At 47.2% G+C, this 288358-nt stretch overlaps 1 protein-coding gene and 2 non-coding genes across 9 annotated transcripts; 2 read left to right on the top strand and 1 right to left on the bottom strand.

Annotated features, from left to right (window-relative positions):
- Positions 1 to 103439: 103439 nt before the first annotated feature.
- On the top strand, positions 103440 to 281443 carry ston2 (stonin 2). 7 transcript variants are annotated; one of them, XM_072493703.1, is made up of 7 exons: positions 103440 to 103630; positions 153404 to 153682; positions 154360 to 154587; positions 186374 to 186523; positions 266222 to 268510; positions 279841 to 280043; positions 280652 to 281443. In XM_072493703.1, the coding sequence occupies exons 2-7, from the start codon at positions 153565 to 153567 to the stop codon at positions 280733 to 280735; spliced, it is 3072 nt and encodes a 1023-aa protein (XP_072349804.1). In that variant the 5' UTR covers positions 103440 to 103630; positions 153404 to 153564; the 3' UTR covers positions 280736 to 281443. The 7 variants fall into 7 exon arrangements, with proteins under 7 accessions (XP_072349804.1, XP_072349779.1, XP_072349795.1 ...); XM_072493678.1 differs by having other exon boundaries at positions 154357 to 154587; XM_072493694.1 differs by lacking the exon at positions 103440 to 103630 and adding an exon at positions 103657 to 104051 and having other exon boundaries at positions 154357 to 154587.
- On the top strand, positions 172544 to 172726 carry LOC140408098 (U2 spliceosomal RNA). The gene has a single exon (XR_011940024.1). It is a non-coding gene; the product is annotated as a U2 spliceosomal RNA (small nuclear RNA).
- A 5075-nt stretch (positions 281444 to 286518) lies between the features above and the next one.
- LOC140408121 (U6 spliceosomal RNA) lies at positions 286519 to 286625 on the bottom strand. Its single transcript, XR_011940039.1, has one exon. It is a non-coding gene; the product is annotated as a U6 spliceosomal RNA (small nuclear RNA).
- Positions 286626 to 288358: the final 1733 nt, after the last annotated feature.

Genomic DNA, 288358 nt, shown 5'->3' with positions numbered 1-288358 from the left:
AACAACAATCCACCCCTCCCCCCTTTGGAATACTGCTTCAGTTGACATTTTAACTTTCCCCGAGAAAGTCGACGAACGACTGCCACCTCCGGGAGAACCCTAACATTGACCCTCTTAAGGCAAACTTTATTTATTCGAGACTGAGAAACCCAGCCATGTCACTAACCCAGGTCTCCACACTCGGGGGCTTCGAGTCTCTCCACATTAACAAGATCCGTCTCCGGGCTACCAGGGAGGCAAAGGCCAAGACGGCGACCTCTTTTGCCCCCTGAACTCCCGGATCTACCTCCGGACTCGGCACCACCCGTGTTTTTAGCACCGTGGACATTGCCTTAGCAAAATCCTGCCAAAACCCTCTAAGCTTCGGGCATGCCCAAAACATGTGGGCATGATTTGCTGGGCTTCCCGTACACCTATCCTCAACCCCGAAGAACTTACTCATCCTAGCCGCTGTCATGTGTGCCCGGTGGACTACCTTAAATTGTATCAGGATAAGCCTGGCGCATGATGAGGAGGTCTAACCTTGCTTAGGGCATCCGCCCATAGGCCCACCTCTATCTCTCCTCCTAGCTCGTCCTCCCACTTGCCCTTAAGCTCCTCCACCGGAGTTTCCTCCGCCTCTGAAAGTTCCTGGTAAATATTTGAAACCTTCCCCCTCCCACCCAGGTACTGGAAACTACTCTATCCTGTATCCCCCGTGGCGGCAGCAGCGGAAAGGCTGGCACCAAGTCTCACAGCTGCAAATACCTGAAACCATTCCCTGCTGGCAATTTAAATTTATCCTCCAAAGCTTTCAAGCTGGGAGAGCTCCCGTCTATAAATCCCCCATCCTTCCAATTCCTGCCCCCTGCCAACTCCGGAACCCGCCATCTAGCCTACCCGGTACAAACCTGTGGTTATTATAAATCGGGGTCCAAATCGATGCTCCCTCCACTCTCTTATATCTCCTCCATTGCCCCCAGATCCTCAGAGCCACCACTACCACTGGACTTGTGGAATATCGGGCCGGCGTGAACGGCAGAGGTGCCGTTACCAATGCTCCCAGACTGGTGTCTTTACATGACGCTGCCTCCATCCGCTCCCATGCCGACCCCTCCCCCACTACCCACTTCCTAATCATGGCTATATTAGCCGCCCAGTAGTAATTGCAGAAGTTCGGCAACGCCAACCCACCCTCCCCCCGACTGCATTTTCTTCACTAGCGAGGTTTTACTCGCCCACACAAAGCCCAAAATAGTCTTATTCACCCGCTTGAAAAAGGCCTTCGGGATGAAGATGGGGAGGCACTGAAAGACGAGCAGAAATCTGCGGAGGACCGTCATTTTCACGGTCTGTACCCTCCCCGCCAGTGATAGCGGGAGCATGTCCCATATCTTAAAGTCCCCTTCCATTTGTTCTACCAACCGTGATAGGTTAAACTTTTTTAAAAAAAATAATTTTTATTAAAGGGTTTTCATAAAATATCAATAACAAAATGAAAAAGGAACCCAACAGGGTTAAGTACAAAACACAGTCCAGAAAAACAACCCTCCATACCCCCCTCCCCCCCCTGTACATAAATAATAAATTAACATTAACACCCCGACTTAATACGACAAGTATATACAACCCCTCAGACCCTCTAGTATAAATAACAAAAATAAAAAAGTAAAGTGCCCCCCCCCCCCCCGAGTTGCTGCTGCCATTGACCAATGTCTACCACTCTGCCAGGAAGTCTAAGAACGGTTGCCGCCGCCTAAAGAACCCTTGTACCGACCCTCTCAAGGCGAATTTCACCCTCTCCAACTTAATAAACCCCGCCATATCGTTGATCCAGGATTACACGCTCGGGGGGCCTCGCATCCTTCCACTGAAGAAGAATCCTTCGCCGGGCTACCAGGGACGCAAAGGCCAGAATTCTGTCCTCTTGCGCCTCCTGCACTCCCGGCTCCTCTGCCACCCCAAATATTGCGAGCCCCCAGCCCAGCTTGACCCTGGATTCTACACCACCCTCGACACCGTCCTCGCTACGCCCTTCCAAAATTCCTCCAGCGCTGGGCATGCCCAGAACATATGGGTGTGGTTTGCTGGGCTCCCTGAGCACCTAACACACCTGTCCTCACCCCCCCAAAAACCAACTCATCCTTGTCCCGGTCATGTGTGTCCTGTGCAGCACCTTAAACTGTATGAGGCTGAGCCTCGCGCACAATGAGGAAGAGTTCACCCTCCCCAGGGCATCTGCCCACGTCCCTTCCTCAATTTCCTCTCCTAACTCCTCCTCCCACTTACCTTTTACCTCCACCACCGAGGCCTCCTCCTCCTCCTGCATCACCTGGTCATTTTCCGAGATCTCCCCCCCCCCCCCCCAAGCCCCGAGAGCACCCTGTCCTGTACTGTGTGTGGCCGTAGCCGCGGGAATTCCGCCACCTGCCATCTGGCAAACGCCCTTACCTGTAAGTACCTGAAGGTGTTCCCCGGGGGGAACCCGTACTTCTCCTCCAGTGGATTAGGTTTAACTTGTGTAGCACCTCCCATTTCCGGGCCTCCTGGATTCCCAGATATCGAAAGCTATTCCCTACCATTCGAAGCGGCAGCTCTCCCAGTCTCTTCTGTCCTCTTGCCTGGATCGCAAACATCTCGCTTTTCCCCATGTTCAATTTATACCCCGAAAAATTGCCAAATTCCCCCAAGATTCGCATTACTTCCCCCATCTCCTCCAACGGGTCCGCAATGTACAAGAGCAGGTCATCTGCGTAGAGCGAGACCCAGTGTTCCAACCCCCACCGAACCAGCCCTTTCCAGTTCCTAGGGGCTCTTAACGCCATGGCCAATGGCTCTATGGCCAGAGCAAACAGTAATGGGGAGAGGGGGCACCCTTGCCTCGTCCCTTGGTGTAATTTAAAATACCCCGACCTCAGCCGGTTCGTACGCACACTCGCTACTGGTGCCTGATAGAGCAACCGCACCCAGTCAGTAAAGACCCCACCAAACCCAAACCTTCCCAGCGCCTCCCACAGGTAATTCCACTCCACCCAATCAAAAGCCTTCTCCGCATCCATAGTTACCACCACCTCTGCCTCCTCTCCTTCTGAGGGCATCATAATAACGTTTAGAAGCCTTTGAACATTGGTCTTGAGTTGCCTGCACTTAACAAATCCCGTCTGGTCTTCCCCTATCACTCCCGGGACACAGTCCTCTACCCTTGTGGCCAGTATCTTAGCCAGCAGTTTGGCATCCACATTCAGTAGAGAATTCGGCCTGTATGACCCGCATTGCTCCGGATCCTTCTCCCGTTTCAAGATCAATGAAATCGAGGCCTGCGACATTGTTGGGGGGAGGACTCCCGTCCCTCTTGCTTCGTTAAATGTCCTCATCAGCATTGGGCTCAATATCTCTGAAAACGTCTTATAGAATTCCACCGAATTCCATCAGGCCCAGGGGCCTTGCCCGACTGCATGCCCTCCAGCCCCTTGATTATTTCTTCAATCTCAATTGGGGCACCCAATCCCTCCACCAGGTCCTTCTCCACCCTCGGGAACCGCAACTGATCCAGAAATTGCCTCATCCCCTCCACCCCAGCCAGGGGTTCTGACTCGTATAACCGTCTGTAAAAGTCCTTAAACACCTTGTTCCCCCCGCTGGGTCCAGGACAGTATTCCCGTCTCTACTCTTTACTTTACCTATCTCCCTGGCTGCCTCTCTTTTCCTGAGCTGGTGCGCCAACATTCTGCTTGCTTTTTCCCCGTACTCATAGATCGCCCCCCCACCCTTGCCTTCGTCAACTGTTCCACTGCTTTCCCTGTGGTCAACAGCCCAAACTCCACCTGTAACCTCTGCCGCTCCCTCAGAAGCCCGTGTCTGGGGCCTTCGAGTATCTTCTGTCCACCTGGAGTATCTCCTCCACTAATCTATCCCTCTCAGCCCGTTCTACCTTTTCTCTGTGGGCCCGTATCGAGATTAATTCCCCTCTGACTACTGCCTTCAAAGCTTCCCAGACCGTCGCTGCAGAGACCTCCCCCATATCATTTCATTCCAGGTAGTTCTGGATGGACTTGTTAACCCGCCCACAGATTGCTTCGTCCGCTAGCAACCCCACAATCAGTCTCCACAGTGGGCGCTGCCCTCTCTCCACACTAACTCGTAGATCCACTTAGTGCGGGGCATGATCTGACACTGCAATTGCCGAATACTCAGTATCCACCACCTTCGATATTAGCGCTCTGCTCAGAACAAAAAGGTTGATGCGAGAGTATACCTTGGGACATGTGAAAAAAAGGAAAACGCCTTCGTCCTCGGCCATGCAAACCTCCATGGGTCTACTCCCCCATCTGTTCCATAAAACCCTTCAATTCCTTTGCCGCAGCCGGCCTCCTCCCTGTGCTGGATTTTGACCGGTCCAATTCCGGATCAATGACTGTGCTGAAGTCCCCTCCCATGATCAGGTTGTGTGTCTCTAAATCTGGGATCTTACCTAACACCCGCCTCATAAATTCCACGTTGTTCCAATTCGGAGCATATATGTTCACAAGTACCACTCGCACCCCCTCCAGCTTCCCACTCACCATTATGTACCTACCCCCCTTGTCTGACACGATTCTCCCTGCCTCGAATGCCACTCATTTGCTGATCAAGATCGCTACCCCCCTGGTCTTTGAGTCCAGTCCTGATTGGAACACTTGGCTAACCCATCCCTTCCTCAATCTCGTCTGGTCTGTAACTTTTAGGTGTGTCAGTTGTAGCATTGCCACGTCCGGCTTCAGTTCCCTCAAATGTGCGAACACGCGAGCCCATTCAGTCCTCTCGCGTTCCATGTGATCAGCCTGGATGGGGGGGCTTCCAACCCCCCCAAACCCACCTGCCGACTAGCCATCACCCTCTTTAGGCCAGCCTCGAGCTCGCGCCCTCCGCTTCCTCGAGTCCCCACTCGGCTGTCGCCGTTCCCGATCTCCCATTTGTCCCCTAGTAACAGTTCCTCCCCTGTCAGCAAAGCAGTTCCCTTCCTCCCTCCTCCCCTAGCAACAGCACTAGAAACCCAAGTTCATCTCCAGCTTAACATCTGCTCACCCCCCACCGCGCTTCCAAGAGTCAGCTGACCCATGCTGACTCGATAGCTCCCGCCCCTGGCACCAAGCAGACTGTCTCCCTATTGTACTCTCCTCTCTTTCCCCCCCCCCCCCACATGAATAAACATTTTAAAAGCCTCACATTCCCCAGTAAACAAACAACAACAAAAACAGTGAAGAAACAGTCACTTTAGAAAAATAGTCACCCAAAAAGCAGAACTAAATTCAAAGCCCATCCCCCCCCCTAACAAGGTCCTTGCAAGACACGTCAACTTTTAACCATCCACACAGACCATTATTTCACATAGAGCTACTTTATATAATCCGGCACCACAAATAGCTGCCACGGTACTTCTCCAAGGCTCAAGTGTCTTTTAATTCGCCTCCAGCTCCATTTATTTAATAAAGGTCCATACTTCGTCTGGCGTTTCAAAGTAGAAGTCCCGTTCCTCATGTGTGACCCACAGACGGGCTGGGTACAGCATCCCGAACTTCACCCCCTTCTTAAAAAGGGTAATTTTTGCCCGATTGAACCCAGCTCGCCTCTTGGCCAAAACCGCTCCCAGGTCCTGATAGATGCCCAACTCACAGTTCTCCCACTTGCTTGGCCCACCGCAAAACGTACCGTTCTTTCTTGGCCCACCGCAAAACGTGTTCCTTGTCCATGAAACGGTGAAAACGTACCACCATGGCCCTCGGCGGCTTGTTCGCTCTGGTCTTCCTCGTGAGGGTTCTGTGCGCTCTGTCCAGTTCCAGGGGCCGAGGGAACGCCCCAGCCCCCATCAACTTCTCCAACTTGACCGTCACATAGGCCCTCGCATCCGATCCCTCACTGCCTTCAGGGAGGCCAACAATGCTGAGATTCTGCCTCCTGGACCTATTCTCTAGGTCCACCAGCTTCTCCTGCATTCTTTTCTGGCAGTCGTTCATCACCCAGCTTGCTTTCCAGTACGGTTATATACTCCTCGTGCTCGGACAACTTTTGTTTGACTTCCTGGATCGCTCTCCCATGGGTTTCCTGATTCTGAACCACTTGACCAATCAAAGCCTTAATTGGGTCCAGCCTGTCCTTCTTCAGCTTGGCGAAGCAATCTTTGAAAAATTTCACCAGCTGCTCCATCGACCATTGTGCCGTCTCCCCGCGGCCCTTGCTCTCTGCCATGCTGTCCCGTGTTACCAGCTCTGCTTGTGTCTCCCTTATAGGACTTTGTCGTCTCACACTGCCACTTCTGATCTAATTCTCCAGACACCGGAGGGGGATTTCTCCTTACTGTCTCACTCTTCACCGATTTATTCCATAAAATCCAAAGAAACCCGGGGGGAAAAGGTCCAAAAGTCCATTACAGGCAGGAGCTATCAAATGTGCGACCTACTCCTCCATGGCCGCCACCGGAAGTTCCATTTAAGAAATATTTAGATGTGCATGTGTGTTGCCAAGGCACACAGGGCTATGGGCCAAGTGTTGGAAAATGGGATCAGAATAGTTTGATAGTTTTTGACCAGTGACGACGCAATGGGCCGAAGGGCCTTTTCTGTGCTGTAGATCAGTGTTCCTCAAACTCAGGGGTGCAACCCGCGGGTGGGTCGCGGGCGGGTGTCGGGAGGGTCTCAGAGCCATCCTTCGCGGCGCTCCCGATCGCGCAAATCCCTGTGCAGAAGTCAACTTTTCATAACGTCGGCTGCAAGCGGCCTTTAAAATAGCCCCGAACATGTAAAAAAAATTTGCCCGCATTGGGCATGCGCGCCGATGATCGGGCGCGCATGCGCAGTGCTGCCGCTATCGGTCGCAGCTTTTTGTTTTACAAATTCGGGGGGGTTATTCATTTTATTCATTTATTTTATTCATTTATATTATTCATTTTTTTTACAAGTTCGGGGGGGGGATTTTATTTGATAACATTTTATAGGAAAAAAATGCAGAACTTTGGACAGATGGAGACTCCATACTTTCCAACACCGGAAGGCTTCACCTTCATCCAACAGGTTCCATTGGAGGAACGTGTACGAGGGCCAAAGGGACCCAAAACCATTTACTCCATTTCTATCAGCAGCAAACAAGGTAAGAGAAAATGGTGGGTCGCTCAGGTCAGCCGCTGTGGGTCGTGAAGGTCGGCCGGCGTGGGTTGAGAAGGTCGGCCGGGTAGGGTCCCGAAGGTCAGCCGGGTTGGGTCCCGAAGGTTGGCCGGTTGGTAAAACTGGGTCCCCGGAAAAAAAGTTTGAAGAACACTGCTGTAGATCTTTGTCTCTTTTGAGATAAGTAACTCATGTGGTTTTGTCGTGCTAATTGAGCAATGAAAGTTGACTTGGACATAAAGGAGAACTTCCATTTGCTTCAAATAATGCAGAGGCATCATTTATGTATATTCCAGGCATGTGACAAGGCTTTGATTTTAACATTTCATCTAAAAAGGTAGGGCTAGCGGGGAAATGGAGGCATTAGATAGTGAGGGTGAGGGATTTCAAAGCAGAGAAGATGATGCAGGGGGAAGATCTTGGGGGTCAGACACATGAGAATGATATTATCTGAGGTAGGGTGTGGAGGGGTTGGAGTTTGAAATTGGAAGCAGCCAAAGTGTGGATGAGGGTTTCAGTGGGTAATGGGAGTGATGGCGAATGCTCTCCATGTTGCTGAGCTCAGCACCATAGAGGACCTTGTTGTTTATGATTTTGTCATGCCACTGAATTCTCATGGTGGTCATCTGATGACTTTGACAGTGTTCCGGAGCTTTGATGTGGCACTGATAACAGACCAAGGATTCACCAGACCATCATAGAATCCCTATAGTGCAGAAGGAGACCATTCGGCCCATCCATCATGTCTACACCAACCCTTTAAAGAGCATCTTAACTAGGGTCAGGCCCCACCCTATCCCTGTAACCCAGTAACCCCACCTAACCTTTTGGATACTAAGGAGCAATTTATCATTACCAATCCACCTAACCCGCACATCCTTGGACTATGGAAGGAAACCGGAGCATCCAGAGGAATTCCACGCAGACACGGGAAGAAAGTGCAAACTCCACACAGTTACCCAAGGCCGGAATTGAACCCGTGTCTCTGCTGCTGTGAGGCAGCAGTACTAACCACTATGCCACTTTGTCCCTGACCTGGTAGATTTTGATGTTAGGCTTCACCATATGCCATGCTCCTTCCATTTGTGTTCATGGAGTCTGGCATAGGCAGAATTTGCTTTCTGGATGCATATACAGATATATCCCTAGCGATCACAATGAACTCCTTCATTGTGCTGGGCTCAGCACCATCCTTCTGAACATTCAACTTGGATGGGAAAGGCCATGTCTCCCGCAAGGGTGATTCCAGAATCCCCAAGCAGATCTTCAATGGCGAACTCTTAGGGAAAACAACAAGGTGATCAATACAAATGATATAAGGACATTCTAAAAAATAACTTTGCAAACCTTTTCATTGCAGGCCACCTCTCTTGGGGGAAACCCTGCACTGACCGGCACGCCAGGAGGCAAGCACTGAAATTTGGATCAGCAGGTTTCAAGGACCTAGGCCAAACTCAGCACCCAACGTGCCTGTGGGAAGGCCAGAGGTGATGCAGCTGTAGAAACCCTCCCATTACCAACAAGGATAATATGAATTGCCAGTTCAATGGATTCCATACCAATCCCACATTGAACTCTCCAGTCCTGGAAAGATCTATGGAAGCTACTGAAATAATTTACAGCTTGGACACACACACGAGCAATAAGGAGTCTTCCACAATAATGGATGTGATGGTGGAAATGTTTTTGGATGTGAAATTACAGGCTCGTCATGCGAAGTGGGCTTTGACACTTTTTAACATGAATTTAGATACCCAATTATTTTTTTTCTAATCAAGGGACAATTTAGCGTGACTAATCCACATAACCTGCACATCTTTGTGGGGTGAAACCCACGCAGACAGGCAGTGTGGACTGTGACACTTGACTCAGGATCGAGCTGAGGCTGCAGACCCTCAGTTTAGCTTGAGCGGGTAACCAGGCGAAAGGAAGAGGGGTTTTGGGGAGGCTAGAGAGTGCCCTTTCAGATGGGGATCCAACAATTTGAATTCCTCATCTAAAACATTGAATAAGAAGACTGGCTCATTCCTAAACTGAAGTTCTTTGGACAGCATTGGATACCAAAAATGATTGTGGATTAAGCCTGTAACTGGAGAGGTAAAAGTAACCATTTAGATGGAATGTGCTATCAGATAATATCATGGGGTGGCACATGTGTTGGTGCAGCAGGACTGAAATGTAGGAGAGGAAAGCCATGGGGAAGGGTGGTGAGTGACAAGGGCTGCAGTTAAAGTAAGATCTTGCATTTATATTGTGTCTTTACAGGCGATTAAAGTAGTTTTGCTATAAAAATGGTTAAAGTAGAGTTTATGATTTAAGACCCTTGCTCAGTGACGGAAACCACTTGATTCCATGGATTTTAAACAACAAAAATAAACTTTATTGTACAAGGTCAGAAAGATAGAACAGTTTATGCAGATAATGCAGATAACAAGGTCCATGAACGGTTTGTTCACAGCAAGCTCTGCAAACAATGAGAGAATGACTAGCTAATTTGATTAGTATTGTTGGTTAAGGTATAAATGTTGACCAGGAACCTGGGTAAATACTCTGCTATTCAAAATTGTGTCATGAATGTTTTACATCTACCCGATTTGAGCAGATGGGGGGGGGGCAATTCTCCGAGCCCTGCGCCGGGCCGGAGAATCGTAGCAACCGCGCCCCGACGCCGGCACGCGATTCTCCAAGGAGCGGAGAATCGGCGCCATTTGTACTGGCGCGTTTGGCGCGGCAGCGGCCGCTGGAGTCGGCGGGGCTGCCGATTCTCCGGCCCGGAGGGGCCGAGCAGCTGCGCGGATCCGGCAGAGTCCCGCCGGCACCATTCACCCCTGGTCGTTGCCGGCAGGAACTCTGCGCGAACGGTCGGGAGGCGGCCTGGGGGGAGGGGGGCTCCTTCACCGGGGGGTGCCCTCCGATGGGGTTTGGCCCGCGATCGGGGCCCATGCACGGGCGCGGGTTGGCATGGCACCCATTTGCCGCCGGGAAAGGAGGCTGGAGCGGCATGAACCGCTCCAGCACTGTGCTGGCCCTCTGTGGGGGCCAGAATCGGTCGTACCCGGGCCCGGATCACGCCGTCGTGAACGCCGTCGCGAACACTTGAGCTCCATATTGGAGAATCGCCCCCTGGGACTCTGTTAATTTGTCATTGAAAAGATGTGACTTCTATGAGCTGCATTTAGTCAGATGAGAAATACCCCTGGCTGATTCTCTCTGGACAGGTGAGGCTAACTAATCAAACATTATTTATTTAATGGTTTGAGGAGTTCAGGATGGTGCCGAGGAATCCGTACTTTGTCCCACACACTTACCAAACTGGGAACAGCTCAGAGTTGATACCATGTGACAAGAATCATAAAAGTTCCAAATTACTATATGAAAAATTCTTGAAGAAATGCACAGCCTGTACTTTTATTTTTTTTAAATTACCCTTCTTTATGTTTGTCCTGTGATAGGCTTAAGTGTTAAATGAGGTTTTGCTGCCACCTACTGGGCGAATACATTTTTTACTGCCGGCTGCTCAGTACGATGTACAACATAAATATTTACCAAATGTTCTTTGATTATAGATTTCCTCAAAAGGAATCATCATTTTTTAAAAATGCCACAAACATGTTGCATCATTGGAAAAGAGACATGATGTCAAAGTTTTTATCCTGCACTCAGTGGGACAGATGGAAGAATACCAAATTTCAAAGGGAACAACAGTTTATACTGCAGGGGAAAAGAGGTGCTGATTGGTTGACAAGTCGGCTCTGGTTGAGATGTTGCCATGGCGAATGCCACAGGGAGCTATTGTCCTCCAGAATTTTGTCTAAAAAGGTGCTGTGTCTGAACATATTCCTTTTGCCTAGAGGACAGGTCCCTGCACACGAATAGATGTAACTTCCAGCTACTTATGTAATGCTGCTCCTGAAGGGGGGGCTCTTTTGGGCTTTCTGTTAACTTACTTTTTCTAAATGAATTTAGAGTACCCAATTAATTTTTTACAATTAAGGGGCAATTTAGCATGGCCATATGCAAACTCCACAAGGACAGTGACCCAGAGCCGGGATCTAACTTGGGACCTCGGCGCCATGAGGCAGCATTGCTAGCCACTGCGCCACCGTGATGCCCTTTCTGTTAACTTTCTTTAGCTCAAATCCATGTTCTGTATTCACGTGTTCACTTGTTTTTTACTACCACCTCGGTCCAGGTATTTGCATGCAGTTCATGGAATCATAGAATTTACAGTACAGAAGGAGGAAATTCGGCCCATCAGGTCTGCACCTGCCCTTGGAAAGAGCACCCAACTTAAGCCCGCACTTCCATCCTATCCCCGTAACTCCACCTCACCCTTTTGGACATTAAGGGACAATGTAGCATGGCCAATCCACTTAACCTGCACATTTTTGGACTGAGGGAGAAATCCGGAGCACCCAGAGGAAACCCACGCAGACACGGGGAGAACATGTAGACTCCGCACAGACCGTGACCCAAGTCGGGTCCCTGGTGCTGTGAAGCAACAGTGCTAACCATTGTGCTACCGTGCTGCCCCCAATTGACAGATTGTCTGAACTAAAAATGGGAAAGATGTAGAATGTGCATCCATTCACATATTGCCAAGTGACCTGTGCATCAGGACTGATGTACAATGTGGGGAGGACACTGCAAGTTACGCCGTGTGGCTACAGGCTTGGTATGCATGGGCAGCAGTGGTTAGCTTCACTGGTTGCTTCACAGCTCCAGAGTCCCAGGTTTGATTGCTGGCTTGGGTCACTGTCTGTGTGGAGTCTGCACGTTCTCCCCGTGTCTGTGTGGGTTTCCTCCGGGTGCTCCGGTTTCCTCCCACTAGTCCCGAAAGACCTGCTGTGAGGTGAATTGAACATTCTGAATTCTGCCTCAGTGTACTTGAACAGGCGCAAATACATTAAAGGGAGAGGTTGGTTGAACTCCATGATAACATTTTGGGGGTTCTGAAAACGCCTCACCCATAACAATATATTATAAATTTTAATGAGGGAACTAAATGTAATATTTCCAAGTTTGCAGATGAAACAAAGTTTGGCAGGAGGGTGAACTATGAGGAGGATGGAGAGATTCTTCAGTGGGCGGCACGGTAGCACAATGGTTAGCACTGTTGCTGCACATCGCCAGGGTCCCAGGTTCGATTCCCGGCTTGGGTCACTGTCTGTGTGGACTTTGCACGTTCTCCCCGTGTCTGCGTGGGTTTCCTCCGGGTGCTCTGGTTTACTCCCACAGTCCAAAGATGTGCAAGTTAGGTGGAATGGCCGTTCTAAATTGCCCTTGGTGTCAAAAAAAAAGATTAGGTGGGGTTACTGGGATACGGGGATAGGGTGGAAGTATGGGATTAAGTGGGGTGCAAGTTCAAGTAATGATCAATAACTCAATACAAGGATTAGTAAGATTCAAATCAAAGCGCATTAATTATACACCGTAATCGCTACTCATGCACAAATTCTACGTCTAAGCTACTTCTACAACTAACAGGCCTGTACTTAGCTTCGGACTGGCCCACCAGGTCAGGGGAACAAATGGCCTTTCGTTCGGGTTCTGAGTCTGCGGGATTCGAAGTTGGTACGGATTGGTAGCTAGGAGCGCCTATCTCGTAGCGAGCATTGACTTAAGACTTACTGGATCTCGGCGGCAGTTGAACCGGTCACGGTCAAGGTTGGTTCGCGTTGCTGAATGACCCGGTCAAGAAGAACAATTTGAACCTGGGGGCTGAACTTTATAGTCCCCAGGGGCTTCCTGCCTTTCGGGGCGGACCCTGTACCTGGTTCCAAGTGATTGGACTTTGTTCCAATCGCTTGGTTCGATTTCTCCAATAATGGAGCGGTTCCCTGATCGATGGGCGGTCTTGAGGTGTCCGTTAACCTCTTTCGTGTTGGCTCCTGCTGGTGCCGGGGAGTCTGGCTTAGCTTGTTTGTCCCAAATGTTGCGATTGTTCCCGGGGATCGCTCATCAGTATGTAGATGGCTGCTACATTATTATGCAGATGGCTGCTTGTAGCGATGCTGTCTGGGCTTTTGCAGAGTTTAATACACAGGAAACTTGCACCTGCTGATTTCTGCTTGTGTTGGCTGAATTTCCCTGCAGCCTTTGCTGTTCTCCATTTTACATCGGAAGTTGGCCAACCCAGGTGGCTACAAGCCCTCCTTGTGATCCTAACGCGAAGCGTGAAGGATCACATAACTGTGTTGGATTTCATTTCCTGACCCGGCGAGCACTTCTTCTATGGCCTCTACACTGACCATAACTATGCAAAAAATTTTTCACTGACAATTCTGAGGGGCGCTATGTCAAACAGGGACATGCATTACAAAACAAGAAAATGGGAACCTCTAACTATCCTTAATATACTACACTCACTCAAATATTTCATCACACTAACTTCCTAAACCATACAAACAAAATCATAGCAGTTTTATACACATTTTCTGGCTTGGCAGTCAAGCTCAGGATTGTACAATTGCTCATGAACATTTCTTTATTTATAACAAATCGCAACAAATGCTCTTTATTATAGATCGCGAGGGTTGGGGGTCTGGTCGTATCCGAAAATAGGGGATCTGATCCTATATACCAGGGTGCAAGCGCGGTAGGCTCTCCTTCTCCATTTTCTCAGACGAATAGTCTGCACGATGCAGCAGAGTATCGCCAATACTAATAGGGATTCTATCATGTAGGACAGGGAGTACCAGGTTATAAACCTGTCACACCAGGATGGTGTGGTGTTGCTTGTGACTGGGCTCTGGGTACTGTGGGGAAGTGAATCATTAACGGCTGGGCGGGTTGAGGTCAGAGGGTTCGCGTTCGCGCGCAACCAAATGTCCATTAGGGTTATGAGCCATGCGGAGGATGTCCTCATGGTTCTTCTTCTTTCACTTCTCTTCTCTTCTCTGGTCCTGGAGCTTCTGGAGTTCTGTGTGATCAAGCATAGTGTCTGTTACTATCTTGGTTTAATATCTCGTGTGATAGCCTGTCTGTCTTTTAGTGCCAATTTGGCTAAATCATTTGCCAGCTGTCGGTGGAAAATGGAGGGGGAGTTGTGGAATCCTTGTGGAAGGCATGTCCACGTGTACTGTTGATTTTTAAAGGTGAAGGCAAATTTGTACTGGCACGCCTTTGCCAATGGAATGGACCAGAATCCATTACTGATGTCCAGAACCGTAATGTATCGGGAATTGAGTTCCTGCTTGAGCATGGTCTCGGGACTTGTTACTACTGTGGGGGCTGCTGTGGGGGTGATTTTGTTGAGTTCCCGGTAATCGATGGTCAGTCACCATGATCCATCGGGCTTTCTCACTGGCCAAATCGGGGCATTATTAGTGGAGGCTACTAATCTAATTACGCCCTGCTCTAATAAGCTGTCGATTACCTTTGAGATTTCTCCCTCTGCCTCTTGGGGAAATCCATATTGTCTTTGGGGTCTAGGGTCAGGTCCTGTGATTTGTACTGAACCAGTCATCCGGCCACAGTCGTGCTTGTGGGTCACGAATGTTCTTTTGTAACACTGCCCTAACCTGCTTGTCCGTGCTAAGTGTAGTTGGGTTCAACCAAAATTTGCCGACTGCGCTAATTTTGTTGGCGTATTCTCCTATGTTGAGCGTTGCGGGGGCTCTTGCAGATTTTGCCATTTTCCAGACACACTGGTTGACTGGATCAAATGATAGGTTGTGGGAATTCATAAAATTGATTCCAGGAATGTGTTCTGTTGTGTGGGGCAGGTCAACTAAAACTACGGGGTGCTTGGTGGTGATGTTGCCGATTTGAATGGGTACAGGGGCTGTGATGTGTCCCTGCTGTGAGTGGCCTGTAAAGCCGCTGAGGGTGATAGTGGCTGTAGTGGGCCACGTGTCCTTTTGGAACATGGTGGAGGAATTTATTGTGGTGTGGGACCCTCCTGTGTCCCAGAGAAACTCAATGGGCTGTCGCTGCAACTACCGGTCGTCCGGACCTATCCCAAAGGGTGTCGCAGACCCAACTGGGGGAGCCCGAACACCGTCAGTCCGTTCCGTTCAGGTCCGTCTGATCTGAACGGGTGCTCACATTATGTATGGGCTCTGTCTTATTCTTACTTAGAGTGCCCGGCTGCTGGGCTCTCTGTGGCTTTCGTGGGGCATTGCATTCCCTTGCAAAGTGTCCCAACTGTCCACAGTTGTAACACTCCTGTGACTTTTGTGGGGGGCTGTTCTTGCCTTCATTTACCCATGCGGGGTTCTGGTGTGTTTTAACTGCTTGTATGTCTGCTTCTGCCTGCTTTTCTTCGGGATTTTTAACTGTGGGTTTGGTTTGTACAGACTGCTCCCAGGTGCGGGACAATCTTTTTACGACCCATTTCTCGTTATGAGCCTCCTCTGAGGGATTATAATTGGTGCACGCTTTCTGTCCTGTTTCTGTGGCATGGGAGATAAGGGTGCGGGTCCATTTGGCCATGTTGTCTGGGGACAAATGGGCGCGGTCTAAGTCTCCAAAAACTACTGCAAAGTGGATCCACAGGCATCCAGCAAACGCTGCGGGGTGCTCGGTTTTCTTTTGCCTGCATTTATTGAGGCCATCTACAGGGTCACCCCGGTTATACCCGATCGCATCTAGGACCGCGGTATGCATTTCTGCAAGGGTGCCTCCTCCTACATCTGTGGATCGGGAAGGGCTGCTACGACTGAAGGGTCTAAACTTAAAACTGTGAGCTTCACTTGCTCACACTCATCCAGGCCGTACATGGTCGCCTGCTGCTTTACTCTGGCAAAGAAGTGGTGGGGGTCTGAGGTGGGAGAGGAATGGTGTGATTTTCTCGCACGCGTCCCGTAATTGGGTCACTGTTAAGGGGGTGGTGTACAGAAATTCCGTTTCGTCCGATGTGGCTGTGCGGTGGGTGGTGACTGGGTTCATTGGAGCCTGAACTATCTGCTCTGTGGGGGGTTGGGGCGCTTTTCTCTTTTGGGGCTTTCCCTGCGCACATGTTCCCTGAACATATCTCTGCACTGTCTCAATCAACTCTTCCCAATCAGGGCCGTCTTCCTCATTTAATTTTGCTCCAAAGGTTTCCTGGAATCCTTTTTGGACTGAAAGCAGCGATTGAAGCTCTGCAATCTGCTTCCGGCACTTTGCGTAGTCTAATGAGCTTTGTCTTTGCTGCGTGGTGGCAGCATGGAGTGCTCTTAACGCTGCCTTCAGGTCACTACACTGCCTCTGCAATGCTTCTACCTGCTTCTCGGTTTCTTCTCGTACCAGGACAGCATGTTGCGTGTCCTGATAGGCCTTTTCATACTGGGACTGGAAGCTGCTTAAGTGCGCCAGACAAGACTGGTGTGCCCACTTGGCATCATCCACCTCTCTGTCTTTTGCTGCCAACTTCCTCCATAACTCTACATTCTCTCTTTCTACCTCACTAACATTGACCTTACTCATTCGATGTATGCCTTCTATCTCTTTCCGGAGCGTCCTAACGACCTCCTTTGTGCCTAGCAATTGTGCCAAGCAGGACACGATTGCCATCGGCTTGCGAGCTTTCCCTAAGCTCTTCTTGTGGATCTCGCTCAGGTCCTCCCACCAAGTATGTCCTATACTCCCGGGACCTGTGTCCTTGTTGTTACAGAATTCGCTCCAAAGGGGCCATCCTTTCCCTTTGAGGTACTTCCTGATTTCTTCCTCCCATATGGGACACTGTCCTACTCTACTGCTGCTGGTCGCTGCGACCGCGAATTCTTCTGGGTTCATGAGGCCCTGCATTGCCATCTTTCTTATCCGAATGCTTCTTTTAAATTTGGAACGGGGGACTAAGGCGGTGGTGTAAATACGGGTACGGCTTTCGCTAATTTCTGAAATACAAACTCCTGACAGTTATGTTGCAACAAAAAATCTAGCAGTTTACCTTATAGCCCTGTTAGTTATGCATGCATTTAACACACTTCCGAATTATGAGGATTGATCAGAACTGCTTGAACACTTGTGGTTTTCTGTTCCCAATTGGATCTCTAATTCAAATTTTGGGGTTTTCCTGGAGTGGTTAAGCCACTTCTAGTTCGGGTCCCGTCAGGATGTCACCAGTAATATGTTGCTAACTTTTGGTTGGTTCAATTGGCTCTGTTTTATAACCTTTGCTCTCGAGTCGCCAGGTATCTTTATGATACCGCCACCAGGTTCAAGTTCAAGTAATGATCAATAACTCAATACACCGATTAGTAAGATTCAAATCAAAGCGCATTTATTATACACAGTAATCGCTACTCATGCACAAATTCTACGTCTAAGCTACTTCTACAACTAACAGGCCTATACTTAGCTTCGGACTGGCCCACCAGGTCAGGGGAACAAATGGCCTTTCGTTCAGATTCTGAGTCTGCGGGATTTGAAGTTGGTATGGATTGGTAGCTAGGAGCGCCTATCTCGTAGCGAGCATTGACTTAAGACTTACTGGATCTCGGCGGCAGTTGAACCGGTCACGGTCAAGGTTGGTTTGCGTTGCTGAGTGACCCGGTCAAGAAGAACGATTTGAACTTGGGGGCTTAACTTTATAGTCCCCAACCGGTGGAGGTCGGAGTACTTTCGGCTGTACCGAGGGACGAGACAGTGGTGCCCCCTGTCCCCCCTGTTGTTTGCATTGGCGATCGAACCCTTGGCCATATCACTTAGGGAGTCTCAGAAATGGAGGGGGATAGTCCGCTGGGGAGAGGATCATCGGGTATCACTCTATGCAGATGACCTGCTGCTATACGTGGCGGACCCAATGGAGGGGATGGTGGAGGTCATGCAGACTCTGAAGGAGTTTGGAGAGTTCTCGGGCTACAAGCCTAATGTAGAGAAGAGTGAGCTTTTTGTATTACAGGCAGGGGACCAAGAAAGAGGGATAGGGGACCTACCGCTGAGGAGGGCGGAGAGGAGTTTTCGGTATCTGGGGATCCATATAGCCAGAAGTTGGGGGGCCCTACATAAACTGAATTTGACAAGGGTGGTGGAGCAAATGGAGGAGGATTTTAAAAGATGGGACATGCTCCCGCTCTCGTTGGCGGGTAGGGTGCAGTCGGTCAAAATGGTGGTCCTTCCAAGGTTTTTGCTCGTGTTTCAGTGCCTCCCCATCGCAATCACCAAGGGCTTTTTCAAGAGAGTAGGTAGGAGTATTATGGGGTATGTGTGGGCAAATAAGACCCCGAGGATTAGGAGAGGGTTCTTGGAACGCAACAGGGACCGAGGAGGGTTGGCTTTGCCAAACCTGGGCAGCAAACGTGGCGATGATCCGCAAGTGGGTCATGGAGGGAGAGGGGGCGGCATGGAAGAGGATGGAGATGGCGTCCTGTAAAGGAACGAGCCTGGGGGCATTGGTAACGGCACCGCTGCTGCTCTCGCCGACAAAATACACCACAAGCACGGTGGTGGCGGCAACACTAAGGATCTGGGGCCAGTGGAGAAGACACAGGGGTGCAACGGGAGCATTGGTGTGGTCCCCGATCAGGGGTAACCACCGGTTTGTCCCGGGGAAGATGGACGGGGGGTTCCAAGGCTGGCATCGGGCAGGGATAAGAAGAATGGGGGACCTGTTCATTGACGGGAGATTTGCGAGCCGAGGGGCACTGGAGGAGAAATTTGAGTTACCCCCGGGAAATGCATTTAGATATATGCAGGTGAGGGCTTTTGTGGGGCGACAGGTGAGGGAATTTCCGTTGCTCCCGGCACAAGAAGTTCACGATAGGGTGATCTCGGGGGCATGGGTCGGGGAGGGCAAGGTGTCGGAAATATACCAAGATTTGAAAGAAGAGGGGGAAGCGCTGGTAGAAGAATTGAAAGGTCAATGGGAGGAGGAGCTGGGAGAGGAGATTGAGGAAGGGCTATGGGCGGATGCCCTGGGTAGGGTTAATACCTCCTCCTCGTGTGCCAGGCTCAGTCTGATACAATTTAAGGTGGTTCACAGAGCGCCGAGGGCGAGGCTGAGTAGGTTCTTTGGGGTAGAGGATAGATGTGAAAGATGTTCAGGGAGCCCGGCGAACCATGTCCATATGTTTTGGTCATGCCTGGCATTGGAGGGGTTCTGGAGAGGTGTGGCGGGAGTAATATCCCAGGTGGTGAAAGTCCGGGTCAAGCCAAGCTGGGGACTAGCAATATTTGGAGTAGTGGATGAGCCGGGAATGCAGGAGGCGAAAGAGGCCGGAATTCTGGCCTTTGCATCCCTAGTAGCCCGGCGAAGGGTCTTGCTATTGTGGAAGGAGGCGAAGCCCCCTAGCCTGGAGGCCTGGATTAACGACATGGCGGGGTTCATAAAATTGGAGAGAATTAAGTTTGCTTTGACAGGGGTTTTACAGGTGGTGGCAACCGTTCCTAGAATATCTCGCGGAGCGTTAGAAGAAGGTCGATCAGTAGCAGCAGCAACCCTGGGGGGGGAGGAGGGGGGAACGAGAGATTGTTTGAGGGGATGGACGAGCGGGAGATAGCATGGAGGGTGGGGGGAAACGGTACGTGCGGCCAAGAGCCAGTGTATAAAGCTATGTAAATATACCATCTTGCCATGTATATATCTTGCTGAGGGAGATTTTGCGTTATTTTGTTACGAGGGGGGGGGGTTACTGTTTGTAAGGGGAAAAATTGTGTTGTTAAAAAACCTTAGTAAAAAAATATTTTAAAAAAACGAAACAACTTTATAGTCCCCAGGGGCTTCCTGCCTTTCGGGGCGGACCCTGTACCTGGTTCCAAGTGATTGGACTTCGTTCCAATCGCTTGGTTCGATTTCTCCAATACTGGAGCGGTTCCCTGATCGATGGGCGGTCTTGAGGTGTCCGTTAACCTCTTTTGTGTTGGCTCCTGCTGGCGCCGGGGAGTCTGGCTTAGCTTTGTTTGTCCCAAATATTGCGATTGTTCCCAGGGATTGTTCATCAGTATGTAGATGGCTGCTACATTATTATGCAGATGGTCGCTGGTATCGATGCTGTCTGGGCTTTTGCAGAATTTAATACACAGTAAACATGTACCTGCTGGTTTCTGCCTGGGTTGGCTGAATTTCCCTGCAGCCTTTGCTGTTCTCCATTTTACATCGGGAGTTGGCCAACCCAGGTGGCTACATACAGGTCTGGTGGGAAACAAATTTTTGAGCTGATGTACCTCATCCGTAACCAGTTTTTTTTCTTTTCAGCAGAGATGCCTGTGTGACCCTGAATCTCCTCAAAATGGCAGAACAATTGCTGTCGTAAATTATACAGAACTGCAAGTTCCCAAGAGCTCAATCAAAAACAACATATGCTGACTGTACTGAACCATGTGCCCTACTTTGCAGAGCAGGTTTGTTCATTTTCGTTACAGGTGCTTGAAAGGCTTCATTGGTCAGACCAACCAACCACTCAGATCGTTACCGCAACGCCTCCAGTGGGAGAGCAGCCAACAACCAGAAGAGCCTTAACCCCTGCCATTGGTTGATGAGGTCAACACAAGGGCCTGTGAGCAAACGCTACAACTCCCAGCCAGCGGGACCGCGCCACAGACAATGCAGGAACCAAGTAGCAGTCGCCCATTGCCAACGGTACACCACACAGCCAAACGCAAAGGTGAGCTAACTTGAAAAAAACACACATGTCCTCATAACAGGAAATGCCATCTTCCGCCACAAAGGACATCTCAGCGAGACGCACAATGAAGGAAGAGGAAAACGTTATGGGGAAGACTACTCCATGGGGAAAAAACAATAAATCAACAACTACCTTTCACGACAACTGCTGAATTGACGAAGTCATTCAGTATCAAGAAAAAGAGGATGAAAAGATACCAAGATGCCAGAATAACCCCAAATCAACAGAGTTTCTCTGCAATAATGGAGCTTACCACTCCTCTGACAGTAGTGTGAATGAGATATGGAAGGATTATACGGCCTCGGACAACTATGAGTGACTTTCAGGGTGGGAGGGGTTGAGGTAATAATAATGATGTAAATACATGGGATAAACTAGAATAGTTTGAAGTACATTGGATAAAAACTTGAGGAGTGGTGCAGTATAAGGATCTGGCTATAGGATTTTAAACAAAATAAATAAATTTAGAGTACCCAATTTTTTTTTAAAATTAAGGGGCAATTTAGCTTGGCCAATCCACCTAGCCTGCACATCTTTTGGGTTGTGGGGGCGAAACCCATGCAGACACAGGGAGAATGTGCAAACTCCACACGCACAGTGATCCAGAGCGGGGATCGAACCTGGGACCTCGGCGCTGTGATGTAGCAGTGCTAATCCACTGTGCCACTGTGCTGCCATGGATCTGGCTATAGGATTAATGTGGGACTGGTACACTGACACACTGATGTAAGAGAGCACATGACCCACACCTAGGGGTCAATCTAGTGTTGGATTGAGCCGGGTGCGCAAGCAAGCATGGAGACAGCTCCTGGCTTCATATATGTACATAACTTTTATAGTTAACAAATATTTACAGTTATTTTTTATAAATTTAGTGTGTTTTTCCAATTAAGGGGCAATTTATTGTGGCCAATCGACCAAACCTGCACATCTTTGGATAGTGGGGGTGAAACTCACGCAGACACGGGGAGAAAGTACAAATACATACAGTTAACCTACTAAAGATTATGAAGAATTCATTGGAACCTACCAAACGTTACCAACACCCTACGTCAGTGGATGGACGGAGGTGTTGAGCTTCATTGCTGAGTCTCAAGATGCTGAAACACCTGTGAAGACTGACTGACTCATCATCGACCAGGAATGGAAACTTAATCCTGTCTGGTTTCTGCAACTCAGTCACTGCCTGAAGCAGTGGAGCCATTGCAAGGACTTTGAAATTGAGATGGAGTTTTATTTGATTTTAGCAATGAGTCATCACGCTGGAGAAGGGGACCATTCAGTCCATCAAGTCCATGCTAGTTTTCTGTGAAACAATCCAGTCAGTACTGTTCCCTGTCTCTATCCCCATCGCTCTTCAAGATTGTTCCCAAGATTGATTTTGCTTTTTACTCCAATCACAATTAATAATTGGCACATGCTTAAATAACCCTTTTGTTTTTAAAACCAACCAGCTGAGAACAATAACTATATTAATTACATTGAATTGTTGTCTCCTCCACATTGTATTCACCTTTATCACTGCTCCCTGTTTGTTTCACTGATCCTGTATTCCGGATATTTTACTCTATAATCTGCTCTGCTGCAGAGATTATTCATTCATTCTGTTGAAGAATGGAAGTACTCTGAGCAGAGGGGTGCTCAAGGTCAGGTTGCACGTGCCTGAAGATCAGGAGCAATGAAAAAAAGGCATGAAGTTATATGAGAGGAGCACAATGGAGAGGACTGGGTAAGATAGCAGGTGTGCGCAGCGTAGAGAATGATCAAATCAATACTGAATGCTGCAAAAGATTGTCGATATATAGAGAATAGCCTCTGACTAAATGAACAGGCAGAAAGCTCAAGTGAAAAAAACACCTGAAGGCGAGGAGGAAAAAGAGCTTCATGAAAACAGGGAGGCTGTTGGAAGTGGAATTCAAGATAAGTTTCATGATTTTAACAGAAACTATTACCCATTTAATTTTCATTGCAGACAACCTTCTTCCCTTGATCTTAAACCAGATTTTCCTATTTAGGAAATCCAGCATCAAATGGAATACACCTGAGAGGTTGGAGGCTTTGATAGTTGTCAATCAGCTAAAAACAAAACTTTAGCTTGAAGAAACAATGGGCGCGCCAGCAGAACTGAAAAGGCCCGAATCAACATGTGTAAATCGGTCATCTCTCCTCCCACCTGAATCACGCTGACTTCCCAACTCGCCAGGCGTGTGATTCGCTGGAGTTGGGAATCAGCTGTTAGCCCTTGAGAAGCGGGAGCAGCACTGAGCGTTGTTACAGCCACTATGGCTGGATAAAGATTGGCACTGCGCTTCCTGGATGCTGGTGTTGGGGAGGAGGGCCACCCTATTCCCTCGGGCTGGCAGAAAATATCCACCCAATGTAATGTCTGAAGTCTGGGATATGTGGCAAAGGCTGTAAGTGGCACAGCATTGCTAGGAAGACCTGCATTCGATGCCGCAAGAAGATGAATTACCTTGTTCGAGCTAAAAGGGGAGTACCCACCTATCTGGTCCTGACATCACTACCGTCTCTAACCTCTGGCATCTTATCCTAAACCCTTACAACCTTCCAACACCCGAACCACCAGCATCTCCCTCAGAATCTGCCCCCCCCACAAAGAATTCCCATCATAACCCGTTTGGCAATGCGCCGTGCACATACAGGTGCTACAAACCTCCCTCAATATTCGGCAGGCTGCCATTTCACAATGTCCTCTTTGCGTCCCCTTAGGACAAGATAGTCAACCACAGGAGGGAGCGGGAGAAGATAGACAGTTACGGGCCCTGACCCCCTTTGAGGAGAGGACAATGGCGACTGTCGGGAAAGCCCCAGAGCACAGCAAGGCCTGTGCCTAAGGATTGGGTCCAATGCAACTTTATCCAGATGACCTATCTCAAGTGAGTCTCATCTCCAGAGCCAAAAGCTGAACCCATGTCCTTTGTCTTCCAGGATCTCCATCAGGTGACAGGTTTGCTCTACACTGCCAAGACAGCAATAAAGGCACTTGGACCCATCTGGAACCAAGGTATAGAGAGAGATAATCAGTTGGATGTGTATAAACTGATGAACGAGAGTAATCCTGAAATAATGAACAAATTATTGTGTTTAAACAAATATTTTAGTATTATATAAAGGATATTTCAAAACATTGATCGGTCTTCAAAGCAATCGTTCAGCCCAAATCTAAGAAACAAAATCAATGAGTCCCCAGGTCCAGTCCCTCAGAGCAGCGTGGAGCAGGGCCCTGGAGAGAACACACCGTTCATGGCACTGCTTTCACCAGCACCACCCACCAGTGCAGAGATAATCACCTCAGTTGGCAGACAAGCTTCTGGGGCACCTTCTGATGAGCACCACACAGCTGCTATAGCACATCAAGCGGAGGCAGGAACTTGCAAGGGAGCGGGCAGTCTGCTGAATCCCAGGAACCAGCTGCCCACAAACTAGATGTCGGGCCTCTGGACAAAGTGATTCCATCACTGGTCGAGATGCAATAATAATAATCTTTATTAGTGTCACAAGTAGGCATACATTAACATTGCAATGAAGTTACTATGAAAAGCCCCTTGTCGCCACAGTCCGGCGCTTGTTCGGGTACACGGAGGGAGAACTCAGAATGTCCAAATTACCTAACAGCACGTCTTTCGGGATGTGTGGGAGGAAACCGGAGCACCCGGAGAAAACCCACGCAGACACTGGGAGAACGTGCAGACTCCGCACAGACAGTGACCCAAGCCGGGAATCGAATCAAGGTCCCTGGCGCTGTGAAGTAACAGTGCTAACCACTGTGCTACAGTGCCCAGGCTTTACAGGAGGCACTTTCAGCGACATTCCAGCAAATGCAAGGCCAATTGGGGGAGTCCAGAAGCCGCCTTTCACAGGAGATAGTGCCGGCATTACGTGGTCACTGTCGTGTGGGGTTTGCACATTCTCCTCATGTCTGCGTGGGTCTCAACCCCACAACCCAAAGATGTGCAGGGGTGGTGGATTGGCCACGCTAAATTGGCTCTTAATTGGAAAAAAAAGAATTGGGTACTCTAAATTTATTTACAAAAAGAATCTTAACTGTCCTCTGGAATAGTCAAGCCAGTCATTCAGTTCAAGACAGTGGTTCACCATCTTCTCGGGCAATTTGAGATGGGCAATAAATACTGGCCTTCCCAGTGACACATACCCTGTAAATGTATGAAAATAACTCACTGAATTTGTTTCTTAGATATGGGCTGAACGATTGCTTTGAAGACGGATCAATGTTTTTAAATATCCTTTATATAATACTAAAATATTTGTTTAAACACAATAATTTGTTCATTATTTCAGGATTACTCTTGTTCATCTGTTTATACAACTGATTATCTCTCTCTATACCTTGGTTCAAGATGAGTCCAAGTGCCTTTATTGCTGTCTTGGCAGTGTAGAGCAAACCTGTCATTTATTTTCATCTCATATACTGTTGTATTATCACATCTGTCAGATGCATAATTCCCAAGGTGTTGGAAAATGATATTTAACTCTGTCTAATAATAGGTTTAGTTAGACAGCAAAGTCACCGGTCTTGTGACAGTTGAGTTTGGTTTGAATGCATTACTGCTATTTCTCCAAACCGTTTTTGAAATGGTTCTGTTGTAAAAACTTGAGTTCCTGCTTGCAACAGGACCCGGGTCTGTTCCCAGTCTGATGTGCACTGACTGCTCTGCTTTGCATTTCCAGCACATTCTTCTGTGTTGGTCTGAGGCGCCACAAGGTGTCAGTCAAAGGCTGTTTGTGGCTACAAGTCTCACTCCAGAGCCATACGCAAGTCATCAAGGCTGACACTGCCAGTGTGTTACTGAGGAAGGCTAGAAACACTGTTATCCTAATTGATCGACTCTCTTTCTTTCAATGCAGAGCTGTGCAGATGATACCTTTTACAACATCGAAAAGATTGTTTGGACCAACGGAGTACAGTGAGTGATCGGCCTGTGTCTTTTTCCATCTGAACTCTCTTTCCTTCCCAGAGGTATTGATGTTACAAGCAACAGACGCCTCCTTATCCGTGATCACTCTGTTAAACCCCTTCCTAATTTTTTTCAATTTTTAATAATTGTTTTTTCATTTATTGTAACATTGCAAGGAACATAATAAAGTGAAATCTACAGAATGGGTATACGAGAAGAAAAAATAATAACATAAACAGGTATGCATACAAGGGTAATATATGTACAGATACGGGGCCACTAACTTTGGTCCACCAGTGATCGGTTACCACAACTGTGCTAAATTCATTTTACACATGTTGTCTCTTGGTATTTTTTTTTCCTTTATAAATTTAGAGTACCCAATTATGTTTCTTCCAATCAAGGAGCAATTTAGTGTGGCCAATCCACCTAATCTGCACATCTTTGAGCTGTGGGGGTGAAACCCACGCAGACACGGGGAGGATGTGCAAACTGCACACTGGACAGTGACCCAGGGCCGGGATTCGAACCCGGGTCCTCAGCGCTGCAGTCCCAGTGCTGAGCACTGAGCCACGTGCCGCCCTTCTCCTCGTATTATAACATACTAGGTGAGTGTTAGGCACCCACCTGGGCAGTATTTTGGTGCTGTTGATGTGGTCGCACCCAGCTGCTTCTTTGACATTTGTCCCCTCTGACTACTCTTGCCTTGCTTACCCTGTGTCCTGGTTGGTGTCTCGCGTCCCTCCCCATTTTATTTTTCCGTTATCCGTTTTGGTTGCGGTTCTCCATTCCCCCCCCACCCTCCCTTATTGGTTTCTGGTCACAATACGTCTTGGAACAGGCTGGTGAATTGCTTCCATGTGTTGTGGACGCTTTCCTCTGATCCTCAAATGGAGAATTTTATATTTTCCAATTTAAGGAATTCCGCTACGTCAGTGTCACTGCTGATCTCCAGCCAAGCAGCAGTGTCCGGTGGGCAATCAGGGAGACAAAGGCTAGGGCGCTCGCCACTCTCCCCGTAAAGCGTTCTAGCTGTTCCAAAACACCGAAGACCGGCACTAGTGGACAAGGTTCCACACTCACCCCACAATCTTTGACAAAAGGTGACCCAGTACCTGATAAGTCTGGGACAGGACTGGAGCAGCACGGCGGTGCAGTGGTTAGCACTGCTGCCTCAAGGTGCTGAGGACCCGGATTCGATTCGCAGGCGGGTGTGTTGCCGAGGGCGATGATGATGCGGTTGCACTGCTTCTTGAACAAGGCGATGATTCCGTGGTGGGTGAGGTAGATGTGGAAGTGTACCTGGGAGGGGAACGAGCTGCACGTGTACCACGACCTGGATGGAGACCTGGCGAAGAGGAGGACTGGGTTTAACCGGGTCAAGGCTGCCCTCTTCAAGAAGGGGGTGACGTTTGGAGTGCTGTGCCCTGCCTGCCTCTGGGCATCTTTCCAGAATCGAGAATACTATTTTGGTACGCCAGAAGAGGGGACGGAATTTTTGAGAGACAATGGACTGGCAGGAGAAGGAGGTCATTGAACTTTGGAGGTGTGAGGCGTATCCTTTTGGTGGTTGTTGGACAGTGGAGTGGGAATATCTGTGGGAGGTCTTGGGATGGCTTGGGTTTGGGCAGGGGTTTGTTGATTGGGTTGAGGTGCTGTATAAGGCACCGGTTGCAAGTGTGCAATGAAGTGGGTGAGTTTGGGATATTTCGCGTTGCACCGTGGGACAAAGCAGATGTGCCCGCTCCCCCATTGCTTTTTGCCTTAGCTATAATAATAATCACTTATTGTCACAAGTAGACTTCAATAAAGTTACTGTGAGAAGCCCCTAGTCGCCACATTTTGGCGCCTATTCGGGGAGGCCGGTATGGGAATTGAACCCGCACTGCTGGCCTTGTTCTGCATTACAAGCCAGCTGTTTATCCCACTGTGCTAAACCAGCCCTTAGAGCCATTGGCTATGTCGTTTAGAGCATTGAGGAATTGGAAAGGGTTCGTGTGGGGGGTGGTGTGATCGAGCATCTGGAGTCACACTTTAAAAAGGTCAATGCATTGACCTTGGGGTTAGTGTGGGTGGGGAAGACCCCACGGGTCAAAAGGGTTTTCTTGGAGCAGGGGCGAGGGGGGGGGAAGGTTGGTGTTGACGAATAAAATGAATTACTACTGGGCGGCAAACCGTCACTATGGTCAGGAAATGGGTAGTGGGGAGGGGTCAGTATGGAGTTGAATGGAGGTGGCTTCTTGCAGCGGAACGAGTTTAGGGACATTGTTGACAGCACCTCTGCCACTCTCGCTGGTCAGGCACTCCGTGAGCTCAGTGGTAGTGCTGGCCTTGAGGGTATGGGGGCATTGGATGCAGCTTTTGAGACTGGAGGATGCCTCGGTGTGTGCACTGATATGTGATTACCATAGATTTGCACCTGGTGGGGCTGGATGCGAGGTTTCAGGGTGGCGGGAGGCAGGGATTGAGCGATTTACGGATCTGTACATAGGGGGCAGCTTTGCAAAGGTAGAGGGTCTGGAGGAGGAATATCATAGATTATCATAGAAATTACAGTGCAGAAGGAGGCCATTCGGCCCATCGAGTATGAACTACCCATGGGGGATGGTTTTAGGTACTTACAGGTCCGGGATTTCGTGGGGAGGGAGGTGCCTTCCTTTCCCGTGTCACCATCCCTGGGGCTGCAAGATAAGATGTTGTCGAGGGAGGGAGGAGGGGAGGGGAAGGTGTCCGAGGTTTACAAGGAGATGATGAACTGCTAGGAAGCCCCGTTGAGAGACGTTAAATGGAAGTGGGAGGAGGAGCTGGGGGGAGGAAAACGTGGAGACTGGGACGTGGGAGGAGGCCCTGTGGAGGGTGAATGCATCCTTGTTGTGTGTGAAGCTCAGTCTTATCCAGTTTAAAGTGGACCACAGGGTGTACATGATGGTGGCGAGGATGAGTAGGTTCTTTGAGAGAGTAGAGGACAGGTGTGGGCGGTGTGTGGGGAGGCCCGCAAACCATGGTAGGCTATTGCAGAAAATACGGTGGCATGGGATTGAGGGTGATTTAGCGGTTTGGATCAGAAATTGGCTAGCTGTAAGACAGAGGGTGGTGGTTGTTGGGAAATGTTCAGCCTGCAGTTCAGTTACTAGTGGTGTACCACAAGGATCTGATTTGGGGCCTCTGCTATTTGTTATTTTTATAAATGACCTGGAGGAGGGCGTAGAAGGATGGGTGAGTAAATTTGTGGATGACACTAAAGTCGGTGGAGTTGTGGACAGTGCAGAAGGATGTAACACACTACAGAGAGACATAGATAAGCTGCAGCGCTGGGCTGAGAAGTGGCAAATGGAGTTTAATCCAGAAAAGTGTGAGGTGATTCATTTTGGAAGGAGTAACAGGAATACAGAGTACTGGGCTAATGGTAAGATTCTTGGTAGTGTGGATGAGCAGAGAGATCTCGGTGTCCATGTACATAGATCCCTGAAAGTTGCAACCCAGATTGATAGGGTTGTTAAGAAGGCGTACGGTGTGTTAGCTTTTATTGGTAGAGGGATTGAGTTTCGGAGCCATGAGGTCATATTGCAGCTGTACAAAACTCTGGTGTGGCCGCATTTGTAGTATTGTGTGCAGTTCTGGTCGCCGCATTATAGGAAGGATGTGGAAGCATTGGAAAGGGTGCAGAGGAGATTTACCAGGATGTTGTCTAGTATGGAGGGAAGATCTTATGAGGAAAGGCTGAGGGACTTGAGGCTGTTTTCGTTCGAGAGAAGAAGGTTAAGAGGTGACTTAATAGAGGCATACAAGATGATCAGAGGATTGGATAGGGTGGACAGTGAGAGCCTTTTTTCTCGGATGGTGATGCCTAGCACGAGGAGACATAGCTTTAAATTGAGGGGAGATAGATATAGACAGATGTCAGAGGTAGGTTCTTTACTCAGAGTAGCAAGGGCGTGGAATGCCCTGCCTGCAACAGTAGTGGACTCACCTACATTAAGGGCATTTAAATGGTCATTGGATAAACATATGGATGATAATGGAATAGTGTAGATGGGCTTTAGATTGGTTTCACAGGTTGGTGCAACATTGAGGGCCCAGGGCCTGTACTGCGCTGTAATGTTCTATTCTATTCTATTCATGTCCACATGTTTTGGGCGTGTTCGAAACTGAAGGGATTCTGGCAGGGGTTTGCGGACGTAATGCCCAAAGAGTTGGGGGTAAAGGCAGCCCCGAGCCCAGAGGTAGGAATATTTGGGGTATCGGAAGCTCTGGGAGTTCAAGGGGCGAGATAGGTCGATGTTTTGACCTTTACCTCCCTGGTGGCCTGGAGTCGGAGGTTGCTTGGGTGGAGGGATTCGGAGCTGCCGAAAGCAGGGGGAGGGGGCGGTGTCGGTGAGCGACCCGGTGGAAATCCTGAGGTTGGAAAAGATCAAGTTCGTCTTGAGGGGTTTGGTCGATGGGTTCGTTTGGCGGTGGAAGCCGTTCACTGACTTCTTTATGGAGAATTGAGGTGGCTGCAGAGGGGAAAGTGGGGGGGGGGGGGATTAAGGGGGTTAAAATGGGGTAGGCAGGATGGGAGGAGGGGAAGGACGGGAGGGAAGTGAGTGCTGGTTGTTTATTATGTTGTACAATTTTGCTTTTATTTGTTTTGTTTGTTGTTTATATAAATGCCTGAATAAAATATTTTTTCAAAAGAGAATACACAATGAAACTTTGTTGGTTAGTGTGTGGTCCATGCCTGGTTTTCCATTGGTATACTAAGCAACAGCAACTTGCATTTATTTAATGTCTTTAATCTTGAAATAAGCTGACCCCAAGATGCCTCCGAGTCACAAGGAAGAAATTAACACTGAGCCAAAGATGAATGTATTAAGAGGGAAACTGAAGGCTTGGTCAAAGATGTGCATTTAAGTATTTTAAAGGAAGAAAGGCACAGGGGTTCAGGCAGAGAACTCCAGGAAAATCTAGGCCTGCAGAATCTTGACAGCTGTAAGCATGGCCATCATAAGGGCAGGAAAGAAGATGCATACGAGAACAGGGCCAGAAGATGTAATCACATTATCGTTCGTGGAAAACTTTCAATACCCTTAAACTTTATTCAAAATTACAATAATGATGTGATCTTTCTTTTGGTTAAACTTTGAGGGGAATTCATGGGGTAAGGTAGACAAGCCCCTCTGGGGTTGGAATGTTAAGGGAAGGAAATACTGAGCCTTGGCCAGACCTCCACCTGGAGCACTGCATTGAACACCAGAAGTGGAGCAGAAACAGATCATATGGGCCATCGAGCTCATTCCATTATTTAATCCATAGCTGATCTTCGATTTCTACTCCATTTTCCCACCCACTCCCCATATCCACAACCCCCAGGATAGGGAATTCCAAAGATTCCCAACCCTTTTGAGTGAAGAAACTTCTCCTAAACGCAGTCCTAAATGATTGGCCCCCTATCATGAGACTGTGCCCCGTGTTTTAGATTCCCTGACCAGTGGAAATAATCTGTGTCCACCTTATCAAACCCCTTCAGAATTGTGTATGTTTCAATCTGCTTTCCCCTCATTCTACTAAATTCCAGATAATATAAACCCAATTTACTCAGCCTCTTCTGGCACAACCCCCTCATCCCAGGGACAAATTTAGTAAACATTCCCTGTACCACCTCCAACACAAGTATATCCTTTCTGTGGAGACCAAAACTGCACACAGTATTTCAAATGTGCTCTCACCAAAACCCTTTATAACTGTAGCAAGACTTCGTTATTTCTGTATTGAAGTCCCCTTGTAACAAAGTTCAATATACCATTTGCCTTCTTAATTGTTTGCTGCACCTGCATGCTAGTTCTGGACAGCGTGTCTATGGCTGAACATATTGCCTTTGAAGGACACAACTTACCTGAATGATAGGCCTAAAGGGGTTAAATAACAGGACAAGATTTCTAAGACTAGGTTTGTATCCTCTTGAGTATAGAAGCTTCAGGGAGCTTTTTGATTGATGTGATAAGGATTAAAGATTCAGTGAGGGTAGAAAGAGGGCAACTGTTTCCATTGGTGGGGAATCCGGAATTAGGTGGCATAATGTTAGCATTAGAGCTAGCCATTCAAGTGTGAAGTCAATCGAGTTAACATACAGATCAGCCATTGAATGGTGGGACAGGCACGGGCTGAATGGCCTTACTTGTTCCTAACGGAGTTGTCGCCACGGTGGCACAGTGGTTAGCATTGCTGCCTCACGGCACCGAGGTCCCAGGTTCGATCCCGGCTCTGGGTCACTGTCCGTGTGGAGTTTGCACATTCTCCCTGTGCTTGCGTGGGTTTTGCCCCCACAACCCAAAGATGTGCAGGGTAGGTGGATTGGCCACGCTAAATTGCCCCTTCATTGGAAAGAATTAATTGGGTACTCTAAAAAATTTTTTTAAAGCAACCACTGTGCTTGGGAATGCAGGGCAATTTAGGAATGGGCAATAAATACTGGCCTGGCCAGTGAAGCCCACACCACTTGAAATAAAAAAACACTGGTGGATGTACAAGGTAATGGAGCAGAAGGAAGCCTGCACAGGATTTCTGGAGGAAGTGTTTTTTTTAAAGAGGATTCACACAAAGACAGATTTTTAAAATTGTTATTAAAAAGGTTCCTGCTTAAATTTGAGCGAAACAATGTGGGTGAAAATGTCAGTATGGAAGTGCCGGAAATCTGGAGGAGGGGTAACACTCGCATCGTCCCAGCTCGACTAGATTCTTTCATCAGTCTCTGCCAATTAAACAAGTAGGGGAAGAGATTTATTTTTAAAGTGTTTATAGTACGCTACCTTGTTAATTTGTTTATCAAAATTATTTCTTCTTTGTCAAAAGACTGAAACTGCAAATTGACAAAATTTGACTGTAAACTGTTAAGTTGATTGCTTTCACAGACTTAAAAATTGTTTTTTTCCAATTAAGGGGCAATTTAGCTTGGCCAATCCACCTAACCGGCGCATCTTTGGGTTGTAGGGGTGAAACCCACGCAGCCATGGGGGAGAATGTGCAAACTCCACACGGACAGTGACCCAGGGCCGGGATTCGAACCCGGGTCCTCAGCGCCGCAGTCTCAGTGCTAACCACTGCACCACCGTGCTGCCCTCACTTTCACAGACTTATTGATAAAAATGAACCAGTTACGCTGATTATTCTCCTTCAGCAAAGTCCTGTTAAAGTTGTGATCTGCTCTCAATGCTCCTGAAGATAATGGGTTCCACAGGTAAGTTACTCTCCAAGACTGCAAGTTGGTGTAAATTTACGAATGATTGATTCTGTTGTGCCTCTTTCTCCCTGCATGCACACAATTTAGTTTACTAAATTATTTTCAGTGTGTAAATCCTTGGTCTTCAAAGCTCCTGAAACAGCAAAACTGCACATCTGGATTTGGGAACTCAACTGCGTGAAGATTTGAGGGTATTCCCCCCCTCCCCTCTCTCTTTCTCTCTCCTGCTCGCTAATTTTCTCCCTGTGACACCTCACCTGAAAGCCTTTTGACTCCTTGCTCATATGTAGTCCCAACAATTCTCTGTGCTGGATTTAGTCAGCACAGTTTTGCCCCTGCTTACTGCCGTATGTAGTCCGTTCCAGGGAATGTCTTGTGGCTGTGTTCCCCGGTAAATTAAAGGTATGTAAAAACAAATATTTTCCTATTGCTAAGATGTGGGTATGTCCTTTTAAGAATCTAAGTGGTAAACAAACCTTTGGAATGCCTGAAGTTGGCAAATGATGGCCTTTATTTATAACAGATACATCGCTTGTTTGAGGGCTTGTTTAAGGGCAAAGGGACCTCCGGCAAGTGGGAGGCCTTTAAAAGTGAAATAGCTAGAGTTCAGGGTCTCGGTGCTCCCGTTAGGAAAAAGAAGGAGGCATGACTCAGGTATAAGCAGCCGGAATCTAGGGATTTCCCGGAGGTGTACATGGGGTACAGAAGTATACTCAAGAAAGAAATTAAGAAGGCAAAAAGGGGGCATGAGGTAGCTTCGGCTGAGAGCATTAAGGTGAATCCAAGGGTATTCTTTAAGTATATTATTATTTTTTAAAAAATATATATTTTATTAAAGTTTTCAAACAGAATTTTTCCACTTTACAAATCAACATAAAAATAACACAATAGCTGATAAATAACATTATTTAAATAAAGTAGTGAGCTAACAAAGTGACAACAAAAAGAAAGTTTTTTAGTGCTCCCCCCCCCCCCCCCCCCCCCCCCCCCCCCCCCCGGGGCTGCTGCTGCTGACGATCTATTTTCCCTTGACGTTCTGCGAGATAGTCAAGGAACGGTTGCCACCACCTGGAGAACCCCTGAGCCGATCCTCTCAGCGCAAATTTCATTCGTTCCAGTTTTATGAACCCTGCCATGTCGTTTATCCAGGCCTCCACGCCGGGGGGTTTCGCTTCCTTCCACATAAGTAGGATCCTTCGCCGGGCTATCGGGGACGCAAAGGCCAGAATATCGGCCTCTTTCGCCTCCTGCACTCCCGGCTCTTCCGCTACCCCAAATATAGCTAACCCCCAGCCTGGCTTGACCCGGACCTTCACCACCTTTGAAATCACCTTTGCCACTCCCCTCCAGTACTCATCCAGTGCCGGACACGACCAGAACATGTGTGTGTGGTTCGCCGGGCTTCCCAAGCACCTCCCGCATCTGTCCTCCACTCCAAAGAACCTGCTCAGTCTTGCTCCCGTCATATGTGCTCTGTGTAGAACCTTGAATTGTATCAGGCTAAGCCCGGCACACGAGGACGAGGAATTTACCCTACTTAGGGCATCAGCCCACAGCCCTTCCTCAATCTCCTCCTCCAGCTCATCTTCCCATTTTCCCTTCAGCTCCTCTACCAGCGCCTCCCCCTCGTCTCTTATCTCCTGATATATTTCGGACACTTTGCCCTTCCCGACCCATACCCCGGAAATCACTCTATCCTGGATCCCCTGTGTCGGGAGCAGCGGACATTCCCTCACCTGTTGCCTCGTAAACACCCTCACTTGCATATATCTGAAGATATTCCCCGGGGGGCAACTCATACTTTTCCTCCAGCACTCCCAGGCTCGCAAACTCCCCATCAATAAACAAGTCTCTCAATCTCCTAATTCCTGCCCGATGCCAGCTCTGGAACCCTCCGTCCATCCTTCCTGGGACAAACCTATGGTTATTCCTGATCGGGGACCACACCGAGGCACCCGTCAGCCCCCTGTGTCGCCTCCATTGCCCCCAGATCCTTAAGGTTGCCACCACCACTGGGCTTGTGGTATACCTTTTCGGGGAGAGCGGCAGCGGCGTCGTCACCAGCGCCTTTAGGCTCGTTCCCTTACAGGACGCCATCTCCAGCCTCTTCCACGCCGCCCCCTCTACCTCCCTCATCCACTGACAAACCATCGTCATGTTGGCGGCCCAATAGTAGTCGTCCAGATTCGGCAACGCCAGTCCCCCTCTGTCCCTGCTGCGCTGCAGGAACCCCCTCCTTACCCTCGGGGTCTCCCCTGCCCACACAAAACGCATAACGCTCCTGTCTATTTTCTTGAAAAAGGCCTTAGTGATCAGAATGGGGAGACATTGAAACACAAAAAGAAACCTTGGGAGGACCATCATTTTTACCGCCTGCACTCTGCCCGCCAGTGAGAGCGGCAGCATATCCCACCTCTTGAAATCCTCCTCCATCTGCTCCACCAGCCGCGTCATATTGAGTTTGTGTAGAGTTCCCCAGCTCCTAGCTACCTGAATCCCCAAATATCGGATGCTCCTTTCCATTCTCCTTAACGGCAGGGCGTCTATTCCTCTTCCCTGATCCCCAGGGTGTATTACGAAAAGCTCACTCTTCCCCATATTTAGCCTATATCCCGAAACATCTCCAAACTCCCTCAATATCTGCATAACCTCTGTCATCCCCTCTACAGGATCCGTCACATATAGCAGTAGTTCATCTGCGTAGAGTGACACTCGATGTTCCTCTCCCCCTCTAACCACCCCGCTCCATTTCTTAGAGTCTCTCAACGCTATGGCCAGTGGTTCAATTGCCAACGCGAACAGTAATGGGGACAGGGGGCACCCCTGCCTTGTTCCCCTATGTAACTGAAAATACTCCGATCTTTGCCAATTTGTGACTACACTTGCCACTGGGGCCCCATAGAGGAGTCTGACCCAACTGACAAACCCCTCCCCGAACCCAAACGTCCTCAACACCTCCCATAGATACTCCCACTCTACCCTATCAAATGCCTTCTCTGCATCCATCGCCACCACTATCTCTGCCTCCCCCTCCGCTGGGGGCATCATTATCACCCCCAACAGCCGTTGCACATTGACATTCAGTTGTCTCCCCTTTACAAACCCTGTCTGGTTTTCATGCACCACCCCCGGGCCACAATCCTCGATCCTTGTCGCCAGCACTTTTGCCAGCAGCTTGGCGTCTACATTCAGGAGTGAGATAGGCCTATATGACCCGCATTGCAGCGGATCTTTGTCCCGCTTCAGGATTAGTGATATCGTCGCCTCCGACATTGTCGGGGGTAGTAATCCCCCCTTCTCTCGCCAGCAGCGGGGCCAACAAGTCCATATATTTCCTATAAAATTCCACCGGGAACCCGTCTGTTCCCGGGGCCTTCCCTGCCTGCATATTCCCCAGCCCTTTAGTCACCTCATCCACCTCAATTGGCGCCCCCAAACCTGCCACCTCCTGCTCCTCTACCCTCGGGAACCTTAGTTGGTCCAGAAACTGTTGCATTCCCTCTTTTCCCTCCGGGGGTTGGGACCTATATAGCCTCTCATAAAAGGTCTTAAAACACCTCATTTACCTTCCCTGCTCTCCGCTCCGTAGTTCCCGTTTCATCCCTGAATCCCCCAATTTCCCTCGCCGCTATCCTCTTGCGAAGTTGGTGGGCCAGCAGCCGGCTCGCCTTTTCCCCATATTCGTATCTCATCCCCTGTGCCTTCCTCCACTGTGCCTCTGCCTTTCCTGTGGTCAGCAGGTCAAACTCCGTCTGAAGTCTTCGCCTCTCTCTATATAGTCCTTCGTCCGGGGCCTCCGCATATCTTTTATCCACCCTCAAAATCTCCCCAACTAATCTCTCCCTTTCTTTGCCCTCTTTTTTCTCCTTGTAAGCCCTAATGGAGATCAACTCTCCCCTAACCACCGCCTTCAGCGCTTCCCATACTACCCCCACCTGGATCTCACCATCATCGTTGGCCTCCAGGTACCCCTCAATACATCCCCGCACCCTTCCACAGACCCCCTCATCCGCCAATAATCCCACATCCAGTCTCCAGAGTAGGCGCTGCTCCCTCTCCTCTCCTAATTCCAGATCCACCCAGTGCGGGGCATAGTCTGAAACGGCTATGGCCGAGTACTCCGTTCCTGCCACCTTCGAGATCAGTGCCCTGCTCAAAACAAAGAAATCTATTCGGGAGTATACCTTGTGGACATGGGAGAAAAAGGAGAACTCTTTGGCCAATGGCCTAGCAAATCTCCATGGATCCACTCCCCCCATTTGCTCCATGAACCCCCTAAGCACCTTGGCCGCTGCTGGCCTTTTTCCGGTCCTGGATCTAGACCGATCTAGCCCTGGATCCAGCACAGTGTTGAAGTCCCCCCCCCCATTACCAGGCTTCCCACCTCCAGGTCCGGGATACATCCCAGCATCCGCTTCATAAATCCTGCGTCATCCCAGTTCGGGGCATATACATTTCCCAGCACGACCTCCTTTCCCTGCAATCTACCACTCACCATCACATATCTACCCCCGTTGTCCACCTCTATATTCCTAGGCTCGAACGACACCCGTTTCCCCACCAATATAGCTACCCCTCTATTTTTCGTGTCCAGCCCTGAGTGGAACACCTGTCCCACCCATCCTTTCCTTAACCTAACCTGATCCGCCACCTTCAGATGCGTCTTCTGAAGCATGGCCACATCTGCCTTCAGTCTTTTTAAGTGCGCGAACACTTGGGCCCTCTTTTGTTTTTTTTTTAAAAAAATTTTATTCTCCTTTTTCACATTTTCTCCCACATTTACATCCATCAACAATAAACAATAATCAGCAAGATATGTCAGTCCCCATAATAACAACGATCCCATCTACCCACCAACCCCCAAACCGCAACCCGCACGTTTACATAAACAAATGACAAAAAGGAATCAGGGATTACCCGTAGTCACCCTTAATCTTACACAAACCCCGCACATCCACCTACACCCCAAAGAACCCTCATTTCGAGTGAAAGTCTCGTCCCTTCCCTTGTCCAAATATATACCACATTGGCTCCTTTAGTCTCTACACCCGCGCGCAGTGATACAAAAAAGAAGAAAATACAGTCATGAGGTTACATCGGCACATGGCCGTTCCTCAATTTGTCAGTTCTGCCACAGTCCTTCTGCTTTCGCAAACTCCTCCGCTGCTTCCGCCGTTCCAAAATAAAAGTCCCTGAGCTTGTAAGTCACCCTCAGCTTCGCTGGATATACAATGCCGCACCGCACCTTGCTAATGTACAGTGCCCTCTTCACCCGGTTGAAGGCAGCCCGCCTCCTTGCCAGCTCCACCGTAAAGTCCTGGTATACACGTATACCAGCTCCAGCCCACTGCACCACCCGCTTCTGCTTGGCCCAGCTCAGGACCTTCTCCTTCACACTGTACCTACGGAAGCACAGAGTCACTGCCCTTGGCGGCTCACTCGCCTTTGGTACAGGCCTCCACGACCGATGAGCCCGATCCAGTTCATATCGGGAGGGATCCTCCCCCTCTCCCAATAGTTTTGCCAGCATCGCGGCAAAATACTCAGTCGGCTTCGGTCCTTCAACTCCTTCGGGCAGCCCCAGAATCCTCAAATTCTGTCGCCTGGATCTGTTTTCCAGGTCTTCCATTTTTCCTCGCAGATCCTTGTTAGTGTCCATCACCTTCCGCATCTCCTTCCCCATCGAGGCAAGCTGATCACCGTGCTGCAATAACGTCTCCTCCACTTCCTTCAGCGCCTCCCCTTGCTCTTGCACCTCCGCCACTGCGCTCGCCACCTCCGTCCTCACCGGGGAAACCGCCTCCTCCACCAGCACACTCAAAACCTCCCTCATCGCCTTCCTCACCGTCTCCATGCATTTCGCAATCTGCGCCAACTGCTTTTCAAATTCCGCAGCCATCACCCTAGTTATTTCTTCAGCCGTAAGCAGTGCGGCCTTCCCTGGTGCTCCAGCCTCCATTTTCCTTGGTGACCCCGCGGTGACCTTTCCACTCCCCGACGGACCTTCAGCTGGGTTTTTTCGGCCGTATTTTTGCTCATCCTCGACATTTTTTTCTTTTTTTTTTCTTCCTGTGTCTTCACTGTGCCTCCTCCGTGCCTTCTCCCTGCTTCTGCCGCCTCTGTGGACCCTGGGACCGGGCTTAAAGCCCGAAAATGCCGTTCCCGAACGGGAGCCCTCCATTGTGCGGCCGCCTCCCGCCCACCGTCAGCGGAAGTCACACTCGGGCCCTCGTAATCGGCCCATTTAGGCCTCTCACATTCCACGTGATCAGCTGGATTGGGGGGCCACCCGCCCCCCCCCCCCCCCCCCCCCCCCCTGCCGACTAGCCATCCCCTGTTCTGGGCCAGCCCCCCGTCCGGGTCCCGCGCACCCACCCATCCCCCAGGCGGCGCCCTCCCGTCCCAACCACCTTTTTTCTTGCCAGCTCCCACTTGCTCCCAGCAGCAGCAACCCAGTTGACACCCCCCCCCCCCCCCCCGCTAGATCCCCATCTAGCATGGTTACTCCCCCCATGATGCTTCCGAAAGTCAGCTAACTCTAATTGACCCCGGCTTCTCCCGTTCTCTCCTTGACCCCCCCTGTGCGTGGGACTCTCTTCCTTCCTGCGCCTATCTTCCCGCCATCCTCTCCCTAGCGTGGGAAAAACCCCACGCTTTCCTGGATCGGCCCCGCCCCCCATGGCGCAGTTCCTCCATTCCCCATCCCCCCTCTCAGTCCCTTTTTCCCACCGGCGCCCACATTTCTCAGTGTCCCCCCATCAAGAGGAGAAAAAATCCCCGTCTATCGTCTCGATACTATGAACCTCCCATTCCCCAATTTATATTTCTGTACATCAACCTCGTTGTCTCCCCCCCCCAACATCAGTCCCTCAGTTCTGGTCCAATTTCTCTTCTTGGATGAAGGTCCATGCCTCATCCGACGTTTCAAAGTAGTAGTGCTTGCCCTGGTGCGTGACCCACAATCACGCCGGCTGCAGCATCCCAAATGTTATTTTCTTCCTGTGAAGCACCGCCTTGGCCCGATTAAAGCTCGCCCTCCTTCTCGTCACCTCCGCGCTCCAGTCCTGATACACTTGTATCACCGCATTCTCCCACTTGCTACTCCGTACCTTCTTGGCCCAGCTCAAGACAGCCTCTCTGTCCGTGAAGCGGTGAAATCTCACCACTATCGCCCTTGATAGTTCTCCAGCCTTTGGTCTTCTCACAAGGACCCGGTGAGCCCCTTCCACCTCCAGGGGGCCTGAGGGGGCCTCAGCTTCCATTAACGTGTGGAGCATCGTGCTCACATAAGCCCCAACGTCAGCTCCCTCCATTCCTTCGGAGTGACCCAGAATCCGGAGATTCTTCCTCCTCGAGCTGTTCTCCAGGACTTCGAGCGTTTCAATACACCTCTTATGTAGCGCCTCATGCGTCTCCGTTTTTACCACTAGGCCCTGTATCTCATCCTCGTTTTTCGGCTGCCTTTGCCTTCACCCCACGGAGCTCTATCGCCTGGGCCTTTTGTGTTTCTTTTAGCCCTTCGATTGCCAATAACATCAGCGCCAGCACCTCCTTCTTTAGTTCCTCCACACACCGTCGGAGGAATTCCTGCTGGCCCGGGCCCCATGTCATCTGGGCTCCATCTGCCGCCATCTTGCTTCTTCCTTCTCTTCTCTGCCGCTGCTCCAGAGGATTTTTCGCAATCTGGCCACTACCACCGGTCCTTTCCATACACACCCGGGGGGACACCTTCCTTCGTCACCCCACACTGGGTTTGGTCCGAAAAAATTTCCGTTGGGGCTCCCGAAAAGAGCCCAAAAGTCCGTTAGAACGGGAGCTGCTGAAACGTGCGGCTTAGCAGTGCATCGCCGCAACCGGAAGTCCTTCTTTAAGTATATTAAAGGGAAAAGAACTAGAGAGTGAATAGGGTCCCTCAAGGATCAAAGTGGGCACATATGTGTGGAACCGCAGGAGATGGGCGAGGTTCTTAATGACTGTTTCTCCTCTGTGTTTACCGTGGAGAAAGACATGAAGTGTTGAGAATCTAGGAAGGTTAGCGGTGATATATTGGGGACAGTTCGCATTACAGTAGAGGAGGTGATGGACGTATTAAAATGTATGAAGGTAGATAAATCTCGTGGCCCTGACCAGGTATAGGCAAGAACACGGCGTGAGGCTAGAGAAGAAATTGTGGGAGCCCTGGCTGAGATATTTACATCATTGTTAGCCACAGGTGAGGTACCAGAAGACTGGAGGGTAGCAAATGTCGTGCCCTTATTTAAGAAGAGATGCAAAGAAAAACCTGGGAATTATAGACTGGTAAGCCTAACATCTGTGGTGGGTAAGTCACTAGTGAGGATTCTGAGGGATAAGATATACAGGTATTTGGAAAGACAGGGGCTGGATTCGCGTTCAGCGATCGGCTGGAGAATCAAAGTTCCCGACCAAATTGGAGGTGGCGTCGCTTTTGCGATGCTCCACCCCCTCCAAAGCGGTGTACTCAGAGTACGCCGCGCGACGTACCAATGGCCTCAGGACGTTGCTTGAGGCCCGCCCCCCGATGCTCTGCCCCTCGACCGTCCGCATTCCCGACTGTGTGGGTCTCTCATGGTCTCATCTGTCAGGAACTCGACGTGGCGGCTGTGCACTCAGTCCAGCGCCGCCACAGTCGGGGAAGGGCCGATCCGCAGGCAGGGGGGACTTTGCCAGGGGCTGGGGGCACTGTGGGGGGTGGGCCGGGGTGTGTGAGCCGGCCAAAGGGAGGGCATTTCATGGGCCAGGTCTGCGAGCAGCTGGCGCCATATTGCACGGCGCGGCCACTGCAAGCTGCCGCCGTGCCCATGCGCGACCACAGACCCGGCAATTCTCCAGGCCGTATCGGTAGCTGGAGCCGGGTGTTCCACGCTGCTGGCATGCTAGCCCCCAGCCAAACGGAGGTGGCCGTTTTTTCTGTTGTAAAACACTACCGTTCCCATGCCGGCGTGGAGACATAGCCTCAAAATCGGAGAATCCAGCCCAGGGTTTAATTAGGAGTAATCAGCACGACTTTGTGCATGGGAGATCATGCCTTACAAACTTGTTAGAGTTCTTTGAAGTGACCAGGAATTTTGATGAGGGCAGGGTGGTAAACGTAGTCTATATGCACTTCAGTAAGGTCTTTGATAAAGTTCCACATGGTAGCCTGCTCTGGCAGGTTAGATCACATGGAATCCAGGGAGAGCTGGCAAATTGGATATACAATTGACTTGATGGTAGAAAGCAGAGGATAATGGTGGAAGGATGCTTGTCAAACTGTAGGCCTGTGACTGGTGGTGTGCCTCAGGGGTCAGTGCTGGGCCCATTGTTGTTTGTTATCTATATCAACGATTTGGACGAGAATGTACAAGGCACAATCAGTAAGTTTGCAGATGATACTAAAATAGGTGGCATTGTAGTGAGGAAGATTATCAAAAATTGCAGCAGGATCTTGATCAGCTGGGGAAATGGGCCGAGAAATAGCAAATGGAGTTCAATACAGATAAGTGTGAAGTGTTGCGTTTTGGAAAGGCAAATCAAGGTAGGACTTTCACGTTGAATGGTAGGACCTTAGGGAGTATCGTGGAACTTGGAGTTCAGGTGCACGGTTCTCTAAAGGTGGAGTCACAGGTAGATAGGGCAGAGAAGAAGGCTTTTGGCATGCTGGTCTTCAGTTAGGGCATTGAGTATAGAAGTTGGGAAGTTATGTGGGAGATGTACAAGATGTTGGTGAGGCCAAGTTTTGGTCACCTTGCTATAGGAAAGATGTTATTAAACTGGAGAGAGTGCAGAAGAGATTTGCAAGAACACAAGGGACTGAGTTATATGGAGAGATTGGACAGGCTAGGGCTTTTTTCTTTGGAGCGTAGGAGACTGAGGGGTGATCTTATGGAGGTGTACAAGCTCATGAGAGGCATAGAAAGGGTGAATGCACTCTGTCCTTTTCCCAGGGTTGGGGAATTGAGAACTAGAGGGCATAGGTTTAAATTAAGAGGAGAAAATTAATGGGAACCTGAGGAGCAATGTTTACACAGGGTGGTAGGTATGTGGAATGAGCTGCTGGAGGAAGTGGTTGAGGCAGGTACATTGACAACATTTCAAAGGCATTTGGACAGATACATGGATAGGAAAGGTTTAGAGGGATATGGGCCAAATGCAGGCAAATGGGGTTAGGTTAGATGGGCTTTCTGGTTGACATGGACCAGTTTGGGTCGAAAGGCTTGTCTCCGTGCCGTAGATTCTATGATTCTATGAAATGTAGTGCTCCATAAAATGTTTACTCGTGAAATTTTAATAAAGCAGTAGGTTAGACATTTATGATTCATCATGAATTGAGTTAATTATCTGTCGTTAGCTAGTCATTTGATGTGCTTTAATTATTACAGGGATGCCTTGCACAATGTTATGTCTGAACTTTGGGAAAGAATTCTGATTAAGCTATTCAACTACAGGAGCGTCACAGACAATTCCACCTTGTTTGAGTGCTTTGCATATTCAAGTGAAGGTCACTGAGTGGCATGTGGAACCTTGGCTAATTTCTCCCTTCTCTTACCTGATGAGTTGTAGTTCTGTTCCTGGCATGATAAAAGAACAGGAGGCGGCCAGTCAAGTCCTTAAGCCTATCATTAAATTAGATCATGGCTGCTCTGAACCTCAGCTCCATTAACCCACCTTTGTTTTATTATTAATAATAATAAGAATAATAATAATACTAATCGCTTATTGTCACAAGTAGGCGTCAATAAAGTTACTGTGAAAAGCCCCTAGTCGCCACATTCCGGCGCCTGTTCGGGGAGGCCGGTACAGGAATTGAACCCGCGCTGCTGTACTTGTTCTGCCTCACATGCCAGCAGTTTAGCCCACTGTGCTAAACCAGTCCCGCATACCCCTTGATACTTGATAACCTCTTAATCTGAGTTATTAAATTATTTTTTAAAAAATATTTTATTAGGGTATTTATAGTTTTTATAATAACAATAACAGCAACCTAAACATGATACATAAAACATTTCCATCCCTATCCCATGCTTCGCACCTCCAATAATGAAACAATAGCCTAAACGCCCGCCCTCCCCCTTCTGGATTTCTGCCTCTGCTAACATTTTCATTTTCTCCGAGAAAGTCGACAAATGGCTGCCACCTCCGGACGAACCACAACATTTTTTTATTTTTAAAAAACTTTTAAATAAAATTTAGTGTATTCAATTAATTCTTTCCAATTAAGGGGCAATTTAGCGTGGCCAATCCACCTACCTGCTCATCTTTGGGTTGTGGGGGCGAAATCCACGCAAACATGGGGAGAATGCGCAAACTCCACAAGGACAGTGACCCAGAGGTGGGATCGAACCTGGTACCTCAGCGCTGTGAGGCAGCTGTGCTAACTACTAGGCGACCGTGCTGCCTTACGAACCCCAACATTGACCCTCTTAGGGTGAACTTTATTTTCTCAAGACTGAGAAACCCAGCCATGTCACTAACCCAGGTCTCTACTTTCGGGGCATTGAGTCCCTCCATATTAACAGTATCCGTCTCCGGGCTACCAGGGAGGCAAAGGCCAAAACGTCAGCCTCTCTCTCGCCCCCTGGACTCCTGGCTCTTCCGACACTCCAAAGATCGCCATCTCTGGAGTCGTCACCAGACGTGTTTTAAATATCGTGGACATAGCCTGAGCAAAACCCTGCCAAAACCCTCGAAGCTTCGGGCATGCCCAAAACGTGTGGACATGATTTGCTGGGCCTCCCGTGCAACTCGCACACCTGTCCTCTAACCCAAAGAACTTGCTCATCCGGGTTACCGTCATGTGTGCCTGGTGAACTACCTTAAAATTGTATCAGGGTAAGGCTGGCACATGATGAGGATGTGTTAACCCTGCTTAAGGCATCCGCCCACAGATCTGCCTCTATCTCTCCCCGTAGCTCATCTTCCCACTTGCCCTTTAGTTCCTCTATTTAGTTTCCACTGCCTTCATAAATATTTGGTAAATATCTGATACCTTCCCCTCTCCCACCTATGTTCTGGACACTACCCTGTCCTGTATCCCCCCTGATGGCAGGAGCGGGAAGGTCAAAACCTGCCTTCTCAAAAAATCACGTACCTGCAGATATCTAAACCCTGCTGGCAATTCAAATACCCTAGTAACTAATAGTACAATCCTTTTAATAGACAAGTAAATTTACTCCCTTTAAATTCACTAGTAATTAATAGCTTGCTTCCTTTAAATGCAACAATAATTAACGGTTGGCTTCCTTTAATTACAACTTTAATAAAGATCTTTAAGTTGATGACAAAATATCATAATTTGCGTTTTAATAATCTATTTAGAAATAGATTATATTTTTCTAATTCAATCCTGGTAATTGTGATTTCTGATCTTATTCTGTGTTACAATTCTGTTTTAAAAAACATTCAATCTGACTGTACTGATGGAGGAAGGAGAGTTTGTTTTATCGGAGAGCCTGCAGTTGATTTGGTTTCAAGGGTTACATATTGGATTCACATAAACTAAATACATAAATGGGTCCAATAATCACTTATCCATAGAACCAATAGAAACCCTACAGTGCAAAAGAAGGCCATTTGGCCCTTCGACTCTGCACCGACCCGCTGAAAGAGCACCCTACCAAGGCCCACTCTCCCACCCTATCCCCATAACCCACCTAGCTTGCACATTTCTGGACACTAATGTGCAATTTAGCATGGCCAATTCACCTACCTGCATGTCCATCCCCGCTGGACTGTAGGAGGAAAGCAGAGCACTTGGAGGAAACCCAAGGAGACACAGGGAGAACATGCAAGCTCCACACTTATCCAAGGTTGGAATTGAACCCGGGTCCCTGGTGCTGTGAGACAGCAGTGCTAACCACTGTGCCACTATGCCATCCTTATAAATGAACATCTTTAGCATAACCTGCCATCATAACTGTCTGGTACAAGTGTATTGACAGGCTGCTTAATCCTTGCACTTTAGAGTCCTCTGTAGTATCTAGTGATATTAGGTGGTGTCCGATGGGATTGGCAGATGTCTGTTGGGCGGTCTGTCTTGAGGTTCCACATCACATAGGCCTTCCGTCTCCCCAGCCTACATCTGTGGGAACAGCTGCTGTCAAAGTGTGAAAGGAGGAAGACATATATTTCAGTCCTCTTTGGTCATGTAAATGAACACTCTGTTTTGTGTAGATCATCGCTGCTGTAGCGCCATAGACTCATGATTTACAATTTGATTCCTTGTCATCTTCTATCAACGTGAGCTTCTTCTTCCTCCATCTTTATCCCAAAGCTATGATAAGCTTGGCTAACTCAGGCCAGCAAAGTATATTAATTGCTTGTGTTGGTATTTCAAGCAGTGGTTGGACGCCACGAGGAATGACCAGTTCTGGTCAGGTAATCTTTGGTAAAACATTCTTGCCCCTTGAGACGATACAGAACCCAAGATACCTGTTGAGTGTTGAGAATTTGCTGTGAGGAAAGGTTGAGCCAGTTGGACTTATTTTCTTTGGGGGAAAAATAGCTAAGGAGCCTTACAACCAGGATTACAATGGGAAACGACGCAAATGATTCATCATGAGTAAGGGTTCAAATACCAGAGGATAAAAAATTAAAAAGAGAACATTGAGAATACAGCTACTGCCATTTGTATGTGGGGTGATCCTCAGGTTAAATCACTGCCAGTCAGCTCTCTCTCAAAAGGGGAGAGCAGCCTATGTTCCTTGGGGACTATGGCGACTTAATCTACTTCACAAAATAAATCATGCGAGTATACTTTCCATTTCATCTATTTTGGCAAGAGTGGCATGTCTGCTGGTTATCAAACCCGGCAGAAGACATTGAGAGACCTGGTCAAAGAGTTGGAGGAAACCTGTGGAGCAACAGCCAGTGTAAGGATGGCAGAGTGGGACGGGCTGGTGCAGGGTGGAAAGCCCCAGATGGAGCAGTTGATGGCTTTCATTAAGGAGGAATTCCACCAACAGAGGAAGGAAATGCGGGAGGCCGAGTGGACCGTGCGCACAGGTCCCTGAGACAGGAGCCTAGAGCTGGGGCCATCAAAGGAGCTGTGGCACCCCTGAAGAGTTCAATGAAACGTGTGGAGAAGTGTTTGGAGGTGCAGGGGTTTAAGATTCGGGAAATCTAAGGAATAATCTCGGACCACAGCGATCGTGTGGTAGAGGAGCAGGAGAATACCTCAAGAAGACAAAACCTGCGAATAGTGGGCCTGCCTGAAGGAATGGAAGGTGTGAGTGCCACGAGGTACGTCTCGAAGATGCTGGCAGGGCTGGTGGCAGAAGGAGTGCTAGATAATGCCCCTGAAGTGGACCGAGCGTACAGGTCCCTGAGACAGGAGCCTAGAGCTGGGGTGCTGCTGCGGGCGGTGATCGTGAGACTCCACAAATTTGTGGCTAAAGAGAAGACTTGTGTTGGGCCATGGAGAAGCGCACTTGCGAATGGGAGGGGAACAAGGTCCGAAATGATCAGGACATCGGAGCCAAGTTGGCGAAGCGACGGGTAGAGTTCAACAAGGCCAAGGTGGTGCTGTACCGGCGGCAGATCAGGTTAGGGGTTCGCTACCCGGCGAAATTACGGGTGACGTTTGAAGGCCAGGAGTATTATTTGGAGACACCAGAAGAGGCCAAAGATTTCATTAAGGAGCATAAAGTGGGGGAGAACTGAGTGGACAATGCTTGGTGGGGGAGAAGGCCGAGAGGGGTGGCTGGGGAGGGTGGGAGGCAGGAGGTTGTCAGGATGTGGCAGGGGGTGAGAGATGACTTGGTCGGGGTGGAGAACGGGGCTATCTGGGATGGACTAGGTGTAGGGTGGAATTAAGGGGGTTGGAGCTAAGTGGGGAAGATGACGGGCGGTAGAGGGGATTGGAGGCGTAAGCCTACCGTAAGGCTGGTAATATGGAACGTCTGGGGACTGAATGGCCGGTTAAAAGTTCGCAGGTGTTCGCGCACCTCAGGAGCTTGAAAGTGGGGATGGTCTTTCTGCAGGAGACGCACCTCCGTGTGAAGGTTAGGTTAAGAAAGGGGTGGGTCGGGCAGGTTTTCCACTTGAGGTTTGATTTGAAATCAAGGGGAATGGCGATTTTAATGAGCAAAAGGAATTGGATTTGTGCGTGCGAAGGAGGTGAGGGATCCGGATGGGAGCTATGTGATTGTGTGTGGGGTATTGGAAGGGGCGCCAGTGGTAATGGTAAATGTGTATGCCCCAAATTAGGACAATGTGGGTTTTATGAGGGGGTTGCTGGCAGCGATCCCGGATTTGGCCACGATCATGGGAGGAGATTTTAATTGTGTCCGAGAGCTGAGGGTGGATAGATCAAGCCCCAGGTCGATGGGTAGGGTACGAATGGAAAGGGAGCTGGGTGGATGTACGGAGAGGATGGGCATGGTGTGTCCATGGCGCTTTCAGAACCCGGGAGAAGGGAGTATTCCTCCTTTTCACACGTCTATAAGGTGTATTCGAGGATTGATTATTTTGTGGTGAGCCAGAAGATTTTGGTTGGGATGGAGGAAGCAGAGTATGTGGGGATAGTTATCTTGGACCATGCACCCCTTGGCCGGAGATTCGGTTTGGATTGGGATGAGAGCAGAGGCCGGGGTGGGGTTTGACTCGAGGTTGTTAGCAGATGGAGGTTTTTGTGATAGGGTGCAGGCGGTGATTAGGCGGTGATTAGGGTGTATGTGGAATTGAATTAGAATGGGGAGGTGTCAGAGACTTCCGGTGGTGGCCATGGAATGAGTGGACGCTTATTTGGTAGCTCTCGCTCGTGGTGGACCTTTGAGACCTTTTTCCCCGACTTCACATTGGCACTAACGACATAGGTAGGAAAGGGGATAAGGATGTCAGGCAGGCTTTCAGGGAGCTAGGATGGAAGCTCACAACTAGAACAAACAGAGTTGTTATCTCTGGGTTGTTGCCCGTGCCACGTGATAGTGAGATGAGGAATAGGGAGAGAGAGCAATTAAACACGTGGCTACAGGGATGGTGCAGGCGGGAGGGATTCAGATTTCTGGATAACTGGGGCTCTTTCTGGGGAAGGTGGGACCTCTACAGACAGGATGGTCTACATCTGAACCTGCGGGGCACAAATATCCTGGGGGGGAGATTTGTTAGTGCTCTTTGGGGGTGTTTAAACTAATGCAGCAGGGGCATGGGAACCTGGATTGTAGTTTTAGGTTAAGGGAGAATGAGAGTATAGAGGTCAGGAGCTCAGATTTGACGTCGCAGGAGGGGGCCAATGTTCAGGTAGGTGGTTTGAAGTGTGTCTACTTCAATGCCAGGAGTATACGAAATAAGGTAAGGGAACTGGCAGCATGGGTTGGTACCTGGGACTTCGATGTTGTGGCCATTTCGGAGACATGGATAGAGCAGGGACAGGAATGGATGTTGCAGGTTCCGGGGTTTAGGTGTTTTAGTAAGCTCAGAGAAGGAGGCAAAAGAGGGGGAGGTGTGGCGCTGCTAGTCAAGAGCAGTATTACGGTGGCGGAGAGGATGCTAGATGGGGACTCGTCTTCCGAGGTAGTATGGGCTGAGGTTAGAAACATGAAAGGAGAGGTCACACTGTTGGGAGTCTTCTATAGGCCTCCAAATAGTTCTAGGGATGTAGAGGAAAGGATGGCGAGGATGATCCTGGATAAGAGCGAAAGTAACAGGGTAGTTATTATGGGAGACTTTAACTTTCCAAATATTGACTGGAAAAGATATAGTTCGAGTACATTAGATGGGTCGTTTTTTGTACAGTGTGTGCAGGAGGGTTTCCTGACAATATGTTGACAGGCCAACAAGAGGCGAGGCCACATTGGATTTGGTTTTGGGTAATGAACCAGGCCAGGTGTTGGATTTGGAGGTAGGTGAGCACTTTGGGGACAGTGACCACAATTCGGTGACGTTTACGTTAAGGATGGAAAGGGATAAGTATACACCGCAGGGCAAGAGTTATAGCTGGGGGAAGGGAAATTATGATGCCATTAGACGTGACTTGGGGGGGATAAGGTGGAGAAGTAGGCTGCAAGTGTTGGACACACTGGATAAGTGGAGCTTGTTCAAGGATCAGCTACTGCGTCTTCTTGATAAGTATGTACCGGTCAGACAGGGAGGAAGGTGCCGAGCGAGGGAACCGTGGTTTACCAAAGAAGTGGAATCTCTTGTTAAGAGGAAGAAGGAGGCCTATGTGAAGATGAGGTGTGAAGTTTCAGTTGGGGCGATGGATAGTTACAAGGTAGCGAGGAAGGATCTAAAGAGAGAGCTAAGACGAGCAAGGAGGGGACATGAGAAGTATTTGGCAGGAAGGATCAAGGAAAACCCAAAAGCTTTCTATAGGTATGTCAGGAATAAGCGAATGACCAGGGAAAGAGTAGGACCAGTCAAGGACAGGGATGGGAAGTTGTGTGTAGAGTCTGAAGAGATAGGCGAGATACTAAATGAATATTTTTCGTCAGTATTCATTCAGGAAAAAGATAATGTTGTGGAGGAGAATGCTGAGCTCCAGGTAAATAGATTAGATGGCATTGAGGTACGTAGGGAAGAGGTGTTGGCAATTCTGGACAGGCTGAAAATAGATAAGTCCCCGGGACCTGATGGGATTTATCCTAGGATTCTCTGGGAGGCCAGGGAAGAGATTGCTGGACCATTGGCTTTGATTTTTATGTCATCATTGGCTCCAGGAATAGTGCCAGAGGACTGGAGGATAGCAAATGTGGTCCCTTTGTTCAAAAAGGGGAGCAGAGACAACCCCGGCAACTATAGACCGGTGAGCCTCACGTCTGTAGTGGGTAAAGTCTTGGAGGGGATTATAAGAGACAAGATTTATAATCATCTAGATAGGAATAATATGATCAGGGATAGTCAGCATGGCTTTGTGAAGGGTAGGTCATGCCTCACAAACCTTATCGAGTTCTTTGAGAAGGTGACTGAACAGGTAGACGAGGGTAGAGCAGTTGATGTGGTGTATATGGATTTCAGCAAAGCGTTTGATAAGGTTCCCCACGGTAGGCTATTGCAGAAAATACGGAGGCTGGGGATTGAGGGTGATTTAGAGATGTGGATCAGAAATTGGCTAGCTGAAAGAAGACAGAGGGTGGTGGTTGATGGGAAATGTTCAGAATGGAGTTCTGTCACAAGTGGAGTACCACAAGGATCTGTTCTGGGGCCGTTGCTGTTTGTCATTTTTATCAATGACCTAGAGGAAGGCGCAGAAGGGTGGGTGAGTAAATTTGCAGACGATACTAAAGTCGGTGGTGTTGTCGATAGTGTGGAAGGAAGTAGCAGGTTACAGAGGGATATAGATAAGCTGCAGTGCTGGGCTGAGAGGTGGCAAATGGAGTTTAATGTAGAGAAGTGTGAGGTGATTCACTTTGGAAGGAATAACAGGAATGTGGAATATTTGGCTCATGGAAAAGTTCTTGAAAGTGTGGATGAGCAGAGGGATCTCGGTGTCCATGTACATAGATCCCTGAAAGTTGCCACCCAGGTTGATAGGGTGGTGAAGAAGGCCTATGGAGTGTTGGCCTTTATTGGTAGAGGGATTGAGTTCCGGAGTCAGGAGGTCATGTTGCAGCTGTACAGAACTCTGGTACGGCCGCATTTGGAGTATTGCGTACAGTTCTGGTCACCGCATTATAGGAAGGACGTGGAGGCTTTGGAGCGGGTGCAGAGGAGATTTACCAGGATGTTGCCTGGTATGGAGGGAAAATCTTATGAGGAAAGGCTGATGGACTTGAGGTTGTTTTCGTTGGAGAGAAGAAGGTTAAGAGGAGACTTAATAGAGGCATACAAAATGATCAGAGGGTTAGATAGGGTGGACAGTGAGAGCCTTCTCCCGCGGATGGAAATGGCTAGCACGAGGGGACATAGCCTTAAACTGAGGGGTAATAGATATAGGACAGAGGTCAGAGGTAGGTTCTTTACGCAAAGAGTAGTGAGGCCGTGGAATGCCCTACCTGCTACAGTAGTGAACTCGCCAACATTGAGGGCATTTAAAAGTTTATTGGATAAACATATGGATGATAATGGTATAGTGTAGGTTAGATGGCTTTTGTTTTGGTGCAACATCGTGGGCCGAAGGGCCTGTACTGCGCTGTATTGTTCTATGTTCTATGTTATGGGGGATTTGATCAGCAAAATAGGAGATTGGTGAGGTAGAGGAGAAGAATTCTCCATTATGGATTCGTGGACCAGAAGTGATCTGAAAAAGAGAGATTGTTGGGCAAAGAAGGGAGTGGAGTCTGCAGCACAGGAAAACATGGCGGAGGCTCAGGGACTGGAATTGTCAGTCCAGTGGTCAACGGAGCAGCTGGTGGAATTCCTCCAGGAGAGCTTCGCCAAGCAAAGACAAGAGCACCTGGACCACATGGGGTTTGTCAAAGGCAGGTAGTTAAAGTCCAACGTTAGAAGGCTCTTGAATGTAATCATGATGCCCTCCGAGGGGAGGGAGATGTAGGTAGTGGTCGCTATGGACGCGGAGAAGGCCTTTGATTGGGTGGAGTGGAATTGTGTCGGAGGTCATGGGACGGTTTCGGTTTGGGTAGGGCTTTGTTGACTGGGTCCGGTTGCTGTACCAGGCATCGGTGGTGAGTGTGCGGACGAACCAGGTGAGTTCGGACTACTTTAGACTGCACCGGGGGACAAGGCCACAAATCTTCCCACTATTGTTTGCCTTGGCTATAGAGCCATTGGCGATGGCGCAGTGGAAAAGGCTAGTCTGGGGGGGGGGGGCGGGGGGGTTTGGAACACAAGGTCTCGTTGTATGCAGACGACCTACTCCTTTATATTTCTGACTCGTTAGGGGGATGGGAGAGATTCTGTGGATATTAAGGAAATTTTGCCAGTTTTCGGGGTACAAATGGGTAAGAGCGAGGATTTTGTGATCCAGTCAAGGTGGCAGGAGAGGAGACTGGGGGAGTTGCTGTTTAAAGTGGTGGGAGGGAGATTTCAATACTTGGGTATACAGGTGGCACAGGGATGGGAGCAGCTACATAAATTAAATCTGGCCCGGTTAGTTGAGCAAATGAAGGAGGACTTCTGGTGGTGGGACATGCTCCCATTGTCACTGGCGGGGAGGGTACGGTCCGTAAAGATGACGGTTCTCCCGAGATTTTTGATGTGTTCCAGTGTCTCCCTATTTTTATACCAAAGGCCTTTTATAAGCGGGTTAACGCAGTGATCTTTGGGTTCGTGTGAGCGGGTAAAGCCTCACGAGTAAAGAAAGTGCTGCTGGAACGGAGCCGAGGGGAGGGGGGGGGGGGTGGTGGAGGGTTGGCACTGCCGAATGTTAGGAACTATTACTGGGCGGCAAATATAGCCATGAGTAGAAAGAGGGTAGTGGGGGAGGGGTCGGTGTGGGAGCGGGTTGAGGTGGCCTGATGTAAGGGCACAAGTTTGGGGGCATTGGTAACGGCTCCTCTGCCATTCTTTTTTTTTTTTTTAATTTAGAGTACCCAATTCATTTTTTCCAATTAAGGGGCAATTTAGCGTGGCCAATCTTTAGGTTGTGGGGGTGAAACCCACACAAACACGGGAGAATGTGTAAACTCCACACGGACAGTGACCCAGGGCCGGAATCGAACCTGGGACCTCGGCGCCGTGAGGCAACAGGTCTAATTCACTGCGCCACCGTGCTTCCTCTGCCATTCTAGCCGGCCCAGTATTCCACAAACCCGGTGGTAGTGGCAGCCCTGAGAGTTTGGGGGCAGTGACGGAAGCATATGGGAGTGGAGGGAGCATCGGTGTGGGCTCCAATTTGCGGTAATCACCGGTTTGTACCAGGGAGACTAGATGGGGGGTTTTGGAGGTGGCAGAAAACAGGTATTGAGAGGCTGGGGGATCTGTTTATTGATGGGAACTTTCTCTGTTTTGAGGATCTGGAAGAGGAGTTTGAATTTCTTGGAGGGAATGAGTTTCGTTATCTGCAGGTGAGGGATTTTGTGCGTAGGCAGGTTTCGACCTTTCTGCTTCTACCGCCACAGGGGATACAGGACGAGGTAGTTTCTAGAACGGGAGTAGGGGAGGGGAAGGTATCGGAAGTCTATAAAGAACTAATGGAGTGGGAGGAATCCCAGATAGGGAAGGTAAAGCACAAGTGGGAAGATGAGGTGGGTAAGGAGCTAGAGGCAGGTTTGTGGGAGGATGCCCTGAGCAGAGTCAACACGTCCTCATCATGTGCCAGGCTCAGCCTGATACAATTTAAGGTGGTTCACTGGGCACACATGGCGGTGGCACAGATGAGCAGGTTTTTTGGGGTGGAGGACAGGTATGCGAGAGGGCCCGCAAATCATGTCCACATATTTTGGGTATGTCCAAAGCTTTGGGGATTCTGGCAGAGATTTGCCTATGTCATGTCCACAGTGCTTAAAATGAGGGTGACACCGAGTCCTGAGATGGAGATTTTTGGAGTGTCAGAAGACCTGGGAGTCCAGCGGGCGAGAACGGCCGACGTCCTTGGTAGCCCAGAGATGGATCTCATTTGCGCGGAGGGACTCGGAGCCCCTGATGAATGATCAATGACTACTAAAGCGAGGTTGTAGTCCAACTGAAGGCTTTAATAAGCTCGATGTTTCCCCCAGCAGCTCAGGTACAGAAAGAAAGCTGCTGGGGCGTGGGCTCTTGTACCCCGCCTTGCAGGGCAGAGCTACCATACAGCTTGACCAATACATACATTATCTTCCAATGGTGTTCCAACATTACTAGGTATCGTAATACCTCTACACAGGCTACCACATTCACCCCCTGTTAAAATAGAGTCCGGCGGGGGTGGTGGCTTGGTATTACAACATGGTAACGTGGTAGAAGTTATAGTTATGGAGGGACCGTAATACCTCCGTACAGCGTTTTGTCTTATTATCGTAACTATTTACTATTTCACAATTAACTATATTCACTTTAAAATGAAGCAATCAGTCGATCGGGGGCCTTGGTCATCCTCTGTGATCGTCGAAGCTTTGGTGGTGACGCCGGTGGAGGTTTGGGCTTCTGTGACTCCGGGAGCGTGGTTTCAATCTCTGTGGCAGCTTCAACACCCCTAGACGGTGCTGGTGGGGAAGCCGATTGACTTGGGAAGGGACCGTCTGCGGGGTGCGTCGGTGGGCGGGGGGGCCTAGATGGGGCGGCGGAAGAACCGATCCTCCTGGAAAGGGGGCGGCTGTAAGGTGCACCGGTGGGAGGGAGGGTGGGACTGGTGGCTGGGGTGTGCGTGGGGATCCGGCGGGCGCCAGGTCTCGTAGGGAGACCATATCTTGTCGGCCGTCAGGGTACGCCACCTAGGCGTACTGGGGGTTAGAGTGGAGAAGATGGACCCTCTCGACCAACGGGTCCGACTTGTGCGCCTGCACGTGTTTTCGGAGCGGGATGGGTCCGGGAGCTGCCAGCCAGGTCGGGAGCGAGGTCCCAGAGGAGGACTTCCTGGGGAAGACAAGGAGACGTTCGTGAGGTGTTTCTTTGGTCGCGGTACACAGCAGTGACCGGATGGAGTGGAGGGCATCCGGGAGGACTTCCTGCCAACGGGAGACTGGGAGATTCCTGGACCGTAGGGCCAGTAGGACGGTCTTCCAGACCGTTCCGTTCTCCCTCTCTACCTGTCCGTTACCCCGGGGGTTGTAACTAGTCGTCCTGCTCGAGACAATGCCCTTGCTGAGCAGGAATTGACGCAGTTCGTCGCTCATAAAGGAGGACCCCCATCACTACGTAAGCGGGGAACCCAAACAGCACAAAGATGCTATGGAGGGCCTTGATGACGGTGGTTGCGGTCATGTCGGGGCAGGGGATGGCAAATGGGAACCGGGAGTGTTCGTCAATCACATTCAGGAAGTGCGTGTTGCGGTCGGTGGAGGGGAGGGGGCCTTTGAAGTCCATACTGAGGCATTCAAAGGGACGGGAAGCCTTTATCAGGTGCGCTTTCTCTGGCCTATAGAAGTGCGGTTTGCAGATATGACAATTCCTGGTGGCTGTCCTAACCTCCTCGATAGAGTAGGGCCGGTTGCGGGTCTTGATAAAATGGAAGAAGCGAGTGACCCCCGGGTGGCAGAGGTCCTCGTGGAGGTCCTCGTGGAGGGCTCGGAGGCGGTCCACTTGTGCATTGGCACATGTGCCATGGGACAGGGCATCAGGAGACTCATTTAGCTTCCCGGGCCGATACAAGATCTCGTAGTTATAAGTGGAGAGTTCGATCCTCCACCGTAAGATCTTATCGTTTTTTATCTTGGCCCGCTGTGCATTATCAAACATGAAGGCGACCGACCGTTGGTCAGTGAGGTGAGTGAATCTCCTGCCGGCCAGGTAATGCCTCCATATGTCGCACAGCTTCTACTATGGCCTGGGCCTCCTTTTCGACTGAGGAGTGGCGGATTTCGGAAGCATGGAGGGTACGTGAGAAGAAGGCCACGGGTCTGACGCTTGGTTGAGGGTGGCCGCCAGAGCTACATCGGACGCGTCGCTCTCGACCTGGAAGGGGAGGGACTCGTCGATGGCATGCATCGTGGCCTTTGCAATGTCTGCTTTGATGCGGCTGAAGGCCTGACGGACCTCTATCGACAGGGGAAAAACTGTGGATTGGATTAGGGGACGGACCTTGTCCGCATAGTTGGGGACTCACTGGGCATAGTAAGAAAAAAAGCCTAGGCAGCGCTTCAGGGCCTTGGAGCAGTGCGGGAGGGGGAACTCCATTTCGCACTACATAGCTGAGGATGGCTAGGTGGTCGGTGCTAAACACGCATTTATCCTTGTTATACGTAAGGTTAAGGATCTTTGCGTCTGGAGGAATTTTTGGAGGTTGGTGTCGTGGTCCTGCTGCGGGAATGTTGCCATTCGGTCCATCTCGCGCTGGAAGACCGAGACCCCGTTAGTGACACCGAAGGGAACCCTTAAAAAGTGGTAGAGCCATCCATCTGCCTCAAAGGCAGTGTACTTGCGGTCACGAGTGCGGATGGGGAGCTGGTGGTAGCCAAGAAATGGCTCTTTTTGCCGCACCCTTTACATGTGGACGAACGGGTTAGGCAGCGCTATCGGAGGTGTTTGGCTTGGCCGCAAAAATAGCAGCGGGGCCCCCCGGGGTTGCCGGGCCATCGTGCAGCGCAAGCTTGTGGGGGGAGGTGGGATGCCTCGGAGTCGGCTGCAGGGGGGGTTCCACGCTGCCCAGGGGGTTGCTGCGCGGTTGGGGGCGTAGGCATGGGCGTTTCGATAGGCCACATCCAGGGAGCCGGCAAGGGCCCGTGCCTCCTTGAGGCCTAGAGTTTCTTTCTCCAGCAAACGCTGGCGGATTTGAGAGGACAGCATACCCGCAACGAAAGCGTCCCGAATCAACAGTTCAGTGTGGTCGTTTGCTGAAACCTGCGGGCAGCTGCAGTTTCTCCCCAACACCAGGAGCGCACGGTAGAATTCTTCGAGTGACTCACCAGGAATTTGTCGCCACGTCGCTAGTAGATGCCGGGCGTAGACCTGATTTACAGGGCGAATGTAATGTCCTTTCAGCAACTCCATCGCGGCATCAAAGTCGTCCGTGTCCTCGATGAGGGTGTAGACTCCTGGGCTTACCCTCGAGTGCAGGATCTGCAGTTTCTGTTCTCCTGTGGGTGTGTTTTCTGCCGTTCCGAGGTAGCCGTTGAAGCACGCCAGCCAGTGCTTGAAAGTCGCCGCCGAGTTTACTGCATGAGGGCTGAGTTGCAGACACTCCGGCTTGATTCGGAGCTCCATTCTTTAAATCTAACTTATTAAATTGATGCACGATCAATGACTACTAAAGCGAGGTTGTAGTCCAACTGAAGGCTTTAATAAGCTGGATGTTTCCCCCAGCAGCTCAGGTACAGAAAGAAGGCTGCTGGGGTGGCACGGGCTCTTATACCCCACCTTGCAGGGCGGAGCTACCATACAGCTTGACCAATGGGAAACATACATTATCTACCAATGGTGTTTCAGCATTACTAGATACCGTAATACCTCTGTTTGCCCTGAGAGGATCAATGTTAGGGTTTGTTTGGAGGTGGCAGCCGTTTACTGAATTCTTCGGGGAAAACTAAACTGTTAGCAGATTCAATACGGGGGGGTTAGGGATCAAAGGGGACAGGGGGAGTTAGGTTAGTTTAGTTTCGTTTAGGCGAGAACAGTGAGAAGCGATGGAGGGAGGTGTTACACACTGAATTATGTTTACATTTGTATTTGTATCTTTTGTTGTTATAAAACCATAAATGCCTTAATATAATGTCTGTTTTAAAAACAAAATGGCGAGGTGTTGGCAGCCCTTTTTTGGGAAGCACTGAAGGCAGTGGTCTGGGGGGAAATTATTTTGTTTAAGGCTCATGCGGATACGGAAAGGAGGAAGAAATCTGACCGCCTAATGAGCGAGATAGTGGAGGTGGATAGGGAGTATTCGAGGGTGCCCACCATAGAGGGTTTGGCGAGGAGAAAAACGTTGCAGGGGCAGTTTGACAGGTTGACAATGGTGAGGGCGGTAGGGCAATTGTGTAGGACAAGAGGGGTGCATTATGAGTATGGGGAGAAGGCGAGCCGCATGCTGGCGCACAATCTGTGGGAGCAAACCGCATCCAGGGAAATATTGAAGATACAGACTGGGGCTGGGGATGTGGTGTAGGAGCCAGGGAAGATAAATGAGATATTTAGGGAGTATTATCAGGGACTGTACGAGCCAGACCCGGGGGGAGGGGGTTTCTGGACGAGCTGGAATGTCACCAGGTGGAGGAAGCAAAGAGGTAGGCATTGGAGAGCCCCTGGGGCTGAAGGAGGTGCTGGATAGTATCAGGGGTATGAAGCCGGGGAAGGCCCTGGGACCAGATGGATACCCGGCAGAATGTTATAAGGAATTTGCGATGAACCTGGCACCACATCTGTGGGGGCGTTTAATGAAGCGCTGGAGAAGGGGGAGCTGTCGGAGACGATGACGCAGGCAGTAATGACGCTCATCCCGCAAAAGGGGAAGGACCCATTGGAATGTGGATCGTATAGGCCCATATCACTATTGAACATGGATGTGAAAGTATTGGCTAAGTTGTTAGCGGGGAGGATTGAGGATTGTGTCACGGGGATGGTTGCAGAAGTTCGAACAGGCTTTATGAAGGGCAGGCAGCTTGTGAGTAATATAAGATGGTTGTTGAATGTGGTGATGAATCCGTCGGGAGCTCTGGTACCAGAGGTGGTGACGTCCATGAACGCGGAGAAGGCATTTGATCGGGTGGAGTGGCGGTACTTGTTTGGGTTTGGGCCAAGATTTGTGGCATGGGTGCGGTTGCTATAGGTGGCACCAAGACCAAGTGTGAGGACGAATAATATGAGTTTGTGAAGCTTTAACTTACACTGGGGTACGAGGCAAAGGTTCCCGCCATCGCCATTATTGTTTGCGCTGGCCATAGAGCCGTTGGTGATGGCTCTCAGGGGGTTGATAGAGTGGCGGGGGATTATGAGGGGACAGAGGGGGGGGCAGCACGGTGGCGCAGTGGTTAGAGATTCTGCCTCACGACTCCGAGGTCCCAGGTTCGATCCTGGCTCTGGGCCATTGACCATTCTCCTCATGTTTGCATAGGTTTCGCCCCCAGATCGCAAAGATGTGGGTAGGTGAATTGACCATGCTAAATTGCCCTTAATTGGAAAAAAATTAAATGGATTAAAAAAAAATGAGCGGACAGAGGGAGCACTGGGTGATGCTCTATGCCGATGACCTGTTGCTGTATGTTTCGGATCTATTGGAGAGTATGGGAAGCATTATGGGCCTGCTGGGGAGGTTTGGAGGGAAAAGCAAAGTTTTCCCGGTGAATGAGCTGGGACAGCAAGCCAATTTAAGGTGATGCCATTTACGGTAGCGAGGGGTAGGTTCAGGTATTTGGCGTTTCAGGTAGGGAGAAAATGGACGGGGCTCCATAAGTGGAACGTAATGAAGCTGGTGGAGGAGGCCAGAGACTGTCTTAGGAGGTTGGATACACTGTAAATTCTATGCTACCTGTCTATGCAGTTGACATTGACAGAGAGGTGAAAATGAATATACTGCCGAGGGTCTCATTTAGTTTTTAGGCTCTCCTTATCTTTATACCAAAGGCCTTCTTTCGGAAAGTGGACATGATCATCTCGGACTTTGTATGGGCGGGGAAGGTGCCGAGGGTGGGGAGGACCCTGCTACAGAGGTAGAGGCAGCAGGGCGGGGTTGGCATTGCCGAACCTGCTTCATTATTACTGGGCAGCGAATGTGGATAAGGTGCGGCAGTGGTGGGAAGGAGAAGGGTTAGAGTGGGTTAGGATGGAGGAGGAATCTTGTAAGAGGTCCAGTTTGAGGGCTATGGTGATGGCAGCATTGCCAATAGCGCCAAGTAGGTATTCATGAAGACCAATGGTGCAGTCCACGGTGAAGATTTGCAATCAGTTGAGGAGGCATTTTAGGGTGGCATGGATTTCGGTGTTAACGCCGCTGTGCGAGAATCATGGGTTTGAGCCAGGGGCAATGGATCGTTTATACAGGAGATGGAGGGAAGTAGGGTTGGTCAAGGTCTGTATTTGGAGGAAGGGTTCGCCAGTTTGGAGGAGCTAAGGGAGAGGGTAGAGCTGCTGAGGGAGTCTGTAGTGAGTTCAGGTATCTGCAGGTTAGGGTGTAGCCACTTGGGTTGGCCAACTCCCAACGTAAAATGGAGAACAACAAAGGCTGCAGGGAAATCTCCCCATACTCAGAATTTCGGCGGGAGCGGCGTGCAGGGGCCTGTCGGGAGGTGAGTATTTGCTTTAAAAACACTTACCTTGCAGGAGCAGCCCTTAGAATTTCGGCGGGAGCGGCATGCAGGGGCCTGTCGGGAGGTGAGTATTTGCTTTAAAAACACGTACCTTGCAGGAGTAGCCCTTAGAATTCCGGCGGGAGCGGCGTGCAGGGGCCTGTCGTGAGGTGAGTATTTGCTTTAAAAACACTTACTTGCAGGAGCAGCCCTTAGAATTTCGGCGGGAGTGGCGTGCAGGGGCCTGTCGGGAGGTGAGTATTTGATTTAAAAACACGTACCTGGTCCCGTTTCTGTTCTTTTATGTGTTTTTTTAAAAATATAAGGCGGGAACCGGACGTTCGACCCAGAACCGGAAGTGCGACCCGCGGACTTCTGGGAAGGACCCCCCCCCCCACCAATAAATTCTGGTGGAGAGGAAACCTGAGACACTACACGAGTAGTGTAGTGTAGCCCTCCTCCTCTAACCTAATAATAAGACCCATTGGTGTGAGGTAAGTGCCATATTTGCATTATTTTTTTTTTTTTTAAATGTATTTATTAATCAGATCTTGGTTGGAAGTTAGAGGGATGGCAGGGAAGGGAGTGCAATGTTCCTCCTGCAGGATGTTTGAGGTGAGGGATGCCGTTAGTGTCCCTGCTGATTTTACCTGCAGGAAGTGCAGCCATCTCCAGCCCCTCCAAGACCGTGTTAGGGAACTGGAGCTGGAGTTGGATGAACTTCGGATCATTCAGGAGGCAGAGGGGGTCATAGATAGCAGCTTCAGGGAATTAGTTACACCAAAGGTTGGAGATAGATGGGTAACTGTAAGAGGGACTGGGAAGAAGCGGTCAGTGTAGGGACCCCCTGCGGTCGTTCCCCTGAGTAACAAGTATACCGCTTTGGATACTTGTGGGGGGGGGGGACTTACCAGGGGTAAGCCATGGGGTATGGGCCTCTGGCACGGAGTCTGTCCCTGTTGCTCAGAAGGGAAGGGGGGAGAGGAGCAGAGCATTAGTAATTGGGGACTCGATAGTCAGGGGCACAGATAGGAGATTTTGTGGGAGCGAGAGAGACTCACGTTTGGTATGTTGCCTCCCAGGTGCAAGGGTACGTGATGTCTCGGATCGTGTTTTCCGGGTCCTTAAGGGGGAGGGGGAGCAACCCCAAGTCGTGGTCCACATTGGCACTAACGACATAGGTAGGAAAGGGAACAAGGATGTCAGGCAGGCTTTCAGGGAGCTAGGATGGAAGCTCAGAACGAGAACAAACAGAGTTGTTATCTCTGGGTTGTTGCCCGTGCCATGTGATAATGAGATGAGGAATAGGGAGAGAGAGCAATTAAACACGTGGCTACAGGGATTGTGCAGGTGGGAGGGATTCAGATTTCTGGATAACTGGGGCTCTTTCTGGGGAAGGTGGGACCTCTACAGACAGGATGGTCTACATCTGAACCTGAGGGGCACAAATATCCTGGGGGGGAGATTTGTTAGTGCTCTTTGGGGGTGTTTAAACTAATGCAGCAGGGGCATGGGAACCTGGATTGTAGTTTTAGGGTACGGGAGATTGAGAGTATAAAGGTCAGGAGCAAGATTTGACTTCGCAGGAGGGGGCCAGTGTTCAGGTAGGTGGTTTGAAGTGTGTCTACTTCAATGCCAGGAGTATACGAAATAAGGTAGGGGAACTGGCAGCATGGGTTGGTACCTGGGACTTCGATGTTGTGGCCATTTCGGAGACATGGATAGAGCAGGGACAGGAATGGTTGTTGCAGGTTCCGGGGTTTAGGTGTTTTAGTAAGCTCCGAGAAGGAGGCAAAAGAGGGGGAGGTGTGGCGCTGCTAGTCAAGAACAGTATTACGGTATGTCAGGAATAAAAGAATGACTAGGGTAAGAGTAGGGCCAGTCAAGGACAGGGATGGGAAGTTGTGTGTGGAGTCTGAAGAGATAGGCGAGATACTAAATGAATATTTTTCGTCAGTATTCACTCAGGAAAAAGAGAATGTTGTGGAGGAGAATGCTGAGACCCAGGCTATTAGAATAAATGGCATTGAGGTACGTAGGGAAGAGGTGTTGGCAATTCTGGACAGGCTGAAAATAGATAAGTCCCCGGGGCCCGATGGGATTTATCCTAGGATTCTCTGGGAAGCCAGGGAAGAGATTTGGCTTTGATTTTTATGTCATCATTGGCTACAGGAATAGTGCCAGAGGACTGGAGGATAGCAAATGTGGTTCCTTTGTTCAAGAAGGGGAGTAGAGACAACCCCGACAACTATAGACCGGTGAGCCTCACGTCTGTTGTGGGGAAAGTCTTGGAGGGGATTATAAGAGACAAGATTTATAATCATCTAGATAGGAATAATATGATTAGGGATAGTCAGCATGGCTTTGTGAAGGGTAGGTCATGCCTCACAAACCTTATCGAGTTCGTTAAGAAGGTGACTGAACAGGTAGACGAGGGTAGAGCAGTTGATGTGGTGTATATGGATTTCAGTAAAGCGTTTGATAAGGTTCCCCATGGTAGGCTATTGCAGAAAATACGGAGGCTGGGGATTGAGGGTGATTTAGAGATGTGGATCAGAAATTGGCTAGCTGAAAGAAGACAGAGGGTGGCGGTTGATGGGAAATGTTCAGAATGGAGTTCAGTTACAAGTGGCGTACCACAAGGATCTGTTCTGGGGCCGTTGCTGTTTGTCATTTTTATAAATGACCTAGAGGAGGGTGCAGAAGGGTGGGTGAGTAAATATGCAGACAACACTAAAGTCGGTGGTGTTGTCGACAGTGCGGAAGGATGTTGCAGGTTACAGAGGGACATTGATAAGCTGCAGAGCTGGGCTGAGAGGTGGCAAATGGAGTTTAATGTAGAGAAGTGTGAGGTGATTCACTTTGGAAGGAATAACAGGAATGCGGAATATTTGGCTAATGGTAAAATTCTTGGAAGTGTGGATGAGCAGAGGGATCTCGGTGTCCATGTACATAGATCCCTGAAAGTTGCCACCCAGGTTGATAGGGTTGTGAAGAAGGCCTATGGAGTATTGGCCTTTATTGGTAGAGGGATTGAGTTCCGGAGTCATGAGGTCACGTTGCAGCTGTACAAAACTCTGGTATGGTTGCATTTGGAGTATTGCGTACTGGTCACCTCATTATCGGAAGGACGTTGAAGCTTTGGAACGGGTGCAGAGGAGATTTACCAGGATGTTGCCTGGTATGGAGGGAAAATCTTATGAGGAAAGGCTGATGGACTTGAGGTTGTTTTCGTTAGAGAGAAGAAGGTTAAGAGGAGACTTAATAGAGGCATACAAAATGATCAGGGGGTTAGATAGGGTGGACAGTGAGAGCCTTCTCCCGCGGATGGAAATGGCTAGCACGAGGGGACATAGCCTTAAACTGAGGGGTAATAGATATAGGACAGAGGTCAGAGGTAGGTTCTTTACGCAAAGAGTGGTGAGGCCGTGGAATGCCCTACCTGCAACAGTAGTGAACTCGCCAACATTGAGGGCATTAAAAAATTTATTGGATAAGCATATGGATGATAATGGCATAGTGTAGGTTAGATGGCTTTTGTTTTTTGACTTCCCATGTCGGTGCAACATCGTGGGCCGAAGGGCCTGTACTGCACTGTATCGTTCTATGTTCTATGTTCTAAATTCAGCCAACAGAGGCAGAAACTAGCAGGTGCAAGTTTACTGTGTATTAAACGCTGCAAAAGCCCAGACAGCATCGATACAAGCAGCCATTTGCATAATAATGTAGCAGCCATACTAATGAGCGATCCCCAGGTACAATCGAAACATTTGGGATAAACAAAGCCAAGCCAGACTCCCCGGCGCCAGCAGGAGCCAACACAAAAGAGGTTAACGGACACCTCAAGACCGCCCATCGATCAGGGAACCGCTCCAGTATTGGAGAAATCAAACCAAGCGATTGGAACGATGTCCAATCACTTGGAACCAGGTACAGCGTCTGCCCCGAAAGGCGGGAAGCCCCTGGGGACTATAAAGTTAAGCCCCCAAGTTCAAATCGTTCTTCTTGACCGGGTCACTCAGCAACACGAACCAACCCTTGACGGTTCAGCTACCGCCGATAGCCAGTAAGTCTGAAGTCAACGCTCGCTACGTGATAGGCGCTCCTAGCTACCAGTCCGTACCAACTTCGAATTCCGCAGACTTAGAACCCAAACGAAAGGCCATTTGTTCCCCTGACTTGGTGGGCCATTCTGAAGCTAAGTATAGGCCTGATAGTTGTAGAAGTAGCTTAGAAGTAGAATTTATGCATGAGTAGCGATTACTGTGTATAATAAATGTGCTTTGGTTTGAATCTTACTAAATGGTGTATTGAGTTATTGATCATTACTTGAACTTGAAGCTCGTGGCAGTATCATAAAGATATCTGGCGACTCGAGAGCAAAGGTTATAAAACAGAGCCAATTGAACAACCAAAAGTTAGCAACATATTACTGGCGACATCTGACGGGACCCAATCTAGAAGTGGCTTAACCGCTCCGGGAGAACCCAAAAATTTGAATTAGAGATCCAATTGGGAACAGAAAACCACAAGTGTTCAAGCACATCTGATCAATCCTCATAATTCGGAAGTGTGTTAAATGCATGCGTAACTAACAGGGCTATAAGGTAATACTAATAGATCTTTTTGTTGTGACAAAACTGTCGGGTGTTTGTATTTCGGAAAATAGCGAAAGCCGTACCCGTAATTACAGCACCGCCTTAGTCCCCCTGTTCCAAATTTAAAAGAAGCATTCAGATAAGAAAGATGGCAATGCAGGCAATGCAACGCCTCATGAACCCAGAAGAATTTGCAGTCGCAGCGACCAGCAGCAGTAGAGTAGGACAATGTCCCGTACGGGGAAGAAGAAATCAGGAAGTACCTCAAAGGGAAAGGATGGCCCCTTTGGAGCGAATTCTGTAGCAATGAGGACACAGGTGGGAGATACTGAGCGAGATTCACAAGAAGAGCTTAGGAAAAGCTCGCAAGCCGATGGCAATCGTGTCCTGCTTGGCACAATTGCGAGGCACAGAGGTGGTCGTTAGGATGCTCCGGAAAGAGATAGAAGGCATACATCGAATGAGCAAGGTCGATGTTAGTGAGGTAGAAAGAGAGAACGTAGAGTTAAGGAGGAGGTTGGCAGCAAAAGACAGAGAGGTGGATGATGCCAAGTGGGCACACCAGTCTTGTCTGGCGCACTTAAGCAGCTTCCAGTCCCAGTATGAAAAGGCCTATCAGGACACGCAACAGGCAGTCCTGGTACGAGAAGAAACCGAGAAGCAGGTAGAGGCATTGCAGAGGCAGTGGAGTGACCTGAAGGCAGCGTTAAGAGCACTCCATGCTGCCACCACGGAGCAAAGACAAAGCTCACTAGACCACGCAAAGTGCCGGAAGCAGATTGCAGAGTTGCAATTTCTGCTTTCAGTTCAAAAAGGATTCCAGGAAACCTTTGGAGCAAAATTAGATGAGGAAGACGGCCCTGATTGGGAAGAGTTGAATGAGACAGCGCAGAGATATGTTCAGGGAACATGTGCGCAGGGAAAGCCCCAAAAGAGGAAAGCGCCCCAACTCCCCATAGAGCAGATAGTTCAGGCTCCAATGAACCCAGTCACCACCCACCGCACAGCCACATCGGACGATACAGAATTTCTGTACACCACCCCCTTAACAGTGGCCCAGTTACGGGACGCATGCGAGTAAATCACACCGCTCCTCCCCACCTCAGACCCCCACCACTTCTTTGCCAGAGTAAAGCAGCAGGCGACCTTGTACGGCCTGGATGAGCGAGAGCATGTAAAGCTCACAGTTTTGAGTCTAGACACTTCGGTCGTAGCAGCCCTTCCCGACCCACAGAATGTAGGAGGAGGCACCCTTGCAGAAATGCATACCGCGGTCCAAGATGCGATCGGGTTTAACCGGGGTGACCCCGTAGATGGCCTCAATAAATGCAGGCAAAAGAAAACCGAGCACCCCACAGCGTTTGCTGGACGCCTGTGGATCCATTTTGCAGCAGTTTTTGGAGACTTAGACCGCGCCCATTTGTCCCCACACAACATGGCCAAATGGACCCGTACCCTTATCTCCCATGCCACAGAAACAGGACAGAAAGCTTGTGCTAATTATGATCTCTCAGAGGAGGCTCATAACGAGAAATGGGTCGTAAAAAGATTGTCCCGCACCTGGGAGCAGTCTGTACAAAGCAAACCAACAGTTAAAAATCCCGAAGAAAAGCAGGCAGAAGCAGACATACAAGCAGTTAAAACACACCAGAACCCCACATGGGTAAATGAAGGCAAGAACAGCCCCCCACAAAAGTCACAGGAGTGTTACAACTGTGGACAGTTGGGACACTTTGCAAGAGAATGCCATGCCCCACGAAAGCCACAGAGAGCCCAGCAGCCGGGCATTCTAAGTAAGAATAAGACAGAGCCCATACATAGTGTGAGCACCCGTTCAGATCAGACGGACCTGAACGGAATGGACTGATGGTGTTCGGGCTCCCCCAGTTGGGTCTGCGACACCCTTTGGGATAGGTCCGGACGACCGGTAGTTGCAGCAAAGATACGGGGACAGCCCATCGAGTTTCTCTGGGACACAGGAGGGTCCCGCACCACAATAAATTCTTCCACCATGTTCCAAAAGGACACGTGGCCCACTACAGCCACTATCACCCTCAGCGGCTTTACAGGCCACTCACAGCAGGGACACATCACAGCCCCTGTACCCATTCAAATCGGCAACATCACCACCAAGCACCCTATAGTTTTAGTCGATCTACCCCACACAGCAGAACACATTCTGGGCATAGACTTTATGAATTCCCACAACTTATCATTTGATCCAGTCAACCAATGTGTCTGGAAAATGGCAAAATCTGGAAGAGCCCCCGCAACGCTCACAATAGGTGAATACGCCAACAAAATTACAGGCAACGTGCCTCAATGACTACCGACCAGTGGCCCTGACTTCAGTCGTAATGAAGTGCTTCGAGAGGTTGATCATGAAGCGCATCACCTCCATACTCCCAGAACGCCTTGATCCACTGCAATTTGCATACCGCTGCAACCGGTCCACATCAGACACCATTTCCCTGGCCCTACACTCATCCCTAGAGCATCTCGAAAACAAGGACTCCTACATTAGACTCCTATTTATTGACTACATCTCCACCTTCACCACCATAATCCCAGCCAAGCTCATATCAAAGCTCCAAAACCTAGGACTTGGCTCCCCACTCTGCAACTGGATCCTCGATTTTCTGACCAACAGACCACAATCAGTAAGAATGAACAACAACACCTCCTCCACAATAGTCCTCAACACCGGCGCCCCGCAAGGCTGCGTACCTAGCCCCCTACTCTACTCCCTGTACACACACGACTGCGTGGCAAAACTTGGTTCCAACTCCATCTACAAGTTTGCTGACGATACGACCATAGTGGGCCGGATCTCGAATAACGATGAGTCCGAATACAGGAGGGAGATAGAGAACCTAGTGGTGTGGTGTAGCGACAACAATCTCTCCCTCAATGCCAGCAAAACTAAAGAGCTGGTAATTGACGTCAGGAAGCAAAGTACTGTACACACCCCTGTCAGCATCAACGGGGTCGAGGTGGAGATGGTTAGCAGTTTCAAATTCTTAATAGTACACATCTCCAAAAATCTGTCCTGGTCCCCCACGTCGACGCTACCACCAAGAAAGCACAACAGCGCCTATACTTCCTCAGGGAACTAAGGAAATTCGGCATGTCCACATTAACTCTTACCAACTTTTACAGATGCACCATAGAAAGCATCCTATCTGGCTGCATCACAGCCTGGTATGGCAACTGCTCGGCCCAGGACCGCAAGAAACTTCAGAGAGTCGTGAACACCGCCCAGTCCATCACACGAACCTGCCTCCCATCCATTGACTCCATCTACACCTCCCGCTGCCTGGGGAAAGCGGGCAGTATAATCAAAGATCCCTACCACCCGGCTTACTCACTCTTCCAACTTCTTCCATCGGGCAGGAGATACAGAAGTCTGAGAACACGCACGAACAGACTCAAAAACAGCTTCTTCCCCACTGTTACCAGACTCCTAAATGACCCTCTTATGGACTGACTTCATTAACACTACACCCTGTATGCTTCATCCGATGCCAGTGCTTATGTAGTTACATTGTATATGTTGTGTTGCCCTATTATGTATTTTTTTTAATTCCCTTTTCTTTTTTTTAAAATATGTTTTATTGAAATTTTTTTCCCAAACAACAATTTTTCCCCTCTTACAAAGCAAACGCAACAATAACAATACAGAAATTTTTAACAATACACAAGTAACAAAACCCCTTTATCTTTGACGTAAACTAAACTAACCCCCCCCTCCCCCCTGGGTTGCTGTTGCTGGTCATCTGTCTTCCCTTTAACGTTCCCCTAGGTAGTCGAGAAATGGCTGCCACCGCCTGGTGAACCCTTGAGCCGATCCTCGCAGGGCAAACTTTATCTGCTCCAGTTTAATGAACCCCGCCATATCATTTACCCAGGCCTCCAGTCCGGGGGGTTTCGCCTCCTTCCACATGAGTAGGATCCTGCGCCGGGCTACTAGGGACGCAAAGGCCACAACGTCGGCCTCTTTCGCCTCCTGCACTCCCGGCTCTTCCGCAACTCCAAATAGAGCTAACCCCCAGCCTGGTCTGACCCGGGCCTTCACCACCTGCGAAATCACTCCCGTCACTCCCTTCCAATACACTTCCAGTGCCGGACATGCCCAAAACATATGTGCGTGGTTTGCCGGGCTCCCGCCACACCTCCCACATTTGTCCTCCACTCCAAAGAACCTGCTCAATCTTGCTCCCGTTATGTGTGCTCTATGTAGCACCTTAAATTGAATCAGGCTAAGCCTGGCGCATGAGGAAGAGGAATTTACCCTGCTTAGGGCATCAGCCCACATACCCTCCTCTATCTCCTCCCCTAGTTCTTCTTCCCACTTTCCTTTTAGTTCGCCCACCGACTCCTCCCCCTCTTCCCTCATCTCTCGGTAAATCTCTGACACCTTGCCCTCTCCGACCCACACCCCTGAAAGCACCCTGTCCTGTATCCCCTGTGTCGGGAGCAACGGAAATTTCCTCACCTGTTGTCTAGTAAACGCCCTCACCTGCATATATCTCAAGAAATTTCCCCGGGGCAACTTATACTTTTCCTGCAATGCTCCCAAGCTCGCAAAAGTCCCATCTATAAATAAATCTCCCACCCTCCTAATTCCCAACTGGTACCAGCTCTGAAATCCTCCATCCATTCTTCCTGGGGCGAACCTATGGTTGTTCCTGATTGGGGACCCCACCAGGGCTCCCCGCACCCCTCTCTGTCGCCTCCACTGTCCCCAGATATTCAATGTTGCCGCCACCACCGGGTTCGTGGTAAACTTTTTAGGTGAGATCGGTAGCGGCGCCATCACCAGCCCCTCTAAACTCGTCCCTTTACAGGACTTTCTCTCCAGTCTTTTCCACGCCGCTCCCTCACCCTCCATCATCCATTTACGTATCATTGCCACATTGGCGGCCCAATAGTAATCGGCCAAGTTCGGTAGTGCCAATCCTCCTCTGTCCCAAGTACGCTGAAGGAACCCCCTCCTTACTCTCGGAACTTTCCCTGCCCACACGAAGCTCGTGATGCTCCTGTCTATTTTATTAAAAAAGGTCTTGGTGATTAGTATAGGGAGACATTGAAATACAAATAAGAACCTCGGGAGGACCATCATCTTAATTGCTTGCACCCTGCCCGCCAGCGATAGAGGCTGCATGTCCCACCTCTTGAAGTCCTCCTCCATTTGTTCTACCAACCGTGTCAGATTAAGTCTGTGCAAGGTTCCCCAGCTCCTAGCGATCTGAATCCCCAGGTATCGGAAGTTTCTTTCCACTTTCCTTAGAGGCAAGCCTTCTATCTCTCTACTCTGGTCCCCTGGATGTATCACAAATAATTCACTCTTCCCCATGTTTAGCCCATAACCCGAGAAATCCCCGAACCCCCTCGAAATTCGCATAACCTCTATCATCCCCCCCGCTGGGTCCGACACGTATAACAATAGGTCATCCGCGTATAACGAGACTCTGTGTTCTTCTCCCCCTCTAATCACCCCTCTCCATTTCCTGGAGTCTCTCAACGCCATGGCCAGAGGTTCAATTGCCAACGCGAACAACAATGGAGACAGCGGGCATCCCTGTCTTGTTCCCCTATATAGTCGGAAATACTCCGATCTATGTCGACCTGTAACTACGCTTGCCGTTGGAGCCCCATAAAGAAGTCTAACCCAGCTAATAAACCCGTTCCCAAACCCAAACCTCTTTAACACTTCCCATAAATACTCCCACTCCACCCTATCAAATGCCTTCTCTGCCATTGCCGCCACTATCTCTGCCTCCCCCTCCACTGGGGGCATCATTATCACCCCTAATAGTTGTCGCACGTTAACATTCAGTTGTCTCCCTTTTACGAACCCTGTCTGGTCTTCGTGCACCACCCCCGGGACACAGTCCTCTATCCTCGATGCCAGTACCTTTGCCAGCAATTTGGCGTCCACGTTCAATAATGAAATGGGTCTATAGGACCCGCACTGCAACGGATCTTTATCCCTCTTCAAAATTAACGATATCGTCGCCTCCGACATCGTCGGGGGTAGAGTCCCCCCTTTCCTGGCCTCATTGAACGTCCTCACCATCAACGGGGCCAACAAGTCCACATATTTTCTGTAATACTCCACCGGGAACCCGTCTGGTCCTGGGGCCTTTTTAATTCCCTTTTCTTCTCATGTACTTAATGATCTGTTGAGCTACTCGCAGAAAAATACTTTTCACTGTACCTCGGTACACGTGACAATAAACAAATCCAATCCAATCCAATCCAATCCAAAATTAGCGCAGTAGGCGAGTTTTGGTTTAACCCAATGACAATTAGCACGGACAAGCAGGATAGGGCAGTTTTACAAAAGAGCAGGACAGCATTCGCGACCCACAAACACGACTGTGGCCGAATGACTGGTTCAGTACAAATCACAGGACCTGACCCTAGACCCCAAAAGCAATATGGATTTCCCCAAGAGGCAGAGGGAGAAATTGCAAAAGTAATCGACAGCTTATTAGAGCAGGGCGTACTTAGATCAGTAGCCTCCACTAATAATGCCCCGATTTGGCCAGTGAGAAAGCCCGTTGGATCATGGCGACTGACCATCGATTACCGGGGACTGAACAAAATCACCCCCGCAGCAGCCCCCACAGTAGAACATAGAACATAGAACATTACAGCGCAGTACAGGCCCTTCGGCCCTCGATGTTGCGCCGACCTGTGAAATCACTCTAAAGCCTATCTACACTATTCCCTTATTGTCCATATGTCTATCCAATGACCATTTGAATGTCCTTAGTGTTGGCGAGTCCACTACTGTTGCAGGCAGGGCATTCCACGCCCTTACTACTCTCTGAGTAAAGAACCTACCTCTGACATCTGTCTTATATCTATCTCCCCTCAATTTAAAGCTATGTCCCCTCGTGCTAGACATCACCATCCGAGGAAAAAGGCTCTCACTGTCCACTCTATCCAATCCTCTGATCATCTTGTATGCCTCAATTAAGTCACCTCTTAACCTTCTTCTCTCTAACGAAAACAGCCTCAAGTCCCTCAGCCTTTCCTCATAAGATCTTCCCTCCATACCAGGCAACATTCTGGTAAATCTCCTCTGCACCCTTTCCAATGCTTCCACATCCTTCCTATAATGCGGCGACCAGAATTGCACGCAATACTCCAAATGCGGCTGCACCAGAGTGTTGTATCGCTGCAACATGACCTCATGGCTCCTAAACTCAATCCCTCTACCAATAAAAGCTAACACACCGTACGCCTTCTTAACAACCCTCTCAACCTGGGTGGCAACTTTCAGGCATCTATGTACATGGACACCGAGATATCTCTGCTCATCTACACTGCCAAGAATCTTACCATTAGCCCAGTACTCAGTCTTCCTGTTATTCCTTCCAAAATGACAAACAGCAGTGGCCCCAAAACAGATCCTTGTGGTACACCACTAGTAACTGGACTCCAGTCTGAACATTTCCCATCAACCATGACCCTTTGTCTTCTTCCAGCTAGCCACAAGTCCCGAGACCATGCTCAAGCAGGGACTCAATTCCCGATACTTTACGGTTTTGGATATCGGTAATGGATTCTGGTCCATTCCATTGGCAAAGGCGTGCCAGTACAAATTTGCCTTCACCTTTAAAAACCAACAGTACATGTGGACATGCCTGCCACAAGGATTCCACAACTCCCCCTCCATTTTCCACCGACAGCTGGCAAATAGTTTATCAAAATTCTCTCGGCCCGAATGTCTGGTCCAGTACGTGGACGACCTATACTGCAGACAGACACCCAGGAAGAGCACATAGAGCTTCTGTCCGAACTCCTGGAACTCCTACAAGCAATTGGATGCAAAGTTAACCCCAAAAAGGCCCAGGTTTTGGAAAACAAGGTTATATATTTGGGTACAATTATTACACATGGTAAACGCGAGATCGAGCATAAAAGGATTGACTCGATTGCTAAATTGCCCCTTCCCCAGAACGTTTCAGCCCTCCGGTCACTTTTAGGACTGGTTGGCTACTGCCGAAACCACATTGACGATTTCGCCAGCAAGGCAGCACCCCTCTCGGACCTCCTAAAGAAAGGAGCCGCCTGGGAATGGCTTCCGCAGCATACGGATGCTGTGGACTCTTTGAAACAAGCACTCATAGCAGCCCCCACACTACAAGTTACAGACCCGCTTTCCCCCTATGCGATAGAGGTAGCAAGCACAGACCGCACCCTTTCGGCCGTGCTCCTTCAGGAACGGCACAAACAGTTAAGGCCTGTGGCTTACGCCTCCAGAGTTTTAGATGCTGTGGAGCAGGGATTTTCAGCCTGTGAAAGGCACCTGCTCGCAGTTTTTTGGGCAGGACAGTATTTTTCGTACATAACCGGACTGAACCCCATCACAATCCTCACGGAACACACCCCCACCCAACTTTTACTGGACAGACAACTCAAGGACGGTACAGTTAGTCAGATTAGAGCAGCTAGATGGGACCCTTCTTTTGCAGGGATGGGACATCACCGTTAAAAGGACAAAGACCCACACTTTTTTGGCCGACAACTTCCAGTACCCCGGAACCCCCCATGAATGTGAAATTATCTCTCCACACCACAACACAGGCCCTTTTATTGCTAAATCCCCCCCCCCCCCCCCCCCCCCCCGAAAGATAGGTAGTTCAGCCCAGAGCCCCAAGCACACAGACACGTGCGAACCCATTAGAATATACGTGGATGGATCTTCCACAATATTAGAAGGGAAGCGCATAACAGGATGCGGTATTTACGTCGAGGACGCGCCCTAGAAGAAATAGCAATAAAACTTCCAGGACACTTAGGTGCGCAGGCAGCAGAACTTGCGGCCATCGCATACGTAGTGGAACACCCAGATTCCTTCCCCAGCCAGGCAGACATACATTCGGATAGCCTCTATGTCTGCAACAGCCTTACGGAATTCCTACCCCTGTGGAAAGCAAGAGGATTTGTTTCCGCAGACGGAAAACCCCTCCCCTCAGCCCCATTGCTCCGTCACATTTTAGAGCGAGCACAGAACAGGACTTTTGGAATAGTCAAAGTTCGAAGTCACCATCGTTCCTCCCCCTCTGGAAATGTAAAAGCCGACGCACTGGCTAAAGCAGATTCCAGGCACCGATATTTTTGGACACCCCCGAAAGCGCACCAGTGAATGCAGTTCAGGTCTCGCAGACTAATAACGAGGATTTAGTGCAGGCCGAGGAGCAGGACAGCAATCTCAGGGAGATTTTGAAAGGAAACTATCCAGCCCCCTATGATAGGTTTAGAAATGCTCTGACCACACATGACGGTGTGGTGTTAAAGGACACCCTTTATGTGGTTCCTGAACAGGACAGGAACTGATTTGTTTATTCCATGACAGTCATGGACATCAGGAAATCGATCCCACTACAGCCCACCTCAGGCAGCTCTGTTGGTGGCCGAGTTTAAAGGACGATGTAACTCACTACGTTGAGAATTGCCTTATTTGTGCCCAGAACAACCCGGACAGGAACGCAAAAAAGACTCCGCTTAGTCACACCCGACCCGTTAATGGCCCCTGGACTAACCTCCAGATTGATTTTATAGGACCATTGCCCCCTTGCAGGAATGGTTATAAATATGTACTCGTGGTGATAGACACGTTTACCAAATGGGTGGAAGCATTCCCATCCAGAACTAACACGGCAAAGACCACAGCCAAGATTTTAACCCACCACATCTTTACGAGATGGGGACTCCCCCGCAGCATTGAATCCGACCAAGGCTCCCATTTTACAGGACGTGTCATGAAGAACGTCCTCACAATATTTGGCATTACCCCAAAATTCCACATTGCATACCACCCCCAGTCGAGTGGTTTCGTGGAGCGCATGAATCGGACCTTAAAATCCACCCTCAGAAAAATGGTCCAGCAAAACAACACCACTTGGGATTCGGTCCCCCCTTTTGCGCTGATGTTTCTGTGAAACACGGTTTCCACATCCACAGGTTACACCCCACACACTCTCATGATCGGACGCCCCATGAAAGGCACTGAATTTTTATTGGGATTAGATTTGACAAGCCCCGAAGTGACGGCCCTCACACACAAGAAAGCAGTAGAACAATTAGTGGCGAAAGTTAAAACGGCTCAGCTAGCAGCCGCAGAGAAATTGGGCACAAGAAAGAAACAGAGCAAGGCCTGTTTCGATAAGACTATGCATGCGACTGAATTCAGTGTAGGACAGCAAGTCATGCTCTCCGTATACAACCCCAGCACATTCCTGTCACCAAAGTATTCTGGTCCGTACTCCATTGCGGACAAAGTAAGCCCTTCCGTCTACAAAATAAAGTACCCCAATGGAAAGACTGCGTGGTTCCACATCAACCAGCTGAAAGCATATGGAACACAGTCTAACCACGCACATCACGTCATGCTCGACGCAGCAGACTACGCCCTGCCCACAGCCAACGTAACCCTACCCTCCCCCAACACGTCCAGCCCAGCCACGGACTCAACCCCCGAACGATAGACTCCGCCCCGGAACACCCACAGACTGCAGCAGCAGCGACTGTGACTCGGACAATAGCCACAGCACGCCTCCCTACTATCCCCATGCAACAGGACCCACACCCAGCGAATCTGACCACGATTCGAGTGATCCCCTCATGATCACTTTCCTAAACAAACCCCACCACCGACCTACAATGACGACCCCGATTCCGTCCCCACAGAACTAGACACCACCTATTGGCACCGAGATAATTCGTACAGACTCGTCCGGAATGACGAGAGCGATCCCAGATCACACCATGCAGCCCTATCAGCCCTGATACACTCGAGAGTTTGGCATCCAGGAGAAGATGACGACTTGGAGTCTGACTCCCAAAACGAAAACCCTTTGCGACCCTGTTCGCAACCGATAACTGAGGTGTCCAGATGATGTTTTAAAAGGAACCGCTTGGGAGAAAACGGTGTCCTTTCTGATGGAACCTGCAGCATGTTTGATGTTGTTTGTACTTGTTCTGTTAAATGTTGTATGTTAGACCGGAAATGTATTTTCCACGGCCCCACGACACCACCCTTCTGACGCCCACTGGCAGTCAGAGAAACTAGTTTGGCCAGACGCTAGTTCAGCGGAACTAGTTTGTCCGCAGAGACTTGTTAATGTCCCAGACTCCAGTTCAGAGGAACTCGTCTGTCGACTGAAACACAGACCCCCGTTCGTAACTGCTCTTCTGGTTCGAAGGAAGAACAATACGGCAGCCCCCCACGATGACTACATTTCTTGCCCGTTCTTGTCGGTTGCTCAGGCAGTGGAGAAACGGCATTGGGACCCGCCCTGCCTGGGAACCCCCCTCTGGTCAGCTACGCTCTGGTAGGGCACACACGGCATTGGTCGCCGTCCTACCCGGGGACTCCATCCAAATCGTACCCGTCGCGGCCCATACGCATCCCATACGCATCTCATTTCGGCAAGTTTGGTTCAAAAAGTTTTGTTTTGTTTTCAGGTAACCCTTAGGTTGCCAACCCTCTGCCATCAAACATTTGGATGGTAAATCGCACAGCCTGCGAGACGGCTCGCACTGGTTCACTATTTGTAAGTGTGTCTTGTCCTGAAATTCGGTTTTTGGAAAATAAAAATGAGGGAGTCACACATAGTGACCAATTATAAAGGGAGTAATTGGCACTAAAGGACAGACAGGCTATCATACGAGATATTAAACCAAGATAGTAACAGACACTATGCTTGATCCCACAGAAGCTCCAGGACCAGAGAAGAGAAGTGAAAGAAGGAGAACCATGAGGACATCCTCCGCGTGGCTCATAATCCTAATGGACATTTGGTTGCTCGCGAACGCGAACCCTCTGACCTCAACCCCCCCCAGCCGTTAATGATTCACGTCCCCACAGTACCCAGAGCCCAGTCACAAGCGAGACCACACCATCTTGGTGTGACAGGTTTATAACCTGGTACTCCCTGTCCTACTTGATAGAATCCCTATTAATATTGGCGATACTCTGCTGCATCGTGCAGACTATTCGTCTGAGAAAATGGCGAAGGAGAGCCTACCGCGCTCGCACCCCGGTATATAGGATCAGATCCCCTATTTTCGGATATGACCAGACCCCCAACCCTCGCGATCTATAATAAAGAGCATTCGTTTGCGATTTGTTGCAAATAAAGAAATGTTCATGAGCAATTGTATGATCCTGAGCTTGACTAACAAGCCAGTAAAATGTGTATAAAACTGCTATGATTTTGTTTGTATGGTTTAGGAAGTTAGTGTGATGAACTGTTTGAGTGAGTGTCGTTTATTAAGGATAGTTAGAGGTTCCGATTTTCTTATTTTGTAATGCATGTCCCTGTTTGACATAGCGCCCCTCAGAATTGTCAGTTAAAAATATTTTTTGCACAGTTATGGTCAGTGTAGAGGCCATAGAAGAGTACTCACCGGGTCAGGGAATGAAAAACAACGTAGTTATGTGATCCTTCACACTTCGCGTCAGGATCACAAGGAGCGAGTGTAGCCACCTGGGTTGGCCAACTCCCGAGGTAAAATGGAGAACAGCAAAGGCTGCAGGGAAATTCAGCCAACAGAGGTGCAAGTTTACTGTGTATTAAACTCTGCAAAAACCCAGACAGCATCGATACAAGCAGCAATCTGCATAATAATGTAGCAGCCATCTACATACTAATGAGCGATCCCCAGGTACAATCGAAACATTTAGGATAAACAAAGTCAAACCAGACTCCCCGGGGCCAGCAGGAGCCAACACAAAAGAGGTTAACGGACACCTCAAGACCACCCATCGATCAGGGAACCAAGCGATTGGAACGAAGTCCAATCACTTGGAACCAGGTACAGGGTCTGCCCCGAAAGGCGGGAAGCCCCTGGGGACTATAAAGTTAAGCCTCCAAGTTCAAATCGTTCTTCTTGACCGGGTCACTCAGCAACGCGAACCAACCCTTGACAGTGACCGGTTCAGCTACTGCCGATATCCAGTAAGTCTTAAGTCAACGCTCGCTACGAGATAGGTGCTCCTAGCTACCAGTCCGTACCAACTTCGAATCCCGTAGACTCAGAACCCGAACGAAAGGCCATTTGTTCCCCTGACCTGGAGGGCCAGTCCGAAGCTAAGTACAGGCCTGTTAGTTGTAGAAGTAGCTTAGAAGTAGAATTTATGCATGAGTAGCGATTACTGTGTATAATAAATGTGCTTTGATTTGAATCTTACTAATTGGTGTATTGAGTTATTGATCATTACTTGAACTTGAACCTCGTGGCGGTATCATAAAGATGCCTGGTGACTCGAGAGCAAAGGTTATAAAACAGAGCCAATTGAACCAACCAAAAGTTAGCAACAAGGGACTTTGCGCGAAAGGTCTGGAGGGGGTTCCCTAGGTTGCCGGGATACACTGCTGCTTCCAGATGTGGAAGGGGAGGGAAGAATTGGGGATATATACAAGTGCCTGGGGGAGCAGGGGGGTGAACGGGTGGTGAAGGTCCAGGAGAAATGGGAAGGGGAGTTGGGTGGGGGAAAAAGATGTACAGTCTGTATAGTTGATTGCTGGGAAGTATGTTTTCCGGGCTGTTTATTTGCTGTGACCTGTATTGATTCATGTTTGTAATAAAATACATGCTTAAAAAAAAAAAGTTTGGGAGAGCTAACCTACCCCTCCTTCAACCCTGTTCCAGCAGCACCTTCTTCACCAGCGTGGACTTACCAGCCCAGACAAGCCCCGAAATCAGTGCATTCACCCTCCTTAAAAATAAAGCCTGAGGAATGATGATCGGGAGATTCTGGAACAAAACCAGAATTTCGGGAGGACCGGCACCTTCACCAATTGTATCCGCCCCGCCACCGACAGTGGGAGCATATCCCACTTCCTGAAATCACCTTTCATCTGTTCCACCAACCACGGCAGATTCAACTTGTGCAGCTGCTCCCACCCCCACGCCACCTGAATACCCAAATACCGAAAGCTCGCCCCAGTACTCTAAACGGCATCTCCCCTGTCATAATATACACCAGTATATCATGGTGCAGATACACACACACTGATGGACATACAGCGGGACCAATCAACACACACAACACCGCAGCCAATCACCAGTTAGAGCACACGCACTATAAAGCCAGGGGGCATCAGAGTTCCCGCTCATTCGAGCTGCAGCCTCCTAGTAGGACAGAGCTTACAGCTAAGCAGCACAGATCTTCACCATGTGCTGAGTGCATAGACTTGTTAGGACAAGGCATAGGTCTTTAGTTCAATCTAATATCGTGTTAACACACAGTGAAAGTATGTTCAAAAGTTTCTGACTTAATAAAATAGTGTTGCACTATTGGTGGCCTGTATGTGTTCCACGGATCCAGAGCACCCAACACATCATCCCCCAGTCTCTTCTCCTGCCTCCTCGCTTGAATCAGAAAAACCTCGCTCAGGGCAGCATGGTGGCGGAGTGGTTAGCACTGCTGTCTCACTGCGCCGAGATCCCAGGTTCGATCCCGGCTCTGGGTCACTGTCCGTGTGGAGTTTGCACATTCTCCCCGTGTTTGCGTGGGTTTCGCCCCCACAACCCAAAGATGTGCAGGCTAGGTGGATTGGCCACGCTAAATTGCCCCTTAATTGGAAAAAATGAATTGGGTACTCTAAATTAATTTGAATTTTTTTTAAAAAAATCTCACACTTCCCATATTCAGTTTATATCCTGAAATCCGGCCAAACTCCTCCAATAGACCCATAATCCCCCAATACCTTCCAAAGGGTTTGAAATGCAGAGCAGCAGATTGTCCCCATATAGCGAGACCCTATGCTCCACCCCCCCGCACTATCCCCCGCCAGTCCCTTGACGCTCTCAGCGCCATTGCCAATGGCTCTGTCACCAAAGCTTTAAGAACTGCATCAGCTGTAACAGTATCAGGACTGACAAACAATGAACTCTTCAATTTATTTGCCTTTTCTTGTTGAATCTTACTTTGGCCAAAGTTAACTTCCATTACACTGCAAGGCAATGATGCAGTGGTATTGTCACCAGACTCGTAATCCAGAGACGCAAAGTCATGCTCTGGGGACCCAGATTCGAATCCCGCCCTGGCAGATGTTGAAATTTGAATTCAATAAAAGTCTGGAATTAAAAGTCTAAAGGTGACCATGTACCCATTGTCGTAAAAACCCATCTGGTTCACTAATATCTAGTAGGGAAGGAAATCTGTCGTCCTTACCTGGTCTGGCCTACATGTGAGTTCAGACCCACAGCAATGTGGTTGACTCTTAAATGCCCTCAGGGGTGGACAATAAATGCTGGACCAGCCAGCGACGCCCACATCCAATGGATCAATCAACAAAAACACTGCAATTTATTTATTTTTCATGTTTGGGTTATGTGCGTGGTTGTGAAAGTGTTATTTTTAATATCATTAATATTTTCTACCTGAGTGAGTTTTATCACAATAAAACTGACACTTGTTTAACTTGAGAAAACATGATTGCTAATTTGTTTGTTGCGTTCCACATACAGTCAAGTACTCAGTGAACTGGTAATAATTTCAACGAGGGCAACCATTTCACCCTTCCTCCTTAATCTTTATTATCACAAATAGGCTTACATTAACACTGTAATGAAGTTACTGTGAAAAGCCCCCAGTTGCCACATCCGGTGCCTGTTCGGGTACACAGAGGGAGAAATCAGAATGTCCAAATTACCTAATAGCATGTCTTTCGGGACTTATGGGAGGAAACCAGAGCACCTGGAGGAAACCCATGCAGACACGCGGAGAACGTGCAGAATCCGCAGACAGTGACCCAAGCCAGGAATCGAACCTGGGACCCTGGCGCTGTGACATCATAGTGCTGACCACTATGCGTAACGATACCAATAGAATGCTTCTTTTTTTTAACTTTAATTTTTCCCTTAGTCTTCCTAAGTTGCCCTTTTTTAAAGCTTTAAATTTGTTCTGACTTTCGTTATTATCTGTCTTATAAGTGCAAAGTGCTTTTTCTTGATTTCAGATTTACTCAATCTTTCTTTATCCACTGAATTCAACCCTTAACTACATTACATTTTTTGAGTTATTGTAATATACATGATTCATATCCTTTCACAACTCCTGTATAAATATTTTCAATTGCTAATTGATGGTTCTATTTGCCATATTTTACTTGTGTCATCCAAGCTAGGTACATTTTATCTCACTATAATTTTCTTTCTTTCCAGTCAAATGATCTTGTCCTTTACTTTTTTTCTCTTTCTACTACACTGAAGCTAATTATATTACTGCCAACTCTTTCCAAATGCACTCTTAAGGTTTCCTTTTTAATTTTACTTCATTACAGGGGCAGCACGGTAGCATTGTGGATAGCACAATTGCTTCACAGCTCCAGGGTCCCAGGTTTGATTCCGGCTTGGGTCACTGTCTGTGCGGAGTCTGCACATCCTCCCCGTGTGTGCGTGGGTTTCCTCCGGGTGCTCCGGTTTCCTCCCACAATCCAAAGATGCGCAGGTTAGGTGGATTGGCTATGATAAATTGCCCTTAGTGTCCCAAATTGCCCATAGTGTTGGGTGGGGTTACTGGGTTATGGGGATAGGGTGGAGGCGTTGTCCTTGGGTAGGGTGCTCTTTCCAAGAGCCGGTGCAGACTCGATGGGCCGAATGGCCTCCTTCTGCACTGTAAATTCTATGAGTCACAAGGTCAAATAGTGTTTCCTTCCTTGTTGGGGTAGCAACATAGCAACTGACCAAATATTTCTAAACATGATGCAAAACTCCCCTTTCTCATCAAAATCATTTTCCTGATTCTGATCTACTTTTGGATCGTTAAATTATCTTAACATTATAATTATATTGTTAATGCACATCTTTTAATCTATCCATAAAGGCAAACCTTTCAATTATATCGTGCCTTTCAAGTCCTTTGAATGTACCAAATTGCTTTGCAGCCATTTTAAATGTAGTCACTGTTGAAATGTGGAAGAGTGGCAGCCAATTTGTGCACAGTAAGCTTCCAGAGAAGGCGATGTGATAATGTACCAGCTATTCTGTAGGCTGAGGAATAAAAATTGGGCATTGCCCTGATCATCTTTGAAATAAAGCTGTGGGATTTTCTAAGTCAACCTTGAGGACCCTTGTTTTTTTTGTCTCAAAAGATGACCCCTGCAACAGTGCAGCACACGCTCAGTGCTGTACTGCATTGGAAACATCAGCCTCGAAATTGTGCTCCTGTATCAGGGCTTGAACTCTCACCCTTCTGACTCGGAGGCTACCAATTGAACAATGGTTGACATCCTTACCAATGTCACCCCTCGTTGTGCTTTTCACTTTTTGACAATCTATGCTCCCTTTTTTGATAATGTGACCAATTGCGTGCCACTTCTTAGTTCAATTCAAAGGGATTGTGTTCAGAACTGTTTTAATTCAAATCCATAAATATTGATATCACTTTGATATTGACTCTAATTAATACCATTACTGTTCCTCCCTTAACATATTATGACCATGTTTAATATCAAAGGTATTATTCAATGTTACAGGAATACAAGAATTCATGTGCTTATAGTAGCTTCCAGGGAAAGTCACTGCAGTGAATTGTTTAAATGCAAAGCATTTTTGGAGAAATAAAAGATGAAAGAGACAGTGAAGGCGAGTAGATATGTTTGATCTTTCAGAAAGGAACATTGGACCATTGGACCTAATGGGTTTCTCATGTTGGCTTTATGTTCTATTATTTACATTATATAAATATTTAATTGTTTCCTGTATCTCAGTATTCCCAGGGTAATGGTTAATGGACCAGAATGAAGAAGGATTTGATTTACTGGATAATAGATAGTATTTCTATTGTTATAGTTTTTAGAATATTATGCTTAGCTGTTTATCACTGACCTTTTAAGGATTGTAAATTGGGGCAATTTTTTATTTAAGTAATGCTTTGTTCAACAACTCCTCCTATAGCAGAAGACTGAGCTCTCACCTGACCTCAAGTGAAAGAGGTACAGACACTTCCTGACTTCCGGAGAAGGAAGCAGGATTTCTGTTGTATACGTTTGTTAGCAGTCATTTGAATTTGAGGTGTTTCCACAATAACTGGCACAATCTTTGTTTTTATTAAAGCTGGATAAAGTTGGATCTTAATTACTCTACTTTGTGTCACAGCTGTGCACTGCATGTTGATGTGAAGCCAAGAGGGGAGCAAGGAACACATCTTCCTTTTCAATTTGACTCTCAAAGGGTAGCCTCTCAGGCTGCAGGGAGGAGCCCTTCAACTAATTATGCTTCTGCAGTTGGAACATGCATTGGTCTGGGACATAAACAAAAGTGGAGGGACAAGGAAGTACTTTGTAGTAATAGTATTCTCCTGAATCCCACACTCTTAATATTTAGGGGTTGTGGCTATCCAATCTATCTGTAGCACATACATGTTAAGGTGATAATAATGAGGCCCAATTGCCTGCCAAGGCTGCTAATTGTATATAACAGACCAATTACATAGCATAGAGACAAAGGGGAGAGGCTTGCAGCCAGCAGGGGTGGTGGGGAATTTAGTTTGTGCACTGAAGCACGCTTTGTCTTGGCCAATACTGCTGAAATGTCTTTTGGATGGGAGCCCTTCTTTATTGTTACCATAGTGATGGACTTGAGAAACAATTAATGCAAGTGGCTGCTTTGGTGAAATCTATTTGGCAGACAGGGCAGGAAAGTTAGTGGTGTCAGTCTTCAGGGAAAGAACCAAATTATAACTGTGTGTGCACTTACATAAGTCTTTGTTCAGTATGGGATTGGATGCAGAATTTGGTGATTTAGATTCCTGAGACCATGGGTGATTGTAATTCCAGACTTGTGCACACTGGTAAATAGGAAAATAATTGTCTTGTGTAATGTAAAGAAAAATCATGGCTGATCACCCTGATTATAAAGGAAAGTTGCATCAGCAAACATTCACTCTCTCCACCACCAATGCAGAGTAGCAGCAGTGTGTACCATCTGCAAGATGCACTGCAGGAACTCACCAAGGCTTCTTTGACAGCACCTTCCAAACCCATGACCACTACTATCTAGAAGGACAAGGGCAGCAGACACATGGCAATATCACCACCTGGAGGTTCCCTCCAACTGCAAGGGTGGCACGGTGGCGCAGTGGTTAGTACTGCTGCCTCACAGCGGCAGGGGCCCGGGCTCAATCCTGGCCTTGGGTGACTGTCTGTGTAGAGTGTCATGATATTCAGATAAACATCATGGTGCAAACATACATACACACTGATGGACAGATCAACGGACCAATCAATACACACACAACATCACAGCCAATCTCAGGCAAGAGCATACACACTATAAAACGGGGAACACGACACTTCCTGAGGATTCCAGCAGGAGACAGCTCAGGACACAGAGCTCACAGCAAGCGACTCAGACATTCACCATGTGCTGAGTGCTTCTCCAAGATAGTGTTAGGGCTAGGTCCACCTAATGAATGAACCACAGTAACCAGTTTACAGATGTTATTATTGTTAGTAATAAAACTGTGTTGTACCATCCGCAACCGTGTTGGTTCGTCTATGTAGCAGAGCACCCAACACGACACAGAGTTTGCACATTCTCCCCGTGTCTGCATAGGTTTCCTCCGGGTGCTCCGGTTTCCTCCCACAGTCCAAAGATATGCAGGTTAGGGGAATTGGCCATGCTAAATTGCTCCTTAGTGTCCAAAGGTGAGGTGGGGTTACAGGGTTCTGGGGATCGGGGGGTTGGGCCTAGGTGGGGTGCTCTTTAAGAGGGTCGGTGCATACTTGATGGGCTGAATGGCATCCTCCAGTACTGTATGGATTCTATGAAAGTCACTTACCATCCTGACTTGGAAATATATTTTTTTTAAATTTTAGAGTACCCAATTAATTTTTTCCAATTAAGGGGCAATTTAGTTTGGCCAATCCACCTTTGGGTTGCGAAGGCGAAACCCACACAGACACGGGGAGAATGTTCAAACTCCACACTGACAGTGACCCAGAGCCGGGACCGAACCTGGGACCTTGGCGCTGTGAGGCAGCAGGGCTAACCCACTGCGCCACCGTGCTGCTCCTGACTTGGAAATATATCGCCGTTCCTTCACTGTCACCGGGTCAAAGTCCTGGAACTCCCTCCCTAATAGCACTATGGATGTACCTACACCACATGGACTGCAGCAGTTCAAGAAGGCAATTAGGAATGGGAAACAAATACTGACCTAGCCAGCAAAGCCCACGTCCTGTAAAAGTGAATTAACAAAACCACATTTATGTAATCAAGTATAAAGAGGATACAGACACATGCTCTTCATAGTGAAGTTTGTACTTTTTATGCTTTAAATCACAGAATCATAGAATTGTAATGATGCACAAGATGCCAATTGACCCATCGTATCTGCATAAGCTCTCTAAATGAGCAAATCACCTACTTCCAAATGTACTCAGTGAGGGCTATCCCTTTCTTGAAGCATATATCTCCATCTTAATTTTGAAACATGTATTCGTTCATGGGATAAGGGCGTCGCTGGCTGGGCCAGCATTTATTGCCCATCAGCGAAGGCTTTTTTTGTTTTGTTTTAAAAAAAATAAAAATTTTCCAATTAAGGGGCAATTTAGCGTGGCCAATCCACCTACCCTGCACATCTTTGGGTTTGTGTGACATGGGAGAATGTGCAAACTCCACTCGGACAGTGACCCAAACCCGGGTTCTCAGTGCCTTGAAGAAACAGTGCTAACCACTACGCCACCGTGCTGCCCATCCCAGAAGGCATTTAGGAGTCAAAAACACTGCTGTTAGATCTGGAGTCATGTGTGGCCAGACCAAGTAAGGACGGCAGATTTCCTTCACTAAAGGACATTAGTGAACCTGATGGGTGTTTTACAACAATTGAAAATGCTTTCATGTCATTGTCATAACATCCATCCACACAGGACTTACGGGGTGGAAACAATTTCCACATGATTGCAGGTAATGTGGGAGTTGCATACAGTTTGGCCTCCTTATTTAGGATGGAGTACCATTGATGGCTTTTGTTTGTTCTTCTATGCCAAAAAATATAAACAAAGAACATGATGCAAGAGTAGGCCATTCAGCCATTGGGCCTGCCCTGCTATTTTAAAAAATCATTTCTGATCTGATTGTGGCCTTAACTCCACTTTTCTGCCAGTCCCCATAACCCTTGACTCCCTTTGAGATTAACTCAACCTTGATTATATCCAGTGACCAGCCACCTCTGCTCCTGGGGAAGATAAGTCCAAACACTAAAGATTACTTCATAGAAGAAATTCCTCATTTCCATCTTAAATGGGAGAGTCATTATTTTAAAACTTTACCCCTTGATTTTTGACCCCCCCACCTATGAGGGGGAACACCCTCTCAGCATTTTGGGGAAAATTCTGCCCAGTGTTTGAATGGAGGGCTACCTCCTGTTTTGTTATTACTGGGGTGGGGGCACCAGGTATTTGTTTGTCAATTCTCATCAGTCCATTCCCTATTTGATAGAACATGGTCAGTTTATTTTTCTCCCTCCTTTGCTGTAGTGATTTCCATTCCAAATCTTTTTTGAAGATATTTTAATTCAATTTTTCCAATTTTATAGACTACACAAACAATAACAGTACCAGCAATAACACCACTTCCCTCGAACAGCTGATGGTGACCAACTCTTTGAAGTACAAAATGAACGGCCGCCTTCTTTGGTAGAACCCCTCAACTGCACCCCTCATGGTGTAATTAACTTTTTTGAGATACAAAAAGTCCATAAGATCCCCCATCCATGTGGCCATCGAAGCCTGGCAGAACAGGTTCCGATGAGTCTAGCCGGGGGGGGAAAGTTGGGGGGGAAGGAACAGAGGTTGGGGGGAGGAGTTTTGTAAGAGGAAGTGGAGGGGAGGAGTCAGGGAGCGGGTGGGGGGGGGGGGGGGGGGGGTTACAATTCATGGGTGTCATTTGCGGTACTCTTTCGGGGATTGGATGGCATTGAATGTTAGGGGGACAGGGGGTTGGACTCTATAGGTCAATGGTGACCACAGGCGATTCCTGATTCCTTTTTCATTTTTTATCTTTCCTTTGTTTTTCCCACCGTGGGAGGGTTTGTTTTATTTGATGCTTATATTGCCAGGTGGGCCGTTGTTTGGGGTGGTGGGAGGATGGGATTGTTGTTATTGATGACAACAAGTGCCGCGGGACAGGGCGTCAGGAGGCTCGTTCAGCTTCCCCGGACGGTACAAGATCTCGTAATTGTAGGTGGAGAGCTCTATCCTCCACCGCAAGATCTTGTCGTTCTTAATCTTGCCCCGCTGTGCATTATCGAACATGAAGCCAACCGACCGTTGGTCAGTGAGGAGAGTGAATCTCCTGCCGGCCAGGTAATGCCTCCAGTGTCGCACAGCTTCTACAATGGCCTGGGCCTCCTTTTCGACCGAGGAATGGCGAATTTCGGAAGCATGGAGGGTACGGGAGAAGAAAGCCACGGTTGGTTGAGGGTGGCCGCCAGAGCTACGTCGGACGCATTGCTCTCGACCTGGAAGGGGAGGGACTCGTCGATGGCGCGCATCGTGGCTTTTGCAATGTCTGCTTTGATGCGGCTGAAGGCCTGGCGGGCCTCCGTCGACAGGGGGAAGGTTGTGGACTGGTTCAGGGATCGGGCTTTGTCTGCGTAATTGGGGACCCACTGTGCATAATAGCTGAAGAACCCGAGGCAGCGCTTTAGGGCCTTGGGGCAGTGAGGGAGGGGAAACTCCATGAAGGGGCGCATGCGCTCAGGGTCGGGGCCTATGACTCCACTTCGCACTACGTAGCCTAGAATGGCTAGACGGTCGGTGCTAAACACGCATTTATCCTTACTGTATGTCAAATTAAGGATTTTCGCGGTCTGGAGAAATTTGCGGAGGTTGGTGTCGTGGTCCTGCTGGTCATGGCCGCAGATGGTGATGTTATCCAGATACGGGAACGTTGCGCTTAAACCCTAACGGTCAACCATTCGGTCCATCTCTCGCTGGAAGACTGAGACCCCGTTCGTGACACCGAAGGGAACTCTTAAAAAGTGATAGAGTCGCCCATCTGCTTCGAAGGCAGTGTACTTGCGGTCACCATTACGGAGGGGTAGCTGGTGGTAGGCAAACTTGAGATCCACCGTGGAGAAAACCTTGTATTTCGCGATCCTGTTCACCAGGTCGGCTCTACGGGGGAGAGGGTATGCATCCAGCTGCGTAAACCTGTTGATGGTCTGACTGTAGTCAATGACCATCCTATGTTTCTCCCCGGTCTTTACCACCACTACTTGAGCTCTCCAGGGACTGTTGCTCGCTTCGATGACCCCTTCCCTCAGCAGCCTTTGGCGGATATCGGGGGAGGTCATACCTGCCACGAAAACATCCCTGATCTAAAGTTCCGTGTGCTCGCTCCCCGAAACTGGCGGGCAGCCACAGTTTCGGCCCAGCACCAACAGAAACCGGTAGAAGTCTTCCAACGTTTCCTCGGGGCTTTGCCGCCTAGTCGCCAGCAGGTGTCGAGCGTAGACCTGGTTCACAGGGCGGATATAATGTCCTTCTAGCAGCTCGATCGCGGCAGCATAATTCTCCGCCTCCTCAATAAGAGGGTAGATCCCAGGGCTGACCCGTGAGCGTAGGAGATGCATCTTTTGTCCTTCCGTGGGGGTGTCGGTGGCCGTGTCGAGGTAGCCCTTAAAGCACGCCAGCCAACGTTTAAAAATAGCAGCAGAGTTGTCCACGTGGGGGCTGAGTTGAAGGTACTCCGGTTTGATGCAGAGATCCATCCTTGCAACTGAAGTTGTAGCAGATTAAATTGATGCGCAATCAATTACTCTCAAGACGAAGTGATTCATAACTGAAGGCTTTAATCTGCTAAAACTCTTCCCCCGCAACTTTGATACAGAAAGTGAAGGCTGCTGGGATGGCACCGGTTCTTATACTCCGCCTCTCAGGGCGGAGCTATGTACAACAGCCAATGGTAGACTCCTGGGTCTAACCAATGGTCATCCACCTCTTGGGTACCGCAATACCTGGTACTACCACAGCCCCACAACCCAAAGATGTGCGGTCTAGGTGGATTGGCGTGCTAAATTGCCCCTTAATTGGAAAAAATGAATTGGGTACTCTAAACTTATAAAAATAAACAAGAAAAAAACGTTTATTGTAAAAGGCCTCAAATGTCCTATTTATTTTGTCCGGCACCGACACTAATCCATCTTCCAATTCTCGAATCCGTACTATCTTCTGAGAGGCTACTTGCCACCTCAACTGACCAGCCAAAAGACTCCCCATATTCGGTATACTATCCCCCTTGAAAGCCATAACTGCTGTGCTGCCTTATTAGTGGATAGAAGTCAAATTGCATCTGCAACTTCTTTCCACTAGCCAAAAGCTCTGGCTTTGGGTCCCTTGAATACCGACGATCTACCTCCAGAATTCTACCTTCCAAAGTATTCAGTCAGCCTGAGACCCTCCACCCCCTCAGGCAGCCCCACGGTCCTCAGGTTATGCCGCCTCAACCTATTCTCCAGGTCATCAACCTTCATTCTCAGGCCTTTATTTTGGTCTTCCACCCTCCATAACTCAGCACTTAGTGAGGCCAGCTGGTTGTTAGACATCATCACATCACCTGACACAAAGGCCACCTGAAGCCCCTTTACATATCAGTGGCAATTATTGGATACCTAACATAAATGAGACAACTAATTGTAATGTCTCTCAACCCATTACTTAACACTGGTCACTATGCCACGACAGTGCCTCCTCCACTTCCCTCAATACCTCGCTATGCTGCCGCACCGTCACCAATGTATTTTCCACCGCTTCCTTTACGGGTGCTAGGACCTTATCTACCGACGTCCTGAAGGTCTCCAACATTTCCCTCCCATACTGCTCAAAATGCTTGCCGAATTATTTGTTGAATTTGACAGCCATCATCTCCGCCGGTTTGACTGTAATCAGCATGGCTCCACCCAATGTGCTTGCCTCCACCATCTTAGGTCCCACTGGGCTCCGCACCTTGCTCGCCTCCTTTTTTCCCCCTTTTTTAATTGAGCTTTTCTTTGCACCTTTGGACATCCTTAACCCTATAACTATCAATTGGGCCAGGTCTGCCCACCAAATACTCCTGAAAAACGGGGGAAAAGAACCAAAAACCGAAGGCTCTGGTGGGAGCTACCTTCCGTGTGGCCACCAGCAGTCCCCCAAATCTTTGATCAATGATGTGACATAGAGGGCAGCATGTGGCGCAGTGGTTAGCACTGAGACTGCGGCGCTGAGGACCCGGGTTCGAATCCCGGCCCTGGGTCACTGTCTGTGTGGAGTTTGCACATTCTTTCCATGTCTGCGTGGGTTTCACCCCCAAAACCCAAAAATGTGCTGGTTAGGTGAATTGGCCACGCTAAATTGCCTCTTAATTGGAAAAAAAAATTGGGTACTCTAAATTTTTTTTAAAAGGATGTGACATCGGTATATTTTCGATAGTGATTTGTGTTGAATTATGATTTGGGTCACTTCGATCTTATTTATATCTCTCACCATATAAGGATCGCAAGTCAAACTCGAGGACTGGACAAACGTTTGGTGAGCTATTACTCTTTTGTTGCAATACTAAAGATTTCTCCTCGGAAGTGCAAGGACCATGTTTGCTTTGGAAGCTATCTGCTGAATGTGGAATTCCCATTGAAAATTGTTTTTTAAGATAGACCCTCAGTATGGTTGTGTAATTGCCTGTTGGAGAATTTAATTACAAAACTTAAAGCTATCTGTTGGTGGATCCTCCTTGTTGGTAATGCACATGCCATAGCATCTTTTGGCACTGAATGCCATCTCCCATCGGTCATACACTGGCCGGAATTATTCTCTCCTCCCCACTGAGCCGTTGAAATCTCCATTCACATCGGCGGAACCGGAAGATCCTGCCGGCATGTTTATGTCAAGAAGAGTAAAGGACTCAACAGTTCTACCTGCATGGTTCTTCCCCGCTGTTACCAAATTCCTAAACGACCCTCTTATGGACTGACTTGACTAATACTACACTCCTGTATGCTTCACCTGATGCCTGTGTCTATGTATTTGCATTGTGGAACTTGTGTTGCCCTTTTATGTATTTTCTTTTTATTTTATTTTCATGTACTAAATGATCTGTTTGAGGTGCTCGCAGAAAATTACTTTTCACTGTACCTCTGTACACGTGACAATAAACAAATCCAAATCTCTGGTGCACTCTGGAGAGGACATCTCAAACATGATTTCCCCATCACACCACCATACCACTCTTCATCTTCTGTTGATGAGGAAGTGCTGAATCCAACTCAATCATATCCCCACTAATTCTGTGGTGAAGTTTGGGCAAGAGCTTTTCATGAGAAACTTGGCTTTTGAGAAATCTAGCTCTGGCACGTGAGTAACTTAATGACTTTCCAGACTTCAAGCTAGGTTATCAACAGTCTGCAAAAGCTGTATTTTGGTAGGTCTTTTTGACCAAAAACAATGTTGACTATCTACCAAAATATTGTGAGCTTCAAAGTGCTTTGTGACACGAGAATGCACAATATGTCCAAGAAATTTGCAAATAATCTTTACTGTCACAAGTAGGTTTACATTAACATTGAAATGAAATTACTGCTGAAAGCCCCTGGTCGCCACATTCCGCCGCCTGTTCGGGTACACAGAGGGAGAATTCAGAATATCCAAATGACCTAACAGCACATCTTTCGGCACTTGTGGAGGAAACCGGAGCACCCGGAGGAAACCCACGCAGACACACGAAGAATGTGCAGACTCCGCACAGACAGTGATCCAAGCTAGAAATCGAACCAAGGACCCTGGCGCTGTTAAGCAACAGTGCTTAGGACCGGGAACTTTATTTTTATGGTTTGCAATAATTTCAAAACATTTTCAAAACATTACTTATAAATGAAGTTTAGTATGTTCTGGTAAGTGGTCATTGTCTAAGCTGGGTATGTGTTAAATCTTCTCTGGTAAATACACTGGGAAATTGATCGTTTGGTGTTTCTGCCTTGCCCTGAGGACCACACGCAACCCTATTGTCTATTTTGATATCTGAAACGTCACTTTTTCCTTTTTAGTTTTCTTAATGAATGCCCAGAGGCTCCTAGCTTCCCCTTAATAGAGGTTGCAAGATACTGAGAAACATAATCTTTCCTTGCTTTGTAGCGAGCTTTCATTCTTTTAAAAAAAAATGTTTTTTATTGGATTTTTGCACGGACTATATTTTGCCGTTATGTACACAGGATATGATATATCTATATATATGTAAGTAGGCATCCGTTCGTGCCAGCGAGGCACTTCCAGAGGGCAATCCTTGAGTGGGTCTGGTGCCGGTGTTGCCCCTCGCTTCTCCCGGTCGGATTTTGCCGCCGTTGTCTTCTCGTGCACACTGCCGCTTCATCCGGCCCTCCCATCCCCCGCCTGTGTTCTCCTTTTTCTCTGTTCCTGTGGATGTCAGGTTGGTTAACGTTTCCCTGCTCCCCCCCTCCCCAACCTCCCTGGCTCTCCTCTATTGTTCCCTGTCTCTCCCCCCCCCCCTTGCGGTTCGCCTTTCCTTTCTTCTCCTCCTCCCCCTCCCCCCCGTGGTTCGCCTTTCCTTCCTCTTAGAATGAGTTGTGTCCCCCCCCCCCCTCCCATTCTATCTCCCCCTCTCATGCTTTGGCTGCTTTCCCCTGGTTCCTGGCTACCTGGCTATTCTTCTCCTTGTTTGTTGGCCACAAACAAGTCCCAGAACAATGGTGAATGGCTCCCACGTTCTGTGGAAGCCGTCATCTGACCCTCGGATGGCGAATTTAATTTTCTCCATTTGGAGGGATTCCGAGAGGTCGGACAGCCAGTCTGCAGCTTTAGGTGGTTCTGCTGACCACCAGCCGAACAGGATTCTATGTCAGTCGATCAGGGAGGCAAAGGCAAGGGTGTCCGCCCTCCTCCCCAGAAATAGATCTGGCTGGTCTGAAACCCCGAAGACCGCCACTTTCGGGCATGGCACCACCCTCACCCCCACCACTTTGGACATTGCCTCGAAGAAGGCAGTCCAGTACTCCACAAGTCTGGGGAAGGACCAGAACATGTGGGCGTGGTTGGCCGGGCCTCCTTGGCACCGTTCACATCTGTCCTCCACCTCCGGGAAGAACCTACTCATACGGGTTCTTGTTAAGTGGGTTCTATGTACCACTTCTAGTTGCGTCAGGCTGAGCCTTGCGCAGGTGGAGGTGGAGTTGACCCTATGCAGTGCTTCGCTCCATAATCCCCACCCTATCTCGATCCCCAGGTCCTCCTCCCATTTCCTTCTTGTTGCGTCCAGTACGGTGTCGGCCCCTTCTACCAGTCAGTCGTACATGTTGCTACAATTTCCTCTCTCTAATATGCTTGCTTCCAGTAACTCTTCCAGTAATGTCTGTCGTGGCGGTTGTGGGTAAGTCCTTGTCTCCTTTCGTAGGAAGTTTCTGAGCTGCAGGTACCTTAGCTTGTTCCCCCTGGTCAGCTGGAATTTCTCCGTCAGTTCGTCCAGTGTCGCAACCCTGCCATCGGTGTATAGGTCCCTGACTGTCAGTGTCCTCTCGTCCTGTCTCCATCTTTTGAAGGTGGAGTCGGTCAGTGCTGGTGTGAACCTATGCTTGCTACAGATGGGAGCTTTGTCTGACATTTTGGTCAGGCCAAATTGCTGCCATAGCTGGTTGAGCTTTCTTTATTGACAGGTTTTAAATTCCTTCCAGATCTCCTTGCCGCTGGGTTCTTAGCCTTGTTGTAAATATACTGTTTCTTTCTGCTTAGCCTATGGAACCATCGGATATTTCTCCTGTTGGATAAAAACTCAGATGGTACACATTTATCCATGGCTTTTTCCAAGGCATTTTGCAGTTTATCCCATTTTTCTTGCACTGGCAATGAAATTAATAAAATAACAACTATTAAAATTCTGAAGATTTTTTCTTCTTCCTTCCTTGTCAACTTTCTTTTCCCAATTTAAGGTTTTCCTCTTAGCCTTTTCTTATATTTACACAAGAGATGGAAATCAGATCCAATGACTGAGTGATCATGAATTATAAGGGTGTTCTACAGACACCCTTATGAACAAACTTGTATTGTTGATGAGGATGTGGTCTAGTAGGTTATTTCCCCCGAGTTCATTCTTAAACCAGCTGTTCCTTTCCTCTACCAGCACCACAACTAAAAGACTCCTGCAGTCTTTCCACAAGCACAGTGATTTGTCCTGAACTCCAGTTTACATTGGGTTGATTAAAGTCTCCTCCTGGCTTCATGAGTTTTATTGGAGCTCCACTCACCTGGGCAAGTGATGAGTATAGAATCCCTATTGAAGTGCAGAAGAGGCCATTCGGCCCATCGGGTCTGCATGGATCCTCCGAAAGAGCCTTCTACCTAGGCCCACTCCCTCATCCTATCCCTGAAACCCCGCACATTGATCATGGCCAATTGACCTAACCTGCACATCTTTCGACTGTGGGAGGAAACTGGAGCACCCGGAGGAAACCCACACAGACATAGGGAGAATGTGCAAACTCCTCCCAGTCATCCAAGGCTGGAATCAAACCCGGGTCCCTGGCGTTGTGAGGTAGGGGTGCTAACTATTGTGCCACCATGCTGCCCTATTCCAGCATAATCCTGATTTGTGCCTTGTATATGGTGGGCAGGCTTTGGGGAAAGAGAAGCTGAATTACTCAGCGCAGAATTCCCAGCCTTTAACCTGCTTGTGTAAACACTGTATTTATAGAACCTCCAGTTATCGTTCCATCAATGGTAACCCCCACAATGCTGATTGTGGTGGGTTCAGTGATGGTAATGCTATTGAATGCCAACAGGAGATGGATGAGTTTGCTTTTGTTGGAGATGGTCATTGTATGACATTTGTGTAGCATGAATGTTGCTTGCCACTTATCAGAACAAACCTGAATGTTGTCCAGAAAATGCTGCGTACAGACATGGACTGGTTCAGTAACGGAGGTATTATGAATAGTACTAATCATTGTGCAAACATCACCATATCCTATCTAATGACTAAAGGAAGTCATTGATGCAAGACAAGAAGATGGTTGGGTCTAGGAACTCCTGCAGCAATGTCTTGGGGCTGAAATGATTAGCCTCTAACAACCAAAACTGGCTGGTTGGGAATCTACACTAAATTAAAAAAATTAAGCATTGGTAACTAATTAAACATAATTACTTAATTATAATTTAGAGGGGTATCTAAGATAAAGATCGGAGAGTACTATATTTAGCTTTCGCATTTCTATTAGAAATCTAGTGCTAGGAAACAGATAGTTAACAGTAACTTTGAAATTAAAAAAAATATATATTTAAAAAAACATTTTTAAATTTTTTTTAAATTAATTGACGCAATGTCAGTTAGAGGGGTGCAGTGCCCTGACTGTGAGATGTGGCTTCCAGCGTCCCGGATGGCTTCATCTGCAGAAAGTGCAACCAACTGGAGCTCCTCACAGACCGCATGGTTCGGTTGGAGCAGCAATTGGATGCACTTAGGAGCATGCAGGTGGCGGAAAGCGTCATAGATCGCAGTTATGTAAATGTGGTCACACCCAAGGTGCAGGCAGAGAAATGGGTGACCACCAGAAAGGGCAGGCAGTCAGTGCAGGAATCCCCTGTGGTTGTCCCCCTCTCAAACAGGTATACCCCTTTGGATACTGTCGGGGGGGATAGCCTATCAGGGGAAAACAGCAGCAGCCAGAGCAGTGGCACCAGGCTGGCTCTGATGTTCAGAAGGGAGGGTCAAAGCGCAGAAGAGCAATAGTAATAGGGGACTCTATAGTCAGGGGCACAGATAGGCGCTTCTGTGGACGTGAAAGAGACTCCAGGATGGTATGTTGCCTCCCTGGTGCCAGGGTCCAGGATGTCTCCGAACGGGTAGAGGGCATCCTGAAGGGGGAGGGCAAACAGGCAGAGGTCGTTGTACATATTGGTACTAACGACATAGGCAGGAAGGGGCATGAGGTCCTGCAGCAGGAGTTCAGGGAGCTAGGCAGAAAGTTAAAAGACAGGACCTCCAGGGTTGTAATCTCGGGATTACTCCCTGTGCCACGTGCCAGTGAGGCTAGAAATAGGAAGATAGAGCGGCTAAACAGCTGGTGTAGGAGGGAGGGTTTCCGTTATCTGGACCACTGGGAGCTCTTCCGGGGCAGGTGTGACCTATATAAGGACGGGTTGCATCTAAACCGGAGAGGCATAAATATCCTGGCCGCGAGGTTTGCTAGTGTCACACGGGAGGGTTTAAACTAGTATGGCAGGGGGGTGGGCACGGGAGCAATAGGTCAGAAGGTGAGAGCATTGAGGGAGAACTAGGGAATAGGGACAGTGGGGCTCTGAGGCAGAGCAGACAGGGAGAAGTTGCTGAACACAGCGGGTCTGGTGGCCTGAAGTGCATATGTTTTAATGTAAGAAGTATTACGGGTAAGGCAGATGAACTTAGAGCTTGGATTAGTACTTGGAACTATGATGTTGTTGCCATTACAGAGACCTGGTTGAGGGAAGGGCAGGATTTAGATGTTTCAGGCGGGATATGGGGGCTGTAAAAGGGGAGGTGGAGTTGCGCTACTGGTTCGGGAGAATATCACAGCTGTACTGCGGGAGGACACCTCAGAGGGCAGTGAGGCTATATGGGTAGAGATCAGGAATAAAAAGGGTGCAGTCACAATGTTGGCGGTTTACTACAGGCCTCCCAACAGCCAGCGGGAGATAGAGGAGCAGATAGGTCGACAGATTTTGGAAAAGAGTAAAAACAACAGGGCTGTGGTGATGGGAGACTTCAACTTCCCCAATATTGACCGGGACTCACTTAGTGCCAGGGGCTTAGACGGGGCGGAGTTTGTAAGGAGCATCCAGGAGGGCTTCTTAAAACAATATGTAGACAGTCCAACTAGGGAAGGGGCGGTACTGGACCTGGTATTGGGGAATGAGCCCGGCCAGGTGGTAGATGTTTCAATAGGGGAGCATTTCGGTAACAGTGACCACAATTCAGTAAGTTTTAAAGTACTGGTGGACAAGGATAAGAGTGGTCCTAGGATGAATGTGCTAAATTGGGGGAAGGCTAATTGTAACAATATTAGGCGGAAACTGAAGAACACAGATTGGGGGCGGATGTTTGAGGGCAAATCAACATCTGACATGTGGGAGGCTTTCAAGTGTCAGTTGAAAGGAATTCAGGAACGGCATGTTCCTGTGAGGAAGAAGGATAAATACGGCAATTTTCGGGAACCTTGGATAACGAGAGATATTGTAGGCCTCGTCAAAAAGAAAAAGGAGGCATTTGTCAGGGCTAAAAGGCTGGGAACAGACGAAGCCTGCGTGGATTATAAGGAAAGTAGGAAGGAACTTAAGCAAGGAGCCAGGAGGGCTAGAATGGGTCACGAAAAGTCATTGGCAAATAGGGTTAAGGAAAATCCCAAGGCTTTTTACACGTACATAAAAGGCAAGAGGTTGGCCAGGGAAAGGGTTGGCCCACTGAAGGATAGGCAAGGGAATCTATGTGTGGAGCCAGAGGAAATGGGCGAGGTACTAAATGAATACTTTGCATCAGTATTCACCAAAGAGAAGAAATTGGTAGATGTTGAGTCTGGAGAAGGGTGTGTAGATAGCCTGGGTCACATTGAGATCCAAAAAGACGAGGTGTTGGGTGTCTTAAAAAATATTAAGGTAGATAAGTCCCCAGGGCCTGATGGGATCTACCCCAGAATACTGAAGGAGGCTGGAGAGGAAATTGCTGAGGCCTTGACAGAAATCTTTGGATCCTCGCTGTCTTCAGGGGATGTCCCGGAGGACTGGAGAATAGCCAATGTTGTTCCTCTGTTTAAGAAGGGTAGCAAGGATAATCCAGGGAACTACAGGCCGGTGAGCCTTACTTCAGTGGTAGGGAAATTACTGGAGAGAATTCTTCGAGACAGGATCTACTCCCATTTGGAAGCAAATGGACATATTAGTGAGAGGCAGCATGGTTTTGTGAAGGGGAGGTCGTGTCTCACTAACTTGATAGAGTTTTTCGAGGAGGTCACTAAGATGATTGATGCAGGTAGGGCAGTGGATGTTGTCTATATGGACTTCAGTAAGGCCTTTAACAAGGTCCCTCATGGTAGACTAGTACAAAAGGTGAAGTCACACGGGATCAGGAGTGAGCTGGCAAGGTGGATACAGAACTTGCTAGGTCATAGAAGGCAGAGAGTAGCAATGGAAGGATGCTTTTCTAATTGGAGGGCTGTGACCAGTGGTGTTCCACAGGGATCAGTGCTGGGACCTTTGCTGTTTGTAGTATATATAAATGATTTGGAGGAAAATGTAACTGGTCTGATTAGTAAGTTTGCAGACGACACAAAGGTTGGTGGAATTGCGGATAGCGATGAGGACTGTCAGAGGATACAGCAGGATTTAGATTGTTTGGAGACTTGGGCGGAGAGATGGCAGATGGAGTTTAATCCGGACAAATGTGAGGTAATGCATTTTGGAAGGTCTAATGCAGGTAGGGAATATACAGTGAATGGCAGAACCCTCAAGAGTATTGAAAGTCAAAGAGATCTAGGAGTACAGGTCCACAGGTCATTGAAAGGGGCAACACAGGTGGAGAAGGTAGTCAAGAAGGCATACGGCATGCTTGCCTTCATTGGCCGGGGCATTGAGTATAAGAATTGGCAAGTCATGTTGCAGCTGTATAGAACCTTAGTTAGGCCACACTTGGAGTATAGTGTTCAATTCTGGTCGCCACACTACCAGAAGGATGTGGAGGCTTTAGAGAGGGTGCAGAAGAGATTTACCAGAATGTTGCCTGGTATGGAGGGCATTAGCTATGAGGAGCGGTTGAATAAACTCGGTTTGTTCTCACTGGAACGAAGGAGGTTGAGGGGAGACCTGATCGAGGTCTACAAAATTATGAGGGGCATAGACAGAGTGGATAGTCAGAGGCTTTCCCCCAGGGTAGAGGGATCAATTACTAGGGGGCATAGGTTTAAGGTGAGAGGGGCAAGGTTTAGAGTAGATGTACGAGGCAAGTTTTTTACGCAGAGGGTAGTGGGTGCCTGGAACTCGCTACCGGAAGAGGTGGTGGAAGCAGGGACGATAGTGACATTTAAGGGGCATCTTGACAAATACATGAATAGGATGGGAATAGAGGGATACGGACCCAGGAAGTGTAGAAGATTGTAGTTTAGTCGGGCAGCATGGTCGGCACGGGCTTGGAGGGCCGAAGGGCCTGTTCCTGTGCTGTACATTTCTTTGTTCTTTGTTGTTCTTAAAACCATCTTCCTTTCTGCCAGAAATAGAATCAGTCAAATGCTGCCTTGATGTCAAGGCAGTCACACTCATCTCACCTCTGGAATTCCGTTTATTTTGTCCATTTTTGGACAAAGATTGTAATGAGGTCTGGGGCCCAAACTGATGATCATTCAGCAGATTTTTTTCTGAGTAAGTGCTGCTTCGGTCACTTTGCTGATTACTGAGAGTAGATTAATGGGCGTTGATTCGCCAGATTGGATTTGTCCTTTTTGTGGACAGGACATAATGGACAATTTTCTGCATTATCAGATAGATGCCAGTGTTGTAGCTGTACCAAGACAGTTTAGCTGGGCATGGTTAAGTCTGGAGCATAAGCCGGATGTTGTCTGGGCTCATAGCCTTTTCTGAATAGAGTGCCTTTAGTCATTTCTTGATGTCATTTGGAGTGAATCAAATTGTCTGAAAGCTGCAATTCATGAGGCTGGGGACATCAGAAGGAGACCAAGATGGATCATCCACTTAGCAATTCTGGCTGAAGATGGTTGTAAAAGATTCAGCCCGAATGTACTGGACTCCCCGAACATTGAGGACGGGGATGTTTGTGGGGCTTCTTCTGTGGGTTAATTGTTTAACTGTCCATCAGCATTCAATACTGGATGTGATAGGACTGTATGGCTTTGATCTGATCCATGGATTGTAGGAATGCCTTGCTTTATCTGATGCTGCTTCCATTGATTATCATGCATGTAGTCCTATATTGTAGCTTCTCCAAGTTGGCACCTCAGTTGACCTACATTGGCATGGCCTCCCTCCTCCCTGCTTCCTATTTCTGAAACCTCTTACAACCCTCTAATTTCTGTGTTCTGCCAATTCTGGACTTTTGCACATCCCTGACCTGTGGGCTGTCACTTCAATTGTCCAGGCCCCAAGCTCTGGAATTCTTCCTAAACCTCTTGTCCTCTTTACTCTTGTTGCTCCTTTTATGAAACTCCTAAAAATATACCCCTTTAAGCAAGCTCGGGAGAGACGGTGTCATAAGGGTAATGTCACTGGACAAGTAATACAGAGGCCGAAAAGCACGGTACATGGGTATAAATCCCACCACGGCAGCAGCCAGGATTTAAATTCAGTTCAAAATAAACTGGGATTGAAAGCAAGCCTCCATGAAACTATCATTATCATAAAAACCCATCTAGTTCACTGATGTCCTTTCGGGAAGGAAATCTGCCATCCAAAGCCACAGCAATGTAACTGCTTAACTGCTCCCAAGAACAATTAGGGATGCTCAACAAATGTTGGCCTTGCTAGCAACGCAAGCACAAATCCCATGAGAGAAAAAGCTTTTGTCCTAACATCTTTTAGATCATTCAGGGTCACATTTTGTTTGGAAAGCTCCCGCGAAGTACGTAGAGATATTTTAATATATGAATGGAGATATATAAAAGCAACTTGTTGATCCACTGAAGCTACTGGTATTACTGCTGTAAATGTCAAAGTGTCCTTGTGCTGTTTTCCTGCAACAGCTGAGCAGCAGTCACAACTGTTTTCGAAAAGTTGTCGGGGTGGGAAGTACGAGATGCACTAATTAAAAAGATCACCATTGAAATTTAATGTGTTCTAGATAATCACTGAGCATGATAATAACACAAAGGCCATGACCTAAAATATTAACTCTATTTCTCTCCTCGGATACTGCCAGACCTGCTGTGTATTTCCAGCATTTTCTATTTTCATTTCTTATTTCCAACATCTGTAGTATTTTGCTTTTGGATAATTGTTTTGGTAACCTTTTCGTTTTAATTGCCTTTGCTCTAGATATGAATGAACATGCCCAGTTTCCCAACACCAGAGCTAGTTCCCAATCATTAATGACTCAATTAACCAGAACAAAGTCGGTAAAGGTAATCTGTGGTGACTCACCTTCCACTTTGGAGGTTGACGAAGGTTCCCACCCACTATGTTAACCTGCCTTCTCTATCATGGGCATTGACTCATCTGTTCTCAATCTGTACAGTCTGTTTTTATTCCGGATACTCCAGTAATGACTATATTTTCTCTATCTCCACCATTTCTTTGACATCGTTCAGCTTTTCCTACTGATGCCGTAGCTTGAGACCTGATCCCGTTGTGTTGCTACCGCCACCGTGATCTTGCTCTGACCATGAATTAATTTTTATGAATGGGGGTGAAGGGGAACATCCTTTTTACTTTCACATTAAATTTTTCTAGAGTCTTTGAGGTGACTCAAAAATTGAATAACTTAAATTAAAAAAAAAAAAAAAGTACCCGATTATTTTTTCCCCAATTATACCATGGTCAATCCACCTATCCTACACATAATTTTGGGTTGTGGGGGTGAGACCCACGCAGACACGGGGAGAATGTGCTAACTCCACATGGAGTGATCCAGGGCCGGGATCAAATCCGGTCCTTGGTGCTGTGAGGCAGCAGTGCTAACTACTGTGCCACCATGCCACCTAAAAATTGAATAACTGATTGGTTTGTTTATTATGGGGATATTTCAGATCCAGATGCCACCTTATATATAATTAGCAGTAATTTTGTGGGCAGCACAAATTAAGTTATGGAGGCTCTGAGGTCATAACTCTTTTAATTTTCCCCATAGATTCCCACTCTATCAATTTTCTCCCAGTTCCTTCCTTATATTACAAAATGATGGGTAAAATTGATCTCCGACACTGTCTGTGTGGAGTTTGCACATTCTCCCCATGTCTGCTTGGGTCGTGCCTCCATAACTCAAAGATGTTCAGGTAGGTAAATGGGCCATGCTAAATTGCCCCATAATTGGAAAAAAATGAATTGGGTACTTTAGATTTTTTAAAAATGGATCTTTGATGAAATTGCAAACAGGTGACAGTAAACTTTACCCATTGAAGTCAACTAACCTTGTCCTTTAAATTCCTCTCCTTTACCCCATCCACACTGTACTTCTATTAACAAGTGCATGAAATTCCTCTTTCCCAATGCCGCAAATTTAAAAGTCCCAATCTTGTGTTTATATTCCTCTAAAGCCTTGTCCTCCCTAAACATGATTTCCCTTGCACAAAACCATGTTGACTCTGCCTGGCCAGCTTGATCGTATCTGAGTGTCTTGGCATAACTTTTTTATAATAATAGCTGCTAACATTTTTTCTTATGTCAGAGGTTAAACAAACTGGTCTGTAGTTTGCCGGTTTCTGTCTCCCTCTCATTTTGAATAATGGATCTATATTTGCTGTTCTCCAATCTAATGGGTCCTTCCCCCAATATAGGGAGTTTGGAAAATTAAAACCAATGCATTAACCACAGAACCACTAACCTGCTCCTGGGCTGGTCAAACTTGCCATTAATAGGCTCAGGCAGCGGGCGACCGAGGAGGATCATCCGACCTGACTGACTGCCCCTCTTCTGCGGCCTCATTCGCGGCCGGGTGTCCCTGGAGTGGGAGCATGCGGTTCCCACGGGCACACTCGAGGTCTTCCGTGCTCGGTGGGCACCGTAGGGTTTGGACTGTATTATAGACCCTGATGTTTCACATTTTGGTTTGATGGGTTTTAAGTTTCCGTTCCTTCTTTGTTCCTTTTGGGCTATGCTCCGATTGTTCTTTGGGAGTGGCCCCTTTTAAGTTGTCCATTAGTTAATTTTTGTTCTTCTATTTAGTTGTTGGGCCTTATAAAACCAACCACAGAGCCACTTCGTTCCAGACCCTAGGGTGAAGTCCATCTGGACCCGGGGACTTGTCAGCCCGCAACTCCAAACCCCCTGCTGGAGATTGATCCCCAAGTCCTGGAAACTCCAGCCCCGTTCTGGAAGGCTGGCAAATCTCCCCTCTACGCTGAAACTCTTGATTTCTGTTTGTCTCTGTCGCTCTCTCTCTATCTCCCAACTATCTCCCTCCGCAGGTAGCGCTGCGCGTCCCCAGCGTTCGGCTGCCTCAGGCACGCGCGCCCCCAGCGTTCGGCTGCCTCAGGCACGCGCGCCCCCGGAAAACAACCTGCCGCACGCGCTGGAAGGCGGGCGGTCCGGCCGGTTGACCAATCCGAAGGGAGCCAATGGGAGGAGCCGGTGGCAGGGAGTCAAGGCAACGGCCGCTGGCGCGTGCGCGCGGCTGGGAGACAGCGAGAGGGCGCGCGCGTGCGCGGGAGTGCGAGCCGCGCTCGGATCCTGGGGCGGTTTCGATGTCAGTTCAAATCGGGGAACGGTTAACTCAGCAACCGCTCGAGCTCCAGGGAAGAGCCGGCGCGGGCGGCAAGGCCGTTTAACTTGGATCGCTCACGGGCGGCGATGGAGTCGCGCCAGCGTTTCTGCGCCAGGATCGAGGTGACTGATTATCCGCAACGCGTGTTACCTACGAACAATTATAAATTATTTCTTGTGTGTTGACAAAAAAAGTTGACCGCCCCACCTCTTGGTGAGCGAGCAGGTTGCTGTGTGCGAGCTACCGAGCTGCCGCCGGGTCCTAGCGCCCGTCCGTCAAATTAGGTCGGGGGGGGGGTCCCCATGGACGGTTTACACAACTCCCGGGTCTGGACTTTCTTTGAACGCAGCCTCGAAGCCAAGCCTCAAACGGGGACGACTTTTCCTCGTTACGTTAAAGCAAAGCGGGGACGGATTTGAATTTAAAAAGAAAAAAAATTTGGACTTGCTCAGACTTTATTTGAACGCGCGGTGAAAGAGTGAAGTGTGAAGCAGTCTGAAACTTGAAGGGAAGCCCAGGTACCTGGGAAAGTTGGCCAAGATGGTGAGGAGAAACCTTTGAGAAGCCTGTCCGTACTCTTAATTCGCTTCAGCAAAACCGTGTTTCCAATACTTGCACAGGTGCTGAGTATTTTCAACTTTAATGGCATAAATCCTCTTAAGTCTTCCTTTTAACATTCCACACGCTGGGTCTGCCTCACCCCCACAACCCAAACAGATGGGCAAGGTAAGGGGGACTGGCCGCGCCAAATTGCCCCTGAATTGGAAAAAGAAAAGAATTGGTCACTTTAAATTTATTTTAAAAAATATTTCGTTTTAAAAGTCAATCACCGTGTTTTTTTAAAAAAATTGACTTTAAATTCATTCAAAACTGACAATTGAAAGAGCGAGTGACTTGAAAATGATCCAGTGCAACAGATCTTCAGGAAAATGGCAAGGCTAGCTAAACAATCGTTTCCCAATAGTAAGTACCTTATCGCATTACAGAATTTTGCAGACAACTAGTTGCCAGATGCTTTTTTAAAAATATAAATTTAGATACCCAATTCTTTTTTTCCAACTAAGGAGCAATTTAGCGCGGCCAATCCACCTAACCTGCACATCTTTTGGGTTGTGGGGGTGAGACCCACGCGAACACGGGGAGAATGTGCAGACTCCACGCGGACGGTAACCCGGGGCCAGGATCGAGAACTAACCCGGGTCCTCACCGCCATGAGGTAGCAGTGCTAACCACTGCGCCACCGTGCACGGTAACACAGTGGTTAGCACTGTTGCTTCACAGCGCCCTGGTCCTAGGTTCCATTGCCAGCTTGGGTCACTGTCTGTGCGGAGTCTGCACGTTCTCTCTGTGTCTGCATGGGTTTCCTCCGGGTGCTCCCGTATCCTCCCACAAGTCATGAAAGACATGATGTTAGGTGAATTGGACAGTCTGAATTCTCCCTCAGTGTACCCGAACCGGCACCGGGAATGTGCCGACTAGGGGATTTTCACAGTAACCTCATTGCAGTGTTAATGTAAGCCTACTTGTGACAAAGATTATAGTATAATGAAAAGGACCTAAATTTACTTGGGCTTCTCTTACCCTTATTTTGACAGGTCATACAAATTACACGGCAGTGATTTAAAAAAAAAAAACATATTTAAAGTCTCTCTTCTTCTTTCTCCTCCCCCCCCCCCCCCCAGGCAGATGGGAATTTACATGGATGTGGTTGTTAGAAATAGACACACACAATAGCAATGCCACAGAAGAAACCGTATAGCGATGAATTTCCATGAGTGGATCTTCGGGGGATAATTACAGAATGATATTTGCCAGTCTTATCTGCACTTATGGAATGTGAATTTCAGAGAATTTGCATATGCAGTTGTTAAAATAATTAGTGGTAAAATGCTGAGCAAGGAGGCTTTGTTCCAGGAATACCATCAAGGTGCCATTCGTTGTGGTTGGAAATAGTTTGTAACCATTGCAGAGTTTCAACAGATTTGGGGATGTTGGGGTGATTTGGATATGAGGGAAAACACAACCCTTGACAAAATATCCACCCCCAAGTAATTCACTGTGGTTCCTTGTATGCCATCTTCTGTTCTTGTTTCGGATTCCAGCATCCACAGTATTTTTCTTATTTTACTGAAGTGATATATGATATAGATTGTCTAATTTACTGTTGTACAGAAACATGATTGTTTACTTTTAAAACCATTTTATTTATTTTTCAAATTGGAGAACTTGCACTTTCTTCCCAGTTGTGAACAACTAAGGGACAGTGCAGGGTGTTCATGCATCATGTTCAGAGCAAAAGTTGTGTTGGACTAATATAAATTATGTTTGGAATTTTATTTGTTTTGTGGTGTAAGTGGAGTTGCATTGGGCAGATTGTGATTTGATAAATTGAATACAATGTATATTTTGCTGTTACTATTGTGGTGAAAGTAGAAGAATATTCCACTGAAACATCAGAAAGTTAGTGCATCTTAGTTACTCTTTCAAGTGTTTATTTAAGTACAATTTTTAGAGAATGCCTAGGAACAGAAACCTTGTGTAAATAAAATCCAAATATAATGATGTGACGCTTCTGCTCCAGTAATGTAAATGGGGAATTCTTAGCCACAATATCAGATGGTTAATGAGAGAAACCAGTAAACCTCGGTATCTTGCTTTATATCAGATAAGGGTTATATAACAGTTGTGCGCATTTCCCTTTTGCGTTTAACTACATTTTCTGCCTGGTGAACATAAGAAGCAAGTTGTTAATGTCCTATTATTTTTAAAACATTATCGCTGAAAGAATAAAATGAATGCAACTGCGTATCCATTTTGGCTGATAAAACAAACTGTCTGGACCTCCTCGGACCCAGGAGCTGAGTGGGAGCCAACCACTGTTTTTAACCCATTATAACATGATAGGAAACCAGAAGCACAGCACTATTCTCATTTCCTCTGCGACTTTTCCTTATAATCTCATTGTAAATTATCTACAGGCAATATTTTGCTGATATTTTGAGGTAAAATAGAAATTCTGTAGCCAGCAGGTTTTGCAGAGATTTTAAAAAGTAGCAAATTCTGTAGAGATGAACATATGCCTTCAATACCTTTTGAATTATAGAACCCTACAGTGCAAAAGGAGGTCATTTGACCCATCAAGTCTGCTCCGAAAGAGCACCCTACCTAGGCTAAATACCCTGCCCTATCCCTGTAACCCCTCCTCACCTTTAGTCACAAATGGGCAATACAGCATGGCCAATCCACCTGACCTGCACATCTTTGGACAGTGGGAGGAAACCGGAGCATCCAGAGGAAACCCATGCAGTCACAGGGAGATTGTGCAAACTTCACACAGTCACCAGAGGTCTGAATCGAACCTGGGTCACTGGCGCTCTGTGAGACAGCAGTGCTAACCACTGTGCCACCTTGCTGCCCACGTGAGAAAGTATGCCTCACCCTCCATGTTCTGCGAGGCATTGAAGGCTGTGATCAGGGGTGAAATTCCTGCCGTCAAGACACACACAGATAGGGAAGAGAGGATGGCTCGGCAACAAATAGCCAACTCCATATTGGAGGTCGACCGGCAATGGTCCCGACTGCAGAACTCCTGGCGGAGAGGAAAAAGCTACAAATGGACTTTGACCTGCTGTCCATGTGGAAAGCAGTGCACCAACTCCGCTAGTCACAGGAGCAATGAGACAACCCAGCTGCCTTCTGGCACACCAGCTGAGAAAGCAGGCAGCTATGAGGGAAATAGCTCAGAGTAGAGAAAACAGAGGCACACTGGCAGCAGAGTCGGAGAAGGTCAACCAGGCATTTGAGACCTTTTACCGGGGGCTGTACATCTCCGAGCCCCCGCCCCACAAGGGACTTGTGGATGAAACTGTTCCTCGATGGACTGGACATGCCAGTTGTGGGGAAGATAGGCAAAGGGAGCTAGAAGCACCATTTAAAACTGGGAGAAGTCATGTCGAGCATTAACTCCATGCAGGTAGGGGTAGTACGGTGGTGCAGTGGTTAGCACTGCTGCCTCACGCCACCAAGGTCCCAGGTTCGATCCCGGCTCTTGCTCACTGTCCGTGTGGAGTTTACACATCCTCCCTGTGTCTGCGTGGATTTCGCCCCACAACCCAAAGATGTGCAGGGTAGGTAGATTGGCCACACTAAATTGCCCATTAATTGGATACTCTAACTTTTGGGGGGAAAAAAGAAAAAAAAACTCCATGCAGGCAGGGATGGTGCTGGGACCAGACGGATTCCTGGGGGACTTATACAAAATATTTGGGACAGCACTGGACCCGCATTTGCGGGAGGTATCACAGACTCGCTGGTGAGGGGTGTTAGACATTTTATTTGCTGTGATATGAAGAGTCTAAAGTTCTGTTCCTTTTTCACAAACACACATTTATTTCCTTCCAACAGCCTTTGCACAAAACTCTCACTGTACATCACTTGACAGAGGCCACCTGAAGCCCCTTTACATATCCGTATCAATTAATGGATACTTAACATAAATGAGACAACTAATTGCAATGTCTCATAACCCATTACTTAACAGTCTCCCCTTCCTTGGAGAAAAAAAAAATTAGGTGAAAACAAAATTTCAAGAAACTCAAAAACACACATGATTTACCCCCCCTTTTTTTTGTTTGGACGAGAAAGAAAGAAAAAAAAGTCACAGAAACCAGCGCCCTTCATTAACAATATCCAAAAGTTTCTGTGAACTCACCCCTCTTTTCGTAAAACAGTGACAGTTGATAGCTCCTGTCGACCCATTTAATTTTTGTTATTTCCCCTCTGTCCAACATCTGCTTCAAACTTGCGATGTCTATCCGTAATCTCTTTTCATTGACACTTTTTGTAGAGTGCACGTTTTGCCACAGGGATTTATTGTCAATGTGACAGTCAATAGGTATATTACCCAAATCCCCTAATCCTAAAATTTCTGTCAATATCACACTTATATAAAAGGCCATATCCACCGCCTCTACAAGGCTTAACGTCTCAGCAGCTAAAGTGCTTTTTACCACTCCTTATTTTCTTTGTTTCCCACACAAGCGGGCAACATTTACCATTGTTCCCCAAAAGGAAAATGATAAAACCTCCTGCGCTTGAAACCCCATCACATAGATTTGCGTAGGACGCATCACTATAAACTATGAGTTTCAAGTGCCGAAGGTCACCTAAAACCGGGAACTTCAAAACACACATTTGTTCAACTTCCAGAGTACCCCTTCTGCGTTAGCTGCTTCTTTAGGAGGACGGAGAAAAATGTCTCTCTGGAGCTGATGCCCCTGCAAAAAGGCAACTTTTATATCTATAGATTTGCATTCCCATGCCTTTCAAATTCCTAGGGGTGCACATCTCCAAAAATCTGTCCTGGTCCACCCACGTCGACGCTACCACCAAGAAAGCACAACAGCGCCTATACTTCCTCAGGAAACTAAGGAAATTCAGCATGTCCACATTGACTCTTACCAACCTTTACAGATGCACCATAGAAAGCATCCTATCGGGCTGCATCACAGCCTGGTATGGCAACTGCTCGGCCCAGGACCGCAAGAAACTTCAGAGAGTCGTGAACACCGCCCAGTCCATCACACGAACCTGCCTCCCATCCATTGACTCCATCTACACCTCTCGCTGCCTGGGGAAAGCGGGCAGTATAATCAAAGATCCCTCCCACCCGGCTTACTCACTCTTCCAACTTCTTCCATTGGGCAGGAGATACGGAAGCCTGAGAACACGCACGAAAAGACTCAAAAACAGCTTATTCCCCACTGTTACCAGACTCCTAAATGACCCTCATATGGACTGATTTCATGAACACTACACCCTGTATGCTTCATCCGATGCCAGTGCTTTTGTAGTTACATTGTATATGTTGTGTTGCCCTATTATGTAATTTATTTTATTCCCTTTTCTTCTCATGTACTTAATGGTCTGTTGAGCTGCTCGCAGAAAAATACTTTTCACTGTACCTCGGTACACGTGACAATAATCCAATCCAATCCTTTGTGGCTAATAGAGCCAAGAAGATCTTTAAAATAACCTTTCCTGCTGTAGGTGAATCTACCCTTAAATCCTGATCTTCTAAGTTTTCTTCAAATCCCCTTGCCACAAGCCTGGCCTTTGCCTTGTAAGTTCCATCCGGAAGAACCTTTTCCGTGCAGATCCATCTGTGGGATAGAGCTCTTTGTCCTCTATTCGGTACTTCCGTGTGTACCCCAAATTCACTCCAACTATGCAATTCTTGCTGTTTAGCTTCTTTGATAACTTTTTCATCTAATTTATTTGAAGCCACCAAAATCCTCACGTGCATGTGGGCTTCTACTCCTATTAGTATTCGTAGTCTTACTCATGTTCCGAGATCTTGATAAACTACGTCCCCTCTCCCGCCTGGTATCTCGTTCTGTACTGCAACTGCTTGATCTTTCCCTTCTGCTGTGGGATGTCCTTTCAATAGTTCTCGACCTTTTCTTGTGGACCTGTTCACTATCCGATGTACTATCTGAACTGGTACTGCGTTTCTTTGCCCTCCATTTTTGAACTTCGTTTTCCCAATCCATTGTCTTGACTCCTTCCCCTGAATGCTGTACATTCAACCAATGTTTATACTTTCCAGTGGCCTTCCCTGCTCTACTAATAACAGTTGCTTCCTTCCATTGACTAGACCCTTCAGGCAAGTATGTCACTTTTGTACCAACTTTTGGCAGTTGCCCTTTCGGAAAAATGGCCTGTTCCAATTCATCAGCAGTGTTCTGTTCCTCCACAGAAACCCTGTCTATATCAGTTAATTGGTCCTCATAGTTCTGTTACACATGCTTACCAGATGACTCTGGTTCCTTGTCATGTCTGTCTGCTCTGTCTAAGTTTGAAAATTTGAAATCTGTACCCATTATCCTTGATGAATGTACCCTAACAGTTTGATTACCATGTTGCAAAATAATTGTTTTGCCATCTATGCCTATGATCTTCCCTGGGCCTTTCCATTCATTAGAATTGTCTCTCTTATAGTATACCATGCCTCCTTGCTGAAAAACGGCATTTGATGGCCGTACGTTATGTCTTAAACCTCTGCGAATTCTTTCAGAGACTTCTGCTTCCAAAAAAGCTTTTCTACTGCGATGTAATGCATTTAAATGTTCAGCAAAACCAGAGCTAATTGTAGTCCCCTCCCAAGCTGGAGGCTGGTCATCCAAAAATGGACGGAATTTTAGGATTTCTACCAGACACATTTGATAAGGACTATAGCTCCCAACCATCTGCAATGAACTCTTTGCATGTACTGCCCATGCTAAAGCTGAATTTAGCCTGCAATTTGGTCGATCTGCCAAAATTTTCCAAAGCATGTCATCGATGACAGCATGATTTCTTTCACAGACACCATTACTAAATGGGCTTTCTGCAGCCGTATTCATAACTCTGATATTCATGTTTTCACACATCCCTAAACTCATCATTAACAAATTCTCCCCCATTGTCCGTAAGGAATTTTGCCGGTGGACCCATTCCTGTCCCTATCCATTTTTCCACGATTTGATCCAGAATTACTCTTTTCTTTACTTCGTACAATCGTTGATTGACTAAATCTGGTTGCTAAATCTACAAAATGCAAAATAAATATATTATTTGCTTTATCCCAGATCTTAAGGTCCATGGCCACAATGTCGTTAAAATCCCTGACCAAAGGTAGGGTTACTATCGGTCGTGCTGGTGTCCTTCTGTACTTCCTACGAACTTCACAGCGGCCACTAACTTCTATTAGTTTAGTATAGTTGTCATCCCTTACTCATGCATCCTTTAATACATTTTTCAGCCTCCGAGGAGACGGATGTGCAAATTGCCTATGCAGTTTTAATACCACAAGTTTTTTTATCAGCTAAAGTCCCATTTTCAACTGCTATTAACACATCCTTAACCACTCTACTTGAAATATTATTTGTCAGTAATGGAATACAATAGTGTCCCGACTGTGTAAATTGTAAGTCTATTGTCTTTCCAAAAGCTGTTGCCTTATGTTCCATATCCAGTTTCATGTGTGCTTTCTTCATCGACGGTCTGCTCAGAAGCAAAGGTATCTCACTTGATACAACATCCGTGCTAATGAAATGATTCACTCCGGCAATATTGCAAGGGATCACCACTCTTTTCAGCGACTTCAGAGTATTATCATCCCCAAACCTGAAACTTGTGGAACTTTCAAATTCCTTAACCTTGTTACGATTTTCAGCATTCTAGAAGTCCAGGTAACATTTTAACCAGTCAATTCCACACACAGTAGATGTGCAGCCACTGTCCAATCCAGCACAGTTGAAGGATTCTGCAACCAACACCCTCATTACCGGCGTAAAACTGCTTGTCAATAGGACATTGCCTTCTTTCTGGTCACTATCTTTTTCCTCTTCTGACTCTTCCGTGGCATGTGTCGTTTCAAACACTCTGTCATAACGAGTTGGACAATTGAAAGCATAATGGTATTGAGAGTCACATCGAAAACATCGATTTTTCATGCCCCATGCATTTCTGGGGTTCATCTTCCTATTGTAGGTTCTAAGTGGGTTTCTGTCTTCATAATTTCCCATAATGACCTATTTGGGTCATCAGAGCCATCGGAATCGAATGTTTCCCAAGAAACCTTTGTAAAGCTTTTGTCATCTGTTCGAATAAGGTTCGAATAAGGTATCCTTATCAGTAAACTGAACTACTGTCAAAACCAGGAGCCTATCCATGTTGCTCACTCTAGCACAGTCAAGTAATTTAAAGGCCAACACAGACTGTGGAAATTCCAGGTTGTGTTTCTGCAGTCTTTTATATAGTCTGCCAAATTCCATTAAAGATATCCTCCATTTTCCGGAACTTATCAAAATCCGACCATGCTTCATACGCACTTAACAAGTCATCTTTCTTATAAATCTTATCCATATAATGTAATAAAGTCTCCAGACCTCCTTCTGAGTCTAACTTTTCCAATTCCAGCTCAGAAAGCACTTTGTTTCGGATTTTACTGTCATAAGGTAGAGAAAGAGCCAATGCCATACCTTGTTTTCTCTTTCCCAAAGCAGTTACCTTAGTCCACATAACTACTGCACTTCTCCATTGGTCGTACGATTCCCTTTCAGAAAATAAGGGAGGATAGTCCTATCCAGCCATCTTTATCCTCGGTTCAGCCATATATACCTGTTTTTTTTCTCACTCACTGCTTGGTTTGATCTGGAAAGTTGTATCTTTCAACCCTTCACATTTACACAGCAACCATCCTCTGCTACCAATTGTTAGATGTTTTAGTTGCTGTGATATGAAGAGTCTAAAGTTCTGTTCCTTTTTCACAAACACACATTTATTTCCTACCAACAGCCTTTGCACAAAACTCTCACTATACATCACCTGACGGAGGCCACCTGAAGCCCCTTTACATATCAGTGTCAATTAATGGATACTTAACATAAATGAGACAACTAATTGCAATGTCTCTTAACCCATTACTTAACAAGGGGCACCCTGCCGCCTAAGCTCGCACAAGCCTCAATCTCACTGATACCTAAAAAAGACGAAGACCCAACAGACTTTGGGTCCTACAAACCCATTTTGCTGCGAAACATGGGCGAGAAAATACTAGCCGCTACTTGGGGATCCAAATCGCCCATGACTGGACACAGATCCACCTGGTGGTGGAAGTTAAAAAGGACCTGCAAAGGTGGGACACACTCTCATTCTCCCTGGCAGGGAGAGTGCAGACGATCAAGATCAACATACTGCCCAGTTTCCTCTTCCTGTTCAGATCCATACTGATCTACATTCTCATGGCTGCCTTCAGCTTAGTAGAAAAAATTATTTAGGTGTTTGGGGGGCTCGGGTCCTGGCCACGGGTGCTCCCATTACCACCGAAAAAATACCCAACAAGCCCAGTGGCGATAGCCACACTCCGGTATTGGAGCCAACTAAGACAGCACTTAAGATTAAAAAAATGTCCATTAAGGCCCCCATATGCAACAACCACAGGTTCGCACCAGACATAATGGACGCCACCTTCAAAAGGTGGAGACAGGACAGGAGTATGTTGACAGTTAGGGACTTCCAAACAGACTGACAAACTGGGAACTACAGGCCGGTGAGCCTTACTTCAGTGGTAGGGAAATTACTGGAGAGAATTCTTCGAGACAGGATCTACTACCATTTGGAAGCAAATGGACAAATTAGTGAGAGGCAGCATGGTTTTGTGAAGGGGAGGTCGTATCTCACTAACTTGATAGAGTTTTTCGAGGAGGTCACTAAGATGATTGATGCAGGTAGGGCAGTGGATGTTGTCTTTATGGACTTCAGTAAGGCCTTTGACAAGGTCCCTCATGGTAGACTAGTAAAAAAGGTGAAGTCACACGGGATCAGGGGTGAGCTGGCAAGGTGGATACAGAACTGGCTAGGTCATAGAAGGCAGAGAGTAGCAATGGAAGGATGCTTTTCTAATTGGAGGGCTGTGACCAGTGGTGTTCCACAGGGATCAGTGCTGGGACCTTTGCTCTTTGTAGTATATATAAATGATTTGGAGGAAAATGTAACTGGTCTGATTAGTAAGTTTGCAGACGACAGAAAGGTTGGTGGAATTGCGGATAGCGATGAGGACTGTCAGAGGATACAGCAGGATTTAGATTGTTTGGAGACTTAGGCGGAGAGATGGCAGATGGAGTTTAATCTGGACAAATGTGAGGTAATGCATTTTGGAAGGTCTAATGCAGGTAGGGAACATACAGTGAATGGTAGAACCCTCAAGAGTATTGAAAGTCAGAGAGATCTAGGAGTACAGGTCATTGAAAGGGGCTACACAGGTGGAGAAGGTAGTCAAGAAGGCATACGGCATGCTTGCCTTCATTGGCCGGGGCATTGAGTATAAGAATTGGCAAGTCATGTTGCAGCTGTATAAGAACCTTAGTTAGGCCACACTTGGAGTATAGTGTTCAATTCTGGTCGCCACACTACCAGAAGGATGTGGAGGCTTTAGAGAGGGTGCAGAAGAGATTTACCAGAATGTTGCCTGGTATGGAGGGCATTAGCTATGAGGAGCGGTTGAATAAACTCGGTTTGTTCTCACTGGAACGAAGGAGGTTGAGGGGAGACCTGATAGAGGTATACAAAATTATGAGGGGCATAGACAGAGTGGATAGTGAGAGGCTTTTCCCCAGGGTAGAGGGGTCAATTACTAGGGGGCATAGGTTTAAGGTAAGAGGAGCAAGGTTTAGAGTAGATGTACGAGGCAAGTTTTTTACACAGAGGGTAGTGGGTGCCTGGAACTCGCTACCGGAGGAGGTGGTGGAAGCAGGGACGATAGTGACATTTAAGGGGCATCTTGACAAATACATGAATAGGATGGGAATAGAGGGATACGGACCCAGGAAATGTAGAAGATTGTAGTTTAGTCGGGCAGCATGGCCGTGCGGGCGTGGAGGGCCGAAGGGCCTGTTCCTGTGCTGTACATTTCTTTGTTCTTTGTTGTTCTAACACCAGAGCAACTAACCGAGGAATGGCTGCCGGAGGGAAACATTAACACTGTAATGAAGTTACTGTGAAAAACCCTAGTCGCCGCACTCGGGCGCCTGTTCAGGTACACTGAGGGAGAATTCCGAATGTCCAATTCACCTAGCAAGCAAGCACCCCTTTCGGGACTTGTGGGAGGAAACCGGAGCACCCGGAAGAAACCCACTCCGAGACGGTGAGAATGTGCAGACTCCGCATAGACAGTGACCCAAGCCGGGAATCGAGCCACGGTCCCTAGTGCTGTGAAGCAACAGTGCTAACCACTGTGCTACTCTGCTGCCCCAATGGAGCCTGTTTGGGTGAGAGTGGGGCTGTCGGATAGATGAGCTAATTGACCCTAGCACAATGGTGCAGTAAGCCATTCTTCAAGTGTGGGGAGCAAAAAGGAATGTAGTGATAGTAGGGGATAGTATAGTCCGAGAGATTGACACTTTTCTCTGCAGGAAAGTGCATTAGTCCAGAATGCTGTGTTGCCTCCTTGATGCCAGGGTTTGTTTGGGTCATCTGCTTGGTGCTGGAGAGGATCTTGCAGTGGGTGAGGGAAGGACCCAGTCATGGCCCATGGAGGCACCAACAACATAGACAGAACAACGAAGGAGGTTCTGCATAGTCAGTATGAAGGTCACGGCATCAAATTAAGAAGTAGGACCTCAAGGGTCATGATCTCTGGATTATTACCTGAGCCACATACAAATTGGCATATGACAAATCAATTAGAGATGAATGCGTGACTCAAAGACTGGTGTGGGAGAAGTGGGTTCCGGGTCGTTGGGCACTAGCACTCAAACTGGGGAAATTAGGATCTATACTTTGGGACTGTCTACACTTGAACCATGCTGGGACTTGTGTTCTTGTAAGCCGCATAACTCGGGAAGTAGCGAGGGTTTTGAACTAAATACTAAATCCAGCAACTTCATTACAGTGTTGATGTAAGCCTACTTGTGACCATAAAGATTTTTTAAAAAGGGATCGAATTTGGGAAGATGTGGTAAATCCAAAGTGCAGAGACAAGGCAAAACCGAAAGGTATTATTATGGAAAACGAACAACAGACCATGACAGGAAGGGACTTGAAAGTACAGATCTAACAGTAAACCAACAGATGAGACCAGAGGTTATAATAAAAAGGTAAAACAAAGCTGTGTATCCGAATCTAGGTAGCATTCAAAACACAATAAATAGTTACTGTTCAGAGTCTATTCGTCTGAAACTCTTCTTTAGACAACATACACCATTTTGCTGTGGACTAAGGATTTTGCTATTTCATCTGTATTTGACTTGGGGATGTTTGGTGTCGCGAATTGCCGTCAAAGAAAAAATGCTTTAACTTTAACCTGTGATATTTTATGCTCGGATCAGAAATTTTCTCAAATAAAATTTGTCTTCATCTGCTGTCATATAATGTTGGGCTCCTCTGTCACAAATGGTTACTTTGAGGATTGGCACCTTTCTTAGTCGTAACTACCTCTAGATAATAGGTTTGTCAATAAAGCAAGAGTTACCTCCCTGAACTGCTGGTGATACTTCCATGTTTTGAAGGTATGAGTAGATAGTCCTGCAGCTCAAACCTCTGACAACAATTTATTTATTTAAAAAATTTTTTTTTAGAGTAACCAATTCTTTTTCCAATTAAGGGGCAATTTAGAATGGCCAATCCACCTAGCCTGCACATATTTGGGTTGCGGGGGTGAAACCCACGCAGACACTGGGAGAATGTGCAAACTCCACACGGACAGTGACCCGGGGCCGGGATTGAACCCGGGTCCTCAGCGCCGTGAGGCAGCTTTCTTCTCCCGCATTTACACCCATCAACAATAAACAATAATCAGCAAGATATGTCAATCCCCATAATAACAACAATCCCATCCGCCCACCAACCCCCAAACATCAGCCGCATGTTTACATAAACAAATGACAAAAAGGAATCAAGGATTACCAATAGTCACCCTTAATCTACACAGCCCCCCCCAACTGATGTTCGAGCCGCGAGACAGCTTTGACAACAATTTAGTGTTAATGTCCTTAAGTAGTTATTAGAGATTTCAGTACCTGTCCTTATTCTTTTCAAAGTGAAATATTGCCCTCTTCTCACCCTTTATCACATCACCTTATTTGTTCAGAGATTTAGTGATAAGTCCTTCCATCTAATCTTTTTATGTGGTTTGTTGTTCTCATATTCCTCTGGAAACATAATTTGTCTCTCAAACCTCGATGTTCCATAGGATAGTGTGTTAGTTGTGTGAGTTGTGTTTAAATTGTGCTGACACTCTGAAGTCAATGGAATTAAAGTCAGAGGTGTTTAATGGATAGCAGCTGATGGGATAAATCAGTCAATATCCAATCACCATAAGTGAAATTAGACCATTTCTTTGTGAGAATACTATCTTGCTTTCAGTATTATTGCAAGACATCATAGTATGGATGCTCATTGTAAGATTCCTCCTTCCTGTATTTCCTTTGTTCCCATTTATTTTACTTTATTATTTTTCGTCCATGCACCCATAATGGGAATGTGCCTTTAAGCAGAAGCCTCAAGCTGAAGCAGCCTGCTTGTCAGAACATTGTGTCCCAGTTTTGTATTTTGGAGAAGAGAAAGCAGATGCTTCGGCACCAAGTGAATCTTGAGAACCAGCTTTGGAGGAAATTGGTTCGATTGGTAGACGAGCAACCGGTAGGTTGGCCAGGGACAGTGTTCTGACTGACAACAATCAGAACGCATGGTGCTTTTTGAGAGAGCTTGGCAGAAGTGTTTCAACCTTGGAAAGAGAAGGAGTGCGCTTGCTCTCTCCATCTCCTTTGCTGAAAGCATTGCCTTATTGTTCTAAAATCAGCGAGTGCCTGGTACATCTTTGCTGAAAACTTGAAATAATCCTGAATCTATAGAGAAAATAGACAACCTTGCCAGAGAAGCTGCTCGAACCTGGAAGGGAGAGGAGCTGTGTTTTAGCCCTGTGCTGCCGTTTGCCTGCTGTCTCTGAGTCTGCAGTGAAGCTCGATACAAGCTGAAGGAAAATAAAGCACCCAACTGAAGGCCTAACCTTGAGAAAGAAACTAACTGGGATACATCCATCTGCATCAAAGATCTTATTGTATTTTCTTTACCACTCAACCACCCTTTCCCTCTGTTGATTATTTGTGTGTGTGTTGGGGGAAGTTAGGAAGGGAGGTTGGGAATCAGATAGTGGATAGCCAGTTGTGTTATTGCTTGCCTGTTTAATTATAATTACTGTTAATAATAAAAGGTTTCTTGTGTTTAAATTTTACAAACCTGGTGACTGTAGTCAATTTAACTCAACCAAAATCACAGGTATTAATATAAAATCAAATGTCACCTGTGTTGCAATTCCAGGTCAAGTGGGGCTGCAATTGACCTCACACGAGCCTAAGGGGTTGGAACATTTCTTTGCTATTTGTACTGTTGCACTGTTATCGCTACACAAAATGTCTTATTTTTGTTCAGCTTCGTTAAATCCATGAAACTAAAAGACTAAATAGTGATTCTGTGTCCAGGATTTGAAGTGCATTATATAGGTAGACAACATCTTGTAACTGCAATCTACTCATGCAATTTAGAAGCCACTTCATTCAATTTTGGGCTGAGCTAAAGAAACTTCTGGTGCCTTTGTAATGCAGATGCTAAATCGAGTTACAGGATAATTCAACATATGACTTAATAAATTATCAATAGACTATAATTTGTAGTGTTCAGCACTGTATGTTGTCCTAAGATAGCAGTGGGGCCGAAAGCCATCTTAGATCTAGGTTGCTGAATTTAGCAAATGAAGAAATTCGTAAGTGTTATTACGATCTTGGACCAAACCCCAATAGTGGCTAGGATACTGGACAGAAACCCCAAATTTTATTTTAATTTTGTACCCCGAGGAAAGGATACTTTGCTGCATGAGTGAATTCACACAAAATAAGGAAATGGTATATTCTTTATTACAGGTTGAGCATCCCTTATCCGAAAATTGAAAAATTCCAAAATCTGCACTTGTTTCGAGCGGCGATGTGACGTCACGAATGGGAAATCCCACAAGGCTTCTGGGCGATGCCAGTTCTCAACGTTCTGCGCACGCGCAGTTCCCAAAGCATGCCGAACATGCGCAGTTCCTAATGCGTGCCACACCTGCATGATATATTTCGAAATCCAAAGAATTCCAAGGTCCGAAGCACACTCGGCCCCAAACATTTCAGATGAGGGATTTTCAACCTGTACTAACACAGTCTTACAATATCCTTAACATCACGCAAGAATATAGCTTACGATTACCCTTTAAATAGAAAGATGTCTTGAATAGAAAGAGATCTTTTGAGCCTGCTTAAAGAAAAAGATCTGACATCCTGTCAGAATAATGCAGAATCTCTGGCTGTATTTCTTCAGAAACCATCTCCGCTCGCCCTCCAGCCAAAAACTAAAATTCTGAAAACCTCACCCTAACTGCTTGAACCCCACTCCCGGAATCTACCCGGCTCGCAACACCTTGCGAGATCCAATGCTATGACGCAAGACATTGCGATGTAAATCCTGCCCATTGTGGGTGGGATCACTTTTTAGCAAATTTGTATATTGAAGCGAGACAGCTAGTCTCACTTTAATGTGCAGATTCCCGAGTTACCCAAGGCATGGAATCAATCTCCTTTGCCTCGGAGACCTCGGGCGAGTGCTGTTCGGTATTGGTCTCGGCCTTTTGGCTAAGATCAAGTGTATATTTGATCAAGGGAAGCTGAGTATTTCGATGTCGATCGTGGATTGGAGAACACGGAGGGATTGAAGTCGTCGAAGAGGAAACGTTTAGAGCTCTGCTGCTATTGGTGGATCTACATGCTGGTCTAAGCCTCTGGTTTAGGCCTAACGCTGATAGTTTAGACTCAATGTGTGAGCTATGGCTGCAGCTGCATCCCGACCACCAGGCTGGGGAGTGCAAAACACTGTCCGAGTTACAGCGAAGAAGTCGGAAGGGGAGTCACCTGTGGCCCACAATTTCTTCGTGAAGCGGGTGCTGCTCGAATGCTGCGGGTTTCAAGCAACAGATATCCTCTGCTTGCAAGACTTCCCCAACAATGGATATTTTGACGTCACCTTCAAGAGTGTCGCAGCTTGACTTCCGGGTGCGGCGATGACCAGCTGAGTCGCACGTTTCGGCAGCTCCCTGTGAAACGGACTTTTGGGCTCTTGATAGGAGCCCCAACGGCAATTTTAACGGCTGAAAACACCGTGCGGTAAACCAGAAGGGTGTTCCCCCTGGACACGGATGGAAAAAGGAGAGGAAAGTGGCCGGATTGCAGCGGATCCTTTGGAACAACGGCAAGGAAGGCAAGCAGAAACCAAGATGGCGTCGGAAGGTGGCAGTTTCATATGGGGCCCTGAACAACAAGAGTTTTTGAAACACTGCGTGGAGGAGATAAAAAAGGAAATGAAGAAAGAGTTGTTGGCCCCGATATTACAGGCGATTGAAGGGCTGAAAGAGGAACAAAAGACCCAGGAGCAGGAGCTTCGGGTCGTGAAGGCGAAAGCAGCAGAGAATGAAAACGACATACAGGGCCTGGTGGTGAAGTCGGAGATACAGGAGGCACACCAGAAACGATCTGTGGAGAGGTTGGAGGCACTGGAAAATAACGCAAGGAGGAACAACTTGAGGATTCTTGGCCTTCCTGAAGGTGTGGAGGGGGCGGACGTCGGGGCATATGTGAGCACGATGCTGCATTCGTTAATGGGAGTGGAGGCCCCGACGGGTCCGTTGGAGGTGGAGGGAGCATACCGAGTTATGGTGCGAGGACCGAGAGCAGGAGAAGCTCCCAGAGCCATAGTGGTGAGATTTCTCCATTTTAAGGATAGAGAAATGGTCCTTAGATGGGCGAAGAAAACTCGGTGTAGTAAATGGGAGAACGCGGTGATCCGCGTCTATCAAGATTGGAGTGCGGAGGTGGCGAGAAGGAGGGCGAGCTTTAATCGGGCCAAAGCGGTACTTCACAAAAAAAAGATAAAGTTTGGAATGCTGCAACCGGCAAGACTGTGGGTCACATATCAAGGGAGGCACCACTACTTTGAGACGGCGGATGAAGCGTGGACTTTTATTGTAGAAGAAAAATTGGAATGATTGGACTACGAAAATGAACGTTTGGACAAAGTGGTGGGACGAGTGGGGGGGGGGGGGGGAGGGGGGCGAAGAGGGATTGTATGATTAATCCTGCGGTATGGTAACTTTTCTTTCTCCCACAGGTGGTGATGGGGGGAGGTGGGGAGGGAGAGGAGATGGGGCGTTGGCCATGGGAGGCAGGGCCGAGGGAGAGGCGCGGGCTTGGTTCCCGCGCTATGATAATTATGGCGGGAATAGAGAAGCAGGAAGGAGGGGGCGCCGCACGGGGCGAGCCGTGATCACGGGGGGAAGCCGAGGTCAGCCAGAGTTTGCTGACTTCTGGGAGCAACATGGGGGGGAGTAATTACGCTAGCGGGGGGTCTAGCGGGGGGGGAGGGGGGAATTACTGGGTTGCTGCTGCTGGGGAAAGGGGGGAGTGGGTGCGGGAAAGGATGGGCGGGGGGGCACCGTCTGGGAGAAATACAGCCGCGTGGGAACTGGGCGAGAAGCTGGAAAAAGATGATGACTAACCGGCAAGGGGGGGGGGTGGGAAGCCCCCCAACTCGGCTGATCACGTGGAACGTGAGGGGGCTTAACGGGCCGATAAAGAGGGCACGAGTACTCGCACACCTTAAGAAACTTAAAGCAGATGTGGTCATGTTACAGGAAACGCACCTGAAACTGATAGATCAGGTTAGGTTGCGCAAAGGATGGGTAGGGCAGGTGTTCCATTCGGGGCTGGATGCGAAAAACAGGGGGGTGGCTATATTAGTGGGGAAGCGGGTAATGTTCGAGGCAAAGACTATAGTGGCGGATAACGGGGGCAGATACGTGATGGTGAGTGGCAAATTACAGGGAGAGATGGTGGTGTTGGTAAACGTGTATGCCCCGAATTGGGACGATGCCAATTTTATGAGGCGAATGCTAGGACGCATCCCAGACCTAGAGACCGGAAAGCTGATAATGGGGGGAGACTTTAACACGGTGTTGGAACCAAGGCTGGATAGGTCGAAGTCCAGGACTGGTAGGAGGCCGGCAGCAGCCAAGGTGCTTAAGGATTTTATGGAGCAGATGGGAGGGGTGGACCCGTGGAGATTCAGTAGACCTAGGAGTAAGGAGTTCTCGTTTTTCTCCTATGTCCATAAAGTCTATTCACGCATAGACTTTTTTGTGTTGGGTAGGGCATTGATCCCGAGGGTGAGGGGAACGGAATATACGGCTATAGCCATTTCGGATCATGCCCCACACTGGGTAGACTTGGAGATAGGGGAGGAAACAAGAGGGCGTCCACCCTGGAGAATGGATATGGGACTAATGGCGGATGAGGGTGTGTGCTTAAGGGTGAGGGGATGCATTGAAAAGTACTTGGAACTCAATGACAATGGGGAGGTTCAGGTGGGAGTGGTCTGGGAGGCGTTGAAGGCGGTGGTTAGGGGGGAGCTGATATCAATAAGGACACATAAAGGGAAGCAGGAGAGTAAGGAACGGGAGCGGTTGTTGCAAGAACTTTTGAGGGTGGACAGACAGTATGCGGAAGCACCGGAGGAGGGACTGTATAGGGAAAGGCAAAGGCTGCATGTGGAATTTGACTTGCTGACCACAGGCACTGCAGAGGCACAATGGAGGAAGGCGCAGGGTGTACAGTATGAATATGGAGAGAAGGCGAGCAGATTGCTGGCACACCAATTGAGGAAAAGGGGAGCAGCGAGGGAAATAGGGGGGGTGAGAGACGAAGATGGAGAGACGGAGCGGGGAGCGGAGAGAGTGAATGAAGTGTTTAAGACATTTTATAAAAAATTGTATGAAGCTCAACCCCCGGATGGGAGGGAGAGAATGATGGAGTTTTTGGATCGGCTGGAAATTCCCAAGGTGGAAGAGCAGGAAAGGATGGGATTGGGAGCACAGATCACGGTAGAAGAAGTGGTGAAAGGAATTAGGAACATGCAGACGGGAAAGGCCCCGGGACCGGACGGATTCCCAGTTGAATTTTACAGAAAATATTTGGACTTGCTCGCCCCGCTACTGACGAGGACCTTCAACGAGGCAAAGGAAAGGGGACAACTGCCCCCGACTATGTCAGAAGCAACGATATCGCTTCTTTTAAAGAAGGAAAAGGATCCGCTACAATGCGGGTCCTACAGACCAATCTCCCTCCTCAATGTAGATGCCAAGGTCTTGGCCAAGGTAATGGCAATGAGAATAGAGGAATGTGTCCCGGGGGTGGTTCATGAGGACCAAACTGGGTTTGTGAAGGGGAGACAGCTGAACACGAACATACGGAGGTTGTTAGGGGTAATGATGATGGCCCCACCAGAGGGTGAAACGGAGATAGTAGTGGCGATGGATGCCGAGAAAGCATTTGATAGAGTGGAGTGGGATTATCTGTGGGAGGTGTTGAGGAGATTTGGGTTCGGAGAGGGGTATGTTAGATGGGTGCAGCTGTTGTATAGGGCCCCAGTGGCGAGTGTGGTCACGAATGGACGGGGATCGGCATATTTTCGGCTCCATAGAGGGACAAGGCAGGGATGTCCTCTGTCCCCATTACTGTTTGCACTGGCGATTGAGCCCCTGGCGATAGCGCTGAGAGGTTCCAAGGGATGGAGGGGAATACTTAGGGGAGGAGAAGAACACCGGGTATCTTTATATGCGGATGATCTGCTACTATATGTGGCGGATCCAGCGGAGGGGATGCCAGAAATAATGCGGATACTTGGGGAGTTTGGGGATTTTTCAGGGTATAAATTGAACATGGGAAAGAGTGAGCTGTTTGTGGTGCATCCAGGGGAGCAGAGTAGAGAAATAGAAGACCTACCGTTGAGGAAGGTAACAAGAGACTTTCGTTACCTGGGGATCCAGATAGCTAAGAATTGGGGCACATTGCACAGGCTAAATTTGACGCGGTTGGTGGAACAGATGGAGGAAGATTTCAAGAGATGGGATATGGTAGCATTGTCAATGGCAGGGAGGGTGCAGGCGGTTAAGATGGTGGTCCTCCCGAGATTCCTTTTTGTGTTTCAGTGTCTCCCGGTGGTGATCACGAAGGCTTTTTTCAAAAGGATAGAAAAGAGTATCATGGGTTTTGTTTGGGCCGGGAAGACTCCGAGAGTGAGGAAGGGATTCTTACAGCGTAGTAGGGATAGGGGGGGGGGCTGGCACTACCGAGCCTAAGTGAGTATTATTGGGCCGCTAATATTTCAATGATGAGTAAGTGGATGGGAGAGGAGGAAGGAGCGGCGTGGAAGAGATTAGAGAGGGCGTCCTGTAGGGGGACCAGCCTGCAGGCTATGGTGACAGCCCCATTGCCGTTCTCACCAAGGAACTATACCACGAGTCCGGTGGTGGTAGCTACACTGAAGATTTGGGGACAGTGGAGACGACATAGGGGAAAGACCGGAGCACTGGGGGGGGTCCCCGATAAGAAACAACCATAGGTTTGCCCCGGGGGGAATGGATGGGGGATATGGAATGTGGCAAAGAGCAGGTATAACGCAATTGAAAGATCTATTTGTGGATGGGAAGTTTGCGAGTCTGGGAGCGCTGACCGAGAAATATGGGTTGCCCCAAGGGAATGCATTCAGGTACATGCAATTGAGGGCTTTTGCGAGGAAGCAGGTGAGGGAATTCCCGCAGCTCCCGACACAAGAGGTGCAGGACAGAGTCATCTCAAAGAAATGGGTGGGGGACGGTAAGGTGTCGGATATATATAGGGAAATGAGAGACGAAGGGGAGACTATGATGGATGAACTAAAAGGGAAATGGGAAGAAGAGCTAGGGGAGGAGATTGAGGAGGGGATGTGGGCAGAAGCCCTAAACAGGGTAAACTCGTCGTCCTCGTGCGCCAGGCTAAGCCTGATTCAGTTTAAGGTATTACACAGGGCACATATGACTGGAACACGGCTCAGTAAATTTTTTGGGGTGGAGGATAGGTGTGCGAGGTGCTCGAGAAGCCCAGCAAATCATACCCATATGTTTTGGTCATGCCCGGCACTACAGGGGTTTTGGATGGGGGTGACAAAGGTGCTTTCGAAAGTAGTAGGAGTCCGGGTCGAACCAAGCTGGGGGTTGGCTATATTTGGGGTTGCACAAGAGCCGGGAGTGCAGGAGGCGAAAGAGGCCGATGTTTTGGCCTTTGCGTCCCTAGTAGCCCGGCGCAGAATATTGCTAATGTGGAAAGAAGCCAAGCCCCCGGGGGTGGAGACCTGGATAAATTATATGGCGGGGTTCATAAAGTTAGAGCGGATTAAGTTCGTCCTAAGGGGGTCGGCTCAAGGGTTTACTAGGCGGTGGCAACCGTTCGTCGAATATCTTGCGGAAAGATAGATAGGGGAGAACAAAGAAGGCAGCAGCAGCGGCCCAGGACTTGGGGGGGGGAGGGATGGGGGGGGGGGGGGGGGAGGGATGGGGGGGGGGGGGGGGATGGGGGGGGGGTGGGGGGGGGGAGGGATGGGGGGGGGGGGATGGGGGGGGGGTGGGGGAGGGATGGGGGGGGGGGGGGATGGGGGGGGGGGGGTGGGGGAGGGATGGGGGGGGGGGGATGGGGGGGGGGTGGGGGAGGGATGGGGGGGGGGGGGGGGGGATGGGGGGGGGGGGTGGGGGAGGGATGGGGGGGGGGGGGGGATGGGGGGGGGTGTGGCCTGAGACAAGGCAGTTGCCAATTAGGGCTAGTTTTTATTTTTTGTTATTTAATATTTATTTATTTGTTGTTGTTTTTGTTTAAATTTAAAAAAGGTCATTATTATCTGTATTGTTACAATGTTGTGTAAAGGATGCACAATGTACTGTGTTGGTTGACCAAAAATTTTCAATAAAATATTATTTAAAAAAAAAAAAGAGTGTCGCAGCTTGCATCAAATTCTTGAACGTGTTCAAAGAAAAAGGTAACCAGAGCCCCCTGTCTATCCTGACTGCAGAGCCTCTGTTTACGCTACCGTCGCAGCAAAACCGGGTTGTTACACTGCACAGGTACAACCCCCACGTCCCCGTGTCTGATGTGCTCACGTTCCTCGCCAGGTACGTCGAGCTGAAAAGTAACAACGTGCAACTGAAGGGCACCTTTGACATCTGGACAAGTGAGCACCAGATCAAGATGACTCTGAGAACAGACGGCGACGGAACCATCCTGCATCCCCCCCTCCAGTTTCGCCATTGGAGGAAATCGTGGCTAGCTCTACTACGTGGGACAGCCACGAGCATGTCGCACCTGTGGCAAAACAGGGCATGTTGCCGCCAACTGCCATGTCACCTTCTGCAAAAACTGCAGGCAGGAGGGACACATGACAAAGGACTGCAAAGAAGACAAGTGATGCAACCTGTGTGGGGAGGCCGGCCAAGTTTACAGGGCCTGCCCAAAACGCGGGGCAATGTACGCACAAATCATCAGCGGCGGAGTCAAAAAGGCGACCACAGAGGAGGTTCATGCACCCTCCATTGACAAAGACACCACAGCATAGAATGCTGAAAATCACCAGAAGGGCCCTCAACAAAAAGGGAAGGCCCCAGCACGCCCTGACAACTCAACCCCAACCTCATCTGATGAGGAACACTCAATGGAAGAGGATGGAACGAAGATTAACGAGCCCTGGGAAACGGTGAACAGGGACAACCGAAAGAGGAAACAAAAAAATAAACTGAAGAAACCCCCAAGGGGAATGGCAAAAAGCGGCACCTTTTAGCCAGCGGACTTAGCGCCGACACCTCCTCCGATGAGGGAAAACAAGACAAGAATCGGTCTCAAATAAAGAGGCAAAGCACCAATGTGGAACGGGATGCACAGACCCCCCAGACCACAGACGGAAGAAAATAGAACACGCCGAGATCATCAACCTCTGGTGGATGGGAACAGCAATATGACCAACGGCCACCAAACGCCGGACATTGAAAACAAGGTCACAGACCAACTCCAGAAATTAACAAGCAGCAACAACCCAGGCAAAAACCGGCCTGCAGCTCCAACACCCACTGACTGCCACGACGGACGCCAGGGCTACAGTACCCCCCCCCCCCCCCCCCCCCAATGCATCCCCGTCGATTTCACGGGCCCAGTGCGGACCAGGTCAGCTTTCTCAGCCCTGCAACTGTGCAACAATTTGCGAGCACCACCGGCATGCTGGGGAACATTCAACAGTTGGAACACCCAACTGCATGGACCCTGGACTCTAAAACTGGTAAATCCACCTTTTTAAAATGGGGTTTAAAATTGCATCTATTAATGTGCGAAGCATTAAAGATACTTTGCGGTGTGTAGCGACTCTCAATTATTTAGCAAACGTGAAAGCCAACCTACCGTTCCTGCAGGAGTGCGGAATTCCGCACCTCAGCAACTACAGGCGCTGGTCGAGCTGGTGGTCCCACGGGTCATCCATCTGGTCAGGAGGAAATGACTGTCGCTCCTCCGGCCTGGGTATTCTGCTGCGAGGAGGCGATTTCACCATCTCCGACGTTAAGGAGGTGGTGGGCGGGCGCCTCCTCGTAGCAGCCGTCAAATACAAAAACGCCCCTCTCAGACTCATTAATGTGTACGCCCTGGCTGTAAAGAGTGAGCGGCTGGCAGTCCTTCAGCAACTCCCACTGCTGTTGGCCACCTCCAAGCCGGTCATTCTGGGCGCTGACTTCAACTGCATCATCGATGCGGCAGGACGATCCGGCAGAGCCGACAGCAAACTAGACGCTACATCCAGACTTCTGATGGAAACGGTAAAAGACGCCAAGCTGCTCGACGCCTGCAGCAACCCTGCAGACGGAGCGCAGCGTAGATACACATGGTCACGGCCAGACGAGTCCGTCCGCTCCTGGATAGACTTCTTCTTTGTGTCCCGTGCTTTCACGGTCAGGTCCACCGATGTTAAGCCGGTGTTCTTCTCTGACCACTGCCTCCTACTGGCCGACTGCCACCTGCAGGAAAACCAGGGAGTAGGCAGGGGGACATGGAAGCTGAATGTAAAACTGCTGACCCCTGAGAACCTCAAAGAACTCAAGAGGGATTACAAAGGTTGGAGAACCGTGAAACCCCTCTTTGAGTCTCCACATCTCTGGTGGGAAGCAGTCAATGGGAACATCAAAAGGTTTTTCATCCTCAAGGGCGTTCAAAAGGTGAGAGAGAGACGAGGGGCTATGTCCAGGCTCCAGAAAAGTATGCAGAATTTGCTCCAGCTGCAGTCGATGGGGGTTGATCTCAAGGAGGACCTCCAAGAGGTGAAGAGCCAGCAAACCTCGCCCTGCACATCGGAGGCCTCCAAGGTTCCGTTCCCGAGTCCGCTCCGTGGAGTAGGATGAAAAGTGCTCACGCTTCTTCTTCCAAAAGGTGCACAGAGAGACCTCTGTGAACAGCAGCCTGAAGGAAGAAGATGGCTCTGTAAAGTCATCGCAGTCTGACATCCTGAGGATCAGCCAATCCTTTTATGCCGGACTGTATGATCTGAAGCCAACAGATAGCACTGTTTCCCAGACCTTCCTGTCGTCTATCACGGAGGTCTGAGGCGACAGCGAGCCGGAAAACCTGGACAAACTGCTAACTCTGGATGAGCTGACAAAGGCCGTCAAGTCCTTTCAGACGAGTAAAACTCCCGGAAGCAACGGCTTACCGGCTGAGTTATATTCGGCTCTGTGGGACTGGATGGGCCCAGACCTGCTGGAAGTGTACGAGAGTATGCTCCTGGAAGGCAGCATGTCAGAATCTGAGGAAAGACATCATCACCCTCATCTACAAGCAGAAGGGGGAAAGGGAAGAAATTCGAAATTGGCGACTCATTTCACTGTTGAATGTGGATTATAAAATTCTAGCCACGGTCATCGCCAGTCGGGTCAAGTCTGCTCTGGAGTCAGTGATCCACCCTGACCAGACCTGTGCTGTACCCGGCAGGAAGATCTCTGATAGCCTCGCGCTACTCAGGGATACGATCGCCTACGTGCAGGACAGGAGGGTGGACACCTGCCTCATCAGTCTTGACCAGGAGAAGGCTTTTGACAGAATATCGCACGCCTACATGATGGATGTGCTCTCCAAAATAGGGTTTGGGGAGGGAATTCGCAATTGGATCAAACTGCTCGACACAAACATCTATAGCGCAGTCTCAATCAATGGATGGGAATCAGAAAAGTTCCAGATCAAATCTGGAGTCAGGCAGTGCTGCCCTCTTTCCTCTGCCCTGTTTGTGTGCTGCATAGAACCGTTTGCTGAGTCCATCAGGAAGGATCCGGGTATAAGAGGAGTGACGATCCCAGGCAGTGGAGGCATGCAAGTCAAGGCCTCCCTGTACATGGACGACATCGCCGTCTTCTGCTCGGATCCCGCGAATGTACGCAGGCTCTTGAATGCCTGCGACCAGTTTGAACTGGCCTCAGGAGCCAAGGTAAAGCGCGGCAAGAGCGAGGCCATGTTCTTTGGGAACTGGGCCGACTGGTCCTTTGTCCCCTTTACTGTCGGGTCAGATTACCTGAAGGTGCTGGGGATATGGTTCAGAGCAGCTGGGGCGTACACCAAAAACAGGGAGGAGCGCATAGCCAAGGTAGGACAGAAACGGTGCTGGTGGGAGCAACGCTCCCTCTCCATTGCGGGCAAAACCCTGGTCATCAGGTGTGAGGTACTCTCGGTTTTACTGTACGTAGCGCAGGTCTGGCCCATTACCCGACCCTACGCCACAGCAGTCACCCGGGCCATCTTCAAATTTATCTGGAGATCCAAGATGGACCGTGTCCGAAGGGACACTATGTACAAACCTCTGGAGAAGGGAGGGAGAAACGTACCAAACGCTTCCCTCATCCTGTTGGCCACCTTTTTGTGCAGCTGCATCAAGCTGTGCGTGGACCCTCGGTATGAAAACACCAAGTGCCACTACATACTGAGGTTCTACCTGTCCCCGGTGTTACGAAGGATGGACCTGGCCTCATTGCTGCGGAACGCATCAAGTAGTTGGACCGTGCCGTACCACCTGCCCCTCGTGGAAACATTTTTGAAGGAAAACACCTTTGACCACAAGGCAATGAAGCAATGGTCAGCACGTAATGTCCTCGAGGCCCTCCGGGAAAAGGAGACTGTGGAGGACATTGGATGGTTCCCTGAGCAGACTGTCAGAGTCATCTGGCAGAACGCCTCATCACCAGAACTTTCAAACAAGCACCAAGACCTAGCTTGGCTGGTGGTGAGAAGGGCCCTCCCTGTCAGATTCTTCATGTACACCCGAAGGCTCAGCGCCATTGCACGCTGCCCTCAGAGTGCCTGTGGGGGAAATGAGACGGTCACCCACCTCCTTGTGGAATGTGCCTTTGCAAAGAAGGTCTGGAGAGATATGCAGTGGTACTTGCCAAGGTTCATCCCGAGCAGCTCTGTGACACAGGACTCTGTGCTCTACGGACTGTTTCCAGGGACACACACCGAGACAAACATCAACTGCTGCTGGAAGGTCATCAAGTCGGTGAAAGACGCTCTCTGGTCTGCCCGAAACGTGCTGATCTACCAGTGAAGAAAATTGTCCTCGACCGAGTGTTGCAGACTGGCACATTCCAAGGTCCAGCACTACGTGCTGAGGGACGCACTCAAGCTTGGGGCAGCTACTGCCAAGGCGCAATGGGGAAAGACCACTGTGTAAGGTCTTACCAGCAAATGTGCACCGAGGGGCGGGTAACAGTGTAAACCCACCTCGGTCTGGGCCATTAACACTCCAATGTATAAAAGAAACATAACAATGTAAATATTTAAGAAAGAATTCTAACGTAAAGAGCGATATGTGCGTAATGTTACCAAAATTTAATGGAAGAAAGTCAGGGGACTGTGTAACTCTGATGGAAATGTACAGTCAAGACAATTCGAAATGTTCTGTAATGTTTATGATCGATTTTATGAATAAAGTATATTTTTTGAAAATAAAAATAAAAATTGGTCTCCAGAACCGGGGACCAGATGGAACGGCACACTTAGGGGTCTCCCACGGGACTGGAGGGCCCCAGGTGCATGCTCTTTTGGCAAGGTGGTACCCTGGCACTGGGTGCCAGCCTGGCATTGCCAAGGTGCTCAGGAGTCACGACTCGGGAGTCTGTCGGGGCCCTTTGAGATCAGGATGCCATTTTTAAATGATGTCCAAATCTCTCATTATACTGAGGAGTTCGGGCGAGCAGAGCTCCTTAATGCATAAAACGAGGCTACGTGTGGCCTCGGCCGCACGTTCCCCACTGAGGCCCCTTATATAACGCGAGTGCTGTTTTCTCGACTTTGCGTGTGCTGGGAAACTGGCAGCTAAAATTCCCTATGGAACTTTGTTTTCTTTTAGTTAAATCGCGCCCAATATATCTGAATTTCCTACATTCATCACAGTGTTATTGAGTTTAATTAAAAGTATATATTCTGTTCCAAAAGTAAATACACGTGCTCTGCCCCATTTTCTCATTTTTTTATTAAAACACTGGTAATTTACCTGAGGCATTGTGCCTGATTAGTTTTGTACCTGCAGGTTTTGTTAGATACCTGATGTTTGGAAAGAGATTTCAGAGTCTACATCTTGAAATTGACATAAATTTGAATGGGAGTTCTTAAACATTCTAGCTTACAATTGTCAACATTGGCAGAAAAGCATGGCAGTAGGAGTTGAAGTTTGAGGAGAGGAAATATCCTTGTACATGAAATGCATGCCGTATGCTCACTTTTTAATAACATGTATATAGTTAACATAATTTTATGAACTTTCAATATTGCACAAAATGTGCGTTTATACTGGAACACAGACTGCGGAAAAAGAGATTTGGTGATAAATATTTATCGGTTTAAAACTTCACTAAGAAATAGTGGAAAGACGCAATGCAATTGGTTTTTGGAGCTGAAAGCTTTGCAACAACAAGTCCGAAATAAGGTGGGTGAACTTGCGGCATGGGTAGGTACCTGGGACTTCGATGTTGTGGCCATTTTGGAGACATAGATAGAGCAGGGACAGGAATGGTTGTTACATGTGCCGGGGTTTAGATATTTCAGTAAGCTCAGAGAAGGTGGTATAAGAGAGGGAGGGGTGGTATTGTTAGTCAAGGACAGTATTACGGTGGCAGAAAGGACGTTCGATGAGGGCTCGTCTACTGAGGTGGTATGGTCAGAAACAGGAAAGGAGAGGTCACCCTGCTGGGAGTTTTCTATAGGCCTCCGACAAGTTCCAGAGATGTAGAGGAAAGGATTGCAAAGATGATTCTGGATGGGTGCAAAAGTAACCGGGTAGTTGTTATGGGGGACTTTAACTTTCCAAATATTGACTGGAAACGCTATAGTTCGAGCACGTTAGATGGGTCAGGAGGGTTTCCTGACACAGGATGTAGATAGGCCAACGAGAGGCGAGGCCATATTGGATTTGGTACTGGGAAATTAACCTGGACAGGTGTTAGATTTGGAGGTAGGTGAGCACTTTGGTGATAGTGACCACAATTCGATTACATTTACTTTAGCGATGGAAAAGGATAGGTATATGCCGCAGGACAAGAGTTATAGCTGGGGGAAAGGCAATTATGATGCGATAAGGCAAGACTTGGGATGCATAGGATGGTGAGGGAAACTGCAGGGGATGGGCACAATTGAAATGTGGAGCTGGTTCAAGGAACAGCTACTGCGTGTCCTTGATAAGTATGTCCCTGTCAGGCAGGGTGGAAGTGGTCGAGCGAGGGAACCATGGTTTACTAAAGTAGTTGAATCACTTGTTAAGAGGAAGAAGGAGGCTTATGTGAAGATGAGACGTGAAGGTTCAGTAAAGGCGCTCGTGAGTTACAAGTTAGCTAGGAAGGACCTAAAGAGAGAGCTAAGAAGAGCCAGGAGGGGACATGAGAAGTCTTTGGCAGGTAGGATCAAGGATAACCCTAAAGCTTTCTATAGATATGTCAGGAATAAAAGAATGACTAGGGTAAGAGTGGGGCCAGTCAAGGACAGTAGTGGGAAGTTCTGCGTGGAGTCCGAGGAGATAGGAGAGGTGCTAACTGAATTTTTCTCGTCAGTATTCATACAGGAAAAAGACAATGTTGTCTAGGAGAATACTGAGATGCAGTCTACTAGACTAGAAGGGCTTGAGGTTCTTGAGGAGGTGTTAGCAATTCTGGAAAGTGTGAAAATAGATCAGTCCCCTGGGCCGGATGGGATTTATCCTAGGATTCTATGGGAAGCTAGGGAGGAGATTGCTGAGCCTTTGGCTTTGATCTTTATGTCATCATTGTCTACAGGGATAGTGCCAGAAGACTGGAGGATAGCAAATGTTGTCCCCTTGTTCAAGAAGGGGAGTAGAGACAACCCCGGTAACTATAGACCAGTGAGCCTTACTTCTGTTGTGGGCAAAGTCTTGGAAAGGTTGATAAGAGATAGCATGTACAATCATGTGGAAAGGAATAATTTAATTAGAGATAGTCAACATGGTTTTGTGAAGGGTAGGTCATGCCTCACAAACCTTATTGAGTTCTTTGAGAAGGTGACCAAACAGGTGGACGAGGGTAAAGCAGTTGATGTGTATATGGGTTTCAGTAAAGCGTTTGATAAGGTTCCCCACGATCGGCTATTGCATGGGATTCAGGGAGATTTAGCAGTTTGGATCAGAAATTGGCTAGCTGGAAGAAGGCAAAGGGTGGTGGTTGATGGGAAATGTTCAGCCTGGTGTCCAGTCACTAGTGGTGTACCACAAGGATCTGTTTTGGGGCCACTGCTGTTTGTCATTTTTATAAATGACCTGGAGGATGGCGTAGAAGGATTGGTGAGTAAATTTGCAGGTGACACTAAAGTCGGTGGAGTTGTGGACAGTGCGGAAGGATGTAACACGTTACAGAGGGACATAGATAAGCTGCAGAGCTGGGCTGAGAGGTGGCAAATGTAGTTGAATGCAGAAAAATATGAGGTAATTCATTTTGGAAGGAATAACAGGAAGACCGAGTACTGGGCAAATGGTAAGATTCTTGGTAGTGTGGATGAGCAGAGAGATCTTGGTGTCCATGTACATAGATCCCTGAAAGTTGCCACCCAGGTTGAGAGGGTTGTTGAGGCATACGGTGTGTTAGCTTTTATTGGTAGAGTGATTGAGTTTCGGAGCCATGAGGTCATGTTGCAGCTGTACAAAACTCTGGTGCGGCCGCATTTGGAGTATTGCGTGCAGTTCTGGCCGCCGTATTATAGGAATGATGTGGAAGCATTGGAAAGGGTGCAGAGGAGATTTGCTAGGATGTTGCCTGGTCTGGAGAGAAGATCTTATGAGGGAAGGCTGAGGGACTTGAGGTTATTTTCTTTAGAAAGAAGAAGGTTAAGAGGTGACTTAATTGAGGCATACAAGATGATCAGAGGATTGGATAGGGTGGACAGTGAGAGCCTTTTTCCTCGGATGGTGATGTCTAGCACAAGGGGACATACCTTTAAATTGAGGGGAGATAGATATAAGACAGATGCCAGAGGTAGGTTCTTTACTCAGAGAGTAGTAAGGGCGTGGAATGCCCTGCCTGTAACAGTAGTGAACTCGCCAACATTAAGGGCATTTAAATGGTCATTGGATAAACGTATGGATGATAAGGGAATAGTGTTGATGGGCTTTAGAGTGGTTTCAAAGGTCGGCGCAACATCGAGGGCCGAAGGGCCTGTACTGCGCTGTAATGTTCTCTGTTCTAACAGCACTCAAGAAGTTCCACACCATTGAAGATAAAACGGCCTATTTGATCAGCACCCACCCACCATCTTAAACATTCACTCCCTCCGCCACTGATGCACAGTGGCAGCCATGTGTCCCACCTACAAGATGCACTGCAGCAACTTTCCAAGCCTCCTTTGACAGCACCTTCCAAACCTACAACTCTATCATCTAGAAAAACAAAGGCAGCAGACAAACAAGGGCAGCAGACACTTGGAAACACCACTTTCTGCAAGTTCCCGTCCAAACCACACATCAGCCTGACTTGGAAATATAGCGTTCTTTCTCTGACACTGAGAAAATCCTGGAACTCCCTCCTTAACAGCCCTGAAGTGGTTCAAGAAGGTGGCTTACCACCACCTTTTCAAAGACCATTATGGATTAGTAATAAATGCTGACCTAGCCAGTGACACCCACTTCCTGTAAAATAATAAAGACAAAGTGAGGTTGAGTGACATGCAGCCTTGAGCTTGGCTAATGGAAGGAAGTACGGTTGAATGACACTCTGTAAGCAATGGCTAATGCAAACAAATTACTTTTAAGTGCGTTGTTGTCCGAGGGATGGTTTATTCATAAAAGTTTTTTAAATTTCTGTTTAGTACCATGAATACCTTCGAGTAAGTAAATATTTCTGTTCAGTGTGTTCTCCAGAATAACAATTATTCCTTTGGGAAATTCCACCCACTGTTAAACAAACGGCTTGGCGTTGAGGGCAACAAACTTCTGTTTCCTGTTTTGGACTTGTCATAAATCTTTCTTTTTTGGAAGATAACAGTGCTGGTGTGGGTGTGCTGCAATCTGGGTACCACAGTGTGCTATTTGCAGTGTATTCTTACATATTGCAGCACCTATGAAAATAAAACCAATGTATATTTTATTTTAAAAATGACTTTTTCCATTTCTAATGATCAAAGCTTGAACTAACTGATGGATTGTGTTGGCGCAGCTTTGCAGATTTTATTGCTCTAATTACAACTGGGAGTTTATTACGCTGGTATCCTCTGCTAATAACAGATGGTTTTAATGGATGAACGTGAATCCTTCTCTGATACAGTGCATTACTTTTTTTATTCATTTATGGGTGCCGGCATTTATTGTCTATCCCCAATTGCTCTTGGAAAGTGGTCGTGAGCCATCTTCTTGAACCACTGCAGTCCATATGGTGTAGGAAGGGAGTTCCAGACCTTTGACCCAGTGACGGTGAAGGAATGGTGATCTAGTTCCAAGTCAGGATGGTGTGTGTGGTTTGGACGGGAACTTTCAGAAGGTGGTGTTTCCAGGTGTCTGCTGCCCAGTGACATCGAAACAAACCTGTTGTACTTTAACCTGGTGTTGTAAGACTTCTTACTGTGCTCACCCTAGTCCAACGCCGGCATCTCCACATCAGGTTTTTCTAGATGGTAAGGGTTGTAGGTTTGGAAGGTGCTGTCAAAAGAGACTTGGCAAGTTGCTACAGTGCATCTTATAGGTGGTGCACTCTGCTACAACTGTGCGGTCACTGACGGAGGGAATGAATGTTTAAGGTGAAGAGTTGAGCACTGATTAAGCAGGCTGCTTTGTCCTAGATCGTGTAGTTTATGAACGTGGAGTAGATGTTGGCCAATTGGCCTCTGAACCCTGTGTGGTTGTATGTATTAGGGGTATTACGGTACCCTGTGATGCCGAGAGGCTATTGGTGGATAGACGCTGGGTCCCGATTGGATCAGCCGCCTACTGGCTCCACCCAGTAAGGGGGAGTATAAGAGCCCGGGTTCTCCCAGCAGCTGCATTCTGTAACTGTGCTGCTGGGGAACAAGTCTGCGTAATAAAGCCATCGTTTGACTCCATCTCATCTCATCTCGTGAGTGATTGATTGTGCTACAATTTATACACAGACTTTAAAGGACATGGAGCTCCGAATCATTCCGGAGTGTCTGCGAATCAGCCCCCACGCGGCAAACTCAGTGGCCACTTTTAGACACTGGTTAGCGTGTTTTCATGGATACATCCAAACGGCCCCCGGCGTACCTACAGAAGACCAGAAAATGCAGGTCCTGCATTCCAGGGGAGCCCGGGTATCAACACTCTCATAGAGGACATGGACGACTTCCAGGCTGCGCTCGCCATGCTGATGGGAATCTATGTTCGGCCCGTCAACCAGGTCTACGCACGCCACCAGCTCGTGACGAGACGGCAAATCCCCGGACGAATTCTACAGTGCGCTGTTAATACTGGGGAGAAACTGCAACTGCCCATCTGTTTCGGCTAACAAACACACGGAGCTACTGGTTCGAGATGCTTTCGTGGCAGGTATGCTTTCGTCCCAAATTCGCCAGCGATTGCTGGAAAGAGACTCACTAGGCCTCAAGGAGGCACGGGCCCTCGCGGCCTCGTTCGATGTGTCATCGCAGAACGCCCGTGCCTACGCCCCCGACCGCGCGGCAGTCCCTTGGGCACCGTGGACCCCCGCTGCGACTGAACCCCCAGCATCCCCCGCAGGCCTGTGCTGCCAGAGCGCCAGATCACCCGGGTGGGCCCCGCTGCTACTTTTGTGGGCAAGCGAAACACCCCCGACTGAGCTGCCCGGCCCGCTCAGCCCTCTGTGAAGGGTGCGGCATAAAGGGGCACTTTGTAGCAGTGTGCCAGGCCCGGGGGGTTGCTGCAATCTCCGGGGGAGAATCAGGACCCCAACCTCAACCCCCCCCCCCCCCCCCCCAACGATCCATGTGCGGCCACCGGGTGCCGCCATCTTGGGTCCCGGACTCCATGCGAGAGGGATGGGCGCCGCCATTTTGTGCTCCTCTGGCCACGTGCGATCAATGGGTGGCGCCATCTTGTCCACCCCCAACCGTGTGCGACCCGTGGATGCCGCCATCTTGGCTGACGGCTAAGGACCCCGGGATGGACGGCCCCACGGGGCCTGAAGAAAACACCCCGATGCAGCAACTGCGAATGGCTTCGGTGACACTGGACCAGTCGTGGCCCTGAACGCTCCAAACGGCAACAAAGACGGTATTCATAAACTGGTACGAGACGCTCTGCCTGATCGACTCTGGTAGCACGGAGAGTTTTATACATCCCGATACGGTAAGGCGCTGTTCCCTTTCGATCCACCCGAGTAATCAAAAAAAAATTCTGGCGGCAGGGTCCCATTCTGCAGAGATCATAGGGTTCTGCATCGCGAACCTCACGGTGCACGGAAGGGAGTTCAAGAACTACCGGCTTTACATCCTCCCCCACCTCTGCGCTGCCACACTCCTGAGGTTGGATTTTCAGTACAACCTCCAGAGTTTAACGTTTCAATTCGGCGGCCCTATACCCCCACTCATTATCTGCAACCTCGCGACCCTCCAGGTCGACCCGCCTTCCCTGTTCGCGAACCTCACCCCGGATTGCTAAATAGTCGCCACTAGGAGCAGACGGTACAGTACCCAGGACCGAACCTTTATCCGGTCAGAAGTCCAGCGGCTGCTGAGGGAAGGCATAATTGAGGCCAGCAATAGTCCCTGGAGAGCTCGGGTGGTAGTTGTAAAGACCGGGGAGAAGCAGAGGATGGTCATAGACAATAGTCAAACCATCAATAGGTATACGCAGCTGGATGCGTATCCTCTCCCCCGCATATCCAACATGGTCAATGGATTGCACAGTACAAGGTCTTTTCCACAGTGGACCTTAAGTCCGCCTATCACGAGCTCCCCATCCGCCCGAGCGACCGCAAATACACTGCTTTTAAAGCAGATGGGCGGCTCTATCACTTTTTAAGGATTCCATTTGCGTCACTAATGGGGTCTCGGTCTTCCAACGGGAGATGGACCGAATGGTTGACCGGTACGGTTTGCGGGCCACGTTTCCGTACCTCGATAATGTCACCATCTGCGGCCACGACCAGCAGGACCACGACGCCAACCTCCGCAAATTGCTCCAGACCGCAAACTCACTGAATCTCACATACAACAGGGAGAAATGCATGTTTAGCACCGACCGTCGAGCCATCCTCGGCTACGTAGTGTGAAATGGAGTTATAGGCCCAGACCCTGAACGCATGCGCCCCCTCATGGAGTTCCCCCTCCCTCACTGCTCCAAGGCCCTGAAACGCTGCCTGGGCTTTTTCTCTTATTACGCCCAGTGGCTCCCCAACTACGCGGACAAGGCCCGTCCGCTAATTCAGTCCATGGTCTTTCCCCTGTCGACAGAGGCCCGCCAGGCCTTCAGCCGCATCAAAGCGGATATCGCAAAGGCCACGATGCACGCGATCGACGAGTCCCTCCCCTTCCAAGCCGAGAGCGACGTGTCCGACGTAGCTCTGGCGGCCACCCTCAACCAAGCGGGCAGACCCGTGGCCTTTTTTTTCACGCACCCTCCACACTTCAGAAATCCGCCACTCCTCAGTGGAAAAGGAGGCCCAGGCCATAGTGGAAGCTGTGTGACATTGGAGGCATTACCTGGTCGGAGATTCACTCTTCACTGACCAACGGTCGGTTGCCTTCATGTTCGATAATGCACAGCGGGGAAAGATCAAGAACGACAAGATCTTGCGGTGGAGGATCGAACTCTCCACCTATAACTATGAGATCTTGTATCGTCCCGGAAAGCTGAACGAGCCTTCCGATGCCCGATCCCGCGGCACGTGCCAACGCACAAGTGGACCATCTCCGTAACCTCCACGAGGACCTCTGCCACCCAGGGGCCCCTCGGTTCTATCACTTTGTAAAGACCCGCAACCTGCCCTACTCCATCGAGGAGGTCAGGACAGCCACCAGGAACTGCCAAATCTGCGCAGAGTGCAAGCTGCATTTCTACAGGCCAGATAAAGCGCACCTGATAAACGCTTCCCGTCCCTTTGAGCGCCTCAGTCTGGACTTCAAAGGCCCCCTCCCCTCCATCGACCGCAACACGTACTTCCTGAACGTGATTGACGAATACTCCCGGTTCCCTTTCGCAATCCCCTGCCCCGACATGACCGCGGCCATGCTCATTAGAGCCCTCGGCACCATCTTTATACTGTTCGGTTTCCCCGCCTACATACATAGCAATAGTGGGTCCTCCTTCATGAGCGACGAACTGCGTCAATTCCTGCTCAGCAAAGGCATTGCATCGAGCAGGACGACCAGTTACAACCCCCGGGCGAACGGTCAGGTCGAGAGGGAGAATGGAACGGTCTGGAAGACCGTCCTGCTGGCCCGACGGTCCAGAAGTTTCCCAGTTTCCCACTGGCAGGAAGTCCTCCCGGACGCTCTCCACTCCATCCGGTCGCTGCTCTGTACAACAACGAATCAAACACCTCCTGAACGCCTCCTTGTCTTCCCTAGGAAGTCCTCCTCCGGAACGTCACTTCCGACCTGGCTGGCAGCCCCGGGACCCATCCTCCTCCGAAAGCATGTGCGGACGCACAAATCGGACCCGTTGGTCAAGAGGGTTCATCTCCTCCACGCGAACCCTCAATACGCCTACGTGGTGTACCCCGACGGCCGACAGGACACGGTCTCCCTGCGGGACCCGGCGCCCGCCGGAGCTCAACACCCCCCCCCCCCCCCAACACCAATCACCCCCTCCCTCCCACCAGCGCACCACACAGCCGTCCCCTTCCTGGGTGGATCGGTCCTTCCCCCGGCCTCGCCTAGGGGTAATGGAGCAAGAAGAGGCATTGCTACGCTCCCCGAGATGACGGTGCCCGAACCAGCACCTGCATCACCTCCGGGGCTGAGACGATCAGCGAGGACAACCAGGGCACCCATTCGACTCATCGAATCCGTATAACAAAGCAAGAAATGCCTCTGTAAATAATTCAGTTGCCCAGTAAAAGTGGCATTGTAAATAGTACTGGTAGTTGATATTGGAGCATAGCCGCCGTGTTAGCGGCATCCTAAGTACCGACTCTGTAAACCCCTACCACCATACGGCCCACTACCCCCGCCGGGTTCTTTTTTAGCAAGTGGTTAATGTGGTGGTATGTATTAGGGGTATTACGGCACTCTGTGATGCCGAGAGGCTATTGGTGGATAGACGCTGGGTCCCAATTGGATCAGCCGCCTACTGGCTCCACCCAGTAAGGCGGAGTATAAGAGCCCGGGTTCTCCCAGCAGCCGCATTCTGTAACTGTGCTGCTGGGGAACAAGTCTGCGTAATAAAGCCATCGTTTGACTCCTTCTCATCTTGTCTCGTGAGTGATTGATTGTGCTACACCCTGATCTAGCATTCTATAAGATCATGGATGGTCCAATCTTGGGCTCCACTCCACATTCCAACATACCCCGGTAACCTTGATTCCCTCATTAGTCAAGACTCTATCTACCTCTGCTTTAAGTGTATTTAAGTGAGAATTTGAGGTGTACCCAAACAGGCAAGTGGTGCGTTTTCCTTCACACTGATTTTTGCCTTTCGATGGTGGACAGGCTATTCTAGGAAAGTGCAAATCTGAAATGAAACAAAATGCTGGAAATATGCAGTGGGCCAAGCAGCATCATGGCGAAAGAAACTGAGTTAATGTTTCGGGTCAATGACCTTTCATAAGACAGCTCTTTAACTCCATCTTGCATTACAACTCCAATGTGGAGTAAGTGATTGGGAGCACAGCAGGCAAATCTGATCCTGTCGTCACAATGAAACATTGTCTCATTTAAAGAAAGAATCTTCCTTCTTAATCGTATCTCTTGCTTTGTAGAAGTTCTCTTCTTTTTCCTGTGGTATGCTATGCTTGAATGTAGTCTACTCAAAATTCAATTTATCTAATAATGCTGTATCTTGTGCAGTAAATTTACACACTGCTTAACTAAATAGACAGTTCAATATTTTCTGTGCGACTGTTAAGAATATTGTATCTGAGGTAACTCAAAGTACAGGGTATTAAAATGTTAAAGCTTAGAGAGCTGATTCTGTATGCTCAGTACATTTATGACACAAGTAGAAAGATGGGTGAGTAAATTTGCAGATGACACTAAAGTCGGTGGAGTTGTGGACATTGCGGAAGGATGTTACAGTTACAGAGGGACATAGATAAGCTGCAGCGCTGGGCTGAGAAGTGGCAAATGGAGTTTAATGCAGAAACGTGTGAGGTGATTCATTTTGGAAGGAATAACAGGAAGACTGAGTACTGGGCTAATGGTAAGATTCTTGGCAGTGTGGATGAGCAGAGAGATCTCGGTGTCCATGTACATAAATCCCTGAAAGTTGCCACCCAGGTTGAGAGGGTTGCTAAGAAGGCGTATGGTGTGTTAGCTTTTATTGGTAGAGGGATTGAGTTTAGGAGCCATGAGGTCATGTTGTAGCTATACAACACTCTGGTGCGGCCGCATTTGGAGTATTGCGTGCAATTCTGGATGCCGCATTATAGGAAGGATGTGGAAGCATTGGAAAGGGTGCAGAGGAGATTTACCAGAATGGCGCCTGGTATGGAGGGAAGATCTTATGAGGAAAGGCTGAGGGACTTAAGGCTGGTTTTGTTAGAGAGAAGAAGATTAAGAGGTGACTTAATTGAGGCATACAAGATGATCAGAGGATTGGATAAGGTGGACAGTGAGAGCCTTTTTCCTCGGATGGTGATGTCTAGCACAAGGGGACATACCTTTAAATTGAGGGGAGATAGATATAAGACAGATGCCAGAGGTAGGTTCTTTACTCAGAGAGTAGTAAGGGCGTGGAATGCCCTGCCTGCAACAGTAGTGGACTCGCCAACACTAAGGACATTCAAATGGTCATTGGATAGACATAAGGGCAATAAGGGAATAGTGTAGATGGGCTTTAGAGTGGTTTCACAGGTCGGCGCAACATCGAGGGCCGAAGGGCCTGTACTGCGCTGTAATGTTCTATGTTCTAAGTTTGAATTTGTGACATTGTTATCATTGATTCTTGCCTATTCAGTATTTAGGGCATAGGGTTTTTATTGTGATAATAAACTGAGTTTGACCCCCCCCAGCTCCAATTGTTTTTGTACGGCAAATTGCTAGAAATGCAATTTTATACCAATCCAAGACCAGTGGAGCATCTGGGATCTTAACGACAGCAGCAACATTTATTTAATCTATGAGAATTGAGGATAGGGAAACGGGAACATTGAGAAAGGAAATGGGGGTCCATTAGAGTTAGATTCAGAAAGAATTAAAAGGATATTTGAATACAGAGTAAATTTTCAAAATTTGCAGTTGATCCCAAAGTTGAAGGAATGGCCAACAGCGAGGATGATATCAGTTGACTGCAATAGGTTAGCAGAATAGGTAGATTAATGTAAGATGAAACAAGTGAGAGGCGATGTATTTTGGCAGAGGGGGAAGGAAGACACGATACATCCTCGGTGGCAATTTGTTGACCATATTGGCACCGAGTTCAGTCCAATACACGACCAATTGACAATGCTGCCAGTGAGGCTGCGTATTTGGATTGGATTTGTTTAAATTGGATTTTATTGTCACATGTACCGAGGTACAATGATAAGTATTTTCCTACGAGCAGCTCAAACAGATCATTTAGTACATGAAAAAAAAACATAATAGGTACACAATGTAAATGCATAGACACCGCGGCATCAAGTGAAGCATACACGAGTGTAGTATTAATCGGGTCAGTCCATAAAAGGTTCAAAGACTCTGCTTCCACTGCCTTTTGAGGAAGAGTGTTCCAGGCTCTTCCTTTAAAGTTTTTTTCTAATTCAGGCGCAATTTTAGCATGGCCAATCCACCTACCCTGCACATCTTTGGGTTATGGGGGCGAGACCCACGCTGTCACGGGGAGAATGTGCAAACGCCACATGGACAGTGACCCGGGATCGGGATGGAACCCGGATTCTCTGTGCCGTGAAGCAGCAGAGATAACCACTGCACCACCTTGCCACCCTAGAATTTCAGATTCATGGCCCTCATCTCTGTTTTAAATGTGCAACCTCTTATTTTTAAAACGTAACCCTATCTAGTTCTAGCTTTTCCCACAAGAAAAATTGTCCCCTTCACAAATCCACCTGCCAAGACCCCTCAGGATCTTTCAATCAAGTCACTTCTTACTCTTCTAAATTCCAGTGGATACAAACAAACCTAACCTCTCCAACTTTTCCTTATAAGAAAACCTACCCATTTCTGGTATAAATGCCATCTTTCTTCACATCTGAGAACATCGAGTCCTATGGCTCTATGTGCGATAATATTACCATTTTCTAGATGCTCATTAACCTATTATGCCACTTTTTCTCTAGTTTAAGTTTTATTCTTTCTTGATGGCATTGTGATAAGTACAAATAATCCTCATGTGGTACAAATTAATTTTGTTGCTTGGCTAGGAGATTTCTGGAATTGACGGAGGGAAACTCTAAAGAGCCCTGTGTGTGCATTTCAATAAATGAGCCTTTAGTAATGAACAATGATGACATGGTTTGATCCCTGCAAAACTAGGGTCGAGTTTGTGAAAAATAATATTTTTTAGACCAAAGCAATAGATTGATTTTTACATTAAATTAAGTTTATTTAATCTCCATACTTTTTAAATTTATTTTTTAAAAATAAATTTAGAGTACCAAATTCATTTTTTCCAATTAAGGGGCAATTTAGCGTGGCCAATCCACCTAGCCTGCACATCTTTGGGTTGTGGGGGCAAAACCCACACAAACACTGGGAGAATGTGCAAAGTCCACACGGACAGTGACCCAGAGCCGGGATCGAACCTGGGCCCCCGGCACCGTGAGGCAACAGGGCTAACTGCGCCACCGTGCTGCCCATCAATCTCCATACTTTTAAAGGAACAGTTGAGAGGAAGACCCTTGATGATTCTGAATTCCGAAGAAAAGTCATATTGGATTTGAAATGTTAACTCCGTTTCTCGCTTCAAAAATGCTACCAGACCTGCTGAGTTTTTTCAACACATCTTGTCTTTGGTTAGTTGCATTGTTATGCTATTCAGATGTGCCGGACTCCAGTTTTGAGCATTAATGTGACTTGTGTCAGCTGAATTTGAGTAAGAAGGTCTCTATAATTGTGCCCTTGAAAACTTGGGAAAGGAAAATCTGCAAGAGTATCTTAATTGCCATTCAATGGTGGAAAATGCAGTTGTGTGGATGTTATATGAGGATAGGTTTGGATTTTGATGTTGTATCTCCCATGTGCAAATAGTTGCGGATGTTCTTGTCGACCTAGTTAAGATATCGAGGACCATGGGGAAACAATTATTGATCTCCCTGTTAGACTTGTTGAATGCGAGCTCCCTCGGCAGGGATGAAGTCCAACCACCTGGGGCTTGTTAAGGCAGAGGATAAAAGCAGGCCCGACTCGGGGCGAGGTCTGCACTGGGAGTGAGATGCTGTGCTAAGTGTAGCATAATCAATTACTCACGAGACTAGATGAGATGGAGTCAATCGATGGCTTTCTTACGCAGACCTGTTCCCCAGTAGCACAGTTACAGAATGCGGCTGCTGTGAGAACCCGGATTCTTATACTCCGCCTTACTGGGTGGAGCCAGTAGGCGGCTGATCCAATCGGGACCCGGCGTCTAAACACAAATCGACTCTCCGCATCACAGGGTACCGTAATACCCCTAATGCATACCACCACATTCACCCCTTGTTAAAAAAGAACCCGGCGGGGGTAGTGGGCCGTATGGTGGTAGGGGTTTACAGAGTCGGTACGTGGGATGCCACTAACACAGCGGCTATGCTCCGATATCAAACTACTAGCACTATTTACAATGCCGCTTTTACTGGGCAACTGAATTATTTACAGAGGCATTTCTTGCTTTGTTATACGGATTCGATGAGTCGGATGGGTGCCCTGGTCGTCCTCCCCGATCACCTCAGCCCCGGTGGTGATGCAGGCACTGGCTCGGGCACGTAGCGATGTCTCTTCCTGCTTCACTACACCTAGGCAGGGCCGGGGGAAAAACCGATCCACCCGGGAAGGGGGCGGCTGTGGGGTGCGCCGGTGGGAGGGAGGGGTTGATTGGTTTAGGGGGTGGGGGGGGTGGTGACGAGTTCCGGCGGGTGCCAGGTCCCGCAGAGAGATCGTGTCCTGTCGGCTGTCTGGGTACGCCACGTAGGCGTACTATGGGTTCGCGTGGAAGAGATGAGCCCTCTCGACCAACGGATCCGATTTGTGCGCCCGCACATGTTTTCGGAGCAGGATGGGTCCTGGGGCTGCCAGCCAGGTCGGGAGTGAGGTTCTGGAGGAGGACTTCCTAGGGAGGACAAGGAGGCGTTTGTGAGGTGTTTGATTCGTTGTTGTACAGAGCAGCGACCGGATGGAGTGGAGGGCGTCAGGGAGGACTTCCTGCCAGCGGGAGACTGGGAGATTTCTGGACCGTAGAACCAGCCGGACAGTCTTCCAGACCGTTCCGTTGTCCCTCTCTACCTGACCGTTTCCCCAGGGGTTGTAACTGGTCGTCCTGCTCAAGGGAATGCCTTTGCTGAGCAAGAATTGACACAGTTCATCGCTCATGAAGGAGGACCCCCTATCGCTATGTATGTAGGCGGGGAAACTGAACAATGTAAAGATGGTGCAGAGGGCTTTAATGACGGTGGCCGCGGTCATATTGGGGCAGGGGATGGCGAATGGAAAACGGGAGTACTCGTCAACCACGTTCAGGAAGTACGTGTTGCTGTCGGTGGAGGGGCCCTTTGAAGTCCAGACTGAGGCGCTCAAAGGGACAGGAAGCATTTATTGGGTGCGCTTTATCTGGCCTGTAGAAGTGCGGCTTGCACTCTGCGCAGATTTGGCGGCTGTTCTGACCTCCTCGATGGAGTAGGGCAGGTTGCGGGTCTTCACGAAGTAATAGAAGCGAGTGACCCCCGGGTGGCAGAGGTCCTCGTGGAGGATTCGGAAACGGTCCACTTGTGCGTGGGCACATGTGCCGCGGGATAGGGCATCGGAAGGCTCGTTCAGCTTTCCGGGACGATACAAGGGACGATACATAGTTACAGGTGGAGAGTTCGATCCTCCACCGCAAGATCTTGTCGTTTGATCTTGCCCCGCTGTGCATTGTCAAACATGAAGGCAACCGACCGTTGGTCAGTGAGGAGAGTGAATTTCCTGCCGGCCAGGTAATGCCTCCAATGTTGCACAGCTTCTACTATGGCCTGGGCCTCCTTTTCCACTGAGGAGTGGCGGATTTCTGAAGCGTGGAGGGTGCGTGAGAAAAAGGCCACGGGTCTGCCCGCTTGGTTGAGGGTGGCCGCCAGAGCTACATCAGACACTTCGCTCTCGACTTGGAAGGGGAGGGATTCGTCGATCGCGTGCATCGTGGCCGTTGCGATATTTGCTTTGATGCGGCTGAAGGCCTGGCGGGCCTCTGTCGACAGGGGAAAGACCGAGGACTGAATTAACGGACGGGCCTTGTCCTCGTACATAGAACATAGAACGATACAGCGCAGTACAGGCCCTTCGGCCCACGATATTGCACCGAAACAAAAGCCATCTAACCTACACTATGCCATTATCATCCATATGTTTATCCAATAAACTTTTAAATGCCCTCAATGTTGGCGAGTTCACTACTGTTGCAGGTAGGGCATTCCACGGCCTCACTACTCTTTACGTAAAGAACCTACCTCTGACCTCTGTCCTATATCTATTACCCCTCAGTTTAAAGCTATGTCCCCTCGTGCCAGCCATTTCCATCCGCGGGAGAAGGCTCTCACTGTCCACCCAATCTAACCCCCTGATCATTTTGTATGCCTCTATTAAGTCTCCTCTTAACCTTCTTCTCTCCAACGAAAACAACCTCAAGTCCATCAGCCTTTCCTCATAAGATTTTCCCTCCATACCAGGCAACATCCTGGGTAAATCTCCTCTGCACCCGCTCCAAAGCCTCCACGCCCTTCCTATAATGCGGTGACCAGAACTGTACGCAATACTCCAAATGCGGCCGTACCAGGTCATGCAACATGACCTCATGACTCCGGAACTCAATCCCTCTACCAATAAAGGCCAACACTCCATAGGCCTTCTTCACAACCCTATCAACCTGGGTGGCAACTTTCAGGGATCTATGTACATGGACACCTAGATCCCTCTGCTCATCCACACTTCCAAGAACTTTACCATTAGCCAAATATTCCGCATTCCTGTTATTCCTTCCAAAGTGAATCACCTCACACTTCTCTACATTAAACTCCATTTGCCACCTCTCAGCCCAGCTCTGCAGCTTATCTATATCCCTCTGTAACCTGCTACATCCTTCCACACTGTCGACAACACCACCGACTTTAGTGTCGTCTGCAAATTTACTCACCCACCCTTCTGCGCCTTCCTCTAGGTCATTGATAAAAATGACAAACAGCAACGGCCCCAGAACAGATCCTTGTGGTACGCCACTTGTAACTGAACTCCATTCTGAACATTTCCCATCAACCACCACCCTCTGTCTTCTTTCAGCTAGCCAATTCCTGATCCACATCTCTAAATCACCCTCAATCCCCAGCCTCCGTATTTTCTGCAATAGCCTACCGTGGGGAACCGTAGTTGGGGACCCACTGGGCGTAATAAGAGAAAAAGCCCAGGCAGCGTTTCAGGACCTTGGAGCAGTGAGGGAAGGGATACTCCATAAAGGGGTGCATGCGTTCAGGGTCTGGGCCTATAACTCCATTTCGCACTACGTAGCCGAGGATGGCTCGACGGTCGGTGCTAAACACGCATTTCTCCCTGTTGTATGTGAGATTCAGTGCGTTTGTGGTCTGGAGGAACTTGCGGAGGTTGGCGTCGTGGTCCTGCTGGTCGTGGCCGCAGATGGTGACGTTATCGAGGTACGGAAACGTGGCCTGCAAACCATACCGGTCAACCATTCGGTCCATCTCCCTTTGGAAGACTGAGACTCCATTAGTGACGCCGAATGGAACCCTTAAAAAGTGATAGAGCCGCCCATTTGCTTTAAAAGCAGTGTATTTGCGGTCGCTCGGGCGGATGGGGAGTTGGTGATCGGCGGACTTCAGGCTACTGTGCAATCCGATTGACCATATCGGATATGCGGGGGAGAGGGTACGCATCCAGCTGCGTGTACCTATTGATGGTTTGACTATCGTCTATGACCATCCTCTGCTTCTCCCCGGTCTTTACAACTACCACCTGAGCTCTCCAGGGACTATTGCTGGCCTCGATTATGCCTTCCCTCAGCAGCCGCGGGACTTCTGACCGGATAAAGGTTCGGTCCTGGGTACTGTATCGTCTGCTCCTAGTGGCGACTATTTAGCAATCCGGGGTGAGGTTCGCGAACAGGGAAGGCGGGTCGACCTTGAGGGTTGCGAGGTTGCAGATAATGAGTGGGGGTATAGGGCCGCTAAATTGAAACGTTAAACTCTGGAGGTTGCAGTGAAAATCCAACCCCAGGAGTGTGGCAGCGCAGAGGTGGGGGAGGACGTAAAGCCGGTAGTTCTTGAACTCCCTCCCCTGCACCGTGAGGTTCGCGATGCAGAACCCTTTGATCTCTACAGAATGGGATCCTGCTGCCAGAAAAATAATTTGCTTACTCGGGTGGATCGGAAGGGAACAGCGTCTTACCGTATCGGGGTGTATAAAACTCTCCGTGCTCCCAGAGTCGATCAGGCAGGGCGTCTCGTACCCGTTTCTGAGTACTGTCGTTGTTGCCGTTTGGAACATTCGGGGCCGCGACTGGTCCAGGGTCACCGAAGCCAGTCGCTGTTGCTGCATCAGGGTTTTTTCCTCCGGCCCCGTGGGGCCATCCATTCCGGGGTCCTTAGCCGTCAGGCAAGATGGCGGCATCCATGGGTCACACACGGTCGGGGGTGGACAACATGGCGCCACCCATTGATCGCACGTGGCCGGAGGAGCACAAAATGGCGGCGCCATCCCTCCTGCATGGAGTCCGGGACCCAAGATGGCTGCGCCCGTTGGCCGCACATGGATCGTTGGGGGGCTTGAGGTTGGGGTCCTGGTTCTCCCCGGAGATTGCGGCGACCCCCCGGGCCTGGCACACCGCTGCAAAGTGCCCCTTTTTGCCACACCCTTTGCAGAGGGCTGAGCGGGCCGGGTAGCACAGTTGGGGATGTTTCGCTTGCCCACAAAAGTAGCAGCGGGGACACCCGGGTGGTCTGGCGCTCTGGCAGCACAGGCCTGCGGGGCGATGGGTGGGGGGGTGCCGGGGGGTTGGTTGCGGCGGGGGTCCACGGTGCCCAAGGGTCTGCCGCGCGGTCGCGGGCGTAGGCACGGGCGTTCTGTGATGCCACATCGAGTGAGGCAGCGAGGGCCGGTGCCTCCTTGAGGCCTAGTGAGTCTCTTTCCAGCAATGGCTGGCGAATTTGGGATGAAGCATACCTGCCACGAAAGCATCCCGAATTAGTCGCTCCGTATGTTCATTAGCCGAAACCGGTGGGCAATTGCAGTTTCTCCCCAGTATTAACAGCGCACTGTAGAATTCGTCCAATGATTCCCCGTGGATTTGCCGACTCGTCGCGAGCTGGTGGTGTGCGAAGACCTGGTTGACGGGCCGAACGTAGATTCCTCTCAGCATGGCGAGCGCCGCCTGGAAATCGTCCGCGTCCTCCATGAGAGTGTAGATTTCCGGGCTCACCCTTGAATGCAGGACCTGCATTTTCTGGTCTTCCGTAGGTACGCAGGTGGCCGTTCGGAGGTATCCTTCAAAACACGCTAACCAGTGTTTATAAGTGGCCGCTGAGTTTGCCGCGTGGGGGCTGATTCGCAGACACTCCGGAATGATTCGGAGCTCCATGTTCATTAAAGTTTGCGTAATAAATTGTTGCACAATCAATCACTCACGAGACGAGATGAGATGGAGTCAATCGATGGCTTTATTACGCAGACTTGTTCCCCAGCAGCACAGTTACAGAATGCGGCTGCTGGGAGAACCCGGGCTCTTATACTCCGCCTTACTGGGTGAAGCCAGTAGGCGGCTGATCCAATCGGGACCCACCGTCTATCCACCAATAGCCTCTCGGCATCACAGGGTACCTTATTACCCCTAAAGCATACCACCACACTAAGCATGCAGTTGTGAATATGTAAATAAATTCAACTTCGTCACCAACTGCTTCCTTATGAGTTGTATGCTCTAAAATTAAAAAAGTCCTGGAAATCTATATCTATCTTTTCGTTCTATATATTTTGTAGCATTTTGGTAATTTCATCCTGTGAGGCAGATTCAGTCAACAAACTGATTGGCAATTTCTGAAACCGCTAACTCCAAATGAAACAAAACAAAAGTTGTGGCCTCCCAGGAACAACAGACATGATGTTTTATTGTGAGAAATCGGAGTACGTTCGGAGCTTGATACAAATTGTAACCTAAATCAGCGTGGCGATCTACTAACTTAAATCATGAGACCTATTAGAACATTGGAATTAGATTAAAGTGAAGGACATGCATTTCTATAGTGCCTTTCACAAGCTGAGAATGTCCCGAAACTCTTCCAACTTTTGAAGTGTAGTCATGGTTGTAATTAAATCATTCATCACTCTAATACCTGTTGTGTGTCGGATTTTTTGTGAAGTTTATTTCATTTTGAAGTAGTTCTGGAGTTTGTTACTGATTTCTAGAAGTGTTCATTGGACTTATGCAATAGTCACAGAAGTGTCATGAGATGTCTTTATGTTGTTTCACCAGGAAGTATAGTATAGACTTGTTTATCTATTAGTAAGAAAATCCAGATATAATTTTGGTTGCTTTTTCTGCTGCCCACATGCAATGTATTATTGTGCGCTTTTTTGTTTAGAAGTGGCCTCAGCCGCTGTTGAACAATGCTTGTGAAATCCCTTTGAATGCAGTGATTATATGTTGTGCCTGTCAGTATTGATATTCTCCATTTGTGATCTGTGGTATTGTTTAATTTGGCAGCATAATCATTTCATTCGTTTTATATTTTTTGGGTTATGGACCAGGCATTTTAGGGGAGCAAGCTTAAAAACAGTTAGCTTTTCACTCCTGTGACAGAAGGGTGTTATTAACAGAGTTGTAGGTCATTAAATCTAGGTGGAAGCAAGTGATGCCAAGTTGGAAGGCTCTCAGTTGTTTAAAATGAGAATTTCCTCCTTTGCCAATCTTTCCCTTTCCACTTCCCTCTGAGGACCATTGACTGTTGGTGGAATATTGCTCCGTGGGTACTGGATGCTCTGGACTCTCAGCTTTGTCTGAATTCTTTCTATAAGTCTATACAGTGAACAGACCACTGTGGGAAGGGTGCTGCACATGAGAGTGCTTTCTGCCTCATCTGACATCATCAGCAATCACTAACCTGTGTGTGTGTCTGTGTGTCTCTGCATCTAATTGTTTCTATATTGCGCTCTCCCTGTTTCTCTGTTGCTCTCTCTCTGTCCCTGTCCCCCTTACATTCTCTGTCCATCTCTTTGAGTCACTTTAATGAATATATCAAGGGATTCTTTGCAAATGTGGATTATTTAAATATTGGCTTTTACAGGCTCTGTAGATAGAAGCGCACCATGGAAAACCTGAATCACTGCACTGCTCTGTAAAATTGACCTCCAAGTGTAGATTCAGAATAGCCTCAGCTGTGGCATCCTTCCTCATGTAGAATAGAAATTGGAAAATACTTCAAATAGATGTTGAGGCAGTTATGTAAATCACGCTTAATTTAATTTTGTTCAATAATATGCAGCCTGAATGATTTCCTGTTCCACAGCAACATTAAATTGTATTTGTGAGCTTTTTGTACATGCTGTTGGTATGCTGGCCTTCATTGCGAGATGATTTGAGTACAGGAGAAGAGAAGTCTTACTGCAATTATTAAGGGCCTCAGTGAGGCCATACCTGGAATATTGTGTGCAGCTTTGGTCCCTTTATCTGAGAAAGGATGTTCTTGCTCTCGCGAGAGTACAGCTAAGGTTTACCAGACAGATTCCTGGGATGGCGGGACTGAAGTATGAGGAGAGATTGAGTTGGTTCGGATTGTATTCACTGGAGTCCAGAAGAATGAGGGGGGGTGGATCTTATGGAAACACATAGAAATTCTAACAGGACTAGACTGGGTAGATGCAAGAAGGTTGTTCCAGATTGTGTGTGTGTTTGGGGGGGGGGGGGGGGGGGGGGGTGGGGGGGGGGGGGGGCGTGGCGGGGGTCTTGTATGAAGTTGGGAAGCATATCCTACCAGTAGCCTTACTACAGAGGAAAGCCATCCAAGAATCTTTAGAGTCTTCATTACTTTATTGCAATTGATTTTTTAATCCAGTTCCTTCATTAGACATCTATCTGTATATGTATTATTTAGGGCTAATGGATAACCCTTACTGCACCCCATGAGAGAAGCTATTCATGTAGATTGCCAAACCTCTTTCATTTGTAGTGACCTATAGGGTGTTAATCTGCCTTTACTGGTGTGTCCCAATCCTCTCTTTTTCCAGTGTTTTATTCTTTTACATCTGTTTAGTGAGAGGCAATCTGGATGCACAGATTGTTTGAAGTTGATTCGACAGTGATGCCAGCACATTTTTTGTTCTAGTGACAGCATGATTGGGGGAAATGGGCAGTAGACAGCATTCTTCCTTTGTGACATCAATAGCGTGGAATATTTTGATTCCATTGTAGGGCAACATTTGTGGACAAAATGTGTCTTTCAGGCTTTCTCTGACGATAAACATTTCAAATCCTAAACCATGAGCTCAAACTACAAGGCAGTGATTCACTGGTAAGCGTGCAGATAGCACCTGCACATTTGTTACGTAAGCTATGTGAGTCATTCACTGATAGTGCTGAGTGCTGAATGATTCAATGTTTCATTGTCCTAACTGACCTCATGACCAAATGCTTTATATGTTTCACAGCAAAGTTTTGGGGATTTGTACCACGATTGGTCCTCTCATCAAGGAGTTCCCAAGAAAATTGATGAAATTGCTTTGAATGAAAATTAACCTTCAACGTTGCGACCCAATCGACATATTATTGCAGTATCACGTTGAACAACTTGTACGTACTTGATGCAACAATGTTATCTGCTGGTGTGATTGCTACCCACAGATCAGCTAGTGTGATTGCTACCCACAGATCAGAATGGGTCTCCTTTAATGATGATACACAATGTACAGTGTATACAAGAGATGCAGGTAAAACTCTTTACGGGAAATTAATATTTCATGCTTCAGAACTTAATTTAAAATTAGACAATTTCTTTATTGTCAGAGAGTACATCAGCACTTCAGTAAGCACTGTGACAACCTACTTTTCAAAATGACCTGTTTTAATCAGGATTTAGAAAACTACACTTTTGCTTCAAGCACTGACCAGAATCCCATCCTTCTGATATGTCGGAAAATGAGAGCTATGTATCACAGTTTAGAAAAGTATTATTGATGTCCAAAATGCATAGAATATTGTTCCTTTCATGTATTTGAAGAATGTAGTTTACTGAAACTGATTGTTCGAAGCAAACAAACTGATGGACAGTTTGTGTACAAAAGGTCATCAAAAATCAAGATTATTTTTGTTGGGAGCAGGCAGGATTGCACTAATTTTCTTTTAGAAAAGTAAAAATAATTATTAGTTGGTGTTGGAAAAGTCATTTCACTGTTGTTTTTGTTCCTTTTCCTGCTTTTTTGTCTCGGGCTCTATTTCCTTAAAATGATTAGAGACAAAATAATTACGTTTTTGATGCCAATTCTATGAACTAGTCCTGTCGAGAGGTCAATGCTTTTAAATCAATTGTTTATAAACTGATGTTTATGGAATTAGCTAAAACATTGTAGACTGCATGATAATGTAAAAATAATTTTATAATCAGCAGCTGGAGACCACACTAACTATTCACCAGCCTCGCTTTCATCACTTGGAGATGTTGATTACTTGAACCATGCAGTTCAGCAATCCTCTTCATCCATTCAAGATAGTCCTTTGGTTAGAAACCAGCATAGCCCAGTATGTCCAACACAAACAGCAGCTGTGCCCAGTGGATGGATTCGGTTTGATGACCAACTGTGGCCTAATCTTTCACCGCTCCACCTTCCGTCTACAGGTTAGTGGTTAGAATACGAGGGTAGCATGAAAGTAATTTTGTGACTTGTTTTTCAGTACCCAAAGGAATGCTTGCAGTGATAGTGTTTATGTATTTCTTTCCTTTAGCATTCGCTTAGATTTTCTTAAATTCTTAGGATACGCTATTCAAATGTGTAGCACAGATGCTAGTTGCACAATGAAAATACCTGCCCTTCCTGGGGGTCTGTGCTGCTGTTTGGCATTCTCTAATGATATGGGCATCCAAGCATGTTGAATTGGTGCTAGCCTGACACCACACAGCTTGATTGAATGATGTGAAGCCAGGATTCCAAATTTGAACAGTGCAGGTGCTGACAATGCTGGTGTCCCCTGCTCTAAAAAGAGGAGTGAGGCAGCAAGATGGGCCCAGCAGTAGTGTTATTCACACGGTCAGGCACCCTGATTTCAAGAAAGCTAAATGTTTGATTTTCCTTCTGTTGCAAGAGTCAACAAGCAGTTAAGTGTTTTTGGAGGTGGTGTTGTGAGTTTGCCAGAGGGGCAACCTGTGAAAAGCGGGAATTCAGAAGGAGAAGGTTTATGTGAAGGAGGATGAGTCCCATACAAAGAACAAAGAAAAGTACAGCACAGGAACAGGCACTTCGGCCCTCCAAGCCTGCGCCGACCATGCTGCCCGTCTAAACTAAAATCTTCTCCACTTCTGGGGTCCGTATCCTTTTATTCCCATCCTATTCATGTATTTGTCAAGATGCCCTTAAACATCACTATCGTCCCTGCTTCCACCACCTCCTCCGGTAGCGAGTTCCAGGCACCCACTACCCTCTGCGTAAAAAACTTGCCTCGTACATTTCCTCAAAACCTTGCCCCTCGCACCTTAAACCTATGTCCCCTGGTAATTGACCCCTCTACCCTGGGAAAAAGTCTCTGACTATCCACTCTGTCTATGCCCCTCATAATTCATAATAGTAGACCTTTATCAGGTCGCCCCTCAACCTCCTTCGTTCCAGTGAGAACAAACCAAGTTTATTCAACCTCTCCTCATAGCTAATGCCCTCCATACCAGGCAGCATCCTGGTAAATCTCTTCTGCACCCTCTCTAAAGCCTCCACATCCTTCTGGTAGTATGGCGACCAGAATTGAACACTATACTCCAAGTGTGGCCTAACTAAGGTTCTATACAGCTGCAACATGACTTGCCAATTCTTATACTCAATGCCCCGGCCAATGAAGGCAAGCATGCCGTATGCCTTCTTGACTACCTTCTCCACCTGTGTTGCCCCTTTCAGTGACCTGTGGACCTGTACACCAAGATCTCTCTGACCATGGCCACAGCATGAGCAGTTTTCCCATTTTGCCAAATAGAAAGGTGAAACTGTGCTGGATGATGAGAATGGGTTAAGTAAGGTGGGAAAATGCCATCATCCTCAATGTTCTCAGTGAAGTGGTGCTGAGGCACATGTCCAATCAGTACCATGATGCAGAGCACCATCGACTCTGTACGGCTCAGGAGATGCCAGCTTCCTTGTCCCCCTGCTGACTCTGCTTCATTCTATTGTTTATCTCATTGCCCTGCTGGAGGGAGAAGACACAATATAATTTTTTTGTGTGGCACTGTTTGGGTGATATGTCCACCGTGGGTGAATGGCTTTGAGATGCGTGGATGTTGTAAGAGGTGGGTGTGATGCTGGTACCATTGGTGGTTGTAGAATCTCTGCAGGGGCCTGGAGTCACATAGAGACCTGACCAGGCCAGGACCGCAGATTTGGTGAGAGAATTTTTAATTGTGGTAAATGTGTGTGTGTATATATATATGTATATTTATATGTGTATATATATATATATATACATAAAAAATAAAAAAGACTTTTATAAATTAGTTTTTAAAAAATTTTGTATCTATCTTTTGCGTGAAAGTGACCGCTGGGTCACTGTCTGTGCAGAGTCTGCACGCTTTCCCCGTGTGGCCGAAAAATGGCAGATGGAGTTTAACCCTGATAAGTGTGAGGTGATTCATTTTGGTAGAAAAAATTTGAATGTGGATTATAGGGTCAACGGCAGGGTTCTGAGGAATGTGGAGGAACAGAGGGATCTTGGGGTTCATGTCCACAGATCTCTGAAGGTTGCCACTCAAGTAGATAGAGCCGTGAAGTAGGCTTATAGTGTGTTAGAGTTTATTAACGGGGCTTGAGTTTAAGAGCCGCGGGGTTATGCAGCAACTATGCATGACCCTGGTGAGACCACATTTGGAGTATTGTGTGCAGTTCTGGTCACCTCATTATAGGAAGGATGTGGAAGCATTGGAAAGGGTGCAAAGGAGATTTACCAGGATGCTGCCTGGTTTGCAGGATAGGTCTTATGAGGAAAGGTTGAGGGAGCTAGGGCTTTTCTCTTTGGAGCGGAGGAGGATGAGAGGCCACTTAATAGAGGTTTATAAGATAATGAGGGGGATAGAGTGGACATTCAGAAACTATTTCCTCGGGTGGATGTAGCTGTTACAAGGGGGCTTAACTATAAGATTCAGGGTGGGAGATATAGGAGGGATGTCCGAGGTAGCGTCTTTACTCAGAGAGTGGGACGTTAGGAACTTTCAAGCGGTTATTGGATAGGCACCTTGAGCACACCAGAATGACGGGGAGTGGGATAGCTTGATCTTGGTTTCGGACAATGCTCGGCACAAGATCGAGGGTCGAAGGGCCTCCTTCTGCACTGTATGTTCTATGTTTGGTTCTTTAATGCAATAGAAATGTTTCTTAGGAGTTCCTTCAGTATCTTGGGAGGTCAAAAGGGTTTGTGGCTGGAAAAGTTTGGGAAACTCTGCATTAATTCGTATATAGTCTCACAGTATCAAATGTTTTCTCGGTTTCCCCTCTGCCTTCATAGTTTTATTGCATCTGAGTCAGATTGCACAAAATTAGATGACCCAGTGAGAAGAGACTACAGTTTTGAATGCTGGATTGATATCCATGTCTGATGGATGTGGGAGGTTCCTCGTTATAATATGGGTTGTGGGAGTGCATAAAATTGCTGCTGTTCAGACAAACCACTCTTGCTGCTGATATAAAGATGGTCAGGGCCATGAAAGGAGCAATCCCATTTGATCTGGGAGTTGTTGTGGGCCAGTGTTTAGAGAACCCCAAAGTGTATCATGGAGTTCACCTGACCCACAACTTTTACTAGATTGTGGTATGGGGAGCACACGGCCCACTCTACAGGTGTGGTACAGCAGAAATGGAAAAGTATTTTTTAAAGCAAAACAATGTTTATTCTATGAATTCAAGTTAACCTTTTTAAAACATGCAGTGAACATCTTAGCAACCATTAATTCAAATACAACCCCCAAAGAATACAACACTAAGTAATTCTTAAGCTGTCCTTTCAACGTCCAGAAGACTTTAAAAAAAAAAAAACTTTTCAGCAGAAGCACATCAGGTTAAAGTCACTACTAAGTGCAGTTATTAGTTTTAAATCACCAAAGGATCGATTTACATTCTTTAGATTACAGAGAGAGACTCTAATACACCTTCTGGCTGTGACTGCAGCTATCCTGCTCTGAAAACGAAACTAAAGCACACCCTGCAGCAAACAGCCTAAAATGAAAGTAAAAAGCAGACAGACAGCCCAGCTCCACCCACTCTCTGACATCATAGCAGTAATAAACACCCATTTCTTAAAGATACTCTCACTACAGATATTTACATACACACCCATTTATAAACACCCATTTCTTAAAGGTACTCATACATGACGGAGTGTTAATCAACCTATGAATCCTTCCATTGCTACTCACTATTTATGAAGGTAGGATTGAAGATACAAAACAGGGTACTCGAAAGACACACTCATTCCATTCAGATTCCAGAGTACATATCTGAATTACCCTATTATGTAATTATAGTACCAGAACACCGTTGAATATAAACTGCTAAATCTTGTAGCAGCATCTATGTTAGTGAGTTACCTATGACGGTATCCATGACAATGATTAAGAACTCCTGTACAGTAAAATTCCTACAACTCAACGCCGTGTTCCGTACATTTACATTTACATAGTGCTTTTCATGAATGGTGGACATCTCAAAGCATTTACTTTTGAAGTGTAGTCACTTCTGTATAAATGTAGGAATAACATATAAAACATGAAAAAGAGACATGCTGTGGAAGCTTTTCATCTTGGGCTCATCCGGATAGATTCACAAGAATACCAAATCTCAAAGAGAAGAATAATTTGTACTGCATGAGTAGAGGATGCTGGTTAGTTGGCAAGTGGACTCTTGCCGAGGTGTTGTCATGGTGAATGCACCAGGGAACAATTAATTGCCAAACTTCTGTTTCAACTCAACTTTGGTACGTTGGCCCTGATTGGTCAAGGCATTGCCATGGGGAATGAACCAGAGAATGGCTGTCCCCCAAGCTTTTGTTTAGTTGAAACGTTGTTCCCTTTGAGGTTGGTTTTCTTGTAAATTTGTCTTAATGAGTGCAAGATGAAAAGCTTCAACAGTATGTCTCTTTTTACCAGCAATACTCAAGTTCGACACTACCAATTAACTCTTATATAATTAAAATGCTTTCATTTGAAAACTGCAATCTTTCACCAACATTTTCTCCAAAAAAAATTTATAACTGCAGTTCAAAACTACTGAAAATAACAAGGAAAACACCATCTGAAATTTTACCTCGTCTAATAAACTTTTGAGTTACATGCTAACTAGTAACAACATGAGACTAATGAACAGGTTATGCTTGTTCAGGCAATCTTGTCAATTAATAGGAAATTCCATCTTATGAAATGTATAAAGAGTATGCTTGCACTTTGTTTTAGCTTGAATATGTCTCAACTGTATATTTCCATTTGTATCTTCCAAAGATGTACAATTGAATTTCAATGGCAATCTCATTCTTTTTCGTGAAGAGTGTGGTTTTGATCCCAGGAGGTAGTTCTAAAGTCAGTTGCTCCCTGACCTGGACATTATCTTGAGAATTTGTTTGAAATTTTGCAAATGTGTGTGAAAATGGAACAAGTTGGCATGGAAATGGCACTGTTACAGTGGAGCTGTCACTTTTACAGAAAACATAATATGGCTTAATTATCCAGTGCCTTACAAGCAAACACCAATATACTAAAAGACGTATGTACCATTTAAGAGGGATTCAATTAAAATAGCAATGCAAAATGAAAATGAGTTTTGATATGTCTCCTAAACAATGCAGCTAATATTTCCTATGGGTGGAATCTCACAGATTGTCCTCCCTCAGAATTTCCTCTAAGTGCCAGAAAAATAGATGTAGCTTAGTGTAAAACAATTTTACAAATGTAAATATAGAATAAAGAGAAAGGCAACGCAAATGCAAGCTGAAGAAAAATAATCTTTCAATTTTAAAAAAAAAAGTTAAAATAGTTTATACATTTGTCATATATAATTAGCAATATTGTTTCATAAAAACATTTGGTTTATGATATGTGGTATGACTTTTGGTTTAAATAACTTGTATTTTACAATATATTATTTCTAACATTAATAGGGTTTATTTTAACATCACTGCTTTCAAAACAACAGTTGCTGCAATTTTCCAGGAGATGCAAGAAATTTAAAGGTTGACTTTAAGCAAAAGAATTCCCAGGGCGGGATTCTCTAACCTTGCGGCGGAGTGTCCACGCCGTCGCGTTTTACGACAGCGTGAACGGGCCGAGCTGAGGACTAATTCTGGCCCCTATAAGGGACCAGCACGGCACTGGAGTGGTTCACACCGCACCAGCTGCCGATCCTGGCGCAAACTGGGCGCTGCGGAATCCGCGCATGCGCAGTGGCCTCCTTCAAGGCGCCGGACCCAACGCAACATGGCGAAGGGCTGCAGGGGCCGGCACGTAGGAAAGGAGGCCCCCAGCCAGCGAGGCTGGCCTGCCTATCGGTGGGCCCCGATCGCGGGCCAGGCCACATCGGAGGCCCCTCCTCCTTCCCCCTGCAGGCCGCCCCCCGACCCTTCAACGCAGAGTTCCCACCAGCTGAGAGCAGGTGTGGACTGCGGCGGTGGGACTTGGCGTTTTTACGACGGCCGCTCGGCCCATCCCGGGCTGAGAATCGGTGGAACGGCCATGCCGGCGCTAATGGCGGCGATTCTCTGCTCTGCGGAGAATCACTTGCTGGCGTCGGGGCGGCGTGGCGCAATTCGCGCCGGACGTGGGAATTTTCCGGCCCGGCCCCGGGCTGAGAGAATCCCGCCCCCAATAGAGACAAATCAAATTTTAAAAATCAGTCAACAGTTGCCATTAAGATGACACAAGCCAGTTCTACTTGAATTCATAATTTACTCATTATTCATATCCTGCTGGCCTAGATAATGTAGCCCCGTAACTAATATAATTAAAACCCTTACATGTATCACCCACTTCCTGCACTCCTTGCTTGCAATTCCTATCATAATATTTTAGTGCCACTTTTATGTGTGAATTGACTGTGTAAAATTGATAACTTAACATTTCTAATGGGAATTTCAATATTGGCAACCTCAGCACTTGTCTGTTAGAAAGTAAAGAGGTTTCCCAGCTTCTATTGTCTCCATTTCTGATCAATTCGGCCTCTCTGTTTAACTAACATCAACACTCTCCATGTGTTTGGCACATACTACACTACTGAAGATATGCTAATGAACCAAAATAACCAACAGAAAATAGAAGAGTATACTTCAACCGTGGCTATATGCTCCAGGTGAAATGCTCATTATTTCAGCTTTTGAGGGTGAGAATGAAATGATTTCAGTTAAAGACTGATGTGCAGTGCTGATTGGGTTAGTGGTTGAGAATTTCATGATTCAACAGGGTAGAATTAAGCCACGTGGAAAAGTCATCATTTGTCTGAGTTCAAGTGAACCGTATGAAGCAGCTAACAGTAATCCTTTCCTTATCATTTTTAACAATCCCTACGCTTTACTAATCTTTTTGAGAATGTCTGTATAGACTTGATGTTAGAGGTGATGTATATTCAGACCACTGACTATGCTTCGCTGCTCAGTAACTGGATTTACCATAATTGCATAACTGACATTCTTTCAGATACCATATTACTGCAAAGCCGCAGGGCCACTTCTCTGGAGGTTGAAAAGTAACACACAAAGAAACATTTAAAATAATTTCTTATCGGGAAGGTTACCAATTATGCTTTGAGGAGTGTAGGGCTGCAGCCAGTGATCCAACAATGCAAATACGATGAGTCTTCCAAAAAACCGTACTTGTCTGTGTTTTGTCAGATCTCCATTTGGAATGATAACAGCAGCTATTAAACATGCTTTTTTAATGGCAAAGAAATGTTGGCAGAATAGTGGAGCAGTTGTTAAAAGGCTATGAATGCGATTTACAGAATTTTTAAGCCATTCCGGGCTTTGGACCAAGGAGAGGAGCAGTCCGTCGGGGCTAGCAGCCTTGTCTAGATGGAGGCTGTAGTGAATTTAGCTCATTTTTTGAGTTTTTACGAAGATGTCATAGATGTGGAACCCCAGGACTGAAGTCAACTTTGGCAATAGTGAAGCATGGCCAGTGCACACTGCTCAATCACCTTTGGCAAAATCAGAAGGGTGTTCAATTTGTGGTTGATCCACATATGCATGTTTTATATTTCTGCCGAAATGGTCCTCATTGTCCATCCCCATAATTGTCTTAAGACTGGAGGCATAAATCACAGTTCTTCACATGGCCAACTTACAGGATTAGCTCCAATTCCTCCTGTCCTCCAAGCAGTGATTCCACTTTCCCCATCCTGGGTCATCAGTTCAAAAGGGTTGTGATGCTATTTTAATCTGGTTTCCATCAGCTGAAGTTGCCATCTAGATTTTTTGAGTGAAAGCGAGAGATTCATGATACTGACCGCTTTTGAGCACTGTATGTGGCTGCAGTGTGTATTATTTAAGTCGTGTATTGTGGGATACCCAAGATAAATTTGCAAAGAATAAACTTGAACAAAAATAAGAAATTGAGTCATTTCTAGCACAAACAAAAGAATAAAGTGCATGTGTTATAATGCTCCTAATGCTGAAATTAACGGGGAATAGAAAGTAATTATGTTCACTGGAAGACATTAATTCAATAGCACTAATGGAAACTTGGCTTCAAGCTGGACAGGAGTGGAAAATAAATAAAAAGAATTCTAATATCTTTAGGAGGAACAGAGTATATGAGACTGAGGAGAAGTAACATATTGATCAGAAAGACGACTGATGTTAAGAGGACTGATGTAGGCTAAAAGAGATTTAGACAGAGTTGATATAAACAATCCGTTAGCAGTACAGCACTTAAATGTCGCTGAAAAGAAAAAAATGTTGACAAATCTTTTGACTTGCACTTATGCTGATTGGAGGAATATTGGGTTCTAAACATTGGGACACGTTAAGAGTTAAAAGCCTGGGGATATATTGTGTGGCTGCAGCGATCATGGTTTTAAAAAGCATTTTGCTTTGCTTCTAGGGAATAGCATGTGAAATTGACGACGGGATATGTTTTTCAGTCTAGGCTAATGGTCTGTGGTTTGACTGGGGTGGTCCGTGAGGAATTAATGTGCTTTTCCAGCCTGCAGAGATAATTTGTTTAGCTTGGGGAGATGAGGTCATTGCTGGGTGGAGCACAGAAAGGCAGAGTTTGGAGAAGCTTTGAGGGAGGGAGACGCTTTGAGAGAGAGAGAGAGGAACCGAGTTTTGGTCTGCCTGACTCAGTGCACAATACTTTCCAAGTGGGATAGTTAAACAAAAAAGAATAATATTTTACAGCAGAGCATTTTTGTCTGAAGACAAGGAAGAGGCTGAAACAACCTAGTTGAAGCAGCTATTTGCAGATATTCAGCTAGAGTCTCAATCAGAGCCAAATCAGTTTTATAAAGCAAATATTACTCATGTCCTGCTAATTTTAATATGGATTAAGAGCTGTATGTTTCTTGGTGTTCAATGGGAAATTGTACAGTTGTGTTAAGGGGTAATTATAAGCTGTTCTTTTTGGGTGCGAAGTTAAAAGTTTAATTTTGTACTCATAATTTTTGTTTTAGAAATACCAAAGCCATATATTTTTCATGCAATTACCCCTGGAGCAAATCATTCTTTCCACACAATCTTAAAATAAACTAAAATATTGGAGTTTTGGTCCAGTACCCTAGCTCCTGTTGGGGTATGGTCTGGGATCATAATATGCTCATCAGGACAAATGCAAGAATTTCAAATGATCACAATTTATACCACAGGAGATGAGGTGCTGAGCGGCAATTCTACTGAGGCATTGCCAGGGATGCTGCTGGGTAATTTAAAAAAGGCAAAAGCTAGAACATATTCCTTTTACCTGCAGATAATCAGTCCCACTATATGGATGTCTGTTGCATCTAACAAGTATAAATAAGCCATGTTGCGAGTTTACCTGATTATCTATAATTGATAGTTCGTACACTCAGGATTATTCAGCAAGTGATGCCCCATTGCAGAATCACATCTAGCAGTAGACATTTGCTTTGGCTTTTGCGAACATGGTCTGGTCGAGTACGGTCTGTACTCTGACTATTATGAGCATCTGAAGGAACATAGTTTTTGATTTGATCAAAAATATTTGAAATAGTGACATAGTGGTAATAACCCAGAGGACCAGGCTAATGCTCTGATAACATGGCTTCAAATTCATTCATGGTAACATGGGTTCACATTCATTCATGGCAGCTGAAGGAATTTAAATTCGATCAGTAAATCTGGAATTATAAAGCTAGTCTTGAGTAATGGTGACCATGGCAATTATCATTGATTGTTGTAAAAACCCATCTGGTTCACTAATGTTCTTTGAGGAAGAGGCAGCAAGGTAGCACAGTGGGGGCAGCATGGTAGCACAGTGGTTAGCAAATTTGCTTCACAGCTCCAGGGTCCCAGGTTCGATTCCCGGTTTGAGTCACTGTTTGTGCGGAGTCTGCACATTCTCCCCGTGTGTGTGTGGGTTCCTTCCAGGTGCTCTGGTTTCCTCCCACAGTCCAAAGATGTGCAGGTGGATGGATTGGCCATGCTAAATTGCCGTGTGTCCAAAATTGCCGTTAGTGTTGGATGGGTTACTGGGTTATGGGGATAGGATGGAGGTGTGGGCTTGGGTAGGGTGCTCTTTCCAAGAGCCAGTGCAGACACGATGGGCCGAATGGCCTCCTGCACTGTAAATTCTATGAAGGTCTAGAAGGAAATGTGTTGTCCACACCCTGTCTGGCTTACATGTGGTTCCAGACCAAATTCACTCATAATTGTTGTGATGAATGGAGGATTTTAGGCATATTGGCTTCTAAATATTGGGGCAATTTAAGGGTTAAATGCCTGGGGTTATAGTGTGTTTACCTGCAGTGGTCATGATTTTAAAAAAGGATTTTGTTTTGCAGGGCCTGGGAGCTTTTAGGAGCCAGAAGGTGAAATTGACCAGAGGAATATGGTTTTCAGTCTGGGTTAATGCATTGTGGTTTGACTGAGGAAAGTCCCTGGGGTGTTAATGTGCTTTGAGCCTACAGAGTTAATTTGGTTTTTTTCGGCTTGGGGAGATGGTGTAATTGCTGAGTGGAGCCAAGGAATGCCAAGACATTTTTGCAAAAGCTTTGGAGAGGAGTTCAAGTGTGATCTGACACTGATTCCACAAATATCACACAATAGGATAGTTAGAAAAAGAGTAATGAGATTTAAAGCAGAGCAGTCTTGTCTGAGGACAAGTAAGAAGCTAAAACACACCAAGTGAACCAGTTTATTTGAAGATGTTGAGCCAGAGTCTGAAGGGGTTCTAACAGGAGCCAAATCTGTTCTGTAAAGCAAGTATTACTCTATGCCAGGATGATTTTAAGATGGATTGTATGTTTATTTTCTTTCTTACTTCATGGGGAATTGAGGAATAGTATTTAAGGGGTAATTGCAAGCTGATTCTTTTCAGGTGTGAAGTTAAAAATTTAATATCGTATTCCTAATAAAGCTTTGTTTTGAAAATCCGAATTTCTTTATGCAATCACTCCTAGCAACTGTTGGGGTCTGGTATGGGATTATAATACTGTCCCCTAATGGCTTAGCAAGCCACTCAGTTCAATGGCAATTAGAGATGGGAAGCAAATGCTAGCCTCGCCATGGATGCCTACATCAGTCGAAGAATAAAAATAATCAGCAAATCGCTGGGACATACAGCTTGCATACCTTTCTCTTTTAATTATCATAATTAAGTGAGTGCACTTTTTGGCTCTCTGGTTTCTTGAGAGATTAAGACATTTTTCCTGATGATTTATTGGTCCTTTTGTTGCAGTGAATACTTCCAATTTCAGAGGCCTGATGGCGAGGACTTAGTAGAAAGCAATTAAAATGTGGGGAAACCATGTCAAGTGTGAAGTTGTGGTGAACATGTGAATTAGAGGAGGAGGAGGAGGAAATAGTGGATTTAAAACCAATCTGGCAGAATGTGATACAGCCTCGTGTATGATTTCCAGAAACATTTATTATTTTCTGGTGCATTACCAATTTTCTCACTTCCCTCCACATGCTAATGCTTTCACGTGGTATGGTGTCAGTGACACTGGGTTCTTGATACCTGCAACTAGTCATTTATTATTATATGTCAGTCTTGATAGCAGACCATTTGTTTATAGTGGAGGGTGAGTGGGGGCTAATAACAACCAAGCTTAATCCATCCCTCTGCACACAAAATACATGCTCAAAAGAGAGATTACTGGATAATAATTAGGAACAGGGTACCCTGGCTGAATTCCCTCCCTATTTTATGAGCCCCGAGGTCAGTTTTGCTCCCTGGCATGAGATTATTTGATCAGAAACCAAATCTGGGTTCTGCATAATCTGTAAAAATCAGTAAGGCAGCTCCTTTTAAATTTCAGGAGTTTAAATTAATTTAAATTAGGCTAGTATTGTGCAAAGAACAAAGAAATGTACAGCACAGGAACAGGCCCTTCGGCCCTCCAAGCCCGCACCGACCATGCTGCCCGACTAAACTACAATCTTCTACACTTCCTGGGTCCGTATCCCTCTATTCCCATCCTATTCATGTATTTGTCAAGATGCCCCTTAAATGTCAGTGTGGGTTAACAAGGGCTGCCCCACCCACTCTCATAACTGGTTGGCAGTTAAGTGTCAGTCACTTAAATCTACCTTGATCTAAAAGCAGATTGGGGAGGGGAGTCAATTCAGGACAGTTTAAAAAGAGCAACTTGTAAACTCACTCCCGGTGAGTTCTCCCAGTGAGCCAGAGAAGACAGAGCCAGGAGTGAGACACAGCTAAGAGTGAGTTTGGGAATTTGAATCTAGGTGGGAATTGAATTAAATCAGTAAGGCAGCTCCTTTTAAATTTCAGGAGTTGAAATTATGTTAGTATTGTGCAGTGTGGGTTAACAAGGGCTGCCCATCCACTCTCCTAACTGGTTGGCAGTTAAGTGTCAGTCACAGCTAAGAGTGAGTTTGGGAATTTGAATCTAGGTGGGAATTCGAAGCTGGGTGGGGAGGAAGTGCTTTTTATCCCTGGTAAGTGACTGGTAAGTAGTGTTTCTGTTTTTCTGTTTCTTTTCATTGGTATATTTATTTATTTTTTCTTTGTTTTTTTTTGATGAAATTGTAGTTGTTGGAAGTTAATCGAAGGTTTAAGACATGGCAGGAGATCTCAGACCTGTGTCATGCTCCTCGTGCACGATGTGGGAGCTCAGGGACACGTCCACTGTCCCTGGCTCCTTCACGTGCAAGAAGTGCGTCCAATTGCAGCTCCTGTTAGACCGCTTGACGGCTCTGGAGCTGCGGATGGACTCACTTTGGAGCATCCGCGATGCTGAGGACGTCATGGATAACACGTTTAGCGAGTTGGTCACACCGCAGGTGAAAGGTACTGAGGGAGATAGAAAATGGGTGACCAAAAGACAGAGCAAGAAGGCAGTGCAGGTGTCCTCTGCGGTCATCTCCCTGCAAAACAGATATACTGCTTTGGATACTGTTGAGGGAGATGGCTCACCAGGGGAAGGCAGCAGCAGCCAGTTTCATGGCACCGTGGCTGGCTCTGCTGCGCAGCTGGGCAGGAAGAAGAATGGCAGGGCTATAGTGATAGGGGACTCAATTGTAAGGTGAATAGACAGGCGGTTCTGCGGACGCAATCGAGACTCCAGGATGGTATGTTGCCTCCCTGGTGCAAGGGTCAAGGATGTCTCGGAGCGGCTGCAGGACATTCTGGGGGGGGAGGGGGGGGGGGAGGGTGAACAGCCAGCTGTCGTGGTGCACATAGGCACCAACGATATAGGTAAAAAACGGGATGAGGTCCTACAAGCTGAATTTAGGGGGCTAGGAGTTAAACTAAAAAGTAGGACCTCAAAGGTAGTAATCTCAGGATTGCTACCAGTGCCACGAGCTAGTCAGAGTAGGAATGTCAGGATAGAGAGGATGAATGCGTGGCTCAAGAGATGGTGCAAGAGGGAGGGATTCAAATTCCTGGGATATTGGAACCGGTTCTGGGGAGGTGGGACCAGTACAAACCGGACGGTCTGCACCTGGGCAGGACTGGAACCGATGTCCTAGGGGGGGTGTTTGCTAGAACTGTTGGGGAGAGTTTAAACTAATGTGGCAGGGGGATGGGAACCGATGCAAGAAGTCGGAAGGTAGTAAAACAGGGACAGAAATAAAAGGCAGTAAGGGGAAAAGTGTAAGGCAGAGAAGCCATTGTCAAAAATCAAAAAGGGCGACAGTACAAGGTACAGTGACTGAGGGGAGCTCAGTGAATAGGACCAGGAATACTAAAAGAAATAAAACGGGAAGTGAAAACATTAATGGTAAGCGACGCGGCAGGTTGTTACATGAAGATATGGGTTCAACGACAAGGAAAATTAGGAGAAAGGTTAAGAGGAAATATAACTTGGGAGAGGTTACTGATCGAGGTGTTAAGATTCAGAACAGAGGTAAAAAAGCCAACATAAGTGTACTTTACCTGAATGCTCGTAGTATTCGGAATAAGGTAAATGAGTTGATGGCGCAAATCATCGTGAATGACTATGATTTAGTGGCCATTACTGAAACATGGTTAAAGAATGGTCACGACTGGGAGTTAAATATCCGAGGGTATCAAACTTTTCGGAAGGACAGAGTGGATGGTAGGGAGGTGGTGTAGCTCTGTTATTTAAGGATGACATCCGGGCAACAGTAAGGGATGACATCGGTGCTATGGAGGATAAGGTTGAATCCATTTGGGTGGAAATCAGGAATAGTAAGGCGAAAAAGTCACTGATAGGAGTAATCTATAGGCCACCAAATAGTAACATTATGGTGGGGCAGGCAATAAACAAAGAAATAACTGATGCATGTAGAAATGGTACAGTAGTTATCATGGGGGATTTTAATCTACATGTCAATTGGTTTAACCAGGTCGGTCAAGGCAGCCTTGAGGAGCAGTTTATAGAATGTATCCGCAATAGTTTCCTAGAACAGTATGTAATGGAACCTACAAGGGAACAAGCAGTCCTAGATCTGGTCCTGTGTAATGAGACCGGATTGATTCAGGATCTCATAGTTAGGGATCCTCTCGGAAGGAGCGATCACAATATGGTGGAATTTAAACTACAATTGGAGGGTGAGAAGGTAAAATCAAGCACTAGTGTTTTGTGCTTAAACAAAGAAGATTACAATGGGATGAGAGAAGAACTAGCTGAGGTAGACTGGGAGCAAAGACTTTATGGTGAAACAGTTGTGGAACAGTGGAGAACCTTCCAAATGATTTTTCACAGTGCTCAGCAAAGGTTTATACCAACAAAAAGGAAGGATGGTAAAAAGAGGGAAAATCGACCGTGGATATCTAAGGAAATAAGGGAGAGTATCAAATTGAAGGAAAAAACATACAAAGTAGCAAAGATCAGTGGGAGACTAGAGGACTGGGAAATCTTTAGGGGCAACAGAAAGCTACTAAAAAAGCTATAAAGAAGAGTAAGATAGATTATGAGAGTAAACTTGCTCAGAATATAAAAACAGATAGTAAAAGTTTCTACAAATACATAAAACAAAAAAGAGTGGCTAAGGTAAATATTGGTCCTTTAGAGGATGAGAGGGGAAATTTAATAATGGGAGATGAGGAAATGGCTGAGGAACTGAACAGGTTTTTTGGGTCGGTCTTCACAGTGGAAGACACAAATAACATGCCAGTGACTGATGGAAATGAGGCTCTGACAGGTGAGGACCTTGAGAGGATTGTTATCACCAAGGAGGTAGTGATGGGCAAGCTAATGGGGCTAAAGGTAGACAAGTCTCCTGGACCTGATGGAATGCATCCCAGAGTGCTAAAAGAGATGGCTAGGGAAATTGCAAATGCACTAGTGATAATTTACCAAAATTCACTAGACTCTGGGGTGGTCCCGGCGGATTGGAAATTAGCAAACGTGACACCACTGTTTAAAAAAGGAGGTAGGCAGAAAGCGGGTAATTATAGGCCAGTGAGCTTAACTTCAGTAGTAGGGAAGATGCTGGAATCTATCATCAAGGAAGAAATAGCGAGGCATCTGGATGGAAATTGTCCCATTGGGCAGATGCAGCATGGGTTCATAAAGGGTAGGTCATGCCTAACTAATTTAGTGGAATTTTTTGAGGACATTACCAGTTCGGTAGATAACGGGGAGCCAATGGATTTCCAGAAAGCCTTTGACAAGGTGCCACACAAAAGGTTGCTGCATAAGATAAAGATGCATGGCATTAAGGGGAATGTAGTAGCATGGATAGAGGAATGGTTAATTAATAGAAAGGAAAGAGTGGGGATTAATGGGTGTTTCTCTGGTTGGCAATCAGTAGCTAGTGGTGTCCCTCAGGGATCAGTGTTGGGCCCACAACTGTTCACAATTTACATAGATGATTTGGAGTTGGGGACCAAGGGCAATGTGTCCAAGTTTGCAGACGACACTAAGATAAGTGGTAAAGCAAAAAGTGCAGAGGATACTGGAAGTCTGCAGAGGGATTTGGATAGGCTAAGTGAATGGGCTAGGATCTGGCAGATGGAATACAATGTTGACAAATGTGAGGTTATCCATTTTGGTAGGAATAACAGCAAAAGGGATTATTATTTAAATGATAAAATATTAAAACATGCTGCTGTGCAGAGAGACCTGGGTGTGCTAGTGCATGAGTCGCAAAAAGTTGGTTTACAGGTGCAACAGGTGATTAAGAAGGCAAATGGAATGTTGTCCTTCATTGCTAGAGAGATGGAGTTTAAGACTAGGGAGGTTCTGTTGCAATTGTATAAGGTGTTAGTGAGGCCACACCTGGAGTATTGTGTTCAGTTTTGGTCTCCTTGCTTGAGAAAGGCCGTACTGGCACTGGAGGGTGTGCAGAGGAGATTCACTAGGTTAATCCCAGAGCTGAAGGGGATGGATTACGAGGAGAGGTTGAGTAGACTGGGACTGTACTCGTTGGAATTTAGAAGGATGAGGGGGGATCTTATAGAAACATATAAGATTATGAAGGGAATAGACAGGATAGATGCGGGCAGGTTGTTTCCACTGGCGGGTGAAAGCAGAACTAGGGGGCATAGCCTCAAAATAAGGGGAAGTAGATTTAGGACTGAGTTTAGGAGAAACTTCTTCACCTAAAGGGTTGTAAATCTATGGAATTCCTTGCCCAGTGAAGCAGTAGAGGCTCCTTCATTAAATGTTTTTAAGATAAAGATAGATAGTTTTTTGAAGAATAAAGGGATTAAGGGTTATGGTGTTCGGGCCGGAAAGTGGAGCTGAGTCCACAAAAGATCAACCATGATCTCATTGAATGGTGGAGCAGGCTGGAGGGGCCAGATGGCCTACTCCTGCTCCTAGTTCTTATGTTCTTAGGTAAGGTTTAAATATACAACATACATTTGCTGAGCCATTTAAGGAAGAGCCTTCCCCTGAACCTAATTTAATTTTCATCTCCAAATAGCATTTAAACCCCACAGGTGCAAAAGGTCAAGTTGCATCTCCGTAGTAGATAAATCACTGCTTATTGTACAACTCAGTAAATGGAAGGCACTAATATAGTTTTAAATTTGGGTTGTTGAATCTTGGATTGCTTTTAATTTTTATTTGGAAATATCCAGTACTTACTTTTTCTCCCTCTGTCTTTAATTTGCATAAAATGTGTTTATCTCCTGTAACGTGCAATGTGCAGGGGAAAGTTGGGGGGCTGACTCTTCGTGTCAAAGGTTTGAGCTATAAATAAAAATAGGAGAAATTAGACCTTTTTTTGAGGCTTGTGAAGAAGGCATTTCAGAGACCAACTTAAAGGTGTATGACACAGTTAAGAGAACGGAAACGGTAACTTCAGAACTGTCGTCTGTATTCCTTATCTGACCTTAATAAGTTGTAAAATTCTGCTTGTTTACCAACAATCTATCCACATTTGCCTTAACAATATTCAAACTCGGAGTCTCATGTCATTGTTGCATCCCGAGCAGCTCTGTGACACAGGACTCTGTGCTCTACGGACTGTTTCCAGGGACACACACCGAGACAAACATCAACTGCTGCTGGAAGGTCATCAACTCGGTGAAAGACGCTCTTTGGTCTGCCCGGAACGTGCTGATCTTCCAGTGCAAAGAGCTGTCCTCGGCCGAGTGTTGCAGACTGGCACATTCCAAGGTCCACGACTACGTGCTGAGGGACGCACTCAAGCTTGGGGCAGCTGCCGCCAAGGCGCAATGGGTAAAGACCACTGTGTAAGGTCTTACCAGCAAATGTGCACCGAGGGGCGGGTAACAGTGTAAACTCCCCCTCGGTCTGGGTCATTAAAACTCCAATGTATAAAAGAAACATGACAATGTAAATGTTTAAGAAGGAATTGTAACATAAAGAGCGATATGTGTGTAATGTTATCAAAATTGAATGGAAGAAAGTCAAGGGAATGTGTAACTCTGATGGAAATGTACAGTCAAGACAATTCGAAATGTTCTGTAATGTTTATGATCGATTTTATGAATAAAATATATTTTTTTTTTTTTTAAAATGTAAAATAACTTCTGGAGATTCATGATCCTTCTCGGCCTTTTGGCTAAGATCAAGTGTAGTAGCCTTTTGGCTCCAATCTGGTATGTCTCCCTTGTGGCGGACAATTCAATTTGAATTTGAATTGGTTTTTGGAGCAGGCGAGGAGCTGGATTAGGGGTTCGCCCCTGTCCACACTCTGAGCCCTGGCTTTGTAACTCAGAAAAAGTAATTAAAATTAAAAAAAAAAAAGAATTCTGGAGATTCAAGAGAATGGTTCTGGGCATGAGAAATTTCAGCTATGAAGATAGATTGGAGAAGTTCGGACAGTTTTCCTTAGAGCAAAGAAGGTCGAGATTTGATAGAAGTATTCAAAATCATGCAGGATCTGGGCAGACTGGATAGGGATAAACTGTTCCCACTTGTGAAAGGATCCAAGAACAAAAGGCACAGATTTAAAGTAATTAGTAAAAGAAGCAGAAGTGATCTAAGGCAAAGCATTGTCTCACATGGTTAGTATTATAACCTCCATGTGAACCACGGGGAAACCATTGTTGTTCTCCTCATCGGATTTGTGGAATAAGAGCTTCCCAGTTAGGGGCAGAGGCCACCCAGCTGGAGCTTGTTGGAAATTAATGTATAAGCCGGCCTAAAGCAGGGTCTAATGTGGCTAGTTCTCCCAGAAGGACTTCCTGGGAGCGAGTTGCTGCCTGAAGTGGAATATTGTATATAGTCAAATAAACCCCTGTTCTCTTACTGCTGGCTTCCTCAAGTTACTAACTTGTTGATGAGGGAAAAAAGAAACGCCAGACTCGCTCGTGGAACTGCCTAGCCACAAGGTAATTTGCTATCCCTGAACCTAAGGTAATAACAGTCAAACATAACTGGCAAATGCGGTTTTCGGGAAGTTGGAAGCCTTTGATGCGGGCCTGGAAAACTGGAACTATTATGCGGAGCACATGAGGTATTTCCCCCAGGCAAATGAGATTTTGGGGCAAGACCACCAGAAAGTCATCCTCCTGACCGCCTGCGGGGCCCAGACTTTTGGGATCATAAAGGTCTGACTTACCTGGCTGCACTCAACTCCAAATCCTTCAATAAGCTGGTTGCTTTGCTTTCTGAACACTATGACCCCAAGCCTTCTGTCATTATGCAGTGGTATTGTTTTAATACAGCAGTGCAGTCTCTGGGTGAATCGGTCACTGACTTCTTGACCCATATTAGACGTCCAGCTGGGCATTTGAGAGTTTGGGCCGTCCCCCCTCTGAAACGTTGAGGAATAGGCTCGTGTGTGGCATAAACAACATGGCCACTTGGAGGAAGCTGTTGGCAAAGTCCATCTTGGATTTGAAAAGGCCATCAAGCTTTTGCTGTCCTGCGGAGAAAGAAGTGCAGGAGCAGCAGAGGTCCATGGACTATGGCATCTATAGTTTGGCTTGTCCTTTGTTTCAATCACCCTCTGCATCACAGGACACTGCCGGTCAGAGCAGACCTGATCTGAAAGGGCAACCCCAGAGGCTATTCCGCAGCCAGGTCAGGAGCTACCGCTGACTGGTGGGATACCTCCCCCAAGCATGAAGGGGGAAGCTGGCCACGTTGCCAAATGTGAGGGTGGAGAACTAGTGATGGCCAGAGCCGTCAATTTTGGTGCACAGAACATCGTCCATGACAGCCGCCGAGATCACTGCGACCAGCGCCTTGTACATGGGCCCACTCGTTGAGGAGGACTGTTTAACGTAGCCGAATTGCATCTCGTCCCCAAAGGTAGCACTGATCCAGGTCACGTTGAATTACAATGGTCACCCTGTAATAATAGAACTGTACACTGGAGCTGCCATCTCCATCGTGGACCATAGCACATTTCGGCGACTCCGCGCAGGGATCATGCCGTTGACATTGCGTGTTACCAATGCTTGATTAGCGACCTATACCGGTGAGCCTTTAAATATTGTGGGGACCACTGTGACGCTAGAAACACAGGGGCAACAGTCGGTCTGTCTTCCCTTGGTTGTGGTGCAGGACTGGGCCCAATTTGTTGAGACAAGACTGGTTGCGAGTCCTCTATTTCAATTGGCAACAGAATCTTTGGATGGGCACTGGGAATCTCTACGACGTACTGGGAAAATACCCCAAAGTGTTCCAGGAGGATCTGGGCAGGATAAAGGAGGCCAGGCCCATATCTATGTGGATCCTGATGTGCTCACTCGGTATTTTCGGGTGAGGCTATTCTCTTGCGTGTTGCTTGCCAAGGTCGACATGGAGCTTTAGTGCCTGCAGAATCTGGGGGTCATGCGTCCGGTGCAGTTTGTGGAATGGGCCGCGCCTATGTGGCAGGTAATAAAGCCTGACAAATCCATACAACTCTGGGGAGATTTCAAGCTCCCTGTGAACAGAGCTTTATGCCTGGACCGGGTACCCGATGCCTTGGGTGGAGGATTTGTATGCAAGACTTGCCTGGAGGATGTTCCTTCACGAAACTTGACATGAGCCACGCTTATTCACAGGTGGAGCCAGACCTGAGTCGAGCTGAAATGTGCAACCAATTACACTCATGTGGGTTTGTTTGAACACACCCACCTACCGTTTGGGGTTTCATCAGCCCCAGCGATTTTCCAGAGGATAATGGAAAATATCTTGCAGGACCTTGCCGAAGGTGGCCTTCTATATGAACGACATATACCACAGAGAAGGAGCAGGAGAATGCTCTGGCTGTTTTTCCAAGGAGGCGTCCAGTGAAAAAGGAGCAAGAGTGTGTTCCATACTAGAGCGGTCACCTATTTAAGTCACAGAGTGAACAGGGATGGTCTACATCCTGGTCGAAGGTAAGGTTTGGACCCAAAAGGGGCCCTGACTCCAAAGAACGCCACTGAGCTCTGGTCGTTCCCAGGCCTGGTTAACTACAATGGGAAGCTTGTTGCAAACCTGGCCACTTAGCTCCGCTCCACGTATAGTTGAAGAAGGACCACGGGTGATTCTGGTGTGCTTCACAGGACGAAGCATTTGCCGAAATAAGAAAGCATCTGTCATCTATGCAGCTCCTCGCATGTTATGATCCAGCCCGGCCTCAAATCTTGACATGTGATTCTTCCGGCATTGGGTGGTGCTGGCCCACAGATGGGACCATAACACAGAACACCCCATTGAATTTATTCAAGGACCCTGGCGGACGCAGAGTGAAAGTTCCACCAATATGTTTGTGGGTGGTATTTTTCCATTGTGAGAGACCACAAGCTGCTGCTCGACCTATTTGAGGAGGGTAAGGGAATCCCACCCATCACATTGGTCAGAATTCAGCGTTGGGTGCTTCTGCTTGCGTGTATGAATATCGTTTCATCACTGCCAGGGTACGAAGACTGTCCGTGCCAACGCCCTCTGGCATCTACCGTTGCCCTTGAGTGTCCCCTCTCCACCAGTGGCGGAAGAGGTGGTTGCAACACTCAACTTTATGGATACAGTGCCAATGATAGCTATTTGGGTGCACGCATGGACGCAGCGAGATCCAGAAATGGCGAAGCTTCGCCTCGTGCAGTTGCACGGCAGAGAAAGGGGGCCCTTCCTGTAACTCTCCAGCCTTTTGCCAAGAAGGTCATGGAACTCTGCACAGAAGATGGCAGTGAATTGTGTGGCGCTCGCTGCAGGTCCTGCTGCAGGACCTTCACAATTGGCCACCTAGGCAGGCATCTCCAAGATGAAGATGTTTGCCCATAGATATGTCTGGTGGCTCGGCATCGATGAGGACATTGAGAGGGTCGTGCGCAGCTGCCGGTGTACCAGAAACATCAGAAACTCCCTCCGGCAGCCTCCCTTCATCCCTGGGAATGGCAAGGACGCCCATGGGTGCATCTGCAAGGCACTCAAAGAAAAACAAAGAAATGTACAGCACAGGAACAGGCCCTTCGGCCCTCCAAGCCCGTGCCGACCATACTGCCCGACTAAACTACAATCTTCTACACTTCCTGGGTCCGTATCCTTCTATTCCCATCCTATTCATATATTTGTCAAGATGCCCCTTAAATGTCCCTATCGTCCCTGCCTCCACTACCTCCTCCGGTAGTGAGTTCCAGGCACCCACTACCCTCTGCGTAAAAAACTTGCCTCGTACATCTACTCTAAACTTTGCCCCTCTCACCTTAAACCTATGCCCCCTAGTAATTGACCCCTCTACCCTGGGGAAAAGCCTCTGACTATCCACTCTGTCTATGCCCCTCATAATTTTGTAGACCTCTATCAGGTCGCCCCTCAACCTCCTTCGTTCCAGTGAGAACAAACCGAGTTTATTCAATCGCTCCTCATAGCTTATGCCCTCCATACCAGGCAACATTCTGGTAAATCTTTTCTGCACCCTCTCTAAAGCCTCCACATCCTTCTGGTAGTGTGGCGACCAGAATTGAACACTATACTCCAAGTGTGGCCTAACTAAGGTTCTATACAGCTGCAACATGACTTGCCAATTCTTATACTCAATGCCCCGGCCAATGAAGGCAAGCATGCCGTATGCCTTCTTGACTACCTTCTCCACCTGTGTAGCCCCTTTCAGTGATCTGTGGACCTGTACTCCTAGATCTCTTTGACTTTCAATACTCTTGAGGGTTCTACCATTCACTGTATATTCCCTACCTGCATTAGCCCTTCCAAAATGCATTACCTCACATTTGTCCAGGTTAAACTCCATCTGCCATCTCTCCGCCCAAGTCTCCAGACAATCTAAATCCTGCTGTATCCTCTGACAGTCCTCATCGCTATCCGCAATTCCACCAACCTTTGTGTCGTCTGCAAACTTACTAATCAGACCAGTTACATTTTCCTCCAAATCATTTATATATACTACAAAGAGCAAAGGTCCCAGCACTGATCCCTGTGGAACACCACTGGTCACAGCCCTCCAATTAGAAAAGCATCCCTCCATTGCTACCCTCTGCCTTCTATGGCCTAGCCAGTTCTGTATCCACCTTGCCAGTTCACCCCTGATCCCGTGTGACTTCACCTTTTGTACTAGTCTACCATGAGGGACCTTGTCAAAGGCCTTACTGAAGTCCATATAGACAACATCTACTGCCCTACCTGCATCAATCATCTTAGTGACCTCCTCGAAAAACTCTATCAAGTTAGTGAGACACGACCTCCCCTTCACAAAACCGTGCTGCCGCTCACTAATACGTCCATTTGCTTCCAAATGGGAGTAGATCCTGTCTCGAAGAATTCTCTCCAGTAATTTCCCTACCACTGAAGTAAGGCTCACCGGCCTGTAGTTCCCGGGATTATCCCTGCCACCCTTCTTAAACAGAGGAACAACATTGGCTATTCTCCAGTCCTCCGGGACATCCCCTGAAGACAGCGAGGATCCAAAGATTTCTGTCAAGGCCTCAGCAATTTCCTCTCCATCCTCCTTCAGTATTCTGGGGTAGATCCCATCCGGCCCTGGGGACTTATCTACCTTAATATTTTTTAAGACACCCAACACCTCGTCTTTTTGGATCACAATGTGACCCAGGCTATCTACACCCCCTTCTCCAGACTCAACATCTACCAATTCCTTCTCTTTGGTGAATACTGATGCAAAGTATTCATTTAGTACCTCGCCCATTTCCTCTGGCTCCACACATAGATTCCCTTGCCTATCCTTCAGTGGGCCAACCCTTTCCCTGGCTACCCTCTTGCTTTTTATGTAAGTGTAAAAAGCCTTGGGATTTTCCTTAACCCTATTTGCCAATGACTTTTCATGACCCCTTCTAGCCCTCCTGACTCCCTGCTTAAGTTCCTTCCTACTTTCCTTATATGCCACACAGGCTTCGTCTGTTCCCAGCCTTTTAGCCCTGACAAATGCCTCCTTTTTCTTTTTGACGAGGCCTACAATATCATTCGTCATCCAAGGTTCCCGAAAATTGCCGTATTTATCTTTCTTCCTCACAGGAACATGCCTGTCCTGTATTCCTATCAACTGACACTTGAAAGCCTCCCACATGTCAGATGTTGATTTGCCCTCAAACATCCGCCCCCAATCTATGTTCTTCAGTTCCCGCCTAATATTGTTATAATTAGCCTTCCCCCAATTTAGCACATTCATCCTCGGACCACTCTTATCCTTGTCCACCAGTACTTTAAAACTTACTGAATTGTGGTCACTGTTACCGAAATGCTCCCCTACTGAAACATCTACCACCTGGCCGGGCTCATTCCCCAATACCAGGTCCAGTACCGCCTCTTCCCTAGTTGGACTGTTTACATATTGTTTTAAGAAGCCCTCCTGGATGCTCCTTACAAACTCTGCCCCGTCTAAGCCCCTGGCACTAAGTGAGTCCCAGTCAATATTGGGGAAGTTGAAGTCTCCCATCACCACAACCCTGTTGTTTTTACTCTTTTCCAAAATCTGTCTACCTATCTGCTCCTCTATCTCCCGCTGGCTGTTGGGAGGCCTGTAGTATACCCCCAACATTGTGACTGCACCCTTCTTATTCCTGATCTCTACCCATATAGCCTCACTGCCCTCTGAGGTGTCCTCTCGCTGTATAGCTGTGATACTCTCCTGAACAAGTAGCGCAACTCCGCCTCCCCTTTTACATCCCCCTCTATCCCGCCTGAAACATCTAAATCCTGGAACGTTTAGCTGCCAATCCTGCCCTTCCCTCAACCAGGTCTCTGTAATGGCAACAACATCATAGTTCCAAGTAGTAATCCAAGCTCTAAGTTCATCTGCCTTACCCGTAATGCTCCTTGCATTAAAACATATGCACTTCAGGCCACCAGACCCGCTGTGTTCAGCAACTTCTCCCCGTCTGCTCTGCCTCAGAGCCACACTGTCCCTATTCCCTAGTTCTCCCTCAACGCTCTCACCTTCTGACCTATTGCTCCCTTGCCCACCCCCCTGCCATACTAGTTTAAACCCTCCCGTGTGACACTAGCAAATCTCGCGGCCAGGATATTTATGCCTCTCCGGTTTAGATGCAACCCGTCCATCTTATACAGGTCACACCTGCCCCGGAAGAGCTCCCAGTGGTCCAGATAACAGAAACCCTCCCTCCTACACCAGCTGTTTAGCCACGTGTTTGTCTGCTCTATCTTCCTATTTCTAGCCTCACTGGCACGTGGCACAGGGAGTAATCCCGAGATTACAACCCTCGAGGTCCTGTCTTTTAACTTTCTGCCTAGCTCCCTGAACTCCTGCTGCAGGACCTCATGCCCCTTCCTGCCTATGTCGTTAGTACCAATATGTACAACGACCTCTACCTGTTTGCCCTCCCCCTTCAGGATTCCCTCTACCCGTTCGGAGACATCCTGGACCCTGGCACCAGGGAGGCAACATACCATCCTGGAGTCTCTTCACTCACCACCCTGACATGGAAATATATTGCCGTTTCTTCGTTGTCGTTGGGGCAAAATCCCTCCTTTTTAAAAAAATATATATTTTATTCAAGATTTTTTGGCCAAACATAACAGTACATAATGTTTCTTTTAAACAACAATAAAGCAATATAACTAACAGTGGCCAGTTTTAAACAAATAAATAAATAATATATAAACAGAAACAAAACTAAGTGGCAACTGCCTTGTCAAAAATAGATACTCTCCAAAGATACAATCCAACAGTCCAATATACATCACCTATAACAAATGTCTATACATATACAATGACATCCCTGAGAGTCCATCCGGTTCTCCCCCCCCCCCCCGGGTTGCTGCTGTTGTCTTCCTCTTTTCCATTCCCTCTATCTTTCTGTGAGGTAGTCGACGAACGGTTGCCACCTCCTGGTGAACCCTTGAGCCGAACCCCTTAATACGAACTTAATCCGTTCTAGCTTTATAAACCCTGCCATGTCGTTTATCCAGGTCTCCACACCCGGGGGCTTGGCTTCCTTCCACATAAGCAATAACCTGCGCCGGGCTACTAGGGACGCAAAGGCCAAAACATCAGCCCCTCTCGCCTCCTGTACTCCTGGCTCTTCTGCAACCCCGAATATAGGTTCGACCCGGACCCCCACCACCTTCGAAAGCACCTTTGCCACCCCACCCAGAACCCCTGTAGTGCCGGGCATGACCAGAACATGTGGGTGTGATTCGCTGGGCTTCTCGAGCATCTCGCACACCTATCCTCTACCCCAAAAAATTTACTGAGCCGTGCTCCAGTCATATGCGCCCTGTGTAACACCTTAAATTGTATCCGGCTTAGCCTGGCACACGAGGACGATGAGTTTACCCTACGTAGGGCATCAGCCCACAGCCCCTCCTCAATCTCCTCCCCCAGCTCTTCTTCCCATTTCCCTTTCAGCTCATCTACCATGATCTCCCCCTCGTCCCTCATTTCCCTATATATGTTCGACACCTTACCATCCCCCACCCATGTCTCTGAGATCACTCTATCCTGCACCTCCTGCGTCGGGAGCTGCGGGAATTCCCTCACCTGGTGCCTCGCAAAAGCCCTCAGTTGCATATACCGAAATGCATTCCCTTGGGGCAACCCATATTTTTCTGTCAGCACTCCCAGACTCGCAAACGTCCCATCTACGAACAGATCTCTCAATTGTGCTACCCCTGCTCTTTGCCATGCTCCAAATCCCCCATCCATTCTCCCCGGAACAAACCTATGGTTATTTCTTATCGGGGACCGCACTGAGGCTCCCGTCTTTCCCCTATGCCGTCTCCACTGCCCCCAAATTTTCAATGTAGCCACCACCACCGGGCTTGTGGTGTATTTCTTCGGTGAGAACGGCAACGGTGCCGTCACCATTGCTTGTAGGCTAGTCCCCCTGCAGGACGCCCTCTCCAATCTCTTCCACGCCGCTCCCTCCCCTTCTCCCATCCACTTACACACCATTGAAATATTGGCGGCCCAGTAGTACTCACTTAGGCTCGGTAGTGCCAGCCCCCCCCTGTCCCTACTACGCTGCAAAAATCCCCTCCTCACTCTCGGGGTCTTCCCGGCCCACACAAAACTCATAATATTCTTCTCGATTCTTTTGAAAAAAGCCTTCGTGACCACCACCGGGAGGCACTGAAACACAAAAAGGAATCTCGGGAGGACCACCATTTTAACCGCCTGCACCCTACCTGCCAGTGACAGGGACACCATGTCCAATCTCTTAAAGTCCTCCTCCATCTGTTCCACCAACCGCGTTAAATTAAGCCTGTGTAATGTACCCCAATTCTTGGCTATCTGGATCCCCAAGTACCGGAAGTCTCTTGTTACCTTCCTCAATGGTAAATCCTCTATTTCTCTGCTCTGCTCCCCTGGATGCACCACGGACAACTCACTTTTCCCCATGTTCAATTTATACCCTGAAAAGTCCCCAAACTCCCCAAGTATCCGCATTATCTCTGGCATCCCCTCCGCCGGGTCCGCCACATATAACAACAAATCATCCGCATACAGAGATACCCGGTGTTCTTCTCCTCCCCTGAGTACTCCCCTCCACTTCCTGGAACCCCTCAATGCTATGGCCAGGGGCTCAATCACCAGTGCAAACAATAACGGGGACAGAGGACATCCCTGCCTCGTCCCTCTATGGAGCCGAAAATACTCAGACCCCCGTCCATTCATGACCACGCTCGCCACCGGGGCCCTATACAGCAACTGTACCCATCTGATATACCCATCTCCAAAACCAAATCTCCTCAGCACCTCCCACAAATAATCCCACTCCACTCTATCAAATGCTTTCTCGGCATCCATCGCCACCACTATCTCCGCTTCCCCCGCTGGTGGGGGCATCATCATTACCCCTAGCAGCCTCCGTATATTTGTGTTCAGCTGTCTCCCCTTCACGAACCCAGTTTGGTCCTCATGAACCACCCCCGGGACACAATCCTCTATCCTCGTTGCCATTACCTTGGCCAGAATCTTAGCATCCACATTCAGGAGGGAAATGGGCCTATAGGACCCGCATTGCAGCGGGTCTTTTTCCTTCTTTAGGAGGAGCGATATTGTTGCCTCTGACATAGTCGGGGGTAGCTGACCCCTTTCCCTAGCCTCATTAAAGGGTCTCGTCAGTAGCGGGGCCAGCAAGTCCATATACTTCCTATAAAATTCCACCGGGAATCCGTCTGGTCCCGGGGCCTTTCCCGCTTGCATGCTCCCAATCCCTTTCACTACTTCCTCCGTCTCAATCTGTGCTCCCAGTCCCGCCTTCTCCTGTTCCTCCACCTTAGGAAATTCCAGCTGATCCAGAAAGCACATCATTCTTTCCTTCCCTTCCGGGGGCTGAGCTTCATATAATCTTTCATAAAATGCCTTGAACACTCCATTCACTCTCTCCGCTCCCCGATCCATCTCTCCCTCCTCATCTCTCACTATCTCCCTCGCTGCTCCCCTTTTCCTCAGTTGGTGGGCCAGCAACCTGCTCGCCTTCTCCCCATATTCGTACTGTACACCCTGTGCCTTCCTCCATTGTGCCTCTGCATTACCCGTAGTCAACAAGTCAAATTCTACATGTACAGTCCCTCCTCCGGTGCCTCCGCATATTGTCTGTCCACCCTCAAAAGTTCTTTCAACAACCGCTCCCTTTCCCTACCCTCCTGCTTTCCTTTATGTGCCCTGATAGATATCAGCTCCCCTCTAACCACTGCCTTCAGCGCCTCCCAGACCACTCCCACCTGAACCTCCCCATTATCATTGAGTTCCAAGTACCTTTCAATACACCCCCTCACCCTTAAACACACCCCCTCATCTGCCAATAATCCCATGTCCATTCTCCAGGGTGGGTGCTGTTCTTTTTCCTCCCCTATCTCCAGGTCCACCCAATGTGGAGCGTGATCCGAAATAGCCATAGCCGTGTACTCCGTCCCCGTCACCTTCGGGATCAGTGCCCTTCCCAAAACAAAAAAGTCTATCCGTGAATAAACTTTGTGGACATAGGAGAAAAACGAAAACTCCTTACTCCTAGGTCTACTAAATCTCCAGGGGTCTACTCCTCCCATCTGTTCCATAAAGTCCTTGAGCACCCTAGCTGCAGCCGGCCTCCTTCCGGTCCTGGACCTCTATCTGTCCAGCCCTGGGTCCAGCACCGTATTAAAAGCTCCACCCATTACCAACTTTCCCGCCTCTAGGTCTGGGATGCGTCCTAACATACGCCTCATAAAATTGGCATCATCCCACTTCGGGGCATATACGTTCACTAAGACCACCGCCTCCCCTTGCAATCTGCCACTCACCATCACGTATCTGCCCCCACTATCCGCCACTATGGTCTTTGCCTCAAACATTACCCGCTTCCCCACTAATATAGCCACCCCCCTGTTTTTTGCGTCGAGCCCCGAATGAAACACCTGCCCCACCCATCCTTTCCGCAGTCTGACGTGGTCTATCAGTTTCAGGTGCATCTCCTGCAGCATGACCACATCTGCCTTAAGTTTCTTTAGGTGTGCGAGTACCCGTGCCCTCTTAATCGGCCCGTTCAGCCCTCTCACATTCCACGTGATCAGCCGGGTTGGGGGGCTCTTTACCCCCCACCTTGTCGACTAGCCATCTCCTTTTTCAATCCAGCTCCTCACCCGGTTCCCACGTAGCCGTATCTCCCCCCAACGGCGCCCTCCCGCCCCGACCACCCCACCCCATACCAGCTCCCCCTTCTCCCCAGCAGCAGCAACCCAGTTAACCCCCCCCCCCCCGCTAGATCCCTCACTAGCGTGATTGCACCCCCCATGTTGCTCCCAGAAGTCAGCAAACTCTGGCCGACCTCGGCTTCCCCCCGTGACCTCGGCTCCCACTGCGCGAGGCCCCCTCCTTCCTGTTTCCCTGTTCCCGCCATGATTACCATAGCGCGGGAACAAAGCCCGCGCTTCCCATTTGGCCCCGCCCCCAATGGCCGGCGCCCCCAGCTCCTCATCCTCCCTCCCCCCCTCCCCCATGACATGGGGAAGAGAGAAAAGTTACAGGTTCGCAGGATTAACACCTTGGGAAATCATCTCTTCCCCCTTTTCTCCCCCCTTCACCCCACGTAATCACCCCACCACTTTGTCCCAAACGTTCTTTTTCTAGCCCGCTTATTCCAGTTTCTCCTCGACAATAAATGTCCACGCCTCTTCTGCCGTTTCAAAGTAGTGGTGTTTCCCTTGATGTGTGACCCACAGTCTTGCCAGCTGCAGCATTCCAAATTTAACCTTCCTTTTGTGCAGCACCGCCTTGGCCCGATTAAAGCTTGCCCTCCTTCTCGCCACCTCCGCACTCCAATCTTGATATACGCGGATCACCGCGTTCTCCCACCTACTGCTCCGAGTTTTCTTTGCCCATCTGAGGACCATCTCTCTGTCTTTATATCGGAGAAGGCAAAATCCCTCCTAACAGCACAGTGGGTGTACCTATAGCGGTTCAAAAAGGCAGCTCACCACTACCTTCTGCTGGGCAACTAGGGATGGGCAATAAATGCTGGCCTAACCAGCGATGCCCACATCCCATAAATGAATTTTTAAAAGACATTTCAGAGGATCATTCATAGGATCCACGTCCCTCGTTATGGTGGATGCCCACTCAGTGGCTAGAGGTGTGCAAGATAGCCTCAACAAGGGCCGTGAGCGATCATTTAGCACCCATGGGATACCTGAGGTCCTGCTAACAGATAATGGGACGTCATTCATGACCCAAGTATTTGCCTCATTTACAAAGTGAAACGGCATAATGAAACCGCCCCATATCACCCCCCCCCCCCCCCCCTCCAATGGCCTGGCAGAAAGGGTGGACCAAACTTTCAAAAGGGGCATAAAAATAACAATCCACCGGTTCTGTAGTCACATGGCTGGAGCGGTTCCTTTTTAATTACCGTACACCGCCACGTGCGATGATATAGTCCTGGAGAGAACTGGTTCAGTCTTGTACAAAGTTCAGGTTCAGGGGAGAGTTAGCAAAAGCACATGGACCACCTGAAGAAGCGAGAACCTGCACTTCATGACGTCCAACTGGTATTAACTGGCAATAACTCTTTGGAAATCATGAGAAATCATGCTTGACAAATCTACAATTCTTCAAGGATGTAACGAGTAGAGTTGATGAAGGGGATCCAGTTGATGTGCTTTATTTGGACTTTCAGAAGGCTTTTGACCAGTCCCACATAAGAGATTAACGTGTAAACTTAAAATGCATGGCATTATAGGTAATGTATTCAGATGGGGAGAAAAGTGGTTGGTAGGCAGGAAATAGAGTAGGAATCAACAGGTCTTTTTCACTAGGCAGTGACTGCAGGGATCGGTTCTGGGGACCCAACTATTCACAACATACATTTAGTTCCTTATCTAAATCATCATATAAGATCTCCAAATTTGTGATGGCACAAAACTGGGATGTTCCTGATGGTTGGGGAGTCCAGAACCAGAGGTCACAGTCTGAGGATAAGGGAACAGGCTATTGAGTTGGATGACCAACCATAATCATGATGAATCATGGGCTTGAAGTCTCACTCGCTCCTGCTTCTATTTTCGATGTTTCCATGAAACCCCTGGAATTATTTAGGAAATAATTCGATGCTCAATGGGAAGCTTTTCTGGATAGTTAAGAATAGCTGAATGACTTGTCTCATCTGTAATTATCCTATGATCGTGTGAAATCTGATCTGATTTGGGAGCCTGTCGCTAACAAATAAAATTATTAAAAGAAAGCAGCCCTGAACACTCCCTGTATGCATTACATAACCTAGGTAAACAGATGCACCACATTGCCCAGATGGCATAAACTGAGTTCCAAAAATGTCATGTTCTTGAAGTATGCCCATAATAGGTGCTGCTGAGCACAAGATATGTATAAAGCAGATTTAAAGTGATGTTTAAAGAAAATTCTCTCTTACTCGCACATGCAGGATTATAATATCAGCGGCTACAAAGTTTTTTACGACCTTATTTCTTTTTATAGAGCTATCGTGCTACAGTTCTTACACTGTTTCTCTATTGTATTACTTTCAGATTCAAGAGGGCCTCCACCTTCAGAAGGCAGCTGGGCTACACACTTTGAAGAACCCAATAACCTGGGTTTGGCTCGATCTGACACAGACCTGCGTTCTACTGACACAGATGATTTGTACAGTAACAGTATTTCCAGATCTGAGTCTCCAGGTAAGCGCAAATTAACGCAGATCTGTAAGAGAGCATATTTCATTATATCTGGCACACTCCACAATGTACACTTCACTGAGGGACTTAATTACAGAGATTTAAGTATATATACTTTCTTTTGCATTTGAACTTGGGCCAAAAATGGACAGATGTAGCGCAAAGATACAAACATAATTTATGACAAGAATTGGGCAGCATGGTGGCACAGTGATTAGCACTGCTGCCTCACAGCACCAGGGACCCGGGTTCAATTCCAACCTTGGGTGATTGTGTTGCGTTTGCACACTCCTCCTGTTTGCGTGGATTTTCTCTGGGTGCTCCAGTTTCCTCCAATCCAAAGATGTGCAAGTTAGGTGAATTGAGCATGCTGAATTGCTCCATAGTTCTCAAAGATGTGTAGATTAGGTGGGGATCGGGTGGGAGAGTGGGCCTAGGCCGGGTGCTCTTTCAGAGGATCGCTGTAGACTCGGTGGGCTGAATGGCTTCCTTCTGCACTGTAGGGATTCTATGAATGTATGAATAAGTCCAACAATAGTACTGTAATTGGAAATGTCATTTGTTAACCCCGTGAGTTGGCAAGTGCTGTGTAATAACTAGTTAAAAGGCAGGAGCATTACTAAACAAAGCTTTTTTTTCTTTATTATTTCATGGAATATGAGCTTTGCTGGCAAGGCCTGCATTTGTTACCCATCCCTAATTGCTCTTGAACTGAATGGTTTGCTCGGCCATTTCAAGGGCAGTTAAGGATCAACCACAATGTAGGCCAGACCAGGTAAAATTTGCCAATTTCCTTCACTAAAAACATTAGTGAACCAGGTGGGTATTGATGTATAGCCAGCATGCAATGTTAACTTTAAGACAGGGCTAGTTAACTAGAAATGTGGAAATCTTGCCTATAAATGCGTGATTAAGCACTAAAAAATGTTTGGAATACTTTAACAGATCATGCTGTGGTTCAGATACCCCAAGACTAATGATTGAGTATTTGTGAATGATGTCCAGACTGCATAGCATGTTTACACCCTTGAGCACACTTTTTATAAAACTTGATTTATTTCTGCCAGTAAGTTTCTTATTAATATTAATACATTCTGTCAGCTGTGGTGATAATTGCATTATTTGCCACTCATGCTGAGCCTGGTTGTACAACTTTGTGCTATACGTCAGGAAGAAACTTGATTTCCAGAATGATGGGGGTGAACTGGTCAATTTTGCCTAAGTGTGAATAAAATATATTTAACCATCAACTTCAAAATGAGCATCCATGTTTGACAGTAGTCAACTTGGCAATTTAACACCGTAAAACATCTCATAATACTTCATAGGAGCATTACCAAACAAAGCTTTTTTTTCTTTATTATTTCATGGAATATGAGCTTTGCTGGCAAGGCCTGCATTTGTTACCCATCCCTAATTGCCCTTGAACTGAGTGGTTTGCTCGGCCATTTCAAGGGCAGTTAAGGATCAACCACAATGCAGGCCAGACCAGGTCAAATTTGCCATTTTCTTTCACTAAAAACATTAGTGAACCAGTTGGGTACTATCAATGACTGTTTCATGGTCACCATGACTGAGCCCAGCTTTCAATTCCAGATTTATTAACAATTTAAATTCAATCTGAATCCCTGTCTCCAGAGCATTTGCTGGGTCTTTGGTCCTAATGTCCAGTGACATTACTGCTATCACGCCATCTCTCCAGGCCACATAAAATATGAAGACAGCTGACTAAATGCTTGGTCAAAGAGGTAGGTTTTAAGGAACAACCTATGGAAGGTACATGGGAGCCTAGGCAGCTGAAAGTACAGTTACCACTGGTGGAGTGATTACATTTTGGGATATCCAAGAGCCTGTGGAGATCACAGAGGATCGTATGGCTGGAAGAGGTTACAGAGACTGGGAAAGAACAGGCCATGGAGGGATTGGAAATCGAGGATAAAGTTTTAAAATTGAGGTGCTGCCAGATGAGGAGTCAATGTATCACTTAGAATACCGTGAGCAATTTTGGCCCCCTTATCTAAGGAAAGATATACTTGCATTGGAGATATACTCCATTATGATGAGAGAGTAAATAGGTTGGGCCTGTACTCATTGGAGTTTAGAAGAATGAGAGGTGACTTTCTTGAGACGCAACATTTTGCGGGGGGGGGGTGCTCATCAGGGTTAATGCTAACAGGATGTGACCTCTTGCAAGAGAATCTAGGACCAGAAGGCATAATTTCAGAGTTGGGGGTCGGCCATTTAAGACCGAGATGAGGAGGAATTTCTTCTCTCGGAGGATAGTGAATCTGAAATTCTTTACCGCAGAGGACTGTAGAGGCTGGGTGGTTGTGTATGTTCAAGGCTAAGATGGTGATTATTAATCGGTAAGGAAATCGAGGGTTATGGGAATAAGGCGGGAAAGTGGATTTGAGGATTATATCCGATCAACCATAATCTTATTGAATGGAGGAGCAGGCTCGATGGACCTGTTGTGTCTTGCCACACAGTGTGTTTTTTTAAAAATTTAGAGTACCCAATTCATTTTTTCTAATTAAGGGGCAATTTAGTGTGGCCAATCCACCTACCCTGCACATCTTTGGGTTGCGGGGGCGCAATCCACGCAAACACCGGGAGAAAGCACAAACTCCACACGGACAGTGAGCCGGGATCGAACCTGGGACCTTGGTGCCGTAAGGCAGCAGTGCTAACCACTGTGCCACCGTGCTGCCCCCACATAGTGTGTTTTTAACCCTTATGCGGTGGACAAAGAACTACGTGTCGACTTCTTATTGATACAATAACGTTTATTCATTCACACAATTAATATTAGTTACGGTAATTACTTTTACAGAATGATCAAGATTCAAACTAAATGCTGGACGTTGACTTAACTTTAACTGACAAGTACCCAAGCAGATATTGTCCTGTATCCACGTGTTGGTCTCTGCAGTCTCCTCGGTATTGACTGGTCTTTGGTCTGGTCTGATCCTCTTCTGGGTCTGGTCTGTTCTACCTTCTTCTCTGGATGGTCCAGGGTTGTCCTTGCCGCTGGTTGGTCTCTAAGAGTCGCCGTTGTTGCCTTTTTTTTTTACCTACTGTAAGTATGGCAGTCAGTGAGTTTGCCCTCCTTCCTTTGGATATCAATATTCTAATGCTCAGAGTCGCCAGCTATCAAATGATATCACCACAAGGTTCAACCGGCTATCGATCAAAGAGCCAAACACCAGTTAGTTAGTTCAAGATCAAGGGTACTTTATTTACACACACAATTAATCATGCAACATAAACACTACTAGTTAAACTACACCTTTCGACTGTGACAACTTGTACTTAACTTCAGGCACCTGGCTTAGGTCAGAGTAACAGTGGCCGTTGTTCGATTCTGGATCTATCTGGTCTGTAGAAGTAACTGCTGCTCAGCTAGGCTCATCCGTCTGGTAGCGGGCATTGAACTTGAACTTGTTTCTGGTGGTGCTGCGATTGTAGATGGACGTTGCCGGAACACCAGGTCCAAAAGCGGCCGAGCACATGGTGGACTCTCTTTTCATGCTTGGGGGTATTCGCGCTCTTTTGGGCGGTCCTTCAGTTGGATCCCTGATCACTATGTTCGATTTGAACCAATAAATGGGCGCGTGCCTCGATGGCTGGCCGTGTCGCAAGCGGTCGTTGACCCTGTTGTTTATGCTTCCCTAGTACGGGGAGTGGTACCGAAATGTCTGGGACTGTACCGGTCGCTCAAGTATCAATCCTTTGTCTGGCGGAGATGGACCAAATATGCTAATCAGTCCATCAAATCTTAATCGGTTGGGGTTTTGATACCGTCTGGACTCCTCACTCGCAAATATACATTTTCAGGCTCTGAGCCTGCCAGAAACTCGTATTGTCCATTTTTCCCACTATGCTTAAGACCTTCCCTGTTCCTAGTTGTAAGTGGCCATCCCAGATGGCTACACCGCTGCTGGTGTGCCTTGGGTGCGTGTTTTTGGCTCCCTTCCCTTTTGCAATTTCCCCTGATCTCCTGCCAATGGGGTCTCAGAAGGGGGTCACAGCATCCAATGGTCTGATAGATGACCTGTTTGCAGGACGTGTCCATTGCTGGTGGTGTGGTCTGCACATAACCTGTTGCCATATAGGTAACTCAGTGACCTACAGTCTGGCCCGACCAGAGCTATGACATTGGGTTTGCGCATATTAATCGGGTGTGATGATCATCTTATCGTTGATTGATGGGGAAGGTCCAGACATAGTCTGACAGCTTGTCTGTTTGTTGCATATTTGAACTTGGCCAGTTTGAATTCCCATGGTGCTGTGTGCTGGGGTGTCTGCGGCTTAATTTAAAGTGCCCGATTGGGCCTAGATCTAAGCCTAGTTTACCACAGGCTGAATAGCCTACTTCTGCTACCCCGTCTTATGGTCCGTGGGCACAGGATTAATGGTGTATAGGACTTTATTTTAGTTGAGATACAGGGAGTGGAGTTTTGGATGAGCTTAAGTTTATGTAGGATGCAAGATAGAAGGCTGGTCAACAAAGCATTTGAATATTTGAGCCTAGAAATAAGAAATTATTTCAGTAACAAGTAAGCTGAAATGGCACAGACGTGCAGTGTTACGGAGCTGGCGGTAGATGGTACTGGTGATGTGCAGATAAGTATGTGGGGTCAAATGATAACCAAGGCTGCAAGTGGTTTGAGAAGAATTGAATCAAATAAGAAATGGAGTTTATGATGGGACCAAATGGTTTTAGTATTCCCAATTTTTAGTGGAAATTTCTGCTTATTCAGAACTGGATGTTGAACAAGCAGCGTGACAAATCAGAACCACTGAAGGGTTTGGGAAAGGTCTCCAGCTCACGTGTAAAGAAAGATAGAGGGAAAGAAAATGAAAAACATGAGATGAGCAGATAAAAAGAAGGAATCAAAAACTGAAAAGATTGAGAATCTTTTCTTGGGAAAAGGTATTGCATTGTATTATTCCTCTATGCCCAGTAGAAGTGATACAAGACGGATGAATTTAAGAATTTACAAAGAAACAAGGTGGGTTTTGTCGCCATTCCCAACTCACATTATATCAACAGTACTACACCCCCCCCCCCCCCAAGGATGCTGCTGCTGACACTTGCTGCTCCCCTAGAAAGTCAAGGAAAGGTTGCCACCGCCGGGAGAACCCTATCAAGGACCCTCTCAAGGCAAACTTTATTCGCTCCAGGCTGAGGAACCCCGCCATATCGCTAACCCAGGTCTCCACACCTGGGGGTTTTGAGTCCCTCCACATTAACAAGATCCGTCTCCGGGCTACCAGGGAGGCAAAGGCCAGTACCTCGGCCTCTTTCGCTTCCTGCACTCCCGGATCCTCCGACACCCCAAATATCGCTACTGTTGGTCTCGCCTTCACCCGAGTGTCCAAAATCCTAGACATCACCCTCGCAAACCCCTGCCAGAATTCTTTAAGCGCCGGGCATGCCCAAAACATATGGGCATGGTTCGACAGACTCCCTGCACATCTCGGGCACCTGTCCTCCACCCCAAAAAACTTTCCGCCGTTATATGCGCCCGATGCACCACCTTAAATTGAATTAAACTGAGCATGGCACATGATGAGGAGGAGTTCACCTTGCCCAGGGCGTCGGCCCACAGGCCCTCATCCAGCTCCTCACCCAGTTCCTCCTCCCACTTGCCCTTCAACTCCTCCACTGAGGCTTCCTCCACCTCCTGCAGCTCCTGATATATGTCCGACACCTTCCCCTCCCCTACCCAGATGCCAGACACCACCCTGTCCTGATCCTATGCAGGGGCAGCAGCGGAAATGTCCCCACCTGTTTTCTAAGAAAGTCCCGAACTAGGAGGTACCTGAACGCATTCTCCGGGGGTAGGCCGAACCTCTCCTCCAGTGCCTGCATGCTAGGGAAAATCCCGTCCATAAACAGGTCCCCCATCCTCCTAATACCTGCCCTATACCAGCCTTGGTATTCCCCATCCAACCTACCCGGAGCAAATCTGTGGTTATTTCGTATCGGGGTCCACACTAAGGCCCCCTCCTCTCCCCTGTGTCTCCTCCACTGCCCCCAGATCCTCAGTGCCGCCGTCACCACCGGACTAGTGGTGTACCGCGCCAGCGAGAACGGCAGCGGAGCCGTAACAAGTGCCCCAAGACTGGTGCCTCTACACGACGCCGCCTCCAACCGTCCCCACGCCGCCCCCTCCTCCATCATCCATTTCCTGATCATGGCCACATTGGCTGCCCAGTAATAATCGCAGAGGTTCGGTAGAGCCAGCCCCCCCCCCCGGCTACGCTCCAAGGACACCCTTTTGACTTGCGGGATTTAATTCACCCACATAAATCCCGTAACAATCCTATTCACCCGCTTGAAAAATGACTTGGGGATGGAAATGGGGAGGCACTGAAACACGAAGAGGAACCTGGGGAGAACCGTCATCTTCGCAGTCTGCACCCGTCCTGCCAAGGAAAGCGGGAGCATATCCCACCTTTTAAACTCTCCCTCCATCTGCTCCACTAGCCGGGTTAAGTTGAGCCTGTGCAGGTGTTGCTCGTTTTAGCCTTAGTTTATTTGCTCTAATTCTGTCACCTTTGCTCATGAGTCGCCAGGTATCTTTCTGATTCCGCCACGTGGTTCAAGTCCGAGTAATGATTAATAATCCAACACACCGCTTAGTAAGAGTTAAATCAACGCACATTTATTATATACAGCAATTAATACTGATACATTAATTCTACTTCTAAACTACTACCTACCACTAACAGGCCAATACTAACTTTGGAAATGGCCCACCAGGTCAGGGAAAGGAATGGCCTTTCGAATGGGTTCTGAGCCTGCGGGATTCAAAAGCTGGTACAGGTCGATAGTCAGGAGTGTCTATCTGGTAGCGATCGTTGGAGTAAAACTTGCGTTCTCTTTCAGCAAGGGTCTCGAAGGGTGCGGAGAGGAGAAGAAGGGTCGAGTTGAACTTGGCCCCTATTCTTATCGTCCCCAGGGGCTTCCTGTCTCTCGGGGCGGACCTTGTACCTGGTTCCAAGTGATTGGACTTGGTCCCAATCACTTGGTTCGATATGCTCCAAAACTGGAATGATTCCTTGATCGAGGGGTGGTCGTTTACCTTTCTTTGTGTCAGCTCCTGCTGTTGCCGAAAGGTCTGGGCCAGCTTTGAGTTGCTAATTTGTAGCAATTGTTCCCGGGGATGGCTGATTACTATGCAGATCGCTGGGGTGTTGTGATGTTGATGGCTGCAGGTATCGGTCTGGACTGACTTCCCCAGAGGCGAATACACTGTTTTACCTGCAGCTGTCTGTTTGAGTCCTGTTGGCTGATTTTCCCATCAGCCTCTTCCATTCGCCATTTTAAATCGGGGTTTGACCATTCTAATCGGGAGTCAGACATTTTACTGGCTACATACCCTCCTTGTGGTCCTAACGCGAAGCGTGAAGGATCACATCAATTTGTTACTTTCCATTCCCTGACCGGGGGGGGGACACCTCCTACATGGCCTCTGCACTGACCATAGCTATGCACAAAAACTTTTAACTAACAATTCGAAGGGTGCTATGTCAGACAGGGACATGCATTACAAAATAACAAACTTGAAACCTCTAATTTATCCTTAATATCCTACCCTCGCTAGACATTCCATTATTCCCTAATCATACAACAAAAATCACAACATTTCATATAATCTTTCCTGGCTTGGCAGTCAAGCTCAGGATCATACAATTTTTTGTTCATGAAAACGTTTTTGTACATCTCTTTATTTACAACAATAAACGCAAGTGAATGCACTTCATTATTTTATTATAGATCGCGGGGGTCTGGTCGTAACCGAATATAGGGGATCTGATCCTATATACCGGGGTTCGAGCGCGGTACGCTGTCCTTCTCCATTTACGTAGCAGCATAGTCTGCACTACACAGCAGAGTATCGCCAACGCTAACAGTGCTTCGATCACGTAGGACAGGGAGTACCAGGTTATGAACCTGGCACACCAGGAAGATGCAGTGTCGCTGGTGACTGGGCTCTGGGTACTGCGGGGCAGTGAAACATTAACGGCTGGGAGGTTTGAAGTCATGGGGTTCGCGTTCACGCGCAACCAAATGTCCAAAATTAAAATGTTGATCACGATGAAGGAAGTCCTCATGGCTGTCCTCTTTCCTGTTCTTTCTTTGTGTCCTCTTTATTTTCTCCGGTCCTGGAGCTTCTGGAGTTCTGTAAAAACAAACATAGTATCTGTAACTACCTTTGTTTAATATCTTGTACGCTAGTGTGTCTGTCCTTTGGTGCCAATTATTCCCTTATAATTGGTCACTATGTGTGACTCCCTCATTTTTTTTCAAAAACAAATTTTAGGACACGGCACACTTCCCAATGACAGACCAGTGCTGATTTACCATCCAAATGTTCCAGGATGTAAATAGCAGATGGTGGGCAACCTAAAGGTTCCCTACAAAACAAAAACTTTTTGAAATGCCAAATGCGGGTAAGATTTGGATGGAGTCCCCGGGTAGGACGGCTACCAATGCCGTATCTCCCCGACCCGAGCGTGATTGACCAGCTGGGGGGGGGGGGGGGGGGTCCTCAGGCAGGGCGGGTCTCACGCCGTTTCTCCACTGCCTGAGCAACCGCCAAGAACGGGCAAAAATGTAGTCATCGTGGTGGGGCTGCCGTAGTGGTTCTATCCCTTGAACCAGAAGGGCAGTTACGATCGGGCGTCTGATACCCGAACAAGTATCAGCTGAAAAGCTAGTTCCACTGAACAAGCGTGTGGTCTGTTGACCAGGTATCTACAGATAAGTTAGTTCCGCTGAACAAGCGTCTGGCAACGGTGGGTCTCTGAGGGCAAGTCCTCAGAGGTTTCTGCTGAATGGGCATGTGGCAGTGAGAAAAATTCTCCTGTTGGACATACAACATATAACAAACGTACAAACAACATAAAACATTCTGCAGGTTCCATCGGAAAACGGGACATTGTAAATCACCTTTGGGCTGGGGTGTAATTAGCATATGAAGGGAGTGCAGCGTGACCGAAGAAGAAAGGAAGGAGGAGTGAGACAAAAATGAAGTGGCCTTGCTGAGGTAACGCTGCCATGAGAAGTGTGGATAAGCGCTCACAGTTTGCATGGGGCAGCTGGGACCTTGTAGCTGCTGTGGGTGGTGTTCTCCTTCATATCTGGGGGCTAGTCTAGCTGGTGGGGGTGACCCCTGGGGCACATAAGGTGGAGCAGGCTCTCTGGTGCATTGTTCCCTTGGGTATGGTTCCCTGGGTGGGGGGTTGGGGCTGTTGGTGTCTTTGCTGGTTCGGGGGGGCATTTGTGGGCTGATCCGGTTGCTGTTTCAGGGGGGCTTGACATTCTCGTGCGTAATGTCCTAATTGTCGGCAATTGTAACATTCCGGTGGTTTCAGTGGGGGGCTGTTCCTCCCTTTGTTTATCCATGCGGGGTTCTGGTGCGTTTTAACTGGATGCATGACTGCCTGCTCTTCCTCGGGTTCCCTAACTGCGGGTTTGTCTGCTTTTGCCTGCTGTTCTTCGGGATTTTTAACTGCGGGTTTGCTTTGTACAGACTGCTCCCAGGCGCGGGACAATCTTTTAAAAACCCATTTCTCATTGTGGGCTTCCTCTGAGGGGTCATAATTTGTACAGGCTTTTTGTCCTGCCTCTGTGGCATGGGAGATAAGGGTGCAGGTCCATTTGGCCATACCGTCTTGGGACAAATGGGCGCGTTCTAAATTACCGAAAACTGCTGTGAAATGAATCCACAGGCGTCCAGCAAATGCTGTGGGGTGTTCTGTCTTTTCCTGCCTGCATTTATTGAGGCCATCTACGGGGTCACCCCGGTTATACCCGATCGCATCCAAGATCGCGGTATGCATTTCTGCAAGAGTGCCTCCTCCTACGTTCTGTGGGTCGGGAAGGGCTGCTGCTATCGACGGATCTAAACTTAAAACCATGAGCTTTACATGCTCTCTCTCATCCAGTCCGTACATGTTCGCCTGATGTCTAACTGTGCCAAAGAAATGGTGGGGGTCTGCGGTGGGGTGGAACGGTGTGATCTTGGCACACGCGTCCCGTAATTGGGTCACTGTTAAGGGGGTGGAATATAGATATTCCGCATCGTCCGATGTGGCTGTGCGGTGGGTGGTTACAGGGTTCATTGGAGCCTGAACTACCTGCTGTGTGGGGGGTTGGGGTGCTTTTCTCCTTTGGGGCTTTCCCTGCGCACATGTTCCCTGAACATATCTCTGCGCTGTTTCTTGTAACTCTTCCCAATCAGGGCCGTCTTCCTGGTCTAACTTTTCCCCAAAGGTTTCCTGAAATCCTTTCTGAACAGAAAGCAGTGACTGCAGGTCTGCAATCTGCTTCCGGCACTTTGCATGATCTATGGTGCTCTGACTTTGTTCTGTGGTGGCAGCGTGGAGTGCTCTCAAGGCTGCCTTGAGATCACTACATTGTTTCTGTAGCGTCTCCACCTGCTTTTCTGTCTCTTTCCTTACCGGGACTGCACGTTGCGTCTCCTGATGGGCCTTTTCATACTGTGATTGGAAGCTGCTTAAATGCGCCAGACAAGACTGGTGACCCCGTTTGGCGTCAGCCACCTCTTCACCCTTTGCTGCCAATTTCCTCCTTAACTCTAAATTCTCTTTCTCAACCTCGTTTACATCGACTTTACTCATCCGATGTATGCCCTCAACTTCTTTGCGGAGCGTCTTGACGACCTCCTCTGTGCTTCGCAATTGTGCCAAACAGGACACGATTGCCATCGGCTTGCGAGCTTTTGCTAAGCTCTTTTTATGTATCTCACTCATGTTCTCCCACCAAGTATGCCCTATACGTCCGGGACCTGATTCATCATTATCGCTGAAATCATTCCACAGGGGCCATCCTTTGCCCTTGAGATATTTCCGGATTTCCTCTTCCCAAACGGGACACTGTCCCACTCTACTGCTGCTGGTCGCTGCGACCGCAAATTCCTCAGGATTCATGAGGCGCTGCATTGCCTGCATGGCCATCTCTCCTATCCGCTTGCTTTGTTTAAATTTGGAACAGGGGGCTAAGGCAGTGTCGTAGATGCAGGTACGGCTTGCGCTAATTTCTGAAAATTACAGACTTCCGACAGTTTTGACGCAACAAAAATCTATCAGTTTTACCTTCTAGCCCTGTTAGTTACGCATGCATACACACACTTCCGAATTATGACTATTAATCAGAACCGCTTGAACACTTGTGGTTTTCTGTTTCCAATTGGATTCTAATTCAAAATTTCTTGGGTTCTCCCGGAGTGGTTTTCCACTTCTAGATCGGGTCCCGTCAGGATGTCGCCAAAATGTTGCTCGTTTTAGCCTTAGTTTATTTGCTCTAATTCTGTCACCTTTGCTCATGAGTCGCCAGGTATCTTTCCGATACCGCCACGTGGTTCAAGTCCGAGTAATGATTAATAATCCAACACACCGCTTAGTAAGAGTTAAATCAACGCTCATTTATTATATACAGCAATTAATACTGATACATTAATTCTACTTCTAAACTACTACCTACCACTAACAGGCCAATACTTAACTTTGGAAAAGGCCCACCAGGTCAGGGAAACAAATGGCCTTTCGAATGGGTTCTGAGCCTGCGGGATTCAAAGGCTGGTACAGGTCGATAGTCAGGAGTGTCTATCTGGTAGCGATCGTTGGAGTAAAACTTGCGTTCTCTTTCAGCAAGGGTCTCGAAGGGTGCGGAGAGGAGAAGAAGGGTCGAGTTGAACTTGGCCCCTATTCTTATAGTCCCCAGGGGCTTCCCGCCTCTCGAGGCGGACCTTGTACCTGGTTCCAAGTGATTGGACTTGGTCCAAATCACTTGGTTCGATATGCTCCAATACTGGAGCGATTCCTTGATCGAGGGGTGGTCGTTTACCTTTCTTTGTGTCAGCCCCTGCTGGCGCCGAAAGGCCTGGGTCGGCTTTGAGTTGCTAATTTGTAGCAATTGTTCCCGGGGATGGCTGATTACTATGCAGATGGCTGGGGTGTTGTGATGTTGATGGCTGCAGGTATCGGTCTGGACTGACTTCCCCAGAGGCGAATACACTGTTTTACCTGTAGCTGTCTGTTTGAGTCCTGTTGGCTGATTTTCCCATCAGCCTCTTCCGTTCGCCATTTTAAATCGGGGTTTGACCATTCTAATCGGGAGTCAGCCATTTTACATGGCTACACAGGGCATCCTAGTTCCTGGCCACTTGTATCCCCAAGTACCGAAAGCTCCTCTCCACTATCGTGAGCGGGAGCTCTCTCAGTCTCTCCTCCTGGCCCCTACCGTGGACCACGAACAGCTCCCTCTTCCCCACGTTCAACTTGTATCCCGAGAACCTCCCGAAGTCCCCCAGGATCCGCATGACCTCCCCCATCCCCTCTAACGGGACCGAAATATACAACAGCAGGTCATTCGCGTAGAGGGAGACCCGATGCTCCTCCCCTCCGCGCACCAGTCCCCCGAAGTCCTGAGCGCATGGCCAACGGCTTGATTGCCAGGGCAAACCGCATCGGGGACAGAGAACACCCCTGTCTCGTCCCCCGATGCAGCCTGAAATATTCCGACCTTAGCCGGTTTGTGGACACACTCGCTAAAGGGGCCTGATACAGCAGCCTGACCCACCCTATAAATCCCTCCCCAAATCCAAACCTGCCTAGCGCCTCCCACAGATACTCCCACTCCACCCTGTCAAAGGCCTTCTCCGCGTCCATCGCACCCCCCCCCCCCCCCCCCCCTCCGAGGGCATCGTGATAATATTCAGGAGCCTCCTCACCTCAGCTACGTGCCCTTAACAAAACCTGTATGGTCCTCCCCAATCACTCCCAGGACACAGTCCTCTATTCTGGTGGGCAGAATTTTTGCCAATAGCTTGGCATCCACGTTCAGGAGCGATATCGGCCTGTAGGACCCACACTGAAGCGAATCCTTCTCCTTCTTCAGGATAAGCGAAATCAATGCCTGCGACATTGTCGGAGGGAGGATCCCTTTCTCCTTTGCCTCATTGAAGGTTCTCATCAGGAGCGGGCTCAACAGCTCCGAGAACGAGAAATTCTACAGGGAAGCCATTCGGGCCCGGGCTTTGCCCGTCTGCATGCCTGCCAGCCCCCTGACTACCTCCTCCAACCCAATCGGGGCCCCCAGTCCCTGCACCCGCTCTGCCTCCACCTTTGGGAACCTCAACCGGTCCATGAACCGCCTCATCCCTTCCCCCTCCCCGGGGGGTTCCGACTCGTATAACCTTCCGTAGAACTCCCTGAAGACTTCATTGACCCTCTCTGGGCTCAGCACCAGGTTGCCTTCCCTATCCCGCACTCCCCCAATCTCTCTGGCCGCCTCCCTCCTGCGCAGCTGGTGCGCCAGCATCCTACTCTCCTTCTCCCCATACTCATAAACTGCCCCCTTCGCTTTCTTCAGCTGCGCCTCCGCCTTCCCCGTGGACAGCAGGTCGAACTCCGCCTGTAATTTCTGGCGCTCGTTCAACAACCACCCCCTCTGGGGCCTCCGCGTACCTCCTATCTACCCTGAGTATCTCTCCCACCAGTCTCTCCCTCTCCACCCTCTCCTTCTCTCTATGGGACCTAATCGAGATTAACTCTCCCCTAATGACCGCCTTCAGAACCTCCCAAAACACTGCCACCGTCACCTCTCCTGTGTCATTCGCTCCCACATAATTCTCAATACTCCTCCTTATCCGCCTGCACACCTCTTTGTCTGCCAGCAGCCCCACATCCAGTTGCCAGAGAGGTTGCTGACCCCATTCCGCCCCCAGTCGCAGGTCCACCCAGTGCGGGGCATGGTCCGAGACCGCAATGGCCGAGTATTCTACCCCCTCCACCCTCGGGATTAACGCCCTACTCAACACAAAGAAGTCTATTCGCGAATCGACTCTATGGACATGGGAGAAAAAGGAAAACTCCTTTGTCCTTGGCCGCGTAAACCTCTGGGGGTCCACTCCCCCCATCTGGCCCATGAACCCCCACAAGGCCCTGGCCGTCGGCCTCTTTCCCGTTCTGGACTTGGAACGATCCAAGCTCGGATCCAAGACCGTATTAAAGTCCCCTCCCATAATCAAGTGACTTATCTCAAGTCCGGGATCCTACCCAACACGCGCCTCATAAAGTCCGCATCATCCCAGTTCGGGGCATATACATTCACTAACACCACCCGGGCCCCCTGCAGCTTGCCACTCACCATTATATACCTGCCCCCCTTATCCGCCACGATGCTCCCCGCCTCAAATGCCACTCGTTTACTGACCAAAATAGCCACTCCTCTCATCTTTGAGTCTAACCCCGAGTGAAACACCTGTCCCACCCATCCTTTCCTTAGCCTCGTCTGGTCCGCGAGCTGTAAGTGCGTCTCTTGCAACATGGCCATGTCCACCTTCAACCCATTTCAGCGCGAGAACACGTAGGACCGCTTAACCAGCCCATTCAGGCCCCTCACGTTCCACGTGATCAGCCTGGTCGAGGGGGTAACCCCCCCCCCCATCCCGCCGACTAACCATCTCCCTTTTTCGGCCATCAGCGTGCCCCCGCCTCCCTCCTCCAGCTCTCTCCCCGGCGGCCCCCTCGCCCAACTCTCCATCCATACCCCTCACCTGGCTCCCCTTCAGTCAGCAAAACAGCCCCCCTCCCCTGCCAAGCATCCGCTTAGCTCTGGTTTCCGCCCCCCCCATAGTGCTTCCGTGAGTCAGCTCACCCATGCTGACCCCAGCCGCTCCCGCCTTTATATACCAACCCTTAACTTGTTGCCTCCTTTGGGCCGCCTCCCCCGGCAGGGTAGAGGGGCAAGCGCCATCTGGGACCTCCCCGTGCGCCGGACAGCCAGTCCCGGGCATTTCCCACCCCTAGCACCGCACACCTGGAAAACAAGCAAAACAAAGAACAGAACCCCCAACCAAACTAGGGCAGACATGCCCATAAACTTATGCGTTACCCTCCGTCCTCCCCTCGGTCCCTCCCCACCCGCACATTTCACCCCCATACAGCAGTGCCTTAGTTCAGGTCCAGCTTCTCCTGCCTGATGAACGACCACGCCTTGTCTGGGGTATCAAAATAGTGGTGCCTGTCCTGGTATGTTACCCACAGTCTCGCCGGGTGCAGGTGTCCAAACTTCACCCCTTTACCGTGGAGGACCGCCTTCGCCTGGTTAAAACCTGCACGCCTCCTCGTCAGCTCAGCTCCCAGGTCTTGGTAAATTCGGATCTCGCCATTCTCCCACTTACTGCTCCGCTCTTTCTTCGCCCCCTCAGGACTCGCTCCCGGTCTGCTAAGAGCTGAAACCGTATCACCATCGCCCTCGGTGGCTCGTTTACCCTCGGCTTTCTGGCGAGAACCCTGTGCGCCCCATCCAGCTCCTACGGCCGCGGAAGGCCCCCGCGTCCATCAGCGTCCCCAACATTGTGGCCACGTACATGCTCGCGTCCACACCCTCCGCTCCTTCAGGAAGACCCAGGATCTGCAGATTGTGGCTCCGAGACCTGCACTCAAGGTCATCCAGCCTCTCCTGCCATCTCTTATGGAGTGCCTCATGCGTCTCCACCTTCACCGCCAGGCCCAGGACCTCGCCACCTTCCTCCTCACCTCCTTGATCTCCTTCTCCTGCGCCTTCTGGGTCACCACAATTCTCTCCATGGAGGCCAGCATCTCCGTTTTCAGCTCCATGAAGCAGTTTTTCGGGAGTTCCTTCTGTTCTCTGGCCCACTGGGCCCACACCTCCCGATCCTCTCCGGCTGCCATTTTGTCCTCCCGGACCTTCTTGACCTTCTTCCCCGGGGTCATGCGTCTACCGGCTCCGCTCCTGATCCTCTCCATCCACCAGCGGGGGGGGGGCTCTCCCACGTCTGTTCCCACGCCGGTCCCTCCTGTTAACTGCCACCGCCGCTCCTTTTAGCGGCCCGAAACACCGATCCTGGCAGGAGTTGCCGTTCGCATGACCTAGCAGGTCATGGCCGCTACCGGAAGTCTGATAGAACCTTAGTTAAGCCACATTTGGAGTATAGTGTTCAATTCTGGTCGCCACACTACACAGACGGATGTGGAGACTTTAGAGAGGGTGCAGAAGAGATTTGCCAAGATGTTGCCTGGTATGGAGGCCATTAGCTATGAGGAGAGGTTGAATAAACTTGGTTTGTTCTCACTGGAACGACGGTGGTTGAGGGGCAATCAAATGGAGGGCTACAAAATTATGAGGGGCATAGACGGAGTGGATAGTCAGAGACTTTTTTTTAGAGACTTTTTCCCAGGGTAGAGGGGTCAATTATTAGGGAGCATACTTTAAGGTGCGAGGGGCAAACTTTAGAGGAGATGTAAGAGGCAAGTTTTTTTTACAGAGGGTAATGGCAGTCCCCAGAGAACAAAAGGTGTGAAAGGCCAAACTGCAGAGAAACTAACATCAGAGGGTAAACTGTGACAGATGTAGATGTGGGGGGGAGGGGAAGGGGGAAGCAAAGGGGAGAAAGGGTAACAAAAGGTGGATAAGATGGGGGGATGAATATATATATAAAGAAAGACAAGAGCGAAAGAAATGGTAAAAAACAGTGAAAATGAAATGGAATGAAAATAAATGGGTTGAGGTAGGGTAAAGCTAATCATCAGCCGGAAGGCTGTTGCATGCTTAACCAGAAGATGAGATCTTGTTCTTCCAGTTTGCGTTGAGCTTCACTGGAATATTGTAGCAGGCCAAGTACAGACATGTGGGCATGGGAGCAGGGTCTTGTGTTACAATGGCAAGCAACGGGAAGGTCAGGGTTCTGAATACGCACAGACCGAAGGTGCTCAGCAAAGTGATCACCCAGTCTGCGTTTGGTCTCTCCGATATACAGGAGACCACATTGGGAGCAGCGAATGCAATAGACACAAGGCACGAGAGAGGGTGGCCAGGCAACAACTGATCAACTCCATTCTGGAGGTCGACAGAAAATGCTCCGACCGTAGAGCTTCTAGCAGAGAGGAAAAAGCTATAGATGGACTTTAAGCTGCTATCCACCAGGAAAGCAGTGCAGTAACTCCACCAGACATGGGGAAAAGGCTGAACGCCTACTGGCTCACCAGCTGCGAAAGCAGGCAGCCACGGGGGAGATAATACAGTTGAAGGATAGCAGAGGCAGACTGGTAATCGAGCAAAAAGAGATAAACCGAGCGATTGAGACCTTCTACCGAGGGCTGTACACCTCCGACCCCCCGACGGGGATGCGGAAATGAAACGTGAAACGGTTCCTCAATGGACTAGTTATGCCAGTCATGGGGGGACGAAAGGCTGGGGGAGCTGGAAGCACCAGCAGAACAATGAGCGAGCATGGAAACAGGACTGTCAGAGAGCATGGAGAGTATCAGCTCCATGCATGTGGGGAAAGTGCCAGCGCCTGACGGGTTCCATAAGAAATTTTCACCAGACCTGGCCCCATACCAGGGGATATGTTTGCAGACTCACTAATGAGGGGCACCCTGCCTCCTACACTAACACAAGCCACGATATCGCTGATACATCCAAAAAAGACCCAACGGAATGTGGATCATATAGACCAATTTCACTGCTTAATGTTGACGTGAAGATATTTGCAAAGGTCCTGGCCAAGAGACTGGAGAACTGCATACTGGTGATGATAGCAGAGGACCAGAAGGGCTTTGTCAAGGATAGGCAGCTAACTGAATATCAAGCGACTGCTGAATGTAATAATGACCCCTTCCGGGGAGAGAACTAGAGGTGATTGTCTCATTGGATGCAGAAAAGGCCTTCGACAGAGTCGAATGGAAGTACCTCATCGAGGTACTGGAGCGGTTTGCGCCAGGACCGGATTCATCTTGTGGGTTAAACTGTTGCACAATGCCCCCAAGACGAGGGTTCGGACGAACACCACCAGCTCTGAATACTTCCAGCTGCACAGAGGCACAAGGTAGGGATGCCCACTGTCCCAGCTCTTAATCGCCCTGGCAATCGAACCACTGACGATCGCCCTGTGAGATGTGAAAAGCTGGAAAGGGCCGGGAGCACGAGTTGTCGCTTTATGCGGATGACCTGCTCCTCTACGTCTCAGACCCACAGAAAGGCCTGAAAGCATCAGGCAACTTCTGGTTGAGTTTGGAGCCTTCTTGGACTACAAACGCAATCTGAGTAAGGGCGTGGCATTCCCGGTGAACCCGAATGGGGGAGGGACAGAGCTGGGGGGACTACCATTCAAACTCGCGCAAAACAAATTCCGCTACCTGGGGATCCAGCTAGCCCATGACAGGAATCAGATCCATAAGTGGAACCTGGCCCGTCTGGCGGAGGAAGTAAAAAGGACCTACAGAGATGCGCTCTCCCTGGAGGGGAAGGGTGCAGACGATAAAAATGAACATACCGCCAAGATTCCCCTTCCATGGGGATCTTCATCTCCATGGCTTATTTCCACAAAGTAGACAAAATGATTATGGCGTTTGTGCAAGGGAGTAAGTACCAGAGGGCCCCTAAGTCGACACGGCAAAGGAGGAAAAAAATGGGCAGTCTAGCCTTGCCAAATCTACAGTAGTACCACTGGGTAGCCACAGACGAAAGGGTGAGGAGGTGGATATGAGAAACAAACATGGAATGGGTGAGGCTGGAGGAGTCCTCCTGTAAGGGATTGACCCTCCGAACACTCACCACAGCAGCGCTCCCATCCCCCCAATCAAAGTATGCATCCAGCCCAGTGGTGGTTGCCACACTGAAGACGTGGAACCAAATAAGGCAGAATTTCTGTCTAACCGAGATGTCCTCCATGGCCCTCATCTGTGGTAGCCACAAATTCCCACCAGCTGTGCTTGACGCCACAAATGGAGACAGGATGTAGGGATGCTAGCGGTTCGGGACCTTTACATAGGGGACAGACTCGCGACCTTGGATAAGCTGATGGAGGACTTGGACCTGCTGATGGGACAGGAGCTCAGCCACCAACAAAATTAAACACTTTCTCCTCAAGGAGACGGCAAAGTACCCCAGGGCCCCGAGAGACTCCCTACTAGAGGAACTAGTCAACACCGACAATAAGAAGGATGGGAACTGTGGGAACATATATGGACAGTTGCTGGACAGGGCAAGACTACCACTGGATGAAGCTAGGCAGAAATGGGAGGACGAACTGGGGACAGAAGTGGATTGGGACTCTGGAACGAAGCACTGAGCAGCGCCAACTGCACCTCCTGTGCTAGGCTAAGCCTCATGCAGTTTAAAGTGATGCATAGAGCCCACCTGACTGGAACCCGGATGAGCAGGTTCTTCCCGGAGGTGGAGGATAAATGTGAATGGTGCCAGGGAGGCCCAGCCAACCATGCCCATGTGTTCTGGGCCTGCCCCAGACTTATAGGGTTCTGGACAGCCTTCATTGAGGCGATGCCCAAGCTTGAGGGGGTGAGGCTGGGGCCATGCCCGAGAGTGTCAGTCTTCGGGGTATCAGACCAGCCAGAACTACATATGGGCAAGAGGGTCGCGCCCTGGCTTTTGCTTCCTTAATCGCATACCCGAGAATCCTGCTCAGCTGGCGATCAGCACCACCCACAACTGCAGACTGGCTGGCAAACCTATACACCATCCAAGGATCGGACAAGGACTTGCACAAAACATGGGGGCCATTCATCAGCCCGTTCCAAGACTTGTTCGAGGCCAACAGCGACTAGGAAGAGAGAGGGAAGACAAGGGAAGGCACACACAAGGGAAAAGGGCAGGTGGGGGCGGGGGGGAGGGAGGAGGGAACCCAATGGAAGCACAAAACAAAGCACGGGAATAAGGCGAAGCCCCCCTCTCAACACTAAACAATAACAAATACAAACCCTAGCAGAAAGGAGCGGAACACAATCCGTTGCACCCAGGGCAGGTGGCAACACTAAGAGGGGAGGGAGCGGGGACATCATGTAAAAAGCGTTTTAAATAAGAGACAAACTTAGACCATAAGACATAGGAGCAGAATTAGGCCACTCGGCCCATCGGGTCTGCTCCGCCATTCAATCATGGCTGATATTTTCTCACCCCCATTCTCCTGCCTTCTCCTCGTAACCCCTGATCCCCTTATTAATCAATAACCTATCTAACTCTGTCTTAAAGACACTCCATGATTTGGCCTTCACAGCCTTCTGTGGTAAACAGATTCACCACCCTCTGGCTGAAGTAATTCCTCCTCATCTCCGTTTTAAAGGATTGTCCTTTAGCCTGAGATGGTGTCCTCTGGTTCTAGTTTTTCCTACAAGTCTCCACGCCCTCTCCACGTCCACTCTCCAGGCCTCGCAGTATCCTGTAAGTTTCAATAAGATCTCCCCTCATCCTTCTCAACTCCAACGAGTACAGACCCAGAGTCCTCAACCGTTCCTCATAAGTTCTTCATTCCAGGGATCATTCCTGTGAACCTCCTCTGGACCCTTTCCAAGGCCAGCACATCCTTCCTTAGATACGGGGCCCAAAACTGCTCACAATACTTCAAATGGGGTCTGACCAGAGCCTTATACAGCCTCAGAAATACATCCCTGGTCCTGTATTCTAGCCCTCTTGACATGAATGCTAACATTGCATTTGCCTTCTTAACTGCTGACTGAACCTGCACGTTAACCTTAAGAGAATTGTGAACAAGGACTCCCAAGTCCCTTTGTGTTTCTGATTTCCGAAGCATTTCCCCATTTAGAAAATAGTGTATACCTAAATTCCTCCTTCCAAAGTGCATAACCTCATACTTTTCCACATTGTATTTCATTTGCCACTTCATTGCCCACTCTCCTGGCTTGTCCAAATCCTTCTGCAGCCCCCTTACTTCCTCAATACTACCTGTCCCTCTACAGATCTTTGTATCATCTGCAAACTTAGCAACAGTGCCTTCAGTTCTTTCTTCCAGATCATTTATGTATATTGTAAAAAGTTGTGGTCCCGGCACAGACCCCCGAGGCACACCACTAATCACCAGCTGCCATCCTGAAAAAGACCCCTTTATCCCCACTCTCTGCCTTCTGCCAGTCAGCCAATCCTCTATCCATGCCAGAATCTTACCCTTAACACCATGGGCTTTTAACTTATTTAACAGTCTCCTATGCGTCCACTGGTTCTCCTTTGTCTAACTTCCTTGTTACCTCCTCAAAGAACTCTAACAGATTTGTCAGACATGACCTCCCTTTGACAAAGCTGTGCTGACTCGGTCCTATTTTACCATGCACTTCCAAGTACTTCGCGATCTCATCTTTAATAACAGACTCTAAAATCTTACCAATGACCGAAGTCAGGCTAACCGGCCTATAATTTCCCGTCTTCTGCCTCCCTCCCTTCTTAAACAGTGGCGTTACATTAGCCACTTTCCAGTCTTCTGGGACCCTTCCTGCCTCCAGTGATTCCTGAAAGATCATCACCAATGCCTTTGCAATTTCCTCAGCTATCTCTTTTAAGACCTGAGGGTGTAGTTCATCCCGTCCAGGTGACTTATCCACCTTCAGACCTTTCAGTTTCCCCAGAACCTTCTCCTTTGTAATGGTCACTGCACTCATCTCTGCCCCATGGTTCTTCTGGAGCTCTGGCATCCCACTGGTGTCTTCCACCGTGAAGACTGATGCAAAGTAACTATTCAGTTAACTTGTTTGTAAATACCAGATACACTTGAGTTGTTACTCTGTAAAAACTGGAAATACTAATAAAAATATTTCACAGAAAGCAAAGGTGCAAGTCGCAAATTTTTAAATTTAAAGTACCCAATTCATTTTGTTTCCCAATTAAAGGACAATTTAGCGTGGCCAATGCACCTACCCTGTACATCTTTTTAGGTTGTGGGGTCGAGACCCATGCAGACATGAGGAAAATGTACAAACGCCACACGGACAGTGTCCCGGGGCTGGGATCGAGCCCGGGTCCTCAGCACAGTGAGGCAGCAATGCTAACCACTGTGCCACCGTGCTGCCTGATTTAGTGTTTTTTTTCAACTTGGAAAAAATGTGTGTGTGTGAATAACTGCTGAATTGAAATCGAAGTTTGCTTCTTGTCAGAATGACGGTAAAGATGGTAAACATTACGATGTGTGTCTTGAGGCGAGCAAACATGGAACTTGGTGATGAGCAACGAGATGGAAAAATCAGCCGATGACATCGCTGCAGCAGGAGCCAGTCCAATGCAGGAGCAAATACCCCAATCAGCAAGATGTAAATGCTGCCATTCAGTATATTTCAGAGTCTCAGAGAGAAGTTAACTTCCTCTCACAAAACCAAAGCAGTTATTGCTGTAAATTCACATGAATGGAGTGTCCATTGAGTCCAAATCCAATATCAGTGGCTTTGTCTGCAGGATCCTGTTCTATGCCCTGGAACTCCCTCCCTAACAGCACTCTGGGTGTTCCTACAACCCATGGACTGCAGTGGTTCAAGAAGGAGGCTCACCACCACCTTCTTCAAGCCGAATGCTGGTCTAGCATCGTTAGCCAGTACGGGGATTGAACTTTGGCTTTATTAGCACCATGCACCAACCATCTGAGTTAATTGGCCTGGTGCCAATGCCTGTATCTTATGAACAAATTAATTTGAAAAATAAAGTTGTCTCAACCTCTCCTCACAGGACAGTCCAGGAATTAGTCTGGTAATGTCTCAGCTACACTCATGCATATCTTTCTTACCGCAAGTAAGTGCACCAAAATTGTATGAAATGCTCCGGAAGCAAGACATGTTTTCTCCTGTATCCAAATATTCTTGCGATTAAAGGCCAACATACCACTTGCCTTCCTAATTGCTTTCTGTATCTGCGTGTTAGCTTTCAGTGTCTGATAAACAAGGACAACCAAGTCCCTTTGTCATCAATTCCCAATCTCTCAACATTTAAGAAATACATTGCGTTTCCATTCCTCCTACCAATGTGCATTTATCCACATTATGTTCTATCTGCCACATTTTTGTCCATTAACCCTTTGAAGCCTTGTTGCATTAGCTTTGGAATATGCATTCCTACTTAGTTTGATGTCATCCGCAAACTTGAAATATTGCATTTGATCTCCACATCTAAATCATTGATATAGATTGTGAACAGTTGAGGCTCCAAGTTGTAATGATTCTGGACCAGGCCCCCAGTGTTTGGTATGATCCGGTGAGGGACCAGTAACTCTTTGTTCAAAGTAAACAAAGCTTGAGATTCAAGACACTTGCAAAGAGAATAAAGCCCAAGATTCCACGGTTTTCCACCAAAAAAGCTTTATTTTATAAGATCAGAATTGAAAACAATTTAGAACATTGATCTGAGGTAGATGTCAACAACAGGCAAACTGTAGTCAAATACGCCACAATGCACAATAAATGGCAAATGCGACCAAGACGGATCCCACAATTTCTCAGCAACCCTTCTAGATGCACATAAACACTGAGTCAACCAACCTTATTGAAACCCCATTTATCTCAAAAGGGATTCCAATTTTCACCTTTGAAGATGTAGCCTTGGAGTTCTCTCCAAAAGTCACTCCAGCTTAGACTAACTGAATGACTGCTGACCTCGCACGTTTTAATCTCTTTACCTGAGACTGATTTCGCCTGGAATCCCAAGTCAGCTGTCATGTCTCTAAGACATGAAAGAGATCATAACTTTTAAAATCAAACCTTACTTTCTGTTTATTTTAAAATGGACTTTACTAGAGTACAAACATAGCATTACAGGTTATATGTTTTGCAAGTTCTACAGTTCTGGAGACTTCCAATAGTAATTACACCTACCAGTGTGTGGACTCATTACAATTAACAAAACAAGGGAGCAGCAGATGGCCTGTCGTCTCAGTCTGGATTTATAACTGAAAGAGAACATTGAAACCCGTTATACTTGCGGAGGCACAAATAACCACCATCTATTTCCTGAGGTGAACAATGGATTTTGACCAGAAACATCAAAACTGATGTGATTTGTGCATCTGCACCTATGTAGTAAGAGATCTTTTATGTAACAACATGTAAAATGTAATGAAGCTACTGTGAAAAGCCCTTGGTCGCCACGTTCCGGCACATGTTCAGGTACACCGAGGGGGAATTCAGAAAGTCCAGATTACCTAACAGCATGTCTTTTGGGACTTGTGGGAGGAACCCGGAGGAAACCTGTGCAGACTTCGCACAGATGACCCAAGCCGGGAATCGAACCTGGGACCATGGAGCTATGAAGGAACTGTGCTAACCATTGTGCTATCTGCCACCCATAAAGCTCCAGTCAAACTTATTTCATTGTAAAATAAAAGGAAATTATTGCGGATACTGGAATCTGAAACAAAAACAGAACATACTGGACAATCTCAGCAGGTCTGACAGCATCTGTGGAGAGAGAAGGGAGCTAACGTTTCGAGTTTGGGTGACTTGTAAATTTTCAATTGACTGCTCAAAGTACAATATGCTATTTGATGTATCTCTTGTCATGTGAGTCAAATCTGTGGTGAAATTATGAAATAAAATTCTTGTATGTCATCCATTTACGGTTTTGCTTGGCCCTTTCCCTTCCTTGCAGCAGTTTTCTGACGGAGGTTTTTAGTAGGGATGTGGGTGTCGATGGGAATGTACGGTAGCATAGTGGATAGCACAATTGCTTCACAGCTCCAGGGTCCCAGGTTCGATTCCGGCTTGGGTCATTGTCTGTGCGGAGTCTGCACGTCCTCCCCGTGTGTGCGTAGGTTTGCTGCGGGTGGTCCGGTTTCCTCCCACAGTCCAAAGATGTGCAGGTTAGGTGGATTGGCCATGATAAATTGCCCTTAATGTCCAAAATTGCCCTTAGTGTTGGGTGGGGTTGCTGGGTTATGGGGATAGGGTGTGGAGGTGTTGACCTTGGGTAGGGTGCTCTTTCCAAGAGCTGGTGCAGACTCGATGGGCCGAATGGCCTCCTTCTGCACTGTAAATTCTATGTATGATACCCACAACTATTTTAGCAAATAAACTGCATGTGCTGGTTGAGATCATTCTTTGGACACATTTGCAAATATTGTCAGCATTTCTATGGGAAAAAGCAAAACACTTCTTTACATGTTCAAAAATCTTTGCTGATTCATGCCAAAATGAATGAAACAGTTGCCTCATTAAATTAAGATCACACAACACCTAATGCCAGATGAATTGGTCATTGTTGCTTTACTGTTTGAGGGATTTTGCACAATTGATTGCCATTTTTCCTACAAGTTACTACATGTTATGGGTACTTCATAGATATAAATTAGATTTAGATTTATTGTCACGTGTATCAAGGCATAGTGAAAAGTATTGTCCAGACAGATCACTCCATGCATGAAAAACGTAGGACATACGATAAATGCACAATGTAAATGCATAGACATCGGGTGAATCATACGGAGTACAGTACTACAACAGTAGAGAAGATGCATATGGAGATCAGTTCAGTAAATAAGAGGGTCATTCAAGAGTCTGGAAAAAGCTGTTTTTGAATCTGTTGGTGTGTGTGCATGATCTCAGACTTTTGTATCTTCTGATGGATATGAGGTTTGAAGAGAGAATAACCCGTGTGGGAGGGGTCTTTGATTATGCTGCCCACTTTCCCAAGACAGCAGGAGGTGTAGACAGTCAATGGATGGGAGGTGGGGTGATGGACTGGGTTGTGTTTACAACTCTCTGTAGTTTCTTATGGTCTTGGGTTGAGCAGTTGCCATGCCAGGCTGTGATGCAGCCAGATAGGTTGCTTTCTATGGTGCATCTGTAAAAATTGGTAAGAGTCAATATGTATGCTGAATTTCCTTAGTTGCCTGAGGAAGCATAGGCGCCGTTGTGCTTTCTTAGTCATCGTGTCAATGTGGGTGAATCAGGTCAGATTTTTGGTGATGTGCACACGTAGGAATCTGAAGCTGTCAACCATCTCCACATTGGCACCATTGATGCAGACAGGGGTGTGTACGGCATTTTGCTTCCTGAAGTCGATGGCCAGCTCCTTAATTTTGCTGTCACTGAGGGAGAAATTGTTGTCATTGCACCATGCCACTAGGTTCTCTATCTCCCTCCTGTACTCATCATTGTTCAAGATCCGACCCACTACGGTCGTGTCATAAGCAAACTTGTTGATGGCGTTGGAGCTGAATTTTGCCCCACAGTCTAGTGTGTGGAGGGAGTATAGCTGGGTGCTAAATACACAGCCTTGCGGGGCTCTGGTATTGAGGATTATCATGGAGGACGTGTCGTTGCTTATCGTCACTGATTGTGGTCTATGGGTCAGGAAGTCGAAGATCCATTTGCAGAGGATGAGCCAAGTCCTAGCTTTTGGGGTTTGGATATGAGTTTGGCTGGGATTGTGGTGTTGAAGGCAGAGTTGCAGTCAATGAATAGGAATCTGACACGTGGGTCCTTGTTGTCGAGATGCTTCACAGATGTGAGTAGGGCCATGGAGATGGTGTCGGCTGTGGCCTGATTGTGACAGAATGCAAATTGCAGTGGATCGAGCCATTCTGGGAGTATGGAGTTCATGTGTCTCATGACCAACCTGTCGAAGCCCATCATAAATCACTTTGGGACAGTCTAAGGTCAAGAAAGGCACTATATAAATGCAATTCTTTCTATTTTCAAAGCCGCATGATAATAGCACCACCTTGTGATACAAGTGGGACATCACATATTTTGATTTGTTATGTCAGAGCTGGTTAAATGATGGAGACAATGAGCCCACACATTGCCAGAGGCCAATATGCTGTCCTCTGGAGGGGCAGTACTGCTCCCTCCCCCTCCCCCTGCCCTGGTCTCTACTTTACCCAAGGTTGGGTGGTCTCTTCTGCAAGGAAAGAAAGCCATTATTAATGCTCATAATGGCTTGTGTAGATAGTAGTGAAGGGCAACAGTTGTAGAGGGTGCTTGTGAGGCATGGGTGCTGATGCTTTCTTGAGGTTGGGGTCCAGATATGAGTCTATATTGATGGTGCAATTTGCCGTGTTTCTAGGAGCGTTGAGGATCTTGATGGCCGTGTTCCGGAAGTAATGTTGGGGCGGAGGGACAGGGGAGATTTGACACATTATGAATGCCACATGTAACTTACTGCAGCTCATCTTGGTTTGCTTCAATTTTAAACAACATCGTCAGTATAAACTAAGTTCACTGGTCACATACACTCTATGTGAAAGGTGGCTATGAGATGACTGGAAAAATGTTTATCTGAGACATAACTGCATATTAATAATGGTAGTCATGGTAACACAGTGGGTAGCACTGTTGCTTCTCAGTGCCAGTGTCCTGGGTTTGATTCCCAGCTTGGGTCACTGTCTGTGTGGAATCTGCACCTTCTCCCCGTGTTTGCGTGGGTTTCCTCCAGGTGCTCCGGTTTCCTCCCACAAGTCCCGAAAGACGGGCTTTTAGGTGAATTGGACATTCTGAATTCTCCCTCAGTGTACCCGAACAGGCGCCGGAGTGTGGGCGACTTGGGGATTTTCACAGTAACTTTGTTGTAGTGTAACTGGGAAAGCCTACTTGTGACAGTAATAAAGATATTATTATGATAATAGATAGTACTGCATGCAGCCAACAGGTGGCAGAAGTTACACTTATCTATTATGTTTCATCTGCCATAGATCCCCTCATGTCTAATTCATTTTGAGTTTCTCCTACTTTGTTACATCTTGTACATTCTGCAAGTTTGCTTAGAGTTTCTGAATCCAATTTAATACAAATTACTTTTCTCGTGCAGTCTTTCCGAATTGAGAATGCCTCACTTCCTCTGTTTGATGGGCTATGAGATGACTGATGAGTCCAATGCACAATCAACAAATTCTGACACATATAGGGTAGTTGGTGCTTGAAGGGTGGGGAGGGAGGAAGGGGGGGCGGGGGGGGGTAGTAGCAGTTATGCACTTCCTCCGATGCTTCGGTTCTGCCTCTGCACTTCCCGAGAGAGTTGTTTGGTAACTTTCCAAAAGGGCCTACTGCATTTTAGTCGGTCATAAGCCACAGTCTCCCATGAGTTGGCAGGTATATAAGATCTATTCAGGATTGTTTTGAAGACAAATTAAATACAGTGGTGGCCTTAACATTGATAGCTGGGGCATCCCATTCAGAATCGAATAGAATTTTATAGCACGGGCCATTGATCCCATTGTCTCTGTGCACGCCTTTAGTAAGAGCTATCCAATCAATCCTTCCCGAAAAGCCTTGCAAATTTATACTTTTTAAGTATATATCCAATTATCTGCTGAAAAGCAATTTGCATTTATATAGCGCCTTTCCCAGTTACAAAGTGAGCCAATGAGGTTCTTTTGAAGTTGTTGTCACTGCCATATTGTAGGAAACATGGTGACTGATTTGTGCACAGCAAGCCCCAACAAAAAGCAAGGTGTGAAATGCCAGATAATGGGCTGGATTCTCCGATTTTGCGGCTAAGTGCTGACGTCGGCATGGGAACAGTGGTGTTTTACGACACCAACGGCGTCGAACCATCACCGTTTCCGGGACCGAGTCAGCGGCGTCAGGTAAAACTCCCGACTCCCGGCTCCTGCGCCAAAAGTGGCCGGAGAATGGCCAGGTCAGTGGCCGCACATGCGCACGGTGACAACCTGCAGCGGTCGCGCCGTACAACATGGCCTGCCAGATATTGCCCCCATGGGCTGTGACGTTCTGAGGCCGTCCCAACTGTGTGTGGTGTGCTCCCCAATGAAGCCATTTTGGAGGGGGCGGAGCATCCCAAAACAGCAGGTGCCTTTTAACCTCTATAAACGGGCACCAAAATCTCCCAAATTAATCCCCATTGACCACACTGCCACCTCAGATGGGAATGAACCAGCTGCCCAGCTGAAAAGACAGCAGAGTCGAGGGGAAGAACACCTCAGCCAGGGAAACACACATGGAGGCACAGAACCAGCGAGGGTCAAACTCTCAGTTTTCCCAGCACAGACCTGGGTGCTGATGGAACAAATGAAGTGCTTTATCACCTCCGAGCTCCAGAGACACAGGGAGGAGATGGTGGTCATCGAGGCAGCAGTGAAGTTTGAAATGGCCCCGATGAGGGAGGCAATGGACAGAATGTAATGGAGGCTAGAGGCAATGACACAGGATCTCGCAAAAACCGCCACGGACCAAGGGAACTGGGTAGTGACACACTAGGATGAGGTGGTGAGGCTGGTCGAGATCCAGAAGGGGTTGAAGGACAAGGTCGACAATCAAGAAAACTGGTTGCATCGACAAAACCTGAGGATCGTGGGGATGCCGGAGGGAACAGGGGGGAAGGAACCCCATCGAATACGTTGCAGAGAAACTCGAGAAGCTAGTTGGCAAGGAGAGCTTCTCCATGTCCACGGGCAAGTGGCAAGTTACATTTGCGCCACACAAGTGCCAGACGATGACCATCTCCTACAAGAGAGGATCTAACCATCGTCCCTTGACATTCAATGGCATTACCATCACTGAATCCCACACAATCAAAGTCCTGGGGGGTACCATTGATCAGAAACTGAACTGGACTAGCCATATTAATACTAGGGCAAGGCTAGGAATTATACGGCTAGTAACTCACCTCCTTACCCCCCAAAGCCTGTCCACTATCTACAAGGCACAAGTCAGGGCGGTAATGGCCTACTTTCCCCTTTCCTGGATGAATGCAGCTCCAACAATACTCAAGACACTCTACACCATCCAGGACAAAGCAGCCTGCTTGATTGCTTCCCCCTTCCAAAAACATTCAATCCCTCCACCACTGATGAATAGTGGCAGCCATGTGTACCATCTACAAAATGCACTGAGTAACACCAAGGTTCCTTAGACAACACCTTTCAAACCCACGAACACTACCATCAAGAAGGATAAGAGCAGCAGATAACTGGGAACCCCACAACCTGGAAGTTCCCCTCCAAATTCCTCACCACCCTGACTTGGAAATAAATCGCTGTTCCTTCACTGTCTTTGGGGCAAAATCCTGGAACTCCGTCTCTATCAGCACAGTGGGTATACCTTCATCTCAGGGACAGAAACGGTTCAAAAAGGCAACTCATCACCACCTTCTGAAGGGCAACTAGGGATTGGCAATAAATGCTGGCCTAACCAGCCATGTCCACATCCCGTAAATACATTTTAAAAACGGGCCAGGGAAAGATCCAGTGTCCTCGCCCATCTCAAGAGTCTGAGGGTAGACGTAGCCTTCCTACAGGAGACACACCTAAGGGAGAGGGAGCGACTGCAGGTAACGAAGGGCTGGGTAGGACAAGCATTCCTGCATGCTTTGACATTAGGTCAAGGGGGGGTGGCCATACTAGTAAACAGGACAGTTTCATTCACAACGACGGGCACAACCGGGGTGATTTGTTATGGTCACCCTGGAAGGGACCCTGGCAGTCTTGGTCAATATATACGCCCTGAACTTAGACGATGACTTCGGAGAGAACAAATTTCTCCCCATCTCTGTCTTAAAGTCAAGACATCTTTTTATTCTTGTGTCCCCCAGTTCTAGTCTCCCCCAGAAAAGGAAACATCCTCCTAATATCCACCCTATCAAGTCCCCCTCAGGAGTTTATGTTTTAATACGCTCACCTCTCATTACTTCTAAACTCCAATGGGTACAAGCTGAATCTGTTCAATTTTTTCATAAGGTAAGCCCCTGCATCGCAGGAATGAGTTGAGTGAACCATCTCTGATGCAATTGTACGTCCTTTTTCAAATAAGGGGACCAAAACTGTACTCGGTACTCTATACATGGTTTCACCAATACACTCTATCACTGGTTCCCAACCTTTCCAGTAACACGGCACATTTCAAATGAACAAACAATTCCAAACCACACACTTTTTTTTCAGCTGAATCAATTGCTCATAAATGTCCCATTTACTATGGTTACCGTCTTACTGAGGAGGGTTGCAACATAGTGCACACAGCAAGCTGAATGATTATCAAACACATTCATGGTTCAAATCCACCACAGAATCCACCATCTTCAACAGAGAGCACAGGCACATTTTCAAAAGCTGCTCAACTCCACTATTCCTAACTATTCCTAGCCCTAAATCAATTTGCCAACTTTTCTCTGCAGATGAGACATTTCAGTTAAGGGCCAAGTGGCATCTCCTGTCCATGAAAATTCAATAATAATCTTTATTCTAACAAGTAGGCTTACGTTAGCACTGGAATGCAGTTACTGTGAAAATCCCCTAGTCGGGCAGCAAGGTGGCACAGTGGATAGCGCCGCTGCCTCACGGCACTAAGGTCCCAGGTTCGATCCCGGCTCTGGGTCACTATCCGTGTGGAGTTTGCACATTCTCTCTGTGTTCATGTGGGTTTCGCCCCCACAACCCAAAGATGTGCAGGATAGGTGGATTGGCAACGCTAAATTGCCCCTTAATTGGAACAAAAAAATTAATTGGACACTCTAATTTTTTTTTTTAATCCCCCTTTTGGACAGTTCTCCTGCCACACCAATGTGCCTCGGCAGACTGGTTGAAAACAATTGCACTGTATAACTGTAGCAAAATATCTCTACTTTTATATTCCATTTCCCTTGCAATTGAAACCAACATTTCAGTTGCCTTCCTAATTATCAGCTGTACCTGTGTGCTAATGTTTTGTCAGGATGCCCTCTAGTATCACGTTCTGCGATCTCTTTCCATTTATATAACATACCGCTTTTCTATTCTTCCTGCCAAAGTGGACAAGTTCACATTTTCCTACATTGTACTCCATCTGCCAAATCCTTGCCCACCACTTAACCTGTCTATATCCCTTTGAAGACTCTCTATCTCCTCTTAACAACTTACTTTCCTAAATAAATTGGTGTCATCAGCAACTTTAGTCCCTACATTTAAGTCAATGGTAGAGAGCGGGGTTGTTGAATGCAGCCCACACAGCTCCTCTAATTGGCCCACAAAGCAATTGTTAAAAATGCCAGTAAGACAGGTCGGTGAATTTGAAGATTTCTGCAGGGGACTGCTCCTCCAATGACGGTCTGTTTCTCTCCTGCATTTGCTGCTGCCTATCAGCAGCAAACACAGAAGAAGAAATTGCTGTGATTGTAGGAGCAGCAAATATTGGCAATTGCAAATATGATGATATGGAGAGACTCATGAGTGTGCTGGAACTCTGCTCACTTTGCTGTGGCTCTGGCTTCTTTCTCTTGCTTCCAGTGCACTGGCCTGGCTCTGACTGCTTTCACCCCACTCAGCTCCTGGTGCACTGGCCTGGTTCTGGTCGCTTTCACCCCACTCAGCTGCTGGTGCACTGGCCTGGCTCTGGTCACTTTCACCCCACTCAGCTCCTGGTGCACTGGCCTGGCTCTGGTCACTTTCACCCCACTCAGGTCCTGGTGCACTGGCCTGGCTCTGATCGCTTCCATCCCACTCAGCTCCCAGTGCACTGGCCTGGCTCTGGTCGCTTTCACCCCACTCAGCTCCCAGTGCACTGGCCTGACTCTGGTCGCTTTCACCCCACTCAGGTCCTGGTGCACTGGCCTGGCTCTGGTCGCTTCCATCCCACTCAGCTCCCAATGCACTGGCCTGGCTCTGGTTGCTTTCACCCCACTCAGCTCCCAGTGCACTGGCCTGACTCTGGTCGCTTTCACCTCACTCAACTCCTGGTGCACTGGCCTGGCTTTGACTGCTTTCACCCCACTCCGATCCCTGTGCTCTGTGAGGCTCCAGCCGCTTTCACTCTGCTCTTGGTGCTCTGGCTGCTTTCCCCCATTCAGCTCCCACTCCTTTGTTCCAGTTCTGGCTGCATTCCCCTGCTTCCACCGGAGTATCAGCCTCGATCATGTGCTCAAATGCTGGGGAGGTATTTAAAGCAATAAACATATTTTCTGAGGCAAAGATTCTTCCAAGTCCTGAAAGTCACAAGTGATATGTGCTGCTGGCCAATTACAGTGCAGGTTGTTGTGTGTCACCGTATACTGGGAAAAGCACTAGTGTAGACATGCCATGTGTCAGGACTAATTGGATTGTCATGTCAGAAAGTAATTTCAGCAAATTTGAGCAACCGTGTGGAAGAATATTGAAGGGTTTATTACTCTCAGCTGAACCAGAGCCAGCCTTTTCTTCATGTTCTTTCATGGGATGTGGGTGTTTCTGGCAAGGCCAGCATTTGTTGCCCATCCCTAATTGCTCCTGAGAAGGAGGCAGTGAGCTGCTTTCTTGAAATCTTGTATGAACTTTAAAGCGTTAATAACATGAAAGAGAATTTGGTGCCAGTGCAGTTTTTCAGTAAATGCAATGTGATGATAAATAGGTTCTTTGTAACATTTGTCACAACTGTACTCCTGTATGTCAGTCAATTAAATTGGTAAACATTTAATGAAGGGTGTGCCATTAAGCTTGCACATTCAAGCCAATCCATAGCTAGTTGATTCTGATTCAGAGCTTTTTATGCCCTTATTCTGGCTGAAGTTCATCAGAGAAGGTGAAAAATGTGGCAGTTGCAAGTTGCTGCTCAGACTGGTCAGCAGTGTGATCATGCAAGGCATTCTGCGAGGCTTTATTACTCATGTCAGTTCGTACCTGCTTGGTTATTACGGTCAAACAAAACAGTGTAGAAAAGGGGGGAACGTTACCTTCATAACCAGGGAAGGGATGGAGTTCACAAACTAGTTTGAAACATTAGCGATTACTGTCGCAATTAGAAAAATCTTCCTCAGCATTGAGGCTAAGAAAGGCTTCTGCAAACTTTCAGCGGTTTCAGACAGAAACAATTCTTTTCTACAACCTTTCAATCATGCAATCTTTACTGTCAGGCCATTTCTATTTGATGGAAGAAGAAAACGCGAGAAGGCATTAAATTAAGGCCATGATCCAGACAAAAGACAACCAGGTGCCTTCTAGCAGCAACCACAAAATCTGCCACTCCCTTCAATGTACTGAGGAGATTAGCTTTACAGGATCTTTCTTGTCACTACATTTGTGTAAATGTCAAAGTGGCATAAAGTAGCAGGGAGTAAACAAAAATGAGAACGGGGTGCGATTTAATCCAAAAAAATTGAAAAACAATCGAGTAAACTTGAAAAAAACAATTCTTCTGAGTAATTTTTATTTCTTTCACCTGAAATCTCCTCAAAGCTTCAATTAAAATATATTCTAAAGGTGTCGTGCTTCGTCAGTTCTTTGATTATTTAACCTCCTTTTCTGCTCTGGGGCGTGGTTTAAGGATCTCATCACGTCCGACGTAATGCCGGAGTGCGGCTATTGAATCTCGCGAGTGTCCTCTCGCGAGATTTGTCAATCTCTAACCGGCGTCGTCGGATTTAACGGAGTCTGACGAGACGTCGCCATCTCGGACCACCCCGAGATTTGGAAGGGGGCGGGGGGAATGTGAGGCAGCCAGACAGAATGACATCCCCATCTGCAAATAGCCTTTCCAGCAGAAAATGGCTCTAAGTGTGGCCCCGGCAGAGAGAAACTACCCGAGGCCAAAAGAAAACTGCAAAGTGCCGTTGAATAGCCGCCTAGAAACGCCGTTATAAATGGGCCCAAAACCAGACGTCGATTTTTTTCCCCCCAATTTTTTTTGGATTAAATCGTGCCCCTGTTCTCATTTTTGTGCTTTGCTCCTTTCTGTGACATGCCCCTTCACTTTTAGCGAACCATCCTACTCCTCAGCCAAGTCTGTTGTCAGTGTTTGGCTTTGTTTAGATGACCAGAATTAAGCTTTACGGTGCTTAAGAGCTTGTAACAGAAGGTTGGTACAGTGACGCAGTGGTTAGCACTGCTGCCCCACGGCACCAAGGACCTGGGTTTGATCCTGGCCCTGGGCCACTATCCATGTGTAGTTTTTACATTCTCCCCGTGTCTGCGTGGGTCTCACCCCCACAACCCAAAGATATGCAGGGGAGGTGGATTGGCCACGCTAAATTGCCCTTTAATTGGAAAACAAATAATTGGGCACTCTAAATTTAGAAAAAAGTAATGATCTTATTAGTGTTATTCTGTGAATTTCCTCAGTGGTTGGGTTCTACCGATCTACCACCATAATGTTGGCAAAGGCCTTTTACATCTAATATTAGAAGATTTGTTGATCTGCTGAAGTTATGTTAGTCTGTTGGGCAAATCCCCAAGAAAATTCCCCGTGATAGTCTGGGAGAAAATGAATGACAAACACATTAAATACATTTTGTGTAATGAACTAAAAATATCAATCCACACAATCTGCTGCTCCTGCAGGATTGCTGTTCAATGGAAGCCTGGATGAATGCTATGTATTGCCTTCTCCAATCAAGTGTATATGACAGTCAATAAAGCAAGTTTTAATTATGTCCAGGTTTCTTAATACTATGGCAGTTTGGGTAGTGGATTAATGGATGCAAGTGGGTACGACTTGATTACGTTCTGTTAAATAGATTCTTGCAAGAAATAAAGCAGAACATTCTGGAAATACTCGACAATTCTGGCAGCATCTGTGAAGAGAGAAACAAAGCTAATGTTTCAGGTTCTTGCATGGACTGGGAGCAGGATGTATTTTCAGTATTCCTGCTGTGCCTCATAGTTTACTCCTGCTGCCTTCAGTGTTCCTGGCAGAAAAGATATTGCTGAACAATCCTCAACCCATCTGTACAAACTCTTTTGCTTCCTCGATTGCAGCTCCCCACCACCTCCCCCTTCTCTCACTCACTCCATGGTGCTGCTGCTGCCCCAGCCCATCTGCCATACAAGCTCAGGCTTCCTGATTAGAATGTTGTTAATGTGGCAGATGAGAGTACATGTTTTATTGCTTTACTTATCCAGTTGAAAGTTCCGTCAGCATCAATTAATGTTTTGTTCTGGCTGCCTCAACTTTTTTCTACTTTTTAGTTGGAATATTTTCTCTGGGCGAGGTGTTTGTAGTTGCTGGCACATGGTTAAAACAGTGGTTGAATTTAATTTCATGTACAGACTAGTTACCCTTGATGGAGGTGTGTTATTTCTCATCTGAAAGGTTGCACCTGACACATGCAAGCAGCAGTGGGAAAAGTACTTGTGGCAGCAATTCTACCCTCATTTTAATTGCATCTCTCAAAACATTAGACGTTACAAAGCATCTCTTTACAAACAGTAGTTTACAGCACTGATCTAAGCCTGCAGTTAATTAGGTATCTGTGCTCTGCTATTACAATAATTTGTTTCTGACTCCTCGGAGGTTGAAGTTGAATACCTTTTCTGGGAAATATGTTGTTGGTACTTTATTACTGCATGCTTTTTCAGTGGAGAAAGTTCTGGCATCACTCTGTTGCTTTTGCACTTCGTCTGAAGACACAGCCTGCAAAAATGCCCCAGCTGTGCTCCATTTTTACACAGCGCGTAAATTGCCTTTCTTTGCACCGTGAAACCCAACAGTCTTATCCTGTTGTCAGAAACGCAGATCTATCTAACGAGGCGGCATAGTGTTAGCACTGCTGCCTCACGGCGCTGAGGACCCGGGTCCGATCCTGGCACTGGTTCACTGTCCGTGTGGAGTTTGCACATTCTCCCCGTGTCTGCGTGGGTCTCACCCACACAACCCAAAGATGTGCAGGCTAGGTGGATTGGCCACGCTAAATTGCTCCTTAATTGGAAAAAATAATAGGGTACTCTAAATTTATCTTAAAAAAAGAAATGCAGATCTATATTTCTGTTTGTCTACTCTATGATGTCACCATTTCAAAGGAAATGATTTAATTGAGGGAAATTAACTTGCAGAGTCATGGAGATAATCGGAGAATGGGGCTGACTGGATTGCTCTTCAGAGAGCCAGCATGAATTTGCCAGGTCAAATGGCCGTCTCCTATGCAGAAATCTATGAGCACCTCCTTGTATTGTGGAATTCAGCCGACTATGAAGACTCTGGAGCATCTAGGTAAACATCCATATCAGGACTGCTCAATTGCTGTTATTCAGGCAGACCTCCTCAGATGGGCACCAGCTTAGACATTCAATCCCCTTGCACCTCAGTGAACATTTATTTTCTCTACCACAGTGGCAAAAGTGTGTTCATCTACAAGATGCACTGCATCAACTTAGCAAACTTCCTTGACATCACCTTCCAAATCCGTGACCTCTACCACCTAGAAGGACAATGGCAACAGGTACATGGGAACACCACCCATCTGCCCCTTCCAATTTACACATTATTTTGACCTTGAACTATCCTGATGCCATTCCTTCACTGTCGCTGGGTGAAAAACCTGGAGAGACCACATCTGGAGTCCTGTGTACAGGTTAAGTGTTTACATTTAAGAAATGATATACTTGCATTGGAGGTAGTACTACAAAGGTCTCTGGGATGAGAGGTTTGATGATGAGCGGTTGTGTTAATTGGGCTTCTATTCTCTGGAGTTTAGAAGAATGAGAGGGGACCTCATTGAAACCTACAAAGTTCTGAAAGAGCTTGATAGGATGAACACAGATTGTTTCCATTGGTCGGGGAATCTAAAACACGGGCACAGTCTCAGGGGCCAATCATTTAGGACTGAAATGGGGAGAGATTGCTTCAATCAAAGGGTTGTGAATCTTGCAATTCTCTACCCCAGAGGGTTGCGGTTGCTGCAATGTTGACTGTATTTAGGGTTGGAATAGACAGATTTTTGGGGTCTCAGGGAATTAAGGGTATATGGGGAGTGGGTCAGAAGGTGGAATTGGTCCGTGTGGAGTTTGCACATTCTCCCCGTGTTTGCGTGGGTCTCGCCCATACAACCCAAAAAAGATGTGCGGGCTGGGTGGATTGGCCATGCTAAATTGACCCTTAATTGGAAAAAATGAATTGGATACTCTAAATTTAAAAAAAAAGAAAGTGGACTTGAAGACCAAGTTCAGTCATGCTGGTATAAATGGAAGAGCAGATGTGATGGGCCTTGTGGTCTCCTCGGCTCCTATTTATTAAGTTTTTAATGTTCTTCCTATGAGTCACAATTTTCCCGTAGTCTACTTCTAATCAATGTGTTGTGTAGATGTCAGTATTTAAGTTAGGTTCTTTCATGAGTTAGGATATCACTGAAAGGAAACTTTTTGGACCTGTAAAGGATGTCTTTTTTGTCAGCGCCGTACTAAATAGAATCTATCCAAGAATGCTCTGCATTGTGAAAGATCGGAAGAAATTGTCAATCTGCTTTTAAACCAAACTACTCAAGTCATTAATCTTCTGATCAAAGATGACTCTGAACAACCCTCTCATCTTCTATCTTCCTCAGTTTAAATATTAAAGGAAAACTTTGTGGAACTGGATCTAGCCACATCCACCCTGAAGACAACTGTGGAAAGATATCTCATTTATGTCTCCTTTTTGTTCTTGAAATTTTCTCTTTGTAAGACAACATTCTGGCTCGAGTTGCTTCAAAGAATAAGGCCCTGTGTATTAATATATGTCGCTTCCAGTATGTGCAAATACACCACACTGCTAGCCTGACTGAATCCTGAATTGGTTGGACGCTAGGGAGGCGATTGCAGGAGCTCTGACCCAAATGTTTTATTCCCCTCTGGCCAGAGGACTGGGGAACAGTTAATGTGATCCCAACTATTTAAGAAAGGTTGTAGAGATAAACCAGGGAACTACAGACCTGTGAGTCTCAGATCAGTAGTAGGGAAACTATTGGAGAAAATTCTGAAGAAGAGACTCTATCTCCACTTGGAGAGGCAAGGTTTGATCAGGAATAGTCAGCATGGCTTTGTCAGAGAGAGGTCATGCCTAACAAATTTGATTGATGTTTTTGAGCATGTGACCAGATGTATAGATGTCGGTACAAAGAACAAAGAAATGTACAGCACAGGAACAGGCCCTTCGGCCCTCCAAGCCCGTGCCGACCATGCTGCCCGACTAAACTACAATCTTCTACACTTCCTGGGTCCGTATCCCTCTATTCCCATCCTACTCATGTATTTGTCAAGATGCCCCTTAAATGTCACTATCGTCCCTGCTCCCACCACCTCCTCCGGTAGCGAGTTCCAGGCACCCACTACCCTCTGCGTAAAAAACGTGCCTCGTATATCTACTCTAAACCTTGCCCCTCTCACTTTAAACCTATGCACCCTAGTAATTGACCCCTCTACCCCGGGGAAAAGCCTCTGACTATCCACTCTGTCTATGCCCCTCATAATTTTGTAGACCTCTATCAGGTCGCCCCTCAACCTCCTTCGTTCCAGTGAGAACAAACCGAGTTTATTCAACCGCTCCTCATAGCTAATGCCCTCCATACCAGGCAACATTCTGGTAAATCTCTTCTGCACCCTCTCTAAAGCCTCCACATCCTTCTGGTAGTGTGGCGACCAGAATTGAACACTATACTCCAAGTGTGGCCTAACTAAGGTTCTATACAGCTGCAACATGACTTGCCAATTCTTATACTCAGTGCCCCGGCCAATGAAGGCAAGCATGCCGTATGCCTTCTTGACTACCTTCTCCACCTGTGTTCCCCCTTTCAGTGACCTGTGGACCTGTACTCATAGATCTCTTTGACTTTCAATACTCTTGAGGGTTCTACCATTCACTGTATATTCCCTACCTGCATTAGACCTTCCAAAATGCATTACCTCACATTTGTCCGGATTAAACTCCATCTGCCATCTCTCCGCCCAAGTCTCCAAACAATCTAAATCCTGCTGTATCCTCTGACAGTCCTCATCGCTATCCGCAATTCCACCAACCTTTGTGTCGTCTGCAAACTTACTAATCAGACCAGTTACATTTTCCTCCAAATCATTTATATATACTACAAACAGCAAAGGTCCCAGCACTGATCCCTGTGGAACACCACTGGTCACAGCCCTCCAATTAGAAAAGCATCCTTCCATTGCTACTCTCTGCCTTCTATGACCTAGCCAGTTCTGTATCCACCTTGCCAGCTCACCCCTGATCCCGTGTGACTTCACCTTTTGTACTAGTCTACCATGAGGGACCTTGTCAAAGGCCTTACTGAAGTCCATATAGACAACATCCACTGCCCTACCTGCATCAGTCATCTTAGTGACCTCCTCGAAAAACTCAAGTTAGTGAGACACGACCTCCCCTTCACAAAACCATGCTGCCTCTCACTAATACGTCCATTTGCTTCCAAATGGGAATAGATCCTGTCTCGAAGAATTCTCTCCAGTAATTTCCCTACCACTGAAGTAAGGCTCACCGGCCTGTAGTTCCCTGGATTACCCTTGCTACCCTTCTTAAACAGAGGAACAACATTGGCTATTCTCCTGTACTCCGGGACATCACCTGAAGACAGTTGAGGATCCAAAGATTTCTGTCAAGACCTCAGCAATTTCCTCTCCAGCCTCCTTCAGTATTCTGGGGTAGATCCCATCAGGCCCTGGGGACTTATCTACCTTAATATTTTTTAAGACACCCAACACCTCATCTTTTTGGATCTCAATGTGACCCAGGCTATCTACACACCCTTCTCCAGACTCAACATCTCCCAATTTCTTCTCTTTGGTGAATACTGATGCAAAGTATTCATTTAGTACCTCACCCATTTCCTCTGGCTCCACACATAGATTCCCTTGCCTATCCTTCAGTGGGCCAACCCTTTCCATGGCTACCCTCTTACTTTTTATGTACGTGTAAAAACCCTTGGGATTTTCCTTAACCCTATTTGCCAATGACTTTTCGTGACCCCTTCTAGCCCTCCTGACTCCTTGCTTAAGTTTCTTCCTACTTTCCTTATATTCCACACAGGCTTTGTCTGTTCCCAGCCTTTTAGCCCTGCCAAATGGCTCCTTTTTCTTTTTGACGAGGCCTACAATATCTCTCGTTATCCAAGGTTCCCGAAAATTGCCGTATTTATCCTTCTTCCTCACAGGAACATGCCGGTCCTGAATTCCTTTCAACTGACACTTGAAAGCCTCCCACATGTCAGATGTTGATTTGCCCTCAAACATCCGCCCCCAATCTATGTTCTTCAGTTCCCACCTAATATTGTTATAATTAGCCTTCCCCCAATTTAGCACATTCATCCTAGGACCACTCTTATCCTTGTCCACCAGCACTTTAAAACTTACTGAATTGTGGTCACTGTTCCCGAAATGCTCCCCTACTGAAACATCTACCACCTGGCCGGGCTCATTCCCCAATACCAGGTCTAGTACCGCCCCTTCCCTAGTTGGACTGTCCACATATTGTTTTAAGAAGCCCTCCTGGATGCTCCTTACAAACTCCGCCCCGTTTAAGCCCCTGGCACTAAGTGAGTCCCAGTCAATATTGGGGAAGTTGAAGTCTCCCATCACCACAACCCTGTTGTTTTTACTCTTTTCCAAAAATCTGTCCACCTATCTGCTCCTCTATCTCCCGCTGGCTGTTGGGAGGCCTGTAGTAAACCCCCAACATTGTGACTGCACCCTTCTTACTCCTGATCTCTACCCATATAGCCTCACTGCCCTCTGAGGTGTCCTCCCGCAGTACAGCTGTGATATTCTCCCTAACCAGTAGCCCAACTCCGCCACCCCTTTTACATCCCCCGCTATCCCGCCTGAAACATCTAAATCCTGGGACGTTTAGCTGCCAATCCTGCCCTTCCCTCAACCAGGTCTCTGTAATGGCAACAACATCATAGTTCCAAGTACTAATCCAAGCTCTAAGTTCATCTGCCTTACCCGTAATACTTCTTGCATTAAAACATATGCACTTCAGGCCACCAGACCCGCTGTGTTCAGCAACTTCTCCCTGTCTGCTCTGCCTCAGAGCCCCACTGTCAAACACGTAGCCACTCCCACACTCACATCAAGTGATCCCTCGCCTACCAATTTTTTTGTTTTTAGTTAAGGTTTGAAAATCATCATTTCACGTGATGTTTTGTGTGGGTAAAGCAATTTTAAATCTAGCGCTATACCTTGGGTTGAAAAGGACAATAACATTTTTGCAACTTAAACAAAGCTGGAGTGTAGCAAGTATCTGATAACGTATCATAAATCTGATTACTGTTGCATTTTACAATGTTTGATGTTTTGACAGTCATAAACAACAGTTTCCTTGAAATATTCACAGAATCAGAATCACAGAATAATACAGCACAGAAGAGGCCCTTCGGCCCATTGAGTCTGTACCAATGCATGAAAAATACCTGACCTGTCTACCTAATCACATTTGTCAGCACTTAGCCCATAGCCATGAATGTTATGACGTGCCAAGTGCTCATCCAGGTCCTTTTTGAAGGATGTGAGGCAACCTGCCTCTACCACCCTCCCAGGCAATCCATTCCAGATTGTCACCATCCTCTGAGTAAAAAGGTTTTTCCTCAAATCCCCCCGAAACCGCCTGACCCTGACCTTGAAATAACTTGTGTCCCCTCGTAACTGATCTTTCAACTAAGGGGAACAGCTATTCCCTATCCAACCTGTCGATGCCCCTCATAATCTTATACACATTGATCAGGTCGCCCCTCAATTTTCTCTGCTCTAGCATACATTTTTTTTTTAATAAATAAATTTAGTGTACCCAATTCCTTTTTTCCAATTAAGGGACAATTTAGCATGGCCAATTCACCTACCCTACACATGTTTGTGGGGACGAAACCCGCGAAACACGGACAGCGACCCAGAGCCATGTTGGAACCTGGAACCTCGGCGTGTGAGGCAGCAATGCTAACCACTGCATCATTAGAAAGCTTTAAAGTCCTGAAAACATAATTCGAACACCATTGGCAACTTATTTTTGGCATCACGCCAAAGTAAGTTCACTGCTCAACAAGCTTCCTGCTACTGGTAAGCAGAGTTGGAAGATTATGTTTTTAGGGTGGGTTTTGTGCTGGAGCTGACTTGGGATATTTCATATTTCAAACAGCATAGTTGCTCACAAGAAAACAGTGGTTTCTAAGTGCTAATCATTCTTTGGGTAGTAAAGTTTTTTCTTATGGCACCTCTGGTTCTTTTGCTAATTACCTTAAATCTGTGCCCTATAGTTATCCAACCGTCAACCAGTGGAAACCTTCATTTACTCTGTCTAAACTTTTCAGGATTCGAATCATCCCCTTCAAATTCCCTTGAAATCTTCTTGAAACAAGGAGAAGAACACTCGCTTCTCCAATCTATCCATCTAACTAATTCCTTGTCCCTGGGGCCAATCTGGTAAACCTCATTGTTAATTAACAGATAATCTATTAATGTATTTCATTGCAAAATAGCTGCTGGTCTCTACAATGCAACAATGAATATATTTCAAAAGTACTTCATTTCCTGTGATGCTTTGGGGATCCCACAAGCTTTTTTTAGTATTACACATAAGATGTTAACAAGTGAGAAAGAATATAGTGCTATAAAGTACAGACTTCTCAACATCAGCTGCTCTTTCTGTGTATGTCTAAACCAATCCAACAGAAATCTGGGGCGGGATTCTCCCGCAACTGGCCGGATGGCCCGGTGCCAAGAGCGGCGTGAACCACTCCGGCGTCGGGCCGACCGGAAGCCGCAGAATCCTCCGCACTTCCGGGGGCTAGGCCGGCGGCGGAGGGGTTGGTACGGCGGCAACTGGCGCCGAAGGGCCGGCGCGAGTAGGCGCATGCGCAGAACCGCATGTGCAGACCGGACGGCATGTTCCTGCGCATGCGCAGGGGGGTTCTTCGCCGCGCCGGCTATGGCGGAGCCCTACAGAGGCCGGCGCGGAAGGAAAGAGTGCCCCCACGGCACAGGCCCACCTGCAGATCGGTGGGCCCCGATCGTGGATCAGGCCACCATGAGGGCTTGCTTCCCCGGGGCCGGATCCCCCCTGCCCCCCCCCCCCCCCCCCGAGGACTCACCTAGCCGGCCTACAAGCCAGGTCCCACCATGATGGACCATGTCTATTTCACACCGGCGGGACTGGCCAGGAACTCGACCCATCGGATCCCGGAGAATTGCCGGGGGGGGGCCGCTGCCAGCGGCCCCCGACCGGCGCGGCGTAAACCCCGCCCCCGCCCAAAAGCCGGTGCCGGAGAATACGGCAGCCAGTGATGGGGCGGGATTCGCACCACCCCCCCGGGGATTCTCCCGACCATGGAGAATCCTGCCCCCGATGTCTGAAATCTGGACTGCAATTTTATGTATGTGAATAAAAGAAAGCATTTGTATAGTGCCTTTGATTCCTTTTGGCTGTTACATCTTGTATAATACTTTTAAATTTAATTAAGATACGTAATGTTGGAAAATACTGCATTACAGCCAATTTAGATGTAACAAGGTTCCTCACAAACAACAATAAGGTAAATGTCCAGATAATCTACTTTTCTGATGTTGGATGATGGAGAAATGTTGGCCAGGTGCTAGGAGAAGTCTGTGGTTAATGCCGCAAGATATTTTATGCCCCAATGAGAAGGCAGACTCGGCCTCAGTTTAACGTCTCATTCAAATGTCAGCACTTCCAGCATTGAACAACTTCCTCAGTACGACACTGGGGTTTCTATCTCGATTACATGCTCAAGTCTGAGTGAGACCAGCCGCTCCAATTTTCTAACTCGGCAAAGAGCCATTGCTGTATTTGCAAAAGAAAGGGTTTCAATTTGTCACATAGCTGTTGAGAATTTTGTGTTCTCGCAGGTTAACAATGACAACTGTTTAGCTTTTAAGTTGCCACTCTTTCTCCAGTGGGTAGGCATACGTCTGTATCTGTAAGAATTAAGAGTCCTGTCGTGTTCCCACCTTCTCATTCCAAGCACAAACAAAACACTGGTAATCTCACTAGTAATTCAGCTGAACCGGATGGATGTATCTAAAATTTATACTTCATAACATATTTTTAACTGTACAAACAGGATCATTTGTGGTATTTTCTTGTATCCACATGGTTTTGTTAAGGGGAAGTCATGTCTGACCAACTTGATTGAATTTTTCGAAGAGGTGAGCAGGTGTGTAGATGAGGGAAATGCATTTGACGTAGTCTACTTGGACTTCGGCAAGGCTTTTGATAAGGTCCCATAGCGAAGGAAAGAGCCCATGGGATCCAAGGAAATTTGGCAAATTGGATTCTGAATTGGCTGAGATGCAGGAAGCAGAGGGTGATGGTCGAGGGGTGTTTTTCTGACTGAAAGCCTGTGTCCAGTGGGGTCCCGCAGAGATCAGCTTTGGGGCCCTTGCTGTTTGTGGTTTATATAAATGATTTAGTTATGAATGTAGAAGGGTTGATCAGTAAGTTTGCAGATGATACGAAAATTGGTGAGGTGGTCAATAGTGAGGAGGATAGCTTTAGATTAGAGGAGGATATAGACCTGCTGGTTAGATGGCCTGATCAGTGGCAAATGGATTTCCATCTGGATAAGTGTGAGGTAATGCACTTGGGGAGGACAAACGAGGCACGGGAATACATGATGAACAGCCGGACCCTGGGAAGCACCAAGGATCAAGGGATCTTGTTGTGCATGTACACAGGTTCCTTAAGGTAGCAGGGCAGATAGACACAGTGGTTAAGAAGGCATATGATACTTCCGGGTGCGGCGATGACCAGCTGAGTCGCACGTTTCGGCAGCTCCCTGTGAAACGGACTTTTGGGCTCTTGATAGGAGCCCCAACGGCAATTTTAACGGCTGAAAACACCGTGCGGTAAACCAGAAGGGTGTTCCCCCTGGACACGGATGGAAAAAGGAGAGGAAAGTGGCCGGATTGCAGCGGATCCTTTGGAACAACGGCAAGGAAGGCAAGCAGAAACCAAGATGGCGTCGGAAGGTGGCAGTTTCATATGGGGCCCTGAACAACAAGAGTTTTTGAAACGCTGCGTGGAGGAGATAAAAAAGGAAATGAAGAAAGAGTTGTTGGCCCCGATATTACAGGCGATTGAAGGGCTGAAAGAGGAACAAAAGACCCAGGAGCAGGAGCTTCGGGTCGTGAAGGCGAAAGCAGCAGAGAATGAAAACGACATACAGGGCCTGGTGGTGAAGTCGGAGATACAGGAGGCACACCAGAAACGATCTGTGGAGAGGTTGGAGGCACTGGAAAATAACGCAAGGAGGAACAACTTGAGGATTCTTGGCCTTCCTGAAGGTGTGGAGGGGGCGGACGTCGGGGCATATGTGAGCACGATGCTGCACTCGTTAATGGGAGTGGAGGCCCCGACGGGTCCGTTGGAGGTGGAGAGAGCATACCGAGTTATGGTGCGAGGACCGAGAGCAGGAGAAGCTCCCAGAGCCATAGTGGTGAGATTTCTCCGTTTTAAGGATAGAGAAATGGTCCTTAGATGGGCGAAGAAAACTCGGTGTAGTAAATGGGAGAACGCGGTGATCCGCGTCTATCAAGATTGGAGTGCGGAGGTGGCGAGAAGGAGGGCGAGCTTTAATCGGGCCAAAGCGGTACTTCACAAAAAAAAGATAAAGTTTGGAATGCTGCAACCGGCAAGACTGTGGGTCACATATCAAGGGAGGCACCACTACTTTGAGACGGCGGATGAAGCGTGGACTTTTATTGTAGAAGAAAAATTGGAATGATTGGACTACGAAAATGAACATTTGGACAAAGTGGTGGGACGAGGGGGGGGGCGAAGAGGGATTGTATGATTAATCCTGCGGTATGGTAACTTTTCTTTCTCCCACAGGTGGTGATGGGGGGAGGTGGGGAGGGAGAGGAGATGGGGCGTTGGCCATGGGAGGCGGGGCCGAGGGAGAGGCGCGGGCTTGGTTCCCGCGCTATGATAATTATGGCGGGAATAGAGAAGCAGGAAGGAGGGGGCGCCGCACGGGGCGAGCCGTGATCACGGGGGGAAGCCGAGGTCAGCCAGAGTTTGCTGACTTCTGGGAGCAACATGGGGGGAGTAATTACGCTAGCGGGGGGTCTAGCGGGGGGGGGGGGGGAGGGGGGAATTACTGGGTTGCTGCTGCTGGGGAAAGGGGGGAGTGGGTGCGGGAAAGGATGGGCGGGGGGGCACCGTCTGGGAGAAATACAGCCGCGTGGGAACTGGGCGAGAAGCTGGAAAAAGATGATGGCTAACCGGCAAGGGGGAGGGGTGGGAAGCCCCCCAACTCGGCTGATCACGTGGAACGTGAGGGGGCTTAACAGGCCGATAAAGAGGGCACGAGTACTCGCACACCTTAAGAAACTTAAAGCAGATGTGGTCATGTTACAGGAAACGCACCTGAAACTGATAGATCAGGTTAGGTTGCGCAAAGGATGGGTAGGGCAGGTGTTCCATTCGGGGCTGGATGCGAAAAACAGGGGGGTGGCTATATTAGTGGGGAAGCGGGTAATGTTCGAGGCAAAGACTATAGTGGCGGATAACGGGGGCAGATACGTGATGGTGAGTGGCAAATTACAGGGAGAGATGGTGGTGTTGGTAAACGTGTATGCCCCGAATTGGGACGATGCCAATTTTATGAGGCGAATGCTAGGACGCATCCCAGACCTAGAGACCGGAAAGCTGATAATGGGGGGAGACTTTAACACGGTGTTGGAACCAAGGCTGGATAGGTCGAAGTCCAGGACTGGTAGGAGGCCGGCAGCAGCCAAGGTGCTTAAGGATTTTATGGAGCAGATGGGAGGGGTGGACCCGTGGAGATTCAGTAGACCTAGGAGTAAGGAGTTCTCGTTTTTCTCCTATGTCCATAAAGTCTATTCACGCATAGACTTTTTTGTGTTGGGTAGGGCATTGATCCCGAGGGTGAGGGGAACGGAATATACGGCTATAGCCATTTCGGATCATGCCCCACACTGGGTAGACTTGGAGATAGGGGAGGAAACAAGAGGGCGTCCACCCTGGAGAATGGATATGGGACTAATGGCGGATGAGGGGGTGTGCTTAAGGGTGAGGGGATGCATTGAAAAGTACTTGGAACTCAATGACAATGGGGAGGTTCAGGTGGGAGTGGTCTGGGAGGCGTTGAAGGCGGTGGTTAGGGGGGAGCTGATATCAATAAGGACACATAAAGGGAAGCAGGAGAGTAAGGAACGGGAGCGGTTGTTGCAAGAACTTTTGAAGGTGGACAGACGGTATGCGGAAGCACCGGAGGAGAGACTGTATAGGGAAAGGCAAAGGCTGCATGTGGAATTTGACTTGCTGACCACAGGCACTGCAGAGGCACAATGGAGGAAGGCGCAGGGTGTACAGTATGAATATGGAGAGAAGGCGAGCAGATTGCTGGCACACCAATTGAGGAAAAGGGGAGCAGCGAGGGAAATAGGGGGGGTGAGAGACGAAGATGGAGAGACGGAGCGGGGAGCGGAGAGAGTGAATGAAGTGTTTAAGACATTTTATAAAAAATTGTATGAAGCTCAACCCCCGGATGGGAGGGAGAGAATGATGGAGTTTTTGGATCGGCTGGAAATTCCCAAGGTGGAAGAGCAGGAAAGGATGGGATTGGGAGCACAGATCACGGTAGAAGAAGTGGTGAAAGGAATTAGGAACATGCAGACGGGAAAGGCCCCGGGACCGGACGGATTCCCAGTTGAATTTTACAGAAAATATTTGGACTTGCTCGCCCCGCTACTGACGAGGACCTTCAACGAGGCAAAGGAAAGGGGACAACTGCCCCCGACTATGTCAGAAGCAACGATATCGCTTCTTTTAAAGAAGGAAAAGGATCCGCTACAATGCGGGTTCTACAGACCAATCTCCCTCCTCAATGTAGATGCCAAGGTCTTGGCCAAGGTAATGGCAATGAGAATAGAGGAATGTGTCCCGGGGGTGGTTCATGAGGACAAAACTGGGTTTGTGAAGGGGAGACAGCTGAACACGAACATACGGAGGTTGTTAGGGGTAATGATGATGGCCCCACCAGAGGGTGAAACGGAGATAGTAGTGGCGATGGATGCTGAGAAAGCATTTGATAGAGTGGAGTGGGATTATCTGTGGGAGGTGTTGAGGAGATTTGGGTTCGGAGAGGGGTATGTTAGATGGGTGCAGCTGTTGTATAGGGCCCCAGTGGCGAGTGTGGTCACGAATGGACGGGGATCGGCATATTTTCGGCTCCATAGAGGGACAAGGCAGGGATGTCCTCTGTCTCCATTACTGTTTGCACTGGCGATTGAGCCCCTGGCGATAGCGCTGAGAGGTTCCAAGGGATGGAGGGGAATACTTAGGGGAGGAGAAGAACACCGGGTATCTTTATATGCGGATGATCTGCTACTATATGTGGCGGATCCAGCGGAGGGGATGCCAGAAATAATGCGGATACTTGGGGAGTTTGGGGATTTTTCAGGGTATAAATTGAACATGGGAAAGAGTGAGCTGTTTGTGGTGCATCCAGGGGAGCAGAGTAGAGAAATAGAAGACCTACCGTTGAGGAAGGTAACAAGAGACTTTCGTTACCTGGGGATCCAGATAGCTAAGAATTGGGGCACATTGCACAGGCTAAATTTGACGCGGTTGGTGGAACAGATGGAGGAAGATTTCAAGAGATGGGACATGGTAGCATTGTCAATGGCAGGGAGGGTGCAGGCAGTTAAGATGGTGGTCCTCCCGAGATTCCTTTTTGTGTTTCAGTGTCTCCCGGTGGTGATCACGAAGGCTTTTTTCAAAAGGATAGAAAAGAGTATCATGGGTTTTGTTTGGGCCGGGAAGACTCCGAGAGTGAGGAAGGGATTCTTACAGCGTAGTAGGGATAGGGGGGGGCTGGCAGTACCGAGCCTAAGTGAGTATTATTGGGCCGCTAATATTTCAATGGTGAGTAAGTGGATGGGAGAGGAGGAAGGAGCGGCGTGGAAGAGATTAGAGAGGGCGTCCTGTATGGGGACCAGCCTGCAGGCTATGGTGACAGCCCCATTGCCGTTCTCACCAAGGAACTATACCACGAGTCCGGTGGTGGTAGCTACACTGAAGATTTGGGGACAGTGGAGACGACATAGGGGAAAGACCGGAGCACTGGGGGGGTCCCCGATAAGAAACAACCATAGGTTTGCCCCGGTGGGAATGGATGGGGGATATGGAATGTGGCAAAGAGCAGGTATAACGCAATTGAAAGATCTATTTGTGGATGGGAAGTTTGCAAGTCTGGGAGCGCTGACCGAGAAATATGGGTTGCCCCAAGGGAATGCATTCAGGTACATGCAATTGAGGGCTTTTGCGAGGCAGCAGGTGAGGGAATTCCCGCAGCTCCCGACACAAGAGGTGCAGGACAGAGTCATCTCAAAGAAATGGGTGGGGGACGGTAAGGTGTCGGATATATATAGGGAAATGAGAGACGAAGGGGAGACTATGATGGACGAACTAAAAGGGAAATGGGAAGAAGAGCTAGGGGAGGAGATTGAGGAGGGGATGTGGGCAGATGCCCTAAACAGGGTAAACTCGTCGTCCTCGTGCGCCAGGCTAAGCCTGATTCAGTTTAAGGTATTACACAGGGCACATATGACTGGAACACGGCTCAGTAAATTTTTTGGGGTGGAGGATAGGTGTGCGAGGTGCTCGAGAAGCCCAGCAAATCATACCCATATGTTTTGGTCATGCCCGGCACTACAGGGGTTTTGGATGGGGGTGACAAAGGTGCTTTCGAAAGTAGTAGGAGTCCGGGTCGAACCAAGCTGGGGGTTGGCTATATTTGGGGTTGCACAAGAGCCGGGAGTGCAGGAGGCGAAAGAGGCCGATGTTTTGGCCTTTGCGTCCCTAGTAGCCCGGCGCAGAATATTGCTAATGTGGAAAGAAGCCAAGCCCCCGGGGGAGGGGACCTGGATAAATGATATGGCGGGGTTCATAAAGTTAGAGCGGATTAAGTTCGTCCTAAGGGGGTCGGCTCAAGGGTTTACTAGGCGGTGGCAACCGTTCGTCGAATATCTTGCGGAAAGATAGATAGGGGAGAACAAAGAAGGCAGCAGCAGCGGCCCAGGACTTGGGGGGGGGGGGGGGGGGATTGGGGGGGGGGGTGGCCTGAGACAAGGCAGTTGCCAATTAGGGCTAGTTTTTATTTTTTGTTATTTAATATTTATTTATTTGTTGTTGTTTTTGTTTAAATTTTAAAAAGGTCATTATTATCTGTATTGTTACAATGTTGTGTAAAGGATGCACAATGTACTGTGTTGGTTGACCAAAAATTTTCAATAAAATATTATTTAAAAAAAAAAGAAGGCATATGATTTATTAGCTGAGGCACAGAGATTTAAGAGCAGGGAGGTTAAAAAAATTCTTATCTTTGTTCTGAAATTTCCCCCATTGCCTCGCACCTCATCTTCGTAATGTCCTCCAACCATTATCTGTGTGGAGATTGCACATTCTGCATGGATCTCACCCCCACAACCCAAAGATGTACAAGTTTGGCCATGCTAAATGTTCCTTAATTGGAAAAAGCAAATTGGGTACGCTTATCTCTGTGGTCATCTAATTCTGGCCTCCTATGCACCCCTGATTATATTTGCATTCAGCTGTTCAGGCCCCAAGTTCTGGAATTCCTTCCTTAAACCTTGCTGTCTCTCCTCTCTCTCCACAAAACATAATTTTGATCAAGCTTTTAGTTATCTCCTTCTATGGCTCAGTGTCAGACAATGTCAAAAATATTTGTTTTATTATGTCATGTGAGAGTACCTTTAAGAAATGGGTGTTTAAGAAATGTACCTTTAAGAAATGGGTGTTTATCAGTGATGTCAGAGTGTGGGTGGAGATGGGCTGTCTGTCAGCTTTTTACTTTTGTTTTAGGCTGTTTGCTGCAGGGTGTGTTTTAGTTTCGTTTTCAGAGCTGGATAGCTGCAGTCGCAGCCAGGAGATGTATTAGTCTCTCTCTCTCTCTAATCTAAAGACTGTAAATCGATCCTTTGGTGATTTAAAGCTAATAACTGCTCTCAATAGTGAATTTAAACCTGATCTTTGTGTTTTAACGTTTTTTTAAAAGTCTTTTGGATGTTAAAAGGACAGCTTAAGGATTACTTAGTGTTGTATTCTTTGGGGGTTATATTTGAATTGATGGTTGCTAAGATGTTCACTGTATGTTTTAAAAAGGTTAACTTGAGTTCATAGAATAAATATTGCTTTGCTTTAAAAAATACTTTTCCATTTCTGCTGTACCACACCTGTAGAGTGGGCCGTGTGCTTCTCATACCACAATCTAGTAAAAGTTGTGGGTCAGGTGAACGCCATGATACATTTTGGCATTCTCTAAACCCTGGCCCACAACAATTAATTGTGCTCTTAAGCACCTTGAGCTACTTTAACAACACAAGAACTAGGAGCAGGAGTAGGCCATCTGGCCCCTCGAACCTGCTCCGCCATTCAATGAGATCATGGCTGATCTTTGTGGACTCAGCTCCACTTTCCAGCCCGAACACCATAACCCTTAATCCCTTTATTCTTCAAAAAACTATCTATCTTTATCTTAAAAACATTTAATGAAGGAGCCTCTACTGCTTCACTTGGCAAGGAATTCCAGAGATTCACAACCATTTGGGTGAAGAAGTTCCTCCTAAACTCAGTCCTCAATCTACTTCCTCTTATTTTGAGGCTTTGCCCCCTAGTTCTTGCCCCCTTGCACCCGCCAGTAGAAACTGTCTGCCCGCATCTATCCTATCTATTCCCTTCATAATTTTATATGTTTCTATAAGATCCCCCTTCATCCTTCTAAATTCTAACGAGTACAGTCCCAGTCTATCAACCTCCCCTCATAATCCAACCCTTTCAGCTCTGGGATTAACCTAGTGAATCTCCTCTGCACACCCTCCAGTGCCAGTACGTCCTTTCTCAAGTAAGGAGACCAAAACTGAACACACTACCCCAGGTGTGGCCTCACTAACACCTTATACAATTGCAGCATTTACAAAGTTAAATGTGTCATATAAATGTAAGTTGTTGTTATTATGTCTATAGGAAACAAAAATAGAGAAATATTATTTTAAAACTTAGTTTTCTTTAAACCAGACGATTCTAGATCAACAATGAGTTATTCCGACTAATTTTCAATTCCAATATTTATGTGCACAGTTGGGATGTTTTGCATTCAAAAACATGAACGTAGAATTTTGTTTCTGACCAAAAAAAAATCAACTTTTTTCCAAGGAGTTTTCAACATTGGAGCCATGTTGGCATTTTTGACCATTTTTACAATCCAACAAGATATTTAACTTAAATTGAGACTCTGTGGTTGCTGTAAAGGTTTTTTTGAAAATGTGGTTTCATGTTGCAACAAACAAAATTAATGTACCAGGACAGCTAGATCTCTCTGTACAACTGAGTTCTGCAATACCTGCTCATTTAAATAATATACTGCTTTTCACCTCTTCCTGTCAAAGTGGGAGAAGTCCACATTATACTCCCATCTGTCCAATTTTTGCCCACTCACATTACCTGTCTGTATCCCTTTGCAAACTCTCCAGACAACTTAAAAAAACAATTTGTGGGATTGGGCATCGCTGGCTAGGTCTGCAATTATTGGCCATCCATAACTTCTCTTGAAGAGATGGGGATGACTTGCTTTCTTAAACTGTTGCAGTCCAGGTAATGTAGGTACACCCGGTACTGTTTTTGAGAGTTCTAGGATTTAACCCAGTGACAGTGAAGGAATGGGATATATTTCCAAGTCAGAATGGTGAGTGGGTTGCAGGAAACTTCCAGGTGGTCGTGTTTCCAGGTATCTGCTTCCCTTGTCTTTCTAGATGGTAGTGGTTGTTGCATTGGAAGGTGCTGTCAAAGAAGACTTGATGAGTTCCTGCATTGCATCTTATAGATGGTACACACTGCTGCTATTGTTCTTTGGTGGTGGAGGGAGCGAATGTTTGTGGAAGGGGTGCCAGTCAAGCTGGCTGCTTTGTCCTGGATGGTGTCGAACTTTGAGTGTTGTTGGAGCTGCACTCAGCCAACCAAGTGAAGAGTATTCCATCACACTCCTGTGCCTTATAGATGGTTGACAAGCTTTGAAGAGTCAGAAAATGAGTTACTCGCCACAGTATTCTGAGCCTCTGACCTGTTCTTGTAGCCACAGTATTTATATGGCGAGTCCAGGTCATTTTCCTGCCCATCTTGGTGTCATCAGCAAATTTAGCTACTACATTCAGCTCCTTCATCCAAAACAGTGATATAGATTGCACATATTTCAGGCCCCAGCACTGGTCCTTGTTGCACTCATTTGTCAGTCTGCCAACATGAAAAATACCCATTTATCCCAACTCTACTTCCTGTTCGCCAATCGATCTTTTATGCATGCCAATAGGTTACCCCATACACCATGTAATCTGACTTTTTGTAGTAACCTTTCATGTGGCATTTGTCAAATGTCATCTGGAACTCTACATTTATCACATCTACAGTTTTATCTTTATCCACCTTGCCTGCTACTTCTTCAAAAGCTCAAATGAATAAGTTAAACATGGTTTCCCTTCCACATACCCATGTTGACTCTGCATGATCAAATTATGATTTTCAGGTATCCTGCTATGACCTCCTTAAGAAGGAATCCTAGCAATTTCCCAATGACAGGTGTAAGCACAGAAATACCAAAGACCTCAACATTGCAAAGACCCACAGCCAGTTGAAAACAGAGTTAAACAGGAGTTGAGCCAAATTTTTTCCCAGTTATATGGTACGCAGTAACTATGGGGCATGAATTGGAAAACTGAAACAGTTGCTCTTCAACAGCAGGAAAAATAAGCACACCTCAAAGGTGCAAACATTTGCATCGCAAAAACATTGGGTTATTCCAACTATTTGAAGTAAAACTCAGCTCCATTGCATATTTGATTCAACATTTCTGATGTTTTAAATTATACAGTGTACACTATGGGCAGAATTTTAACCCGCAAGGTGTCAGTGTGTGAGGAGTGGGGGGGAGCTGCAGGGGAAAGGGACGGATTATAACATTGAAAAATGCCAGCATGTCATAAATCCACAGGATTCCACTCGCTTCCACATTTAACTGGTGAGTTTTTGGAGTGCTGGAAATTGCCATAGAGATGGTAGATCTGAGAATTAAATAAGTAAAAAGTCAACTGAAAGCAGATTTACCCTGCATCCTGCACTTAACTGCTAGCACACAGGTTTTGTGAACAAACTCATCCTGGTCAACAAGGGTAGCACAGTGAGCAGCACAGGATTGCTGACTACGTTGGGGTTGGTCGACAGATTTGATAACGACGTTGGGGTTGGTCAACAGGATTGATGACGATGTTGGGGTTGGTCAACAGGTTTGATAACGACATTGGGGTTGGTCAACAGGTTTGATGGCAATGTTGGGGTTGGTCGACAGGTTTGATATTGACGTTGGGGTTGGTCGACAGGTTTGATGACGATGTTGGGATTGGTCAACAGGTTTGGTAATGACTTTGGAGTTGGTCAACGGGTTTGATACAATGTTGCGATTGGTCGACAGGTTTGATACAATGTTGGGATTGGTCGACAGGTTTGATACAATGTTGGGGTTGATTGACAGGCTTGATAACGACGTTGGGGTTGGTCGACAGGTTTGACACAATGTTGCGATTGGTCGACAAGTTCGATATGATGTTGGGGTTGGTCAAAAGGTTTGATTATGATGTTGGGGTTTGTCAACAGGTTTGATGGTGATGTTGGGGTTGGTCGGCAACTTCGATGGCAATGGTTGAACATTGGACTGCAATTCTTCTATCTTGTATTTTTGTTGACTTGCCCTGTACTTGCTGACAGGGAGAGCGATGGAGGCAGGGTGAATGAATATTTTGAAGGCTGAGATAGATAGATTCTAGACTAATAAGGGACTCGTTTTTTTTTGTGGGGGCGGGGGTGGTTAGGCGCAGAGTTGAGGCCACAATCAGATCAGCCATGATCTTACTGATAGTGGTGTAGGTTCAAAGGCCAAATCGCCTACTCCTCTCTCTATTTCATATGTTCATTTGTTTTAGAAATTGAATATTTTGAGAGGATAGAACAACATTTGCAGAGGTTATTGTGAGGGATGACGGTGAGTGTCATTGTTGGTTGTTGGCAATGGGAATGTGAAGTGTCGAGAGAGAGAGAGAGAGAGAAAGAGAGAGGGGTGAAGCTGCAGGTTATCTTGATCTGAGTGCTGTCCAAGAGAATGCTGGGTATTCAAGAGTGCAGGGTGTAGGATGCTACTCACCTTTCCTGATAGATCACTAAATCTCTTTCAGCATTGTATCCAATTGCGAGGTACTCCTCTTACTGACCTCCTCCGCCACTTCAAGGCATGCCTGCTTCATTTCAGATTGAACCTTTTGGACTCCTACCGAGGTTCCCTTAAGTAGCGAGTCTTCAAGTGTCACGCTTGTGCATTCTAATTGGGTAGGAAACCCGGAAGTGGGAAGCGAATGCAATTACAAAGTTACTGGAAAGCCCACTCAATGAAGTTTCGGGTTCCCAACCCGCCGCAGAGCTCTTATACTCCAAATGAGTCCATTTCTACCCATACTTCAGTGAAATAGCACATTGTTTTTTTGGTTCTCATTGAATAAATGTAATCAAAGCAAAAAATGGATGTACATATGAAAGAATTAGTGAGATTAGCATGTCTTTAAGTTTATGATTAACAAAAAATTTTCAACCCATTTTATTTCTGTGTATTTTTTTTAGAATGATAGAGTCATAGACCACTTTCTGCATTGTAATCATTTGGTCCTTCATGTCTGTCCCAGATCTCTGCAAGAACACTTCACCTGGTGCCACTTGCCCACCTTTATAGTATCAGAGAATGGTTATAGTACTGGAGGAAAAATTATTAAAAAGGAACTTAATATATTTTTCTTTACACATCAGTGATACTTTAGTGAAGATTTACAGTTTGAGAGTTGTTCAAAGAGAGCTGTAAATCTAGACGTGATTATCAACTGGGAATAATGGATTAACTAAATCCCTCCAAACCATTGCCTATCATCCGATTCGGACTCAGAAATGTTTATTGTAGCTAAGATGCAGATGTTAATTTATACGGCCAGCTTTATAGTCTCACAGAATGTAACTTTTAGTCTAATAAATAAATGGTTTGTTGGCAGGATTAGCCTTCATCTGTTTGCTTCCTGAGTTAGACTTCGAGGACATGTTATCCAGACAAACCGGTTTTGTTCTCAACACACAGCTGCACTGTCACTCAATCTCCATTTTCCCCAGACTTCTGGCGACTTACTGGAATGTGCAATATTAACCACATCCACCTCACCGATCCATAAACATGTTAAAACACATCATCCATCCGTACCACCAAATGTTATACTTTCAGCGGGTACAATGGTGATTGCACAATGAAAGGAATCCATGAGAACTCAGCACAACAACAAGGACCCAATTCCCAATCGGAACATGGGAATATTAGCTTCAAAAAATGATTAATATTTAGTTATGTAAGGCTGCATCTGAATCTTTAGCACATTTCATGTTTATTTTAAATGATTTTTATTAAATTTTTAACATTTCATAGAAAAGAATAAAAAAGACGTGACCCAGAACAAACATTGGTTAGCACTACTGCCTCACGGCGCTCAGGACCTGGGTTTGATCCCACCCCCGGGTCACTGTCCATGTGGAGTTTGAACATTCTCCCCGTGTCTGCGTGGGTCTCACTCCCACAACCCAAAAAGATGTGCAGGGGGGGGGGTGGATTGGCCACACTAAATTGCCACTTAATTGGAAAAAAGGAATTTGGGTACTTTCTAAAAAAAAAACTAAATTAAAATTCTAGAGACAAACACTTTTTACAAAGACTTTCGCCCCTATTCTCTCCTCTTCTCCCCCCCCCCCCCCCCTTCCAAAAAAAACCAGAGTACACTTCCCATAAACTTGCTCCCGCACCCCCCTTACGCTCTAGCAGTGACCAATGACGGACAGGGAGCGGGGGGCCGTGGCGGACAGGGAGCAGTGGGGCCGCAGTGGACGTGGAGCCAGGGCCGCGGCGGACAGGGATCCGAGAGGCTGCGGTGGACAGGGAGCGGGAGGCTGCGGTGGACAGGAGGCGGGGGGTTACGGGACGGCATGGCGGACTGAGAGCCAAGGACGCGGCGGATGGGGAGCCAGGGGGCCGCTGTGGAAAGGAGGCAGGGGGCCACAGGACGCGGGGGCATGGCGGACAGGGAATGGGGGGCTGCGGCAGCCAGGGGGCCGTGGCAGACGGGGAGCCGGGGGACGACGCGGCGGTCAGGGAGCCGGGGGTGGCCGCAGCGGTCAGGGTGCGAGGTGGCCGCGGCGGACAGGATGCGGGGTGGCCGCGGCGGTCAGGGAGCCCGGGGGGGGGGGGCAGACACAGCGGATGGGTGCGGGGTGGCCACGGCGGACGGGTACGGGGGTCCACGGCGGACGGGTGCGGGAGGGCCGCGCCGGACAGGGTACAGGGGGCCGCAGCGGACAGGGAGAGGGGGGCCGTGACCGACATGGAGCGGGGGGGCTGAGGGGGGAGTGGAGGACCCGGGGATGGGGTGGGGGGATGCGGGGCGGAGGACCGCGCCGATCAGGGGGGTGGAGGCCATGGGCGACAGATGGGAAGTGGAGTTGAAACACAATCAGATCAGCCATGATCTTATTGATTAACAGAGCAGGCTCAATAGGCTGAAAGGCCTGCTCCTGCTCCTAAATCCTATGTTCCTCTAATAATTCCAGGAGGCGCAAGCTAAAAGGCAAAGCCGGTTTGTTCTCCAATACTAACAAAACATGCAGCTTACAAAACATATGTCCTAGCCTGGGACTATTGGGAACCACCGGTCCTCGGCTGGGGGTCAACATTTAAGACCCCGCTGGTGAGCCCCTATTGGCCGGATCTCGGCCCACTCAACAAAGGAACTCATATTCTACGAAGTCCATCCTGTTGAGTAACAAAAATGGGGTTTTAAGTGCAAAGAAAGTGAGGGATCGAGGGGGAGATACATGATGGTGAACGGGGTGCTGTTGGGGATGCCGGTGGTGCTAGTGAATATATACACACTGAAGTGGGACAAAGTGCGGTCGATGATTAAGGACTTCGTGAAGCTAAATCAAAGTAGGGAGGTATCGGCCACCACATTCCGGGAGGCATTGAAGGCGGTGGTTCGGGGGGAGATTATCTCGTTCAAGGCGCACGGAGATAGGAGGAAGAGGGAAGAGTATGGAGGATTATTGAATGAGATAGTCTAGGTTAACGGGGAATATTCGAGGGCGGCCACTATGGAGGGATTGGTGAAGAGAAAGAAGTTACAGGTGCAGTTCGAAAGACTGACAACGGGGAAGGCTGTTGGGCAGCTGCGGAGAGCAAGGGGGTGCAGTATGAATATTGGGAGAAGGCGAGCCGCATGCTAGGCCATCAGCTATGGAGGCAGGCTACGTCCAGTGAATTCCTGAGAGTACGGACAGGGAAGGCGACGTAGTGACGGAGCCAGGGAAGATAAATCAGGGAGTACTATGAGAAATTGTAGGGCTGATCCGGTGGGTGAGGAAGGGGATATGGGCAGTTTCTGGATGGGCTGGAATTTCCACGGCTGCATGAGATAGGAGGCAGGCGCTTGAGGAGCCAATAGAGTTGATAGAGGTGGTGGAGAGCATAAAAGGGGTGAAGTCGGGGAAGGCCCCAGGACAGGACGGTTACCCGGCGGCGTTCTATAAGGGGTTTGTGACGGATTTGGCACCGCATTTATTGGGGAGTTTAGCGAGGCACTGGATAAGAGGGAGCTCCGGAGACACTGACACAGGTGACGATCACGCTAATTCCTAAGAAAGGAAAGGATTCGCTAGAGTGTGGGTCATACAGTCCCATATCACAGATGTGAAGGTATTGGCTAACTTAGTGGCGGGGAGGATAGAAGGGTGTGTTCCGGGGGTGGTTGCAGAGGACCAAATGGGCTTCATGAGCATAGGTACCTTTCCAGTAATATTAGGCGATTAAATGTGATTAGGACCCCGTCAAGGGTAGTGGTATCTATGGACGCAGAGAAAGCTTTCGACCAGGTGGAGTGGTGGTACCTGTTTGAAGTCCTGGGAAGGTTTGGATTTGGGCTGACGTTTGTCGTGTGGGTGCGTCTCCAATACATGGGCTCAGTGGCGAGTGTACAGACAAACGAAATGAGTTCATGGAGCTTCGAGTTCATATGATAGGAGCGGAATTAGACCATTCGGCCAATCGGGTCTGCTCCATCATTCTATCATGGCTGATATGTTCCTCATCTGCCACCTACAATGGTAAGACCAAGAGCTGGATTGCGAAATCAGCCAGAATATCTCCTCCTTAGAACACATGACCTAGGAGCAGGAGTAGGCAATTTAGCTTCCTAAGCCTAACCCTCAATGTGATCGTGGCTGATCCCATCCTGGTTTCAACTCCCCTTGTCCCTCTAGGGGGTAGAGGTGGCGAGTTTGGAAGGCGCTGTCTGAGGAGCGAGTGGCTGCGGTGCGCGGGGGTGGAGGGAGCGGATGACGAAGGATGAGGGGGGGGGTTAGCCTGTCGATCGAGCGGGGGGGGGGGGGGCTTATCCTGGATAGTGTCGAGCTTCTCGAGTGTCATCGGGAGACGCGCTCATCCAGGCGAGTGGAGAGTGTCCCGTCACATTCCTGACTTGTGTCCTTGTGGATGGCGGACAGTCAGAAGGTGTGTTACTCTCCGCAGGATTCCCAGACTCCGACCGTAGGGCGGCATGGTAGCACAGTGGTTAGCACTGTTGCTTCACCGCTCCAGGGTCCCAGGTTCAATTACCAACTTGGGTCACTGTCTGTGCGGAGTCTGCACGTTCTCCCCGTGTCTGCGCGAGTTTCCTCCGGGTGCTCCGGTTTCCTCACACAGTCCAAAGATGTGCAGGTTAGGGGGATTGACCATGTTAAAATTGCCCTTAGTGTCCAAAAAGGTTGGGTAGGTTACGGGGTAGGGTGGAGGTATGACTTAGCTACGGTGATCTTTCCATGGGCCGGTGCAGACCTGATGGGCCGAATGGCCTCTTTCTGCACTGTAAATTCAATGGCATCTATGATAACTCCACGGTCCTGTCCGTCCTCCATAACCCTTGAACCCAATACCGATTTAAAAATCTGTCTTAACTCCTCCTTAAATTTACTCATTGTCCCAGCATCCACCGCATTCTGGGGTAGTGAATTCCACAGATTCACAAACCTTTGGGAGAAGTAGTTGTACACCAAATCTGTTGTAATTTAAAAAAAAATAAAAAATTTAGAGTACCTAATTCATTTTTTCCAATTAAACGTCAATTAGCATGGCCAATCCATCTACCCTGCACATCTTTGGGTTGTGGGGGTGAGACCCATGCAAACAAAGGGAGAATGTGCAAACTCCACACGGAGAGTGACCCAGGGCCGGGATCGAACCTGGGACCTCGGCGTCGTGAGGCAGCAGTGCTAACCACTGCATTTCCGTGCTGTCCTCAAATCTGTTTTAAATTTGCTCCCTCTTATTCTAAGATTATGATTTTTCGCTTTAGAATGCCCCACAAGAGGAGGCATCGTCTAGTTTATCCATCCCTTTTAGCAACTTGTATACCTCAATTAGATCTCCCCTCATTCTTCTAAACTCAGAGAGTATAGGCCTAAATTGTTCAATCACTTCTCATACTACAAACCCCTCATCTCTGGAATCAATCTACTGAACCTGCTCTGAACTGCCTCCAATGCCACTACATCTTTCCTCAAATAAGGGGACCAAAACTGTGTACAATACTCCAGGTGCAGTCTTACCAGTTGCGTAGAGGAACAAGATGTGGAGATGCCGGCGTTGGACTGGGGTGAGCACAGTACGAAGTCTTACAACACCAGGTTAAAGTCCAACAGGTTTGTTTCGATGTCATTAGCTTTCGGAGCACTGCTCCTTCCTCAGGTGAATGAAACTGACCTGAGGAAGGAGCAGCGCTCCGAAAGCTAGTGACATCGAAACAAACATGTTGGACTTTAACCTGGTGTTGTAAGACTTCGTAGAGGAACAAGGCAGGGGTGTCCTCTGTCACTGCTGCTTTCGCGCTGGTGATGACCCTTAAGGGGTCAGCGGAGTGGAGGGGGAGCAGGGAACACCGTGTGTCGCTGTACGCCGACGACCTGTTGCTGTTCATCTCAGCCCCTTTGAAGAGTATGAGCGAATTATGGGCTTATTCGAGAGATTTGGGCCTTCTCGGGCTATAATTTGAATGTGTGATAAAGTGAGGCGTTTCCAGTGAACAAGGTGGGTTGGGAGCCAATTTAGGGGTGTTGCCATTTAGGGTAGCCAGGGATAGGTTTAGGGTCCAGGTGATGGGGGATTTTCTGACGGTGAATAAATGGAACTTAACAAAGTGGGTGGAGGAGATAAAGGAGGACTTTAGGAGATGCAATATGCTACACCTATTACTGGCGGGGAGGGTCCTATATGGTGCAAATGAAAGTTCTGCCAAGGTTCCTATTCGTATTCCAGACCCTCCCTTTCTTCATTCCAAAGGCCTTTTTCCGAACGCTGGATGCAGCGATCTCGGAGTTTATATGGCGGGAAAGGTACCTAGGTAAAGAGGGCCCTGCTGCAGAGGCAGAAAAGGGGGTTGGCATTACCGAATCTGCTGCAATATTATTGGGTGGCGAATGTGGAGAAAGTGAAGTGGTGGTGGGAAGGAGAGGGGTTAGGATGGAGGAGGAGTCCTGTGGGGGTCCAGTCTGAATGCCATGGTGATGGCAGCATTACCACTGGCAACAAGGAGGTATACTGAGAGCCCGGTCGTACAGTCCACGATTAGGGTGTTGAATCAGCTGGGGAGACACTTCAGAATGGAGGGGATGTTGGTGTTAACACCGCTGTGTGAGAACCATGGTTTCAATCCGAGAGAAAAGGATGGCATGTATAGGAGGTGAAAAGAGGTGGGGATGGGGAGGGTGATGGAACTACACCTGGTGGAGGTTTGCAAGTTTGGAAGAGTTGTGGGAGAGGGTAGAGCTCCCGAAGGGAAGCAAATTCAGGTATATGCAAGTGAGGGACTTTGCACAAGAGGGTATGGAGAGGGTTTCCCAGGCTGCTGAAATATGCCCTACTGGAACGGTTGCTGCTTCCAGACATGGAAGGGGAGGGCAGGATTGGGGACATATACAGGTGGCTGAGAGAGCAGGGAGGAGCGCAAATGGTGAGGACCAAGGAGAAATGGGAGGAGGAGTTGGGGATGGGGAGATAGGTTGGGGAGTGTGGAGTAAGATGCTGTGCACGGTGAATTCGACCTCTTCGTGGGCGAGGATTAGATTGATACAGTTTAAGGTGGTACACATGGTGCACATGACTCGGGAGGTTGGGGAGTATGGAGTGAGACGCTGTGCAAGGTGAATTCGACCTCATGTGCGAGGATGAGATTGATACAGTTTAAGGTAGTACACATGGTGCACATGACTTGGGCAAGGATGAGTGCGTTCTTCCCGGAGATAGCAGACAAGTGTGAGAAGCATAGACGAGGACGGACGAACCACGGACATATGTTCTTGGGGTGTGAGAGAAGTTGGGGTGGTCCTGGGAGGGGATGTTCAGGATGCTGGCAAAGATTGTGGGACTGGACCCTATGGTGGTAATTTTTGGGGTGTTGGAATGGGCTTCTTGGGGCCATTGCCCCTTGGATGTGAAAGGACTGCACCCACTCCATATGGCGAGGTATCACATGTCAGTATTAGTTCTTTTCTGGAGTTATAATGGACCCGTGTATTCGAGGACAGAAGTTGGTGCCCCCTTGATGGCCTTAATTTTATCTTCCGCGGGTTGTAGGCCTTTCCTATCGACCTGGTACCCTAGGTACATCACTTTGCCTGCCTGGAATACACATTTCTCTCTCTTGAGACGAATGCCTATGTTAACAAATCACCGTAAGACCAAGTTCGTTCGATGCTTTTTGTTCAGAGGCCCCTGTGGTTAATACATCACCAAGATATACTGCCACCCTCACAACCCTTGGAGAATATTTTCCATGACACCCTGAAATATGCCACATGCCGACGAGACTTTGAAGAACAGGTGTGTATATTTGCAAGAGGCTGTTATGGGTGATATACTTTCTGCATGTGCAGTAGGCATGTCTCGTATCCAGTTTCGCGAAGGGTTGGCCACCTACCAACTTGGCATACAAATCCTCTATACGTGGCATGGGGTACAAATCCAGTAATGTTGACTGTAGGTTTGTAATTTCCGTAAAGGTGGACTGACTTCTCGGGTTTGAGAACGGCGACCACTGGCGTAGCCCGCTCCCCCAACTGTACTGACCGTATTATCCCGAGGCTTTCCAACCGCTCGATTTCCGTTTCTACCTTTGCAAGCAAAGAGTATGGGACTGGCCGAACCCTGAAGTATTGTCGGAAGGCGTTAGGATCCACATAAATCTTGGCCCCCGCTCCTTTTAATTTACTGAGGCCGTCTTGGAATACTTCTGGGTCTTGATTAATAACCTTGTGCAATCCACCGATCCTTAATTTGAAAATTTCCAGCCAGTTCAATCGACCATCTGGAGCCAATTCCTGCCCAAGAGACTAGGTCCTGATCCTTCCATGACTATGAGTGGGAGTCGTACCTACTACTGTCCATAAGCTACCAGGTAATGGTGGTCCCCATAATGTTAAGGAGTCTCCCATGTACGTGGCTAGTCTGGCCCTGGTACCCCTTGGGTTGAAGAGTAGAATACCTGTTCGGTGGCACTGCAATGTCTGTTCCCCAATGACTGCGACGGCAGCTCCTGCATCCACCTCCGAATGAACGTTCATGAGCAGACTTATTTATCCTTCTCAGGGCAACCTTGGTAGTGACGATGCAATTGAACTAAATCATTTCCTCCTCTTGAGGGCTGGTATACTTGCAAGGCATAGGCCTGAGGTGGCTTTGGCTTGCGGCTTGCACGGGGCAGGTAATGCATCAATCACGCAGCCTTGCCTGGGTTTTGCCCTTCGATAGAACCTACAGCAGCTCTGGGGCTGACACTTGTGATCCTTCGGTGGGTTCTGTGTGGTTATCCAAATGCTAAGATGCCCTTTTGGAATGTTGGGTTGATGGTGGATGAGGCATATGGGCGCATGCCACAGATATGCTGGCGAGGAACCTTCCCCGAATCTGAGGATGCTACTATCCATCATTCCTTTAAATTCTTGTGCCCCTTTCTCTTTATTTTTTAATTTAGAGCGCCCAATTCTTTTTTATTTCCAATGAAGGGGCAATTTAGCGAGGCCAATCCACCTACCCTGCGCATCTTTTTGGGTTGTGGGGATGAGACCCACGCAGACACGGGGAGAATATGAAAACTCAACACAGACAATGACCCAGGGCCGGGATCGAACTTGGGCCCTTGGTGTCATGACACAGCATTGCTAACCATTGCACCACTGCACTGCCCCTTTGCGCCCCTTTCTCGATGTTCTCCAGGGACAAAGCTATTACTATGGCCTTTTGGAGGTCTAGGTTCAGCTCCGCCAATAATGTTTTCTGGCTTGTTACGTTAATCCTACACACTAGCCTATCGCGTAGTATCCGGTAATCTGCCAATTTCCGCAATCTAGCAAGAAATTCTGTAACAGGTTTCCCTGGAGTCCTCCCAGCTGTGTTAAAATGGTAACATTGGAGGATTATGGACAACTTTGGGTCATAATGGTTTCTCACCAGCTCCACGAGCTCATCAAACGTTTTAGTGTCAGGAGTCGTTGGATGGTTAAATGTTTGATAATGCTAAATGCAGGGGCCACACATGCTGTTAGGAGGAATCCCTTTTGTCTCTCACTCCCTTTAATGCTGTTGCCGCGGGGGAAAAAACGCGTGTGCTCGGTACACGGGCCTCTACGTTTGGATCATAAGGCCCAAGTCTTCCAAAGAAAGGCATTTCCAGGTTTGTTTGTTTTTCTTATTGGAGTTGTCTTTTGAAGTTTAAAAAAGGCTGCTCAGAATCCAGTGCTTGATCCTCGCCGCTAATGTTCTCATTCCAGAAAGTGCAAGCCACCAGGTAAAGCCTGTTTATTCTCCAACACAAATAAAGTCACAGCTGTGGTGTACAAAACAAATGCCCAGCCTGGACTATTGGGCGCTGCCGGTCTGGTTCTGGGGGATCGATATTTAATGCCCCGCTGATGAGCCATTGTTAAGCGGGCCTCCACTCGCTCAACATGGGAAACTCCTAACCTACAAATCCCATGAGGAAATCAATCAGCGATTCCCCTTGGTCTTTGTGAGGGTTAGAACAGTTCTGATGATATATTTGGCCTGTCAGCCTTTTCTTTGGCTAAATTGATCCCTTTAAGGCATTTCGTATTTAAGCAGAACTTGTTTTTACATTCTGTCCTTTTCAATGCTGTGAAATGCAGGATCTTTAATACTTTGGAGGCAACATTTAGGTATGAATGGAATGCTTTCTGTGTTTAGCACATTGTTCTTCTCGGAGAGGAGAATGTGCTTTTAACTTTTTTGAAATTAATGTATTAGAGGCGCACCCCATTTGGCTCCTTTCCAGCTGTGATATACCTAGTGGGTGGGTGCATTCTTAGCTGTCATAATACTAAATAGAAACTGACATCCTGTCCATTGCTTTTTTTAAATCCACCTCCCCAGTACATCTTTGGGTTGTGGGGGTGAGACCACATAGACACGGGGAGAATGTGCAAACTCCACATGGAGAGTGATTTACCAGGATGTTGCCTGGTATGGAGGGCATTAGCTATGAGGAGAGGTTGAATAAACTTGGTTTGGTCTCACTGGAACGAAGGAGGTTGAGGGGCGACCTGATAGTGGTCTACGAAATTATGAGGGGCGTAGACAGAGTGGATAGTCAGAGACTTTTTCCCAAGGTAGAGGGGTCAATTACTACAGGGCATAGGTGCGAGGGGCAAGGTTTAGAGGAGATGTACGAGGCAAGTTTTTAGAGGGTAGTGGGTGCCTGGAACTCGCTGCCGGCGGAGGTGGTGGAAGCAGGGATAATAGTGGCGTTTAAGGGGCGTCTTGACAAATACATGAGTAGGATGGGAGTAGAGGGATACGGACCCCGGAAGTGCAGAAGATTTCACTTTAGACGGGCAGCATGGTTGGCGCTGGCCTGGTGGGACGAAGGGCCTGTTCCTGTGCTGTACTTTCTTTGTTTTTGTTGTTCTTGACCTGGGGCTGGGATCAGACCCGGGTCCTCGGCGCCGTGAGGCAGCAGTGCTAACTCGCCCTATCCATTGCTAATGCTCGGTATTATCTGGCTCAAGGTCCAGCAGTGCTAAAAATTGAAATATGATCCCTGCTTGACATTAAAGGGGCTGTTTAGCACAGGGCTAAATCGCTGGTTTTGAAAGCAAACCAAGGCAGGCCAGCAGCACGGTTCGATTCCCATAACAGCCTCCCTGAACAGGCGCCGGAATGTGGCGACTAGGGGCTTTTCACAGTAACTTCATTTGAAGCCTACTTGTGGCAATAAGCGATTTTCATTTTCATTTAATTTTCAAAGTGACTATTAATAGATCCAGTATGTCCAAGTGAGTGATTTATGGCTGGGAGACCTGATCTCAAGGAGGCCATTTTCTTTCAATGAAATGTTTGAATTTTCAGTTTGTTCTTTGGATCCCAAGCAGAAGAAAATGTGATTTTTGGCTTGTTTTTGTGCCACATAGTTGCTTAAAATTCTGACTATGCTGCAATACTCGGTCCCCAGTCTGACTCCTGACTGAATAGGGAGAAAACCCCCTTTGTTTTTGCAGCCAATTCAGGTCAGTACTGTGGATGATTATGAACAGATTGCACGATAGATCTTTCCTTTGTCAGCCATTTAATCCATAGAATCCCTAAAGTGCAGAAGGAGGCCATTCGGCCCATCGAGCCTGCACCAATCCTCTGTAAGAACGCTCTAACTAAGCCCACTCCGCGGTCCTATCCCTGTAATCCCACGCATTGATCATGACCAATCCACCTAACCTACAAATCTTTGGACTGTGTTAGGAAACTGGAGCACGCGGATGAAGCAGACACCGTGAGAACGTGCAAACTCCACAATCACTCGAAGCCGGAATCGAACTGGGTCCCTGGCACTGTGAGGCAGCATTCATTCAGGATGTGTTTTTTAAAAATGTATCAGTATCTGCTTTCCTTGCAACTTTGTTGAACACGAGCATACTGCTTCTGTGGGCGACATGATTGACTAAATAAATATTGCTGTGTCGTTACACAAATGAGATTTGTGAGATAGATTTGCATGTCACAAATAAAATTGGAGTTGTAAAATGACTTAATGTCGTATGCATGATTACTAGCATGAAACAACTCAACCTACAAAAGCTTTGTTTAAAGCCTTCTGCTTGCAGTCTTAACATAGGATAAAGGTTCAACTCTGTTACCTTAAAAAACTGTTTTATATGCTGTGGGTGTGTCATGTTGTGTCGTCTTCAAATCTTTTGGACCTGAGCAATGAAACGCCAGCCTATCCCAGGCAGACGGGCAGAAGCAAGTTCTTTTCATGCATGCAGTGTGCATACTCCATCACATGACAAGAGAAATTATAGTGTCAGAGAAGGATCTGCTGGGAACTAAACTGCAGACTTATCAAAACGGGGCCTAACTTTGTGAGTGCTGAGTAAGTAGTTCCAACACTTTTCCCCAAAGGACTACCTAACCCTAAATTAGTATTTATTTGTTCCCTGCAAACAAAATTGTTTATCGAAAGAATGTTAGATCTTTAAGTTTGTACGAAGTGGTAACCTGATATAGGCATTTCAATTTAAGAGTTTGCGTTAGCATGAGAAAAGTGGGTGTTATTTTGACCTTTTGTGCATTTTTGTTGGTGGTCGAGTAAAGTTCAGGAGGTAATTTCTTAATGCAGCATCTAGGTTTTTGTGCTACATCTTGAGGTTTGTAAAATTCAAAGTAATTAAATCTGTTTATTACCTGTTTCAATTTCTAACAAATTGAAGTAGAAATGGACCAGTTTGTGCTTGTTGTAAGAATAGTGTAGCACAGAAGCAAACATTTAAATTGCTCTGTGGAATTTGTGGAATATAAAAGATTTTTTTTCCACTTATTTACGGATTGTTTCGGTTTGGATACAAATTGGGTTTTGTCCTTTGAAGAATGAATGTTTGTGGGCTTCTGGAGGAGTTTTAATGAATTCGGTGCTTTTTACAAATCTGAGCCTTGTGTATTCATGAGGTTGATGTATTAGCCAGCTGGAATGTTTAAAAGACTGCAGCCTGATCTTGAACAATTGAGTTTCTGATTTGTATTGCCATCAGCACTTAGCAACAGGTTCAGCTTCATTTTTTTCCCTCTGTTTTTATAGCTTCTTAGAAACAGCTGAAAAGCTCTCACCCATTTGTGATTTCAGTGCAGAAATGTCAGCCATCAACTTCTGTAACCCAAACAGTATTATTATGACCTTACTGCCCATTTACTTCTGATTGTCATCACAGCTGTGCTTTATGATTATTCAGTTTAAAAATGTTTAGAAAGGAGCAATTGTGCATTTTCACTTTTTGATATTGCTGTCGTTATTCCCCAACCACCTTCAGTTATCCCAGTGCTGTTATTTTTAGTTCAGAGGGCAGGACATTTCAATAACCGCTTTCAATGCCACTCCTTAGAGATGTGCTTCAGCTGTCTGGGAAAAGATATTTCCAGAATTATTTTTTCCACAAAGAATGCCACAAAGTTGGGCAGTATGATGGCACGGTGGTTAGCACTGCTACCTCACGGCGCCAAGGACCCGGGTCACTGTCCGTGTGGAGTTTGCACATTCTCCCCATATCTGCTTGGGTCTCACCCCCACAAACCCAAAGATGTGCAGGGTAGGTAGATTGGCCACACTAAAATTGCCCCTGAATTTGGGGGGAAAAAAGAAGAATTGGGTACTCTAAATTTATTTTAAAAAGGAAAATAAATGCCACAAAGTCTCTGCTGTTCATGCTACCTGTGAATGACAAAGTGGATAATATTTATTGTATGCAATGTATAAATTTTGCTGGCCATTAGCAGACAAATGGCTACAGGCAAAGGCATTTTGCCAAATTAAGGCATTAAACAATTTTTAACCTGAAAGGACGAAATGTGACCACATTAGATAGATGCCTATCAATTAGCAAAGATGAAAAGGGAAACAATTTGATGGGATTAGCAGTCATTTCACAAAGGTTTTCTCACACTTTTGCAAGAATACAAATCAGACCCTGAGGAGATCTGATTATTGTAAGAACATATTTTAGGTTTTGATGGATCAGAGGAGCTTGTATGAGACACGTAGATGTTTGTGAGACTTGAGGCTTGGCACAGACGTGATGGATCGAATGGCTTCCCTCTGCACTGTCTTGTTCTAAGATTATATAAATTAGAAAGAGATTCTGAAGTTTTCAAAAGTGGAAAGAAAGTTGAAAATTAATGCACAAAGTGACTCCTCTTTATTCCTCACTTCTAAGTTTACCTGGCTGCGGCTGATAAAGATTGTCATGGGATATTTGAGCATAAGATGTATTATTGTTATATCAAAAGTTGGATCACTAGGTATGAGTTAATACTACAGGATATGACAGCTTTTGTTCTTTTTGTTTGTTCATTAATTTTATCCTAACATTACAGTTGGAGGCTACTGTAATGATGACGTTTCACAAGGTGATTGCCAGGGCCACAGAAACACCAGATACTTTGCACAGGGATACTAAAAGACAAGCTGAGAGCCTTCAACTAATGCATGTCCTGTGACCCTGGTTGAGCCGGTGATCATTAACTTTACTTTTAACTTCGAGCAAAAGGAACAGTGATTCAGTTGCTGGCACTGGATGGAAGAACATTTCACAGGAAAGATAAATGGTTAATATGGTTTTGCAGCTGATATTGTGTGTAAATTTATAACATTGAAACCATAATTACAAGATGCATTGCATTCTCCATCCTAGCTACCCTTTATCTTTATACTGTTGAGAGGACAGGTCTCAGCTTCATCCCTTAACTTAATCAACATATTTTACTCTAAAAGACCAAGAAAGAAGAGCAAGTAAAGAATTGCAATCAAAAACCTACGCCTATTGAAAACATGCTCATACATGCTAGATGTGTGGGCGCTGAAAGTGTAATCTGGCTGCAAGTAACTACTTCTACTATTGACTTGCTTTCACTAATCACCCTGTAAAACCTTTTATCTTGGAATGCTAGTTCAGGAAAAGTCCATGAAATAAAATTTCAATTAATATGTTTCCGTAACTAGAACACTTTTAATGTTCTGAGTGAATGAAATCAAGTGAAAATAGTAAAGATTAAAAACCAAATACAACAAATAAAAATATAATGTTGAAAAACACAGTAATATCAGTAACTGCAGTAAAATATAAATGTATTTAATATAAATGTATATTGATAAATGATAATTAAGTTGGTGCTCATTGAATAGATTACATATTTTATCATTATTTAACCTACAAGTCCACACACAACTATTTGCATTGTTTAAACTGTCTTCATCCATTATCAAAGATTTCATAGCACAGCATTTGGAAAGCAGTGGTAAATTCAGACAAAGTCAGCATGGATTTACGAAAGGGAAATAAATCATGCTCGGCAAATCTACTCAAATTCTTTGAAGATGTAGATACTAGACTTGACCAGGGAGAACTAGTAGATGTTGTTTTTTTAGACTTTCAGAAGGCTTTCAACAAGGTCTCACATAGCAGATTACTATGTAAAGTTAAAACACATGGGATTACGGGTAATGTCTTGAGATGAATAGAAACCTGGTTCGCAGACAGGAATCAAAAAATTGGAATAAATGGGTGTTTTTTCGATGAGCAGACAGTGACTAGTGGGGTACTGCAGGGATCTTTGCTAGGACCCCAACCATTCACATTATATATTCATAATTTGGATGAGGGAACTAAACATATTATCTCCAGATTTACAGATGATACAAAGTTGTGTGGGAGGGTGAGCTGTGAGGAGGATGTAGAGATGCTTCAGCGGGATTTGGAACGGTTGAATGAATGGATATGGCAGATGCAATATAGTGTGGATAAATGTGAGGTTATCCACTTCGGGAGCAAAAATAATACAGCAGATTATGATTTGAATGGGTGTAAATTGAGAGAGGTGGATACTCAGTGAGATCTTAATGTCCTTGTGATTCAGTCGCTGAAACTAAGCGTGCAGGTACAGCAGGCAGTAAAGAAGGCAAATGGTATGTTGGCCTTCATAGTGAGAGGATTTGAATATAGTAATAGAGATATTTTACTGCAATTGTATAGGGCATTGGTGAGGCCATTGGAGTATTGTGTGCAGGTTTGGTGTCCTTATCTGAGGAAGGATGTTCTTGCTATGGAGAGAATGCAGCGAAGGTTTACCAAGCTGATTCCTGGGATGGTGGGAATAAGTCAGTTAGGATTATATTCACTGGAGTTTAGAAGAGAGGGGATCTCACAGATACTTACAAAATTCTAACAGGATGAGAAAGGGTAGATTCAGAAAATATGTTTCCGATGGTGGGGGAGTCAGCACTAGGGGCCATAGTTTGAGGATAAGGGGTAAACCTTTTAGGACTGAGGTGAGGAGAAATTTATTCACCAAGAGAGTGGTGAATCTGTGGAACTCACTACCCCAAAAAGTAGTTGAGGCCAAAACATTGTGTAACTTGAAGAAGGAATTAGATGTAGCCCTTGGGGCTAAAGGTATCGAGGGGTATGGGGAGAAGGCGGGATCAGGATATTGAACTTGATGATCAGCCATGATCATAATGAATGGTGGAGCAGGCTCGAAGGGCTTCTATTTTCTATGTATGTTTCTGCAAATGCATGGAATCAAAACGGATAACATCCTGTAGTCTGTTTTTACTACAGTTAGATGTGGCATGTCTGATATTTATAAACACAATTTGTATGAAATAGCACCTCTGAATGCAGCTTGGTGTTGTTTGAATAAGCATTCACCGCACATTATCCCACATAATGAGTTCACAGTTTCAACTGTGCGATCATGACAAGAAGTCAAGCATGTGTGGCGCCTTTCTTCCAAAAATATATGCAAGGGCAAGGACAGGTTGCTGCTGTAAGCTGATCTTGTATGCTGTTAATAAAAGACGTAAGGGCAGCCTTGATAGAAACTAAAAAAAAAGAAATCAGAACATTTCCAATAGAAACGTGCACCAGAGTTATGTATGGATGCATTAATTTACACACCAATGTGTTGAGCTACTGTTTCAGTAAGAACTAAAATGCCCAGCGTAATGAAAAATAAATATGAACAAAAAGCCAGCAGCTGCTGAACCTTCTACTGTGAGATAGAACATATAGTGCAGAAGGAGGCCATTCGGCCCATCGAGTCTGCACCGACCCACTTAAGCCCTCACTTCCACCCTATCCCCGTAAGCCAATAACCCCTCCTAACCTTTTTAGACACGAAGGGCAATTTATCATGGCCAATCCACCTAACCTGCACGTCTTTGGACTGTGGGAGGAAACCGGAGCACCCGGGGGAAACCCACGCAGACACGGGGAGAACGTGCAGACTCCGCACAGACAATTGACCCAGCGGGGAATCGAACCTGGGACCCTGGCGCTGTGAAGCCACAGTGCTATCCACTTGTGCTACCGTGCTGCCCAAGTTGATATAATTCAAATTGTGTGTTCTTGTAGATATTCAAAATCTATGATTGCTTATAGAAGCCTTGATATTAACAATTTCCCTTTTATGCAATAAAAGAGGATGTGGACTTGCTGAGAGGTGAGCATTAATCATAGCATGGTGCTACACTCACACAGCATGTGAAAATGGGATAGTAACCAAGTTTAAATCATTGTTTCTAACTAAACTTAGGAAGAGTCCTTCCAAGCAGCAAAATTTTAAAATTCCACTTTCTGCTGGTTATCAGAATATGAACTTAATATGAATAGGGATAAAACTGTCCACAACGCATCACTAAATTGCAGCTAAGAAGAGGAACAATTCAAGCTGTACCATTGTCAGGGCTTTACTCGTGTTGTGCATTGAGCAGTAGAGAAGTGAGATTTTTGTTCTGCATGTAAACCTGACTTTGGAAGTTCTTTGTTGCTGGTGTTTGCTGATGAAAGTGGGGAAAATGGTCAATGTTTCCGCCTCCAAATGCATGCTTGGTTGAGCACAAATAAGTTTTAAATAGGAGACATAATTTCCGTACAATAATCTCTACATAATATAACCTCGCTGTGAAATGATTGATCAATGAAAGGATTTCGGATTTTTTGTTTTACCAAGGCTCAACGATGCACCATTTAACATAAGTGAAAATTATACCTTGTAGAGGGATGTGGATTTTTTGGGTTAAAAATAATTGGCTGTATTATGTACATACAAATTAGGAGCAGGAATAGGCCACTTGGTCCTTCGAACCTGCTCTGCCATCCAATAAGATTATTGCTGATCTGATTGTAACCTCAAACACATTCCTGCAACCTCCCAATAACCTTTCACCCCCTTGTTAATCAAGAATCTTTCTAACTCTTCTCTAAAAACATTCAAAGATTCTACTTCCACTGCCTTTTGAGGAAGAGAGTTCCAAAGACTCGAGCTCTGAGAAAAAGATTCTCCTCATTTCTGATTTAATTGAGCGATCCTTTATTTTTAAACAGTGAGTGTTCGTTATAAACTCTCCCACAAGAAGAAACATCCTCTCCATGTCCACATCTGAAAAGATCTCTCAGGATATTAAGAGGCTTAAATCAAGTCCCATCTTACTCTTCTAAACTCCAATGAATACAAACCTAACTTTTCCTCATAAGACAACTGGCCCATTCCAGATATTACTCTAGTAAACCTTCTCTGAACTGCTAATGCATTTACACCTTTCCTTCAATAAGGAGACCAATACTGTATGCACTGCTCCCGATATGGTCTCACATTCCAATTTACTTGCTGGACTCTACAATCTCTCGCCATTTAGTTAAGTTTCTTTTGTATGGGGCAGCACGGTGGTGCAGTGGTTAGCACTGCTGTCTCACGGCGCTGAGGTCCCAGGTTCGGACCTGGCTCTGCGTCACTGTCCATGTGGAGTTTGCACATTATCCTTGTGTTTGTCTGGGTTTGTGGATTGGCAACGCTAAATTGCCCATTAATTGGGGGAAAAAATGAAAAATGAATTGGTTATTCATTGGGTATTGGATATTCTAAGTTTCTTTTTTATTCTTCCTGTCAAAATGGACCGTTGCACATTTTTCCACATTATGTTCCATTTACTGGATCTTTGTCCACTCACTTAACCTATCGATATCTCTTTGTCGCCTCCTTGTATCCTCTTCACAATTACCGATCTTTGTGCCATCACCAAATTTTGAAAACATACCTTTGACCCCTTCATCCAAGTAATTTATATAAATTGTAATATGCACGGGCAGCATGGTAGCACAGTGGTTAGCACTGTGGCTTCACAGCGCCAGGGTCCCACGTTCGATTCCCCGCTGGGTCTCTGTCTGTGCAGAGTCTGCATGTTCTCCCTGTGTCTGCATGGGTTTGACTCAACGGAATGTGGGTCATACAGACCCATCTCATTGCTGAATGCAGACGCCAAAATACTGGCCAAAATCCTAGCCAAAAGGTTGGAAGACTGTGTACCTGAGGTGATCGCAGAGGACCAGACGGGCTTTGTCAAAGGTAGACAGCTTACCTCGAACATTAGGCGCCTGCTGAACGTGATAATGACCCCCTCCAGGGAGAGAACACCAGAGGTGATCATCTCCCTAGATGCAGAAAAGGCCTTCGACAGAGTCAAATGGAAATACCTCATAGAGGTACTGGAGTGGTTCGGGCTTGGAACAGGGTTCACCTCCTGGATAAAGCTATACAACCCTCCCATGGCGAGCGTACGGACCAACAATACCAACTCCCGATACTTCCAGCTGCACAGGGGCACCAGACAAGGATGCCCACTGTCCCTGCTGCTGTTCGCTCGAGCGATCGAACCACTAGCAATCGCACTCAGAGCAGCAAAATGCTGGAAGGGGATCCGAAGGGGAGGCAGAGAGCATAGAGTCTCACTCTATGCAGATGACCTGCTCTTCTACATTTCGGATCCACAGAGCAGCATGGACGGAATCATCGCTCTCCTTAAAGAGTTTGGCGCCTTCTCGGGCTACAAACTCAACATGAGCAAAAGCGAGATCTTCCCGGTACACCCACAAGTAGGTGGGGCAGCCCGAACGGGACTGCCATTTAAACAAGCCCGGCTCAAATTCCGCTACCTGGGGATCCAAATAGCCCATGACTGGAAAGGGATCCACAAATGGAACCTCACCATTCTGACAGAGGAAGTAAAAACAGACCTGCAAAGATGGAACGCACTCCCTGTCTCCCTCGCGGGGAGAGTCCAGACGATCAATATGAACGTGCTGCCCAGGTACCTCTTCCTATTCAGATCCATCCCGATCTACATCCCCAAGGCCTTCTTCAAAGCACTAGACAAACTAATCATGGCGTTTGTATGGGGGGGGAAGAATGCTAGGATCCCAAAGAAGGTCCTCTAACAAAAAACAAAATCCAGGGGAGGGGGCTTGCCCTCCCAAACCGACAATTCTACCACTGGGCGGCGATGGACGAGCGAAGAAGGGGATGGATCAAGGAGCCAGAAGCCGAGTGGGTGCGCGCGGAAGAGGCCTCCTGCATGGAGACCTCCCTCCGGGCCCTCGCCATGGTGGCGCTCCCATCCCCACCCAAAAGACACTCCAGCGGCCCGGTGGTAATAGCCACCGTCCAGTCCTGGAACCAACTACGGCAACAATGTAGCCTGACCTGAATGTCGGGTAAAGCTCCCATCTGCAACAACCATAGGTTCACGCCAGCGCTGACTGACGCCACCTTCAAAAGGTGGGGACAGGACAGAAGGACACTGACAGTCAGGGACCTATACACGGACGGCAGGATCGCAACACTGGGCGAACTGACAGACAAATTCCAGCTAGCCAGGGGGAACGAGCTAAGGTACCTGAACTAAAATACTTCCTACAATCGGAGACGGGGACATACCCACAACCACCACGACAGACACTACTGGAAGAGTTACTGGACGCAAGCATACTAGATAAAGGAAACTGTAGTGACATGTGTGGCCGACTGGTAGAAGGGGCCGACACCGTACTGGATGCAACAAGAATGAAGTGGGAGGAGGACCTGGGGATCGAAATAGGGTGGGGACTCTGGAGCGAAGCACTGCATAGGGTCAACTCCACCTCACGTGCGCATGGTTCAGCCTGACACAACTAAAAGTGGTACATAGAGCCCACTTAACAAGAACCCGTATGAGTAGGTTCTTCCCGGAGGTGGAGGACAGATGTGAGCGGTGCCAAGGAGGCCCAGCCAACCATGTCCACATGTTCTGGTCCTGCCCCAGACTTGTGGAGTACTGGACAGCCTTCTTCGAGGCAATGTCCAAGGTGGCGGGGGTGAGGGTTGAGCCATGCCCGAAGGTGGCGGTCTTCGGGGTTTCAGACCAGCCAGATCTATTCCTGGGGAGGAGGGCAGACGCCCTTGCCTCGCTGATCGCCCGCCGTAGAATCCTGTTCGGCTGGCGGTCAGCAGCAAAACCCAAAGCTGCAGACTGGCTGTCCGACCTCTCGGAATCTCTCCAAATGGAGAAAATCAAATTCGCCATCCGAGGGTCAGACGACGGCTTCCACAGAACGTGGGAGCCATTCACCCAATTGTTCTGAGACCTGTTTGTGGCCAACAAACGAGCAGAAGAATAGCCAGGTAGCCAAGAAACAGGGGAGAGTAGCCAAAGCATGAGAGGGAGAGATAGACTGGGAGAGGGAGGTTGGGGGACAGCTAAATCTAAGAGGAAGGAAAGGCGAGCCACAGGGGGCAGGAGCGGGTAGAGGGAATAGACGGAACAATAGAGGAGAGCCAGTGAGGGGGAGGCAGGGAAATGTTAACAAACTTAACGTCCACAGGAACAGAGAAAACGGGAAGACGGGAGGGTCGCAGAAGCGGAAGTGCGCAGAGGCGGAACGAGATGACAACGGCAGCGAACTCCGTCTGGGAGAAGCAAGGGACGACAACACCACAAACAGATGCCTACTTATGTGTGTAAATAATTTTGCCAAGTGTACAGAGCTGCTGCTGTTGAGCGGGGGCATAATAGCGTCCAATGGCTTCTCAGGGAAAATTAAAACATCAGCAGCAGCAACGACCCGTAGGGGAGTTGGGGGTGAGTGCTCCGTTGGGAGGGTGTGGGAAGACTGAGGCGCGTGGGGTCACGTCTAGTCAATTGCTATTGTATATTCTCTTTTTACTCTTTGTTAATGTTCACTCTATTTTGCTGTGTTAGGATTATTACTATTTATTATGAAAAACTTTGCAAAACTTTAATTAAAAAAATATATTTTTTTTAAAAATACCAGGTGTCAGGTGACTTGTGGCAACCACCTTAAATCAGTGTATTTGCTTTTTTAAAGTCCTTTTAAAGCAGTTCAGTATATATTTGATCAGCTGGTGAGATTGAAGATTAATATCACACATGCACACATCCCGCAATCCTGACACAAGACAAAGGAATGGGCAATTAGGGCAGCACGGTAGCACAGTGGCTAGCACTGTGGCTTCACAACGCCAAGCTCCCAGGTTCAATTCCCCGCTGGGTCACTGTCTGTGCAGAGTCTGCACGTTCTCCCTGTGTCTGCGTGGGTTTCCTCCGGGTGCTCCGGTTTCCTCCCACATTCCAAAGACGTGCAGGTTAGGTGAATTGCCATGCTAAATTGCCCTCATTGTCCAAAACGGAGGTTAGGAGGGGTTATTGGGTTACGGGGATAGGGTGGAAGTGAGGCCTTAAGTTAGTCGGTGCAGACTCGATGGGCCGAATGGCATCCTTTTGCACTGTATGATCTATGAATGCACAATAAATGGAAGGATATCAAAATGGTGTCGAGGAGGTAGGGGACCTTGGAGTGAATGAAATGAAATGAAATGAAAATCGCTTATTGTCACAAGTAGGCTTCAAATTGCCACATTCTGGCGCCTGTTCGGGGAGGCCGGTACGGGAATTGAACCGTGCTGCTGGCCTGCCTTGGTCTGCTTTAAAAGCCAGCTCTTTAGCCCTGTGCTAAACCAGCCCTTAGATCCGTGAAAGTAGCAGGACAGGTTATCAGGTGATTAAGAAGGCATCTGGAATCTTTTCATTTATTAGCTGAAGCAGAGAATATAAGAACAGGGAGGTTATGTTGCAACTGTATAAAACATCAATTCGGTCACAACATGAGCACTGTGTACAGTTCTTGTCACCTCATTACAGAAAGGAGACCAGAGAGGTCACAGAGCAGATTTGTAAGAATGTTGCTGTCTGGAAAATTGCAGCTATGAGGAGAGATTTGTTAGGCTGAGGTTGCTTGGAACAGAGTGGTCTGAGAGAAGGTTTGATTGAGATATACAAAATTGTGACTGGCTTGGATAGGGTGGATGGAAAGGGCCTATTTACCCTAGAGGAGAGGTCAGTAGCTGGGGAAAGTTGATATAAATCACTCGGTAGAATGATTAGAGAGGAGAATTCACCCAGATGGTAGAGGTCTAGAACTCACTGCCCGAAAGGATGATAGAGGTAGAAATCCTCATTTAAAAGGTACCTGGATGTGCACCTGAAGTGCCTTAACCTGCAGGACTACAGACCAAATGCTGGAAAGTGGGATTTGGTTGGGTGGCTCGTTTCTTCAGCTGGCACAGACATGATGGATCAAGTGGCCTCCTCTGTGCCACAAGCTTTCTATGATTATAATTGTGCCCCGATTATCAGTAAGAACTTCTCCAGTGTTTCTCAGAGCACCGTTTTTCTTCACAGCTTGTGCAGCTGTAATTAAAGTTACCTATTGTTGCCAGCACAATTCTTTTGCTTGAACACTATTTCAGCCTCTTTCACATGGGAACACGCTGCATTTTTTAGTGTACCATTTCAACAAATTTTCTCATGATGGTTGGAGGGCAGAATGGGTAGCGGGGTGGTGGGGTTGTAGGTTTAGGCTGTCACTACATTGACAGAAAAGTGTTCTATCAATCTTCCATTGATGCTGTGGAAACTGATCAGAAGAATAAACATGGTAATTCCCACTGTTACATGTACAGGGTGCCTGTACAACTTGTTTACTAATCTGATGAATAATTATATGAAGCAGTTGAACATTTTTTAGTTTCAAGTATGATCAGCAGGCATAGTCCATTTCCAGCATTTTTTACTTTTATTTCTATACTTTAGCATTCAATTTTGTTTGTAACTCTGATTTTCAAATTTGTTTCTTTCTCTTCAGATGCTGGTTCTTTATCTCTTCACAATGGAACTAGCATGGAAACAGTGAACAGACTCCCTGATAACATGCAGCTGAATGGGTGCAGAATGTCAACAGCACGCTTTTCCACCTGGGTGACGTTTGATGATGATCGAGATCTTGTTTCACCAGGACAATCCCCTGCTTTAAAAGTGGGAGTTTCTCATAACTATAAAACTGAAAAGGACAAGACTTTCCATGGGCCTCAAACAGGCATTGAAAAAACAGCATCAAAGAATAATTTGGTGGATTTTTCTGCTGAAGAGAAGGATGATGTATTTGCATTAATTAGCCCTACTGTAAACCCCTTTTCACCAGTCCGCACAACTAACCCTTTCTTGGATGAAACTCTGCGTGATGTCCAGCCATCACCAATCAATCCATTTCGTGCATTCTTTGACCAAAATGAAAAGTCTGCCTTGGTGAATTCACTGGCAAACCCATCTCCGATCTTTCAACAGCAAAATGTACCTGACCCTCCATTTTCCGATGCAAATCTTGATTGTCGAAGGGATTCTCTTATGTCACCCAGTCTTTCTCCAGATCCTATTTCCCCAGGTTTTGGTGGAAACCTAAATGATCAAAATAATTCAGTTGTGTTCAAAAATTCTCCAGATTTGGTCTCTCCATTTCCTGCTGTAAACAATAATGACCAGAGGGATTCTGTTTATATTAATTTACCAAATGCAATGTCTTCATTTTCGGATGTAAAAGTCAGCAATCAAAGGGAATCTATTATATTCGCCAATACCAAGAATCTGATTTCTCCATTTTCTGATGTAAAAACCAGCAATCAGAGGAATTCTGTTTTCATGAATTCTGCAGATCCGATCACACATTCTGCTACTGATGTAAAAATCAATAATCAAAAAGATTCTATTATGCCATTTGGGCAGTCTCCAGATACTTCATTTTACAGTTCTCACGTTAATGGCCAAAGGAATTCTGTTATGTTCAGTAATTCTTTAAATCCCACATTTACAGATGATTCAATGCTTTACTGTAGTCATCTTGAAGCTCTAAATCAACTTAAGCAAATCCAGCTCTTGGATCCAGATCAACCAGACAGCCCTACCTTATATGATGATCCTTTGCACTCTCCAGAGACAGAAAGCTGCACATTTAGCTTTAATCACCTGCAGCCTAAAGATGGCTGGCCAATGATGCTGAGAATACCTGAGAAGAAGAACATTATGTCGTCAAGACACTGGGGACCTATATGTGTCAAAATGCTAGATAATGCATGTTTGCAACTCTTTTACGAAAAGGGTCTTGAAAAGCCTTTTCGGGAGGTCCAGCTTCTGCCTTGCCATGAGTTGTCTGAACTTAAACTTCAGAACTTTGATGAAAATGGGAAAATACACACTATAAGAATAGATCAAGTATTGTACAAGGAAAAACGGAAATACCACCCCATGCTAACAGTAGTACAAGCACCAGTAAGGGTGCAGGTGATGAAACTGGGCACTACAAGTTATGAAGATTATGAAAGTTTTGTGACTACATTTCGGGATATACTAATGAAATTACCAAGTGCCAGAGACATTTGTGCCAATTACTTTGAAGAAGAGATCACATTGGAAGTACAGGATGAATTTAGAGGTCTTGTGGCCAAAGCAGACAACAAGCTCATCCAGCACTCTGTGGTCACTCATGTCAGTGTTCTGGCTTTTGTGTCTGGGATGCCAGAATGCAGAATAGGCTTCAATGATGTTCAAATGAAGGGAAAAGAAGTGGTGTCGAGGCATGATATTGTTCCCACAACCACAACTAAGTGGATTAAAATAAGTGACTGTCAGTTCCACAAATGTGTGGCTGTTGATGAATTCAATGATTCCAGATTTATTAAGTTCTTACCATTAGATGGTCATAGGTTTGAATTAATGCGTTTCAGGACTACCTTTGGTGAAAAGACCCTTCCTTTCTCCCTTAAAACCTTGGCTACTGTTAAGGGTGCTGAAGTGGAACTTCAGTCTTGGTTGGTCGTGTCTTCAGGGTTTGTGTCGAATCAGGATCAATTTGCAGCAATACCTTGTGAAAATGTGATGATTCGATATCCAGTGCCGACGGATTGGGTTAAGAACTTTCGAAGAGAAGGTGTCTTGCGAGAGAAATCTCTGAAAGCCATAGTGAATAGAAGTGCCAGCTTTGGTAGTACAAGTTTGTCTGGCTCTGAGCCTGTAATGAGAGTAACATTGGGCAGTGCCAAATATGAACATGCCTTTAAGGCTATTGTATGGAGAATCAACAGGCTCCCAGACAAAAATTCAGGTGAGTGCCAGTCAGATTGTTCTGTATGGGTGGAAGATTTTACTGTAATGTTTTGCCCTAACTAGTCTATTTCTTTTCAGCAAAGTATGGTGTTGGATTACAATTGTACTACAAAGAAAAATGTTAAAAGTACCAAGTACAGAGTTCTGATTTCAGACAAGTTAAGGTCCATATAATTGGCTGACAAGCCGAGTATCAAAAGAATTCATGACGATATCATTGACATATTATTACACTGTAGTATATTTTCTTATTTTCATTTGATTACTGGGAATCCAAAATTTTGAAAGCTAATGTATCAGCTTAGGCTGAATGAAACTGAAACATTTCATTTCAGATTTGTATCAAGGACTACTTAATAGATCATGCACATGCAAATTCAAAATGGTCAGAACTATATAGCTTTAAAGGATATGCCTATCCAGATTGCTTCTAATGTTAAAGTACCAAGTGATCTAATTATGCTTGTTGGGAATATGTAACCTTAAGGGCAAAGTTCTGGAATAGTGTAGCACAAAAGGAAGCTATTCCTCCCATTGGATGTGCACTGCCTCTTTTGAAGAGGCTCCAAATCTCTGCAATTTTCTCTCTGCTTTTGGAAGGCTGCTGTTGATACTGTATTCGCCACCCTGTCAAACAGTGCTTAACCATTCATTGCACGAAAAAGCTTTTCCTCGAGTCTTTTGCCAATCATCTTAAATCTGTGCCCTTTGGTTATTGACCCTTCAGCTGTCGGAAACAGAATCCTTTTAGTCTATTTAAATCCTTCATTATTTTATATCAAGTCTTTTTGCCTTCTCTGATCTAAGGAGGGCAACCCCAATCTCTGCATTCTGACCACATAACTGTAATCCCTCGTCCCTAGAACCAGTCTGGTGACTCTTTCCTGTACTCTCTCCACAGCCCTCTTAATCTTCCTAAAGTGACACAATATCCAGCTGGAAGAATTTGTATTTTTACATGTGCTCAGCATAACTTTCTGGTTTTGTATCCTCCACCCTTACTTATAAACTCCAGGATCTGCTATGCTTTATTGATTGCTTTGTCAGTCTGTCCTACCACTTATAAAGATTTGTGCAAAGCACTCCCAGGCCTCACTCTTCGCACCCCCTTTAGAATTGTCCCTGCCATCACTATTATCACATATTTCTACCTCCATAACTCTGTCCATGCTGAAAACCTTATCCATAATCTTTAGATTTGACTATTCAGGCAAACTTGCATTCCACTTCCCACGACCTCTGTAAACATTCAAATTTCTACCATAACTTAACTCATCCAAGTCCCATTCAGCTATCACCCTGTGTTCACCTACCTACATTGCCTTCTGGTTAAGCAGTGGTCCAATTTTAAAACTCTCATCCTTTTTTCAAATCACTGTGTCCTCATGCTCTCTCTGTTATCTTGTCCAGGCCTGTACCCCTCCCATACATGTTTGCTCCTCCAATTCTGGTCTTCTAAATATCTCCGATTTTATTTGCTCCTCCATTGGCTGTACCTTAAGCTGCCACGGCCCTGAAGTCTGGAATTCCCTTCCTTAACCTATCCATCTCTTTAAGATGCTCCTTAAACCGTACCACTTTGACCAAACTTTTGGTCATCTGCCCTAATATCTATGTAGCTTGATATCAATTTTTTTATAGCTGTCCTGTGAAGTGCCTTGAGCTGTTTTATTTAATCAAAGGCGCTATATAAATACAAATTGTTATTATGAGGAGCATGGAAAGAGGATATAGTGACCCATTGGAATACAGCCCACTTTGGGTTGAAATTCTACTTCCAATTAGCCATAAAGAGATTAATACTGGTTATGTCTTGTCTGGAAGGGGATCAGCCATGACCTCATTAAATGGTAAAGGACTGTAGCCTACTGTGTTTCTAAAGTGTAGTTGTAGAGCAACTTTTGAGGAATCAAAACCAGCAACTTGTTCAGTAAATAGGCATACACACAATGTTCTTTCTGCACTGTAATTTTGTGTCTTGCACTATTCAATAGAGCATGTAATCCATGCCCTTAGGTTTAAAAGCCAAATTTGGCTACATTTGCAATGCTGCTCATCATTGTACAGTATTTCAGGTTACATCACATAAACAATGCATGCTATTTATTTTTTTTAAAAAATATTTTTATTCTCCTTTTTCACATTTTCTCCCACATTTACACCCATCAACAATAAACAATAATCAGCAAGATATGTCAATCCCCATAATAACAACGATCCCATCTGCCCACCAACCCCCAAACATCAGCCCACATGTTTCATAAACAAATGACAAAATGGAATCAGGGATTACCCATAGTCACCCTTAATCTACACAGCCCACCCACCCCCAACTAATGTTCGATGTTATCCAGTTCTTGAAAGTGCATAATAAATAGTGCCCATGACTTGTAGAACCCCTCCGAGCTTCCCCTCAGTTCGAACTTAACCTTCTCAAGGGTCAAGTATTCCAACAGGTCCCCCCGCCACGCCAGGGCACTGGGCAGAGAGGCTGCTCTCCATCCCAGCAGAATCCGCCTTCGAAGGCTATGATATCTGACTCCGCACCCATTTCCAACCCTTGCTGGTATGCACGCTATTTCTAACCTAGCCATGTGATATTTCAGAGTGGAGATGGCTTTGAGATCGTCATCAAAACCTATAGAATGGTAAAATCGTACAGGGTAGAAGAAGGCCCACTGCAAGAGCTATCCAATTCTTCCGACTTCCCTGGTCTTCACCCTAATATTTCTCCATTACCCTTCAAATTTTTCCTTTTCAAGTATTTATCCAATTCATTTTTTGAAAGTTATTGTTAAATCTGCTCCTGTCTTTCTTTCAGACACTGCATTCCAGATCACACCATCTCGCTGCATAAAAGAATTTCCCTTCATTTCCCCTCTGGTTTTTCTTTTTTTTTAAATAAATTTAGAATACCCAATTTCTTTTTCCAATTAAGGTGCACTTTAGCGTGGCCAATCCACCTACCCTGCACATCTTTGGGTTGTGGGGGTGAGACCCACGCAAACACGGGAGAATGTGCAAACTCCACACGGACAGTGACTGGGGGCCATGATTGAATCTGCGTCTCAGCGCCGTGAGGCAGCAGTGCTAACCACTGCACCACCGTGCCGCCTGAAAACTCCTCATTGTTAAGAATATTCTATTGAACCTTCCCTCTTGATGTTTGGCAATGTTTTGCTGGTTTTAGCGTGTGAGTCTTGCCTCAGTTAACTGTGTCATTTTGTATTCAAGTGACCTATAACTACAAAATGTTTTTGTATTTAAAAGAGCATTTATTTATTTACATATCCTTGGACAATATTAAGTAAACTATTAGATAGTCTTAACTCAGTTCTTTGTAAGCATTAATCCTCGCACTGATCGCAACCTTGACATCCTGTTTGCCACTGATATGAAATTCTGACCACTTATAATAATAATCTTTATTAGTATCACAAGCAGGCTTACATTAACACTGCAAGAAGTTACTGTGAAAATCCCCTAGTCGACACACTCCGGCGTCTGTTCAGGTACACAGAGGGAGAATTCAGAATATCCAATTCACCTAACAAGCACGTCTTTCGGGACTTGTTAAAGGAAACTGGAGCACCCAGAGGAAACCCACACAGACATGGAGAGAGCATGCAGACTCCGCACAGTGACCCAATCTTTGTTCTGTCTACACTGCTATCTCAGCTAAGCAGCAATTTCAGCACAATTACAAAACAATTATCAGTATTGAACAAGGCGGCACTGGGGACTGGGGAGAAGGGCATTTTTCAAGGTAAACTCTTTCTGAACTGCTCTGCATTAGCAGTGTCTGTGGGGACAGTGGTTGGTATGTTATAATTGATCTATTACATCCATGGGTTAGTGAGGAGTAAAGATTGATCCAGCATTCCCACAACTGAGAGGTAAACCGTGATGTGCATGTATGCTGAGGTTCATCGGTACTTTAATTGCTTGCCTAGACACACTATTTACAACGGTAAAGTTGCCATAGTCCCAGATGACCGTGGGCTGTTTTCCCCTTTGAGGGGGAGAGCTGACTGGTGGTGATTGATGACGATCACCACACCTCAGGTGAGGGGCAAGGCTGAGAAGGCAGTGCCTTCATGAATAACCTCAGCCAGTACGGGAATTGAACCTGCGTTGTTGGCCTTGTCCTGCATCACAAAAAAGCTGTGTAGTCCACTGAGCTAAACTGGCCCTCCATACACTGTTTATACTTGCGCAGTGATGCTCGTGGGCCTGCACCCTGACAGAGTAGGAATGTAAAGAATTAACAAAAACACACCTATGCCATGCCAAGACTTGCGAGTATCCTAACAATTGCAAAATTAGTTCCTGTAATCTGAAATCAAAAATGATACTGGAAATACCCAGCAGGCAGCATATGTAGAGTGACAAAAACAGTTAGCATTTCAGGGTCAGTGACCTTACATCAAATGAAATAACACAACGGCAAAATACTCCGGATGCTGGTAAACTGAGAGAATAACAGAAAATGCTGGAAATAAAATCCAGAACTCTTGTTCCAGTGAAAGGTCGTAGGCCGGATTTTCTCAGTGTTGGGAAGAACTTATAAAATGGCAGACCATTAAAAATGGCAGGCAGGCAGGACCCAGATGCGGAAGTTCCGCTCTCATTTCCAAATAGATGCTATTTTTGGCAGAAGGGGCAGTGTGGGATTTATACAGGAGGGATATGTTCTTGACAGTTGGTATATTCTGTTTAAGTGTCATGATCTGAAATCTTCCAAATCCTCTGATGTTTAAATGTGAAAAAGGCTGAATCTGTCAATGAGTGTTTGAAAAAAGAGTTTGTTGAAAAAAGACTTTGTTGGACTTTTTTGATTGACAGGCCATCTGGTGTAAGTCTAAGTAAAATACTGTCTGATCATGCCATTTCATTAGACTTCTTTGACATTTGTTGAAGTAATATATCACTATAAATGCTTGGCAGATCTTCAAAAGCTACAATTAACTCAGCAGGGGATTCTCTGTTTACAGTCTGATTGACAGTTTAAGAGTCTATTAAATGATCAGCTGCCGTGGGATCTGAATAGAAGTTGGTTTGCTTCGGCAAGATTTTTAAAAAATATTTTTATTCAGTAAATGTTCAATTATAACATACAAAATGGTCAAACAAATTTATATGATTTTTATTTTTAAAAATCCCAACAATCCAGCCCCCCCATTCCATATTTACCAGAACACTTCCCCCCCCCCCCCCCCCCCCCGCCCCACCATTGCTGACAACAGCCAGCTACTTAAAGAAGGTAATGAGCGGCAGCTGCATAGAGTAAATCCTCTCCTCTAATCCCCTTATGGCATACTTTATAATAATAATCTTTATTGTCACAAGTAGGCTTATATTAACACTGCAATGAAGTTGCTGTGAAAATCCCCTAGTCGCCACATTCCGGTGCCTGCTCGGGGACGCAGAGGGAGAATTACCTAACAGCACGTCTTTTGGGCGGCATGTGGTGCAGTGGCTAGCACTGGGACTGCGGCGCTGAGGACCCGTGTTCGAATCCCAACCCTGGGTCACTGTCCGTGTGGAGTTTGCACATTCTCCCCATGTCTGCTTGGGTTTCACTCCCACAACCCAAAGATGTGCAGGTTAGGTGGATTGGCCATGGTAAATTGCCCCTTAATTAGAAAAAAATAATTGGGTACTCTAAATTTATCCCAAAAAAAATGTTTTAAATGGAAAAATTGTGGGGCATTGGATTTGCACCAACACCGTTAGTCCAGGAAGTTAAAGTAAAGGCATATTAGGAAAGGACCACCAAAAAAAAAAACACGTCTTTCGGGACTTGTGGGAGAAAACCGGAGCGCCCGGAGGAAACCCACACAGACACCGGGAGAAAGTGCAGACTCCGCACAGACAGTGACCCAAGCCGGGAATTGAACCCGAAACCCTGGCGCTATGAAGCAACAGTGCTAACCACTGTGCTACCTTGCTGCTCCTAAGTAATTCAGGGCAAGACCAAAACATATGTGAGTGGTTCGCTGGTCCCCTCAAATAACACTCACATCCTCTACACCTGAAAAAAAAACACTCGCGTGCCTTGGTCAAGTGCTCCCTGTATACCACTTTAAACTGAATCAAACTCAACCTTGTACAATAAGAGGTCACATTGACCCTATGCAAAATCTCACTCCACACCTCCACCGCCCCTCCCCTCCAAAACCAAACCCAAGTCTTCCTCCCATTTACCCTTTACTTTCTCCAGCGAAGCCTTCCCCATCATCTGCCCTTATATATCTGATATCCTCCCTCCCCTATCTTGTCAAGAGACATCACCTTATCCATTATTGAAGGTGCCTGCAACCGAGGAAACAGAGTTACTTGTGCACAAAGTTCAGTACTGGAGTCCTTTCCTCCAAGTACAACAGGAGGGCATCCCACCTCTTAAAGTCCACCTTCACCCTCTCTACCAGACTGGGCTGGTTCAACTCGCGTAACATAGCCCAATCATGAGGCTATCCATATTCCCAGGTACCTAATACTAATCCTGGCCAGCCAAAACGGTAACCTTTCCAGATCAGCAGCCTTCCCCAGAGAGTTCAGTGGAAAAACCTCACTCTTGTCCATGTTCAATCTATATCCTGAGAATGAATCAAACTTCATAAGCACCTCCATTATCTTCCCCACATTAAAGAGACGGTCCGTGATACACAGTAATAAATCGCCTGCATACAGGGGCACCCTATACGCCCTACCTCCCCTCTCTATACCCCTCCACCTGGCTGGCGACCTCTGGACCAATCCCGGGGAGGGCAACAGCCTTAACCTGAACTATCTCCTGAGAAGCCGCCTTCTACCTCAGCTGGTGAACCAATAAATTGTTCACTTTCTCCCCTACTCGTAAAAGGTCCGTCTCGCACAACGAAGCTGGCTCACCACCTTCCCAATCGACTCCAACTCAAACCCCATCTGAAGCTTCTTCCTCTCCGCTAACAGCTCTGCCATTGGGGCGGCAGAGTATTGATGGTCCATCTCAAGGATGGAATCCACCAAAATCTGCGTCTCCGCCCTACCAGACTTTTCTCTGTGAGCTTTAAACAAAATTATCTACCCCCGATGACCGTCTTTAGTGCTTCCCAGAACGTGGAAAGTGAGACCTCCCCATTCTTATTAATATTCACATATTTTCCAATAGCGGAGATCATCCTCTCACAAAACCACTTATCTGCGAGAAATGGTGTATCCAACCTCCATGGGGCCACTGAGCCCATCTCCAGCCACATATCCACATAGTCTGGGGTGTGATCTTATATTACCAATGCCAAGTACCCTGGCCCCACAACCCCAGGGAGTAATGGCTTCCCCACCACAAATAAATCAATATGGGAGTAGATCCTGCGCACATGTGAAAAGAAGGAAAACTCTCATCCCTCGGTTATCTAAATATCCACGGTCCGTCCCCCCCACCCCCACCCCCCTCCCCTCCCGTTCCATGAATACAAGCAGCTCCTTTGCCATCCCCGATGTTGGCCTTGACCTGTCCAGCCTGGAGTCTAACACACAATTAAAGTCCACCCCCCATAATCAACTGATGCGAGTCAAGCTCGGGGCTGGCCGCCAGCATCTTAATAAAGTTGTGTTGTCCCAGTTGGGCCCATATGCGTTCACTAAGAGCGCCGGAGCGCCTGACAAAACCCACTCACTATCACATATCTCCCCCTCGAGTCCACCAAAATATTAGCCACCAAAAGGTCACCCTCCTATTGATCAGCACCGCAGACCCCCTCATCCTTGCACCAAACCTTGAGTGGAACCACAGAATTCAGTATTTTAGAACCATAGATTTTCTACCGTGCATTTCAGCCCATCAGGTCCCGACCCTCTGAAAGACAACACTACCTAGGTCCACTCTCCCACCCTATCCCCCTTACCCCATCTAACGTACACATTTTTGGACACCTAAAGGGCGATTTTAGCATGGCCCATCCACCTAACCAGCACATCTTTGGACTGTGGGAGGAAACCAGTGCACCGCTGGAAACTCACGCAGACACAGGGAGAAAGTGCAAACTCCACACAGTCGCCCAAGGCCGGAATTGAACCAGGGTCCCTGGCACTGTGAGGCAGCAGTACGAACCACTGTGCCACCATGCCGCCCCACCCACCCGTTCCGCAGTCTTGTCTGGTCTCAAACTCTCAAATGTGTGGCCTGCAAGAAAACAACATCTGCCTTCAAATTCTTTAGATGGACAGAAACCCAAGACCTTTTAACTGGCCCATTTAACCCCCTCACATTCAATGTAACCAACCTGATTAGGGGCCTCTGCCTCTTTCTCCCCCTCCCCTCCTACGATCAGCCATATTCCATCTGCAAGGAAGTCCAACTTACACCAGCTCCAGGCCCATCCAAGGTGGCCACTGTCACCCCCCCCCCTCCTAGCCCCTCAGTGCCCCACCCCCACTGGGCACCAACCAAATGACCTACCCAACTCCAACAACCCCTCCCCCGCCATCCCGAACATTTCCACAGTTCAAAAGAAAGATAAAAGAGGGCAGCAAGGTGGCTCAATGGGTTAGCACTGCAGCCTCACGGCGCCGAGGTCCCAGGTTCGATCCCGGCTCTGGGTCACTGTCTATGTGGAGTGTGCACATTCTCCCCGTGTTTGTGTGGGTTTTGCCCCCACAACCCAAAGATGTGCAGGGAAGGCGGATTGGCTACAATAAATTGCCCTTAATAGGAAAAAATGAATTGGGTACTCTAAAAAAAATTATAAAGATAAAAGAACCACAAATCCTGAAAAAGGGCAAAGAAACGGCAAAACACACCAAAAAACAAACATTCAGAGTAACCAATAACTTCATTCAATGCTCCCCAGTCCATGCTTCTTCAGAAAGTCATTTGCCTCCCCCAGCATGTCAAAATAATAGCCCAAATTTCTGAACGGGACCTGAGGCGAGCAAGGTACACCATTCCAAAACGCACCTTGCTCTTGTAAAAAGCTGTCTTGGCCTTGTTAAACCCTGCACGACAGGGTGGCACAGTGGTTAGCTGTGCTGCTTCACGGCTCTGAGGACCCAGGTTCGATACTGGCCCCAGGTCACTGTCCATGTGGAGTTTCCACATTTTCGCCATGTCTGCATGGGTTTGGGTGGGTTAATCTAAGACTGCCCTCCTCACTATTTATCATCCTACCAATTTTCATATTATCTGTGAACTTCCTGATCAACCCTCCTACATTCATGTCTAAATCATTTATATAAACCACAAACAGCAAGGGCCCCAACACTGATCCTTATGGGACCCCACAGGACACAAGTTTCCAGTAGATTATTGACATAGATTATTGAGGTGAAGGGGGGGGGGTGAAGCAAATGATCCAACTGTTACAATGGAGTGCATTTTATTATTCATTTAGTAGACTTTGAAAAATACATTTTTCACTCAATACCTTATCTATACTTAAAAATACATAGAAGTTACACCATGGAAACAGGCCATCCAGTGTGATTTGTGTGTTATTGTTTATTCACCATTTAAGAACCATAGAATTCCTGCAGTCTAGAAGGAGGCCATATGGCCCATCGAGTCGGCGCCCACCCTCTGAAAGAGCACCCTACTTAGTACTACTGCTCTGCCCTATCCGTGTAACCCTACCTAACCTGCACATCCCTGGACACTAAGGGGCAATTTAGCATGGCCAATTCAGCTAACCTGCACATATTTGGACCGTGGGAGGAAACCGGAGGTAACCCACGCAGACTTGGGGAGAACGTGCAAAATCCACACAGACTGTAACGTAGGGCTGGAATCGGACCCAGGTCCCTGATGCTGTGAGGCAGCAGTGCTGACAACTGTGCCACCATGCCACCTCAAGCAAATTGTTATACTTGTATTTACCCATTCTATACCCATATTCCTTCAAGCCTTTTTCCTTCTTCTATTTATTCAGCCTGATCTATAATATTGGCCATTTCTACCTCAGTCACCTAAGCCTGGGAGTGTGTTCTACAGCCTCACAACTCTGTGTGAAGAGGTTTCTCTTGATCTCTGTTTGAAATCTCTTACATTCAAGGCAGCACGGTGGTGCAGTGGTTAGCACTGCTGCCTCATGGCGCTGAGGACCCGGGTTCAATCCCAGCCCCGGGTCACTGTCCATGTGGAGTTTGCACATTTTCCCCGTGTCTGCGGTGGTCTCATCTCCACAACCCAAAAGGATGCGCAGGGTAGGTGGATTGGCAACACTAAATTGAAAAAAAAAAGAATTGGGCACTCTGAATTTAAAATTTAAAAAAATCCCTTGCATTCAAGTTTTTATCTGCGACTCCTCATTTTTGAATCTTTAACTACTCGAAATAACTTGCTTCTCACAATCTTGCCTCGCCCTTTCATAATTTAAATCCCTTCTGTCACAATGCTCCTGCATCGTTCTATTGACCACAGACCAAGTTTTTCAAGTCTTTACATTTGTAATTCCTAATGCAGGCAATATCCTAACAAATCTAAGCTGTATCCACTCTGAGGCCTCAATACCCGTCCTACTGTATGTGGAGCACAATTTAAGAACCAGGGGCAGAAGTGGGCAATTCTCGGCTTCAACTCAAATTTCCTGCCCGCTTTCCATAACCCTTCAACCCATTACTAATTAAAAATCTGCCTATCGCCTCAAATTTACTCAATATCCCGACATCCACTGCTCTCCTGGGGTAATGAATTCCACAGATTCCCGACCTTTTGAGAGAAGTAATTTCTCCTCATCCGTTTTTTAAATCTGCTACCCCTTATCCTGAAACTATGACCTCTTGTTCTAGAATGCCCCACCAGAGGAAGCATTTGCTCTACGTCTACTTTGTCAATACCTTTATCATCTTGTATACCTCAATTAGATCTCCTCTCATTCAACTCATTCATAGGCCTAAACTGCTCAATCTCTCTTCATAATACAAACCCCTCAACTCATCTCAATGCTACACATGGCACTCTAATCGAAGTTTGTTCAAGGTTTATATTGACTCATTAAAACTTCTTGGCTTTTATACTCTGCACCTCGTGAGATAAAACATGCAATTTCATTAGCTTTTTTATAGCCTCATTCTAACTGATTCACCTGAGGAAGGAGCAGTGCTCCGAAAGCTAGTGTTTGAAACAAACCTGTTGGACTTTAACCTGGTGTTGTAAGACTTCTTACTATCTGGTGTCGGTCACAAAGTTAGGTAGTGAGTTGCCTAGTTTTATTGTGTGACCCTTTATACATACGGATTGTTTATAATTGAATGCGTTGGCTGGCATCTGGTAAAAGCTAATAATTATTTCTCTAAAAATGGTTTAAAGGTGATAATGCTCATTATTCTAACAAAATTATGTTTCTCCAGCTTCAGGCCATCCACATTCTTTTTACTGCCACTTGGAGCTAGGATCTGACCGGGAAGTGCCTGTTAGTTTTGTCCACTATGTGGATGTGGAGTTTGACATGCCCAGTGCTTCAGCGTCCAAAGCAGCTGTTCGATCAGTTGGAGTTGGCGATAAGAGTGATGTGAGAAAATGGGTCGTTTACAAAGCTCATTATAGTTATCAGGTACATTCTCGTTTATGTGCACTGTATGGTACATTACTAATTCATTCACCTCTCTTGAACAATTAAACACTTAGTTCAAAGATAACTCATTTACAAAAAACTCAAACCTTGTATTCAGTTCTGTCCCATTCCTCCTAAGGGTTGCTGCTGAATTGCTCATGCACATGAAGGGTACCCCATGCATAGATCATTAAACCAAACTACGAGAAAAATGCAAACAAATGGGCTTAACTCATCCTTCCAAAAGAAATTCTACCAGACTTCTGCTGTAAATTTCTGTGCATTCATAGGCTGTGGGTATCACTGGCAAGACCAGCATTCATTGCCCATCCCAACTTTCCCTGTTTGATATAACTGATTCAATCACCGTGAAAAATTAATTCTGTTGCTCCCATTTTTTAATGCTGATCTTGCATCAAATGGGGAAGAGTCACAAGATACATGAAATATGTTCATGAATATTTTCCAGATTATACTTGGGGTATGAATCGTATTTCTTGGCCAAGGCAAAAGCCATTATGTTAACTTTGTGGTGACACTTGTTTCTGGACTAATTTTGAAAGCTGTGCTAACATCTTCGCTGACTGTCTTGTATGAATTTTGTTTAGGTGGAAATGGAACAGAGAAAGGTTCGGGCTCCAAATGTGGATAGTATGGAAACTGATCTTCCAGACGAGTGCATTCAGCAGTGAAGCACTCCAAGCTCAGAGGCAAGATGATGGATTTGTATTGTGACCATGCAAATTCAATTTGCATCAAATAGCACAATGTTGCCACCATACAGGTTTCAAGCCCTGAAGAGGACAAAAGAGAAGGAATGTTGATTCCAGTATTTCATGAATTTGATTTGAGTAAAATACAATGCAGAGGCTGAAAGGAGCTTGGACAACAGGACATTGATCCAATATTAGATTCAGAAAAGATTGGATTCAATCTCCCTTTTATGGATTACATGTATAGCACTGGTCATTTTTCCAAATACCACATAACCATTTTAAAAAATGTTCTGCATACTCAGAACCTCGAGCAGAGTGGAGAGAATGTAAGCCCCAGTTTAGAGTGAAATATTGGTCTTGTTGCTTCTTCCCCATTTATTTCTCTTGGGGAATAACAGAAGAATCATCACAAGTTTGCATGCAACAGACCTCCTTGCCCTTTCCTTGCTGTTCAATGCTTGTGTATCTGACATTAAGGTTTTATGATAGTTATTTTTGTTTCCTGACAATTCTGAAATGAAAATGCTTAAATTAAAGATAGTTTCCTTCTTTTGGCCTACTGAGACTGCAGTTTTCAAATCACTTTATTGGTTTTTTTTAAACATTGTTAAGATGCATCGTCTTTGAAAAAATGCAGTATGCCCTCAACCTATTGTGAAAATTAAATGTTTTTCAGAGCTGTGAGCAAGGAGCTTGTGACTTTTTTCATCTTGCTAATTCTCTCTGTGAATGCCTCAGCATACCAATTTCTTAGTGGATAATGCATTACTTAGTTCTGAGCCACGCAGAGCAAGATAAATCCAGGTTCAAGCCGCAGTCTGGGGTGAATTTGCGAATCTAACATAGGAACATATGAGGAGTAGGCCATTCAGCCCATCGATCCTGCTCCACCATTCAATATAATCATGGCCGATAATCCACTTCAATGCCCCTTTTCCCCACATTATCCCTATCTCCCTTTGTCATTGGCATTTAGAAATTTGTTATCACTACTTTAGTTTTTATTTTTTTTTAAATTAATTTAGAATACCCAATTCTTTCTTTCTTCCAATTAAGGGACAATTTAGTGTGGCCATTCCACTTGCCTGCATTTTTTTGGTTATGGGGGCGAAACCCACACAGACACGGGGAGAATGTGCAAACTCCACATGGACAGTGACTCAGGGCCTGTTTATTACTACTTTAAACATACTCAATGACTGAGCTTTTGTTGGCTGAGCTTCCACAGCCCGCTGAGGTGGAGAATTCCAAAGATTCACAGCCCTCTGAATAAAAAATATTTTCATCTCAGTCCTAAGTGCCTTCCCCCTTATTTTGAAGTTGTATTCCTCTTTGGTTCTCCACTCCCTAACTAGCAAGAACATCTTGCCTATATCAACCCTGTCTAGCCCATTAAATATTTTGTAAATTTTAATACGATCACCTCTCATTCTTCAGAACTCAAGATAATCCAGGCCCAGTCTCCCCAATCTCTCTTCAGAAGACAGTGCTCCCCACCAGGAACAAGTCTGGTGAACCTTCCTCAGATAAGATTTGGGTTTTGCAAGGATCACTCAGCTCCTGATCTCATTACAACCTTGGTCCAGACATGGACAAAAGAGCTGAATTGCAGAAGTGAGGTGAGAGTGACTGCCCTTAGTTCCAGGTGTTATGGGCCAGGGTTTAGAGAACCCTAAAGTGTATCATGGAGTTCACCTGACCCACAACTTTTACTAGATTGTGGTATGGGGAGCACACGGCCCACTCTACAGGTGTGGTACAGCAGAAATGGAAAAGTATTTTTTAAAGCAAAACAATGTTTATTCTATGAACCCAAGTTAACCTTTTTAAAACATACAGTGAACATCTTAGCAATTCAAATACAACCCCCAAAGAATACAACACTAAGTAATTCATAAGCTGTCCTTTTAACATCCAGAAGACTTTTAAATAAACTTTCAGCAGAAGCACATCAGGTTAAAGTCACTACTAAGAGCAGTTAGTCGTTTTAAATCACAAAAGGATCGATTTACATTCTTTAGATTACAGAGAGAGCCTCTAATACACCTTCTGGCTGTGACTGCAGCTATCCAGCTCTGAAAACGAAACTATAAAACACCTTGCAGCATACAGCCTAAAACGAAAGTAAAAAGCTGACAGACAGCCCAGCTCCACCCACACTCTGACATCACTGCAGTAATAAACACCCATTTCTTAAAGGTACTCTCACTACAGATACTTATATACACACCCATTTATAAATACCCATTTCTTAAAGGTACTCTCACATGACACAGGACATCACTGCAGGAGTTCCTCAGGGTAGCGTCCTAAGCCCAACCATCTTCAGCTGCATCGTCAGTGACCTTTCCATTATAAGGCCAGAAGTGGGGATGTTTGCTGATGATTGCATAATGTTCAGCATTCGTGATTTCTCAGATACTGAAGCAGTCCATGTCCAAATGCAGCAAGACCCGGACAATATCCAGGCTTGGCCTGACATGTGGCAAGTAACATTCGTGCATGGCAATGACATCGCCAATAAGAGAGAATATAACAATTGCCCCTTGACATTCAATGGCATTACCATCAATGAATCCCCCACTGTCAACCTGGGGTTACAATTGACCTGAAATTGAACTGGACAAGCCATATAAATATTGTGGCCGCAAGAACGGGTCAGAGGCGAGGGATCCTGCAGTGAGTAACTGACCCTCTGACTCCCCAAAGCTTGTCCACCATCTACAAGGCACAACTCAGCCGTGTGATGGAATACCCTCCACTTGCCTTGATGAGTGCAACTCCAACTTCACTCTAGAAGCTCGACACTATCCTGGATAAAACAACCCCGTTTGACACCCCTTCCACAAGCATTCACTCCCTCCACAACCGATGCACAGTGGCAGCCATGCATACCATCTACAAGATGCACTGCGAGAACTCACCAAGGCTCCTTAGGCAGCATCTTCAAAACCCACAACCACTATCATCTAGAAGGACAAGGGCGGCAGCTAATTGGGAACATCAGCACATGGAGGTTCCCATCCAAGTCACTCACCATACAGAAATGGAAATATATCCTGGAAGGCCCTCCCTAACAGGGTGCAGCACGGCAGCACAGTTGCTTCACAGCTCCAGGGTCCCAGGTTCAATTCCCGACTTGGATCACTGTGCGGAGTCTGCACATTCTCCCCGTATCTGCGTGGGTTTCCTCCGGGTGCTCTGGTTTCCTCCCACAGTCCAAAGACGTGCAAATTAGGTGGATTGGCCATCATAAATTGCCCTCAGTGTCCAAAAAAAAAGGTTAGCTGGGGTTACAGGGATAGGGTGGAGGTTGTGGGTTTAAGTGGGGTGCTCTTCCTAACGGCTAATGCAGACTCGATAGGTTGAATGGTCTCCTGCACTGTAAATTCTAAAAAAAAACCAGCAGTGTGGGTGTTACCGACACCTCAGAATGCAGGTGTTCAAGAAGCCAGCTCACCACCATCTTCTGAAGGGCAATTAAGGATGGACTATAAACCTAGCAAACAACACTCGCCCTGTAAATGAATAAAAAGGGGCACCGAAACGGTGCACACAAATCCAGGTTTGGTCTAACCAAGGTTGCGTACAATTGAAGTAAGACTTCACTACTCCTGTACTCAGACTCTTTTGTGACAAAGGCCTTCCTAATTGCTTGCTGCACCTGCCTTCAGTGTCTTATTTTAAAAAAAATTTAAAGTGCCCAATTATTTTTTTTCCAATTAAAGGGCAATTTAGCGTGGCCAATCCACCTAATCTGCTCATTTTTGGGTTGTGGGGGTGAAACCCACGCAGACATGGGGAAAATGTGAAAACTCCACACGGACAGTGACCCAGGGCCGGCATTCGAATCTGGGTCCTCAGCGCCGTGGTCCCTAAGCGAACCACTGCACCACACGCCGCCCTGTTTTCAGTGTCTTATTGACTTGGAAACCCAGGTCCCTCTGTACATCTACACATTCACTCTGTGCACCAGTTCCTCCTGCCAACGTGGATAATCTCACATTGTTCCACATATTCCATGTTCCTGCCCATTCACTTTCCAAATCCTCTTGAAGCCTCGTTGCACCTTTCTCACAACACAATCCCACCTAGCTGTGTGTCATCTACAACTTAGAAATATTATATTTGGTCCCCAAATCCAAATCATTGATATATATTGTATTGATTCTCAGCCTTTTAGCTAAGATCAAGCGTCAGGTCAAGCCCAAGATGAGGTGCGATGCCTTTTCTTGTCAGCTTGGATCTTTTACGTCTCTCTTGTGGAGACCATGAATTGGGTTCAATTTGAATTTGAATTCACTTTTGGATTGCGGATTTGCCCTGTTCACTCCGCACATTGGCTTTTGTTATTGAAAATATGGAAAGATGTGTCATTTGAAACATGGAAGTCTGGCAAAATCTGGTCTGAGAGAAACGTGAGAGAATACAGGGCAAGATCCCACAAAGGGCTAACAGCAGCTGCCAGGGAAGGATTGTAAAATGCAGATATCCTTGGTCAAGCAGGCTTAGCAAACCAGACAAACAGGATTTTGAATGAAGCCAAAAACAGTGGCTCACACCTTCATTGAAAGTAACTATCTTAGTAAGGATCTGAAAAAGAATGGATGAGGTTCAGCTGAATTTGGTGAGAATTCTAGGTGTGAAAAGTTGCTAATACCAGGTAAATTAAAGAAAACTGGGAGACTATCAGTCTACGAGAAACATAATTTCAAGCCAAAATGAAAGTCAAAATTATGAGCTGAGGACACAATTGGAAAATAAAACTATAGAAATGACAGGAATTAAAAATAACACCTCTTGAAACCAAAGCATTTTGAATATCACAAAGGACACAATGTAACCAGATCTATGAGATGAGGTTATGTCAAAATGAATGTTTAGATCAAAGATACTTTTTACAATCAAAGAGAATCAAGAGTTATTTTGCAATAAGGTCATAAAAACTAGATAACTGAGAAATATATAAAAACCCGAAGAAAGGGGACAGCCGGCAGAGCCAGCTCTCATAGCTCGGTACATGGGAAAGATAGGACACAGCAACCGAGCTCATCAGCAAATACATCTAAAGAAGACCAGATTTTAAAAAGAAGATTGATTGTCAAGTTGGGCCTGAAGGTCCCTTCAACCAACCAGAAGGATCCAGAAGCAAGATCTTTTTACTTTTCTGTAAAGACAGTGATTGCATCTTTTAAAAAGAAAAGAAAAATATAATAATAAAATAACTTAAAAGTTTTAACCTGAAACAGTGGTTATTAGCCTACTTTACCTACTTAGCAATGCAGGACCCAGGATATCAATGCTACTGAGAGGTAAGTAGGTAAAATTCTTCGGTGAAGGTATGGATTATACCGGGGGATAACTTGAAAATATAGTTTGACCTGAATAGCACCCACCGAAGCCTGTATCGGAGTCGGGGAGTGAGAATTCCTGTTCACCATTTAGAATATTGACCCTTTTTTTGGTATAGGGGGACTTCTAAGAATAGTGGTGAGTTTTTAACTTCATTTTGTAACTTTATGAATCAGATTTTAAAAATAAAGTGATTATACATTGTGAATAGCTGGGACCCGAGTACTGATCCCTGCATTACCCCACTAGTCGGAGGTTTACAGCATGAAAACTGGCCCTTAAGCCCAACTTGTCCATGCCGCACAGTTTTCACCACTGACCTAGTCCCAATTGCCCTCATTTGGCCCATATCCCGCTAATCCCAACTTCCCCATATAACTGTCTAAATGCTTTTTTAAAAAATTATTTTTTATATGGAACACTTCACGAATTTGTGTGTCATCCTTGCGCAGGGGCAATGCTAATCTTCTCTGTCTCGTTCCAATTTTAGTATATGTGCTGCCGAAACGAGCACGCCTGTCTAAATGCTTTTTAAAAGACAAAATTGTATCCGCCTCTACTACTGCCTCTGGCAACTCATTCCAGACACTCACCACTCTCTGTGTGAAAAATATTGCCCCTCTGGACCTTTTTGTATCTCTCACCTTAAACCTCTGCCCTCTAGTTTCCCCCTACCTTTGGGAAAAGATGTTGAGTATCTACCTTATCTATGCCACTCATTATTTTATAGATCTCTATTAGATCACCCCTAAGCCTCCTACACTCCAGGGGAAAAGTCCCAGTCTATCCAGTCTCTCTGTCTCAAACCATCAAGCCCCGGTAGCATCCGAGTAAATCTTTCCTGCACTCTTTGTAGTTTAATTAGAGCTTTTCTATAATAGGGTGACCAGAACTGTACACAATAGTCACAGCCTGTCAACATGAGAGTGACCCTTTTGTTCCTACTCTCTGTTTAGCACAGGGCTAAATCGCTGGCTTTGAAAGCAGGCCAAGGCAGGCCAGCAGCACGGTTCGATTCCCGTAACAGCCTCCCCGAACAGGCGCCGGAATGTGGTGACTAGGGGCTTTTCACAGTAACTACATTTGAAGCCTACTTGTGACAATAAGCGATTTTCATTTCATTTCATTTCATTTCTGCCTGTTAATCAATCCTTAACCTATGCCAGTATATTACTGTTTTGACCCCAGTTGATGATGTAACTGGATTGGAAGATCCCAGAATGGAACCTTGGCTCAAAAGACCTTTGCATTTCCTTCTTTTTGTACCGAAAGGCCAGAGTCACAGGGCCGTTAATTAGTTTTAACAACAAAAATACACTTTATAAACCTGGGAAAATTGGATTATGATGCAACGCTCCTTTACTTCCCCCCCTTAATATTAAAATCTGTATATTTGTTAAGCTAATACGGACAATGTAGCAGGAGCTACAATGATATCAGACACCAGACAGTCCCTTTTTTAAGGCACACTGGTTGCAGTCAACCACACACCTCCACTCTGAAGCCAAGTTGGTGTCTGTGGATTTCGCCTCCCAATCCTCCCAGATGATTGACATATGAGGTTTTCCAAACATCCACATCCTGCTGGCCTCGGCACTAGTTCCTGGTTGGAAGTGCACCAAACCAAGGATGGCAGACGAGGGACACAAGGATCAGGCGTGGGTCTCTATGGGGCTGGCTCCCTGCCTTTGAGGTAGTCCACGAGTTTTTGGACGGTCCGTTCTCCAGTGTTGGCTGTGTAGGAGATCAATCCCATTCTCTCCACTATAACCCTTGGAATCCATTGGGTGCTCTCTCCAAAATTCTGAATATGGAATACATCCTGAGGTTTAAACCCTCTGTAACGCGTTCAATGATTGTGATACCTCTTCTGGAGATCCTGCATCTTTTCCACCTTCCCGCCAAGGTTCGGGAACGTCAAGCTAAGGTGGGCCCAGAGACACGGCCCATCAGCAACTCTGCCAAGCCACTACCCGGTTGTAGCATGTGGCATAGTTCGGTAGTTAAATAGAGACCAGACCAGCTTCATTTCAACGGACCCTGCAGTCTGCTTTTTCATGCCCTGTTTAAATGTCTGGACTGCCCGTTCCTCCAGACTGTTTGAAGATGGGTGGTGTGGGGCAATTTGGATGTTCACCCCACTAGCGTGCATTAATCCTTGAAATTATTCACTGGTAAAGGGGGTACAATTGACAGTGAGAAACACCTCTGGAATCCCATGGGTGCTGAAGAACTTCCCCACGGTGG

The sequence above is a fragment of the Scyliorhinus torazame genome, chromosome 2 (assembly GCF_047496885.1).
Source record: "Scyliorhinus torazame isolate Kashiwa2021f chromosome 2, sScyTor2.1, whole genome shotgun sequence".
NCBI lineage: Eukaryota > Metazoa > Chordata > Chondrichthyes > Carcharhiniformes > Scyliorhinidae > Scyliorhinus > Scyliorhinus torazame.
Note: the sequence above shows the minus strand (reverse complement) of the source record. Positions and strands in the feature narration are given on the sequence as shown.

Excerpts from the sequence above, each read along its gene's own strand:
- ston2 (XM_072493678.1), top strand. The coding sequence starts at position 153,565 with ATGTTATCTGCTGGTGTGATTGCTACCCACAGATCAGCTAGTGTGATT. Across the intron at positions 153,683-154,356 it reads AGTGTATACAAGAGATGCAG|CAGCTGGAGACCACACTAAC; the intron begins GTAAAACTCTTT and ends TTTTATAATCAG. Across the intron at positions 154,588-186,373 it reads GCTCCACCTTCCGTCTACAG|ATTCAAGAGGGCCTCCACCT; the intron begins GTTAGTGGTTAG and ends TATTACTTTCAG.